This window comes from Globicephala melas, chromosome 10 (genome assembly GCF_963455315.2).
Source record: "Globicephala melas chromosome 10, mGloMel1.2, whole genome shotgun sequence".
Taxonomy (NCBI): Eukaryota; Metazoa; Chordata; class Mammalia; order Artiodactyla; family Delphinidae; genus Globicephala; species Globicephala melas.
This window is the reverse complement of record NC_083323.1, coordinates 64,331,744-64,581,255: the sequence shown is the minus strand read 5'-3', so window position 1 is coordinate 64,581,255 and position 249,512 is coordinate 64,331,744. Positions and strand designations below refer to the sequence as shown.

Genomic DNA, 249,512 nt, shown 5'->3' with positions numbered 1-249,512 from the left:
TGTCATTTTTTTAAAGTTCGTGCTCTGCCCCCTTTCCTCCTGTCTCAAAATCAGTATCCAAATAAGGTCCGTAAATTGCAACTGGCTGGTATTTTTATCAAGTCTCTTTTAATCTATAGATTTTTAGGGATAATTTAAATGTTCTTTTAAAAATTTAACAGTCTTTAAAGCTGTAGGTAATTGTGTTAGTTTAGGACCATAAAAAGGTACAATTTGATTTGTTCATAAATTGTTTGGCAAAGGTAGCTATGTCAGATAAAACAAACTTAGTAACTTTATGAAGTGATTTATGTCATAAATGGGGCAACAGGCTGCTGATCTCTAAGGAAGAGACCATCTCTAATTTCACCAAATTGTGAAAAGCGGGAAAAACTTTAGAACTGAAGAAACCATCAGCATTATAGTAAAGAAGAAGGAGTTTTATTTTCTGAACATAATTCCTTTTGTCATACCAAACACATGTCAAGCACTCATTTCAAAAAAGAGAGAGAAGAAAACCACATATTTCTTTACATTCAACTTGTGCTACATGAAAGTCTGCCTAATTTGCCCCCCTTTCTGAGCTATCACACTATGCAGCACATGGGGGATATCAGTTAGAAATGTACTCAGCCACAAATAACAGAAAACCAAGAGAAGCTTATATACATAGGGATTTGTTTTTCTCGTATTACAAGGACTCCAGGGTTCAGATAGCTGTTCTATGGTGTCATCATGGACCAAAGCTCCTTCTAATTTTTTGCTCTGTCATCTTTTTCGTGTGGCTTTAGTCTTCATGGTCACAAAAGAGCTGCTGTACCACCAAGCATAGTGTTCACATTCTAGGCAGGAAGAAGAGTGAAGGGTGAAGAGCGAAGGCAGAGGTTTTTCTCTTAATGTGCTTTTGCCTTTTGGTTTGGAAAAAGATGCTAAATTAAAGTGCAATTCTGATGCTACATCCTGGAGTTAGATCAGACGTCATAGGTTAAGGGCATCGTCCTCCTTAGACTACCCTCACTTCAGACAACAGCCACAAGCTTAGGGGTCCCAGGCCACCTGCACTTCCGAACAACTGAATACAAATTCAGAGGTTCCCACTATCCTCTTGGGTTCTGTAATTTGCTAGAATGACTCATAGAACTCAGGAAAGCACTATACTTATTATAGTTCTATTAGAGCAAAAGGATACAAATCAAAACGAGTCAAAAGAAGAGACCCATAAGGCAAGGTCTGAGAGGATCCCAAATGCAAAACTTCTGTGTCCTCAGCATGCATCATCCTCCTGTCACTTCAGTGTGTATCACCAACCAGAGAAACTCACCCAAACTTTGGGAAACCAGAATGTTTATTGGAGTTTTATTAAATAGCATGATTGATTGAATCATTTGGCCACATAACTGAACTTCAACGCCCCTTGTCTCCCAGGAGGTCTGGCTGATTTCATGTGGCTCAAATCTCCAACCCTTCAATCACAAGGTTGGTCTTTCTAACATGGCCATCTCCCATCTTGAAACTACTTAGGGGCCCATCCTGAAACTACTTAGGGACCCACCATGAGTCACCTCATTAGCATAAACTTAGGTGTGATTTAAGGGGTCTGCCATGAATAACAAAGATCTGTCCATCACTCAGGAAATTCCAAGCGTTTAAAGGCTCCCCCAGGAACCAAGGACAAAAGCGAGCCAAATTCTTTTTTATGACACGCCTTAGCTCCTCAAAAGGCTGTAACTGTGTTCCATGGCCACCCCTGGCTGTAATGGAGGCTGGAAAACAAGGTTTTAGGTTTTACAGCCTCTAAGACAGAAACAGACAAGGGAAAACACGGTTGGAAATGGAGTTGAGTCAGCCCACAATGTCTGCCATAATCATCAACTGTTTGGACATTTGAAAACTGAAGTTTTACTCAGCTTAAAACAAACTCCCTTTCATTTTACTTGGGACTTGATTTTCTAAACTGTTAATTTTATAACCATAAGACTGTTTTCTCTCCCTTGTTGCAGGAATCCTAACAGTCTCCAAACCTGCGAATCTCAAGGAAGCAGCTTGGACTGTGTGTGATCCATTTTGGTTGAATTAAGAGAAGAGTCATTTCTTAGGTTTTCACAGCATTTTTAGAATTTACAAATCGTAAAGTGTCCCATGTAAAAACATGCAGCACAGGGGAACATACCAGGTGGATCCAACCGTGTGAGGTTAAACAAAACTTTCTGAGATTAATAGCACCTCCTAGAGTCAGTGTGAGAATTAAATAATAGAGCATAGCTGAAACACTTGAGTCAATGCCTGACACCTAAAATTGTTTATCATGAATCCCACAGTGACCTTTATCAAGTTCACTCTTCATGCTTAATCAAGTTTACTTTGATTCCCAAGGCAAGGCTTAAACCAAGTGGAGTCTAGAATCTAGACTCCAAATTCTCTCCACTAGACCATGGTGGTTCTCCACATTTACTTCTCAGAGAACCAAGAATTGACCCCTCTAGATAAAAGGCATCTAGGTAAAGATGTAATCCCCAAAATTGCTCATATGTTTAGTCCCTGAAATTCCCAGAGATAGTAAATATCCCTAACATGTGATGAGGCTGTCAACATTTTAGTAGGCATGCATTTTCACTAATTTAATGTCAGACCTATTAAGACCAAAAGCATTCTATCCAAGTCTCAGATGACTTTTGCGATTAATAACCTCCCACGTGAACTACTGAGAAATAGTCAAGACAGAGTAGCCTGTACATGGTAATCAACCATTGTTACATCTCAACCTTGAGGAAGGAGAGAAGTTGTATTTAACAATGTGCAAAGTACTTTTTAGTGCCTCAGTTTAAAGACTCAGGCTGTCAAAACAACCATTAATTTTCCCCACCACCCCCATTGCTGCTTGAAGTGGACGCTGTACACATGTTTTACAAAAATGCTTCCTCTTCTGCTCTCTGTTGACAGAGGTTTCCATGATTTGGGCAGCAGTTCCCACAGAAACAACTGAGATGGGAATTGCCCAGAACTGAAGAGGATGTTCCTGGGTCTTTTGGGGGTCTGCCTCTGAAACAGTGTGCCATTTTTATAAAGTTAGAGGCATAGGAAGCTCAAAGCAGTCATTGAACTTATTCCTGCTGTCCCCATAGCTGAAAGCCTACTACATTAAAAAAAAAAAAAAAAAAAAAGACAGCCTCTTAGGTCCAAAGCCAGAAATGACAGTGTATTTATTCTAAGCTGTTACTGAACCTCCACTGTCACATAAAAACTGCCCTACTTAAAAGTCTAGACCTAGGCAACCTCAACTAGAGATGTGCACAAGTCAGCAAATGGCCCCCTGGCCACAGTTAAACATTCTTTTAAATTTCACCACACGCCAAGACATATTGGAATTAAAATGACAAAAATTAAAGACAGAGAGACTATTAAAAGCAGCAAGGGAAAAGCAACAAATAACATACAAGGGAACTCCCATAAGGCTATCAGCTGATTTTTTTAGACACAGTTGGCTTTAAAAAGTAATTGTGGGGCTTCCCTGGTGGCACAGTGGTTAAGAATCCACCTGCCAATGCAGGGGACACGGGTTCGAGCCCTGGCGCAGGAAGATCCCACGTGCCGCGGAGCAGCTAAGCCTGTGCACCACAACTACTGAGCCTGCACCCTAGAGCCCGTGAGCCACAACTACTGAAGCCCACATGCCACAAATACTGAAGCCCACACGCCACAACTACTGAAGCCCACACGCCTAGAGCTCGTGCTCCGCAACAAGAGAAGCCACCACAACGAGAAGCCCACGCACCACAACGAAGAGTAGCCCCTGCTTGCTGCAACTAGAGAAAGCCCACAGGCAGCAATGAAGACCCAACGCAGCCAAAAATAAAATAAATAAATAAATTTTAAAAAATATATATGGGCTGTGTCTCAAATAATATTATGTATCATTGTTAATTTTTTGCATTAATAATAATGCAAAATTATTATTTTGCGTTAATAATGATTGTTGGGGAATCTGGGTGAAGGTATTCTAGGTGTTCACTCTACTATTCTTTCAACTTTTCTGCAGTTCACTATTTTTTTCAAAATAAAAAGGTAGGAGTAGGGGGAGGGAAGAGAAAGGACTGAGGAGAAATGGACCCAAGTTAGGAACCTCTCCCTGTTGTCTTACTGTTTGGAGAAGAAAGTACTATTTCAAATCTTCGGTAACTGTCACCACGTCTGGTTCGTGTAATTTTTTTAAAGTTTAAAATTATTCAAAAATCATTTTAATCCCTATGAAAAGCATTCATTCATGTTACATTTATTTATCATGCAGCTACTGTGGATTACCACCTGTGCCTGTTGTGGAGAATAGAAAGTGAAATGAGGGACAACCTCTATCCTTATGAGCACAGTGTCCAGTAGAAAAGACGAACATTAAAGAGAAAGCAATTTCTGACAGAATGGTGAGCTGAGGGAAGTGATTTTTGTCTTAGCTCCCAAAAGATTCTTAAAGACCCTTCAGTTTAGGAATGGAAACTAGGGAAGGGGCAGACCAGCAGCAGAGAACGATAAAGCAAACCCTATGTTCCCATTGTGCTTGGATAGCACCAAGTCTGGAGCTGGACAAATAACAGATGTGTGTTTAAGAACTGGAGGGCATTGAATAGCCACCATCTTGTGGAAGAGTTCACGTTCGTCTGGAAGCCATCAGGGAGCTGGAAGAAAAATTACTGTTTCCCCCATAGCTGCTCGTTGTGAAAAGCAGGCACCAATGGAGACCAGAAGAGTAGGTCAGCTGTCTGAAAAGCTTAGGCACACAGCAGTTGAAGCAGGACAGACTTGCCATGCAAAGATGCCACCCGAAAGTTTCTGACAGAGAAAGATACATTCCAGAATAAACCATGTCCTAATTCTGAGAGACTGTTAGGGGGTTTGTTCAGAGTGAATAGAACTGGCCTAGAATCTTTTGAGTCTTTAAATTTCATTCTAACTCATATAGTATCTACTTCTTCCTATGTCTTATAGAAACCAGCTTCGTAAGTATTATGGTTATATGTTCATAAAGAGAGGTTTTCTGGGCCAATATATGCCAAAGTGTTCATGAAATATTCATGGGTTTTCTGGAAAAAATTATTGCATGGTTAAGAAAATCTGGAAGTACCAGATTAAATGAAGACAAAGACGTTTATTTACTACAGGACTTTTCAGAGCCTTCAATATGCTAACAGTCACTTTGAATTTCCATGAACAGAGTATACATTGCAGCATCTCCCAAAGGTATTTGACCATGGAACTCTTTTATTAGAGAGCAGACTCATAAAATTGATCATTGATGATGTTGTCACGTATATTGGTAATTTATTTAGGTGTCCAGCCTGTTGTAGCTCACTGGCCTTCATACCTAGTACATCAAATCCTGACTGGGGTGTATAGTAAAAAGAGCTCTATAAGTTCATGCTTTGAGGTTTTCCTTGCCTCCCTCCCCTTTCTCTTCAAATATTTAGAAGTGACATGAAAATATAAAAAGAACATTAGAAGAACATTGTCAAATTCAAGCACAAGATAAACATCTCTGATGGCACAAAGTGGTGTACAGGAATAACATCACAGGCCTGCCAAGCTCTGTTCCCAGAGTAAGCTGAACAGCCAGAGATTTTAGGTCCCATGGGATCAGAGAGACTAACAGTGCCTCATGCAAAATATGGATCCCGCGGACTTTGCTGGAGGTCCAGTGGTTAAGACTTCACCTCCCAAAGCAGGGGGTGAGGGTTCGATCCCTGGTCAGGGAGCTGAGATCTCACATGCCTCACAGCCAAAAAAACAAAACATAAAACAGAAACAATATTACAACAAATTCAATAAAGACTTAAAAAAAAAAAAAAGATAGGGATCCGGGGCCAGACTTGATTCTTAAAATTCAACATTGAAAGAAGGCTGAGAATAAAAGCTGCTAACACCAGAAATTTCCTGGGGACTAGAGGTTACATAACTGCACACCGAGACAGACAGCAAAAGCATCCAGGACCTGGCTCAAGCCTAACTCTGCCCTGTGGCTGGATCTGCTGTCCCCCCAAGAACTGCATGGACCTGCGATACTGTCAATGACACCATGGGAAGAGAGGCCTGAACTGACAGAATAAACCACTAGATGTGGGGAGTAGAGGAGGGTGGTGAGCACACAGAAAGACAGGAAAAATAACTCTACACAAGAGGAGGCAGCAAATCAAATAAAGAAGCAAATAGACTACCTAATGCACTGTGGTAACCTAAAGGGGAGGGAAGTCCAAAAGGGAGGGGATATCTGTATGTGCATGGCTGATTCATTTTGTTGTGCAGCGGAGGCTAACACAACAGTGTAAAGCAACCATACTCCAATAAAAATTAATTTTAAAAAAGAAGCAAATAGGGATGAATGTTAAGAAAGATTGCCAACAAATCAACCTGCAGATAAGTTCCCTCTGATGAAATGAAAACAGTATAAAAATACGGATATTTGGGCTTCCCTGGTGGCGCAGTGGCTGAGAGTCCGCCTGCCGATGCAGGGGACACGGGTTCGTGCCCCGGTCCAGGAGGATCCCACATGCCGCGGAGCGGCTGGGCCCGTGAGTCATGGCCGCTGAGCCTGCGCGTCAGGAGCCTGTGCTCCGCAACGGGAGAGGCCACAACACTGAGAGGCCCGCATACCGCAAAAAAAAAAAAGAGGATATTTGGATACTAAAAGAAATCAAGAAATAGCACTTATTTTTTAAAGAACAATATTCCATGAAGAAAAAAGGGTAAAATGAAATGAGAACTGATGGGTGTTTAAAAAAGGAAAGACCAAATGAAAATTCTGAAAAAATTTCCAGAATGTAACATTGACTGATAAAGAGGAAAAATAAAAATGACCATTTAAAAGATGTGATCCTCATATTCATGTCTAACCGAAGTTCCAGAGGAACAGAAAACTGAAAAAGAGAGGAGGAATATTCAAGGAGATAGTGACTAAGAAGTCTCCACAACTAAGGAAAAATATGAATCCTCCCACTGAAAGTTCACACTGAGTGCTGAGCAGCATAAATAAAAATAACCTGAAACCTCGGTACATTACAGTAAAACTATAGTCCGTCAAGAGTAAAAAGAAAACTTTAAAAACTGCCAGAGGGAAAAGCCAAATTAACTGCAAAACAAAAACAAAACCAACCCAGTGAGACTAACAGGAGATTTCTCATTAGCAACAGTACATGTCAGAAGACTAGAGAGTAAGACTTTCAAAGTGTTGAGAGAAAATAACTGTTAACCTAGATTCTATACCCACAAAAACTAACTATTCAAGATTGAGGGCTAAAGACATTTTAAGATATACAAAGACAAAAACTGTTTCTACATTCTGACACTTACATTCTGAAACAACTGCTAAAGGATTTGCTTCAGCAAAAAGAAAAAAAAAATCCAGAAGAAATAAGTGGGATTCAAGAAATAGTCGTGATCAAAAAAAATTGATAAAAATAAGTTACTGTTTATTGTAGCTATTTTTTTCTTCCTGATTTATTGAGATATAATTGACATACAGGTCTGTATGACTTTAAGGTGTACAGCATAATGATTTGACTTACATACATAATGAAATGATTATCACAGTAAGCTTAGAGAACATCTATCATTTCATATAGACACAAAATTAAAGAAATAGAAAAAATAGTTTTCCTTATGATGAGAACTCTTAGTTTTTACTCTCTTTACAACTTTCAATACGTGACATACAGCAGTTAATTATATTTATCATGTTGTACATTATATCCCTACTACTTATTTATCTTATAAGTGGAGGTTTGTAACTTTTTACTTTATTCACCCAATTCCCCCTCCTCCCAGCCCCTGCCTCTGGTAAACACAAATCTGACCTCTTTTTCTATGAGTCTGTTTGTTTTTGAAGCATAATTGACTTATATACTATATTACTTCCTGTTACACAACATAGTCATTCGATATTTCTGTACATTTCAAAATGATCACCACAATAAAAAATATATATACAAAGATAAATATATACAAATATACAAAGATATTACATGGTTATTGACTATAGTCCCCACACTGTATATTTCATACCCATGACTCATTTATTTTTCAACCAGAAGTTCATACCTCTTAATCTCCCTCACCTATTTCTTTTCTCCCTCATCCTCCTCCCCTCTGGTACCCACCTGTTTGTTCTCTTTAGCCGTGAGTCTATTTCTGTTTTGTTATGTTTGTTCATTTGTTTTGTTTTTTTCAGATTCCACATATAAGTGAAATCATACAACATTTGTCTTTCTCTGTCTGACTTACTTTACTTAGCATAATACCCTCTAGGTCCATCTACATTGTCATAAATGACAAGATTTCATTCTTTTTTATGGCTGAATAATATGCCATTGTGTCTATATAGAGGGTATATATACTACATCTCCTTTATCCATTAATTTATTGATATGCACTTGTTACTTTCATATCTTGGCTATTGTAAATAATGCTGCTATGAACATAGGGGTGCATATATCTTTTCTAATTAGAGTTTTCATTTTCTTCAGATAAATACCCAGGAGTAGAAATGCTGGATCATATAACAGCTCTATCTTTAATTTTTTGAGGAAACTCCATACTGCTTTATTGGTGCATAGTGGCTGCACCAATTTACATTCCCACCACCAGTGCACAAGGGTTCTCTTTTCTCCACATGCTCACCAACACTTGTTATTTGTCATCTTTTTTATAATAGCCATTCTGACTAGTGTGAGGTGATATCTCATTATGGTTTTGATTTGCTTTTCCCTGATGATTAGTGATGTTGAGCATCTTTTCATGAGTCTGTTGGCCATCTGTATGTCTTCTTTAGAAAATTGTGTATTTTAGATCCTCTGCCCATTTTTTAACTGTGTTGTTTGTTTGCTTGCTTGCTTTTTAGTGTTGAGTTGTATGACTTCTTTGTGTATTTTGAATATTAACCCCTTATGGAATATATCATTTGCAAATATCTTCTCCCACTCAGTAAGTGGCCATTTTGTTTTGTTGATAGTTTCCTTCGTTGTGCAAAAGGGTTTTAGTTTGATTAGGTCCTGTTTATTTATTTTTGTTTTGATTTCTGAGGTGACAGATCCAAAAAACATATTACTAAGACTGATGTCAAAGAGCTTACTGCCTATGTTTTCTTCTATGAAATTTTATGGTTTCAGGTGTACATTTAAGTCTTTAGTCCATTTTGAATTTATTTTTGTTCATGGAGTGGGAGCATAGTCCAGTTTGATTCTTTTGCATGTAGCTGTACAGTTTTCCCAACACCATTTTTTGAAGAGGCTGTCTTTTCCCCATTGTATATTCTTGCCTCCTTTGTCATAGATTAATTGCCCATGTAAGTGTGTGTTTATTTCTGGGCTCTATATTCTGTTCCATTGATTTATGTGTCTGTTTTTGTGCCAGTACCATACTGCTTTGATTACTATAGTTTTGTAGTATAGTTTGAAATCAGAGCGTGTGATACCTCCAGCTTTGTTCTTCTTAAGATTGTTTTGGCTATTTGGGGTCTTTTGTGTTTTCATACACCTTTTAGAATTATTTGTTCCAGTTCTGCGAAAAATACCAATTGTGTTTTGATAGGGATTGAATTGAATCTGTAGATTGCCTTGGGTAGTATGGTCATTTTAGGAATATTAATTCTTTCAGTACATGAACATGGTATAGATTTCCATCTGTTTGTGTTGTCTTCAATTTCTTTCATCAGTGTCTTATAGTTTTCCCAGTACAGGTCTTTTACCTTCTTAGTTAGATTTACTCTCAGGTATTTTATTCTTTTTGATGTTCTTGTAAGCAAGTTAATTTCTCTTTCTGGTAGTTTGCTGTTAGTGTATAGAAATGCAACAGATTTCTGTGTATTAATTGTGTATCCTGCAACATTACCAAATTCATTGATGAGCTCTAATAGTTTTCTGGTAGCATCTCTAGGATTTTCTATGTATAATATCATTTCATCTGCAAATAGTGACAGTTTTACTTCTTCCTTTCCAATTTGGATTTCTTTTTCTTGTCTGATTGCAGTGGCTAGGACTTCCAATACTATGTTGAATAAAAGTGTCAAGAGTGGGCATCCTTGTCTTCTGCCTGATCTTAGAGGAAGTGCTTCTGGCTTTTCATCATTGAGTATGATGTTAGCTGTGAGCTTGTCATAGACGAACTTTATTATGTTGAAATATGTTCCTTCTATACCCACTTTGTTGAGAGTTTTTTTTTATCATAAATGTATGTTGAACTTTATCAAAGATTTTCCTGCATCTATTGAGATGATTATATAGTTTTTATTCTTCAATTTGGTGATGTGGTTTATCACATTGATTCATTTGTGGATATTGAACATCTTTGCATCCCTGGGAGAAATCCCACTTGATCATGATGTATGATCCTTGATAGGGATATATTATTGGATTCCACTTGCTAATATTTTGTTGAGGATTTTTGCATCTATGTTTAATAGTGATATTGGCCTTTAATTTTCCCAAAGCCATGGAAAGCAAAGATCTTGACCTCCAAGGATGGGGCTTTCTAGAGTTTCCCTGCCATGTTCTCTGTAGAGAAATGGTATTGTCTCTTCAAAAAATGACTGTCTTTACATATGTAGTGTATCTGTATTAGTTATTTATTCAATCATGACAAGTCACTCCAAATGTAGTGACTCAAAACAGCCATATTTATTATCCCACAGCTTCTGTGGGTCAGGGGTCTAGGCACAAATTAGCTGGGTCCTTTGTTTCAACATCTCTCATGAGCCTGCAATCAAGATGCCCGTCTGGGCTAAGTCATCTCAAGGTTTGACTGGGGAAGGAGATGCTTCCCAGCTCACTCACGTGGCTGTTGGCAGGATTTACTTCTCCATGTGTTGTTGGACTGAAAAATTCACTTCCTTGCTGCTGGCTACCGGCTGGAGCCTGCCCCCAATTCTTTGCCATGTGGGTCTCTCCATAGGGCAGTTCACAGCATGACAGTTGGCTTTATCAGCATGAGCTAGAGTGCCAGCCAGACAGAAGTTGCAGTCTTGAGTAACTTAATCTCAGAAGTGACACCCCATCACTTTTGCCAGATGCATTAGAAGCAAGTCCCTAGGTGCAGCCCACACTCAAGAGGAGGGGATTGCACAAGGGCATGAGTATCAGGAGACAGGAATCTTTGGGGGCATCTACCTGCCATAGTATCTGAATCATACTCCAACAACACGGGGTCCAAGAAACATAACCTTCCTTATTTTCCTGTAACAAGTTCTATTTTGAGCTCCATTCCTGAAAGATGACAGTCTGACCTCTGTTAAGTCAGAGCTCTCTGACCCATTCCTCAAGGTTAAAATTTCAGGGAGATTGCAAAGGGAAATTACAGGTATGCCTTGGGGAGGGAGGGCTGATGAGTCCTCAGTGTCATCTGTCCTCATGGGTCACCACTGCCATTCCTGCCTTCACAGTCTCTCCAGGCCCAGCTGACCTCCTGGAACTTCTGTGCCCAGCTATAGGGCATCCTTCTGCTTTTTCCTGACCAATCATGGACAAGGGGACTCTATAGGCCTTGGTGAACCTATTGCCTAACGATTCTCTGAGGCATTCCCTCTGAGTTCTTACAATGACTCCATTTCAAGATGGCAACTTCAGAAACTCAGCCCTCTGTATTTCCATATCCTTCTCTGTCCTGCCTTCTCTGCTAGATGCTGCCTGGAAGCAGCAGCCCATGCCCTTCTCTCTGAAGCTCACTTAATATCTCTTTTCTCTCTCATGAGCCTGGGGGCCTTTCTCTAGGATTAGGGAGAAGGGAAAGCCCTGTCACTCCCTTAATATTTCTCCAAATGTTTGCTTTATGTCCAAAGTCCTTTCAGTAGTCCTTAGGGCTTAGACTTTTGCAAACCAAAGTTAAACAAATGTTTTTTCCTAGCTCTTCACTTTGACTTATCTCTGGAAGCAAAGAACTCTGCACCTCCTAAAAAGAGGGGTGCAGTGGGCAATACCAAAATGCATTTGCTTATAACTCCCCTGAAAATTTTTTGAAGCACCTATATTTGGTCATGAGAAGCCCCTGGAAAAACCAATGTCAGTTGGTTTGTAAATGAAAAAGATTGCTGACATCTTTTAAGCATTTATTATATGCCAGGCACTGTTGTAAGCACTTTACTTGTAATAGCTCACTTAATCCTGTTAATATCCTAAAGATGTAGGAATGGTCATTTATGAATGGGGAAATACAAGCACAGAAAGCTCAAACAACTTGCCCAATGCTACACAGCAAAGAGTGGTGAAGTAGGGTTGGGGACCCAAGAAGCTGGCTCCAGAGACTGGACTCTTAACCACTAAAGCCAACTACTATTTTTGGAAACACCAGCCTTCCAAAAGAGAGTAGAGATCAATGATTACAAACTTAATTGTATATTTTTATTTTACATTCTGAAATACCTCAGACACAAAAAGGTATGAAGAATAATATCAAAAACCCTTGCACCCACCACTCAGTTTAAGAAATAAACCATATACAAACGATGCCCAATTGAAATCCCTGTTTCCTCTTACCAATCCTCTCCCCCACTTCCTGCCAGAGGTAATCACTATCCCATTTGGTGTTTCCATTCCTACGTATAGCTTGAGTTTTCACTGGCCATGTATGAATCCCTTCACAGTTTATACCAACACTTGCATGTTTTTATGCTGCAATTTGTCAATACACATCTTTCTGCAACTTACTACTTTCAACAAGATAAATCTCAAAAACCTCACGGCGTTTCAAGTCAAACATTTATATCCCCAAACAGAGGAGCTGTCAGGGAAGTGTCTACTTGGGAGAACTTGCTGTAGAAACAGCAAGATTAAGCTTTGCCTGTATGCAAATTCCTCTTGGCTGAAGGGGGAAATGCACCAGGACTTCGCAGGGCCCAGTATGTGCCCCCTTCTCCCTGTTATGTTATTGTAAATGTTGTGAGCTGAGATCAAGATTCTGGGAAGACAGAAGGAAAGCATTTGGTCTTTCATGATTAAGTATGATGATATTACCAGGTTGAGAAGATTCCTTTCTATTTCTAGTTTGTTGCATGTTTTTATCATGGCAGAGTGTTGGATTTTGTAAAATGTTTTTTCTATGTCCTATACGCTTTTGTATTAGCTACTTATTGCTGTATAACGAACAACCCAAAACTTAGTGACTTAAAACAGCATCCCTTTTAGTGACTCTTGATTCTGTAGGTCAGGAATTTGAGCTAGACTCAGCTGGTCTCACCTGGGACTGGAGTTGGATAGTCTAAGATGGTCCCACTCAAATGGCTGGCAGAGATGCTAGCAGTCAGCTGGAACCCTTTTCATGTAGTCTGTCATCTTCTGGGTGACTAGACCAAACTTCTTTTCGTGGCAGTCTGAGAGCAGTGATGCAAGAAAGTGAGAGCAGCAGTCGCAAGTCCTCTTGACGACCTGTTTGGAAATCACAGTTTGTTCTCTCACATTTTATTTGCCAGAGGTAGTTGCAAAGGACAGCCCAGTACAGCTCAGATACAAGTTCAGCTAGGCTCAAACTTCTAATGGGAGGAGTGACATTTTAATCTATCGCATTCATTAAAGGTCTTTTATTCCCTCCTCCTGAGACTCTGAGTGACATCTTCCCATAGTCTTTCTTCCTCACTCTTCTTTACTTGAAATTCCAGGCACAGCATTCTCTTGGGTAGATAAGAACCAATAAAGATCATTTGTTCTGTGGCTTATAACCTTCTCCCCAAGGAAAAGAAAGAAGCTAAATAAATTTCACTCTTAGAAGATAAGTAGAAACGTCAGATCAGGGCAATTTACTGTTTGGTACCAGCTCCCATAAACACGGTTGAGAAGCATAATCTTAAAGACTGTAAATAGAATTCAGTTTCTTCTGTTTTCTCTTTGGAGTCTGGTATTTCTCTTAACTAAGTGCATTTACATGATCTATTTGTTAATTGTTTAGAAGCAGCTGGTCCAAAATAAATGCAGACAATGATAGTAATTTGCATATTTTTTTATTATAATTAAAGTTCCAGAAACAAGTTTGAGCCTTTACAACGTAGAGCAGTTATGCAAGACTATGTTTTGCAGAACGTGCTCATGGAAAGTAAAGGATGTTGACACCCTGGATTTGTCCAGTTGCCTGAAACCTTAAAGTTAACCAGAGTTTTCAGCACTCCACTGTGGAAAAAAAAGAAAGAAGTAAATCATTAGAAAACATTAACAACTGAGTTATTAAAACAAAACAAAACTTCTTTCTAGAAGCAGTGCACATTCAATTTCAATCTCTTGCAATTAGAGAGAGGCACTCAGGCCTGTAAATCAAAAGAAGAGGTTCAATTTTAATCAACACAAGGATGGATGAGGCATATTTAAAAGATTTCAGCATCAGAATGGAAACAAAGTGTGTTCTGGTGCTCAGTTAACCAGAAAAATTGATTGATAGTCTGAACAATCCAATAATGCAAGTGAGTTGGGATTTTTTTAATTTAAAGTAGAGCCAATTTTATTGTTATTGATAATAATATCTACCACATATTGAAAATTATCACATGATTTAGTGTATTATATAAATTATTTAATCCTCACAATAGCTCTGTGGATTAGTTTCCTAGGTCTGCCATAACAAATACCACATATTCAGTGGCTTAAACAACAGAGATTTATTTTCTCACAGTTCTGGAGGCTAGAATTCCAAGATCAAGATGTCTGCAGGATTGCTTTCTTCTGAGGGCTATGAGGGAAGGAGCTGTTCCAGGTCTCTCTCCTTGGCTTGTAGACGGCCGCCTTCTCCCTGTGTTTGTACGTCATCTTCTCTCTGTATGTGTCTCTGTCCAAGTTTCCTCCTCTTCTAAAGGCACCGGTCATATTGGACTAGGGCTCATCCTAATGACCTTATTTTAATTTAATCATTTTTAAAGACCCTATCTCTAAATATGGTCACATTCTGGAGACCCTATTTCCAAATACAGCACCAGGGGGTAGGACTTCAACGTATAAATTTTGGGAGAAGACACAATTCAGCCAATAACAGATATATATTCCACATTTCACAGCTAAGGAAATAGACCGAGAAAGATTGCTACTTGTCCAAAGTCTCCAGTTAGTAGCAGCAGAGCCAAGACAAATCCAGATCTGTTGAAGTCCAAAGCCCAGCTGTTAACCATGATACTATACTACTGCTTTTACTAATAGTCAGGTGGATCTTTTCCCATCAGTATCCCCACCCAGTTTCAGGCTCCCATACCCCCAGGGGCTTTATTACCTTATACCAGCTATTCCTCCCCTGCCAGCCTCCAGTTATCCCCACTGTCCCCTCCCCAAGGTCCAGTTGAATATTCTAGCCAGGGCTTTCCTCCAATGAGAGTCCCTGAGTGGTTGCCCCCATTTCCAGTCTCCACCACCCCTGCTTCTATCACTACCACCTCCACTTTCTAAGCACTCACTAGGGAGACACCCCTGGCTTTCTTTGAATCACATTTACGCTAAATTTCACAAAGGCTCTCTGCGCCTCTCAACCCACTAGCCTATAAATCAAGCAAAGACAATGAATTCAGGAGATCATTTAAGAGGCCTCCGAAATAATGTGTGTGCTCACTGCACACCTGTCTCTCTCTCACAACTCACCTCCTTCATGAGTCTTTCCTAATCCCTCACATACCCCTTCCCAGTAGAACAACTTGCCCCCTCCATGCCTTATAGACCCCAGATAGACTTTTATCAGACAACAGCAATACCTTATTGTGAATATTTATTTTCATATCTGCCCCTCCACCAGACCGTGAGGTAGAAGCTGTGTCTTACTCATCGCTGAATCCCCAGTGTTTAGCATTTTTCTGTACTTTTGGTGAGTATTTAATAAGTGCTTGATGAATGAATGAATGAACTCTACCCAACACTTTAAGATCTTTCCCCCACCCAGCCAAATGATGCATAAAATTATAATGCTAGATGTTATAATATGAGCTTTGGTTTAAGAACTTGTGCCTTACTAAAGGATGAAGGCTCTTCAGTTGTTTAAGCCTCAGTGTGAATGATTTCCTTAGGGGGGCATGTACAGGGATGTTAGGAGACATGGTTGCTCGAGGTGCCTAATAAGAGGTGAAGGAAGGGGAAGATATAGAAAGATAGATCAAAAGACCAGAGGAGCCTTTCCTCTTAAACAGCTTTTCAGAGCAGCAGCTCTGGTTGCCATAGCAACAACATCAATTTGTGGTACTTCCTTTCAGCTTCCTACCTGCCTGTGAGGAGGACCTGAAAGCCACAACCTCTTAACCCAGCAGGGCATTCTCCTGGCATCTCTTGAGAGTGGGAGTCAGGATAAGACTCAGGGAGATGGCAGCCTGGGCTGAACCAGCTTGAAGAAAAGAAGCTGAGGGGAGCAGGGCAGGACCACACTGCTGCCAGGAGGTGAAGGCTAACACGTGGGCACAAGTGACACAGGAATAAAGGAGTAAGCTGCAACAGTCGGCAGATAATCGCAGCTGGGGCCACAGTTGTCAGAGCTGATTACCAAGAGATCCTTTTACTTAATTGATTTTATACCACCTCCTGACTGCAAAATTGGGAGCCTCAAACAATAAAGGCAATTTTCAAAGGTCAGCTGCTTGCTCAAATGGACACCCCACACAGAATTGTTTACTGGAGCTTCTAATGACTTATTCTTCTCAACCAAGCCAGAAAATGTTTTTCTAAACAAGAAATGGGAAGAATGCCAGATCTATAAATAGGAGATGATTGTGGATGAGGATTTCGCTACAGTAGGTAATTAGTAGTCTTCCTAATCAAATCAGCAGCTTTGTTGTCAGATTTGCCCATTTCTGCAGCAGAAATATGATTTGGAAATGCTAACAAAACAGAATTGTCTTTCTAGTTTCTTCTTTCTGCTCATTCTAAGTCTAGAGTATAACTCAGATCAAAAATATTTTTTTGCAAGGTATGAGGAAAGGCGAGACAGGGGTAATCATAAATTCTATTTGATACATTTATTAATCAATTTCACTTATTTGTTGCTGTGTAACAACCAAAAATGAAGACATAAGAATTGTGAATTCAGATAAGAATATTGGGTCTTCTAAAGGTTTTCTTTTACAGAGAATTCTCTTTTCTATCAACACCAAGGGGAAAATTTATCCAAACAATTTCTAGAGTTGATCATGGTTCATTGAGGAACAAAACAGCGGAAACATGCAATTTCACGGCAACTCACACAAAGTTCAGCCTCTCATTACCAGCAACAAGTCAAATAATTTACTTAGCGACTCTGGTGCTGACATTTAGTCTTTCTCACATCTGGTGCCCCAAGTGTGCTGCATTTAATAAACATGTTTTTAAGCTGGTAATTTATTTCCGGCACTATTTTTGCTTCTTTATACACCAAACTTCATTCATGGGGAGGAAACATGTTAATTCTCTCATTGTTAAGTGGCCTTTCTTACTATATTGCTATGAGATTTTACAAAGCATGCGAATCAGCATGGTCTTAGAAATCAAGCCTAGTATAGGCGGTAGGTTGACATTCTGTACAACAGTCAGAAGGGAAGCATCGAGTCAAGGTGGGGTGGGAAGAGGCTCTACCTCAAAACATTCCCTGAATCCAAACAACATCAGGAAATCACTCTGATGTATCTCATGACCTCTAGATGACAGTGTGTAGTGTTTCATTGTCCTGCCATATATTAAGATGAAAAATCAAATAGAGCTAATTTGATTTGGTTTATGAAATTTTTATGTCAAAAAACGGGCAGATGGAGATGCCGGATAGTTACAGAACAACCGAAGATTATTTGATATGTCCTCTGAAATAGAAACTCATTTTACTTTTTACAAAATCTAAATGGATCTCCTTTGTATAAGAATGGCATCCATGCGTCCATGTGGCCTTTGTTGACGCTCTGAAGGGGTACTTCTCAGAGGACAGAGCATCAGCTCATCAAGGGGAAGGCAGGTAGATGGACTCGGTAGTCTGGTATGGTAGACAGGGACTAATAAGCAGCTTGCTTCCACTCCTAGCTTTGCCACCAACAACCTCTGTCCTATAACCTGAATCTATGGGTCTCTATATCAGTTAGCGAATTGCCATGTGGCAACAAACCACACCCCAAAACTTAGTGGCTAAAAACAGCAACCACTTATGATTTCTTGCAAATCAATGCTGATCTGGGACAGGCTTCACTGAGCTCAGCTGGGCTGTGCTCATCCCTCTGGGGTCAGTTGGCAGATCATTTGGGGGCTGGTGGTCCTAGGATGGCTTCAGTTTCATGCAGTTAATCTCGTCCTTCAGTAGGCTCACCCAGGATTGTTCTCATGGTAGGGGGCTGAGGGGTGGGCAGGGGAGAGATAGAGGAAGAGAGGAGGGGAGGCGTGGGGAGGAGGGAAGAGAACAGGTAAGAGAAAGAGCGAAGAAGGTAAGGGGGGAGGGGGAGAGGGAGAGAGAGAGAAAGACCTTGGCATCTTGAGACCCAGGCTGGGAACTGGCCCTCTGGCTCATCTCCCACATTCTCTTGGCCTGTCCTTTTCACAGTTGTCTTGAGGACTAAATGAGATGGTCTCTGTGTGGACTTTATAAATCATAAAGTGTCATAAAGCAGATATAATGTAATAAGACATCCACTGACACGTCCTGAGTGCTGTCATTCATAAGATACACAGACTTATACCCTCACTAGAGGTGAAGCCAGTGATGACATTGTGAGCAGGGGATGTCATGTGAGATATTTTATGTATTTCTGTCCTTGTTCCACAAGCTTTGAGGTAGCTTGCTACAAGAATGCATATGTAAAAATACCAGCATACCATAAATAAGAACAAAGAATCAGGACTAAGAAAAATATAATTGATAGTAGAAAATCAAGACCCAGGGTTAGAGGTGGTAAGAGACACCACCCCAAATATGCAAGCTGTAAGGACAATGCCATGACCATATTTGAGTCTTATATTTGGTTCTGTAGTTCCCAGAAGTAAAGCAAAAAGAGATGTGTTTCCCCAAGTATACTACCCAAGTACTATACCCAAGTTGATCTGCGGTGGTACAAGGCTGCCAGCATGCACCCACCCTTCCCACCCTCTGTGGACCAGTTGCTGAGAAGCCCTTCAGCAGGTGGCAGTGCAATGCACTTTCTGTCCAGGTCTCTCCTCACCACGCTGAATGCTGGGTATTGCAGGGAGAGGAACAAGGAACACTCTGGGCTCTCAGCTGCAGGGTGTAGAGAGCTCACCAAGGCCAGCAGCAGGGGCTGTGTGCAGGCTGTGGTGAGAAGAACCGGGGTTTGTGAGACAGGATGAAGGGCAAGCGATAGGCACTTTTCTATTCATGCCAGTGACACGTTTCTTTTTTAAATAAACTTAAGTTTTCAAAGTAGGTTAATACAGATATCAATGTTAATTAACTAAGAGTACAGATGATGTATAGGTAAGGCAGACTTGTGAAGCTCTGATGTAAATGCCTGGAGTTTGGGAAGCAGCTCTCAAACATCCATTTATGAGCACTGATTGCCAGTGAACTTCCCAGGATGAGTTAGTAGCAGATATCTCTCTGCAGAGTCTCTGCACTGTAGAAGCCATGTAAGACTGGCATGCAGGAAGAAAATATTAGAAATATATCTAGATGTAACAATATGAAAGGAGTCAAGCTTTAATAGCACTTAAAGATTCCAACTGAGACAGACACCTCACCTGCTTGGTCAACTTGCTAGATGTTGACTGCTGGGTCTCCCCACCCTGTGGTTCTCAGGGTGTCTTTGGGAGAAAGTGGAGGTTCCCTAGGTAGAGAGTTGACACATTTTTGTTCACTTTCACCAAATGGCCACATGTTGGAGTTCAGATGTGCCTAATTAAGCAGCTGTATGGAATGTAGCATCTAGTTTCAACTAAACTAACTTTCATAAAATGGAGAGGATTCAAGAAATGTCAGTAATAAACACAAGCAACAAAAACAAAATGGCAGGACTTCCCTGGTGGCACAGTGGTTAAGAATCCACCTGCCAATGCAGGGGACATGGGTTCAAGCCCTGGTCCGGGAAGATCCCACATGCCGCGGAGCAACTAAGCCCGTGTGCCACAGCTACTGAGCCTGCGCTCTAGAGCCCGCGAGCCACAACTGCTGAAGCCCGTGCTCCGCAACAAGAGAAGCCACTGCAATGAGAAGCCTGCACATCGCAGTGAAGAGTAGCCCCTGCTCGCCACAACTAGAGAAAGCCTGCGTGCAGCAACAAAGATCCAAGGCAGCCAAAAATAAATAAATAAATTTATATGAAAAAAGAAATGGCAGAGCCTGCACTGCTCTGATTCTTAGAACAGACAAACTTTTTAGGAGTTGCATTATGTGGTAAAACAGGGATTCATCATATCTGACCAAAAGTCAATCTCCACATTTAAAATTAATAAAAAGACTACTTAAAATACGGATTTACCTCCACTCTCGTTAATGATGCGACTTGCCCTGAGTTTTTATTGTGCCTTTGATATTAGCTAATGGAAACATGAAGCCATCAGGATTAGCAAGACATTTTTAAAAGGAAGCAGCCTGAACATTCATCATCATAACATCATATTGTTCCATTAATGAATAAAATAAGAAAAAAGTTACATTTCACCTTCATCCCATCCTTTTAAATTGCTATTTTATGTATGCTTTATAATATAGATAACATAGTAATATAATAGCACGTGTATAGAATTTATAAATAAATCTATACAGATTGGGAGAGCATGCTGACATTTTATTCACTAATGAGGTATGTAATTAAAACAGCTGGGATACCACTGCTCTAAACAACTAAAAACAAATTAGCTGGTTGAATGGAAGTATTAAACTTAGAATCACTACATTTGGAGAACACCCACAAAATAATCATTTTAATTGTAAAATAGTTGATCTAAGACTAGACTTTCTGTTAGCGGTCTGATCACAGGATGTGTCACCCAGGGGCCACTTCCAGGTTGTGACATTGATGTTATTGTAGCGCGAGAAACTCATTCAACTATTTTCTGTGGCCAATGGTCAGGCATCTGAATTAACCAAAGTTAGCTTCAAACCATTCATATTTAACTTATGCAAAAGAGGGTTGCAGAACACAGTCCTACTTTCTGCCACTGGACATTGTTAGCTGAATCATTAAAAGATAAGCCAGAAACAATATGTGTCCATCAATAGATGAATGGTAAAGAACATGTAATGTATAATATATAATATATATATATAATATTATTCAGCCATGAGACAGAGGAAATGCTGCCATCTGTGACAACATGGATGGAGCTTGAAGACATTATGCTGTGAGATAAGTCAGACAGAGAAGACAAATATCACGTAATACCACTTATATGCAGAATCTAAAAAAATCAGAACTCATAAAAACAGAGAGTAGAATGGTGGTTACCAGGGACTGGAAGGTGGGGGAATAGGAGGGGTGCTGTGTAATGGTACAAATTTGCAACTAGTAGATAAGTAAGTCCCAGAGACCTAGTGCACAGTATAGTGATTATAGACAAAACACCGTCATATAAATATCAAACTTGCTGAGTGACTAGATTTTAATTATTCCTATCACAAAAAAAGAAATGATAAGTATGTGATATGATAGAGGTGCTACCTCACTGAAACAGCAATCATGACTTCTGTGGATATCAAAAACTATGAATCCATATGGAACTCATTCAGCCTGACCCAAAGCTGGCTTCTGTCATAGAGCCACATTTTGAGGAAAGGTCAGTAAAAACTCAAGCGAAGTGAAGGGTGCACAGTGGCCATGAATGAACAGGCCAAGATGAAGCTCATTGGTTCCTCATATAAAATGTTGGCCCTGGAGACCCAGAACTGCAGGATAGAGAGAAGAGAGCTGTAACATTGAGGTGAAAGGCCTATGGTCCATGAAATAGTTGTCATTTATAAAAATGGGGTCCTATATTCTCTGAGTCTAACCAGATGGGATGATGTCTATTGCTCTGGTCTGAATTTTTGTGCACCCCCAAAATTCATATGTTGAATCCTAACCCCCAAATGTGATGGTATGAGGAGGTGGGGTGTTTGGGAGGTGATTAGTGCTTTTATAGAAGAGGTTCACAGAGATACCTCACCCTTTCCACCACATGAGGATACAGGGAGAAAGAGCTGACTATGAACTCGGAAGAGGGCCCTCACCAGAGCACAACCATGCCAGCACCTTGTTCTTGGACTTTCCAGCCTCCAGAACTATAAAAATAAATGAATGTTGATTACAAGCCACGTAGTCTATGGGCTTTTGTTATAACAGCCCGAAAGGACTAAGACATCTATGGAGTTCGTTCAAGTTTTCAGGTCAATAAGGATTAGTGCTTACCAGTATGAAAAATTTTAGACTAGTTCCAATGGGAAAAGGTATTCTTCTGCCATTTTATTGAATTTTAGCAATGAGGAATGGTACCAGATCTCAGCTGAACGGTGCCAGGGTGTCCCTGACCTTTGAAACAATTTCCCTAGGACTTTAAGACAGGGGTCCCCAACCCCTGGGCCGCAGACCGCTACCAGTCCTCAGCCTGTTAGGAACCGGACTGCACGGCAGGAGGTGAGTTGCGGGGGCGCACGAGCAAAGCTCCATCTGCCGCTCCCCATCGCTCCCCATCGCTCGCGTTACCGCCTGATCCGTCCATGGAGAAATTGGCTTCCACAAAACCGATCCCTGGTGCCAAAAATGTTGGGGACCGCCGCTTTAAGAGATAGGTCCCTTAGGCAAGAGCCAACAGAAATAGAACCATTGAAAGATAGCCTGTATCCTTTAAGACATGTAATTTGAAGGGAGAAATGATGAAATGAAGGAAGCTCTCGCAGCAAATGCAAGCAGAGGCAATGGCCTCCACAGAACACCCAGGGACAGAAAGTAAGAGGTTGTAGCAGTTTTTCAGGATCATCTAAAGAAAAGAGCATCTGATAATTCCTTATTCTTTAGACCAAAGTAACCATGGATACAGATGAATCATCAGTAAGTGTCTTTTGAGAATAAGCAGCTCTCTTTGCTCTAGTTCTTCATGCACCCAGAAGCCTCCTGCGCTCTTTGGGCTCCTAAACAGATGGAAGCACCAGAAAGGGCACTCCTTCCTCCAGGGGCTGGAGCTGGATCTGGGCCAGGTACGGTTCATGGCAAACACATGTCTAGGACAGACTTGCCACCTGTGAGTTTAGTTCTTGTAGCTCCTTCCTCCAAATCTGATTTTTTTCCATGTGTACAAATACAACGGAGCTTCTTAACCAGCAAACTGAGGCTCCAAATCATTAAATGATCACATCCCTCAAAATAATTTGCCTGTTTTACGCATGTCCTCATTCATTCATTTATTCATTCGTCATTCTACAAATATTTATTCAGTGCTCGCTGTGTGCCAGGCAGTGTTCTAGGTGCCAGAGTGAACAAAAGGGACAAAAATTCAGACACTGACAAGAAAGACAGTAAATAAGTACAGTTAGATGATGCTAAGTACTGTTAGTATGATGGAGGAGGGGAATGTAAAACAGGGAAAGAGAGTGCCCGCTGAGGGAGGTGGTGTCATTTTAAATAAAGTGGCTAAGCAAGACCTCACTGAGGAGCACACATCTGAGCAAATTCTTGAAGGAGATGTGAAAGAGCAATGTGATATTTGGGCAGAGAGTATTCCCGGTGAAGGGCACAGCCAGTGCAAAGCCCTGAGGTCGGAGCGTGCTTGACATGACTGACGAAGAACTCATGAGGACACAAGGGAGAGGGCTGGGAGGGAGGCCTGTTGTGCAGGGCCTTTGTTATCTACTGTAGCTTCTACGCAGGATGACATGGGAAGCTACTGGAGGGATTAAGACAGAGGAGTGGTGCTATCTGATTTAACCTTTCTCCTTTAACTGTGGAGCGTCCCGAGCCATAGCACCAGTTAGGAGACTACAGGAATCTGCGTGTGTAGGAGAGACGAGGGTGACCTGGACCAGAAAGAGAACAGTGGTAGTGGTGAGAAGTGGTCAAGGAACTTCTCACCTTTTTTTATTTTTTTTTTTTAAGGAACAAGAAACCAGGTTTGTGACGAAAGAATGGTCAAGCATGACCCCAAAGTTTTCAGCCTGACATGGAAGGATGGAGCTGTCCTTACCCGACAGGAAGGACAGTGGGGAACGCTGGCTGGGAGTCGGGGCGGGATTAGGAGTTCGGTTCTGGACATGCTAAGTTTGTGATGCCTGCTAGAATCCAAGGGGAGGTGCGAGGTGGGCAGATAATTATTTGAGTCAGGAATTCAGGAGAAAAGTCCAAGCTGGAGATGTAAATTTAGGAGTGTGGGCAGGTCGATGATCTCAAATGACAAATGAGATCACTAGCCAGTGTAGATGGAAAAGGCAAAAGGGCCAAAGGTGAGTCCCAGAGCATCCCGGTGTCTAGGAGTCCAGAAAACTAAGGAGAAGCTGGCAAGGGAGACTGAACTGAGGAAAAAGCAAAATCAGGAGAGTGCGGTGCCCAGAACCCAAGCCAAAAAGTGGTTCACAGAGGAGGGGAGAGCTGTGTCACAGCCAGTGACACTTCCCAGTGGCCGCTGCACTGACAATGCAGCGGTCATAGCGGTCTTGGCAGCAAGAGCTGGTTCAGTGAAGCAGGGGAAGCAAAAGCCTGATTCGAGTGAGTTCAGGAAAGAAGTAAAGGAGGAGAATCTAGATGGGAGTAGAGAGAACACCCCCAGGGAGCTTTGCTACCAATGGGAAGTGTGGGGTGGTGCCTTTTAATTTGTTCCGGTTTGTTTTTTAAGATGGGAGTAACAACAACCTATTTGCATACAGAAGTGATCATATGGAGTCAGATTGGTGAGGCAGGATGTGGGGAAGAATTGCTGGATGGGTGTCCTTAAAGAGATGAGAGGAGGGACTTCCCTGGTGCGCAGTGGTTAAGAATCTGCCTGCCGATGCAGGGGACTCGGGTTTGATCCCTGGTCCAGGAAGATCCCACGTGCCGCGGAGCAACTAAGCCTGTGCGCCACAACTGCTGAGCCTGCGCTCTAGAGCCTGCGAGCCGCAACTACTGAAGCCCACGCGCCTAGAGCCCATGCTCCGCAACAAGAGAAGCCACCGCAATGAGAAGCCCGTGCACTGCAATGAAGAGTAGCCCCCGCTCACCGCAACTAGAGAAAGCCCGCGCGCAGCAACGAAGACCCAACACAGCCAAAAATAACTAACTGACTAACTAACTAACTAACTAACTAAATAAATAAATAAATAAATAAATAAATGGAGAGCTCTCGGAAGAAAAAAAGGGATGAGAGGAGGTGGGATCCTAATCATACTAATAAAGAAAATAAGCACATACCAACTAACATTTATGTGCTTACTAAGCACAAAGTGCTGCTCTAAACGCTCGACAAACTATCTCATTCAATCCTCACAGTAACGTTGCAAAATGGGAATAGTTACAGGTGAGGAAACAAAGGCTCACAAAGCCCCAGAGTTTGCTCACCCCAGGTGCTCTGAATTCCGAGTCCAAGCCCCTCGTCCTCAGGCCACACGGCCTGCTTTTGTTTTTGTTTCAACACCCACAGGAAGGAACCGCTCCATTCTCAGGAGGCAGGTCCCAGCGTGGGTGGAGGTGGAATCAGGGTGGGGACTTGAGCTGAGGGTTCAGGGACCAGATGCACTTGTCACAGGGAAAAGTGGGATGGTGGTAGGTGTTTGGTGAACACCCAGAGAAGATCCAAAGAGAGGAGGAGACCCCTGAGGAGCAGCTGGAGGGAATGGGGAAGGAGATGGTGAGCAGAGGACAGAGAGACCCGTCTCAGAAGCCAGGCTAGAGGCCCGACTCCATCCTCCAGGCCAGTAGCTGTTAGACTCGGTTTGCATTGCTTTGCTCTTGGGTAGTGGGACTCTTGATAAAATGAAACGTTACACACGAAGTCCAGTAAGCAAAGCGGGCTAGGAGTAGAAGAGAGACTACATTTCGGCAGATGTGGCCCCTCGTTGCCCCTGGAAGCCGCTGGGGAGGGGGAGAGGGAGGGTCGCTCAGGGCCCAGCTGTGAAGCGTTTGAGAGTTAGAGCCAGAGAGTGAAAGTGGGGGGCTTGGGGGGCTTGGGGGGCGGCGGAAACAGAGGACAAAAGGGAATTGCTAGGACTGATTGTTCAAGTCTTATTTTCTTTCTTTCTTCCTTTCTTCCTTCTTTCCTCTCCCTCTCTTCTTCTTTCCTCCTTCCCTCCTTCCTCCCTCACATCCATCCTTTCTTCCTTCTTTCCTAATAATTTAGGCAGAAGGTGCCGGGGCTTGAATACAAGCACCCCAGGGTTTCTGATCCCCACTAAAATGTGAAACCACTGCTCTGGGTATACAGGTGTTGAAATACCTTTCTGGGCCCAGGATGCAACAGCTCCTGCCCAGATGCTACATCAGCAAACACAACTCAGCCAACTGTCATGTCCCTATAAAGGCTCTACTTGACTAGAAATGCAGTCTGTCCAGTCAGCCGATACCCACACGCCAAGCCAGCTCTGGGCTCTATATTTGTTTCCTTGCTCCTTATTCATTTTCTCCTTTTCTCTTCCTTGTTACTTATTCTTTATCCTATAAAAGTTTCCTGACTTCCGCCCCATTTTCCTGTTCTCTGGACCCTTGAGAACAGAGACTACCTGCTACATAAAGTGTTAAATAAAATTTGTTGGCATCCCCTAAATTTTCTTCTTGAATCATTTTTAACACAGGGTGCAGAAGGGCATTCTCTCCTCCCCCGCCCACTTCTCCTCTTTCCCCATCTTCATCTTTGCTTTATGTTTTTTCCTTCCTTTTTTTTTTTAATATTAGCAAAGCATCCAGTACCTACCAAAGAACACACTGTCTTTTCAAGTGTCAGTGTCTGTACTGTGAGCACCTGGGGTATAACCATGTGTGATGTGCATGGAAGCCTGGTGTCTGATCAGAACCTGCATGGAGCAGGCACTCAGGAAATGGCTGTTGAATTATGAATGACATAAGGGATGATATGCAGGATATTTCAAGTTTGTTAATCTCAGATACTAAGGTCCTTTATTCTCATATTTAAAAAGAAAGAAAGAATGGGAAAGAGGGAGGGAGGGAGGGAAAGAGAGAGAAAGAGAAAGGAAGGAAGGAAGGAAGGAAGGAAGGAAGGAAGAAAGAAAGAAAGAAAGAAAAAGAAAGAAAGAAAGAAAGAAAGAAAGAAAGAAAGAAAGAAAGAAAGAAAGAAAGAAAGAAAGAAAGAAAGAAAGAAAGAAAGGAAGGGAGAAAGAAAGACTTCTCTGGTGGTCCAGTGGTAAAAAATCTGCCTTCCAATGCAGGAGATGTGGGTTCAATCCCTGTTCGGGGAACTAAGATCCCACATGCCGCCGGGCAAATAAGCCCGTGTGCCACAACTACTGAGCTCACACGCCTCAATCAGAGGCCTGCATACTGCAAACTACAGAGCCCACATGCTCTGGAGCCCACGTGCCACAACTAGAGAGAGAAAACCTGCACGCCACAACTAGAGAGAAGCCCACCCACCACAAGGAAAAATCCTGCATGCCTCAACTAAGCCCTGTTGCAGCCAAAATATAACAATAAAAAGAAAGAAGGAAAGAAAGAAAGAAGGAAGGAAAGAAAGAAAGAGAGAAACAAAGAAACAAAGAAAGAAAGACAGAAAGAAAGAAAGAAAGAAAAAAAAGAAGTGAAATAGCAGCAGTGTTTTTCAGGTGTACAGATGCTGGTGACTGATTTTAATGTTCTCTCGGTCCAAGCCTCTAATAACCAGCACTGCCTGATTTCTACAGAATAATGGCCATTTAATAATGAGCCTGCAGCACTTCAAAACTCTGAATCACTACAGGAGCACAAATTATGTTCAGTGGGATTTTAGAGTTGCACATTGCACTGTGACAGGCAGACGCTGGTACTGACTGTAATGGCCCCTGGAACTATTAGACCAAAGATTGAATGACGATCAGGCATGGGGAGAAGGAACTCCTACAACTGCAAGGGGAGGGGAGAGGCAGACTGGATGGTGCTGTGACCCACTAATGTAATATTCCATGGTCATGATTTATAATTCTTAAAAACTGGCCAAGTTTCCTATCAGTAGAAAACTGGTTAAATGTATTCTGTTCTATCCACTGGAGCACCACACAAGGAAGGAGGTACAGCTATGTATAATGACATGGAAAGAAGCCCACAATCTGTTTTTTGTTGAAAAAGCAAATTACAGAAGATTATGTATATATAAACAATTTAATTTTAATTTTTAAAAGTAAACTGTGTGTGTTCTGGGGGAGAAAGGGGTGTTAAATATGGCTAGAAAAATCCAGATGGCTACAGACCAGGCTATTGGTGGTGAACTCTGGGGAGTAAGGTTGAAGGAGGCCAGGAAGTAGCAGGTTTTCACTTTTATATCCTTTTATACACATTCATATTGCCTGAATTTTTTGTAAGTATGTATGTAGCATTATAAAAATACATAATCAGTCACCCATGTGTAGGTCACCACGGTGAGTGGTAACTTTCTGTTAACCAACATGAATATCCTGTTTCTTTTTTTTTTTTAATGATTTTTTAATAGATTTATTTATTTATTTATTTGTTTATTTATGGCTGCGTTGGGTCTTCGTTGCTTCACGCGGGCTTTCTCTAGTCACGGGGAGCGGGGGCTACTTTTCATTGCGGTGCGCCGGCTTCTCATTGCAGTGGCTTCTCTTGTTGCGGAGCACGGGCTCTAGGCACGCAGGCTTCAGTAGTTGTGGCTCACAGGCTCAATAGTTGTGGCTTGTGGGCTCTAGAGCGCAGGCTCAGCAGTTGTGGCTCATGGGCTTAGTTGTTCCGCGGCATGTGGGATCTTCCCAGACCAGGGATCAAACCCGTGCCCCCTGCATTGGCAGGTGGATTCTTAACCACTGTGCCACCAGGGAAGTCCTACCCTGTTTCTTATACGGGGGAGCTTGCAGCATTTGGAGCAAGAACAATTGCCCTGTCAGAAGGTCAAGAGAGGGAACTCTACTGTACTTCACTGTACAGTAGAGACTAACACAACCTTGTGAAAGAACTATACTCCCATACAAAAAAAAAAGAAAGAAAAGTCAAGAGACCTTGTCTTGTTCCTCCTCTGCCCCAGCCAGCTGTGTTCTCTTAGGCAAGTTACTTCATCTTTGACCTCTATCAAGAGGATGGAACCAAATTTCCTCTCAACTTCTTCCCAAGCTCAAAATTTCTAAAGAGGAAATAAACTTCAGGTAAGTGTCCATTTGAAAACCTGATTCAGCCGTAACTTCCTAAATATGGTATTTCCTTAGTGAATCGAACAGTTCAAGATTTTGATGAAAAAGAATTCAGTGAGTATTAAAAAAAATCTATTGGGCTATTATGCCCAATGCTGATTCTGCAATAAACAACTATGCTTACTGCCCATGAGATTGAACTTTTCTCAGTTCTCTGATGCTGTTTGTGGTTTGCCCAAAGTTACCAAGAACTGCAGACTGCTTTTCCCCACAGCCTCTTGCGGCGTGCGTATTTCTAACTCTGGAGGAAGAAATATGGAGTTACAAAAGGATTCGCTGTGGAGGGAAATCTAAGCAGCTAGTAAGCCATACAAACTTTATGACAAAATGGGGCAAAATGATTTATTTGGAACCTAACTAAACAGTTAAATATTAAAGTGGATAATATATCAACACCACGAGACTTCATGCAAACCCAGGAAACCAGGAAATTTCAGTTCTATTTCAATGATAAATACATTTTAGATCAAGCCTGTCTAACAGATTGTGTTTATCAGTCTGAAGGAGCATACTTAATAAATAAGCGGCTTAAATACCTTTTCTCAAATGACGTGACTACCATGTGAAGAAATATGGCCTGGAGAAGAGATGCATTAAAACATCAACCGTAACAATAACACAGGGTTTCCATGAATTTCCATAAAGACAGTATGTGCAGTTCATGAAAGAAGGTTTGTGGATACTGGGACAATCGGGCTGGGACAGCACAAACACCCCAGTCAAGACTACCCTTGTTTCAGGGAAGCCCTGCTTTGATGGCCCCACTGGAAAAGTCTAGTGGAGGGTTGTACTCCATGCTCCCTGGCAGTTCTGTGCTTTGGAGTCAGAGAAGACAGAGGTTAAATCCGTCTCCACTTCTCGCTAGGGCAAGCCATGTAACTGAACCTCAGTTCTCTCGTCTGTAAAATGGGATAATACATAACAACACAGAAACATGGTCACACACGATGAAAGTATACGGGTAAAATGACCTACCGCTGCTGCTTCAGAGTGAGCACTCAATAAATATTAGTCTCAAAAAAAAAATAAAATTAAAATTAAAAAAAAATTTAAAAAATAAATATTAGTCTCCTTCCTTCCAAGTAAAGATTCTATTTCCAAAACCATTGGCTACCTGAGTGAATTTAGGAGCTATTTTACATTCCTGGTCTGATGATTTCACTGAGGCAAAATGGACCACCTAAGTAAGCTTCTTAAGAAGCTCTCTAAAACTATTTTCTTATTTGTAAAATTGGAATTACATCTCCTTTCCAGCCTACTGCATATCGATGTCATGAAGACAGATTTTCTATTTCTGCAAGTAATGAAGTATTCACACAACATCATTATTACTATGCCCTTCTGATGAAATGGCAGGTAGAACTTCTCTTTCCTAGGTTTTGACATTGGAAAACTGAATCCAGAGAGGTGAAGCAACCTGTTCTAGATCACACAGCTTGTTAGGGACAGACCTAATAGTAGAACTCGGTCTCCTGAAGCTCAGAAAAGTACAGATACCTCTGGACCTCAGCCGGGAAGGGGAATCCATCTCTTAAAATCTCTATATACTCCAAACTCCAGAGTCTACCTCTAGACAACTCAACCTGTGGTACTCAGATACTCAGATGGCTAAAATAAATGTAGTATTTTAGCCTGTGGTTGTGTGTATTCCGTAGTATCCCCTTAGTAGACTTTGCACAAAGTCTAATATAAAGGAGGCATTCAAAATTATTTATTGAATGAAAGAATGAGAGAGTGATTGAGTGGATGAATGAATAACAGGAATCCCCAGGGAAAGAACAAGGGCCCAATTAAACGTATTAGTTATACACATATTGGGTCATATGGGCATATACATAAACACCTGAGGTACAAGTAATCAGAAATGTACAAATAGATTTTAAGACACTTACTCTAATCTCACCTGAAGAAAGAGAAGAACAGTTTCAAAGTGATTTTAAAATCATATTTGTAAGAAAGGGGAAGAAATTTTTGTGTCTCATTTTCAGTGAGAATTGCTAATACGTCACACAGCTAACTGAGAAGGGTGCTTTTTTTGTTTTGTTTGTCCGCCTGTTTTTGCCAAAGCATAGAGTGCTTGGGGGAAAATATCTGGAGACTTATGGGAATCTTAATTCCTTGAGACAGAAGGGAGATCAAAAACCTTGTACTTTTCAACACATTTCACATGCCAAGGAATTTTACAAAGAAAGAGGAAGAAATTAATCTATAAAATGTATTTTACAAAGAGAGAAGTAGATGTACTTTTCCCAGGAGAATATAAAGTTGGCAGACTCAACAGTAAATGGCCTGTGGATGAAATACAGCTGCGGGGGGAGAGGAGAATTGGGGGTAAGTGGTCAAAGGACAGTGCTAAGGCCACAGGGGTAGAGCCTGGGAGCCTGGAGGGAGGAGTCAGAGGAACCTGGCAGCCAGTGCCCACGCTGCTCTCCAAGGAAGGAAACTGAGACCCTGGAACAGAACGCCTCTCATGTAACATTACATCAGTAGCCTTCTAGGGGTCATGGCTGGTGACAGAAATTTAGGTAAGTGGGCAAAGAAGACATTCAGGGGAGATGAGGGTCTCAGAGCAGCCTGAGTCCTTGGGCACATACCCTACATTCAAATGAGGACCCAGAAGAGAAGCAAAATGAAGGTAGCATTCAACCTGTGAACAGAGCCAAATGGCTTTTTTTTTTTTTTTTGCGGTACGCGGGCTCTCACCGTTGTGGCCTCTCCCGTTGTGGAGCACAGGCTTCGGACGCACAGGCTCAGCGGCCATGGCTCACGGGCCCAGCCGCTCCGCGGCATGTGGGATCTTCCCGGACCGGGGCACGAACCCGCATCCCCTGCATCGGCAGGCGGACTCTCAACCACTGCGCCACCAGGGAAGCCTCCAAATGGCTTTCTGATGCAATAGGCTGTCAATGAAAATAATCAATAAACAATCTATAATAGGAATATAGGAAAAAGGGTTTTATTTGAATCAAACTGAGGACTATAGCCCAGAAGACAGCCTCTCAGATAACGCTGAGGAACTGCTCCAGAGAAGCATGGTTTTCAGCAGTTTTATATCTTGTCAGAACAAAGAACATCAAACACGTCAGGGATACATTCCTTCAAAGTTTCAAAAAAACAGGTCAGCACGTACACAGTGAGTCAGAATGGCCTTGGCATCTGGGAAGGAAGTCCTATCATCGAAGGAGTACCAGCATTGCATCCCAGGAAGGGAGGAACTTAGTCTTTATTTTAATTTTATTTTCTTATTTTTTATTTTTTTAATTGAAATATAGTTGATTCACAATGTTGTGTTAGTTTCCTGTGTACAGCAAAGTGATTCAGTTTTATATATATATACATACACATACATATTCTTTTTCAGATTCTTTTCCCTTATAGGTTATTACAAAACATTGAGTATAGTTCCCTGTGCTACACAGTAGGTCCTTGCTACTGTATAAAATAGGTTATCTATTTTATACGTAGCAGTGTGTGTATGTTAGTCCTTAGCTCCAAATTTATCCCTCCCCCTCCTTCCCCATTGGTAACCACAAGTTTGTTTTCTATGTCTATGTTTTCTATGTTTATGTCTATGGGTCTATTTCTGTGTCGTATATAAATTCATTTATATCATTCATTTTTTCTTTTAGATTCCACATATAGGCGATATCATACGATATTTGTCTTTCTCTGTCTGGCATACTTCACTTAGCATGACAATCTCTAGGTCCATCCATGTTGCTGCAAATGGATGTCTTTATTTTTAACATGGACGTTCTTTACTTCTGGTCAATGTGCCCTTCTCCTTAATAATTAAAGCAGATATACAATGTATGTTTGATAGGCCATAAACACACTGTTCTGGCTAGCATCAGGTTCAAGTTAACTCATGTATAAGCCAGAATGACTTCCCCGTACCTCAACATGTGAACATCTCTTTTATCAAGGCCCTTTAAGAGATTTCCATAAAGAAACAGCCTGGACTCCTGCTGTGAGGAGTCACAGTTCTTCCTAGCCCTCAGGGACCAGGAAGGTCACATCCGAAACCCCACAGCCAAAGCTAAACACTTTTTCTGACATTCAGTTTCAATCGGACTGTTTGACTGTTTTTATTTAATGTCCAGCCCAAGATGGACAACATGATACACTTCTATTTTTCTTCCAGAAAGTAAACAAATATAAGGTTTTGCACAAGAGAAAAACAATGAAAGCCAAATGTGGCTATCATTCCTCATTAAAAGTTGAAGTGTCAAGTTCTAAACCCCGAGGAAGCCGCTGAGAGGCAATAGCTGGGAGAAATTTATGAACTAGAGAAAGGAAGTGATGATAGATAGTGAAAAGTAATACAATTGTGCTTTCCCCATCCCTCTGCTATTTCCCAGGTCTTGCTGAGGGGAGCCTGGGCTGTAGCAGGAGTTTCCAGCACAGGCCAAAAGCCACATCTGTCATCCTCTAGCCCCAGCTGCAGAAAACTCTCTCTACTTCGCTCACATCTGGAGGGATGAGGTGGGGGAACTCTCAGCACAGCAAAGACCACCCCGTGGGCAGCAGATGAGACCTTCCATAACAACTCAGACGTCATCACCAGTAAAAACAAAAATGCCTTATCTCATTTAATCCTCACTACAACCCAATAGAAAGGTACTATTTTAATCCCCATTTTATATGTGAGGAAATCAAGGTTTAGAGGGATCAAGTAACTTGAAAGAGGTTTCCAACTATCAAAGGAGGACCCAGTATGCAATCAATATGCCTCTTGTCTGAGGATGGGGTGCGGTGGGGATGAGGGGAAATGGCAAAGTGCCCCTTTAAAAAAAAAAAAGAACAACGTATGCCTCCTACATTTTCTAGCTGCTCATGAATAACGTGAGTAGGGCAGTACGTTGAGAGGAACACACAAGATGACAGGTGTCAAAACAGAGCAGCCCCCAGCGAGCACTAGGGCAATGGTAAGAATCACCGTTAATCCCCAGCATCCCTGGGAGAAAGTGGCATCTCCCCCACATTGACCTGTAGAGAGACGGAGGCTTCACCACGTGGAGATGGGCCCAGGGCCATCCAGAGAGGAGACAGAGTTGCAGGAAGGGGAGTCCAGTTCCTACCCGGTCTGGAACGCTTGCCCCCCAACTCAGCCGCTTTCCCAACCCTTCCTGCACTCCTGGTGTGTACCCCGAGCTGCTGTGCATACTTATTATTTTACTCAATGCACATAACAGCCTGGTGAAGACGGCACATTACTGTGCACTAAAAATCGCCTCGTATTAGAGCTTTGAGACTTCCAAACAAAACGCGTGTATCTTTACTTTTCAGCCCCTGTGTTGGTACCAAGATTTGGGCATTCTGAGAACAGGCAGGGAACACATTGTCTATTTTTACACTCTTTCAGCTCGGGGTCTGGAAGACCTAAATTAAAAGAGAAAAAAGGACTTCCCTGGTGGCGCAGTGGTTGACAGTTCGCCTGCCGATGCAGGGGACACGGGTTCGTGCCCCGGTCCGGGAAGATCCCACATGCCGCGGAGCGGCTGGGCCTGTGAGCCATGACCGCTGAGCCTGCGCGTCCGGAGCCTGTGCTCCGCAACGGGAGAGGCCACAGCGGTGAGAGGCCCGCGTACCGCAAAAAAAAAAAAAAAAAAAAAGAGAGAAAACAAAATCGTATAAAACGGGTAGAAGATTAAAGTTCTCTGAGTGTTAAGTTGTGGGGGGTGGGGAAGGAGAAAAGTTTATTTCTCATTTTGATTCGACCACCCCAGGTAACAAGCAGTGCCTCCGGCCACCTTTTAACATCACTACAAGCATAATGACTCTGCAGACAGTCTCTGGAGACCTTACCTTCACTCATTTGAAGCCGGCTCTGAGATTATTTTAAATAACGTTTTAATTTCTTCATCCCACCATGATAGTATTATGTGTTTGCCTCTGAAGATCCTTTATGACATTATGTTCTCAGAATTAGCTGTGAATCAGGAATGAGTCTGCCCCAGAGCGGCTCCGTTTCCTTGATATTATAAAGTGAAAATTGCATGTCTAATAATGCATAACTGAGTTGTACTGTTCTGTACAGCTGAGATGAAAAACCGTTTGAACCAAAGGAAAAATGTAAAACCTCACTTTGGGGGCGGGGGTAGAGACATACTCAGAAGAATTTTAAGGGCGGTGTTCTGAACTTTGTCTTTGATTCTTAATAGCATCCTAAAACATACCCTGTGGGGGTAAGAGGCTTTCTCACTGGGCGGTGGTGACTGGGGTGCGCGGGGAATGGAAGACTCCTAACTCCTGTGGGAGGCACGGTGTGCTGCCTAACAATTCATTAAACTGTGCATCTGTTTCATGTGGTTTTCTGTGTTTGTGTTATAGTTAATGATTTTTTTTAAGTTTGCTTGTTTGCTTTAAAGATGCCTACCTATGAACAAGGCAGGATGCCAAGCTCCATGGGTTTAAGATGCCTTGTATCTGTTCTGTTCACTGCTGAATCTTCAGCACCTAGAAAAGTGCTTGGCTCACAGTAAGGACCTGATAAATATTTGTTAAAAAAAAGATTATACATAGGAAGAAGACATTCATTCATCCATCCCTTCACTGAGGTAGGCTACTTGAAAAAAATGCAGATACCAACTAGGGCTTATGTTCATGCAGTAAGTCTGGATTGGGACCTAGGAATCAGAATGATTTTTAACTTTTTTATTATAAATATATTCAAGCATAAAGAAAAAAAGAGAATATGGTATACTTACCACCTACACACCCATTTCCTAGACTAATAATTGTTAACATTTTTACCATGTTTGCCTCATCAATCTTTTTGTTAAAGTGTTTTCAATAAATTATATTGACACCATGAAAATAAGAACATTTTCCTTCTTAAAGTCAATATCATTATACAGCTAACAAAATTCATTAAAATTCTTTATCATCCTCTAATACCTGATCCATATTCAAATTTTGTCAATTGCTCCAAAAATATATGTTACTCCTAGTTTAGTCCTACCAGGATCCAACCCACATTATATTTGGTTGTTATATCTGTTAAGTCACTTGTAACCCAGAAAAATGCCCCCCTCCCATTTCTTTGGCCAGGCCAGCTGTTCCTCAGAATGGCCTACTTTCTGACATTGTCCAACTGTTAAATTTGCAGTGTCATTTAACTTATTCCAGTCACCCAAGCATTTCGTGTAAACTGGAGTTTGGAGATAGAGGCTGGATTACATTCTGGTTAAACACTTTAGGCAAGATATCATTATTGATGCTGTATCATATTGCAACACATTGCAAAGTACATCATATCTAATTGACCCATTATCAGTAAGCCAGAGACAACTGTCATGCCTCCATCGTAAAGTTCCATTTTTCTTTTTAAATCATCAGATAATCTGTGGAGTAATACTTCAGCAGCACTGGAGCATCCAGTTCTCCATCACTATATATATAATGGCTTTCGCATCTGCTGATGATTCTTGCCGTAATCGATTACTACATTAGGGGTTGCAATATGATGATGTTTTTCTTTCTAACATTCATCCAACATTTATTAGCTGATAATAGGAGAGAGAAAGAAAGAGTGAGAGAGAGAAAGGGAGATGTATCTCATCAACTGCTCCTTCTGGAAAGGCAAGGTAAAAAATTATTTATTTAAATTATCACTTTTCAGAGTAAGGGATAGGTGACAAATGGTATTGTGTTCATTTTGTTTTGTCTTTGTTTTTCTCTTTTCTGAGTATCATTTTATAGACTTACAGATTTGTATCTATTCAGTGTTTTATTCCATTGCAGTCTTTCTTTCTGAAGCTCAAATTGTCCCATCTCTGGCCAATGAGAACCAATTATTGGCACAGAAATGTAGCCCAGTCTCACCTTGTACCCTGACCCAAAATCAGCCATTTCTCTAAAAGAACCCTGATTCCTTTCAGTGGGAATAATGGTTAGAGATCAAAATCTGGGTGTTAGGGATACTCACTGTTACTGAGTTGTTAATGCTTCTAGGTCCTTCCAATGGATAGAGGTAGGGGGAAATATACATGTATATATTTTTAAATCATATGTTCATATTGAAATTTCCAATTCAAATTTAACAATACAGAGGTCTTTAACTTTTTTGATTTTTAACTTAACACTGCTTTTCTCTTATACTAAAAATTTACTTGCTAACATTAACATATCACTTATTTGCTTTATCTTGCAATATATATTAGTTTCAAAATTAAAATATCAGGGACTTCATTGGTGGCACAGTGATTAAGAATCTGCCTGCCAATGCAGGGGACATGGGTTCGAGCCCTGGTCCGGGAAGATCCCACATGCCGCAGAGCAACTAAGCCCGTGCGCCACGACTGCTGAGCCTGCACTCTAGAGCCCGCAAGCCACAGCTCTTGAGCCTGTGTGCCACAACTGCTGAAGCCCACGTGCCTAGAGCCCGTGCTCTGCAGCAAGAGAAGCCACGGCAATGAGAAACCCACACACAGTAACGAAGAGTAGCCCCGCTCACCACAACTAGAGAAAACCCACATGCAGCAATGAAGACCCAACACAGCCAAAAATAAATAAATAAAATGAATAGATTTATTAAAATAAATAAATAAATCAGCTAACTGGTATGATTTTTTTTAATTAAAATAATATTATAACTTTTTTTAAAATCCTGAATTAAATTTGAGATTTTTTGTTCTGAGAATATATCCCACTAAGCAGGTTAAAACATTGTCTTCTAGACTTAAATAGACCTTTCTCCAAAGAAGACATACAGATGGCCAGTAGGCACATGTAAGATGTTCAACGTCGCTAATTGTTAGAGAAATGCAAGTCAAAACTACAATGAGATACCACCTCACACCAGTCAGAGTGGCCATCATTAAAAAGTCCATAAACAACAAATGCTGGAGAGGGTGTGGAGAGAAGGGAACCCTCCTACACTGCTGGTGGGAATGTGAATTGATGCAACCACTATGGAGAACAGAATGGAGGTTCCTCAAAAACTAAACATAGAACTACCATATGATCCTGCAATCCCACTCCTGGGCATATACCCAGAGAAAACCGTAATTTGAAAAGATACATGCACTCCAGTGTTTATTGCAGCACTATTTACAATAGCCAAGAGATGGAAATGACCTAAATGTCCAACGACAGATGAATAGAAAAAGAAGATGTTATACATATATACAGTAGAATCTTACTCAGCCATAAAAAAAGAATGAAATAATGCCATTTGCAGCAACATGGATGAAACTAAAGATTATCATCCTAAGTGAAGTAAGTCAGAAAGAGAAAGACAAATACCATATGATATCACTTATATGTGGAATCTAAAATATGGCACAAATGAACTTATCTACAAAACAGAAACAGACTCACAGACATAGAGAACAGACTTGTGGTTGCCAAGGCGGGGGTGAGAGAGGGATAGATTGAGAGTTTGGGGTTAACAGATGCAAACTATTATATACAGGATGGATAAACAAGATCCTACTGAATGGCACAGGGAACTATATTCAATATCCTGTGATAAACCATAATGGAAAAGAATATGAAAAAGAATGTATATATATATATATATATGACTGAATCACTTAGCTGTACAGTAGAAATTAACACAACATTGTAAATCAACTATACTTCAATAAAATAAATTTTAAAATATTGTCTTCTAAAGCATTTAAAATAATTTGATTTTCTTGGTATGTTTGTTACCTATTTGATATATAATTACATTTATTTATTTTCAAATTTAAGAATTCTCTTTTTGAATATTAAAAGAGTCACTTGGTCAAAACATCAGAATCAAATAAAAATGTACATGAGTCTTGATTCCCTCCCTGTCTCCTCCATCTTGTAATTTAAAAAAAAATTATTTAAATGCTTCCACTTTTTTTCTTCCTCCGCTTCCTCCTCCCAACGTTGCCTTCCTGAACTATTCAGTCCTAAAACTCTTAGCAGGTCAGAGTAAAGCATGTGGCTATGGAGGAAGGTAGGCATTGCTGTGATGGCCCAAAACAGGGGGCCAGAGCCCAAGCTGGGTAAGGAGGACATCCACAGGTGGCAGGGGCTGGGCATGGGTCATCAGAGCCCAAAGCAGGGTGAGGAGGGGTTCACCTGGGAGGGCTACCTGGTGCAGGGTGCTGGAGCCCCAGCAAGGTGAGGGCTCTGGGCAGTGGTTCCAACTGATGCAAGTATCAGAGTACAGGTGGAGTGAGGAGAGCATCTGCATAGGGGTAGAGGCAGTGATGGGAAGTGGGTTACACCAGGTGGATTGAGCAAATACGTGACTATATTAAGGAAAATGGGAGCCAAGTTTCTCAGTGTCAGAGAAGGGAGTTACAAATAATAAGTAGAAAACTAGAATGAATCCTGTGATATTAGATAGGAATTGGAGATATCAAGGTGAACTCTGTTTTGAAATATATACATAGACATAGAAATAAATACAGATGTAAACATATATACACAAACACACATATATATCCATCTGTCTACTGAGAGAGCCTGAGAGCAGTGACACCCCAACCGGAATGGGCACAGCTAGCACGTAAATCTTAGTTTCTAAACACCATTCACCACGAAAAGGAACCAGGGATCCTTGGAGAAGTGACCAGTTCCAGGGCTGGGTCAGGGAAAGTCCAACATTAGAACATCTTGTGCCAGAAAACAAGCAAGAACTCCAAGAATAATGACACCATCTAAGAAGGACGAAGAAGCTCCTACTAGTCCAATCTGGGACAATTTGGGTCTCAAAGTAAGTAATGATAGGACAAATTATAATCCATGAATAAAATAGGGAATCCCGATATTAATTAGTTAATCAAAAGTTTGTTGAGAAACGATATTTACATAGTTTCAAAGTTCCTTCCCATAGGTACTTAACAATTACAAGGGAAGGGAGGGAGGGAGGGAGGGGAAAGAAAGAAAACCACAAAGAATAACTTCTGTGCATGTGTAATTTTGCACTTATGCAGGTCTATGCTTAAAATACATTTCTAGGAGTGGAATTGGCGGGTCAAAGGATAAATGCTTCTTTAATTTATTACCCTATAATGTATTGCCACATTCCCCTGCATAGTACCAGTTTACATTCCCACCACCAATACACAAAAGGACCTGTTTCCCCTACAGCCTCACAAACAGAATGGGTCTCGAATTTTCGTCAATGTGACAAGTAATTTGCGTTTTTGTGTGTGTGAGTGTGGTTGAGAGTTTTTTCATATGTTTCAAGGTCACAGAAATTCTGTTAAGCCCCACAGGCACCCACAGGGTGCCAGGTTTGGAAACTGCTCCATTGTCCTCTGTGGTTTGCATAGCTAAGAAGAAGCACTGAACTAGTCAATATTGTTTATGTTTACTGGTTTTCACTGGAGTTGAGACAGACAAGGGAAGATAAGTTTGATCTATTTAAATATCACCTCCACCATGAAACAAACCTTCCCCAGCTTCATTGAACTGGTCTTAGCATGGTGCCTCCTGGCGTTTTGTACATACATCTATTAGCACTTATCTCACTGTATTAAATTTACTTGTCTAACTGACTGTTCCCACTGGGGTTTTGAGTTTGGAAGATAAAACATTATGCCTAATTCAGCTTTAGATCCTTAGAATCAAGCCTAGTTTCTGGTACATGGTAGATGCTCAAGAAGTGTGAGTTTGAATCAATGAATATGCAAAATGTATAAGATAAATAAGTACTAGGGATGCAATGTGCAACATGATTAATATAATCAACACTGCTGTACGTTATACATGAAAGTTATTAAGAGAGTAAACCCTGAGTTCTCGTCACAAGGAAAAAATATTTTTTCCTTTTCTTTTGTATCTATGAGGTGAGGTGACGGATGTTCACTAAACTTACTGTGGTAATCATTTCAAGATGTATGTAAGTCAAGTCATAAATGCTGTACACCTTAAACTTATACAGTGCTGTATGTCAATTACATCTCAATAAAACTGGAAAAAGAGAATAAAATAAAAACCAAAAATCAACTGAAAAAAGGAATAAGCAATTGATTAATAGCACTGGTGTTAAATTCACACTCAACTCTAACATAACACTTCTCTATAAACACACACAGCAGAAGGGAAATGAACTTTCTTTCTTGGACACCTTGAACTTTAAAGAATCATTTATTTCTGGCTTCTGATCTCTGCCTAGCATCGCTCAGCTTCACTGAGAAAACAAGTCAGTCTCCAGAGTTCCTGATCCCTTCCCTTCGCCAGGGCGAAGGGGTAGGAGCCCAGCTCCTTCCACAGGGATATCTGGGGCCGCCCAGAGGGAAGGTCTCTGCACCCCTGCCTCAGCAGCACATCTGTCTTGTTTCCAGGATATCTGGAGTGAGTAGACTTGTCCTGGGATCCTCTCTGATGCCTCTCCTTCCTCCCTCTATGCTCTAGGGAGTTGCACTTCATCTTTGAAATTTTCATTACATTCGGGTTAGAGCCCCATCATTTGAATCCAGAAGGTTATAGGCATAATGTTCTGCCTTGACTACTGGGGTTCCATTTTTCTCCCTAAGGGAGAAGTTCTTACACATAAAACAGTTGCTACTAACGATGCACCTTAGGAAACTAAACTCACCGTTTAACAGTCTCCTTCCCAGTTGATGGTCATATTTACTCTGAGAAATATTTTAAATCTGTCTTAGAAGACAGCCGTGTTTCTATTACAAAGCGTTACTATAAAAGTGTATGCTGAAAACCCCGGCAGCCACAGACACAAACAAAGTAGATATGTTTAGTCACATCCTTTGTAAGTTAATTTAAAAACATAGAAAGATTGCAGAGCTGGTCTTCAGGAAAGCTGTTCTGTGTAATAATATTTGCACAGTTGAATTTTGTCGAAAGCTTTCTCTTGAATTTTGTCGAAAGCTTTCTCTTGCATCACTTGGACCCCTACTGAGACACCCCATCCATCTTTCCAAGGACTTCTGCCCTCTGGATTTTGTTACCAGGCTATTCAACTCCTGTGCACCCATCAGATGAATGGATAAAGAAGATGTGGCACATATATACAATGGAATATTACTCAGCCATGAAAAGAAACGAAATTGAGTTATTTGTAGTGAGGTGGATGGACCTAGAGTCTGTCATACAGAGTGAAGTAAGTCAGAAAGAGAAAGACAAATACCGTATGCTAACACATATATATGGAATCTAAGAAAAAAAATGTCATGAAGAACCTAGGGGTAAGACAGGAATAAAGACACAGACCTGCTAGAGAATGGACTTGAGGATATGGGGAGGGGAAGCGTAAGCTGTGACAAAGTAAGAGAGTGGCATGGACATATATACAGTACCAAACGTAAAATAGATAGCTAGTGGGAAGCAGCCGCAGAACACAGGGAGATCAGCTCGGTGCTTTGTGACCACCTAGAGCGGTGGGATAGGGAGGGTGGGAGGGAGGGAGACGCAAGAGGGAAGAGATATGGGAACATATGTATATGCATAACTGATTCACTTTGTTATAAATCAGAAATTTGCCCCAACCCGACTTGAAGAAATGTGGTTCCCCCACACAACACGCTCTTTGATGTTCTGAGTTGTGTACTTACTGGCTTGTTTATTTACGGTTTGTCTCCCTTCACTAGAATATAGGGTCATGAGAGTGGGAAACTTGTCTGTCTTTTATATAGCGCCATCCCAGCATTTAGAATGATTCCTGCACCTCAAAGGCGCTTTTATAAAGATTCCTTAGATGAATGAATGAATGAGTGCCCCAGTGCTTTTGCACATGCTGTTTCTTCTATTTAAACTGTCCTTCCCCCACAGTTCTTTATGACTTAAATCCTATTTCTCTTCCCAAACTCAGTTTCAATGTTAATCTCCTGAGAGGTTTTTGCTATCATTTCCCTTCCCTCCCCCTGACCCCCTGCACACACTTGGGTTTCTCTTGCTTCTAAGCTCCCATTACACTCCTTCTCCATGCATAAGTCCCAGAAACAGTTGGCTGTTCACCAAAGACTAAAGTTCCTCTTCCATAGTGTAGAACTGTTGCCAGAAAGTGGCTGCCTGGCCACGGCATTACATGGGCCAATGTGACTAAGCTATGACAAATGGCTGTGTGCACCACTTCCAAACCTGGCCCAGAAAGTCTTCCTGTGCAACACTTCAGTGTCCTCTTTCCTCCACCTGAGGACTGGATGCAGAGGATCTGGAAGAGAGCTCGAAGGCCATGGAGATCACGGGAGCCGTGTGAGGACTGCCTTCCCAACACCTCATTACTCTAACAGAAGAGGGAAACAATGTCTGTGTGGTGAGTCACCGAGGGCTTTGGGGCTGTTTGTTGCAGCAGTTAACCAATCTAGCCACCAAGCACATCTTTACCACAGTACAGAGGACTGCTGCTGTTCATGTATCTCTCCTTCTCTACAGTCTGTGCTCCTTGAGGCAAGGACCGTGTGTCACATCCCTACCTTACCAGGGCCTCGTTCAGGGTCTGGAACATAACAGTGTGCAGTTAATATGTCTGACAGCTGGTTCATGACTCCAGAAAAGACACACACAGGGCCAACCCTTGGTTTTCTTCCTAACAATCTTTTCCCCATAAATCCCTCTGCCATTTCCAATAGAGAACTTCTTGTATATATGGTTTTTACCTTGTGCATCACTTGGACCCCTACTGAGACACCCCACCCATCTTTCCAAGGACTTCTGCCCTCTGGATTTTGTTACCAGGCTATTCAACTCTCAACCTCTACCCAAAGAGCTCATTCAAGAGAAGTACTTTTGAGAAAGCAATCTGTGCCTATGATTAATTCTACCCTTCCCTGGAATGCTTTATTTTTTTTTGTTTTTTGTTTTAAACAGCACTGTTTTCCTGTTAAAAATGAAATAAATTGTGCCTAACTTCTCTTCTCTTTTCCAACCTAAAGTTATCATTACTGCTTCTGACATTGGTAAATTTATTTGGTGAGCCCTACATTTAATTGAGAGCCTAAAAAACCTAGGTGGGAGTTAATTCTATTTCTAAAACAAAGCATAAAACCTAAATGAATTCTATAGTAGAAAATGAAAATGAAATGTTCAGTTCTAAGCTCATGTCCAGACTCACCACATCAAGTAAACCACTTAGATCAGGTGGAGCATCCTTTCAAATAATTACTACTAATAATGAAAGGTACCATCTCGAGGATCTATGTGCCAGACACTACAGTAGACGGTTGTAATGCCATCCTCACCACAACAACAGAAGATAACAGTTATCCTCATTTTTAGGGTCACCATATAATCTACTCAGGGCACTTGAGGCAGTGAAAGGAGACTTTTTTAAAAAAAAATTTTATTTTTTGGCTGCGTTGGGTCTTCATTGCTGCACACAGGCTTTCTCTAGCTGTGGTGAGCGGGGGCTACTCTTCGTTGAGGTGCTCGGGCTACTCATTGCAGTGGCTTCTCTTGTTGCAGAGCTCAGGCTCTAGGGCAGGTGGGCTTCAGTAGCTGTGGCTCGCGGGCTCAGTAGTTGTGGCACGCTGGCTTAGTTCCTCTGCGGCATGTGGGATCTTCCCGGACCAGATCGAACCTGTGTCTCCTGCATTGGCAGGCAGATTCTTAACCACTGCGCCACCAGGAAAGTCCAGGAGATGTTATTAATAAGGATTCCAGGACACAAAGCGTAAGCCAAGATTGGCCAGGCAAGGCGGGGCATATGGTAACCCAGCTCATGTTCCAGCTAACAAAACCCTGACCTACAGGACCAAGTGCCTGACCAGTCACACAGCTTAGGAGTTGGCAGGATTCAAAGACAGGTCTGTCTGATGCCAATGCTCATGCTCTTTCTACTGCCTTTGTCTGAAGTACTGGGGACGGTGGGAGGAGGCGGGCAGATGGGGGGAAGCGGAGAGAGAGGGTGATGAGATGATGGATCTGGTTACATCAACGTGCTCAACCGGGTCAGCCTGGTCCATTCCACAGGCTGCCTCTCCCACTGCTTAATTCATATCTCCCCACATTCCAAACCACAAAGAGCCTGTAATGGGAAACAGTCAACACATGTTGACTAGCGATAAATTTTCCAAATGATTTTTCTGGGAGAGAGAAAGAGAAAATGAGACAAGAACGAACTGAAAGAGGCTTAAGAACCACAAGGTAATCTAACAGAGGTTCACCGGAAAAACCAAACTAACATATGCAGGAGATTTCACAGACCACCATGGATTTTGAGCTACAGGAACCATAAGTAAGAAAGGAGAGAAATATATACTTTTAACAGAAGGTATAATTTATTTTTCAACCTATAAGACTATTTCATAACCAACCGACGGTATTAAGGAATTATTTACCAGTGCATATGCAGATGGGCTTACATAATAAGGCTTTCACAATAGCAGGTGTTTCTCATAAGGTTAGAAAATACATCCGACTTCTACAGGCTGCATTGTTTCAAAGCAGTTACTTTTTAAAGAAATGTTTGACTTGTGCATTTTATATTCACTAACATGTCTTGATTGCCTCTGAAGAAATATGAAATGAAAAGAAACGACAGGTACTTCAAACGAAAAAAATAAAAAAGCAAAAATCAGTCACTCCCCAGGGGCATCTTACATGTCAGTTCAGACTATGCAGCTTGCTTGATGTAAATCTGTTTATCACTCTTCAAGCGCCGTAAACAGATATTCACTTGTTCATTCCACTCCACACCCCAGCACATCCGTTAAGGGAAGGGCATAATTATTCCAGCAATTAAACCTACCAAATGTTAAAAATGACTTTGCAAGGAGCACCATAGAGATTGGACTGGGAAAGCTTCAGAATAGAAAAACTCAGTAAAGAAGACACCAGAGAGAAAGACTGAAAGAGAGGAAAGAGAGAAAGAGCATCGTAAAGAAATCTGCATCGTAAAGAATCTGCATCGTAAAGAAATCTGAGGTGGGCTCAGGGGCCATAGAGACGGGGCTGAGGGGAAAGCTGGGTTTTCCATTTAGCTGATGGCTGCAGGGTCTGATGGCTTAATCACGTGCTTATCAGTTCACTTTTCCATTAAATCTCTGAGGTCCCTGAAAAGTCATCACTGACAGTACACGAGATACAGCGAAACGAATATTCATATTTCTTAAACAAGCTCAAAAACTTGTTTAAAACTGATGCTGCTGTCACTAAAATCTAGCTTTTATTTCTACCTTTCTGTGTAGTTACATCTTAATGTTCTCCTATACTAAAAGATATCAGAGCCCCTCCTGAAACTCACCTGACAAGCTCTGTTTGATTCATTCTTTTTTTTCTCCCTCTGTTCAGGGATCTGAAGAAATTGGGCGAGGCCAGCTCACCCCTCACTAATGCTGTGACCCAGATAGGGTCTGTTTCTTTCAAACAGGAAGAGTTTTAGCCTCAGGCTAGTGATACATCCCAGGCTACAGTGAATCCACAGTTTGTATATGAGGGATGTTTTTGCCTGGGGTAAAATGTAGGCATCAGCCCTTAATTTCTTCTGAGTTTATAGAATGGACGGAGATTCAGGAAAATTCTTTACTCTTCAAAAATGCTCACAAAAGGAACTTCCCTGGTGGCGCAGTGGTTGAGAGTCCGCCTGCCGATGCAGGGGACACGGGTTCGTGCCCCGGTCCGGGAAAATCCTACATGCCACGGAGCGGCTGGGCCCATGAGCCATGGCCGCTGAGCCTCTGCGCCATGGCCGCTGAGCCTGTGCGTCCGGAGCCTGTGCTCCGCAACGGGAGAGGCCACAACAGTGAGAGGCCCGCGTACCGCAAAAAAAAAAAAAAAGTTGCCTCTAGCAGATACTCATAGTCAAGTAAACTAATATTTGTCATTATAGCTAAATAACCTTGTAGCCACTATGAATCTCAAGCCATATACCCTGGGGTCAAAAATTATACCTTTCTTTTTATAACTCAACTTAGTTTCTATTTTAAATCCTCCTCCTCCTCCCAGAATAGTGGAAGCACTACTTCTCCACCCTCTCCCTGGGATGTGCCGCCATAGTGAAGTGATCAAAAAATAAACATTGGTGTCTGTCCCAGTTCCTGGCACACAGCTCCTAAAACCCTTGTAATTTCCTGAGTGATAAAAGCCCTAGGAGCATCTTTTGCTCTCATATTTGGCCTTTGACTCTGGTCTCTGACACAGAGTGTCTAAATCCCTTGGAATTTCCTAAGTGATAGTAGCGTCTTTTGTTCTAACGAGGCAACTCTGGGTGGGCTCCTGGATGGCTCCTGGATGGGGGCTGGTCACCGGAAAGACCGAGCCACGATTAGAAGCTTGGAATTTTCAGCCCCGCCCCTTCATTCTCCAGAGAGGAGAGAGGGGCTGGACGGAGTTAAGAATTGATCACACCTGTGTCCCAAAGCATGGTGTTCAGAGAGCTTCCAGACTAGTGAACACATCTACACCACGTACTGGAGGGGTGACGCACCCCAACTCCAACTCCACAGGGAAGGAAGTTCCTGTGCTCCCGGACCCTCCCAGACCTCACCCTTTGGATCTCTTCATCTGGTTGTTCATCTGTATCCTTTATCTCACCCTAAAGTAAGTGTTTCCCGGAGTTCTACGAGCCACTGTAGCAAACACTCAAATCCAAGGGGGAGGAGATCATAGGAACCCCTGATCTGTAGCCAAGTTGGATGGAAGTTGCGGATAGCCTGGGGACCACCCACTTGTGATGGGCAGCCGAAGTGGATGGAAGGCAGTCTTGTGGGACTGAAACCTTAACCTGCAGGATCTGATGCTATCTCCACATAGATGGTGTCAGTTAACTTGTAGGTCACCCGGCTGGTATCAGAGAATTGCGTGGTATGGGAAAAAACAAACCCACATCTGGTGTCAGCAGTGTTGTGAGTGAGGTCATAGCGTGAGAGCAAAGGAGACACACAGGGAAGTGTAGGTTTCCTACGCAGCCACGATCCTGGAATGCGAGCCGGCATCAGGTTGCTGTGGGGTCAGTGTTCCCTCTCGTGACCCTGCTGTCTGCTCACATTAGGCGCTGCTGAAATGCCAAGCGCTGATGCTGCAGGGACACGAAGTCCCGGGCCTTTGGGGAGCTGCCGGAGGCCACATCCTCCCTGTGCCGAGCCCGGGAGCCTGGCTGCCTCTGCAGGCCCTGACTGTGCGCTCTGCTTGGGAGCAGGGTGCAGGTTCTCCCTGCTCTCACCACCTCTCACCCCCCTCTGCCCACCCTGGGGACAAGATGGAGATTTTTCTTTTCTAGTCTTTGAGAGATCACACCTCCCTTCAGTGTCTGACCGGGAACTTCCATCTATTCTTCAGAATCATTTCCCTGTTCCTTGGAGTTGAGCCTTTTGAAAAAAAAAAAAGGCAAGAAAATTCCCACCCCTGGATTTTGAAGCCAGAATCCTCACTTTTAACCATGAAGCTTTATCGTCTTTACTTTTTTCTGGCTGTATGTAGCCCACAAGTAAGCAGGTTTTTGCCTATTATTACCGAAATTACATTTCACAATATAATCTTGTAACATTCCAAGAAAACCAAACTTGAACACGAAAAGCAAGTGTTCTTATCCATGCTTCACTACAAATTACTTTATATAACATAGTAAAGGCCAATATTCAAACTCTCATAAATAATGATTATGACCTTAACAAATATACATATATATGTAAAAGTAAATTGCTTTATAAACTAAAAAAAAGGATTCCCACACTTATATACCTCTACCCCATCCGCTTCCCTCTGACAAGGAGCACAGGACCAACTAATTGCTTGCATGCAAAAGAGACAGAAGGAAATTCAGGGAGAAAAGAAAACTCTGTTGGTATCTTAAAATAGTCTTCTGCCACAACATAATGTAAGAGTTATGCTTTTGTAAATAAAATGTTTATAGAACATTTTTCATTCAATACCCTGCTGTCTACAACTCTGCAATTAAAATTAATATAATCATCTTGCATATTGCGCCCAGACTAATTTTCTAAAAGCCGACTCATCAAATTACATCTGAACTCAAATCCCTCTAGAGGCTCTCCTTTGTCTCCAGGATATAAGCCATGCTCAGTCTTTTCCGCAGCAACAATGGATGCCAGAAGACAACAGAACAGTGTCTCCAAAGTACTAAAAGAAAGTGTAACAAAAACTATGTATTCTGCTAAACGATCATTAAAGATAAGGGCAAAATAAACACATTTTAAATATACAGAAACGAAAAGATTTTTTTTACCACCCACACGCTCTCTATATAGAAACTACTAAAGGGTGTTCTCCAGCAAAAAGAAAAGTCAAACTAAAGGTATGATGTGAGCAGCCCAATGAACCCAGAAATTGTAAAATACATTGGCACCTTTCATTAACTAGTAACTATAGTCAGTCAAAAAGCGCCATCAGTTACCCCCCACCCCACCCCTGCTCTACCCACGTGTTACTGAAAATAGCAACAGGGTCCAGGACTGTTCACAGCTGACCTTTGACAACATTCTCAATCCAGCACATGAATCTGAGCTTCCATAGCCATTACTACACCTCTAGCTTGCTGTTACGTGTCGTTCTTTGTGGGAGTCTATTTACTCATCCAAAAAAGAGTCACACAAGCATAAAAGGCAGGACCTCCTCTGCTGTCCTTGGACCTCTGGCTTCGGAGCCTGTGGGGGAGGTCCTGGAAATGCTGATGGACAAGGGCTTGGCTTTGAGACACCACTGGTGGTACTTGCTGAACAATTACCCGGCGGCAGAAAAAAAAGAAACAAACTCTCAGAGCCACTGTGGTCTGGCTGAATGTGCGGAGCAGGCGGAGCCTGGGGCCTCCTTTTCGGGAGATCCAAGTCTTGACTACTGTTCCAAAAATAGGAGGTAAAAGCCAGAGGGCTCCCCAGTGGACTGGAGACCTAATTTAGATAGAGCATGCAGAAGGAAGCCTGAAATCTGAACTGACAGCAGATAAAGGGTTAGTATGCTTCTTCCAATACCTGATCCAGGCTCCAAATGAGAGAAAGCGATCTCAATGACATCACATTATTAAAGGCATTCATCAGCATCCCTAATCAAAGTGTGCTCACTGCTTTGGGGCTGCTGCCTCCCCTGTAACAAAGAGCCTGATTCTCGGGCTGTAGGTAAGTGGACGAGAGCTCAGGTATGATCCTTCTGGTACTGTGATGCCAGTGAGGACCCTCGTCACTAACGTCTCTCCTTCAGAGTGGTCTGCTGATTTCGGTCATGGGTGTAACTAGATGGATACGGCTCCTCAGTGAAATCTGTCTGAAACAGGTCTCACCTTAGATGTCATTGAGGCAACCTGCCCTTCACCTCCCCTCTCACCCCATTTATTACATCTTATCGCATTCTTTACATTTACAGATTTGCTCCCCATAATAATAAAACACCTTTATTGCCCCTGACTATGTTGCAAAACCAATGCCAAGCACTTTAGACAAATTATCTCATTTAATCCTCACTTCAACTCTGTGAAGTAAGTGCTATTATTATCTCCTTTTTAAAGATGAAAAATCTGAAGTTCTGAAACTGGGTCATGAGCGCCAGAGCCAGAATTCAAACTCCTGGCTGTCTGAATCTTGAGTCTAAGCCCAAAAGCAGCAACAGTGCTGTTCATTCATTCACAAATATTTATTGAACAACTACTATAGATTATTCTAAGCTATATGTTAGGAATAAAACAGGCAAGGGTCCCATTTGCAAGAAACTAACATTCTAGAGGTTAGAAAACAGACAAGAAACAGTAAGTGATAAATGAAAACGATAATCCAAAAAGTGATAAAGGCTAAGATTGCAATAAATGAAGCGAATATGCTAGAGAATGACTAAAGCAGGTGTGTGGCCGGGAGGGAAAGAGTGACTTCAGTCTGTGTGGGGAAGACCTCAATGAAGAGGTAACCTTTGGACTGGGACCTGTAGGATGAGGAGGGAAGAGAAGGCCAGGCAACGGCTTAAGGTGTGTTCAAGAAATAGAAAGGAGGCTCGTGTGGCTAAGGGGAAGTGAACAAGGAGATTCTACCTGATGCTGGAAGTGAGGTTTTTTTGTTTTGTTTTGTTTTTTAACATCTTTATTGGAGTATAATTACTTTACAATGGTGTGTCAGTTTCTGCTTTATAACAAAGTGAATCAGTTATACATATACATATGTTCCCATATCTCTTCCCTCTTGCGTCTCCCTCCCTCCCACCCTCCCTATCCCACCCCTCTAGGTGGTCATAAAGCACCGAGCTGATCTCCCTGTGCTATGTGGCTGCTTCCCACTAGCTATCTATTTTACGTTTGGTACTGTATATATGTCCATGCCACTCTCTCACCTCGTCCCAGCTTACCCTTCCCCCTCCCCGTGTCCTCAAGTCCATTCTCTAGTAGGTCTGTGTCTTTATGGAAGTGAGGTTCTATTTTCAGTGTAATAAACAGCAAACTTCTCCTTTACCACCAATTCTACAGCACTTAGCGATGTGTTCAAGGTACATGTAATAGTCACTGAAAGACAGAACAATACCCAGCTTCCGGCTCTAAGGAAGGAGGTACAGAATGGTGGATCCTGTATCGACCCAGGATGCAGAGTGTTCTTCCTCCCACCTCTGCTCTCCCCTGCGAGCCTGACTGGTGGCTAAAAACTCCAGAGACACAGCAGACAAATCAAAGGCTTTTTGCATTTTGTGGAACACCTGTATAAGGCGTAGGAGATGAATGTGTCATTGCTGGGCGCGTGTGTGCGGTTCCCCTATATACGATCTGCGTAACACCTTCCTTGTTTGGCTACACGCACCATCCTCTTCCATCTCTGGAGGACAAAACATGTGTAACGTATGGGAGGATGCCATTTCCCTGTGGAGCGTAGTTCTCGTTTTGGGGTGACAGATTCTGCAGAGCCATGCTTGCTGCTTCCAAGGCGCCCTGACACTGAGCAGGACGGGAACTTGGTGAAGAATCACACCAGCCTTCCCAAGGATGCGGGACGAAGGGCTTCAGCCAGTCTGTAGCTGACACTGTTTGCCCGACTCTCTTCCTTCACACTGCTTTTCTCGTCTGTGATATGCCATCTGATGAAAAAGGTTTTCTGGTTATCTCCAAGCCACGGACTCACTGTACAAAGCAAGCATGCAGGCCCCTTTAAATAGTCGTTTGGCGTATTCTTATTTGGCTGAGAATTTTATCAGCCTATCCGGACAATGCTTCTACACTTCCAAGTGCTGTAGACAGATAGCACATAGATATGGTCGGAGACAACACCTGGCCTAGAGAGGCAGTACTCTTCTCAGGTTCAGCCCATAGAGTGCCTGTGACCTGAGTGAACTTTGACCTCCGCATTCTACATCTTTATCATGTTTTCCTACCATGCTCACCACTGCCCCACCCCCACGTGACATCATGCTATACTGAGAGAGGCAGATGTAGAGAGGCGGCACAGCTTTAGAAGCAGCACTGGTTTCGAATTCCAGCTTTACTACCACTAGCAGTGTCACCTCAGGCAAGCTACCCAACCTCTACGTGCCTCACTGGGCCAGTCTCCAAAATTAAAACAGTGCTGAGAAAATTAAAATGCAAAAAGCACCAGAGCCCCTGGCTCGATATCTGGCATCATTCAGTACTCAACCTTCTCGTCCTTCCCCTACAACCACACGCCCATCCCCTTGGTTCCCTAAGGACACTGGCTAGCACAGAGGAAGGTGCTCACACATTCGTTCTCATGAAGGTGCTAATACCCATTAACAGTTTTATGTGTTTCTCTTCCCAGGGATATCTGTGTTCCAGCCACCAAAGCTGAATCCATGGCAAAGAATTTCTAGTTCTGAGATTTCATGCTACGTGGTCATATCGGCAGAGGGTAAGAGAGCCTTCTCCTAACTACAGCTACAGCACATCACCCTATACCAAGCCTGCAGAACAGGCAAACCAGGGCTGTCTGTGAGTTTACCATGCCCTATCTCCCCTTCTTCATGGTGCTACCATAGTTCACTCAGATAGAAGAGGCTGACTGAAGAAAAACTACATAAAGCTTTGGAAATAAAATTTTAGACAAAGCAAACTTTTACTGACTCTTGGAGGTAGATCAAAACTTCATTAACTCAGAAAAGCATGAAAGTCTATTCATTCAGTCCTGCAGCCTGATTCACTTTAACGCTTTCATAAGTGCTGTGAAAGTCCAGCCTGCTCTCAAACAGCTAACTAGCCAGGATGTGTCCTCTTTCAAGCCCCTCTGCCTTCACATCTCCTCTTCTCTCTGTCTGGAAAGCTCTTATCACCCTTTCTGCACCTGGCAAAAGCCTATTCATCATTGCAGGCCTAGCTCAAATGCCATCTATTCTGTAAAGCTTTTCGAAATCTTCATCCAACCATCCAGCAAAATTAGTCACACAATTCTTTATCTCCTAATGTTTTGTTCCTACTTTTGGCGTAAGGCTTACCACAGTTTATCCACACAGCACGTTATAGTACAGTTAGTGGTCTGTGCTCCGTCTCCACACCAGACTGTGAGCAATTAGATGGCAAGAGCCCTGCTTTATTCACATTTGTATCCCTGGTATCATGCACTGTGCCTGGCATGAAAATGTGCCCCCCGTAAATGTTGGTGGAATCAAACTCATTAACTTTGGGGGAAGGACTGGATCCCTTCAAGCTTCCATTTCCTCCTTTATAGGAGGTGACAAAGATGTCTACAACAAAACATCAACATTCAGATTCAATGATATGTCAGATGTAAAATATTATCTTGCACCCAACATAAACCCTTGTATGTCATTAGCTCACTAGGAACTGATTAAATTCATCCATTCAATAAAAATTATTGAGATGCTGTGTCCCCAGCGAATCTCAGTAGACACGATAAGCAATGACCCTGATGTCATAGAGTTTATATCTCAGAGAGAGAAGACAGCTGATGGCTGGTACACAAATAAATATAACAAAAATTGCTAGTGATAAAATGCTTTGCAGAAAATTAAACAGGGTGTTGATACAGAAAGCTACTTGGGCAAGGGAGGTGGTGGGAGAGGCTTCTCAGAGGTGACGTTTAAGCTGGAATCCACGTGACCAAAAAAACTTGTGAAGATTTGGAAAAAGAGCACTTTGAGCTCTCCAATGGCAAGTTCATACCCTGAGGCAGGTACAAGTTAGAAGTCTCTATGAGAGGAAAATGAGGTAAGTATGATGAGAGCATTTTTACTTAAGAGAGGAGTAGAGGAGATGAGGTTGGAGAGGTAGGTATGGGGTAGATTATTTGGGGACTTAACAGACTAGGATAAGGAATTCATATTTTATTCAAGGTGCGATGAAAAACCAACTGGTTTTAAGAGTTTCTTAATCAGGGTAGTGATGTGAAGTGATTTATGCTTTTAAAAGTTCACTCTAACAAGTGCTTGCTCCTGACTGTAGTAATCTAGGAAGGAGATGATGACTTGACCTTGGCTGACAGAAGCGAAGATGGAGAGGAGAGGATTTGAATACGTTTCAGAGATAGAGCCAAGAGGACTGACTGTGGAAAATGAGGGAAAGTAAGGAACCAAGCTTGATGTGGAGATTTTGACTTGCTTCTGGGTGAGACTAAGTTTGAAAGTACAGAAAATATTTTCAAACAACTAGCAGTAGGTGTACTTTCCCCTATTTCTCCTGCTAAGTACAATTAAAAATCCTGGACATTATTTATAAATCAAATATAAGAAGACTCTAAAAAGTAGAGAGGAGGCAGATCAGCTAGGGACTCTGGGACCCAAAGAACACAGTGGTGAATACCCTGGGCTTTCCTTTTGCCTCGTATATCCCAAACGTGGGGCTAATGAGGATAGCAATCCAGAAACACCAGGGGGCACAGACCAAAAAAATTCCCCCAAAAGCGTGCTCTCTCTAACCAAAAGACTAGGAAAGGTACAGCCAAGCAAGACAGAAACTTTCAATTTCTTTTTAATATTTATTTATTTATTTTGGCTGCACCAGGTCTTAGTCTTCACTGCGGTAGGTGGGATCTTTTAGTTGTGGCATGTGGACTCTTAGTTGCGGCACGCATGCGGGATCTAGTTCCCTGACCAGGGATTGAACCCCGGGCCCCCTGCGTTGGGAGCACGGAGTCTTACCCACTGGGCCACCAGGGAAGTCCCAAGACAGAAACTTTTAGATAATACCTATTCTACTCCAGGCAAACACTGCAGAAAAATCTGTGGCCCCACTCTCATCCACACCATCAAAACCAAGTAGGAAGCCTAGTCTCCCACCCTTGTAAGGCTCTAATGAGGAGCTCTGATACCCAAGGGGCTGGTATAAGAAAAGGCCAAGTAGGGAGCCAGGAATTTTACCCCCACTGGCCGGTAACAAACACCCCAACCCTCATGGTATTCATGGAGACCACATGGGGCAAATGGACTTCTACCCCCACCCAGCAATAATGAGGTACCCATTCCCCCTCCCCACTGGGATGGGGTCAGAAGAGGAGGAGGCCTGATGGAGAATCAGGACTTTCAACACCACTCAGCAATAAAAAGACTGCCCTTACCACAGTGTCAGTGGAGACCACAGTGGGAAACAACACTCCCATCTCCACACACCAGTAAGGAGGAATCCTCACTCTCACCCCCACCACTTAGGAGGCTGAATGGAGAACACAGATCTCTACCTCCAACTGACAGTAACAGGGTGGTGGTGCTCCTCCCCACTCTCCTACTCCACCCCACCCCTGCTGCCAGAGAAGTGTCAGATTAAATCAGTTTTTAAAATAAGGATTAAATAAAGTCCAGAACCTCATACGTAATATGAAAATGTCCAGGTTTCAATAAAATAATTCATTATACAAAGAAATAGGAAGCATTCAAACTGAATGAAAAAGACAGTAGATGCCAACACAGAGATTTCAGAGTTATTAACATGACCTGATTTTAAAGCAGCCACAATAAATATGCTTCAACAAGCAACTACAAATATGCTTCAAACAAATAAAAATAGGAAATAAAAGGTATAAAGAAAAACCAAATGGCAATTTTGGAACTGAAAAATACAATGACTGAAATAAAAATCTCAGTGGATGCGCTTAACAGCAAAAGGAGAAAACAGGAGAGAAACAGTGAACTGAAAGACAAAACATTAGAAATTAACCTGAAAAATGGAGAAGAGAGACAAAAATAGTCTCAAAGATCTGTGGCATTATTTTTTTTAAAAAAGATCTAACATTTATGTAATCTGAGTCTCACAAGGCAAGGAGAAAAATGGCAGGGCTGAAAAAGGACTCTAAGAAATAATGGCTGAAAACTTCCCAAATTTCCCAGGAGAAAAAGACCTACAGATTCAAGAAGCTAAGCAAATGTCAAACAGGATAAACCTGAAGAAATCCATACCAAGACACATCATAATTAAACTTCTGAAAGCTAAAAACAAAGAAAAAATCTTGAAAGCAGCCAGAGAAAAATGACAACTCACATATAGGAAAATAACAATAACAGCAGATTTCTCATCATAAACCATGGAGGCTAGAGGAAGTGGTATTATATTTTGCAGTGCCAAAAGAAAAGAACTGTCAACCAAGAATCCTACATCCAGTGAAAATATCCTTCAGCAATGACATGGATACAAAAAATTTCTAAGATAAAGGAAAGCTAAAGTCTTACCACGAAACCTACCCAAAAAGAATAGCTAAAGAAATTTCTCTAAACAGATAGAAAACAATACAAGGAGGAACCTTGGACTATTAGGGAACTAAGTAAATACAACAGGCTTTCCTCCACTTGAGTTTTCTAAATTATGTTTGAAGGTTGAAGCAGAATTTATAACATTGTCTGGTATGGTTCTAAATGTATGTAGAGGAAATATTTAAGACTGTTATATTATAAATAGGGAAGGGTAAAGGGATATAAAGAGAGGTAAGGTTTCTATACTTCACTTGAACTGGTAAAATGACACCACCAGTAGACAGCAATAAGTTTTATATATTTATATATATATATATACATGTGTATATATATATGTGTATGTATATATATGTGTATATATACATATATATGTATATATACACATATATATAATGTAATAGAGAACCAATAAAAGAGCTATATTAAAATATATACTTTTTAAAAAGATAAATCAAAATGGAATTTTAAAATAGATTCCAGAAGCACACAGGAAGGCAAGGGGAAAAAAAGAAATGAAAAAAAATAGAACAAACAGAAAACAAAAAAATAAAATGCCAGACTTATGTCCTAAAATATTGATAATTACATTAAATATAAATGGTCTAAATATATGAATTAAAAACAGAGATTAGCAGGTTGGATTATAAACCATGACCTAACTATATGCTGTCTACAAGAAACTCACTTCAAGTATAATGATATAAGAAGGTTGAAAGGATGAAAAAAGGCATATTATGCTAACATAAATCAAAGGAGTGCAGGAGTGGCTATATTAATATCAAGCAAAGTAAATTTCAGAACAAAGAAAATTATTAGAAACAAGAAGAGACATTACATAGTGACAAAGTAATCAATCCACCAAGAAGACATAGCAATCCTAAATGTACACGTACCAAGAACAGAGCTACAAAATATATGAAGCAAAAACTGATAGAACTGAAATGAGAAATTGACAGATTCCCAATTATAGTTAGAGACTTCAACATTCCTCTCAAAAATTGATAAAATATCTAGGCAAAAAATCAGCAAAGACATGGAAAAACTCAATACCCTCAACCAACAGGTAGGAATTTATAAAATATACACTTAACAACAGCAGAATCCATAGTTTTATCTCAAGTTCCCACAAATCATTCACCGTATCCTGGGTTATAAAACAAACCTCAACAAATTTTAAAATAATAAGGATAATAAGGGCATACTACAAACAATTTTATACACACAAATTAACAATGAAGAGATCGATCAATACCTCAAAAACCAAAAATTAGCATATATCACTCAATATTAAATAGATCATTTGAATAGCCCTATAATATTAAGGAAATTTAATTTGTAATTTAAAACTCCCAAAAAATAAATCTCCAGGCCTAGATTGTTTCACTAGAGAATTTGGTCCAACATTTGAAGAAGAATTAGCACCAGTGGTACACCATCTTTTGCAGAAAATAGAAGAGGAAAGAACATTTTCCAATTCATTTTGTGAAGTTAGTATTACCTTGGTACCAAAACCAGACAAGCAAGGAGGGAAGGAAGGAAGGAAAAAGAAAGAAAAGGAAGAAAGGGAAAGAAGGAAGAAAGAGGAAAGGAAAGGAAAGGAAAGGAGAAAGGAAGAAAGGGAGAGAAAGAACACGGGCCAATATCCCTCATGAATATAGATGTAAAAAAAAATTCTTAACAAAATATTAGCAAATAGAACTCAGAATTATATAAAGAGATTTATATACCATGACCCAAAGGGATTTATCCCAGGGATGCAAGGCTAGTTCAATATTTGAAAATCAACCAATATGATCCACCATATTAAAAAGCTAATGGAAAAAAAAAAAATCACATGATCAGTAGTGCCAAAAAAGCATTTGAAAAACATTTAACACCCATTTTTGATTTGAAAAAAAAAACTTTGAGAAAAATAGAAATCAAATGCACTTTCTTCAACTTGATAAAAACTTTCCTTATGTTCCTTCATGGAAATCCTTTTTATAAGTCTCTCCACCTTCATCTTTCCAAAATTTGTTGGTATCTTATTTCCTAATGCCCTGTTGCCTTTCTTTTTGCTGTTCGTGATTTATTTATTTGTAATCCTTTACTATTATTTTAGTAGGATCTGAGGAGAGGGGGGAAAGTGATGGTGCTTATTCCACCCTCTTTATCCAGAAGTCCCTACTCATTCTTTTCATTACCACTCCCTCTGAGAAGTCCTCTTGCTGATGTTAGACCATGGAAATCTCTTAACTCCTAATTCATTTAACATATAACTGTCTTCTGTTTCATTTTTATTAGCCTTGTGAGTCCACATCTAGGTTTTAAGCTTTTTAAAGTAATAATGGCTTTTTATATTTCTATTTACCCACTGAATAGCCAGTGGGTATATCCAGTATTAAGTGTTCACTATTTGATTGCTAAAAATAAGTAGATTAATTTTATGAATTTATAATATGACCCCATTCCTATATTCCAATTTAATTTTTTATTAATGTTTTAATGTGGTGGACGAATGAACATATTACATCATGGATTTCACAATGCACCAGTCCTATTATACATGACAGCTTATGGGAGAAGGGGTAAGAGTTCACGTCCAAGTCCCCAAATGAAAAGCACACTGCCATCTCCTGGATCAAAGCTAATAATGCAGCCCTTGAAAAATGACATGAGTACAGCTCCGAGTAAAAAGCAGATCTATGAAAAGTAATTATAGGTGAAAATGAGACTCTTTGCTCTCCTTCTAACAAATGTTAAGGATAATATAATTAAAGTCAATATTGATCACTATGGTAATGAAAATCTTAGTCCTGAATTCAGGTCATTTACAGCTAGTTAAGGTGACCTGTTAAAACTGTCTTCCAAGTTCATCTAAGGAGCCGCATTCCCTTACATGATTTTCTCCTTCTCTGAATGTCCACCCAGCCTGGACTCAAAGCTCTCATGTGGTCGATATTAGAGAAAACTTTGTTCTGCTTTGCTCTATCAAAAGCAATGACAATTAAATGAAATGAAAAATAAGATGGCAAATAGGCAGTGCAACCTGACTGTAGCATTTCAGACTGCAGGCTGGAGTTTTTACCACAGACTAGAAATCCACATTTTGACTGGCTCTGATTATCCAAATCAGGCTTTCTTGGATGGGAAAGAAGGTGATAGGGTGAGTCAAAAGGGCAAAGTCCAATCCCAGGTACCCAATGTAACAGACAAAATCAAAATCAAGCCAACATTTGGGGACTCACAAGCATTTCTGCATTCTTGTGTGTTTCCCGGCTTTTCTTTTTCCTTTGGGAAGATTCTCCCATTGTTCTGGGAAACACAATTCGGGGTTTGGTCAAGGGAAGTCCTGAAAGCAGGAATAACACAAGTGCCAAGTGCAGAGGTTGCAGGCTGAGATGCTGAGCCTTTAAATGTAAGGCCCGTCTTCATAGAGAGTAGTGAAACTCTGCAGAGACTATGAGGTTTGCTCATAAACTGTGAGGTTTGGAACTGGGCTTGTTTCACCCGACTTAGGCAGCTCGTAGTGGAGAAGGGGCACCAGTGCAAAGAAGCAGTGGGCTCCGGGAGCAGGGATGCCTGTTCTCTTTTCTGTCCCCTAATGCTCTGATGGCATCCTCAAGTATTCGGTAACGTTTTGTTAAACTCTGCCTTCTGGTATCAGCTGAGTTTGGGAAGCTAGTGGAGAGGCCTGTACCCACACGTGGGATTAAACCGGCCTGGGGAGGAGCGAAGCCTGGAGGCTGTGAGGGAAGCCTGCAGCAGCCGTCCAGAGAAGAGCTGACAAGGAGCAGTTAGGATGGACTTGTGCGCGGGTAAGCACTCCCTGGGCTGCGTGTCGCTGGGACCCATTAAAGCCTGGTGTCTTCCAGTGACACAAGGAGGCAGCTCAGGTTGTTTGGGGGCATCAGAGTGATGAATGATCCCCTAGAGCTGAAGCCCTAGTGATGATACCTAAGTCTATTTAAGTCTGGTATTCTGCATCTTGGGGGCTTCACATGGCCTTACTGTTTGGTCTGCAGTAGAACCGAAGGCAGATGGGGGCCATCTTACAGCATCCTCACCCTCTACTAACCTCAGCCCAGCTGTTACTAAGGTAACAATAACCAGAGCTATAAGGTAGGAGTGCATAGCACTAAACTGACTCAGAACGCTCACCCTGGAGACTCATGGATACTCAAAGTCAAGTTGTGAGCCCGGGACCTCGGCTTCTCCAGGCCCCACTCAGGCAAAGCTCTGAACCTGTGGGAGGCGGCAGGCTCCCTACCTTACGCTTCTCCAGTTCCCCAGTTAGATCACCCTTTTCACTTCTGGATTACCCTAAACTCCACCTTGGCTTTGGTGTCCCAAGGCCTGCCTTTGGAGTTTTGCAGAATCCTCTTCTCCAAAGCATGAGGATGGCGTGGGTTTTATCAGATAAAATTATCTCTGCTAATGGGCCGATTCGCTCAAATTCGAACTATTATAAGGCCTGGGCCGAGTAAACTGTTTGTGTTTCCAAGAGGTGTAGAATAGGTTTTCCAGGCACTGCAGCAAGCCAGTGGGGAGACGTATCTGGCAAGGGGCCCTCTGGCACTGCTCAGAGACCGAGAACACGATCAAGTCTACAACCAAGCAGAGCTTCCACCCTTGCCAGACTCTCTGGATAACACTGCTTGGGTCTTGAATTGTAGTCTCCTGGTGCTAAAATAAGATCAGTAGCTAGAGAAACAGATTGGCACACCAGTGGTCTCTATCTATTGCTGGCTAATAAATACATGAGTGCTTTCCTTTGGTCCTCTTGCCATCCTAATAAACTACCACTTGACCAATGAGCAAGTAACTAATCACAGAGAATTCCAGGATGTTTAGCACTCACAAAAGGCTTCATACAAAGAGTAGAAAAGAGAGGATGGAACATGATATAATCTTTGGGATATCAAACCAATGACCACAAAACAGTGACAACTTCTTGGTCTCAACTTGGCCTTTTGCCACTGCAAATGCACTCCTTTCCCAAAATTCAGGATCTGCCTTGATGAATTTTTGCTCTGATGTCACAGAACATACATATTCCATGATTCCATGGAATCAAAAAAGCAAATCACTATAAAAAGCAAAATCACTATATTTTATTATGTAAATGGACTCTATAAAGTAAATATCAAAACAATTTATTGATGGTAGAAACTGGGAGGCAGGGAAAATAGAAGAGAAACAGGTATCCCTGTATGCCGGTAGTTAAAACACACGACTATCATATACAGACACAGCCATTTCCCACCGCACACGCGGGCGTGCATACACACACAAACATGTACTTCCCTCTCTCTGGCCCAAGGAAAGACAGACATTTCTGCACACTGCGTTCTGACTGCATTTTTGGGACGTCTCTTCCTCTTCAAAGCCCGGTCTGATATTTATTTTAGATCCAGGTCCCATGCACTAAAGTACTGAAGGAAGAATACCCTTCCACATCCTACGGGTCCCTAGAAAGACCTTGTGAAAGTGGAAAAGGGGACTCTGCTTGGTGTAGGAAGGTGGGGCCTCTGACATGGTCAGTATGGGGCACTGACTTTGGGGTGTGAAAAATGCGTAAAAGGGGTCAACTGAATGGTGACAGATGGAATTTTGGTGGTGAGCACACACTATAGTGTATATGGAAGTAGAAACATAATGTTATACACATGAAACTTACATAATGTTATATATAAACCAATGTTACCTCAATAAACAATAAATTCACTTTCATTTTGACTCCTATGCTTTCCGCCACGTACATGCTATTTTCTGACGATCCAGGGGGTGGCAGTAATAAAGAAATCCCAGCTGCCAGCCTGCCTCTCCCCAGTCCTGCTTTTGTGTTATCACGAAGATTGTTCAGCTGTGACTGCAGCGTAGAAGTAAGAGTGTCTAAGTCAGTCTGACCTCTGTTGGACTCCCAGCTTCACAGGACAGCCTATCTCTCTGAGCATACTGTGAGCATTAAGTGAGATGATATATGCAAAGCCCTGGTACAGTGCCCAGCATACAACAGAGCGCATACAAATGGTAGCTAACAGTATCACTAGTCTGTTTGAACCGTTAGGACCAATACGAGAGTTCCACAAAATTCCTATTCCCTTTCCACACTAATTTAGTCTTCAAAAAATGTTTGCGGGTAGGAGCTCTCTGAACACAGTCCTGTAAAAGAGAACTGAAATAATCCCCATTGACGATGAAAAGGTCTTTAACGTTCAGGCAAGTGCTTTGAGCCAAACTTAAAAGGCTCTTCATCTGGATTCTTCAGCCCATTCTATAGTACTTGAATCCATTCATTCATTTATTCAGCAAATATTTATTAACTTCCTATTATGAGCCAAGTAATGTGCTATGGAAACCATCTCTTGAAAACACATTGCACGTTTATATCCCACTGATATGCAGACTAGTTCTAGTTCCCATTGAGTCCACACTCAGTGGTTTGTGGTGTAAAACTTGACTCAGTAAAGTCCATATCATTACTGGATTCCATGTGAGGAGACCTGATAGAGGTTTCTGGAACCAGCACAGAGTTCTGAGTTATATCACTATTCACATGACTTTGAGCAAATAATTTAACCTAAGTGCTGCCCTAAATCTCTCAAGTTTCAAAGGTCAAATAGGACGAAGTGTCAAGAAAACTATACAGCACAGAGCACACTGTTGTGATAAAAACTGTATGTTCTCTATGGTCCTGATTCTTCGGGACAAAATTCCAGATGTATTCTAAACGGTGCTGCAAATTCCATTCTGCTACGTGATTAATGGAATGATTGAGTCATCTACCCTTGTGTGTCTTCCCCACTCTGGCTATAGGAATGGCTGTTTTTTTAAACTCTCCTTTTGTAAAACTGAATTAATTCAGCATCACTTTTGCCTGGTGTTTGTGGACAATACACAGCAACAACTGTCTCCAGCTCCACTCCCTTCCATTCAGTGAGCATTTACCCTGCGCCCAACTGTGCTCTGCTCTATGCAAATACAGTAGGCCTCCACCCCCAGACAGGAAGCAACTCGGGAGGCTCATCAGTGAAAGACAACCGGACAGGGGTTGGAAGAGCATTTGATGTATTTCAGTAGCGTATTAGCAGCTGAGAATCTCTTATTACTGACAACATTTTCACACACTTTTCAATATTTCTATACTCAACCTTTATTAAGTTGCATATTTTATCCTGATTTCATCGGCCCCACACCACCCAAGGGATGTCCTTGGTTTCATGAAACTATTTTCCCCCATCATCGGCCTCAGGGTCATCATCAATATGTTCAATTTGATGGTTTTAAATGTTGGTCAGTAAAGCAAGCAGATTAGTTTCAGTAGATTAAACCAGACCACTGGAACTCAGGCATACCTTCCTCATTTACACTATTCCCCAGAGATAATAAACAAAAGAAGGATTCTAATGAGGCCTAAATTTAGTTTTACCCATGTCAACTACATGGCCTGTTCCCTTTTATTCTCTGACCCCTCAAGCTGATTATTTCAAAACGTGAAGTTTAAATGCTGCAGGGTCATTATGTAAAATATAAGATCCTCCAGGAAACACACCAAATGACAAGTCTACTACTGCTCTTCTCCCTGCGACCTCTCCTGCGTGAACAGCACTGGGTTTTGCTGTGCCATTAGGGAACTGCCGTCACAGCAATTTCCACTTTGCCATTTTACTACCCATCTGCCACTCAGGACAGTTAGAATGTCGTCACCCCTCCCCCACCTACCCAGATCCCACCTGTCCTTTGAGGCCCGCTCAGACCCCACCTTCTCCCTGCAACCTTCCCTGTCTGTTCCCCACATCTCCAGCTCCAGAACCGTACCTCCGTTGAGCCTTTCATCACTCTCAGTCCTGCTGGCTTTGCAGCTGTCAGCACAGCACCAGTCGCTGCCAAGGCACCACACGGATTCCATGAGCTACGTGGGAATCTACTGTCTCCCATCTCCCATGTGCTCGGCTGGTTGCCATCAGAGAAGTCAACACAAAGCGAAGGAGTGCTGTCTTCTTAGATAAGCTGCCCACGGCCCTGGATCCTGGGATAGGAAGAGCCTAGGAGAACTGAGACACCAAGCCCTCCGCAGGCCCTCTGCACTATTAACCACAGTCGCCACAAGAGGTGCATCTAGTGGGGCACACACAGCAGATGAACATGTATGAAGTACAATTACCCAGAGGCCTTTTCTGCTTACTTTTAAACTCCACAGTAAGCATCAGTTAATGAAGGTTTCCACATACTGAGGTTCTCAAGTAGGAGCAGCCCTTTTCAGATGTAAGGAATTCTGCCTCCTCACCACTGCCAGGTTGGGATTAGAAGGCCACGTGGACTGCTGTATAGAAGTAAAAGACATCACTCATCTTGTTAAATGTCCTACGGCTAGATGAGCTGACGTTAGGGCTGAGTTAAAGGGAAGCTATCCATCCTCAGGCTTCAAGGGGAAATAATTGAGTTTTTATACCTATACAAGCTCAATAAAACAATCATGTTAAAAAGGATTTTTAATCAAGTCCTCTTGTTGCCCCAAATTATTATTGATTTTAATCCTACTGATATGGGGATAACCCATACTACGTATAGTTTCATTTTTCTTCTCTTTTCCAAGTGATTTCTGTGAAAAAGTTGTGAATAGTGTAATTCTCCAGAGAATTAGACATTCTGCTTTATTTTGTAATGCCACCCGCTTTATAACTCACTTCATGAAAACAATTGAATCTCTCACCTCTTTTTCAAAAGCCAATGTGCCTGAAAGTCTACTTTCTACCTTTTCAGATTTTTAAAAGCATGAAAACAAGGTTTCTTTAACCACATCTGTGAAGATTAGCTGTAGCAAAATGTCTGCAATCAAAGCCAATCAGAAGCAGCCCCCAAAAAAGGAAGGATTTGGTATGTGGTAAACTAAATTGATAGCTTCTTTGTGAGTTGGTTTCAACATCACTGAATCTAAGGAGAAACTGTTTTCCTAGAGCCAGGATTAATGAGGGTCCTACATTAAATAACCACAGTGAGAGAAGAAATGCACTAACTAATCTAGCCTAATCTAAGAAGAAAGGTGGTAAGACTGATCCATCAATAAACGTTAACGGAGCCTCTGTCATGAACAAGGCCAATGTTAGCACTAAGAACACACATGACAGTGTCACGACCATCAAGGAGCTTAAAATCTAGTATGGAGTCAGGATGCACGCACATGAAAAATTAACAAATAAAAACAAATGAAAGGAGGGACTTCCCTGGTGGCACAGTGGTTAGGAATCCACCTGCCAATGGAGGGGACACAGGTTCAATCCCTGGTCCGGGAAGATCCCACATGCTGTGGAGCAATTAAGCCTGTGAGCCACAACTACTGAGCCTGCGCTCTAGAGCCCACAAGCCACAACTACTGAGCCCACGTGCCACGACTGCTGAAGCCCACGCACCTATAGCCCATGCTCCGCAACAAGGGAAGCCATTACAATGAGAAGCCCGCACACCGCAACGAAGAGTAGCCCCCACTCGCCACAACTAGAGAAAGCCTGTGCACAGCAACGAAGACCCAACGCAGCCAAAGATAAATAAAAAAATAAAATTAAAAAAACAAACAAACAATAAAACAAACGAAAGGAGACTGTAGCCAATCAAATTCAAACTCTATCCCATACAACAGCCTTGATAGTGCATGGAATTGCCTACAACCCCCAGGGCAAGTCAAGGGGCTCATGACATGTTACATGACCTCCACCTATGCTGATCCCTCTGCCAGGACCCTTTCCCTCCCATCGTGCACCTGGACCATCGTTCTCATATCTCAATTCTCATATCAAACACTGCCTCCTCCTTCCCCGTGCCACCCAGTCTGACTCAGAGCTGCACCCTCTGTGCTCCCCCAGTGCCCTCTCCAAACTATCAAGGCACTCGTGACACTGTACTGCAACTGCTGGTTTATCTGACTCCCCAGCTACACTGCGAGCTACTGGAGGGCAGAAACTGGGCCTGTGTTTTCCCCGGTGCTTAGTGACCTACCAGCACATTACAGACACTCAAGAAATGTTTGAATAGACGTGAATGAATACGACCACGCCCTGTGGATTCTCCCTCCTTAAGATATCTTAAACTCAACCTGTCTTCCATCCCTTTGCACCAGTCAGCATAGTATAGAATGGTGGTTGGGCAAGTAGCCTTTGGATACAGACTACCTGTTACCAGGTGACCATAGGCAAGTTACATAACCGATATATGCCTCAATTTCCTTATCTGTAAAGTGGAGATAACAGAACCTACCTCCTAGGTTTGTTGAGGATTTAAATGAAAAAAGACATAAAGCCCCTAATGTCAGGCAAATAGGCAGTACTTCATGTTACCCATTATTATTAGTTCAAATGTTATTTCTCTCCTGCATGCTTGTATTCTTCAATTGGTCTCCCTGTTTCTAGCCACACCATCACCAATCCACTGCTCATCACCGCTACCAGAATGATTTTAAAACTCAAACCACATGTCACTCTCTTTCTTAAAACCTTGAGTGGTTCTCCATCACTTTCAGAAAACCAGCTTCTCTGTCACTGCGTGGAAGGCCCTTCATGCCCTGGCTCCCACCCTCTCAGCCACCTCCCCACGGCCAAGCCCCCGCAAGCATCCTCCTGCCTATCACCTTCTTATTAATGACTGCAAAATCCCTGCAAAATCACCTTCTTATCAATGACTTAAGAAAAACTCAAGTCATTCAAAATGCATTATTATTATGTATAAGCTATACTTTATGACTACATTTCATTGCCTGTTTATATATCATAAGACTATACATTTAGCAACATATAACATTAATAAACTCCAAGCATGTTGTAAAACACTGAGCTATACAAATTATGAACCATGAACTGTGGAAATTATCTTTTTAAACAGATTGATTATTCTTCAAGTAATTGTAGGCATAATAATATGTATGCTGCAACAAAAATAAAGTCTTAAATTTGACTGTCTTATTGATGCTAACAGCTATAGGATGGTGACCTAGTATTTTTTTAACATGACAGCCTCTAAAATTAAATTGATTTTAGCAATATTTACAGGATGCCCAAAATTTGCTAAGTTGCTACTTTGAACATTTACTAAAATTGATTCCTACCATCAATTCAATTAAATTTTATATTCAATTACATTTACCAAGTGGGCACCTAACTATGTGCAAAGGACTGGGCCAGCGACCATGCAGAACAAGGATAAGTAGAACACTAGCCTGGATTGCAAAAGCTCAGACACCACACTCACAAGAACCACGCACACGCAAGTTATACACTAATTACTACCTGAAACATTCCTAGTTTTTAAACTTTTACACCTTGCTTTAGATTACCTGCATTCAGTTGACATATAACATGGACATGGATATCATGAGGAAAAACAGCTGTAGCACTGAAATTTAAGTATGCTGTGACTCTCTAAGTAACCTATTTAAAAAGTCTAACTGAAAGTCTCCTTTCAACATAAACACTAAAAATACACATCCTGCAACTAAGCAATTTTGTGATAGTGAACTGGCACAATGGTACGAAAACATTTTATAATGAAACAATCTGATATCTAATTAACTCCCTCTATGTAACTTTATTCATATGCTAAGGAAGCAACCTTGTCATGTGGTTACAAAAACTCGTGAAAATATTTTTAAAAATGTAACACTTACGGGGCACTGAAGAATGTATCTAAACTTAACATTTAAAATGACTTATAGGACTTCCCTGGTGGCACAGGGGTTAAGAATCCGCCTGCCAATGCAGGGTACACGGGTTCGAGCCCTGGCCCGGGAAGATCCCACATGCCACACGGAGCAAATAAGCCCGTGCGCCACAACTACTGAGCCCACGCTCTAGAGCCCGTGAGCCACAACTACTGAGCCTGCATGCCACAACTACTGAAGCCTGCGCACCTAGAGCCCATGCTCCGCAACAAGAGAAGCCACCGTAACGAGAAGCCCGTGCACCGCAACGAAGAGTAGCCCCCGCTCACCACAGCTAGAAAAAGCCCAAACACAGCGACAAAGACCCAACGCAGCCAAAGATAAAAATAAAAAAAATTTTGTTAATAAAAATAATAAAATAAAATGACATAAAACACCGATCTTTACAAGTATACCTCATTATTTATATTTTTATTTTCAGAAAAAAACTTATAAATAGTTCACTTAAGTATATTTCTCACTAGTTATATCACAATTCACTTTATATTTAATTAGCTTACATCCAAAAACGGTACTTTTCCTGTATATCATTTTCTTAAAAAGCAAAACATTTTATTTTCAGTAGAAAAACATTTACATATGAAATCCAAAGGCAATAATTTCAGTAAAAATGGAAATCAACCACCATATCTTTTCTTGAGTTCTTCAACAGAATTACCATTCAATCCTGATTTGTCTATGTGATTGAATAATACACGTGCAACTGAAAAAGAAAAAAAATTCATTTTAATCTCCATTTTTAAAAAGTAAAGCAAAAATTAAAGGGAGTAATCAAATCTGTTAAATATTTTTTACATTATAAAGCAATCATTAGGATTATTTATAAATTCTAATTCAGATATTTAAAAAGCCAACCTGAGAACAGAAAACTATACAGCAGTCCAATGATGTTTCTTAGCAGAATATTTTGCTTTGGCAGTAAAAAAATTTCCCCTACATCCTCAATGACATTAACTTTGCAGATGAAACATAATTCATTCTGTACTACCCTAAAGATTTTTGACCTGTGTAACAAGTATACTTTTACTTATTTAATATTCCAATTAACTTTTTCAAAATTTAAATCATTTTATTTTAAAAGAAAAATTTATATCACTACTATAAATTAAAAATTAGCAATAACATTCACAAAAATCATGTTTGATGGGCAAGCTGTACATTTTTATAATAACAATTAAAAGTTAAAAAGAGATTTGCTTATGAGTCATTTAATATCTTTCATACCACTGAAATGGCTGGTCTACACTCAACACTATGGAAAACGCTATTATAGTTCATACATTCCTCAACATTAAAACTAGCTAACAGTTTTTAATAATAATGACAATAATAAAAGACAACAGCAGCTACTATTTATTGAATATTAAGTTACACGCCAGGAACCACTGTAAGTGCTTCCCATGTTTAACTTAGTGGACAGTGGTGACCCCACCAAGACAGTACTGTTGGTAGAGGCCAGTCTGAAGGGCCAGCTCACATTCTTTGAGCACACTTCAAGTTATCACATCATAGTGGCAAGAAATCCATTCACTCATGCACTTATACTAAGAGGTTATTATGTACTAAGCACCGTTCTACACGCTGAGGCCTAGAGAACAAGGTAGACAAAGTTCCTGCTGTCATGGAGCTTCCATTCTATTAGGGAGAGAGAAATAACAAACAAATACTTAAAATACTGTCAGCTCGTTCTGTATTATGAAGAAAAATAAAGCGAGGTAAGATGACAGAGGGTGATGAGGAAAGGGAGGCAGGCAGTTACTGTGAGTAGGCCTGTGAGGAAAGGTGTCTCTGAGGAGGTGACTATTAGGTGGAAACTGCATGAAGTGAGGAAGAGGCAGGGGAGGATAGTCTAGGCTGAGGGGTAAGTCAAACACAAAGACGCTGAGGCTATAAGAAGTTTGGTAATTTGGTATATTAAAAAGACACAAAGTCAGTGAGGTGGGGCAGAATGACTAAAAAAAGTGATAAAAAATGAGGTCTGCATTCAACTGAATGCAGATAATACTTTCAGGGACTGTTTCTGATTAAAGATTAAGCAGAAACTTCTTTTGGTTTACCCCTATTAGGAATCTCTCTAAATTACATGTCCACTTCCCTAAGTTCAACATACAGAGTATTTTTCTTAGTGATTCAGATTCAATGTCACTGCTACATGCATAAAGAAGAAACAGAAAAGGAGCCCAAAGTATGTTTAGTCCAGAAAGTATCTGAAAATCATAGTTTTTGCTATTTTTAAAACTAAAAAACTGGTACTCCTGCATTCTAATGATTTTTCTCTTTTTCCTAAAACTACAGTATAGCCTTAAAACTCCAAGTACAACTGACCCTTGAAAAACACAGGTTTCAACTGCACAGATCCACTTACAGGCGGATATTTTTCAACAGTAAACACTACAGCACTACATGATCCACGGTTGGCTGAATCTGTGAATGAGGAACCTCACATCCTGTGGACCGACTATAAAATGTACGTGGATTTTCAACTGTGTGGAGGGTTGGCGCCCCTAACTCCCATGTTGTTCAAGGGTCAATTGTAATTGAAGTTTCTCCATAGTTTGATTTTACTTAAATTAGCGTTCCCCAAAACTGACATTTTATGCCAAAGACTGAGATGTAGAAATAAACAAGGGATCTAACTCTTCAGGCTCATCACCTGCCTCTTTCTACCCTCTAACTTTACAATCCAGCCACACTGCACTCCTTTTAATTTTCTGAGCTCAATTTGCTCTCTCCTGCCTCAAAACCTCTGCACATTCCCACCTCCTTCATCTGACTCCTGCACTTTTTTGAGAATTCAGCTTAAATCAAAGAAACTCAAGGAAATTAGCTCAAAAAAATGGGTGAGACCTCCGATGCACCCACGCCCGGTTGCAAGCTCCTGTGGCAGGAACCCTGCACGAGCTCCATCATGCCAGGAGCTCAACCATTACATTATCACTGTGTTTTCTAGTAGAAGAGCCCAGAACACCTCAGTTTAACTCCTGGGTCTGGCTTCCTAGCTATGGAACCTCGGTCAAGTTCCTTACCTGTGTATGCTTCAGTTTCCTCCTTTGTAAAACCAAAATGATAATCATACCTACACCTCACAAAGTTGTTGTCAGGATGAAAAAATTTAACTTTACTTAATCTAATAGTAATTCAATTTAATTAGCTTAATTGTAATTAATTTAATTGTACATAATTGACATTCAATAAATATTTGCTATCATTTGTTGAATAAAGGAACACACAAGAATAAAGAGATATGAAAAAGCTTTCTTCACAGAACTCACTTTTCTTCTCAGGTTCTGACATAAACATCACTGCCATATCAAACCTTCTTAGTTCAGAAAGTCTTTGTAAGATTTCAAAGATGAGTGATGGCTTTTCTTTCCTGAAATAATCCAAATAAAAAAACAAATGATCAATTAAAAGCAGCTCATTGTCTGCTTACTAAAATAATATTTCCAATTATATATAAATAAGGTCTTCATGTATCATTTTCCCCTGCATACTGTCTATATTTTAAGTGCCCAAATGAAGAATTTTATCAAGTCAACTGAAAAAATCGTAATATTCTTAAATGTGTGGCACAGCACAGACGTTTTTAATCTGCTATAATATTTGCCACTTCCATACTCTACCTTTCTCTAAAAAAATTTTAAGTCATTTTTCCTCCTAATCATTTCCTTTTTCATTGTTTGTACTTGTCATCTCTTTACAACTTCTGCAACAGCTAAATTTATAAGAGAGCTAATTTTGCTATACAAAAGGTAATATGACATGAAAAAGAACGAAGTTCCCAAATCACTAGAAACAGCTGAGCATTACAACATGAAAGCATAACTAAACTTACTTACTCAATGTAAAAGTCATGCAGAATTTTAATGATATGGTTGAATACATCTGGATCTAGATTTTTCTGAAACAGCTTGGGATACAAGGATGGTTCAATTTGCTTGGGAAAAATATAAGGTGTTAGAAAATTCAATTATGGCAACATTCCCAATCACAAACTATTTATGTAATAACTGCTTAGTTCAACATAGTAAAAAATAACTATTATGCATTAGTATTCAATGAATAATAATGGAGTCATACTGAAATGCAACTATGATAGAAGAATGAAAGTTAGAGGAACTATAAAATAATCACTCTGTTCCAGACAGAGAAAAATCTCATGGAGAGATGTGTACTACCCAACAGAAACAGGAAATGAAAGAGAGCTCTCAAGGACCAATAAAAAGAATTAGAAAGTTTAAAAAATAGAACTACTTGAAAAAGACAATGCTAAAAATCCATTATTTGGTAAATTTCATATGAGTTAATTCTTTTTCTTGAGCAAATAAAAGCTCATTTTCAGGAAACTGACGGCCTAAATATTGCAAGCATTGCTTGGCACACAGAAGGCACTCAATGTATTTTAGCTTCTTTCCTCATCTTGAAGGATGAAGAATTAAGTTTAAGTCATGATGTATGAAATTAGATTAAGTTATTTTAGAAAACAAAATTTAACACAGAACCTTTTTCAGAGGTTCACTGGTTGCAAATATTTAAAATGGTCTGACCAGGCTGATATACGTATCAGGCAAGGGATGAGAGCATTTTCTACAATCATATTATAAGCAAATATAGTACTATTATTATATAGTGACCAAAGAAGTTCTTTGACCTCTAACTTACAGGAGAACTACCACCTTCCTCCCTCTTACCTTCAAATATTGATACAACATATCTGGAGAATTTTTCAGTTGTCTGAAATCAGATTCAAGCTGAAATGAGTTTGCAGGAACTGGAGGAAGAGCAGTCCTGATAAACTGAGCAGGTGTTTTGTCTACCTCTATAGAAATCTTCTCACTGAAAGTCCGACATACATCCTTTTTCAAATTGACTTCAGGTCTGAAATATTTCAGAAGCATCAAACAATTAGAAAAGAACCACAGGGCTTCCCTGGTGGCGCAGCAGTTAAGAATCTGCCTGCCAATGCAGGGGACACAGGTTTGATCCCTGGCCCAGGAAGATCCTACATGCCGCGGAGCAACTAAGCACGTGCGCCACAACTACTGAGCCTGTGCTCTAGAGCCCGTGAGCCACAAATGCTGAGCCCAAATGCCACAACTACTGGAGCCCACGCGCCTAGAGCCCGTGCTCTGTAACAAGAGAAGCCACCTCAATGAGAAGCCCGTGCACTGCAACAAAGAGTAGAGAAAGCCCGCAAGCAGCAATGAAGACCAAAGGCAGCCAAAAATCAATAAATAATAATAATAAAAAAGAAAAACAAAGAGAAGAACCACAAATAGTCAAAGCTTATATAAGGAAACATCAACAGAGATTTTTAAATTTCTGACTTTATTAATACTATATTATCTATTTATATTCTGCCAGTAGTAAATTCTTTCAGCTGATAATATATGTATACTTTTGGCAAGACAGATTATACTTGTGCAAATTTTCAGATGCTGGTTACGTAATGACTATTCTCATTAGCTGAGCTAATAGCCTGGCCACCTTTTGAGAAAACATTTCTATACACTGCATTATTATATCACATATACTCACAAGTCAACCTTTCACTCTGAATTATGTGAATTACCACAGTTTCAAGAAAGATTCCAGGAAGGAAGAAATGCTTCCTCCTTTAAAAAAAAAAAAACAAAAAAAAACTGCCTACTTAAAGTTTTCCCACAATCTATAATGTCACTGTAAACAACTACTAAAGTTCAAAGTTTAAAACGAAAAAACCTTTTAATAGGACTGTTGAGTAGCAATGCAAAAATATATGAATAAAATTTCAACACCCCAAAGTAAACTACTAAACTATGTCTTTTATATTCTCATCATTAAGAAAATGCATGACTTTTTGAAAAATTCCAAACAAAATTTAAAGAGCCCATGAATATCTTGAATATTAATGGCTAGAATAATAATGCCTAAATTCTACATTGTTTATGAAGCTTCCCTATAAAAAATTAAAAATCCTGAATTACAAAGTGAAACATATTTACTGAAGTTCTAGAAAAGAAAATGCACAAAATCAATTTGTTCAAGATACTTTCATCACTGTTTGCAGACGACATGATGCGATACATAGAAAATCCTAAAAATGCTGTCAGAAATCTACTAGAGCTCATCAATTAATTCAGTAAAGTTGCAGGATAGAAAATTAATACACAGAAATCTCCTGCATTCCTATATACTAACAACGAAAGATCTGACAGTGAAATTAAGGAAACACTCCCATTTACCACTGCATCAAAAAGAATAAAATACCTAGGAATAAACCTACCTAAGGAGACAAAAGACCTCTACTGTGAAAACTATAAGATGCTGATGAAAGAAATCAGAGATGACACAGATGGAAGGATATATACCATGTTCTTGGATTGGAAAAATCAATACTGTCAAAATGACTATATTACACAAGGCAATCTACAGATTCAATGCAATCCCTATCAAATTACCAATGGCATTTTTCACAGAACTAGAGCAAAAAAATTTTTAATTTATATGGAAACACAAAAGACCCTGAATAGCCAAAGCAATCTTGAGAAAGAGAAACAGAGCTGGAGGAATCAGACTCCCTGACTTCAGACTATACTACAAAGCTAGAGTAATCAAAACAGTACAGTACTGGCACAAAAACAGAAATACAGATCAATAAAATAGGCTAGAAAGCCCAGAAATAAATTCACACACCTATGGTCAACTATCTACGACAAAGGAGGCAAGGCTATACAATGGAGAAAAGACAGTCTCTTCAATAAATGGTACTGGGAAAACTGGACAGCTACATGTAGGAGAATAAAATTAGAACATTCTCTAATACCATACACAAAAATAAACTCAAAATGGATCAAAGAACTAAATGTAAGCCTGTATACTATAAAACTCTTAGAGGAAAACACAGGCAGAACACTCTTTGACATAAACTGCAGTAATACCTTTTCTGATCCACCTCCTAGTATAATGAAAATAAAAACAAAAATAAACAAATGGGACCTAATTAAACTTAAAAGTTTCTGCACAGCAAAGGAAACCATCAACAAAACGAAAAGAAACCACAGAATGGGAGAAAATATTTGCAACCGAAGCAAACGACAAGGGATTAATCTCTAAAATATACAAACAGCTCATGCAGCTCTATGTCTAAAAATCAAACAACCCAATCAAAAAATGGGCAGAAGATCTAAACAGACATTTCTCCAAAGATGACTTACAGATGGCCAAAATGCACATGAAAAGATGGTCAACATCACTAATTATCAGAGAAATGCGAATCAAAACTACAGTGAGATATCACCTCACACCAGTCAGAATGGCCATCATCAAAAAATCTACAAACAATAAATACTGGAGAGGGTGTGGAGAAAAGGGAACCCTCCTACACTGGTGATGGGAATGTAAATTGGTACAACTGCTATGGAGAACAGTATGGAGGTTCCTTAAAAAACTTAAAACAGAACTACCATATGATCCAGCAATCCCATTCCTGGGCATATATCTGGAGAAAACGATAATCTGAAAGGATACATGCACCCCAATGTTCACTGCAGCACTATTTACAACAGCCAAGACATGGAAGCAACCTAAATGTCCATCGAAAGAGGAATGGATAAATAAGATGTGGTACATACACATAATGGAATATTACTCAGCCATAAAAAAGAATGAAATAATGCCATTTACAGCAACATGGATGGACCTAGAGATTATCATACTAAGTGAATTAAGTCAAAGACAAATATCATATGATACCACTCATACGTGGAATCTAATTTTTTTAAAAAAGATATAAATGAACTTATTTATAAAACAGAAACAGACTTACAGATATTGAAAACAAACTTATCGTTACCAGAGGGGAAACATGGAGGGGAGGGATAAATCAGGAGCTTGAGATGAACATACAAAAACTACTATATGTAAGATAAATAAGCAACAAGGACCTACTGTATAGCACAGGAAACTCTGCTCAATATTCTGTGATAATCTATATTGAGAAAGAATCTAAAAAAGAATGAATATATGTATATGTGTAACTGAATCACTTTGCTATATACCTGAAACTAACACAACATTGTAAATCAACTATACTCCAATAAAATTAAAATATATTTTTTTAAAAAGATACTCTCTCTTATTTCTAAAGTCCTCAGTGTGGTAAAGGAATAGTGATCATTCCTTCAGCAAAACCTCTCTTACAGTTAAAAGAAAAACTACAATGTAAAGTTAGATAGTTCAAAAAACTATGTGGATGAGTACAAACCAGAAGTCTCATCAGCAATATCTATTTTCTAGTGGGATTACTGCCATTCTAGATGACTATCAGATAAAAGTATTTCTACTCACTGCAGAGCTGAAGTATCACTGATTTCTTCTATTTTCAATACTTTTGCTTTTGGGATATCACTTGTGGGCAGAAGGTCATCCTGGCTTGAGTTCTTCTTACTTGTGCCAGCGGTTGCTGTTACCTTTGCTGGATTAATAGGATTACGCTCTGGAGCAGCAGCAGTAGTAGTGCTATCTGGCACATCAACAGTCTGTATCAAATTACCAGTTTCTTCGATAATAAGCTTCTTGAGTGGTTTCTAAAACAATTAAAATCAATTCTTTGCATCAACATACAAAGGTTTCCTATTTTAGGGGCACAAATTAAAAGGTTACAGTGTTTTTACAGCCAACATCCCAGTTGTAAGTAAATTCAATTTGGAGTCATACTGCCAGACTACCATATGTAGGTCTAAATGGGGGAAAGAAGATGCATATATAAATAATTACAAGGCAATGGAATATGCATTATAAAAGGTACAGGTACAAAGTGCTAAAAGAACAGAGGAAGGAAGATAAAAATTGACATCGGGGGGCTTCACAGAAAAAGTACCCAGGAATGGCAGTGTTGAAGGGTATGGTCAGTGGAAAGGTGAGAAGTCCAGTAGGGCTGGTGCAAGGGGAGGAGAGGTGGAGACAAAGCCTGAAAGGCTGCTTAAAGGCAGCTTATAAAGGGACTTGTGTGCTGTATCAAGGAGCTTGAAGTTTATCCTAGAGGCAACAAAGCCAAGAAAAAAATATGACCAAGTGACATCAGTATTGTGGGCTGAAGGCAAGTAGAACAAGGCCAGGCAATAACCTGCATTCTGTATGAAAGAAAAGATCCTGCATGCCGCAACGAAGATCCTGCAACTAAGATCTGATGCAGCCAAATAAGGAAATAAATAAATATTTTTAAAAAACAAAAACAAAAACCTAACTGCATCCTCTAACTGCTGGATAAAACCAGCCTAGAATTAAAGATTTGCCAAATAATTTACACAAAGTTGGCAAGTACCTGACCACAATAATGGTTTTTAATTTATTAATATAAATAGCATTCACTATTTATTTCAATCATAACAGGTGGCAAATATTTTCAATTTCTTCCCAAGCTTACATGTAATACTCTTTGCTTTTTAATAAAAGACGTTCTTTAGTATACTCTAAGTTTTCATTCCAACTGTACAGTTGAATTTTAAATCAGAAAGCTGCAAATATAAAAACTTTTGACATATATACTAAACTCAGTGTTAAAACCAGGCATTCCATTAGCATAACTAAGAAAAGACCTAATGGTAACAACTGAGTGTTACTAGATGAATGCACATAAATAAAAAAGCTATTAAAAGTCTGTTAACAGAATCCCGTTAGCGGTTCTATCTTTAAGGATAATCATGTTAATCTAAGGCCTTTGCTTTGCTGATAACTATCAACACCAATAGTTTTCCATCAAGATATTGACCAAGAATGGATATGTGTTAGTGTTAAAAAAATAGTGTTAAAGAACAGACTATAAAAAATAGACTATAACTACTGAATTGTATCAATGCAGTTCCATTTAAAACCAAATCCTTTCATTGACAACAGAGGTGTAAACATGATCCTAGTTAATGAATTTCCTAACAGATGATCTCTTTCAGGGTAGACCAGTGGCTACTGAGACCTGCTCAATGCTACTGATGGCTGGGAGGGATGAGGGGATGACAGTATGCTGGTAACAGGAGTGAAACACAAAAGATACCACTACAGTTGAAAGATGTAAGAAAACATGAAAGGATCAATTCATCTTTTTAAATTAAGATTTAGAAGCATACATTTTATTTAACTATATTATATCATTTCAAGAAAAAGAAAAGAGAAATAAGAATAAACAGAGGGCTTCCCTGGTGGCGCAGTGGTTAAGAATCCGCCTGCCAATGCGGGGGACATGGGTTTGAGCCCTGGTCCGGGAAGATTCCACATGCCGCGGAGCAACTAAGCCCATGCGCCACAACTACTGAGCCTGCACTCTAGAGCCCGCAAGCCACAACTACTGAGCCCACGAGCGGCAACTACCAAAACCCACGCACCTAGAGCCGGTGCTCCACAACAAGAGAAGCCACGGCAATGAGGCGCTCGCGCACCGCAACGAAGAGTAGCCCCCGCTCACCGCAACTAGAGAAAGCCTGCGTGCAGCAACAAAGACCCAACACAGCCAAAAATAAATAAATAAATAAATAAAATTATTTAAAAAAAAAAAGAATAAACAGAAAAGGAGAAAGAGACAAAGGAGACCAAGCAGAAAGGTGAATTTTTGATATGGGGAATCAGGAAAATGAAAAAAATAAAATATTTTAGTGGAGACCAAGAGATCAGGACAAACTCTCATTTACTACCATCCTACCTAGGAACCCCAGGCCCAGCTGACCTACATTACTGCTCTCCTACAGTCTCTCTATAGAAGATATATTAACAGTACTCCCCGCTGCAAACCCTCAAGCACAGGAGACCCCAACCGAGCCTCTCGCTTGAATAAAGTAACCCCAGGACTCTTTTTTCTCCACCTCCTGGGCCTTCCTTTCTTTCCTGACCACTTTCCTCAGTGTCCAGGTGCCCTCACACATATATGACTGAAAAGGAAATTAACATTTGTTTTACGTGAAACTGCCTTAGCATTATTGGACATTATTTCCTTTGATCTCAACTAACCTGTGAGTTATTCTCAACTTAAGTAGAAAAAGTAAGAATCACATAGGGTTCACACTCGCCTAAAATTTTAAAGCTTATGAAATGGGGCTCAAATCAACTCAAAAGCATCATACCAAACTGCACCTACTATTTTTTAAACAATGCCCACTTTTTTAAATGGAGACCTATTATAAAAATAAATAGCAATTTTTTCCCCTTCCCACTAGGATAATGATTTTGTTTCTGTTGGATCAGTTACAAAATGGTTTACCCCAGATCTCTCAATTCATGAAGGTGTTCTGTTTTGAGATCCAGCCACAAAAGATTCAAATTTATGTTGCATTTTCACAACTATTAACATAAACTGATTTTTAAACTGAGGGAGAAGAGTACCCAACAGATTTATAAAAGCTGTTTAGGGTATACTGGCCATGGGACCTTCTTCCATACACAGATTTCTGATTTACCACATGGTAATGTCTTTATAATTATGCACAGCAGAAGTCTGACAAAGGCTTTGTTTTTACCTTTTGAATTAACTTCTGTGACAAAGTTTTACAAAGAGATAAAAGTTTAAATCACATTGGATTAAACATTTAATCACCTTTATTGTTAAGAATAGAATAATAGCAAGTGAATATGATATATGAAAATGAACATGATATATGAAAATGTATGAAAGCAACTAAGATTTATGCCTGGCACATGAAACAATTATTATCTCAGAAAATTCAAGAATAAAGTCAAAATAAGAACCCAAGAAAAATATTAAACAAAGAATTCCTCTATCTCTTACTAACTTGAACTATGAGCTTGGCAAAACACAAAACTTTCTTTGCCTCACCTTCTTCCTTTGGAAAAGGAGGATAAAAATATCTGCTCCGACTTCCTTGTAAAATTGTTATTTCTCTCAAAGCATCATCCATGCATAACAGTTACTTCTAGGGTGTAGGGAGATCATGATCAGTGAGGGGCACACAGGGAGATTTTTGGAAGCTGATACCTTTCAATTTTTTGACCTGGTTGGTGGTTTCACAGATGTTCACTTTATTCTTTAAATCTTAATTTGTTCTGTGTACTTTTCTATATGCATTTTATCTTTCATAATTTCTATATATAATACCATGTAAATGTTAGAAATTACCATAGAGTCACACACTATATAGGTGTGTGTATATATATATATATATATATATATATATATATATATATATAAACAAAACAAACCACTGAATTTTACCAGCTACTCTTTCTGTTCCAACATTGCAGGAAAAAACTGGCTTTGCTGGATTTAATGAAAAACAGTATGGCATACCAAAAACAATGTGCAGTGTATATTCTTAAGAATAACTCTGCCTATACAGGCAATACCTTGGAGATATTGCAGGTTCAGTTACAGACCACCACAATAAAGTGAATATTGCAATAAAGCAAGTCACATAAATCTTTTGGTTTCTCAATGCATATAAAAGTTATGTTTACACTATACTGTACTGTTTTAAGTGTGTAATAGCATTATGTCTTAAAAAAACATACATACCTTAATTAAAAAATACTTTATTGCAAAAAAATGCTAACCATCATCTGAGCCTTCAGCAAGTCTTTTTGCAATAGTAACAAAGATCACTGATCACAGGTCACCATAACAAATATGATAGTAATGAAAAAGTTTGAAATATTGCAAAAATTACCAAAATGTGACACAAGGACACGAAGTAAGAAAATGCTATTGGAAAAATGGCGCTGATAGACTTGCTCAGCACAGGGTTGCCGCAAACCTTCAATCTGTAAAAAACGCAGTATCTGCAAAGTGCAATAAAACAAGGTATGCCTGTACTAGATTTCTGCCAAAGTGCTAACTTTAGATCAAACCCCACAGAAGATGCAAGACTACTGTAATAAAATCCCAATTTCAAGTAATAGTAATAGAAATAAAAATATTTAATTACAAAATGTAAAACAGCTCCAAATTCCTCTAAAGCCAGAAAATATGTAGAAATATTTAGTGTTAAATTAAAAGTCGCTTTAAAAAGTTACCCCAGAACTTTAAACAGCTCAATTTTCCCCAATTTGATTATGCCAATATTCCTAAGAAGTATTTTTTAAAGATTCTAAAAATGGCTCTTGGAAGAGATTTCAGCATTTCTTTTCAGAGTCTACTAACTCAACATTTGTTTTCAGCTCTTATTAATAGAACACTGATATTTAAATAGCAAGGGAAAAAATTAAAGGGCCTTTACTTACAGTTGATCCAAGATGAGGTGGATTATCAATGGGTTTTATCACGTTTTGCCTTTGAGTAGAATCAAGAAAGACATCATCCCAGTGTCCTTTCTCAATTAATTCCTTGAAAATAAATTTGTAACCATGACTATCAAAATATGCTCAAGTTAATCACGCAACAAATAAATGTGTTTATGCTTCAGAAAATAAGACCATATTTTGGTGGAAAGAATGCATACCTTTTTAATTTTGGAAAGTTCAGTCACTGCCTGCTTATTTCCAGGTTCCAGAAGTAAAACAGTTTCAAAATCTAAAATGAATTTTTAAGAAATATAATAAATTAGTGAAAATACTTTATGGAGTTCAAAAAATTATATATTTAGTTAGTAATCCCATATTTATCTCAAGAAGTTTTACTCAGGATGCTAGGAAGCTGGTGAGCAATAATAAGAACTAACATTTACCAACTGCTATTCTAGTTGCTTTATATGAATTCTCATGTAACATGACTACAACTCTACTTTACAGTGAAACAACTGAGGCCTTGATCTAGAGGTCATCTAACTCACCAAGACTCACACTGTTAACAAACGACAGGGTAATCACCAAACATAAGACAGAATCTAAGAGAATCCCAGATAATGGAATATTATTAAGCCTTAAAAAGGAATCAAAGTCTGATATATGCTACAACATGCATGAGCCTTAGAGACGTGCTAAGTGAAACAAGCCAGAGACGAAAGGACAACTACTGTATGATTCTACTCACATGAGGTACTAGAATAGTCAAATTCAGAGACAGAAAGTAGAATGTTGATTACCAGGGGCTGGAGGAAGGGGGAATGGAGAGTTATTGTCAAAAGGGTAGAATGTTCCGAATGGAACGATGAAAAAGTTCTGGAGATGTGTAATGGTGATGGCTGACAACAATGTGAATGTACTCAATGCCACTGAGCTGTACACTTAAAAATGGTTAAAACAGTAAATTTTATGTTATGTCTATTGTACCATGATAAAAAAATGCATGGGCTACAGCTGAAGCCAGACTTAAACTGCCAGATTTAAATGAACATTCAAAACACAAAGGCTGAAAACCAATTATATAAGCATTGATGTGTCAAGAAGTTAGAAAACCAGCAAATTCAGCCAAAAGACAGATGAAGGAAGGAAATAAAAAGCAGAAATATGTAAAACAGAAAACACACAAGAGAAGTAAGTTGGTTCTTCAAAATAACTAACAGAATACGTAAAAGATCATGAAAAAATAAGAATAACTAGTATCAAGAAAAAAAGCGGGGGCATCACTACAGTCTCATATTATCCTCTACCTCCTGGTTGCTGACTCCCTTTTCATTCTTGCCTTTTTCTTGCTTTTTTCCTTCTCACCTATAATTTGAATTTTTCATTAATTTTGGTCAGATTGTACTGTATGCTATTAAAAGATAACCAGGTCCACTATGGAAGCTGAATTCCTTCAAATCTACAAACGTATTCATGATCTAAACTGTGAAAGAAAATGTACTTTTCTAGGTTCTGTATCCTTGAAACATGGGAAGGCTATGCAAATCTCTGCTTCTATAACAGGAGTGTCAACAGGAAGAGTGAGGGCCGGGTGTTATAAAAATAGTCTTACCTTGTTTGGCCTCATTAAGCTTTCCCAAAAATGTTCTTGCAGTTCCCCTTCTGGCAAAGGCTTTAGAATATGAGCCATCTAATAAAATAGCTTGTGTGCAGTCTTTTTCAGCCTCTTCATACCTATTAAACATGATAAAACGACCAAGTGGAAAAATGTAGCTTACAGCAAACTTCATATAAACTGAGTTTCTAGTATAAAAATATACATATAATTTCAATTACCAGCTCCCAAATCTGTGTTTGAGGGAAAAGACTAATTTTTAAATTTTTTATTCTCACCAAATTTTGGAATCATCTGGTGAGGGAAGAGAAGGTATCAGATTAAGGGGAAGTCAGGAATGAGTCTGCTGGAAGGATGAAATTAATGATGATAAAATATGAGTAGAGCAGACAAAAGAACACCACTGCTGGCAGTGTACCTCCCCTCCAACTCTCAGTATGTACAGGTACTATAATAAAAATTATAACTGGCATTAAATCTCCAAACTTCATTAATATTTACCCACAGTACACATCACCTAAGGAAAACAGCACACACAGAACTCAGAATCCATTATATACGTGAAAGCATACCACCTACTACTTTTCATAAATTCTACTCAGTCATGCAACCAGCAATTAATTCAGTCTGAGTACTGCTTTATGACAACAAAAAGCTAAGAAAAGCTAAAAAAAAAAAACAAACAATAGAAAAAACTTGAGACCCTCATATATATTAAAATGACATTAATGAATTATTGTGAATTTATTTGGCATAATAATGGTATTGTGATTATGTATGAAACATCCTTTAGGGATGAAATATCATAATGTCTCTGATTTGCTTTACAATAATTCGGGGGGAAAACAGCTGAAACAAGTATGACAAAAAAGGTATGGCTAGTGAACACTAGATGATTTGGTACATAGAGTTTATTATGAAAAGTTTCATAATAACAAATATTTTTTTAAAAAAGAATCTTCTGTGATGACATTCTTCCCAAGGCCTAAGTGAATGCCATTCTACATTCAAAACAAGACCTAGGGTGAAAAAGATTAAACACCTCTGAATTCTTTAATTCACTTTTCAGCAAGAGAAAGAACATGTTTGTGTGTGTTCGCGTCCATGCCCCAACCAGTATATTTTCTACTTGACTGATTATATCATTCTCCCATTCAAGATACTGCATGGTCCCCACATTTTTTACAATAAAGTCTGCAGAGCACAAAGTCGGGGGCTTGCATGATGCTCCAGCCTTATCTCTGTCACTGCCCCTGCATGCCAGCCACCATACGGACCACTTGTCCTTTCCAGAGGTACCATGGAATTTCCCACTCCTGTGCCTGTGAACCTGCACGAGGACACTCAACCTGTTTTTTCACCTCACTAATCATACTATCCCTTTAGATCTCGGTTCAGGTCAAACTCCTGTTTGAAAGAGTTGCTCTTCTCCTTGTTCCTCATCTAGTCTGTAATATCTGACAGCAGTCACTATGTAGAAGAGAAAACTTCTGATATTAACTGAATCTAAAACATACACTAGAAAAAGATACAAATAAGAGTCACATAGGGAGACCTTCAAGATGGCAGAAGAGTAAGACGTGGAGATCACCTTCCTCCCCACAAATACATCAGAAATACATCTACATGTGGAACAACCCCTACAGAACACCTACTGAACACTGGCAGAAGACCTCAGACCACCCAAAAGGCAAGAAACTCCCCACATACCTGGGTAGGGCGAAAGAAAAAACAGAGACAAAAGAATAGGGACAGGACCTGCACCTCTGGGAGGGAGCTGTGAAGGAGGAAAAGTTTCCACACACTAGGAAGCCCTTTCACTGGTGGAGACAGGGGGTGGGCAGGGGGGAAGCTTCGGAGCCACAGAGGAGAGCGCAGCCACAGGGGTGCAGAGGGCAAAGCAGAGAGATTCCCGCACAGAGGATCAGTGCCGACCAGCACTCACCAGCCCGAGAGGCTTGTCTGCTCACCGGCTGGGGCGGGCGAGCTGAGGCTGGGAGCTGAGGCTCGGGCTTTGGTCGGAGTGCAGGGAGAGGACTGGGGTTGGCGGCATGAACACAGCCTGAGGGGGCCAGTGCGCCACAGCTAGACGGGAGGGAGTCCGGGAAAAAGTCTGGACCTGCCTAAGAGGCAAGAGATCATTGTTTCGGGGTGCGCAAGGAGAGGGGATTCAGAGCACCGCCAAAACGAGCTCTAGAGACGGGCATGAGCCACGGCTATCAGCGCGGACCCCAGAGACGGGCATGGGATGCTGAGGTTGCTGCTGCAGCCACCAGGAATCCTGTGTGCAAGCACAGGTCACTATCCACACCGCCCCTCCCAGGAGCCTGTGCAGCTGCCACTGCCAGGGTCCCATGATCCAGCGACAACTTTCCCAGGAGAACGCACACGGTGCACCTCAGGCTGTTGCAACGTCACGCCGGCCTCTGCCTCCGCAGACTCACCCCACATCCGTAACCCTCCCTCCCCCTGGCCTGAGTGAGCCAGAGCCCCCTAATCAGCTGCTCCTTTAACCCCATCCTGTCTAAGCTAAGAACAGACGCCCTCAGGTGACCTACACGAAGAGGCGGGGCCAAATCCAAAGCTGAACGCCCGGTAGCTGTGTGAACAAAGAGAAAGGGAAATCCCTCCCCAGAAGCCTCAGGAGCAGCGGATTAAATCTCCACAACCAACGTGATGTACCCTGCACCTGTGGAATACCTGAATAGACAACGAATCATCCCAAATTCAGGAGGTGGACTTTGGGAGCAACGATATATTTTTTTCCTTTTTCTCTATTTGTGAGTGTGTATGTATATGCTTCTGTGTGTGATTTTGTCTCCACAACTTTGCTTTTACCATTTGTCCTAGGGTTCTGTCTGTCCATTAATTTTTGGGGGGTTTTTTGTATGTTTTTTAGCATTTGTTATCATTGGTGGATTTGTTTTTTGGTTTGGTTGTTCTCTTTTTTCTTTTCTTTTCTTTTTTTATTACTTTTTAATTTTTTTATTTTAATAACTTTATTTTATTTCTTTTTTTCTCTCTCTCTTTCTTTTTTTCTCCCTTTTCTTCTGAGCCATGTGCCTGACAGGGTCTTGCTGCTCCAGCCAGGTGTCAGGCCTGTGCCTCTGAAGTGGGAGAGCCAAGTTCAGGACATTGGTCCACCAGAGACCTCTCAGATCCACATAATATCAAATGGTGAAAGCTCTCCCAGGGATCTCCATCTCAATGCTAAGACCCAGCTCCACTTAACAACCAGCAAGCTACAGTGCTGGACACCCTATGCCAAACAACTAGCAAGATAGGAACACAACCCCACCCATTAGCAGAGAGGCTGCCTAAAATCATAATAAGGTCACAAACACCCCCAAACACACCACTGGACACGGACCTGCCCACGAGAAAGACAAGATCCAGCTTCATCCACCAGATGCAGGCACCAGTCCCCTGCACCAGGAACCCTACACAACCCACTGAACCAACCTTAGCCACTTCGGGAAGACACCAAAAACAACAGGAACTACAAACCTGCAGTCTGCGAAAAGGAGACCCCAAACACAGTAAGTTAAGCAAAATGAGAAGACGGAGAAACACCCAGCAGATGAAGGAGCAAGGTAAAAACCCACCAGACCAAACAAATGAAGAGGAAATAGGCAGTCTACCTGAAAAAGAATTCAGAGTAATGAGAGTAAAGATAATCCAAAATCTTGGAAATAGAATGGAGAAAATACAAGAAACGTTTAACAAGGACCTAGAAGAACTAAAGAGTGAACAAACAATGATGAACAACACAATAAATGAAATAAAAAATTCTCTAAAAGGAATCAATAGCAGAAAAACTAAGGCAGAAGAATGGATAAGTGACCTGGAAGATAAAATAGTGGAAATAACTACTGCAGAGCAGAATAAAGAAAAAAGAATGAAAAGAATGGATGACAGTCTCAGAGACCTCTGGAACAACATTAAATGCACCAACATTCAAATTACAGGGGTCCCAGAAGAAGAAGAGAAAAAGAAAGGGACTGAGAAAATATTTGAAGAGATTATAGGTGAAAATTTCCCTAATATGGGAAAGAAAATAGTCAATCAAGGTCACGAAGCGCAGTGAGTCCCATACAGGATAAATCCAAGGAGAAACACGCCAAGACACATATTAATCAAACTATCAAAAATTAAATATAAAGAAAAAATACTAAAAGCAGCAAGGGAAAAACAAAAAATAACATATAAGAGAATTCCCATAAGGTTAACAGCTGATCTTTCAGCAGAAACTGCAAGCCAGAATGGAGTGGCAGGACATATTTAAAGTGATGAAAGGGAAAAACCTACAACCAAGATTACTCTACCCAGCAAGGATCTCATTCAGATTCGATGGAGAAATCAAAAGCTTTACAGACAAGCAAAAGCTAAGAGAATTCAGCACCACCAAACCAGCTTTACAACAAAGGCTAAAGGAACTTCTCTAGGCAAGAAACAGAAGAGAAGGAAAAGATCTACAATAACAAACCCAAAACAATTAAGAAAATGGTAATAGGGACATACATATTGCTAATTACCTTAAATGTAAATGGATGAAATGCCCCAACCAAAAGACACAGACTGGCTGAATGGATAAAAAACAAAACCCATATATATGCTGTCTACAAGAGACCCACTTCAGACCTAGGGACACATACAGAGTGAAAGTGAGGGGATGGAAAAAAGATATTCCATGCAAATGGAAATCAAAAGAAAGCTGGAGTAGCAATTCTCATATCAGACAAAATAGACTTTAAAATAAAGACTATTACAAGAGACAAAGAAGGACACTACATAATGATCAAGGGCTCAATCCAAGAAGAAGATATAACAATTGTAAGTATTTATGCACCCAACATAGGAGCACCTCAATACATAAGGCAAATGCTAAAAGCCATAAAAGGGGAAATCGACAGTAACACAAACATAGTAGGGGACTTTAATACCCCACTTTCACCAACGGACAGATCACCCAAAATGAAAATAAACAAGGAAACACAAGCTTTAAATGATACATTAAATAAGATGGACTTAATTGATATTTATAGGACATTTCATCCGAAAACAACAGAATACACTTTCTTCTCAAGTGCTCATGGAACATTCACCAGGATAGATCATATCTTGGGTCACAAATCAACGCTTGATAAATTTAAGAAAATTGAAATTGCATCAAGTATGTTTTCCAACCACAACGCTATGAGACTAGATATTAATTACAGGAAAAAATCTGTAAAAATTACAAGCTCATGGAGGCTAAACAATACGCTACTTAATAAGCAAGAGATCACTGAAGAAATCAAAGAGGAAATCAAAAAATACCTAGAAACAAATGACAATGAAAACATGACGACCCAAAACCAATGGGATGCAGCAAAAGCAGTTCTAAGAGGGAAGTTTATAGCAATACAATCCTACCTCAAGAAACAAGAAACATCTCAAATAAACAACCTAATCTTACACCTAAAGCAATTAAAGAAAAAAGAACAAAAAAACCCCAAAGTTAAGAAGAGGAAAGAAATCATAAAGATCAGATCAGAAATAAATGAAACAGAAATGAAGGAAACAATAGCAAAGATCAATAAAACTAAAAGCTGGTTCTTTGAGAAGATAAACAAAATAGATAAACCATTAGCCAGACTCATCAAGAAAAAAAGGGAGAAGACTCAAATCGACAGAATTAGAAATGAAAAAGGAGAAGTAACAACTGACACTGCAGAAATACAAACGATCATGAGAGATTACTACAAGCAACTATATGCGAATAAAATGGACAACCTGGAAAAATGAACAAATTCTTAGAAAGGCACAACCTTCCAAGACTGAACCAGGAAGAAACAGAAAATATAAACAGACCAAAAACAAGCACTGAAATTGAGACTGTGATTAAAAATCTTCCAACAAACAAAAGCCCAGGACCAGATGACTTCACAGGCAAATTCCATCAAACATTTAGAGAAGAGCTAACACCTATCCTTCTCAAACACTTCCAGACAAAGACGTCTCAGAGAAAGAAAATTACAGGCCAACAGCACTGATGAACATAGATGCAAAAATCCTCAACAGAATACTAGCAAACGGAATCCAACAGCACATTAAAAGGATCATACACCATGATCAAGTGGGGTTTATCCTAGGAATGCAAGGATTCTTCAATGTATGCAAATCAATCAATGTGATACAGCATATTAACAAACTGAAGAATAAAAACCATATGATCATCTCATTAGATGCAGAAAAAGCTTTCAACACAATTCAACACACACTTATGATAAAAACCCTCCAGAAAGTAGGCATAGAGGGAACTTATCTCAACATAATAAAGGCCATATATGACAAACCGACAGCCAACATTGTTCTCAATGGTGAAAAACTGAGACCATTTCCACTAAGATCAGTAACAAGGCATGGTTGCCCATTCTCACCACTATTATTCAACATAGTTGTGGAAGTTTTAGCCACCGCAGTCAGAGAAGAAAAAGAAATAAAAGGAATCCAAATTGGAAAAGAAGAAGTAAAGCTGTCACTGTTTGCCGATGACATGATACTATACATAGAGAATCCTAAAGATGCTACCAGAAAACTACGAGAGCTAATCAATGAATTTGGTAAAGTAACAGGATACAAAATTAATGCACAGAAGTCTCTTACATTCCTATAAACTAATGATGAAAAATCAGAAAGAGAAATTAAAGAAACACTCCCACTGACCACTGCAACAAAAGAATAAAATACCTAGGAATACACCTACCTAAGGAGACAAAAGACCTGTATGCAGAAAACTGTAAGACACTGATGAAAGAAAATAAAGATACAAACAGATGGAGAGATATACCATGTTTTTGGATTGGAATAATCAACACTGTGAAAATGACTATACTACCCAAAGCAATCCACAGATTCAATGCAATCCCTATCAAACTACCAATGGCATTTTTCACAGAACTGGAACAAAAAATTTCACGATTTGTATGCAAACACAAAAGACCCCGAATAACCAAAGCAATCTTGAGAAAGAAAAACGGAGCTGGAGGAATCAGCCTCCCTGACTTCAGGCTATACTACAAAGCTACAGTATCAAGACAGTATGGCACTGTCCACAAAAACAGAAATATAGATCAATGGAAAAGGATAGAAAGCCCAGAGATGAAGCCACGCACATATGGTCACCTTATTTTCGATAAAAGGAGGCAAGAATATACAATGAAGAAAAGACAGCCTCTTCAGTAAGTGGTGCTGGGAAAACTGGACAGCTACATGTAAAAGAATGAAATCAGAACACTCCCTAACACCATACACAAAAATAAGCTCAAAATGGATTAAAGACCTAAATGTAAGGCCAGACACTGTAAAACTCTTAGAGGAAAACATAGGCAGAACACCCTATGACATAAATCACAGCAAGATCCTTTTTGACCCACCTCCTAGAGAAATGGAAATAAAAACAAAAATAAACAAATGGGACCTAATGAAACTTCAAAGCTTTTGCACAGCAAAGGAAACCATAAACAAGACCAAAAGACAACACTCAGAATGGGAGAAAATATTTGCAAATGAAGCAACTGACAAAGGATTAATCTCCAAAATATACAAGCAGCTCATGCAGCTCAATATCAAAAAAACAAACAACCCAATCCGCAGACGGGCAGAAGACCTAAATAGACATTTCTCCAAAGAAGATATACAGATTGCCAACAAACAAATGAATGCTCAACATCATTAATCATTAGAGAAATGCAAATCAAAACTACAATGAGGTATCACCTCACACCAGTCAGAATGGCCATCATCAAAAAAATCTATACACAATACATGCTGGAGAGCATGTGGAGAAAAGGGAACCCTCTTGCACTGTTGGTGGGAATGTAAATTGATACAGCCACTATGGAGAACATTATGGAGGTTCCTTAAAAAACTAAAAATAGAACTACCATATGACCCAGCAATCCCACTACTGGGCATATACCCTGAGAAAACCATAATTCAAAAAGTCATGTACCAAAATGTTCATTGCAGCTCTATTTACTATAGCCAGGACATGGAAGCAACCTAAGTGTCCATCGACAGATGAATGGATAAAAAAGGTGTGGCACATATATAAAATGGGAGTACTACTCAGCCATAAAAAGGAACGAAATTGAGTTATTTGTAGTGAGGTGGATGGACCTAGGGTCTGTCACACAGAGTGAAGTAAGTCAGAAAGAGAAAAACACATACCTTATGCTAATACATATACACGGAATCTAAAAAAAAAAATGGTTATGAAGAACGTAGGACGCAGATGTAGACAATGGACTTGAGGACACCAGGAGGGGGAAGGGTAAGCTGGGACGAAGTGAGAGTGGCATGGACATATGTATACTACCAAATGTAAAACAGATAGCTAGTGGGAAGCAGCTGCATAGCACAGGGAGATCAGCTCAGTGCTTTGTGACCGCCTAGAGGGGTGGGATAGGGAGGATGGGAGGGAGACGCAAGAGGGAGGAGATATGGGGACATATGTATATGTATAGCTGATTCACTTTGTTATAAGGCAGAAACTAACGCACCATTGTAAAGCAATTATACTCCACTAAAGGTGTTTTAAAAAGTCACAAAATAGTTCTTTCAAATTAAAAAATACTGTTAACTTGTCATAATATACTTATGTGGTTATCAACTAAAGCAATAAAACACAATAAATTAGAGCTCTCATAAATGTAAATATAATCACCTATTAGAAGGTATTATTCTTGGCACTAGTCAAACCTAAAAATGTAGGCCTTACAATTTTTAAATCATGTGCAATTCTTGAATAGCAAAATTCAAAATTTTCCTAAGTTAGTAAGATATGCAATGATCTTTTACTCTGACTAATCAAAATAATACACTTCTAATGTGTCTATTAATTTCAATGAGGTTAAATATACAATCAAAATTTTCTTATATGATAGAGGTTCCTATCCTGAGATCCTGTGAGAGACCTGAAAACTTGGTTGGGAAAAATACTGTACCCTTATTTTCATTAACTTTCAAATGAAATGCAGCTTTCCTTTCAAATACAAGCGTAGATAACAAACCACAGTAGTAAAAACAGTACCTATGACTTTGTCACCAATAAAAATCAGTTATTTTCATATCACATTACATTTGTTACAGACATCTTTAAGATAACACAACTACTTCAGGAATACAGTGGCAGTTTAACCTGCTGTTTGTTTGCATGTGATCATAGTATCCCTGTTTATAAATGCTCTTACGACACAGCTGGCCAGCTACCAGGCAACGCTGTCCCTAGCAGTCACTCGGATGCCAAAGAATGAAGCCATATGTTATCACACTGGTATAATGTAATCATCTGTGCTGCTTTCTGGGCATTACCTAGACATACTGGTTGATCAATATGTGGAAGATGTGTCAAAGAACACCCCCAAATTCTAGTGGCTTTATTCAAACTTTCACAATAATATGTCTTTAAAAAATTTTTTAACTTTAACTTGCCTGTATTTTTATTTTTAACTTGCCTGTATTTTAAACATAGTTTCTCATTTTGTACTATGTTAATTTTTAAAAGTATGTATACCAATGTATCACAAATTTTAATATTTTTAAAACTCTATTTCAACATAGTTGATTTCCTTTGTAATCCTAAATGTATCACTATGCAGTTAAAAACATTATCTTGAGAAAGGTGCACCATGCAGCCCAAGTGGTCTACGGCACCAGAATAGTTTAGAATCCTTACTTATAATATTTATAGGAATTTTTAATTCTGTAACTAGTGTGTAAAGTATTATTACAACAGATTCAAAGACATAGTTTCTGTCATCAGATATTATCCTGCTGACTGTCCAACATGGAGCCCTTGAGTGCATCCAGAAATATGTGGTTAGTATCACAGGACCAAGTTTTAGTTGTATATGTAATCAATCAGCAGTTTCAATGACAGCAATTCCCTTTTGTTATATATGTATACACTTCCAGGTAAGATTCTGCCCAAAGGGTTCTGAGGTTAAAAATAACTTTCAAATCACTAATTCAGAATAACATAAAGAAATAAAAGAAGCGTTAAATTGTGTAATGCCAGAGCATTAAAACTGGAAAAATATTTTAGAGCTAACTTTTACTGAATATGTACTATGACACACATACACAACTCTCTCTCTCTAACTTTAATGCTTAGAAGTAAATGAATTAAATTTATTATTTAGCTAATATGCCAATTTATGGTAAATTTCATTTTTCATCTTGAAAAGAATTAAAAGTAACCAATACTTACTTCTGAATCTTCAGATAGGCCATTGCTCTATTAGCTGGAAGAAGGGCATTAGCGCCATCTGCTGCTATCCCTCGAGTATAGCATTCGATTGCTCTTTCATATTTCCCCTCTTTGAAAAATGCATTCCCCTGTCATTTTGGAAAGAAGTATGGAGAAGAATAAAAAAGAAAATGCAAAAAAAAAAAGTTAGTTGAATTCAAATCTTTAGCAACACTGCAAGTATACCCATCATTATTATATCAGTAATTAAACTATATTTTAATTGCTAAAAATCCATGATACTTGTTTTAGGATCTGTTAGTTTGGATTGCTTTTCCAATGGTGTTAACCTCTTTTCAGTACTAAAAAAAAGTATGCTACTATACTACCTTGCGGCATTAACCATTATTTTATTAATTAAGATTGGACAAAGCTTAAATTAAAAACACATTTTAATAAATACAGGCCCAGGGGTTTCCCTGGTGGCGCAGTGGTTGAGAGTCCGCTTGCCGATGCAGGGGACACGGGTTCGTGCCCCGGTCCGGGAAGATCCCACATGCCGTGGAGCAGCTGGGCCCGTGAGCCATGGCCACTGGGCCTGCAAGCCTGGAGCCTGTGCTCCGCAATGGGAGAGGCCACAAGAGTGAGAGGCCCGCGTACTGCAAAAAAAATAAATAAATAAAAAATAAATATAGGCCCAGGGGCTTCCCTGGTGGCACAGAGGTTAAGAATCCACCTGCCAATGCAGAGGACACAGGTTCGAGCCCTGGTCTGGGAAGATCCCACATGCCGTGGAGCAACTAAGCCAAGGTGCCACAACTACTGAGCCTGCACTCTAGAGCCCGTGAGCCACAACCACTGAAGCCCGTGCACCAGAACTACTGAAGCCCGTGTGCCTAGAGCCCGTGCTCTGCAACAAGAGAAGCCACCACAATGAGAAGCCTGGGCACCGCAACGCAGAGTAGCTGCCGCTCACGGCAACTAGAGAAAGCCCGCGCACAGCAACGAAGACCAACATAGCCAAAAAATAAATAAGTAAATAGAATTTTATAAATAAATAAATAAATATAGGCCCGAATATTATACTCTTCAGTAATATTAGAATCTGTACAGGGAATTCCCTGGCGTTCCAGTGGTTAGGACTCCACGCTCTCACTGCTGAGGGCCTTGGTTCAAACCCTGGTCAGGGAACTAAGATCCCACAAGCCACAAGGCACGGCCAAAAAAAATAGAATCTCTACAGAAGAATTTCAAAACTCAAATAATTTTTGTGAAAGAACAGAGTATCAGACTGTACAGCTCACTCTTCAGTAACATTAATATACCTAAACATAGGATAAATTAAACTGTATTGGAATGTGTATACTAGAGTTCACTGTAACATTTATTTCTAATCAGAATCAGATATATCACAATCAATAATCATTCCATAAGTATTTGTTGTGGGTCCATGAAAGGCTATAATATGTTAAATTAAATCTCAACTCAGGATTTCTAAAGAAATTTTTATGAGAAATAGTTCAGTGGGAGTTAATGAAAAATAAGTAAGAATGAATTGTAATTTATTTGTATTTTAAATTTATAACCACAATATGTAAATATATGTTAAAATGCTCAAAAATAATTTGTTTCCTAAACTTAAATACTTTTTTAATATTATGTATTAAGTCATCAATTACTCAAAGTTTTAATTAGTAGGCCCTAGAAGTTTTAGTATATTTAAGTTTCAGTTTCTACTGAAGAAGAATTTTAATATAATATTAGGAAAGACAGAAACTTAACTGATACACAAAAAGCTAAGAGTAAGCTCAGAGAAACATATATTTGTTGGAATCCTGGATTACCCGATCTTTCTCTGAAATGGCCTGCTGTTTATTCTGTTGCTCTTCAATTTGTTTTTTCTCTCCTTCAGCTGACTTAATCATTGTATCAGCTTCCTCCGGATATGAGTTTTCTTTGGAAGTTAAAGCCTAGGAGACATAGCAGTCAGCTAAAATAAAACAAGTAATGGAAGACGCATACATATTTGACTTTAAAACAATAAATTATTCAAATATATTAGAATTCCTGCCACATTTCAAATAATTAAAATAATATTTATGCCAATTCAAAATCTTTCTACTTACTAAAATAAAAAGCAAAGAAATTTAATGTGTATCTTATTCCAATTAAAATAAGTAATATTCACTAAAGACAGTTGTTCATTTATTTATTCAACAAATATTTATTGAATTTCTACACTGTTCTAGGAACAATTTTCAAAAATAAAGAAGGTATTTGAGACCACATCACCAAATTTCTCAAATTTAATATTCATAGTCATTATTTGACCTAGGACAAAACACGAAAATACACAATACAGTTCACAATTATAATCAAGTTGATATATCTACCAACAGATTTTATGTGCAATAAGTAATGGCAATATTTAAAGGCAGACTTTCCCCAATCATTGTCACTTTTTTATCAAAGTTTCAACAGATGGCAAAATAATTATAACTGATTCAACAGCAAAGTAAAAGGAATATGTAACTGTTCAGTATCATTTGACAGCAAATTTTACATTTAAGTACCTATTTTCTTACTGTTAAAAAATTAGTATTATTTTTGCTATATAGACCATAAAGATGGAGCAACTTTAAAACTATACAAAATCAAAGAAATATGCAAAAGTACAAAAATCAAAGCACAAGCCAAATCAGAAAAATCAGTGAGATAAAGAAAAATGATTCTGACATCTAGGAAAAAGTGAAGCAGCAGTAGTTCTAAATATCTCAGACAACTTTTTAAGATAATAACTAATTAAGAATCTTTAAATACCATTATACCACCTCTAGCTTACACATTTGTTTAGTAAAAAACTCTATAGTACAAAGAATTAAAAGTAGAAAAATGTCTATGTTACATAGTACAAAGTCTATGCAAAAACCTTTACTTTATCAAATAAAAGTAATAAGTAATGTACTTAATTTAAATAACCAGTTTACCTGATTAATTTTCCTGAGTTCATTTGTAGCTTCAAAGTTATTGGGTTCCAGTTCTAATACTTTTTCATAATCTGAGTAAAACAGAAGATAAAGAATATTTGAAAGGCATATGAGATTAAAAAACCGGTATAGAACAACAATCATTTGCTTACATGTGACAAATAGGTAACTATCCTGTAGCAAAATTAAGAGGAACTTAGAAACACTAACATTATGCCACTGGACTGCCTCCATTCCCCCAGGACAGACAAAACCCTGACAGAATCCTTGTGACAGATCACCTTCTTCTACCAGCCCCGGGAAGAATACTTGCTATCATAAGTTATACTTCATAAAACCAAGAAGGAGCACAATCTTTCAGACATCAGCGTCATTCAGATTTTGTGATTTGTACTATGCAAACCTATTTTATGGAATAATGGAAGGCTTAGAATTTACAAATAAATAAAAATGTGTTAAGGCTTTACATGCATTACCTCTAGCCTCATAATAGCCAACAAGATGTTTTAATCCCTATTTTACAGATGAGAAATTGAAAATCAGAGAAGATACGTAACCTTCTCCTGGTCACACAGCTCATGGTCAAATGAGAATTTGAACCAAAGTCTAATTGGTGGCAAATAACATGCTCTTTTCCCAAAATAGCAAGACACAGTTTAAATTGCAAAAATGAGTTTTATTCAATAATAGACAGATCTCTGAAGGTCGTAACTGTCATTCTCTATTATTCTTCATATAGCATCAGTTAAATTAAAATTTTAAATAATTTTTTAGATATGGATGACTTGGAAAATATTAATACCTTTTTTGGCATCCTCTAATTTTTGCAAAGCAACTCGAGCAGCACCTCGTCTTGCATAAGCCTTTGTATAACTTCTATTCAAGGCAATTGCTAAATTACAATCAGACTCAGCAACAGCAAATCTACAATTTAAAAAAATAAATAAAAATCATCTGTTAAACCAAAACTTCAAAAAATTTGTTTCTGAAATCTCTGAAAAGGGAATTTACTTCCCAACTGAAGGCATGTTTCCCATCTCCTTTTAGTGAAGCCCACTAAAATCAATAATTCCTGATGGTGAGACTTGAGCACTACTCCCTTTAAAGCAAAGAACAAAAATGCCCACTATCACTGCTTTTTCTCAGTACTGTGCTAGAGGTCCTGGCCAATGTAGTTCCATAAGAAAGAAATAACAGCCAAAAGAACTGTAAAGGAAGGAACAAAACTGACATTCTTAGATGATATGATGGTCTACCAAGAAAACTCAAAAACAATCTGGAGACACTGTTAGAAATAATGAAAGTTTAGCAAGGTGGCTACTCTACTAGAGATCAGCAACAAAAAACTCATAAATTTAACAAAAGATGTACAAGATCCATATGCAGAAAATTACAAGACTGTCTTCAAAGACATCAAAGAAGTAGAGCAATTTCACATTCATCTATAATAAGACACAAAAACACAACAATATAATTCTCTCCAAACTGATCTATAAATCCAAGCAATTGTAATTAAAAGTTTTCAAGGAATTTGACAAGATGATTCTAAAATTTATACTGATAAGTAAAAGTTCAAAAATACCCAACATTCCTAAAGAATAATAAGGTAGCAGAATGCCCTATACCAAATACCAAGAAATTATAATTATAATGCTATACTAATTAAAGACAGTGTGGAATGGTTATAGTAATGGGCAACAGATCAATGTAAAGAATAGAGAGATGAAAAAGAGATCCGTGCAAACTTGACATATGACAACAGTGGAATTGCAGATTCATGGGGAAAGCATGGATATTCAACAAATAGGTCTGAAACAACTGGGATATTCATGTGAAAAGATATGAAACTGGAATTCTACCTTCAGCATATATAAAAAGACTTAAGAGTGAAAAGTAAAACTTTTAGGAGTAAATATAGGAGACTGTTACGAACTCAGGGAAGGAAACTACTTTAACAAATCATATTTTTCAAAGTGCCAACATTTTACAAAAATCAATAAATGAAACACATTAAAATTAAAAATTTCTGGGACTTCCCTGGCAGTCTGTAGTTGAGACTCTGAGCTCTCAATGCAGGGGGCACAGGTTCAATCCCTGGTTGGGGAACTAAGATCCCACATGCCACATGGTGGGGTCAAAAAAATAATAATAATAATATATTTTTAAAAAATAAAATTAGGCGGCGCAGTGGTTGAGAGTCCGCCTGCCGATGCAGGGGACACAGGTTTGTGCCCCGGTCTGGGAAGATCCCACATGCCGCGGAGCGGCTAGGCCTGTGAGCCATGGCTGCTGAGCCTGCGCGTCCAGAGCCTGTGCTCCGCACCGGGAGAGGCCACAGCAGTGAGAGGCCCACGTACCGCAAAAAATAAATAAATAAATAAATAAAAATAATAATAAAAAATTATATTAAATTAAAAATTTCTGCTCACCAAGACTCCATAAAAAAAGGAGGACCAACTACAAATTGAGACAAGATAATTATTATAAATAAACACTAAAGAATTAGTATCTAGAATAAAGAACTCTTAAAAATCAACAGCAAAACAGCCTAACAGAAAAATGGTCAAAAGATAAAACAGACATTTCACAGAAAAAAAATAAATAAGTGGTTAATAAACATATAAGAAGATGCTCAACCTCATTAGAAATTGGGGAAATGCAAGTTAAGGTCACAGTGAATTACCATTTTACACCCCCTAGACTGAAAACAATTCAGAAGCCCAATTATACCCGTGTTGGTAAAGATACGGAACATTCACTCTTATACACTGCTAACAGGAATGTTACAACTACCCTTGTAGCAACTGGTTACCACCATTTAAAGTTGAACCTGTGCACATCCTATGACCCAGCACCAAGAAATAGGTACAAGAGTATTCACAGTATCACTGTTGTTAAATAAGAAGGGAAGGAGGGTGGAAGGCAGGGAAAGAAAGCAGGGAGAAGAAAAGGAAAGAGAGAAAGAAAGGAACAAACCAACAATCCAGCAACCGGAGAATGGATACATAATGGTATATTACTAAAAAGGAACTGCATATAACAGTGAAAATGAGAGATCTACAGCTATATGCAAAATACAAACAAATCTTAGAAAGATACTATTCAAAGAAATAGACAAGCCACAGAAGACTACATCCAGTATGAAATACTTTTAAAGCTCAAAAATAAGCAATGTTATACAATATATTATTTAAAGATACATACATATATAATGAACTTTTTTTTTTTTAAATCAAAAGAATGATATACAACTCAAGATAATGGTTTACTGGGAGGGACAAGGGTCAGGATATGGAAAAGAATATCAAAGGTAGCTTCAAAAATAATGTTCTGGTTCTTAAGCTGGGTGGCAGGCTCATGCAGGTTTATTTAAAATTTTTCTTCATCACTTACATAGTGTAGATATCAAATATTATAAAATGTAAATATTCCCCTAATTTGTCAGGATATAAATAGCACGAGTTTCAAAGATCTAAAAATATTCTATTTAAAACAGTAAAAATTCAGACACCAATATAGTTCGTATTTCCAAATAATTAAAACAGTAAGCATGTCCTCCTTGATGGTATTTGTCTTTTTAAAATTTCTTACGATAGGTCAGTTCCCTGCTTAGGATTAAGACCATACACATTTATGTTCTTCAACATTAAGTATTTATTTAAAGGGTATGACTTAAACAAATGTTGAAACACATTTTAAGTTTACCATAATAAAAGTTCTCTGTGTTAAATAGTGGATAAATAATTTTTCAAAATAATGAAGCAAAATTAATTTATAAAAAATTTTTACCCAGCTAACTTTTTTTGCACCTGTGAATTAGGTAAAGCGCATCATTACTCAACTTTTAGAGGAGGAACACCGCGGTAAAGTGGGCTACAGGAGCAGGGTTTGAGCACCTGAATGTTTAAAATGGCTTAAGTAAAAGAACTAAATAAAAGGGAGTGAGTTACAAAAATTTGTAGTTGAAAAGAAATGTAAAACTTTTTCAAGCGTCCCCACACATTTTATCACGAAAGTTTTTTTTTTCAAGTCTCCATATACACATACAATATTCACACACATTATGGAAACTCCTTACTTTTTCAGTCTAAAGTACGCTGATGCTCTGTTTGTTGGCAACACAGGGTTATATGGGTCAGCACTCATGCCTTTGGTGTAGCATTCGATCGCTTCATCATATTTTCCTTGTTTGAAGTGTTTATTACCCTGAAAAAGCATACGAGTCAGATATATACTGGCACAGAATTCCACAGCCATTTTCTTTCATTATTATCCATCTCTTCCTATCTCATTAGCCATGTGATCAAGGCTCACAGGAAAGGCAAGGGAATTAAGCAAAGTGGTCTTTTTACAAGTGCTAAAATTCACTACATAGTCATAGTTTGGTCACAATCCAAGAGCCCTGGCAGAAAAATGAGTAAAATACCTAGCATTATATACTTCTTGTTGACAATATGAACCCACAGAAATGTAACAAAAGAAAGGCATAAAGATAAATTTTAATCTGGAAGAGTGCCACCTCTTTGAAAAGCAATACAGCCAGTTTTACAATAATGAGGCATTCCTCAGGGAGATGTTGAACGTTCCAAAGAGCAACCAAAGATGGTCTGTGATATGGAGGAGTGGGATATAACGTCCATGTCAAGAATCACGCACTGATCTGATTAGTATTTCAGTCTACTACTTAAAGCCCTGGAGTAACTCTGTATGCTCCAAGCACTTTACATATAATAATTCATTTAATAACACAACCACCCATTGAGGTTTAGTAATAATATTAATCTTATTTTACAGCTGAGAAAACTGAGTACACACAGGCAATTTAAAGAACTTGTCACAGGATGTGAACCTAGATAATCTGGTTTCAGAGCACATACTCCTAACCACTACACTGTACTGCCTCCCGATAGCGATATAGCCAATAACAGCTTAAAGTTTGAACACCCCCTAAATTATGCTGTAGAAATCTTGGGATGGACATGATTTTCTACATATCCTGCTTACTTGAAGGAACCAACGGCTAACCTAAAGAGTACCTTTTCTTTTAGAGCAAGAGCCTTTTGTGAATCTACATGAATCCCATCTTCTTCCGACTCCGATTCTTGAGACACAGAATCATGGGTACTCTCTTCTTTGTCAAGCTCATCAAGGATACTGTCCTGAAATCAAAAGTAGGGAAACAGTGTTCATAATTACATGACCATTAAAAACAGAAGATAAACTCCGCCCCCCCCAAAAGAACATTCAACAGAACATTAAGTTGTCACAATCTAAGGACCTAAAGGCCTACAAAAGCAACTCAAGTAACCTCTCATTCTTAAGACTAAACCCAGACAAAAGGGTATTCTTGCTTAGAAAACCAAGATCCAAACCACTTAGAGAATCTGACTTTGAATTCATAAAGTAAGCTAAGTCAATAGAGTCTAAAAATCACCCCTAAATCACAAACTATTAGCAGTGAAGTATTATTCCTTTACGTAAGAGAAGTTTGCAAATAACCCCAAATCTATGTAATTGCATCCAACAGCAGAGAAAGGTTTTATCTAAAAACCTTTTTTTCCTCTTATTTTTAAAACAAAAACTGCTTGTAGAGCACAATTAACTCCTGATTCTCACAGCAACTTCATGTGTTTCACTTGAAGGAAATGACAAATAGAAGTTAGTTAACTCACTCAGGGTCACTCAGCTAGTAAGTGGCCAAATGAGGATCTGAACCCAGGCAGTCTGCCTCTTCCAGAGGGCTCTCAATGACTGTATTATACTGTTTCTCAGTCTATTCCAAATATAGCTGACTCTACCAAAGAAAATACATAACATGCTAGTCCAGCAATTTCCAATCTCTTTTGACTCACACATTCCTTTCATGGTAATGAATCATTTCATGGACCCCATCAGTATTTTTTTAATCATTTTTTTAGCACATATAATAAAAGAATGATTTTTAGTTAGAGATTTTTCCTTTTTTTCCCGCACCATTTGGCTCACGGGATCTCAGTTCCCCAGCCAGGGACTGAACCCAGGCCACGGCAGTGAAAGCCCAGAATCGTAATCACTAGGCCACCAGGGAACTCCCTAGTAAGAGATTTTAAACCAGTAACCATTAAAGAGTTCATTAAAACTCATGTAAATGGGGCTTCCCTGGTGGCGCAGTGGTTAAGAACCCGCCTGCCAATGCAGAGGACACGGGTTCAAGCCCTGGTCCGGAAAGATCCCACGTGCTGCAGAGCGACTAAGCCCGTGAGCCACAACTACTGAGCCTGTGCTCTACAGCCCGTGCTCTGCAACAAGAGAAGACACCGCAATGAGAAGCCCGCACACCGCAACAAAGAGTAGCACACCCTCTTGACGCAACTCGAGAAAGCCCGCACGCAACAACGAAGACCCAATGCAGCCAAAAATAAGTAAAATAAAATTTAAAAATTTATTTAAAAAAAACTCATGTAAACAAAAACTTAATTATTATATAAACAAAATCCTTTCTGTATTTAACAATATACTATTTTAAATAATTTATGTAGGAAAAAATTGTTGATAAATTAAAAAACAAAGTAAGACCTATGCTTAGTTTCATTGAATGAACATTCAAAGATGGACTGAAATTTAGCTATGTGTTTTAGCATGAAGATTCTAGAAATTCCATCAGCCTACCAAGATTAAAGCCAAGACTGTCCAACCCTGTTACACAGACATGTGTAGAAAACTAACAGCAGCAGAACACCAAAGCCGCTGCTCAGATCTGAACTAGAATGGAACAACCATGACTGCACTGGCCACACAAACCAGGAGTTCAATCAATATCTGTTGAATGCATAAATGACTGTAGAAAGCAACTCTCTAAGAAATCATCTGACATGATGCCTTTTAGGAAAGGGCATTCTAAGAAGATTCCAATTTATGAAAAGGAAAAGGCTACATAGAAGGGGATAAAGTTACAAAAAATGAAAGCAGACTAAATAATACTTAGCAGAGAATAAATCATGTTCAGAAAGTATCATTTCCAACAGTAATAAATTCAAGACCCAAAATCATACTTCTCTTGCATCGAGACATCACTAAAGCAGATGACATACTATTTAAATAATAATGTGTGCTCTCTCTGGACTCAATTAGCCTTGGTTTCATTAAGAAAAATACAACCAGGGCAGAAGACCTAAATAGACATTTCTCCAAAGAAGACATACAGATGGACAATAGGCACATGAAAAGATGCTCAACATCACTAATTATCAGAGAAATGCAAATCAAAACTACAATGAGGTATCACTTCACACCAGTCAGAGCAGCCATCATCAAAAAGTCTACAAATAATAAATGCTGGAGAGTGCGTGGAGAAAAGGGAACCCTCCCACTCTGCTGGTGGGAATGTAAATTGGTTCAGCCACTATGGAGAACAGTATAGAGGTTCCTTACAAAACTAAAAATAGAGCTACCATATGATCCAGCAATCCCACTCCTGGGCATATAACCGGAAAAGACAAAAACTCTAATTTGAAAACATACATGCAGCCCAATGCTCCTAGCAGCACTATTTACAATAGCCAAGACATGGAAGCAACCTAAATGTCCATCGACAGAGGAAGGGATAAAGAAAATGTGGTACATATATACAATGGAATATTACTCAGCCACAAAAAAGAATAAAATAATGCCATTTGCAGCAACATGGATGGATATGGAGATTATCATACTAAGTAAGTCAGACAGAGAAAGACAAATATCATATGATATTGCTTATATGCAGAATCTAAAAAATAAAAAAAAAAGATACAAATGAATTTATTTATAAAACAGAAACAGATTCACAGACTTAGAGAACAAACTTACGGTTACCGGGGGGAAGGGTCAGGGGGCAGGGATAGATTGGGAGTTTGGGATTGACATGTGCACACTACTATATCTAAAATAGATAACCAACAAGGACCTACTGTATAGTACAGAGAACTCTGCTCAATATTCTGTAATAACCTAAACGGGAAAAGAATTTGAAAAAGAATAGATACATGTATATGTATAACTGAACCACTTTGCTGTACACCTGAAACTAACACAACATTGTTAATCGACTATGCTCCAATATAAAATAAAAATTAAAAAAAAAAAGAAAAAAGTGATACAAATGAACTCACTTACAAAACAGAAACAGACTCTCAGACATAGAAAACACTTTATGGTTACCAAAGGGGGAAGTGGGGGAGGGATAAATTAGGAGTTTGCGTTTAACAGATATACACTACTATATATAAAACATAAACAACAAGGACCGACTATAGCACAGGGAACTATATTCAATATCTTGTAATAAGCTATAATGGAAAAGAATCTGAAAAAGTACAGATAAGTGTGTGTGTATATATACATATAAAACTGAATCACTTTGCTGTACATCTGAAACTAAGTTGTAAATCAACTATACTTCAATTTAAAAATTAATTAAAAATAAATGTTTTATAAAAAGAGAAATACAACTAATTTGAAAAACCATTTGGCAGTATCTTCTAGTGCTAAATGCATATACAAACTATGACCAAGCAAATACCATCCCAGGTGCTATATCCATCAAAAGACATGTACAAGAATGTTCATAGCAGGTTTATTCATAACGGCCCCAAGCTGAAAACAACTCAGTGTATACCAATAGGAGAATGGATACACAAATTGTGATATATCCACACAGTGGAATTCTGATCAGCAATGAAAAAGAACAAACTACTGCTACTGACAGTACAGATCAATCTCAGACAATAACAGCAAAAGAAGCCAAACAGAGAACAGTGCATACCGTACGATACAACTGTAAGAAATTCCAAAACTGGCAAAACCTATCTACAATATTAGAGATCACTACAGTGGCCACCTTTGGGAGGTAATCAACCGAAAAGGGAGGTTTCTGGGATACGAGAAATGTTCTATATCTTGATCTGGATGGTAGTTTCTCAGTTTTGTACATGAGTGAAAATTCAGGAAGTTGTACATTTAAGATTTTGGGACTTTACTGTATGAATGTTATACCTCAATAAAAATGTTAAACAAAAAAGTGCAAAGAAAATAATACACATAAAAATCAGAATAGTAGTTACCTCTGAAGATAGAGAGGAGAAAAGAAGATGGGACAGGGAAGGAGCACAATGGCAGCTTCAATGGGATTGAAAAAATTGTCTTTATGTTAGGTGGTGGGTTTATGTATTCATTTTATCATGCTTTAGAACACGTATCTCTACAAACTATTTTGTATGAATCAAATATTACATAATGAACACTTTTAAAAAGACTAAAAGCCAGTGTGTATTCCAAATCAACCTAACAAAATCAACCCTTAGGGTGGGTCAGAGTCTAGAATAAGGCTGGCCAACAGGTTCCCGTTCACAGGTTGGCCTGACAGTGGCTGCTTGGAATACTGGGTAGAGGGTTATGAGGCAGAGTAACTAATTCTCCAGCTACACTGTGTCTCATGTGTGGGAGATGGGAGGCATGCACCACACCAGCCTAGAAGGGCCCTTCCTGAAATCAAGATAGCCCTAATTCTATTGTCACGCAGCCCTAGCCCTAAGACTAAACTCAAAGGCGTTCTCTTTTAGCCAGTATTCTACAGGTCCTTCAGTCTATTAAAAAAAAAAAAAAAATGTTGGTAGAGTCCTTCTTTTCTCATATTATTACTATCTTAGAATTCTGGCTGTTTAAGGGTTAGAGATGATGAAGAGGAAGGAGGTAGGCGCAACTATAGGTGGAGAGGTCTTTGTGGTGATGCAATATTTCCGTACCTTAATTGCAATGGTGGTTACCCAAATCTACAGGTCATAAAATGGCAAAGAAGTATACATACATTGCACCGATATCAATCTCCTGGTTTTGATACTGTACTATAGTTAAATAAGATGTAACCATTAGGGGAGATTGGGTGAAGAGTACACTGGATCTCTTATGTACTATTTGTGCAAAAGGAGAAAAAAAGAAAAAATAGGAAAAAAGAAAAGAATTCAGCTGTTTCAGCCACAATTCACTGATAGAGAACTGTAGGAGAAAAAATCATCTAGTTAACTGAACAGCTAGGTTTTTTTGTGCAAAAGGAGAAAAAAAGAAAAAATAGGAAAAAAGAAAAGAATTCAGCTGTTTCAGCCACAATTCACTGATAGAGGACTGTAGGAGAAAAAATCATCTAGTTAACTGAACAGCTAGGTTTTTATTCCACACAAAATAGTCTATAAGAGAAAGACACAGGTCCTAAGAACTCTACATGATTTTTCATTTAATCCATGACTGTTAACTAACTCCAAGTAAATTTTACTCAAATACTAAGAAGCATATAACCAGATTAACTTACCACATCAAGTTTTGCCCATGCCTCATAATCATAAGATTTTATCCTGTTTTTTGTGTTTTCATCTTTGGTTTTTTTAGATGACTCTTTAACTTTGCCTTTCTTCTTTTTCCTAAGATTCCCATTTCGAATAGGAGGTAAATTCTAGGAAGGGAAAACAACACAACGTTTTAAGACTGCTCTTTTCTTTTCTGTATAACTAGCGATGTTCAAAATTCTCACTGAAGTATATTTTCAAGTAAAAGTAATTTTTAATTTAATTTTCAAGTGGTTAGAAATACCAATTAACTCATTTATAATGATAACTTATGCCTGAAAAGTTTAATTCATCCTTTGACAAATATTGAACATTGTTCAGTCATAAGAAAAGTATTGATATTACCTAGAAATTTTAATTATACACTTTGCATTTTAGGATTTGCAATCCTAAATTCAAAAACTGCCTGATCTTCAGCCTTGGTACAATGATTTAGCAGCAGTACAATGGCACACTGAACTGACTCCACATCATTACAAGCAGTATGAAAACGCTATCCGTATTTGAATGCACTGTCTTAAGAAAACCATTTGGTTGAGCCTAGGTACTACCTAAGTTTTTACGGCAATACTGTATGTTAATATATCACTAAATATATAATTATGTATGATACACAGAATTATATACAAACCCACATATTTTATGATTCTGTTCATTTACCTTAAAATTATCACATGGTCTTCCTTTCAGGAACTATTCACTAAACCTTAAAATGTCTTAATATAGTTAATACAATTATTACAAAGACTTTAAAAAGTAGAATTTTTCAAAATGTTGGCAGAAAGCAAATCACTTCAATCAGTATTTCCACAAAACATTTTAAAGGTGGTGCTTTACTTTAAGATAGTTTTGCTGGATGCTAAAGTAGGAATTTAATTAAGCAATTTACCTCTTCAGGAACACCACTCTGTCTTCTAAGTTCCATATCCTTTTGTTTAATGTCTTTTTCCCAGTTTTCTAAATCCCTCATAAAGTCTTGTAACTCTTCTGCATTTTGTTTCACTTGTAGTTGTAATTCAATTGCTTTACTTGCTGAAGTCATTGTGGCCTGCACAGTTTTTATCAACCAACCTCTGATAAGAATTAAATAGAATTATTTGGTTTATTTTTTTTGAAACCCAGCTAATTAATGATCTTTACCTCTTCATAAATGGCCAAGATACATGTAAGGAAAGGAACCTACAGTGATGCAGAAGAAAGAAAATATCAGTATATTATGCTTAAAATGAGTCAATCAATGTTTGCTGAATAAACAAATGCAAAGTAAACAGATAGGTTGGGCATCCATGCAACGTGAATGAAAAGCAACAGGGAGGAAATCACTGAAAATTAGCAAGCAGCCTATGGTAGCAGATTGGCTGCTCATCTCTGGAGTTTATAAGTTTAGCCTAATTACCTCCTTTACTCTTTTTTTTTTTCAACATTTATTGAACTTTGGCTATGTGACAGGCCCTGTATCAAGATTTAGGGATGCAAAAACAAGACAAGGTCCCTTCTCTAGTGGAGGAGAAAAGAAAATGATCGAAGTACTGAGTAACAAAATATTATGCTAGGCAGGGTTTCTCAACCTTGGGACTACTGAGATTTTGGGCCGGATAATTCTTTGTTGTGGGTTGGCCGTCCTGTGCATTGTAGGATGGTTGGCAGCATCCCTGGCCTCTACTAACTAGCTGCCAGTATTACTCCCTTCCCTCTGGACTGTAACAAGCAAAAATGTCTCCGGACATTTTCAAATATCCCCTGGTTGAGAACCACTGTGCTAGCGGTACATGCAGATGCTAATGGGGCTGACCACAAAGGACAGGTATAAATCAGACAGTAGAGTGGCAGGTTCAAGGAAAGAGTCCCCAGAGGTGCTGAAATTTAGCCATGTTTCAAAAGGGGCCAGCCAAGTGATTAATGTGGAGGAGTGGGCCAGGAGAATGAGGGACTGGGAGGGAGAATAACGGAAGAGAAGACAAATATGGGACAGATCAGGAAATGCCAGGCCATGAGATCTGACCTACAGTCTGAAAGCTGTGGGAAACATTAAGGTGGTAAAATAAAAGGGACATGATGACTCATTAGATTGAGGAGTTGGTGAGCAGAGAAGGACTCAAAGGCTTAGATTTCTGGTTTGGGAGCCTGGTAAGATTAGTGGTACCACCCTGAGTCAGGAGTCACAATTTTAAAAGGAAAAGAGGTTTCAGGATTGCAGAACATGTGTAAAGACAGATCTTTTTCAGTTTGGGATAAGGTGACTGAGTTCTTATGGGACATCAGGACATAGCCAGTATGTAGTTACAGAGGGCTAGAAATATAAATTTGGGTGTCACTAGCATAAAGGTAGAAGCTACAATCATGAGATTTGGATATGTTTAATTACTGTGACAATGGGGGGGGCGCTGGGGGAAGCCTGAAGAACACATATCTAGGGAACAAACCAAGGAAGAAATGCCAACACAGTAAAAATCAGGCAGTGGCATCTAGAGAGCTGGGAGGAAAACTTGGAGTACTGTCACAGAAGAGAAGTTTTAGTTCAAGAATACGGAAAGTTAGCAGTGTCAAAGGCCACAGAAGTCACATGGAGGAAATAAAGTGCATTATATTTAGTCATATAAAGATTTAGTTTTAATGGGATTTTTTTTAAGGAGAGAAATAAAATGAGCTGAGTAAATGAGATTATATGGGGATTAGCATAATTTTGCCTTTCATAACCTAAAATTGCCCACGAGTATAGGGGGGAATTGAGGAGCAAGGTAAAAGAAAATATAGGAAAGGGGATGCGTGATGCGGCAAGGTCCCCAAAAAGGTGGGAGGGAATTCAAAGCTTAAGTGTGTATGGGGTGGACAGGGGGGTGAGGGTTGGTTAGGATGGGAGAGACAGAAGAGGGCAGATTCGTTTAGGAGGAGGAACAGATGTTTGCAACCGCATATAGGTCTTCTGACCCCCCGGCCTTGCGTCAGAAAGTAAACTAAACTTAAGCTTCTTTCAGGCAGTGCCCATGTTTGATCACATACGTATATCTCATTAAAAAACAAAGCTAGTACAATGTTTTGCCGAAGGACTCAAAAATGTGAATAAGGGCTTCCTTGGTGGCGCAGTGGTTGAGGGTCCACCCGCCGATGCAGGGGACGCGGGTTCGTGCCCCGGTCCGGGAGGATCCCGCATGCCGCGGAATGGCTGGGCCCGTGAGCCATGGCCGCTGGGCCTGCGCGTCCGGAGCCTGTGCTCCGCAACGGGAGAGACCACAATAGTGAGAGGCCCGCGTATTGCAAAAAAAAAAAAAAAAAAAAAAGTGAATAAAAGCGCAGCAAGCCACTGAGATACGTTGGGGGGTGGGGGGGAGAAGAAACCTTTTCCATTTCACCTATCACCTCTGCTCCCACGGAACCTGCGTCCAGGCAGGCAACCAGAAACTTCCAGCGCCTGGGGTATCAATTTCATACCCAATATCCGGGCGAGCATTGCACACCCACGCCAAAAGGGGGCGGGCCCCACCGAGGTACCCTAGGGAGGGTGGATCTAAGGTCCTGACCAACGCAAATCGCCCAATAATCCAGGCAGCCGGGGTGGAGAGACCGACAGCAAGGCTGTCCGTCCAGGCCCGGGCTGCTCGGGGCGAGCCCCTCCCGGAACGAGCTCGCCGGTGCGCCTCTACCCTAGACACCGCCGCGCCGCCCCAACGCCGGGCCCTGCCGTCCGCCCTTGCCCTCTCGGCCTCACCCGGGACCCACGGCTGCACCCCTCCTCCCGCAGGGCGACCCCAAAAGCCTCCTCGCTGCTGCAACCGGTGATAACCGCAAAGCCGGCTCACCTTAACGTGCTGTTACCGTCCCCACTGCCGCAGCTTCCCGCCCGCAATGACTCACGCCGGGCCCCGCCTTCCTGGGCTTTCCCACAAGTCCCCGCGTGCCCTCGCCCCGCCCCCTGGAGCCGAGTCGGAGCGTGCGCAGAAGGTCAGATACACTGTGCCCTCTTCGGGGTAGAACCAGCCTAGAGCGTTGGCAGGTGTGTTAAAGCAAAATCTCCTGTTTTGCCTGCTTCCGGTATGACCAAACTTCACACTAGGTAATCCAAAAACTGCAGGATCATCCTGACTTGTTCTGATTCCCCAAATAATAACGCCTTGAATAATTCCTTGCATTCCCATCAGTTTTTTTTTTTTTTTGCGGTACGCAGGCATCTCACTGCTGTGGCCTACTCCCGTTGCGGAGCGCAGGCTCCGGACGCGCAGGCTCAGCGGCCATGGCTCACGGGCCCAGCCGCTCCGCGGCATGTGGGATCTTCCCGGACCGGGGCACGAACCCGTGTCCCCTGCATCGGCAGGCGGACTCTCAACCACTGCGCCACCAGGGAAGCCCTCCCCTCAGTTTTAATATTTGCCTTGCTGTGTGTAATGGTATTTTACAACCTTTGTATGATAATCATGTGAGAAAGTTACTGTTTGTCTACCATAAACAGGCTATGTAAACTAGTAACTCTAGCAATTTTTGTAGTAGTTTTTTTTTCTTTAAGTTCTTGTATTCGGCAAACCAGTTTCTCAGTCTGCCTACCTTGCACCTTTGCAAGTAAACTCTTTCCTTTTCTAAATATCTATTTCTGAGTCTTTCTTGGATGTGTGTCGGTATTAAGGTCTGTCTTTAGATTTCCCTGGCCACAAAGAAAAAAGAATATGAAGCTTTTAATATTTTGTGCTTCTGCTTCCTGTATGAGTGAACTTTCTCTCATTTTTCATGGCAACTCTAAAACTGTAAAACAAAAGTAATTTTAAAAGCCCACAAAAACAAACAGAAACAAACAAACCTTTCCATTTGAAATAGCTCTGTGATCTTAAACATTAGACCAAAAATTCAGATTAGTGGCTCTCAAGCTTGACTGAACTTTGGAATCACCTTGGGAGTGTGGGGAAAAGAAATACTGATTTCTAGGACCTCTCCCCAGAGACTGTGATTTAATTAGCACAGCCTGGGCATCCTGATTTTTTTAAAAGCACAAGATATAGCCATGCAGTTGAGGCTGGGACCCACTAATCCAGGTAAGGATCAGTGAAAAACCACCCTGGGGACCTTCCTTACAAAGTCATCAGCACATCTTTCCAACTGTATAATTATTTGGTATCTTTGTATTTTAAACTCATAGTAGTCAAATCATTAACTGTCACCAAAATATTTACTAAGGGAATGATTCTTTTGTCTTTTGTGTTGGCGGACAGAAAACTGACTTTTAAGGGATTTTTTTGTGTGTGTTTTAAAATTAATCTAATAATAAATAATTTTAAAACAGATTTATAGATGTTCTTAACAAAAGCAACTCTGTTGGGGTTTTTATGGGTTTTGTTTTGTTTTGTTTTGTTTTGTTTTTACCACACCGCAGGGCCTGCTGGATCTTAGTTCCCTGACTGGGGGTGGAACCTGTGCTTCCTGCAGTGGAAGTGCAGAGTCTTAACCACTGGACCACCAGGGAAGTCCCAAAGCAAGTCTATCTTTAAAAATTAATTCTGTCAGAGTCAACTGAGATGAGAGAGAAGGGGGCCAGCTGGCTGTTCTAGTAATACCTCATAGACCCTCTCACATCCTTCTGTCTCTCTCTCTCTCTCTCTCTCTCTTCACATAATAATCAGTTGTTGCTTGGTGAGTACAAAATCAAAGTGAGAGGAGTTAGTCAGATGGTCTTGATGGCCACCATCACCTAATCCTGAGGCTCCCACTGTCCTACAAAAAACTATGCCTGTAATGGCAGCCTTCCCTCTGCAAGGGAGGTTGAGGGTTTTTTATTATTGGCAGTCATGTGCTCATCTAAAAACAAGAATTCAGTAAATAAGGAAGGAGAGGAAGGGAGCAGATACTGAGGGGCAACCAGTAACCTCTATCAAAGGCCTTAATTATTTGTCAAAAGAATAGTGAATGAATGAGTTGATACTGCTAGAAATCCAGGCTCACTATAACCTGAGGAAGAAGGTTGAATTCTGCAATGCTGATTCTTCCACTTACTGAAAATGTAATCTGAATGTAATCTGTACACTGAGGCTTAATGTAAATTAAAATTAAAATGGAGAAGATAAAAATACCTACTGGAGTAAGAAAATGTATGTAGTTGGCCTACTTAGCACAGCTTGGGACATGGTAGGAGCTCAACAAATGTTATTTCCTGTCTCTCCCTCCTGTAAAGCTAAGGTCCAGACCCGGGGATTTAATAACTCTCTCCTACATCTCTCCCTGTCTCCCACTTGTCTGTCTGGAAGACCTCTGAAGATGTCTCTAAGAAGCACAAGTACTGGGCACCAGGAGATAAAGGTTAAGGTTGATAGCAGGGAAGGTAAACTGCCTCTCCTAATGCAAAATGAAATCTGTATAATAAGGAAGACAAGTAAGAATTGTAATAAGACATAAGCATGTTATTTTACATTCCTCATCTCACAGCAATGGTAATATTATCCCCATTTTACTGGTAAGGACGCTGACCTGAATAATTATGAAATTTGCCCGTACAGCCAGCAAATGACAGAGCCTGGTGAGGTACCTGGGCAGTCTGTCTTCAGAGCTGGCACCTGTGACTGCCCGTTCTACTACGCCCTGTCTGGCTCATTTGACTGTGACCTCCCTTGAGGAAGGGTAAGAGTGGCCCTATTTCTTAAATCTGCACTCTGTGACTTACCTGAGGCACTACTCCATACCTGTCATTTTCCTAGCATCTGTGGCCTAAATAATCTGTTTACAGGTGAGAAGTCTCCTTGTATCTCTCTGGCACTCCTCCTCCCTCAGTTTGGTCAACCTCTGCAACCACAGAAGCTGCATCCAGAGGTGTCCTTATGTTCCCTGTGTACGTGGTCAAGGGGACTGGTTACCAAGGCTAGGGACCACCAGTCTCTATGTATCCCCTCAGAGTCTATGTGCAATGCTCCTTCCGTTCTTTTTTTTTTTTTTTAGAGACTTTATTTTCTGAGAGCAGTTTGGGTTTACAATAAAATTAAGATAAGGGTACAGAGATCTCCCATATACCCCCACCCCAAGATATACATAGCCTTCCCCCTTTATCAACATCACTTGCCAGAATGGTACATTTTTTACCAGGTATGAACCTACATTGACACATCATAGTCACCCAGAATCCATAATTTAACTAAGGGTTCACTCTTGGTGTTGTACAGTGGGTTTGGACAAATGACTAATGGCTATATATCTATCATTATAATACCGTACAGAGTATTTTCACTGCCCTAAAAATCCTCTGTGCTCTGCATATTCATCTCTCCCCCTCCACGCTTACCCCCAGCAGCCATTGATTAGTTTTACTGTCTCCATAGATTTGCCCTTTCCACAATGTCAAATAGTTGAAATTATACGGTATGGAACCTTCTCAGTTTGGCTTTTTTCACTTCGTAATATGAGCTTCAGATTCCTCCATGTCTTTACATGGCTTGATAGCCCATTTGTTTTTAGCTGTGAATTATATTCCATTGTTCGACGTACCACAGTTTATCCATGCACCTGCCGAAGGACACCTTGGTTGCTTCCAAGTTTGAGCCATGATGAATGAAACTGCTAAAAACATCCATTTGTCGAGTTTTGTGTGGACAGAAGTTTTCAGTTCCTTTGGGGGTGTAATTATGAAGGAGTGTAATTATGAAGGAGTGCAATTGCTGGATTATATGGTAAGAATATGCTTAGTTTTGTTACAAAATCAAACTGTCTTCCAGAGTGGCTATACCGGTTTGCTTTTCCACCCTTGATGTCTGAGAGATTCTATTGCTCCATATCCTTACCAGCATTTGGTGTTGTCAGTGTTCCAGATTTTGGCCATTCTAACAAGTGTGTAATGGTGTCTTGTTTTAATTTGCACTTCCCTGATGACATATGAGGTGGAGCATCTTTTCATATGCTTATTTGCCATGTGTAGATCTTCTTTGGTCTATTGATGGTTGATATCTGTTAAGGTCCCATTCTTTAATTGGTTGTTTACTTTTTGTAGTTTCAAGCATCCTTTTTATATTTTGGATAATGGTCTTTATCAAATATTTTTGCAAATATTTTCTCCCTATTTGTGGCTTGTCTGCTAATTCCCTTGATATTGTCTTTCCCAGAGCAGAATTTTTTTTTTACTTGAAGTATAGTTAATTTACAATGTTTCAGGTGTACAGCAAAGTGATTCAGTTATATATATAATTGGGAGCAGTACTTGTTGGAATTAATGGTTTGGTTTTTCTGGAAGGAGCTCATAATAGAGGACTCCCTTCCAATTCCACCATATACGCAGCATCACCTTCTTTGGATGAAGATTGGCCTTTGGTGTGGTTGGTGATGGTTCATTTCACTTGCCCCACGATCTCTTCCATTACACATTGTTGTACAGTATCCACTTTTCCTCACCCATCACAATTTGTTTTAAAACTGGAACGTTTTCATTATGTTTAAGTAGAGAATCGCATGTGGAAATATGGTCAAGAAGATTTTTTTCGCTTAACTTACGTGGAACCCAAACATCAAAGCTATGAATATAACCAAGCTGGTGCAAATGATTTTCAACACTTGATTTGGGTATTTTGAGTAGGTCGACTATCTCCCATGTGGTATAGCCACGTTGATTGTTCTCAATTAATGTCTCAATTTGATCGCTATCAACATCAACTGGTCTACCTGACGGTGGAGCACCATACAGCGAGAAATCTCCAGCATGAAACTTTGCAAACCACTTTCAACACGTTCAATCAGTCACAGCACCTTCTCCATACGCTGCACAAATCTTTTGTGCATTTCAGTTGCGTTTTTACCTTTCTTGAAATAATAAAGCATAATATGCTGAAAATGTTGCTGTTTTTCTTCCAACTTCAGTATTAAAATGGCTACACAAAAATTCACCATTTTTGATAAGTTTTCTTTTAATGCATGCTGATATGCTGTCACAATACAATCTAACAAAATTGTTTCGAATGAAGTTAAAGACAAGCACTACTAGAGCCATCGTACAGAAAAAAATCAAACAGACTCTGGCCAACCCAGTAGTTCCCTGTGCTATACAATAGGTTCTTGTTTATCTGTTTTATATATAGTGGTGCATATCTGTTAAACCCAAACTCCTAATTTATCCCTCCCCACTCTTCGCCCTTTGGTAACCATAAGTTGTTTTCTATGTCTGTGAGTCTATTTCTGTTTTGTAAGTACGTTCATTTGTATCATTTTTTTAGATTTCACATTTAAGTGATATCATATGATATTTGTCTTTCTCTGTCTGACTTACTTCACTTAGTATGATAATCTCTAGGTCCATCCATGTTGCAAATGACATTATTTCATTCCTTTTTATGGCTAAATGATATTCCATTGTGTGTGTGTGTGTGTGTGTGTATCACATCTTCTTTACCCATTCATCTGTTGATGGACATTTAGGTTGCTTCCATGGCTTGGCTATTGTAAATAGTGCTGCTGTGAACATTGGGGTACATCTTTTCAAATTAGAGTCTCTGTCTTTTCCGGATATATGCCCAGGAGTAGGATTGCTGGATCATATGGTAACTCTGTTTTTAGTTATTTAAGTAACCTCTGTACTGTTTTCCATAGTGGCTATACCAATTTGCATTCCCACCAACAGTGTAGGAGGCTTCCCTACTGTCTGTTTAGGTCTTCTACACATTTTCTGATTCTGTTGTTTGTTTGTTTTATATTGAGCTGTATAAGCTGTTTGTATATTTTGGAAATTAATCCCTCATTGCTTGCATCATTTGCAAATATTTTCTCCCATTCTGTGTGTTGTCTTTTTGTTTTGATTATGGTTTCCTTTGCTGTGCAAAAGCTTTTAAGTTTAATTAGGTCCCATTTGTTTATTTTTGCTTTTGTTTCCATTACTCTAGGAGATGGATTCAAAAAACTATTCCTGCAATTTATGTCAAAGAGTGTTCTGCCTATGTTTTCCTGTAGGAGTTTTTTGGGGTTTTTTTTGTTTGTTTGTTTTGTTTTGCGGTACACGGGCCTCTCACTGCTGTGGCCTCTCCCGTTGCGGAGCACAGGCTCCAGACACGCAGGCTCAGCGGCCATGGCTCACGGGCCTAGCCACTCCACGGCATGTGGGATCCTCCCGGACCGGGGCACGAACCCGTGTCCCCTGCATCGGCAGGCAGACTCCCAACCACTGCGCCACCAGGGAAGCCCCCTCTAGGAGTTTTATAGTATCCGGTCTTACATTTAGGTCTTTAATCCATTTTGAGTTTATTTTTGTGTATGGTGTTAGGGAGTGTTCTAATTTCATTCTTTTACACGTAGCTGTCCAGTTTTCCCAGCACCACTTATTGAAGAGACTGTCCTTTCTCCACTGTATATTCTTGCCTCCTTTGTCATAGATTAATTGACCATAAGTGCATGCGTTTATTTCTGGGCTTTCTATCCTTTGCCATTGATCTGTGTGTCTGTTTTTGTACCAGTACCATACTGGGTTATTTTGTGCGTGTGTGGTTTTTTTTTTTTTTTTTTTTTGGCTGCACCACACATCATGCAGGATCTTAGTTTCCTGACCAGGGATCAAACCCATGCCCCCTGCAATAGAAGCACGGAGTCTTAACCTCTGGACTGCCAGGGAAGTCCTGAGTACCATACTGTTTTGATTACTATACCTTGTAGTATAGTATGAAGTCAGGAAGCATGTTTCCTCTCGCTCAATTCTTCTTTCTCCAGATTGTTTTGGCTATTTGGGATCATCTGTGTTTCCATACAGATTTTAAAATTGTTTGTTCCAGTTCTGTGAAAATTGCCGTTGGTAATTTGATAGGGATTTCATTGTATCTGTAGATTTCCTTGGGTAGTATGGTCATTTTCACAGCAGTGATTCTTCCAATCCAAGAACACGGCATATCTTTCCATCTGTTTGTGTCATCTTCAGTTTCTTTCATCAGCGTCCTATAGTTTTCAGCGTACAAGTCTTTTGCCTCCTTAGGTTGGTTTATTCCTAGGTATTTTATTCTTTTTGATGTGATTGTAAATGGGGTTGTTTCCTTAATTTCTCTTTCTGATAGTTGTGTTAGTGTATAGAAATGCAAGAGATTTCTGTGTTATAATTTTATAACCTGCAACTTTACCAAATTCATTGATGAGCTCTAGTAGTTTTCTGGTGACATCTTTAGGATTTTCTAAATATAGTATCATGTCATCTGCAAACAGTGACAATTTTACTTCTTCCTTTCCAATTTGGATTCCTTTTATTTCTTTTTCTTCTCTGATTGCTGTGGCTAGGACTTCCAAAACTTTGTTAAATAAAAGTGGCGAGAGTGGGTGGGCATCCTTGACTTGTTCCTGACCTTAGAGGGAATGCTTTTAGTTTTTCACCACTGAGTATGATGTTAGCTGTGGGTTTGTCATAGATGGCCTTTATTATGTTCAGATACGTTCCCTCTATGCCCACTTTCTGGAGAGTTTTGATCATAAATGGATATTGAATTTTATCAAAAGCTTTCTCTGCATCTACTGAGATGATCATATGGTTTTTATTCTAGCAGAAGTTTTTAGTGTTAATGAAGTATAGGTTATCAATTTTTTCTTTCACGGATTTTGCCTTTGATGTACCTAAAAAAGCATTACCAGGGACTTCCCTGGTCGCACAGTGGTTAAGAATCCACCTACCAATGCAGGGGACACAGGTTTGATCCCTGGTCTGGGAAGATCCCACAGGTCGCGGAGCAACTAAGCCTGTGTGCCACAACTGCTGAGCCTGCACTCTGGAGCCTGTGAGCAACAAATACTGAGCCCACGCACCGCAACTGCAGAAGCCCCTGTGCTCTAGGGCCCACGTGCCGCAGCTACTGAGCCCGTGTGCTGCAAGTGCTGAAGCCCGCGTGCCTAAAGCCCGTGCTCCGTAACAAGAGAAGCCACGGTGAGAAGCCCGTGCACCACAACAAAGAGTAGCCCCCGCTTGCCGCAGCTAACAAAAGCCCATGCGCAGCAACGAAGACCCAACGCAGCCAAAAAATAAATATTTTTTAAAATAAAAAATAGGGCTTCCCTGGTGGCGCAGTGGTTGAGAGTCCGCCTGCTGATGCAGGGGACACGGGTTCATGCCCCGGTCCGAGAAGATCCCACATGCCGCGGAGCGGCTGGGCCCATGAGCCATGGCCGCTGAGCCTGCGCGTCCGGAGCCTGTGCTCTGCGGCGGGAGAGGCCACAACAGTGAGAGGCCCGTGTGCCGCAAAAAAAATAAAAATAAAAAATATATAAAAAAGCATTACCAGACCCCAAGTCATGTAGGTTTTTTTTTTATGTTATCTTCTAGGAGTTTTATAGTTTTGTGTTTTCCATTTAGGTCTATGATCTATTTTAAGTTAATTTTAGTGAAGGATATAAGGTCTGTGTTTAGATTTTTTTGCATGTGAATGTCCAGTTGCTCTAACATCACTGACAGGTTGAAAAGGTTGAAAAATTGAAAAGATTACCTTAACTCCGTTGCACTGCCTTGGCTCCTTTGTCAAAGATTGTTGACTATATTTAGGGGTGTCTATTTCTGGGCTCACTATTCTATTCCATTGATCTACTTGTCTGTTCTTTCACCAACACCACACTGTCCTGATAACATAGCTTTATAGTAAGTCTTAAAGTTGGGTAATATAGTCCTCCTTTATTCTTCTTCAATATTTTATTGGCTCTTCTAGGTCTTTTGCCATGCCATATACACTTTAGAATTAGCGTGTTGATATCCACAAAATAACTTGCTGGAATTTTGATTGGGATTTCACTGAATATGTAGATCAAGTTGGGAAGAACTGACACCTTTAGTATTGAGTCTTCCAATCCATGAACATGAAATATCTTTCTATTTATTTCATTGTTCTTTGACTTTGTTCATCAGGGTTTTGTAGTTTTCCTCATATAGGTCTTGTGTATATTGTTTTAGATTTATACATAAGTATTTCATTTTTGAGGGGCTAATGTAAATGGTATTATGTTTTTAATGTCAAATTCCACTTGTTCATTGTGGTATATAGAAAAGCAATGACTTCAGTATATTAACCTTGTATCTTGCAATCTTACTATAATTGCTTGTTAGTTCCAGGAGTTTTTTCATTGATTCTTTCAGATTTTCTACATAGATGATCATGTTATTTGTGAATAGAGACAGTTTTATGTCTTCCATCCCAATCTGTATATCTTTTATTTCCTTCTCTTGCGTTATGGTATTAGCAAGCACTTGGGGTACAATGTTGAAAAAGAATTGTGAAAGGGATCATCTTTGCATTGTACCTGATCTTAGCAGGAACCTTTGAGTTTCTCACGATTAAGTGTGATGTTAGCTCTAGGTTATTTTGTAGATAGTCTTTATCAAGTTGAGAAATCTCCCATCTATTCCTAATTTACTGAGAGTTTTTATCATGAATGGGTGTTGAATTTTGTCATAGGCTTTTTCTACATCTACTGATGTGATCACGTGATTTTTCTTTTTTAGACTGTGGATGTACTGGGTTACATTAATTGATTTTTGAATGTTTAACCAGCCTTGCAGACCTGGAATCAGTCCCACTTGGTCGGTGGTGTATAATTCTTTTTATATTGTTTTGGATTCAGTTTGCTAATTGTGGTCTGAAAGCAGACATTGTATGGTTTCTATTCTTTTAAATTTGTTAAGGTGTGTTTTATGGCCCAGAATGTGGCCTGTCTTGGTGGATGATCTATATGAACTTGAGAAAAATGTGTATGCTGTGTTGTTGGATGAAGTAATCTATAGATGTCAATTATATTCAGTTGATCAGTGGTGTTGTCGAGTTCAACTATGTCCTTACTGCTTTTTTATTGCCAGATCTGTCCATTTTTGAGAGAAGGATATTGAAATATCCAACTATGATAATAGATTCATGTATTTCTCCTTTCAGTTCGATCAGTTTTTGCCTCATGTAGTTGATGCTCTGTTGTTAGGTGTATACAGTTTAGAATTGCTATGGCTTCTTGGAGAATTGACTCCTTTATCGTTACGCAATGCCCTTCTTTATCTGTGGTAACTTTGCTTGCTCTGAAGTCGGCTGTGTCAGAAATTCACATAGCTACTCCTGCTTTCTTTTGATTAGTATTAGCATGGTATATTTCTCTATCCATTTCCTTTTAATCTGTACATGTCTTTATATTTAAAGTGGGTTTCTTGTAGACAGTGTATAGTTGGGTCTTGTTTTTTGATTAACCCTGACAATCTCTGTCTTTTTTTTGTTTTTTTTTGGCTGCATTGGGTCTTCGTTGCTGCACGTGGGCTTTCTCTAGTTGCAGTGAACAGGGGCTACTCTTTGCTGCCGCGCGTGGGCTTCTCATTGCGGTGGGAACATCCAGGAAGATCCCACATGACACGGAGCAACTAAGCTAGTGCGTCACAACTACTGAGCCTGCACTCTAGGGCCCGCATGCCACAACTACTGAGACCATGTGCCACAACTACTGAAGCCCACACACCTAGAGCCTGTGCTCTGCAACAAGAGAAGCCACCGCAATGAGAAGCCTGTGTACCGCACGAAGAGTGGCCCCCGCTCGCCACAACTAGAGAAAGCCCCCGCCCAGCAATGAAAACCCAACGCAGCCAAAATTAATTAATTAATTATTTAAAAAAAGAATTCGCCTGCCAATGTAGGGGAAACGGGTTCAAGCCCTGGTCTGGGAAGATCCCATATGCCACGGAGCAACTAAGTCTGTGCGCCACAGCTACTGAAGCCCGCGTGCTTAGAGCCCGTGCTCCGCAACACGAGAGGCCACCGCAACAAGAAGCCCCCGCACCGTGACAAAGAGTAGCCCCCGCTCAACGCAACTAGAGAAAGCCCACGCGCACAGCAACGAAGACCCAGTGCAGCCATAAATAAATAAATAAATAAATGTCCTTCTAAAAAAATAAAAATAAAAAATATATATCTCTTCTGTTCCTTTTGCTCCTTCTTCTCCCGGTATTCCCATTATGTATATGTTACACCTTTTGTTGTTGTCCCACAGTACTTGGAATGTTCTGTTTTTCTTAGTCTTTGTTCTCTTTGCCTTTTGGTTTTTCTGTACCTATCGAACTATCCTCAGGTACAGAGATTCTTTCCTCAGCAGTCCAGTCTACTAATAAGCCCATCAAAGGTATTCTTCATTTCTATTACAGTGTTTTTTATCTCTAGCATTTCTTTTTGATTGTTGTATGATCAGGCCACCCAAGATGGCTGTTCTCTTGCTCTCTGTACATCCCTGTTCAACCAGTCCCTGCCTTACCTACACCCTACTCACATGACTGACCTTCCCTCTTAATCATATAGCCTAATCAGTAAATGTCTGCTACTTGCCCCAGGTTCCAGCAAGGGATTGTTCTAACCTTTAGATCACAATGTCTCCACTATGATAGTTTCACCATCATACTAGTGTTGCCACCATAGGGGGGCAGTGAGGGGCGTGCTGAGGTCAGTTCCCTCTATCACCGGTAACCTCGCTCTCCTCTACCCACCCACCCCCATGGTAGTGAATACTGCTGCCTGCCACCTGCTGCACAGAGCAGGGTGTTTCTCCAGGACCTTGCTTCAGGCATGTAAGATCCCCCTATCCACTAAGCCATTGATGTCTCTGTCCTCGATCCTGGGCTCTTTCCTCAGCCTGCAGGCTGGGCAAGTACAGGGCTTGCAGGCCTGTGGGGTGCAGCCCAGTAATTGTTTCTTAGAACATCCATCTCTTTGCTTACATTGCCCATCTGTTCTTGCATGCTATCTACTTTATCCCTTAAAGCCCTTAGCATATGAATCATAGTTGTTTTAAATCCCTAGTATGATAATTACAACATTCTTGCCATGTCTGGTTCTGATTATTTGCTCTATCTCTTCAAATTGTGTTTTTTGCCTTTCGTTATGCAAGCAGAGAGGGTAGGGAGTCCCCAGAGAAAGAGAACCAGGCATGGCTTTCTTGACAGAAGAGAAGGCATTTGGGGCCTAAGCCATTCTGTAATCTAAGCCTGGCCACAGTGCTTGCCCTTGAACAGGTCTGAGTATTTAATGATCTTAAGGGAACACGAGAATGCAGAAACAAAGGACTGTTATCAGGCAAGAGAAGTAACAATAGCAAAGATCAGGAAAAAAAAAAAAAAAGATAGCAAAGATCAGTGGTAAAAACTCCCCGTTCTGTTTCAGTAGTAAAGATTAACCTGGGGGCTTCCCTGGTGGCACAGTGGTTGAGAGTCTGCCTGCCGATGCAGGGGACACAGGTTCGTGCCCCGGTCTGGGAAGATCCCACATGCCGCGGAGCGGCTGGGCCCGTGAGCCATGGCCACTGAGCCTGCGCGTCCGGAGCCTGTGCTCCGCAAAGGGAGAGGCCACAACAGTGAGAGGCCCGCGTAACGCACACACAAAAAAGAAAGATTAGCCTGAAGAGCTCAACCACCACATCAGCTGGAAACTGAGGGGTGATGTTGTTGACCTTTTCTGACCCTCAACTAAAGCTTGGACTCTGTCAGACAGCCCAAGCCCCTCCATGAACATGCAGGGGCCCTTAGCTTAACACTTCCCCAGTTTTGCTGTTTGGGGTGACACTGCTTTGGGAAAGATCCCCAGTGTTCTCCTTACTGTGGCTGCAAGTGAGAAATCCTTCTTCCTCCCTATCTTTGGCCTGGTTGTCTTTTGGCTCGACACCCAACAAAAGGGGAACCCCGTTTTGGGGTAACAGTTTTTTCTTGATAGCCAGACACAATGTACCAGTAAAAGAAAGTGCTGTAAATAAATAGGCCTTTAGTAATGTGGTGGTGAGGTGTGAGGGGAGGGAAGGCATTCTGTAGTCCTCTGTAGGTCTGTCCTTCAGTCAGCCTATGCCTCTGTACTGTGAATTTCACAAGTGTTTCTCCCCGCTTGTGCGGAGAGGATGGATGGAAGGGGGCTGGAGTTGGGTAATTTCTCTTCTCCCACTTGGAAGGCTAGAGTTGGGTCTCTCCCTACCTGTCAGTTAGGCTCTGACAATACCCCAGCAGCTTAGGCTCTGGTGAACTAGCTTCCCCTCAGGGCAGACTTTGTTAAGAAGGACAGAATGCTCTGGAGTATTTCAAAATGGTTTCTTTTCTCACACCGGTGCGGGAAGGCTGAGGGGATTTTTCTCACACGTTTATGATGGGAGCTCCTGGAGGTACATTTCACAGCATTGTGCAGGCGCCCTGTGACTGGGTCCCCTGGAGTTTTTAACGCTCAGAGCCAACTGCACTGAACCTCCAGCAGTTATCGATTACAGTTCAGGTTTTTGAACCACAGCCCTGGTTTCTGTGTCTTCCTACATTCACCTGTCTTTCCAGTCCGAGGGCAGCAGTTTGCCTGTGTTCTCCCCTGTCTTACAGATCCAAGAAGAATCGTTGGTTTTTCACTCTGTTCAGTTTTTACTTGTTGTTAGGATGGAATGGTGACTTCCAGGCTCAATTATATGTGGAACCAGAAGCGGGAAGGGCTCTCCTTCCGCCCTTCACATTACAAGTCCACCAGGTGAATTCTCCACCGGTCTTAGCTAGAGAGACTTAGGTGAGTCAGGAACTTTACCAAGATACCACATCCTCCAGGTCATCCCAAAGAGTCACTAAAGCCAGAAGCATCACTCCCAGCCCTGCTCCACAGAAAAGGCTGGGAGACAGACAGTTGAGGGGGACCATATGCAAAGAAGAGACACATTTCAAGTTTTCTGAAATGACTTGAGACTCAGGACTCTACAGCATAGTTCAAGCCTTGCCCTGTGGGACAGCATCTGGTTCCCAATGTGATTAGGGGAGAAATGCATAACTGAGTGAAACAGGGAGCCCCAGTCTCCCTGTCTTCCATTCTAAGAGCTTATGCAAATTATGGCTGCTGAGTTAGACTTAAAATAATTACGTTAGTGACACCAAGCTCTAGGTTCCTTTCTTCTTCTGATGCAAAATCTTCCGCCTAGGAGGGGAACTCTTTTACAAACTATTTGGAATCAAAATACAGCTCTGTAACTGCACAAAATACCCACAGTTAGGAAGCTTCTTGTTGCAGTTACCTAGCTGACTACAAAACAATCGGGCCTGGAGGAGTCCACTGCCGCTCCAGCCTACTCGCTGCATCAGCCGTTACCCTCTCGCGGACCCTGTTCTGAGAGGATCTCACCCTAGAAAAGACCAAATACCCACCCTTGATCTCCATAGCCTGTTTTATTTGAGGCCCCAGTATGGGGGTGATTACAGTTTGCAGAGCTGTGTACCATAACAGCCATTAGAGTAACCTTGAATTTCTCTCAGCCATTCTTCCTAAGAACAATTGAAAACATCTTCACAGTAAGAATGTCATCAGGTTTGCCTTCTCACCAACCCCCAAAAGAGGAAATGGGGCAAACCCCTTCCCTTTGCATTAAAAGGAAACATGAGGCCTGGAGACCTCAAGGACTTATTCAGGGTTCCACCTCCCAGCAGGGCAAAGAGCTATTGAGGGTCCCCACCTTCTGTTTCCAAAATGCTGGAGGACAAAGATGTGACTGTTTCTCTAATTTGTATCATTTTCTCTCTTTCTCATATGGGCATTTCTGGATTGGGGAGTCCCTCCCAGTCTCCTCCATTCCCTCCCCCTCCAGCGCAGAGCAAATAGCATCTCAGTCCGACAAGAGCTCTCACTGCCCTCACGCCCCTTTCTAGCTCGAAGCTCTATTGGGTAGGAGACACCACGTAGGCTGTGGCGATGTACTTCTTGCCATTTCCGTAGGTTGACTTGTCCCAGGTATAGGTCTGGATGGCCAAGGGATGTCCACCCAGGCTTAACTGGCACCTGTGGGGAAAGATCAGCAAATCATAGGGACCTGCTTCACTCCACCTCCGTCCCCAAGCTGGAAGGATGAAGTTCAGCCCGCGCGGAAGGGCTCCACCCTGTCTTAGCCTCTAAGGGAGCTGCCACAGCTCGCTTCAGCGTCTGCCTCTGGCTCCCCACGTGCAGAGGGCCCTCTTAAACTCTGTCTTCTTTTCTGTCTTCTTAGAGAATACTGCTTCTCATCTGTCCTACAGGAATATTCTCAAATCCAACTCTAGAGCTGCGACCTCCAGAAATGAAATGTCCGCTTAGGGTTTCAGAAGTGGTTGGGCCCAGAGTCCTCAAATGTTAGAGAAGATGAGGGCCAGTGGTTTCTAACTGTACTCTCTGGGGCTCCAGCGTTCCCCCAAACAGCCTCAGGGGTCAAACAGAGAGGCTTGCAGCCCCAGGGCAACTCCATTTCTAACTGTTTTGTATATTAAGCTCCTGCATACGATTGCACTTGGAGGAGGGAGGGGATGTGGTTCTGCTGCTGGGGTGAAGGTTGGCAGCTACACGACTGATCTGATCAACTGCTTCACGTTCCAAGACAGAAAACCGAGGCCCAGAACAGTGATTTGTCCAAGCCCTCCTGAGCCACCAGGACTTACACTTTGCCTGGCCTGGCGATGAAGCACAGGGAGTAAAGGGCAAACTCAAACTCGGGGCTGCTGCCGATGAAAGCTGAACCCACTTCCTTGTAGTAGCCGTCCCAGCTGAACTGCAAGGCCAGCACCCTGGGGTAAGAATCCCCCTGCGAAGAGAAGGGCGGTAAAGGGGGTCTGCTGAGTGCCACAGTGCGGAGTCGCACGGAGGGTTGGCTAGGATTTGTCGAGGGCCCGTGGGGGGTCTGTGTGAGCTCCCTGGGGAGACTGGATTCTTTAAATCGACAGACGATGCAGTCTTCCCTGCTAGGGTATCTGAGTCCTGCGCACACCCTCTCTCTGGAGCCGCCAGCTCGCATCTCCCAGAAAGGCCACAGTCAGCATCCATGTGCCCGATGCCAGGGGAGCAGGGACATAACCGTTTCCTGTGGCCCTCACATGCGGAAGAGAAGGACAGCTTATTGCCCCCAAATTATTTCCAGGCTCAGGGCAGCAAAGGGTTCTTTTTTTTTATAAAAATATAAGAAGTTTAACTCAGACTAGCCAGACTGAAACTTCAGCTGACACCACATTCTAAGGAAATTCAGGTCTTTGGTTTTCCCCTCTAAGGATTCTCCCCTGCCCACACTCTCCCATCCAGAGAGGACGCCCTCTGCCCCCTGCCCCCTGCAGCTCGGGAGCCTTCACTGTTTGGAAGCGTCCTGGCTGGCTAAACCCTCTTTCCAGCAAATGGGGAAGTCCTATTCACGATCCCCGTTAGACTGCCAAGAGGGTCAGGGTGGGAGACAAGTCTGCCTGTTTGGAATTCAGAACGAGGACAGGATGTCTGGGTACTGACGGCGCTTTTCCAGCCCACGGGGTCAGCACTCAGTACTCACGGGCCCGTCACAGATGTGACTGTAATAGTCAACCAGGCCCTCCTTCTCCTGCATGTAGAAGTGGATCCAGTTATGGAAGCCAGAGACCTTGCCTTTTTTGACTTCACCTGTAATAAACAGATCAAGGTGGGTGATCTGGGCCTCCCCTCCGACCTCTTTCCCCACTCCCGTGCCAAGGCTGTACCCCTTCTCCAGTCTCTTATTCCTAGAATGTCCACCCCAACTTCCCAGAGTCCCTCACGCCCCTAACTCTCACCTCAGAAAGCTACACACACACACACACACACACACAACTCCCATTTCAGCTGAAGCCCTTGGGAGAGTTCCTTCTCCCCACTGACCCTGGGCCATTCTGAGATACTCCTCTAGCCATTTCCCTAGGAGCAAGCCAGACTTGGTGGGAGCCTTACGCTGGGGCAATGGGGCCTCCTTAGGAAACTGCTGACCAAGTCCTGGAAGCAGAGGACCATTGAGAGGTAGACAGCCAGGGCCTCAAACACGTCTCTCTTCTTACGTGTGCACCTTGGGAGCCCCGGTGTCTGGGCTTCTTTCTCCCTCTGATACTCCAGAAGAAACTGGCCCTCAAACATGGCCCCTCAGTCCCCTCCCTCTTGGCCAGGGAGCAGACGTGCCCTGCCCTGCGAGCTGGCTCGACTACTGATTCATCGGTGCTGATGCTGCCCTGTGCCTGAGGGAAGCATCTCTCTTCATCCCTCCAACTCTTTCTTCCCAAGCAGAGTAATCCCACCTAAGAAGACATGTTCAAAGCCGCCTGAGTCCCCGTCTTCTTTGCCTCTTGAATACAGCCCAAACCACATGTTTTTCAAGTCGTTGACGAACTCCTGTTCTGTGCTGTAGCGGTCTGGGGAGAGGAACACAGAGGACTGAGGAGAGGGGAAGGCAGGGCCAGATCCTGGAAAGCAAGGAAGGGCCACCTGCTCCAGCGTGGTGGGTTCCGCCAACATAGTCAGTTGTTCGCTCAGCAGTTATCTATGCCATAGATTCTATGGGGCGCCTGTTCTGTGCCAGGCCCAGGTCTAAAGTCTGAGGATTCATCAGGGAATCACAAGGACAAGATTCCTGTCTTTATAGTTTATATTCCGGTAGAGGAGACAGATAATAAACAAACAATAAACGGTATGATTTCACATAAGTGCTATGAAGAAGATAAAGCAGATTGTCCCATGATGCCTGGAGGTGGGGTTCGGGTGGGAGCTTTTCTAGAAAGGCCTCTCTGAGAAGGTAGCACTGATCAGAGACCTGAAGGGTAAGGAGTCAGCCATGCAAAGACCTGGGGGAAAGAGCCTTCCACGTAGAAGGAGCGGCAAGTGCAAAGGCTCCAGGACACCCCGGTGTTTAGAGAGCTGAGGGCCCATGTAGCTGGAGCACAGCCAGCAGGAAGGGAGAGTGGTAGGAGAGGAGGTCTGAGAGGCAGGCAGCTGCCAGCCCATGCAAAGAAGGTTGGAGCTCAGTCAAACCTTAACAATAAGAAAAATAGTTTCGATTTACTGAGTTTGTTCTGTGTACCTGGCACTGTTTGAGTGCTTTCAATCCTCACATAGATTCTTCATGTCAGGTTGTTACCAGGCGTTCCTGGTGGAGGAAATGGAGGTGGGGAGTGGGGAGGTAAAGAGAAGAATCAAATATAACCCCTGGGCTTTGGGCCTGAGCAACTGGATGAAGTATGGGGTCATTTATGAGATGGGGAAGATGAGGAAGGAGCAGGTCTGGAGGAAGAGGCAGGAACCGTGAGTTCTCTTTACCCTAAGTTCTGAGTAGATGCCAGTTAGACAGGCAGGGAAATGTCAGGGCTGGAGATCTGAATTAGAGAGCTAGCAACTATCGACGGTTCACTGCCCAGAATTGTGTGTAGAGGACGCTAAAGAGATACCAGGCATATTCCCTCCTTTCAAGGACTTAAAACACGGTTGGGTGGTCCAGTGGTTAAGAATCCGCCTTCCAGTGCAGGGGATGGGGTTTCGATCCCCGGTCAGGGAACTAAGATCCCACATGCCGAGGGGCAGCTACTGAGCCTGCGTGCCACAACTAGAGAGCCCACGCACCGCAACTACTGAGCCCACACGCCACAACTAGAGAGAAGCCCGCGCACCTCAACGAAGAGAAAGCGTGCCGCAACTAAGACCCCACGCAGCCAAAAATAAAAATAAAATACAATAAACAGTTTTTTAAAACCACGCAGTTGGAAAACAAGACTAAGAACACACGATATAATAGAGAACGCCTTCGCAATCTGAATGGCTACAGCTTACCGGGTGCCAGGCTTTCCACTGAGTGTTTTACATGCATGAATCCCCCAAGACCGCATTGCACAGACAAGGCTCAGTTGGGGTCTGAGGGTCAAACGGCCCAGGATCCCTTGCGTCATTAGCAAGTGAAACCAAGTCTCTCTGGCCCAAGGCTATTTTAGGACACACTCCAAACCCTTGACCTCTGAAGAGACTCCGAAAGCCAGCTGTGAGCTGCAGCAAGTGCAGCTTCATAAATGAGGTGGAATGTGAGCTAGAACTTTAAGGATAAGTGGGATTTGGACAGGGAGAGAGGCGCAGACCGGGTGGGTAGTGGAACAGCCTGGACTAGGGCTCAGTCTCGACCTCCAAGATCCTCTCCTGTGTTTACTACAAGGAGAACACCAGGGGGCAGTGCAGGATCGCGCCCTCTTCACGGGGCTTGCTTGCGTGTCACCGGCTTTACCTAAAAACAGTGTTACTAACTCTTAACGGGGCTACCGGAGGATGGAATGCAACGGCTCCGAGCAGAGGCGATCCCACGGCCAGCAAGGGATGACCAGGACGGAGCCACCCCCAGGCAAGGCCCAGCTGCCCGGAGTTCAGGAAAGGAATCTGGAGGACACCAACAAACACACCGCATGCCAAGAAGTCCTGCGGCCCAAACCTTTTTTGGTCTGATTCACATGTATCTGTATCTGGAGTCTCTCCAACCAGAACCCTTCCCAGTATCACGTCCCCCTCTGAACCTTTGTTGATTTTCTGTTGCTGTGTCCCCAGCAAAAATGTGGAATGGGCCGGCCTCCTTCCTGGACTTAGTGCCCGATGAGGGAGCGGGGGCAGGGACCCTACGTGCCTGCAAAGCGGTGCTGAGTCCGGGATCAACTCAGGTGGCAGAGGAGTGCCCTGGGGGCTGAGCGGGAGCTGGGTGACTCACGGCCTGCGGAGAACCCTGAGACCGAAGCAGCAAGTGGGGGGCAAACCAGGCTGCTAAGATTAGGTCAAAAGATGGGCTGACTTCGAAGCCGGACAGAGGATTTTTCAGCTCCTGCTTGGGTCTGTGGTCTCTTCTAGGCCCCTCTCTGTCCCCTCCCAGAGGTCCACTGGCCTCCACCTAGTCCCCACCTGCTCTCTTAACCTGCCCGCCGTGGAGCCCCCAGGGGTGCCTGGCCCGCTGTGGGCACACCGCATCCTCAGCAGGGCCTCCCTCTCTCTCGGGGCCTGGGGGAGGCCTCACGGCGTCACTCACTCTGCTGGTGGAGGAAGCCGTAGAGTTCCTTCATGACGGCCGTCTTCATAACCTCGCTGAGGAAGGTGTCCTGCTCAGCCAGCTGCTGGGCTGTGAAGTGCTCCCCGCGGCCCACGGCCCGCTGGTAGTTGTCGAGGAGGTTGATGAAGGCGGCGTAGGTCGGCTTGGAGAAGAGCTTCTCATTGACATACGTGAAGAGCCTGGGGCAGGTAGAGGGAGGCCCAGTGAGAGGCCTGCACGCAGAGCAGAAACCCCTCTAGAACTTCCAGGTGCAGGGGCGGGCATGAGAGGGTTGGGTTCAGAGGCAGAGTGGGGACTTCACATACTCTTGGGGACAACGCATGAGGTCCCTCTTTTCTTCCACTTCATCTCTTGGAAGGTCAGTTCTATTCTCAGCCCAGCCAGTCCCAGAAACCCTCCCAAATGGATCCCCACAGGTCCTCAGATGGCTTTATCTGTCTCTGGAGACCTATTTTTTCCCTCTCCCTTTGGTCCTGCCTGCCTTGAGGAGAAAAGAGCTGAGGCACCAAAGCGAGCAAAGCTGGGGGAGAGACTGCAGGAAGAGGCCTGAAGGGAACTCACGGCTCTGGGCAGCGGTCTACTTGGTCTCTGGCCTCCGAGGGCGAGATGCACTTTTGGCGATTGAGAACAATGTCTTCCTCCTGGGCTTTGTTGGTATCTGCCCTATAGATCTTCTCAGAGATGCTCTGCGTTTCCCCCTTCGTTATGGCATCGCTGGTGTGGGAGAAACCCTCTGGGAGGAATTGGGGGAGGGGTGTTTCAGAGCCCGAGGGAGGCCAGGGGGCAAGCAGCTGTCTGTGTGCATCCCCTCCTGGGCACCTTCCAGAAGCCCGCAGCGGGGGAGAGGGGCTGCAATAAGGCGCCCTAGTGATTGTAGGGCAGGGGCCTAGCGGCCTAAAGGATCCTTAAGTTCAGCACATGGCCTTGCCCACAGAATGTCCATGAAATAGCCACACTGCCCCCTGCCCCTAGGAAATTTCTCGTACTTTGGCACGCATCAGAATTGCCTGGAGGGCTTGTGAAAACAGAGTAGTGGGCCCCTCCTCCAGAGTTTCTGATTCAATGGGTCCGGGGTGAGCCCTAGAGTTTCCATTTCTAATAAATTCCCAGATGATGCTCATGGTACTGGTCCAGGGACCACACCCGGAGAGCTATTGCTCTAGAGAGTTCCTCTGCCTCTGGGGCTATGCTAAAGGGAGCAGGAGACTGACCACGGCCACACAGGCTCTCGAAATCCTCGCAGCAGTTTCCAAACTTTGGGCAGCGGGCGTTGCAGTGGCATAGGTGGTGCTTGTCGAAGGCTTCCAGGCAGCGGCCCCGGCAGGAGTTGGGTGCCGAGTACAAGTCTGAGAGGACAGAGGGGAGGTGTGTCCTGGGCTGACCTCTAGGGGTCGCTCCCCGCAGCAGCCAGGCCGTGCCCACTGCATGAACCCCACCCCCCCCCGTGCCCCGCCCCCCAGCCTTGTTTTCCTGATGCTTCCTATTAAAGAACTCCAGGGAAGGAAAACAAACAAGCCTAATTGGTGCACACCCTTCACAGTCAGGAAGTCCTTTCTGGTGCCGAACTCCACTTTCTGGCCTGTTGTTTTTATAATCTTCCCTCTCTAAAAATAAAATCTCTTCCCCTTCCCTGTCCCTCTCAGCAGGCCTCGGACTCTTTCCTGCCTACCCCCCAGGTCACTGAGGCCCTGGGGCTTCCTCCCTCCCAGACCCCAGGAGTCCAGCGAGCTGCTCTCACCACCTCTAGGTGCTGGATTAGGGGTCCCTTCTGGCTTTGGCCTGGGCCTGTGGCCACTCACGTGGCTGCCCCCTCCTCCTCATCCTCTCACGTCCCTCATCTTTATCCCGAAGGCCCCCCTCTGGGGAGGCAGACTCACCACTAGCCGGGGCCCCCTCCATCTCTTCTTCCAGCTCCAGGAATGGCTCAGGCTCGTTGAGGTCCTCATCAGCTGTAGGTCAGAGAAGTAAAGTCACCAAACCTCCCCAAGGGGCCCCTCCTCTTTATCACTGATTCTCAGTCCTCCTGGCTTCGGGGACAAGCATGTGCAGTGGAAGAAAATACAAAACAGGGGCGAGGGTACGTTGAGCAAGTACCAGGTGAAGGAGGAGAAAATCTGAAAGTGTAAGACAGGGAGATTGAAAACTGTTCACAGAAGTGAAACAACATCCCCAGGCGACAACCCTCCTCGCCATTCACCCTTCTGGTACCCAGTGTGCTCATCTGTAGAAAGGGGAGGTGGTGGGCAGGAGGTGGTCTCTTCTGGGCTGAAAACTCTGAGGTTGGGATGACTTTTATTTAATGTAAATTGATAGGTGGATAGGCTTGAACTCTCCAAATGACAAGACCCTCACTTAGGAACATCGCTTACCTGTAATAACTCCCAGAGTCAAGGGTGAACTCCTCCCAGGCCTCATGGAATAAGAACTGTTTCCTGAGATACCAGATTCCCTTCTTTCTTCGCAATTACACTTGGCAATGGCCAAAAAGGCTGCATTTGGGAATCTTTAGGCGCATTCAGAAAAGCACATTCCTATTGCTGGCCCATTCCCTTGCCTGCAAGCTGAGTAACTGCAACCTTGGCTCTGGGCAGAGAAGGGTGGAGTGGGGCTGGGGAGGAAGACGAGGGAATGAATGTTGCTGGGGACTCTGAGCTCCTCTCTCATCACGGAGGGGAATAAATTCTACCCCTACACCACTCCCCCCAAAACCCAACACTATTACAAAGTGCTTCAGAATCTGTCAGCGCGGTCACCAGATAGTATCTTGCTCTTACCATCAGAACCGTGGGACAGGTTATTCATTCAGTCAACAAACATCTCCTGATCACTTGCTTTCTGCCAGGCTGTGTTTTAAGTGCTGACAGTCCACAGGGTTCTTAACTCAGCCACCGTTTATGCTAAATAGACCTTTGTGAGCTGATCTAGAGCCTCAATCGCCATTGATGATATTTTTTCTGTGGGAAAAGGATTCTGAATTGCACATCAGAGACGGTGATGAAACGGCTGCTAGGCTGAGTATCGTCTCTATCTTGAAATGCCAGCCTGATTGTCCGAGGTGCACAGGCCTCCCTGTGTCTGCTACATGGGGCACAGGGCAGCAGAAAGGGGTCGGCTTGTAGAAAACAAACTTATGGTTACCGAGGGGGAAGGGGAGAAGGGATAAATTGGGAGATTGGGATTGACATATACAACTACTATATATAAAATAGATAACTAATAAGAGCCTACTGTATAGCACAGGGAACTCTACTCAGTACTCTGTAATGACCTATAGGGGAATAGAATCTAAAAAAGAGCGGATGTATGTATATGTATAACTGATTCACTTTACTGCACAGCAGAAACCAACACAACATTGTAAGTCAACTATACTCCAATAAAAATTAATTTTTTAAAAAAAGAAGGGGGGTTGGCTCTGATTCTGGCACTGAGCTCTGGGCCTGGGTTTCCCTGCCTGGGCCTGATGAGCAGAGCTGCTAGTATGTGTGGTGTTTTTTGTGTAAATTGATTTAGCATTCTTTTGGGTGGAAGTAACTCTGAGGGCACATTGCTGGGCCAGCAGAAACCACTCTTGGGCAAATTAGGAAAAGGTATGCCTTTCTCAGCAGACACAGCTCTTCACCAAGACACATGGCTTAGCGAGAAGGATACAAATTCAACTTTGGTCCAACTCACCTTCTCAACCAGGGGCCCTTGTGCAGTGCGCAACCTGCACAACCATATGCAGTGGTCTTGCTGGCCATTACCTACCATGGGACACACGGTCTGACACACGGTTAGCAAGGCTTCATGTCACAAAGCAGAAGACCATTTATCTGGGAGTCTAAAATATTGGAAGCATCCAAACAAGGGAATTATTCAAAGCGAGTTTTTCAAATTTTAAACTGTGTAGTTGGAGTAGCAGAAGAACAACTGGCTTTTGAGGGCGATGCATGTCCCATTTAACCTCTGGCCTGGGAATGACAGGTCAGAGATGTGCAACCACTCAGTCCACTCGCGATAGGAAGAGTGGTATGAATTGTCAGTTACGGATGCCATGCGGTCTTCCTGGTGGCATGCAAGTTGGGGAAGTTCACTACCACTTTTTTACTTTTGAAAATGACAATTGGTAATGTAATGCATGCTAAAATGATATTTTCATTCTTTTGCTTTTTTGGGGAATTACTTAAATTTTCCAGATATTATTAATCCTGGTAGTTCAGACAGATATTCCAGGTAAACGACATCTACTTTATTTTAAGTTGGGGTTTTATGTTGGAGACATCCTAGAATACCCAGGACAAGTGGTGGCCATTACAGCGAGATGCGCATGACTCCATTTGGCCTACGGGCAGTAAAGGTCACAAACTTAGCTCTATGGGGATCCTACTCTCCTCATCAAGGCACCCTCTGCAGAAGGGTTCACAGAGAGGGGCAGGAGCCCCACCTGGCAGGGAAGGTCATTGCTAGCTGCCGGGGAGAGGTACGTGCACAGCCTCCCATACACAGCATAAGCCTCGTCCCCGCCACCCACCACCTGCCACCCACTGACTAATAATAGAGACCAGGATCACAGAGTCAGGTGCCAATCGGGGCTAGACCTGTGACACAAAGGAGTCAAGAAGCAGGAAGGCAGTAGAAAGAGGTGGGGACGGTGACAAACTTGGGAACGATGCCCTGCCTGAAACTGGCAGCCACGAGCAGCTCCAGCCAATTGTTGCCATGTTGAGATGCAGGCTCAGTGTCGCCAGAGCCTCCAGTTTTTCAAAAGAAGGCTTCATTTCTATGTGAACTTTTCCAACTTTAAAAAATTCAGACAGACCGAAGAAAGAGGTCTGTGGGCTGGGCATGGCCCAGAGGCCACCGTTCACCTGTCACATAGAGGCTGGTGAGTCACCTTCGCCCCAGTGATCCCACCTGCCTTCTCCCCTCTGACCTCTGTCTCTCATCCTGTGTCCCTTTGATGTCTTCTGCTTCTCTGTTCTTCCCTCCCCTTCGTTTGGTCTCCTCTGCACCCTCTTCCCCCCCCCCCCGTGTCACGTCTTTCTGTCGCTTCTAGTTTGGGTTAGTTTAGCTCAGGGTGGGGAATGAGGTGGGTTTGGGTGAGAATTGGACTTTGGAATAAGTTCTGTTATGTAACCACAGACCACATCCCTTACTCCAGCCAGATGGCTTGCAGAAGCCAGCTTTTGGTCACAAGGGGCATAAGACAAGAAATTTTGAAAGACATGGTACAAACCCACCAGCACTCCTAAAATAACAAGCCCGCCACAGCAAAGACAGTGGAGGGGGTAGCTGGCTGGGCGCTCTTTCCTTTCACTCTGGGCTTTAAGGGTGATAACAGAGCCTTTGTTTCCATTTGAGGTTCCTGAGGTTTGGATTTAGTGGGTACTGGGTTTAGGGTCAGGCTGTGGGTTACGGAGAATGTCAAGATCAGAGTCAGAGTCACAGTTAACACTGGAATTTGTATGAATGAAGAAACTGAAACCTAACTGGGGCCCGGATTGGGGTGGGTTAGGTTTAGATTAAGAGCTAAAGTTAGGATTTGGGCTTGAGTTAATTATTGGTAAAATAACAATTTTGTGTTGCTGTTCGGGTAAGGAAAGGGAATAGGTTGAAAACTGCAGGGTTGAGGAATGTGTCAAGACTAGGAGAGGAGAAATAATCCCAATTTTGCCTTAGCTTAGATTTGGGGTTTGGTCCTGGTTGTGATTCCACACAGGTGTAGCATCGAAATTTAGCCTGGATTGGGGTGGAGGTGGAGAAGAGAGATATGGGTTTAGTCACTGGTTTGCATTCTGGGATTAGGGTTTATACTGTGCTAATGAGGGTGGCACAGCAGAGAGACAAAGAACCCGGACTCTGGCACCAAACTGCTCGAGGCCAGGATTCTGGTTCTTCTGCTTTCTAGCTATGTGATCTTGGGCAAGTCATTTGACCTTCTTTGCCTCAGTTTCCTTCTCTGTAAAAGTGTGATAATAATGGAGCCCATCTCATAGTCTATTCATAAGAATTAAATGAGTTCATTTTTGTAAAGCACTTAGGACACCGCATGACACACAGTAGCGCCACTTAGATGTTAGATAAATAAACAGTCAGTATTTCATGCCCATCGTCCAGGTGGCAAGTGTCCAGACTGGCTGGAGCAGTCTTTCCTGTCTACCTACTCAATCTAGCTGACTCCCTCCCTGGGTTTCAACTGGGCCATCGCTCGGGCTGGGGTGTCAGCATGTTGATGTTGCTGACAGTTTCTAGCTGACATCTCCGCTATGGGTCTGTGTTCTTTACATCAAAGAGGCGTCAAGATGAACCCAGGTCCTGAGGCAACTTCACACTGTGTAAAGGGCTTCCAGTGTGGCCAGAAAGGCAGAGCCAGTGGATTGTCCCTAAAAGAGACCAGGCCCAAGGCCACGTGTCCCTCCAAGCCTAGGGGAACTCCCCCTGAATCTTAAATGATGCTCCCTTGGTGGAACCCAAATGCAAAGACCTTAAGGTGAAGTTTTCAGCCCAGTAGGAAGGCTGTGTCAGCTGCCTGCTCAGTCAGCCTGGCAGTACACCCAGAATCCAAAGGGAGAGAATTCAGACAAATCAGGGCAACGCTCTTAATGGGCCAGATCAGCAGAGTCCAAGGAAGGAATTCACCCCATTCCAGCAGCTGGCACCAGTCGAGAAGGGCTGCAAGTCAATAGTCAGCTCTGTAGAGCTCAAGAGGGCGCCGCCCCACTGGCCCTGGCTGAGTGGACTTTTTCATCTCTGTTCAAGAACTTTGTCCCCAGTAGGAATCCCAGGCCAGGGATCCTTCACACTTCCCTGTACACCTCACCTTCAAGAGGACCTTGGGACTTGAGGGGGGAGGTTAGGACTGGGAGGGACTTCTCCTCATACGTACCTCCCCGGGCTGCTCTGGGGACACTCAGGTGAGTGTCAGAGTGTCACCCTGACTACTCACTCCAGCGATCCCACCCAGTACCTCCCGTTCATACAAACCCTCTGTGTGCGCCTCCCTCACTAGCCAGGCGCCTGAATCGCCGCTCCAGTAATCCTCTGCCCCATCTCTCTGACTCTCTTTCTGCCTTACTCCATCTTGGCCTTTCTTCTCCTGGACAGAGGTACCCTCTTCAGTCCCCGGGAAGAGCTTGTCACCAGCCCCCATCCCTACACGAAATGCTAAATTTCTCCGTACACTCCAACACTTCAGTATGCCTCAACACCCAGTCCCTAACCACACTGCCCGCCAAGAAACTTGGTCCCAAACCTGGGTGTCCCTATATGCCAGCCCTCAGCCCCTCTGATGGTTGGGGACTCCTACATCTGTGCTTCTCTGGGGGTCTCAGAGGCTGTTTCCGTGGACACCTAGCCAACCAAGTAGATTCACTTCCAGGACCAGATTCCTGCTTCAATTCACTTGAAACAACCAGGGACCTAAGACTGGCTCCCGTGCTATTCATACTCTTGCATCTAAGTTCTGAGATGTTGGCATAGGACAGACAAGAACCGAGCCTCTTCCTCCCACTTCAGGAAAGAAGGAGGCATCACCCACTGGACCCTCTCTTCCCCATCAGTCCCATAGCAGGATCAGACCACCAGCCCCAGGGGCAAGGGCGCCATCTGCCCTTCCGAAGCCACCTTGGCCTCTGCCCTCAGGGATGTCCCCCAAGGATCAAATGTCTCCAGTTGCTCTCCTCTCCTGAGACTGGAATGCCTCAACCCCACACCACTCCTTCACAGTAAGCTAGAGGCTCTCGCACCCTCCCTCACTCCCTACCGAGAGCTCTGCACCACCCCGGGCCCAGCTCTCTGCCATGTGTGCTGGAGAGGGGGTACACGATCCCATCCAGCGTGGGAGGCCTGGGAATGGCTTTCCCCTCCAAACGTTTTCCACTTAGGAATCCTGTTAGGGGTCTCCTTATCCACAACCTGACTGGAAATGATTCCAAGAGTAAATTTTATGTTTATATAAATTATTTTATATAAATAAATACTTGTTATATTACTAGAATTAATATGTTCTAAATATACTTATAAATATTATAAATGATTTTATATGTATTTATCTTTATAATCATAACCAAAGACCCAGTTTATTGAGATCTCACTCCATGTAGGGGGCTTCTTGTATATTATCTTATTTCACCCTTACGACAGTCCTAGGTAGGAAAAACCTGAGTGGGATTCTTTCTCCTTGGGCTGAGGATTCCCCCCACATCCCTCAGCCCAGCCCCCTCCCTTGGCACTCTCCCTACTCACCCAGTAACCACTAATTAACACATCAGCGTCCGCATCTGCAGCTGCTGAACAGGAACATGTTCCCATCCTTAGCCACGGGTCCTGTCCCTGCATCGCTAGTACCTGGGGGCCAGGACCCTTCTCTGCTTTAGGTCCTCTAACACGGGACAAGACTGATTCCTCTGACCACATGACCTGCCTCCTGGTCAGGGGCTCTTCCAGTTTCCCCGGAGCCTGCCCTCCTCCTAAGCCTTTACCCAGGGAAAGGTCCCACGCAGACAGCTCACCTACCCCCAGGTAGCAGAGGAAGTGACCAAGGGCGACCAGGCCACTCAAAGCCAGTCGGCCACAGCCCAGCTTTACGCTATACAGTGGCCCCAGAAAACAAAACCTTGGTGAGATCAAAAGTCAGACTGGACTAAGGGATGCTTGGGGCTTATCTTCCAAGTCGTCGAGAAGGGGCTTCCATGACATCGGTCCATCAGCTCTGCAGCTCCCTTCATACAACCCAATCCACTCCAGAGGCAACTCCTGCCTCAGACCAGGCTTGGTCTAAGGTGTCCATGGCTTTAGGACAGAGCTGGCTCCCTCTCTTCTCACTACCCTCACATTCTCCCAAGTCCCCCAACTCTCGGCAGGACTCCTGCCATCCCCACCAGTAGTGACTTACCAGCCCAGGCCAGGCCGCAGAGCACGGCCACTATCAGGGGAACACAGGCCTTCATGGTGTCCGGTTGGAGGCCAAAAGGCGATTGGCCGTTGGACTTTCACTAGAGTCAACGTGAATATCACAGCTCCCAAATGAGCCTTGCTGCCCAGGCTGATCCTTTTAAAGACATCAGAACCTGTGGATCTGGTGCCTCCAGGTCCTTCCAGGTGGAAGGAGGTGGAGAGTAGGTTAGCCCAACAGCCGTTTGAAGCCAGAGGCAAGGGAACTAAGCAGGCAGGCAATGCCAGATGTTTAGAACAAGGAATGCTAGCTGTTTGTAGCTAGAAGATAGGTCATGCGAGCAGGCACAGCAACTTGGGTCTAGTGCCGGGGGGAGCACTCATGAGCTCATCTTTGGGTGATGCCTTTCAAACATCCACCCACCTGCAAGCCAGGGTCTTGACCCTCCAAGGGCCTCAACTGGCTCCATATTTGAATTCCAGGTGCTCAGCATGAGGAACATAGTAAGAGGGTCATTATGTGTTAGGCAAACAGGAAGTGCTTCAACAAGCTTTGGGGTTCCAGAAGGAGTGATCTAGGAGGCACAGGTCAGAAACAAGTGCTGTTCTTGCTACATCAAGCCACACGTAGCCACATCACCCTTGAAATGTCACGCAAATTGGCCTTTACCTCTTACTGAGTCAGCATCTCAGGTTTTACCTCTTTCAGGTTCTCCCAGGCTCCAGGTTGATGACGCCTCTTAAAGGCAGCCAAAGGACCATCATTTCTCTCCTCTCTTCATCCCTCTTACACTCCTCTCCCCCAGGGACCCCTCCCCAGAGAGAGACAAGGTTCTCAGGGCTTCCATCTTCCCAGGTCTGGGAGCAGAGATGCAGCAACGTAGGGCTGCCAAGTTTTCCCTCCTAATAAAGGTAAAATCTTCTAAGTAAAATGCCCTTTCCAGAAAGAGCACTGCACGGAGATTCTCAGGCCTCTCAAAAAGGAAGTCTCATAGAAAAAGGCAAAACTGGTGACCAATTGAGACCACGCTGCAGTAATATTTCCTGGGGTGGGGTCGGGGTGAGCACATCCTCCATCCTTCTTTAACAGTGGAACTTTCTTCCTCTCTCCCGTCTTCAGTTTTCCCATCTTTGAAACGATGGGGTTGGAGCTAACGATCCCTTCCAAGTTCTCAGATTTTAATTTTCAGGCCCCCCAGGGTGCACAGCTGCAAGGTGGGGCAGTCCCCACCTTGCAAGGGACTCACACCACCAGCACAATTGCCTCGCCATTTTCTCCAGGAAGGAAGCCCGCTTAAAGGGAGAAGGAGCCCTTTGTTTGCATAAGTGTCATTTGCACAACCGGAAAGCAGAGGTTGAGCCACTGCCAGCCAGAATCCTCACCCTCCCTGGACTGGGAGCACGGGGATATATCCTGGACCCCAGGTAGTTTAGGGAATAAAGGAGAGTGTCCCTGGCCGGGCAGAAAGCAATGGTGCCTCAGAGTTTGGGATTGGAAAGTCTGTCCCTTCCAGGGTGGGACCCTGGGTGAGGCCAAACCTATCAGAGTGGGAGTGGGGTCTGGCCAGGGTTGCCCTGATGTCCAGCTGAACCGACTGTGGGATGGAGTTTCAAGGGTGGGAGCGCTTCCCTCCATCAGGGGAGTTTTAGGTCAGGAGCAAGGCTGGGAGCTGGGGAGACAGTTGAAACTGACCCCATAGAGCCAGATGGGCCATCTGAGGACCGAAGTGTCCTGGATAGGGTCCTCCAACAAGAACCAGAAGGTTGACCTTCACCACGACCGCCAGCACTGACTGAACACGTACCACGTGTCACCCACGAAGAGCTTCCTACGTGCTATCCCGTCCACGCTCGCTGCAACCCTTTATAGGTACTATTGTTACCCTCATTTTACAGGTGAGGAAACTGAGACACAGAAAGGTTGCCTCAAACAGCAACCTTCAAAACACATCAACAACCACTTAATTATGTCTGGGTTGCTATGCAAAGTGGTCTGGAGTCAGATGCATCGGAATTAAAGGGACCTCCGTGGTCACCTGGTTCCACTTCTCATATGATGTTGCAATGCCCTAACAACACTACATCGTCACTCTGCCTCCACGGGAGGCCCTCTGGTGTTGAGGGATCACGGGGCTGCTCATCCCCCCTTCCCAGATCAGATTCCCAAACCCCAAACCCCGAGACCTGCTGACATGGACAAAAGTCGACAGGACAGTAGGAAAAATCCATTTGGCCAATATTAGGAGCACACATCCACACGTTCATGCAAAGACGCCTCATAAACTTCGATGCGCACACGTATGTACACAGAGACAGACACGGTGAACTGTATTTCAGACAGCTTTCTTTTCCTGGGCAGACAATGCTGTTGCTCTTTTTCCAAGTTCTCCCCCAGTGAGGTCCCCCTGTCAGCTTTCCACCCTTGATGAAAAGCTCTACTTCCCAAGGAGCCACCGTGGGGGCCAGCCAGCAAGGTGGGAATCCCAGGAGGCTGGGGCCCTGAGACCCGGGCGGGGAGAAATTGGCAACAGGTTCTTGTGGATAGTATCCCCACAATGAGGACACCAACGGAGGCGGCCGCTCCACGGGAGGAAGGGAGGGGAGGCTGCAGCTATGGCCTCCGCCAAGGTTTGGAGGGTGGAGAGGGTGCAGCTGCCTGGGCAAGAGTCTAGGAGGCTGTCAGCCGTCAGTGGTGTGAGGAGTGGGGATTCCAGCAGCAAATAGTTACTGGTGCTGACTTTGTGGCTGGGGCTATGCTGACGCTGGACTGGCAGGGTTCAGGCTGGGCTAGAAAACTGTTCTTGGAACCCACCGGTTTCTGGTGGGATAGAGGACAGAGAAGCCCCAGCGTTAGGCCGCTGTTTGAAGTAGATCCCACTCATCTCTGGGCTTCCAAGAGGGTCAGGGGTCTGTGAGGACCAACAGGCTATGGGAGAGACTGACCCAGGGGGCTACTAAAGGAGACGTATGCCCAGACCAGCCTAGACCACCACCCTTGACCTCTCTGAAACCAAGGCCAAGTCACTTCTGCACACGACCAGAGACTGGAAGGGCCCTGCAGCTGGTCCAGCACAGGTGAGGCCTGGAGTCCTGAAGATGACTCCTGGCACCTGAAGATGCTGGATCTCCAGGCTCCATCCCACCGTGACCTGGGAGTGCCCCAGGATGGCAGCCCACATCTGATCACGTGTGAACCACGTCAGTCTGTAGTCTCCTCTTGTTGAGCGTGTCTTAGCACGGCTCCATGTGTGGTTTTCTCCCGCACTGGTTTGTGTGCTGTGTACCACGATTCGGTTCCCAAGCTTTTTTTTTTTTTTTAAGTTTGTGGGCATCCTTGACATTCAGCATCACACTCACCGCCAACCCTAGGCATGTTAGTCAGACGTGCCGCCTGCCCCGTTCATCACAGTGTACTATGAGGTACCCAGGTGGTACTTCTGGTTGTGCCGGCCATGCCCTATGCTGGCCCTCTGCCTGAAGGGCCCTCCCCAAACACATCAGCTGTCCATCTCTTACTCATCCTCCAGGCCCAGAGCAAACCCACCCTTCCACAAAGCCTAACTTCCTCCTCCACTCCTGCCTATGGACTCAGTTCTTGATATTTGTCATGTGTGCCTTTGAAACACATCACAGCCGCCTCGGATAGACAGTGCTGCCAACGAAGTGTGGTTTAACCCCTGGTGAACTTTTCATCCACACAGGTTGTTTCTTCAGCTGGCCTCTGAAATTCCTTGAGACAGGAGCCCTGCCTCCTGGGTCCCCTCTACTGCTTTGTATTGCCCATGCGATGTGTGTTAGATAACTGTCAACTTGTGCCTGAGACCAGCAATGAATCAGTGAATGAGTGAGTGACTGAATGAGCAAACTGAGCCTTTGAGCCTCACTTGTGATAAAAGCCCAAGGGAAGATGACTCGCAAAACGGAGAGAACAGATGCCTCCCTCCAGGAGCTCTGGACGCTCCCGGGTTGGTACTGGGGGCGGGGGGAGAGGGCTTATGGGCAGTGGCTGGAAGCGGGTGCAGGGATTCATTCTGTAGTTGTATTTTCATAGCAAACACATTCAGGAGTAATGGAAACTTTGGGGGGGGGGGACCCAAAGCCCCAAACCACCTGTTGGCAACACCACCGCCAAGGGGCAGCCAGTGCAGGGATCGGCTAGAACTCAGAATTCCAGCAGCTTCTGAATCCACAATGTAAAGATCACTCAACTTTACCCTGCTTTTTAGGATCCCAGATAACCAGCTGCCTGCGCTTTTTGCCAGCTGTGTTAATGTTTGTTTTATACCGCCTGCTAGTGATTGTAAAATAAAACTTCTGTTTCATGTCCTCAAACCCCAGTGGCTTTGGAGAGGGTCTGGAGGCACAGATGGGAAAAAGAGAGGTGGCCGAGACAGGCAGACAGTGATAAGGAGGCTAGGAGAGACAGCAGGGGAGTTAGCAAGGGCAAGGGGTGGAGGCCGATCAGGAACGAGGCAGGCGTGAGGCACCTCGCACACCTCTCACCCCAGGTGTTTGGGCACAGCCGGCTGCTCACAAAGGCGATGACAGGACTGGCAGGGCCAGTTCCCGACCCACGGTCTGGAGATCTACAATCTGTCAAAATTACCATAATTACTGTGCCGAGGTAGTTGGATGATGGACAACTTCCCCCTTCCTCGTGCATCTGAGCATGCGCTCCGTTATGCAAAGCGAAGTGGATGCAAGGGTGAGTTGCTCAGCGTTTTACAGGACGACGGAACGGAGTGCACCGAAAGCTTGGATTGGGGCCAGCAGAACACCATGCTGAGACCACTGGTTCTAAGCCAGACTGCCTGGGATTGAATCCCAGCTCTGCCGCTCACCTGCTGTTCAACCCTAGGCAAGTTCCCTGACCTCTCTGTGCCTTGGTGTCCCCTGTAACTATAGAGCGAATAAGAATACCTTACAGGGCAGTTGTGGTGACTTGAATGAGTCAAGACTTGCAAAGCCTTAAAACAGTATCAGGCACGTAACAAGACCAGATAAGTGTGTGTTTAAAAAAAAAAATAAGGTCACATAAGATCTAATTTACATGGGATGGTTAGGGAAGGCCTCCCTGAAAAAATTACCTTTAAAACAGAGACATGAGAAAGTGGCAATCTTTCTTTTTCTTTCTTTTCGTTTTTGCCACGCCGCGAGGCTTCTGGGATCTTAGTTCCCTGACCAGGGATCGAACCTGTGTTCCCTGCATTGGAAGCGCAGAGTCCTAACCACTGGACCGCCAGGGAATTCCCCATAAGGTGATTTTTAAAAAAAAAAATTCCAAAAATAAATTTACATTTCAAAATGTACACTTTGAGTACTTTCAGGTCTTGGGGATGATTCTTTAACGAGTCACACATCATCCAGCTTACCTGGTTCGGTTGCCGAAGGTAACACCTATTTTCTGGGGTTGCAGCTGTAGCCTGGGGAACTGAGCTTTGCTCTGCGGGAGGCCAAGAGCTTCAGTGGGAACAGCTCTGGCCTCCTAGGCCTTGGTTCTGTTTGATGAGATTGCCAACAGTTGCACGGCCCAGGAGACAAGAAACGAGAGGAGAGACAGAGAAGGCTGGCCTCCTCCGTGGGCCACCAGAGTGCAGCCTGGATGTGCAGGCTCCCCCTCCAGGCTACCCTGCAGGGCCCTGCCCCAGAGGAGCTGGCCATCCACTTCTTCCTCCAACTCTCACCCTGGAAGACTCTGCCGTGTTCCCTAAGTCATACTCTGGACCCTGCCCCTCACTTGATGTCATGAAAATGCCCCTTATGCCCCTGCCTGGGGACTCTTCCGTTCCTGCTCTCCCCCTTAAAGTGACCATTAGAATCCTCCCAAGTTACGTACCTACATAAGAGGGCCCTCCCACAGACAACTGGAATTCGGGTAGGCTGCAGTAGGAGATATTTAGGGGCAGAGAACTCTCTGAGAATGCTTCTAACACAATTGTGCTCACAGCTGACTCTCCCTCCCGCGGGCAGTCTGGCTGGGGGCCACCACTGGGAAGGTGCTCAGGAAGGTGGGGAGGCCCCACAGCCTCATGACCAAGAGGGGTCTGCACAGTCTCACCCCGTGTGACGCCTTGAGCTGTCTAAATCAAAGACACTAATTGCAGGAAGACATCCCAAACCCTTCTAGTCCAAATCCCTGTTTACAAATAAGGAAACTGAGGTCTAGGGAGAGGCAGGGACTTGCTCAAGGCCAGGTGCTGCTGAGGCCGAGGTTCCCGCACACACAGCCCACCTGCGGGAGGACTGCCCTGACACTGGCCTGCGCTGCGTCAAGCTCTCCCGGAGCACTTTTCTGGGAGGCAGAGTAAGTGTAAAGCGTCCTGCTGCCATGGCTGCAGCACAAAGTCACCCTGTCTCCGCCCCTCTGCTGGCTAGAGCCCCCCGAGCGCCAGGAAAGCCTGAGCTCTCCTCCACTCAGCAACCGGGAAGCAGCTCTGGCTGCCCGCAACTCACACCCCAGCGAGAAAACTGAGGCTCCGAGCCCTCCTCAAGGGCCAACAGGATGGCAGGCAGCGTGAACGTTCGGCTCCCTGGCTCCGGGTTCGTAACGGTCAGTCTAAACACATGCAAGCAACCAGAGTCTCACACTTTCCCACACAAAGTGGGTCTGGGCTCTGAGCCCAGCCTTTCCTCCTTCTTCTGGGGGTCCCTAGGCCCATGCTCCTGCAGAGGCGGCCCCTCTGGCCCCATGCAGACCACCTGGCCCGCGCACGAAGGCCCCAGGCGTGGGAGAGAAGAGATCTCAAAGCGCAGGGGAGTCGGACTTGGCTTCTCAGAGAGATCAGTTTCATCATCGCTGGGCGGGATGGTAGCCACCCATCACTTGTACCACAAGCCCCTTCCAGGGCCCTGTCAGGCTGGGCTAGGCTCCGGTCTCAAAGAGCCCAGAATCTCAGAGAGGGTCACCCAGATTGGCTGGAGACGGCAGCTGGACAGGCCTGAGAGGACACTATGTACTTCCAGCCCATGGCCTTGGCACACGTGAGAAGCCCAGAACTTTGTGCACGGGGCAGGGTCTGAGTACACATTCTGGAAATGCATTTATGCTCTGACCTCCATGGGAGGGAGGAGGGATCAAGAACAAGGGCCAGGTCAGAGACCTTCCCAGCCACCAGCCACCATACTGGTACTCAGGTGGTTTGTACCAGTGGTGAGCTGAGAGCAGCCCAACTCTGGAAGGCAGAGCTGTGAGGCAGGCATGCAGGGTTCTGGGGGCCGGATGGCTGGGACCGTGAACCTGCAGCCCAACGGAGCAGCTGGGGGCCTGGGGGCTTAGGGGTGAGCAGTGAGACCCCGTGGCCCTAGGCACGCACCGCTCTCTGGCCTTGCCCTCTGTGGCATCTCGTCCCCTCCGATGGCCTTGTCCTGTGCCCGTCTGCCTAGCTGGGTGGTCTGCTCCAGGACGGCCAGGGCTGCCCGTCTTATAGGTAGGACCCCCCTACAAAGCCCATGGTAAGTATTCCAAAATGAAGGGAGGGAGGGAGACATTTATATGCTGTGTCTATCCCTACGAAAGCAGAAAATGTTGGGGCTCAGAAAGGTTGCATCTGGAGTGCCAGGGGCACGAGGAAAGGCATGGATGGGGAGGCCCATTGCATGGGCATGGCTGATATACATCCAGTTCCTTCGCCAGTCCACCCTGTTATTAACCAGTTATGTGACCTTAGGCAAATCTTTACGTGCTCCAGTTTGACTACAAAACAGGGGTAAAAATACCTACCCTATCATCAGGGTAAAAATTAAGATAACAGATGTGAAAGTGTGCTGGAAAGGATGAAAACGCTACTCAAATCTCAATCTATTAGCGCGATAAATACTGTGAGTAACAGCAACATTAAGAAGATTAATCTTTGCTGCTTGGAAGGCAGAGCAGGCAGAGGCCCGGGGCTGCCGGGAACACAGAAGCCACGGAGAATGTGAAAGCAGGTCTGCACCCCCCCCACCCCCGGGCCCCGCCCCCAACCGTGAGCTCTAACTCTGCTCGATGCCTTGGTGGGGGAAGGGCGCTAGATCACCACCTCCAGGTCTGTCCTGCTTGGAGGGGGCTTGGGGAGAAAGGGGATGGCTGGCTCCCAGGAGAGAAGTGGGAGCAGCCAGAGGGTCGGGGCTCCCCAGGCTGCCCTACCCTTTCACCAGGTCCTGCTCAGCCTGCTGGAGGGGAACCCTCCCTGGTGTGCACCCCACAATTACAGTCCTGGCCTGGTCCCCAGGCTGCCCCAGGGCTCTGCAGGGAAACTAAGGATAAGAGGGTAAAAGAGGGATGTTAGGAATTACCACCTCTGTCCTTTCTCCCCATAGGACACACACACACACACACACACACACACACACACTCCCTCTCTGCTTTACCCCCTTTTAGGTAAGAGATTGTTTTAAAGGTCTGACCTCAGACTTCCTTCTTTCAGCAGTCCCATGAATTCCTCCTCCCATCGCAGCTCTCCCGAAGCTGGGACACACACTGGGGGCCCCCTACACACAGCCCGGGCTGCTAGGGCGCACAAGGGATGCCACAACTCCACCCCATGCCTGGGCAGTCAGGGATACAGAAGGTGACACAGCCCTCAGGGCAAGAGGCCACCGTGACCTGGAGCCTTTCCCTCCGCAGTGGTCCAGCCCATCACTGGGGCCTTCGGCTCCCGGTCTATGTCCCCTGCCTGCCCTGGGCACTGCTTTCCTGGCAAGGCCTCTCCCTACAGGCTCAAAAGGTGTCTGGCCCCAGAGACTAAGGCAGCTAGAGGTGGCCAGGCGGTCAAGGTGGAAGGGAGATTCCTGCACAGCCAAAGCTCCTTGGGGACACGGGTGTGACCACAGGGAAGAAAAAGAGAAATGCTGATGGAGGACACCAGCCCCACCACGCTCAGCTCCCACCGTTCATCACAGGCCTGGTCTCACCCTGGGTCCGAAAGGATGGAGAAGGGCGCCTGGCTGGCCGGTCTGGCCTTTGCTGAAACGTTGACAGACAATGGGTTTAGGAGAGAAGAAAGGCCCTGGGAGTCTTGACTCACCGGGCCTGCACCTCATGTCATGACCGCTCAGCTCTGGAAGCTTCCGTGCCTCAGGGTCCTCCATCTCTACCCATGGGCAAGGGCACACTGGCTTGGTTACCTTGCCGTCTGCTCCACCCCAGGCTGTTCCTGAGGGAGTGGGCTCCCCACTTCCTCTGAGGTGATGTTGCCCCAGCAGGCAGAGGACACAGGACAGCCGTCAGCTGTCACCTCAGCTGCAGAGGCAGAGCTGCAGTTTACTTGTTTGCCACTAAGCGCTGATCTGAGATCATCGTATCACACCCATCTTACAGATGGAGAAATGGAGGCAGAGAACTGTTCATTGACTTGCTCAGATGCACTTAGAAACCCGAGGCATAATCCCAGTTGGGCTGCCTCCTGCCAAGGGCTCTGGCCCTTTCTGGAAGCAGTGCGTGTCCATGACCACAGGGATGAGAGGTTTGGCAGTGGGGGTGGGGGCGGGGAGGTGAGGGTGTGTCCAGCCTGAGCCCCAGCAGCTGTACCAGCTGCCTCCTCCTCCCAGGTATGGGCCCACTCCCTCCACATGCCCCAGGACCCTGCTGCTCAGAACCTACTCCGGGTCATCCCCAAGGCCGAGAGGCCCCTCTCGGGGTCAGACAGCGCACCTCCCCTGGCCAGGCTCAGAGCCACAGGGAGCAGAGAGGAGGGCAGCCCCACCTGGGGCTTCCTCACGTGAGTTCCCGTGGCAGGAGGGTCCTCACTGCCCATCACGGCAGCTGGCAGGGGAGAGGGGACTCCAAGCTGACAAGGCTTGCTGGCAGGAAATCTGACTCCTGGATGCCCTTAGGCCTCAGCAAGGGATGGGCTCCCCTCAGAAGCCTCGGCCTTAGCCTCTCCATCACCTCCGCCTCGCCTCGCCTCGCCTCGCCTCCCGGAGCACCACCCAGCAGGGCTGCAAGCATACGGGCAGGAAGTGGAGTGGGGAGGGGAGAGGAGGGAGGAGTGACCTCTCAGACCACTGTGGACAGCTGAGGGCCACTCCGGCCAGCCCCGTGCAGGGCTCCAGGCTCCTGCCGCTCTGGTGACCAAGGGGCTGAGGTCCAGCCGCAGTCAGCCTTGGAGCCCTGCAGGGTCCCAGAGACCATCCCGGGCAGGGGGCAGGGCTCGGCCTTCCCTGCCACACCCCCCGGGGCTGGCCCGAGAACACAGCCTCTCTGTCCGCTTAGGGTAACAATAAGTCTCCTCAGGGACCACCACTCCCAGACAAACAGCCCCGACCACACCCAGCTGTTTATCGCACAGGCCGTGGAAAGAAAAGCAGCACGGCCCCCACCCTTCCCTGCCTCCCCACCTCCCCGGGCAGCGGGCCTACCCCTGCCACCCACATGCCACACACATGCAGACGCTCGGTCCACTGCGGAAACACACCCCAGGGGCCCGGCGATGGCCGGTCAACAAAACCGAGAGGCATGGAATCTGGAAAAGACCTGGTGCGGAGAGCTCTCTATTGAACACACAGAGGGAGCGCTCTGCTCTCCCACCCACTCCAGGGCTTCTCTGTCCCCCATTCCTTGGCCTTGGGCCCCGGCTCATTCCATTCCGAGGTCCTCCTTGGCCACCAGTCATCAAGGGGACGGCTGCCTCCATGCCGCCCACTCCAGGGCCTCAAGTTCAGTCCGCGGAGAGCCCCTGCCCGGCGCGGCCAGCCCGTGGGCCTCCTGGCCCGGCTCGCCCTGGCTCTCCCGGCGGCCAGTGCCTGCTCCAGCCCGGCCCCTCCTCACGGCTCCAGCTCCCGGGAGAGGCGGGACAGTTCCCGCTGGTTGTCGATGACCTTCAGCTGCTGGACGTAAGCCCAGGTGCTGGCTGGACTCCGGGTGCTCAGGGACTGCTCCGAGCCTAAGTGGGGGGAGGGGGGGAGGGGTGGTCGGCAGGGGGGCGCCGCGCACTTTGTAGAGCCCACCCCTCCTCCTCCAAGGAGCAAATCGGCCTCCCTGCCCTCCGCCACCGAGCCTGCCACTTCCCAGGGCCGATCTAGAAGACACCCCGCCCCCCTGCTGGGGCAGAATAGCATGGCGGTCAAGAGCACAGACTGGAGAAAACAGGCCCCCCAAATTGCATACAGTTTAATACCCCTTTTACTAAGCTCAAAAACAACTAAAACTAAAGAATATTTTGTTGTCATATATATATGAGGTATTTAAAAGATGTCTATGTATGTGCGTGTGCATATATATTTTATCATACGTATATATAATAAACCTATTTTCCAAAACAAGAAAACGAGTAACTCAAAATTCAGGAGAGTGGCTCCCCTGGGCGGGAGGGGCACGAGGACAGGGGAGAGGGACACCACTAGGGAGATGGAAGCTATTGTCAATGTCCTCATGTTTGGCTTGGGTCCAGAGGTGCCCATTGTATTATCAGAATCTACATACATACATTAAAATAATGAGGACGGTGTGGTATGAACTGTGGATTACAGTGAATCCCATTTCATGCAACTGAAGGCCAATTAAAAGAACGCAGATCTGGAGTAAGAGTACCTGGGTCCCAGCTCTATCTAACCCTGTGGCTTCCACAGGCTTCTTCAAGGCTCCAGCCCATTCGCACATCTTCAAGTTTGGATAACATTCTACCTACCTCACAGAGGTGTTGTGAAGCGTCATCAGCATCACGTATGCACGTGCCTGTAAATGCCAGCCATGGCCAACTCGTCAACGCCCACCCCTGCCCGCACTTACACGTGGAAATCCTGGCCGCCTGGCTGTCCTCGTGCAGGTGGGAGACTCGGCTTCTAAGCGGTGACAGAGGCACTGGCGGGTGAGAGGGGGGAGTCAGCGAGACAGGACCAAGCCAGTGCCTTGAAGGGGACACCGGTCAGGGGCACCTACGCGGGGAACCCGCCCTCTCACCGTTGCTGTGGCTTCTGCAGTGGTGCAGCATCCTCGCAGCTCTGGCCATCATTCTCTGCGGGCCAAGCAAGGACGTGAGACCCAGTGTGAGGAATGGGACCCTGGTGTGGCCTGCGGGACAGCTGAAGTGCTCGTAGGAACTAGTGGCTGTAGGAGATGGGGTCCTGTCTGCTGTGCCCCAGCTCACCCAGAAACCCAGTGGGGACCAGGCATTGGGAAGAACAGAGGTCAGGGAGGGCTTAGACGGGAGGGGGCTCCGGTTGAAGAGCAAGATAGTTGAGGCTGTCACCCCAGCACTCCCCAGTGGAGACCAGACCCTCATGAGGGCATGCAATGGAGTAATGGCTATTTTAAAGGAAGAATTCATATTTATATTGTTGAGAACAACTTTAGACCATCTCCCTCCCCATCCCCAAGCCCTTGCAAGGCCATCGTCTTGCAAGACCCAGAGACCCTCAGCCACGTGCATAGCCTGCAGCCCATTCCAGTGTCAGGCACCCACTCTCCTCGGACTCACCATCTTCTCAAAGTTGATGAGATTCTCTACCAGCGTGTGATTTCCCTCATGGATGAAGGTCATGTCTGCAAAGAGATGGGCTTTGCTCATAGGTCCCCAAACTCCTTCCCCTTCCAGCAGCCAAGGAAAGGTGAGGGGTCAATAACAGGGGGGCTCGGGCCTGTCGGTCCCCCACATGGCCCTCTTCCTCCCCAACTAACCTCCTGGAGCGATTTCCTTGTATCTCTTAGGCCTCGTATCATCGGCCATCTAATGTCTGCATGTCTTAACTCTGCTCCTACCCTGTGAACTCCTAGTTCATCTTTGTGTCCCCCAGGGCATCAGCGCACTGGAATCACTCAGAGGGTCGGATGGACACACAGGGGCAGGAATGGATGGGATGGAGACAGGGAGGTGGATACTGGCCCTCTTACCTTTGAGAAGAAGGGGCATGAACGGGATGAGGGGAGGGGAGAGCTTGGTGAGGGCCAGACGGTACACACGGTGGTTCCATGAGGGGTCCTGAGAGGGAAGAAGCCACAGTGAGAGAGGGAAGGTCCCATACACCATAACCCACCACGTGCCTCAGCGCAACCAATGCCCACCGTCCCAAGGAGAGGCTGTGCACCCATTCCCTTGGAGCTCAGCTTCCTCTCGGCCCCAGATCTCACCAAGGCAGGCTCTGCGGAGGCGGGAGGGGCCTGGACCTGTGACTGCCAGTCTGTGTGATGTGGCTTCCTGGCCTCTGATTAAACCCCAAGGACACGTCGTGGCCATTATCACAGGGGCCCTGAGGTTTCATGGAAAACTCTTTCTTTTCCGTCCCTGTTTCTACCTCTCTCTCTCTAGTGGGTAAATTCCTTTGAACCTCTTGAGCCCCAGGAGAAGTTTTTCCTCAAGCGTCTTAGAACCTTGCTGATGAAAGCACCCTGCACTAGCTCTCCCCTGAATACTGTCAAACCTTTCAAACCAGCCCCCCTAACAGCTCCTGGCAGTGGAGGGCTCGGCTCCTGAATTCTTTCCTCATCTTTTGGCCTGGGCTGGCACATGGGCTCCTTGAGTCTCCTGAGGGGCCACGGACAGGCCCCAGAACACCATGGGAGCTGAGGTCAGGACCTGCCTCCTGCGTCCTGAGGCAGGTCAGCTGGAATCCAGCGTCCCCCAGCGGTCCCCTGGCACCTCAGACCCCAGGGCCAGACACTGCCCTCATGCAGGACCTCATAGCCACAGCAAATGCCATCCCCCCAGCACACATACTGAGGGCTATAGCACACTATCCAATCACGCTAAACACCTGTTCCTCAGCCAGCACCCCAAACTCACAGGCCAAAGGGAACCAGGCCCTGACCCAGGGTAGACAAGGGGACCCAGAAGGAGACAAGGACTGGCAGAGAGGCTGCAAGGGAGCCAAGAATCGGGGTTTCTGGAGGGAGGAACTGGGGCCCAGCACTCACCAGCAGCCTCTCGAGGGCCGAGTAGAGCTTCCGGACTTTGTGGGGCAGCCTCTGTGAAGGAGAGGCAGGCGGGGCTGTCACTGCTCTGGGGTGGGAGCTCCATCCCCAAAAAGGACCCCCAGAACGGGCAGGGGCCTGACTCAGGACCGAGGTGGGAAGGCCCTGGCCTGCCCCGGCAGATGGTACTCACCTCCCAGGTCTGGGCCAGGCGGCTGATGGCCGAGTTGCTGAGGCCAAACATGATGGCAAAGAAGGAATTGAGATTCTTTTGCTCCTTGAGGCTGTGAACAGAAGACCCAGAGACCCTCAGCCACGTGCAAAGCCCCGCACCCATACAGCAGCCGGCCTGGGGTCCAGCGCCCTGCGGGCACTGGGGCCGGACGGGGTGGGGAGGCGGAGGCTCCAGGGGACCCAGGGAAGCATGGGGCTGGCAGATTTGGCAACACCCTGCCCATGGATCGGGCATTTAAGTAAAGGCAGCCTCAGGACTCCTCCCACCCAGCGCACCCAGCCCACAGCGCTCACTGGGCAGCCAGCTTGATGAACTTCCGGAGCAGCTGGGCCCGCAGGCCGGGCACAGGGCAGAGACACAGCTCCGTGGCCACCCAGTACTGCAGCTCATTGAAGCGGCGCATGAAGCGCTCCAGGTTGGCGGTGGTGACGTCCCGCAGGGGCTGGGGGCCCAGCACGTAGTGGATCAGCTCCACCTGGGCGGGGACAGCATGAGCGGTCAGCGCGTGGCAGGCGGGGAGCCCACATCGCCAGCCCCCTCCCCTCCGCTCTGCCCCTGCACCTGGTGGATGCTGTTGAAGAGGCTCCAGTCGTGGTCCGTCAGCTGGCCCGCCAGGTCCTTGGTGCTCACCAGGTCCAGCCCCTCTGCAGAGCCCACGGTGGGCCCCAGCTGCTCGGGGTGTGGGGTCTGCAGGGGGGAGAGTGCTCAGGGGGGCTGCCTGGGGAATCCGGGGGAAAGGTGCAGGGTGGGAGGAGCCTCTGTGCCCAGGGTCGGAGGAATGTCAGGGAGGGCAGGGGCTGGAGGGGCATCTGATGGAAGGGCTTCCCAAGGAGGCATGTCCCAGACAGCTCCCCGACGCTGGGACCCCTCCTTGTAGGGTGCCTGTTCTCTGGGGAACCCCTGATGAGGCAGGTCTCCCTCTTCCCCCTTGAGAGCTCCCAACCAGTTCTCCCCTCCCACATCCTGGGGACTTTCCCCATTGGCTGAGGCCAACTCCTTCCTCTTCCTCCTTAAGGCCCAGCAGCAGTCAGAGCCAGCCCTCCCCGTCTTCTCCATGTGACCCTCTCCTAGCACCCACTCCTACCACCCGCAAAACTCCGCTCCTCCCCAGGCCCTGGCGCCCTGCCTGTCCCTACCAGCTTGTGCACTTCCTGAGGGTTGACAACAAAGAGCCGCTCGTTGAGTCCCAGGGATGTGGCCACACCGTGGGCATCTGGCTGTAGGCCAACAGTGTCTGCAAAGAGAGCAGAGGCTGTGCCGGGTGGGGACAGAGAGGGCGGCCAGCAAGCAACCGGAGGCAGGGTGGAGACCCCATTCAGGAGGCTGGAAGGTCTCTTCTCCCCGTAGCAGGGTTGGAGCCCTGGGCAGGTGCTCTAAATACACAGGTGCGCATGCCCACGCATCCACACACACAGGGTAGCACGGCCCAAGGACGATGAAAGGGGAGGCTTAGTGCGACGGGCTGACGCTAGGCAACGCTGGAGTCTCAGTGAGCCTCGGCTTCCTCCTTTGTCGAACGGAGACACTAAGATTTTCCCTGACTACTCACAAGTCAAATGAAATCATTGATATAAATATAACTAGTGGCTATAAATACACGATACATATACAGGCCTTTTGAGACCTGGGAAAGGCCCTGCAGAAATCTTTGTGCGGATTTTCATCAGCTCTTGTGGACTGAGACTGGGTTTTTAGTCATGTCTGAGTCCCCAGTCCCTAGACCATCAGCCTCCAAATTAAGGTACACAAGACCATCCACGTGTCCAGGAAAAAACCGTAGCTCTTTCACTTTATTGGTTTTTCTCACCTGTTTTGCACTTCTATTTTGTGTGTTGTGTTATGATCATGTAACATTAGGGTAGGAATATATGTATATGACTTACAAGGAAATATACACATATTATGGAGTTTGTAATAAAATATTGAGGCACGTAGGGTCTCAATAAACACTGGCTTAGGACAACTGCAACTTGCCAGGTAGCCACCAGAGGGCAGTGCTTCCCAGAGCAGCACACAGGCACAGGTGACCTCATCCTCTCTCCCCACTTCCTGAAGGAAGGAGGCTTTGCCAGTGTCCCTGCCATTCCTTGCCATTATTCTCAGCTGCCTACCCTGGGCTCCAGCTGTCAGACCTGGGCTGTGTCCTTCATGGACAACAGTGGTTTTTAATGTCCCAAGTTCTCCAAAGGCAGGTCTTAATAATCCTCATGTTGCCGTATTCCGAGCACCAGCTTTATGCTGGGTCCCGTGCTAACGGCTTTAAACACAGTAGCTTATTTAATAGCCACAGCAGTCCTATGTGATAGGTACAGTTACAGTGCTCATTCGACAGACGAGGAAACCGAAGTTCACAGAGGTTAAACGACTCGCCCAGGATCACACAGCCAGTAAGCAGTGGGTCTGGGATTCCAGCTCAGATCTGGGAGTCCACTGTCTAGGCTCTTAACCGTCAAGCTGCTCTATCTTACCTGCCATGGTACCTCTACCTCCTAACACACTGCTGGCCCACAGCTGACCCTCAAAGATGACTACAGACTAAATGAGCAACTACCCGAATTCAAAGGCTCTCGACGATGCTCTCGCTGTGTGAGCTTGGGAAAATCACTGAACCCCTTTGAGCTTAAGTTTCCTTGTCTGAAAATAGGATCAAAATACCTATCTCATAAGATTGCTATTAGAGTTCAATAAATATGTAAGCATGATAATGACGTAGCAGTAGCTACGTAATAACAGATAATAACGTAGTGCTGACTATGGGTCAGACCGCATTCTAAACACTTTTATAGATGAGCTCATTTATCCTCACAATTCCTCTATGAAGCAGGCACTCTTTTCATCCCCATTTTACAGATGATGAAACAGAGCCCAGAGAGATTAAGCATCCTGCCCAGGGACAGAGAGAAGGGAGCCAAAGGGCAGAAGTCAAATGTGGGCAACAGGCCCCAGAGTTCATGCTCTTCACCACATGCAAAGCACTTTGAAGAGATGTAAGAAACCTCCCAATAAATGCCAACCATCACTAACGTGATAAAGATAATAGAGATGATGATAATCTTAATTCGGGGGATGGGCACGGCTCTGAGGGGGTCCCCTCCCTTAGGGCCACCCGACCCAGAGACACAACTCACCGCCCGCAGAGTTCACCTTCACCAGCACCTGCCCCTTAGTCCAGCCGTCCTCCTGGGCCAACGCCGCCATCACCTCTCTCACTGAGGCCGTCACAGGCAGCTGCAGGGTCAGCACCGAGTGGTCCGGCCGGCAGATGTCATAGGGGACTGGAGAGGAAGGCTGGCTGAGCTGTGGGGGGGGGGGCTGCTTCGTCTCCCCACCCCAGGAGGGAGAGGGCAGCGACTGCAGCGGAGGGAGGGTCCCGAGCAGGCGGGCAAGGGCACTACGGAGTAGCTTGGGTGGGTGGGAGGCCCTGAGCCAAGGAGAGGGGGAGCCTGGAACACAGACCCCGAGGAGCGTGGCATGCCATCCTCGGCCAGGCGCCCCAAGGTCAAGGGTGATGACAGTAGGGTTCGAGCTATGAACTGGTTGGCTTGGACAGACCACCAACCTTTGTCCCCGACTCGGATGGCACAGTTGCTGCTGGGGAGAGGTTCATCCTGGCTGGGGAGCCAAACAGGCATGTTCCGGGCCTGAGAGGGAGAGAAAGTAAGGCCGGGAGGACACAGGAGAGCATGCAGGGACGGGGAGGGGCCTCTGTCACCAGGAGCATGGCACCCGTGGGGCACGCACACCACCCTGGGGCTCTGCTTGGCCCATGAATCTGGGCCAGGTAAGGCGCTGGGGACTGAGGCTCCTGGAGGAGACAGAGCAAAGTCTGTGCCCCTCTACGTGTGTGTTACCCCCTCTACCAGATGGGTCTAGAATTGCTCTAATACGAACACACCTCAGATGTTGATCTCGGTTTTTTCCTCCTTCAGCTACCATTTGCTATTTGCTACATGCCAGGCTAAGTACAGGCATCTTTTAACTATCTAAATAGTCACAAAAGCCCTTTGACAAAATATTATTATCCTCATTTTATAGATGAGATCAGTGAGGCTCAGAGAGGTTAAGTAACATACCCAAAGAAACACAGCTGCTAAGTGGCCCAGCTGGAATCCTAACCCGCCACCTGCGCCCCCCCACACACACACCCCGCTCTTGTCCACCAGCACTCAACTGTGTCAGCTGCCCCGTCACCCCACAGCCCTTCCTCCATGGCCCCACCACAGTGGGCTGCTGGGGAGCCCCCGCTGGCCAGAGGCCTCCCTCACACAGCTCCTCTGCACACCGACCACTCTTTCTAACTCTTGTACTGACTCTCTACCTGCTCTGAAGGTGGCAGATCAGGTTCGGACCTTGGTTCATGGCTCTTCCCTGGATTTCCAGATCTCTGCGCTCCCCTCCGAGCTCCCCCCAGCCTCACGCACCCTCCCACTCCACCCCACCCCCGCAGATGGAAGACTCTTAAAACCATACCACTGAGCACTGAATGTTCTTCCAGGCCCTGGTCTCAAATGCCTCCTGGATCCTCCCGCGTCTGTGCTCCATCACCCCAAACTCAACACACCCCTCGGATCCCTCATCCCACCTGCCAGGCTACTCTTCCGCCATTCCCCTGGGCTCATGGTTCCTGCTGCCCAGCCCCCGCTTCCCCACGGCATGTCTCTAGTCCTGGGGTCTCCGTGTGCCCCCCTCCCCAGCCCAGGCCAACCTCAGGGTCCACCAGCCCGTGTGTTGCCTCACTCTTTATCTACTAAAACGGCCCAGCTATTCTCCGCCAGCCTCACCTCTCGAGCGCCTCCCTCTCTACCACTGCCATCTGCCTGACAAGAGCCCGATTAAGCTTCCTATCACGGCTCCCACCGTCACTGTCTGCTGGATAGCGCAGTCTCCTCAGCTGACCTATGCAATACGCAAATCTCATCTTGTCAGTCCTCGGCTCAGACACCTTCAACGGCTCACGCTGCTCTGGGGTCAAAGGCCAGGCCCCTTACCGTGGCCCACAGTGCGGGGGGGGGGGCACCTGCTCTGGCCCCTGCCCACCTCCCCCCTCTCCTCCAGGCCCAGCGGTCGCTTCTCCCTGACCCTGACCCGGAGTCAGCCCTCCCCTTCCCGTCTCCAGAGACCCCTGTCTTCGCCCTTATACAGCATGAGATTGCCCTGCAGCCCCGTCCCTCGCTTCGCTGCAAGCCCCTCGAGGCCAGCGTGGCTCCCCCCGCCCCCTACGGCATCCTCGGCACCTAACGCAGTGCCCGCCGGCCGTTCCCTGAGTGGCAACCACAGGCTGGGGAGACAGAGGTCAAGGCCCTTCACGCGGGCATTCCAGTGGGACATGACAGACACCAACAGACAATAAGCAAGTACACAAACAAAGAAAACAATTCCACTGGGATAATGCTTTGAGGAAAACCATAGAGGACACCTTGGAGGGGAGCCGGTGGGAGAGGGGCCAGCAGGTAAGGGCAGGAGACTGAGGAGGGGCTGAACTTCACCTTTAGCCGAAAAGGAGCCTGCGAGGAGGAGGGGGGAGCAGGATGAGGTGGGAGAAGCAGCTGGGCGCTGCAGGCCCAGGTGAGGCATCTAGGTGTTATTCCCAATGCATGAGCCCCCAGCCAGCCCCAACTTAGCTGCCCAGCCCCTTCCGCCCCATCCCTCAAATCTCGCGCCCATCACGGCTCTTCCTCCTGCTTCCCCCCCGCCCCGCCTGCTGCTGGGAATGGCACTGGGATCTCAGCCTGCCTTCCTCTGGGCTCCCTGCACTGGCCCCCAGGAACCCCTGGGCTTCCGAGGCTACCCCCAGGCACCACCCCTCACCTGCCAGGTGGGAACTGCTAACTGGCTCTAACTGTGAGCATGAATCACCTCCCAGATGGAATAACAGCCCCCTGGCTGGGGGGGGGCGGGGGGAACAGTGACCTTAGACCTCTGTGTCTCCCTGCAGGGCCTGGCCCCAGCGCCACATGCAGCCTGAGCTCCATGAACACCTATCCCAGACCCAAGGATGTGCCTGGGGCCTACAGGGGACGGGGGGCTGCCCACACAGAGCCCCTTGGGTAGGGGCTGAAGGAGGGGCCCGGCGGTCCCTGGAGGAGTGGGGACAGCTGGGGCCCCGCAGAAGCGAGAGGACCTCATTCGGGGTAGACACCTTCATCTGCGGAGATGCGTTCCCACAGCCATTTTCCAACCTGTGGAGCAAGAGAGGAGCGAGGTGAGAGTGGCGGGCAGGGCCCCCTGCAGGCGGGATGACATGGGGTCAGGAGCAGAGAGGACGACACGGGCTCTGGATTCTACCTGCCCTCACCAGAGGCTCAGAGGTTTGCAGATTTGGTGAGGATCAAAGATTCGGTGAGACAGGCAAGACTTGAAATCCAGCCCCTGGATCCTGGGATTTTCCCAGGCCAGCAAGGGAGGGAAAGAGAGCTCAAGGGAGAAAGGAACGCGGTGTCCGGGCAGGCAGCCTGCACAGGAGCTCTCCCTGGACCTCAGCCGCCCCCATGGGATGCCTGGGAGGGCGGGAAGGTCTCGGAAGGCGAGGTAAACGCTAGGAAATTGACCGGGCTGGCCGGCAGAAGCTGGCACCACGGGTGCTTGGCAATAATTAGGAGGCAGTGAGCACAGCAGGTGTGCTGGGGCTAGAAGGATGGCCCACGAATGACTGTGGCTGCGTGAGCATACGGAGGAGCACGTGATGGGAGGGCGAGTAGCAAGGGGACCGGTAAGAACACTAACAAGTCTAGACAAGTGAGCACAGCACACCCTGAGCTGCACTCTTCAGGTGCAGTGAGGGGTAGGTATTCTCCCAGTTTTACAGACAAGAGCTGAAGCCCTAGGGGGTGGGGGGGCAGTGAGGGTAATGGGCTCAGGGCGGCATAGCTACAGTGGTGCAGCCTGGACTGAAGCCACGTGCTTGGCCCCAGAGGCAGTGCTCTCCATCCCCGCTGCGCCGCCCGTCCCCCAGGTGACGAGTTAACCTGAGCCAAAGCATCACCTGTGGTGTCGCCGCCTCTCTGGCCACTGCTCCCGCAGCAGGTTGCAAAGCCGGGCATCCCTGCTCACCAGGTCTGACAGTTTCTGGGAGGAGCCAAGGTTCGCTGAGACTCCACATCCACCCTGGGCAGCCCGGTCCAGCCCTGCCTCACGCCCAGGTACCTGGAGGAAGCTGGTGGCCACAGGGTCGGTGTGGAGCATGGGGCCGTACAGGGCCACCCACTGGCTGACCAGCCGCAGGATCTGTTGTCTCTTGTTGCAGATGTAGGTGCTGCACTCCTGCTCGCTGCCTCCCACGGGCTCCGCGTGGAAAGTGGGCACCCGTCAAGGGAACCACAACATCTAACCAGACCACCCACCACACCTTGGGCAAGGGAGGGGCAGGACGCCCAGAGCCCATATGCACAAGCTGGGCCTGGCACGATGCTGGTACTTCGGGGGGTTCGGCACAGCCACGATACGAGGGATTCCTTCTCCCCACTCCACACGCCATCCTAATCCCCTGGGGCCGGAAGGATATTGGTGCAGGAGGGCAGCGCAAAGCTGGGCAGTGGGCATGAAGACACTGTGGGTCAGGAGGAAGTCGCTGAGGAATGTCTCTGTAGGGCAGGGACAGGGGACAGGTGGGGGCTTCAGCGGTCACGTCTACTGAGCACAAGTATATGCACAGCTGGAGCATCCCTTTCCCCAATCCCACCACGGGCAAGGGACCAGCGATGCCCAGTCCCTGTCACCGCGCTTCCCACCCAAACCAAGAACACAGGAATGCAAACTTCCCGTCAACTGACCAAATGGACCAAACTAGCACCCGATGAGGTCAGACGGCAGGGTGCCTGGCCCTCTCCCATGCTGTGCTGACCACCCAATGAGTCAGAGAGCAGTCAGGGTGTCTCCTGCCCCTACCTGTTGGGTCATGAGCACTGGAATCAGGCCGCATGGCCTCCAACAGAAGTTCTAGGATCTTCTCCGGGGTGCCAGACATCACTATATACCTAGCAGAAGCAGCCAGTCCATAGCACTTATGCCACGACTCCCCTTCCCACAGCCGGGACAGACATCAATAATCAATCATATCACTCATCCCTATTTGCCAGCCCTCTCTCACCTTGGGGTGGAGGGGGGACCAACTCAGGGGATGCCTCTTAGTCCCTGGAAGCCTCTCCACCCCCAGGTGGCCAGAGGGCAGGGGTATGACACGGGGAAGGGAGTAAAGCCTGGGAAATGGAAGGAGAGGAGGTGGGCAAGAGAGGTGGTATGGAAAGGGAGCATGGTGGGTATGTTACCGGTTCCTGCCTGGGGTTGGGGGACGAGAAGGGCCAGTGCCCTGAGAGGTTCTCTCCAGCACCAACACCACTTTGCCATGTTCTTCCAGCCTCATGGTCTTTGCTTCCACATCCTGGAGAACAAGCCAACACCCAGTGCTCAACATACACCATGACTCCTTTCCCCACCCTACAGCTTCTCCCTCTCCCTCCCCCATTCCAAACGCTGAACCCCACAAGGCTCCCACAGGGACCCTCAGCCCTTCTCCCACTCCATTCAGTGCCCATGACCTTGGTTTTAACCCCCACTCCCACCCCTGCCCATCACCCAGCCTGAGCCCTTCCTCCACCCCATCCCTCCCAGGGCTCCCTCCGTGGATCCCACGCTCCATTATGCTGCATCCCCTTGCACCCTAGACCCCCACCCCTCTGTAAGCCCAGCCCCCTGGTCTGCCACCCGAGCCAGGGTCCCCAGGGCTCGCTGGCCCTCCTCAGCACGCTCTGCACCTCCTCACACACGCAGGGCTGGGCTGCCACCTGCAGCCAGCGCCCCGAGCTTCTCCACCCGCGACCTCTCCTTGACCCCTAAAGGCTCTCTCTGGTCTTTACTCTTTGCCCCACACCACTTCTCCACAGACGTGTCCCTGCCACGTCCCCTGCCCTCCCCACCCCCAGCAATGGCACCTTGATGATACGGTTGAAGTCCTGCTTGTCCACGCGAAGAAAATGGCAGTTGTCCTCTCGCAGGATGATGGTGGCTGCCCGGGGTGCGTCGTTCACCAGAGCCAGCTGTCCGAAGTCGTCTCCCTCGTGCACTGTGGTCACCAGGCCCTGCAGCCAGGCCTGAGTCACAGCCCAACCCCGCCGCCCAGCCCTCACCGGGACAGACCCATGGCGGACAGAGCCACCAAGGCAGGAGGAGACCCGGGAGATCGGCAGCCTTGGGTCTATTAAAGGCACTGCCCGTGAGGTCAAGGACCAGAGAGCAGTTACACCCCAGGGGGCTGGGCAGGGAGGGAAGACTCACCTTGCCGTGGGTCACCACATTGACAGATCCCTTCCAGATGATGTACCAGGAGGTGCCCTTGTCCCCCTGGCTGAACACTGAGAGAAGCACAGATCAGACATGCCCCCGGGGACCCATCACTTCTTCCCTGTGGCCTCCGCCCATGTCCAGGTCCCTGGTGCCGAGCTTCCCATCCCGTCTGACTTACACACGGTCCCTGCCTTGCTGTGTGGTTCAAAGAGCAGAACTGCCGCTAATTCCCGCTTCACCTGGGGGTGGGGAGAGGAGGGTCAATGAGGTGAGTTCAGGGGAAGAGGGAGCATGTGAGGCGGTTAGGTCCAAAGCCACAAGTGCTCAGGGGACAGAGATGTAGTTAGGTCAGGTGACCTGGGATTCAGCGGGAGACAAAGCAAGGGGAAGAAATGGGCAAAGAGAGGCAGAAGGGCTTACAGATAAGGATGCCGGGGGCAAGAAATTAGACTGAGGTTTCCCAGTCACAGGCAGAAGGGGAGGGGAATGTCTTCTGGCCCAGCAGCGGTCACAGGGAAGGGAGGTTTGGGGGTGGGGAGGGCAGGGCTGGGTCGGGGGACTGACCGAGTTGGAGAGGTGGGCCACGGCCTTGATGTGCAGCAGCTCCTCAAAGATGAGGTCCAGCTCCTCGTCTGTGCGCTGACCGGGGCTGCGGGCACAGGAAGGCGGGGAAGAAGTGATGAGCTGTGGGCCCAAGGCCAAGAGCGGGAAGCCACCACGTCCACCCAGCTTGGGCCTGGGCCAGCCGGTGCCCCAGCAGTAGCTGTTTATCAATAGTGGGCCAGTCTTTACCGGGAGCACACTGTGTGCCAGACACAGGGCCATGCGCTTTACACGCATTACCTCATTCCACCCTCACGACAACCCCATGACGTTGGTATTGTTATCCTTTGACAGAAGAGGAAGCCGGCATGGAGAGGCCCAAGGTCACCGAGCTAGTAGCCAGTGGAACTGGAATTTGAACGCAGACCTGCCGGCGGATTCCAAAGCCCTCCGTCTCTCTGCATTGCAGAGTGGGCAGCGTCTCCGGAGGCCACGTGTCCCACGGCCTCAGTTACAGAGGAAGGACCATGTTCAGAGGGGGAAGGAGGGCTCGAGATCACACAGCAAGTCCATGGCGGAATGCAGACCAGAGCTCAGGCCTCTGGTCCAGCCAGGGTCCCTTCCCTCCACAAAAAGTAAGGGACCACCCCCTCAGAGGGGAAACCGAAACTACCGAGTCCGAGAGCAGGGCTGCGAGATGCAAGGCGCCCGACTTACGGCTTTCGAAGCGCCACCGTGAGCAGGGCGTCAGGCCCCCGCTGGGAGAGCAGGGCCAGAGCCTCAATGAGCTCCTCCTCCAGCTCGTGGAGGCCTGCAGGCTCCGGCTCCGGCCCGGGGAAACGGTAGAATTGGGTATCTCGATCCTGGAAGGCCCAGTCGTGTTTCACTGGGGGGCAGAGGCCCAGGCGTGGGGGAGGAGAGGAAATTGAGGCCACGTGGGTGTGAGGCCCCCTGCTGCAATGCCCACCAGCAATGCCCACCAGTGCCTGCTCCCCAGGACTGCCCAGCCCCCGGCACCCACCCAGGGCTAGGGCTCACCATGACAGAGGGCACCTTCATCCAGCAGCACCTGGCAGATTCCCACGGCTTGGCTCCGGGAATGGACCCCCAGCCCCAGGGCCAAGATCCCATCCACCAGTTCCCGGCCAGAGCAGCATTGCCTGGGAGGTGAAGGGGCCAGGGAAGAAGAAGGAGTCTCAAATGGCAGGACGGGAGAGGCGAGAGGGAAGAACACTCCATCTGAAAGGCACCTGGGTCTAGAAGCAGGGCTGGGCCCAGGTGCCTGGACAGAGTGAAAGGGAAAGAAAACAGGGGGTGGGGAGGGTTTGGAGGGGGTGCGCGAGGAGGTAGCCAAGGCCACCACTCACCGGTGGAGTCGGAGGTGGTACTTTCGGTCTCGGATGAGGTTGGGGCAGGTGGCCAGGAGATGCCGATGCAGCTGCCTCCCCGCCCTCAGCACCCGCTCCGTGGAGGCCTAGGGGCGGGGAGAGGCACAGCTGGCTCAGGCCCTGAAGCCCTTGCTGTGCTCCGCCTCCCAGCTCCACCCCTGGTGGCTTGTACCTGCTCGAGGCTCACGCTGAAATCCAGGGACTCCTCGCTGTTGGCGAGTGGCGTCTGAGGGCGGTGGGAGGGTTTGAGTATTAGTGCCAGGCCTTTAAACCCAGCTGTCAGATGCCCACCCCCGTCAGTCCCAGCCCCTGCCCAGTCCCCGACTCCAGGCGTCCACTTAGCTACTCTTTCAACAAATACTCACTGAGCACCCCCCATATGCCAGGCGTCTGCCTCATGCCCGCCCTGCTGCCCTATCCCCAGACCCTTGTCTTGCTTCCTGACTCCAGCGGTACATCCCCACAGATGAGATTCCAGTTCTGCTTACTCAGGGCCCAGGTGTGCCCAGGCTCCCAGGTAAACTGCACCGTGTAGGGAAGGGGCACAGTGGAGCTGGGGGGAGCATGACGACGTGAGATAAGAAGGCCAGGGAGAGGCCAGAAAGTGAGCAGCTCGGGAGGCCTGGCGTCCCAGGGCCTCCTGCCAGGCCAGGGTCAGTCCCCAGTCACAGGGCCGTGGGCGAAACTCCTGCCCTCTGTGGGCCTCGGTGCAGACTGGTAGTTAAAAATACAAACCCTGGAGCCGACTCCTGGATTCAAATCCCTGCTCCTCTGTTTACTAGCAGTGTGACCCTGAATATATGATTTAACCTCTCCCTGCCTATAAATCTATAAAACATTCCTAACAACAATTCAGGCTTTAGGAAGGATTATGTGAGTTAATAGAGATCACATGTTTAAAGCACTGCCTGACATATACATGTAATTGTATATACATGTTAGTTATTATTACTGATCTGTGAAGCTGGAAGGCCCCTTTCCTCTCCAAGATGCTGTCGCTGCTAGCTCATAAATAACCCTGTAACAGTGAGTCAGTCTTGCTAGCACACAGGACAGCTCTGGAAGACGGGGTTTACGTACAAATCATTGGAGAACGAGGTTTCCCTGCCCTTGGCATCAACTGGGCATCCAGGACTCCTGGGCCTGTGTGCCCTGGGATGTCGGCCATGAAAGCCTCCCATGCCCCTCTTTTCCTGCCACCTGAGGACTGGAATTTGTGGGCATCTCTGGACAGGATGCCCTACCCTCTATGAGCCATCCCAAAGGCAGGCACTTGAAGTTTACAAAGTATGTCTACCTCCATGATTTCATCTGATCTCATATAGAATAGGATCAGGTGGGAAGTAGGCAGAGCAGGTATTGTCTATCCCCCCTGACTTAGGAAGAAACAAAAGTCTAGAGATGAAGTGCGCTTGTAACTCAGACACAGCCGCACAGTCACGGATAAACTCAAGTTCCTACCAGAAGTGCTCACATTCTTGGTCCCACTCCACCCACCACACCTGCCTGTTTCCTCTCCCGTCCCACTTCTCTCTGCTGCTTTCCCATCCGCACACAGGGCCTGAAGAGGACCTGGCTGGGGAGCTAGGGTACGACCAGGCCTGGGGCCACAGTCCCCTCCCCTGGTCCCAGCATCCTCCCACCGTGTGCCAGGCAGAGGCCTGAGGTCTGGCGCGCGTAGGTGCCTGGCCCAACGCCGGGCGGAAGTCGCTAGGTGTCCCATAGGTATCCCTGACCCGGTCGTGGGGCCCATCCTGGTGCCAGACATAGCCCTGGAGACTTACTGACAGGAAACGAGGAGGGGGAAGGGCAGGAGTTCTACCCAGCCAGCCCCCTGTGTTGGAACAAACAGTACCGAGTGCTAATGACTTGTTGTTGTAGCTGTCAGAGTGCCCAGGTGGCCCCAGTCCCTGCCCCAAGTCCCTTCGGTGCCCACGACCCAGGCTCCCGCGCACACACACTCCCTTCCTGGTATTATTGTGACCCCGCAGGGCACATCAGGAGGGGAGGTGCCTGGTCACGTGGCCAGGCTGGTCAAGACTCAGATCTCAGATCCTCAGGCCTTGCTTAAAGCACTTCCTGTCCTGCCCCAGGGGATGTGCACGGAGGCTGGAGGCTCGGAAGCTGGGGGCTCTGGCCCATCAGAGCTGAGGAAGGCATCCTTCTCATTTTGCGAGGAAAGCAGGAGCCCAGAGGGATGAAGCAACTTGCCCAGAGTCACACAACCGCTTAGAAATTTAAGATCCCACTGCATAACCCTACCAACGCTGACCCTGAAGTAGGTGTTTGTCTCCTATTTCACAGCTAGAGAAAAGGAGGCTCAGAGGTTACGTAACCTGCCCCGTGAGCCGGTAAACAGGAGCACCAGGATTCACGCTGTGCCTCTCCGACTCCAAAGCCCACGTCCTTAGCGACCAAGCCCTACCATATCCCATGGTGCCTCCACGGCCCCGTGCTTCCCCCACCGTGTGCCATGAAAGCAGAGATGATAGACGTGAATGCCGCCCTCAGGAATGTTCCACGGGCAAGGAAGTTTGGAAAATACTGGGTTAGACCAAGTTCCATAGCCCCTCTGGACCCCTGCCATGTTCCCAGCATCGGGTTGGAGGCGCTATTCCAGAGCAGCAGGTGTGTGGGCTCCGGAGCCAGGCACCTGGGTTCAAATCTTGGTTCCCCATTACCAGCTGGCTGTGTGACCTTGGGCTGCTTATAAATGTCTCTGTGCTTCAGCGTTCTGTAACATGGGGTTGATGATAACAGCACCTGTCCCACGGGGTAATTCTGAGGATCCGATGAGTTCATAACATGAAGCATTCGAAGCCGCGCCTGCTCTGTAGTAACTGCTTAGTCAGTGTTAAGTACCTTGATGTAACATTATTATTTCATGCTGGGCACCTGTCATCTGGACACAGTGCAAGAAATGTTGTACTTCCGCTGACCCTGTCCCTGATCTGATAACCCTGAGTGTCAGCTTAGAGGGTTCTCAGCTGGAAAGCAGCGGCTGGTACGGCAGGGGCGAAGGCCCTCACCCACCGCCTCCTCTCATGTCTGGACAGGAAGGACTCAGGGTGCAAGAGGAGGTCCCAGCTAGCTTCCCTGGCATCAGCACCATGGCCTGCCCCACCCCCGTCACTGAGGGTCAGAGTCGCGCTGGAGGGGCAGGCACAGAGCCAGAAAGCCATGTTGGGACCCGTCAGACCAGTTCCCTTAGGCCACAGCTAGGGTCTCAGGCCAGGGCTGTGTACGATGGGACTGGGAAAGGATGCATGAGTGGGGGTGATGTTTTGGGGTGTCGGTGTTACCATCCGCAGCAATAGAAAGTCCACTACGAGCTTGAACTCTGCAGCCAGATCGCCTAGGACCAAAACCCAGCTTTGTCCCTTAGCAGCTGTATAACCCTAGACCTGTCACTTAGCCTCTCTGTGCTTCTGCTTTCGCATCTATAAAATGAGACGATGGCATTAGTAGCTATCTCACAGGGCTGCTGTGAGATTATCTGGTATGACAAAGTAAAGCTCATAATAGCGCCTGGGATATAAATACTACACAACGATTAGCTACTACCATGATTTGGACAGGTTGGATGAAAGCATGTTTTCTGAGTTAGAGAATAGAGCCACGTCCCCCAAATAAGGCACTCAAAGAGAAGCATCCCAGGCTTCTCTGAGCTGGCAGGACCCACCAGAGGTCATCCTGATTTCGCCCCTGCCTCTAGACAGATTGGTCCCTCTGTAGGCTCCCGGACATCAGACAAGATCTCATCTCCCCGTCATGTTTTCCAAAGGACACGTCCTTCCATCCCATTCCAGCATCAGCTTTGCCGTGGTTGGTAAGTCCTTTCTGTATCTAACCCCAGGCCCTCCTCCTGTAACCTGCTTTCATTTTCTCTTGTCCTGGTCTAGTAGGAACAGAAAGTGCTCTCTTCAGACCTCAGGAGGTTGATGGGTTTCCCCCTTGATTTTCTAAGAGGGGGGCATGGCCTGAATAACTCCCAGCACTGCCCTCCTGGGACTCTGGGTTCCACCTCCTTTCAACATCCACCCTTCACCCTGTGTGTGCACGCTCCCTGCCGGGTACTTGTTCCCTCATATGAGCCCCTCCTCGGCCAAAGGCATCATCCAGAGAAGAGAGGTAGAGCTCACAGGTACCCAGAGTCTCTTAAACACAGACGCCATATGCTAACACATATATATGGAATCTAAGAAAAAAAAAAAAAAAGTCATGAAGAACCTAGGGGTAAGATGGGAATAAAGACATAGGCCTACTGGAGCGTGGACTTGAGGATATGGGGAGGGGGAAGGGTAAGCTGTGACAAAGTGAGAGAGTGGCATGGACATACATACACTACCAAACGTAAAATCGATAGCTAGTGGGAAGCAGCCGCATAGCACAGGGAGATCAGCTCGATGCTTTGTGACCACCTAGAGGGGTGGGATAGGGAGGGTGGGAGGGAGGGAGACGCAAGGGGGAAGAGATATGGGAACATATGTATATGTATAACTGATTCACTTTGTTATAAAGCAGAAACTAACACACCATTGTAAAGCAATGATACTCCAATAAAGATGTTAAAAAAAAAAAAACACACAGACACAACGGGCTGAAACCACCTCTGCCCCCCCACTCCCCAGAGATGGTCCTCAGGAGAGGATGTGTCCTGTCTCTAGCCCTGAAAATCTAAGTTCCCTCTAATCACCAACACCCACACATACCTGGCAGGGGAGGGGCTTTGCTTCTGTGCCTCTGACCCCATTTTTTACTCCACTAACCCTCACCCTCACTCTTCCAGCCTCCCCATGCATACCAGCCCTTCAATTCTGGGGGACTGGGGGAGACAGGAGACAGCCTGGTGGCCTCCTCCACCCCCTCCCAGACGTTGGGTCCCAGGGGATCCTCCAGTGACCTCATTGTCCTGGCACCTGACCTTCCCCCCACTCCCCACCTTGCCTCTACAAGCTGGGAAGGGGACAGGAAATGCACAAGTAATTATAGCCTGAGAGGGAAGGAGGGAGGGAGGGTTCCAGCCCACTGGCTCCAAGCAGTAGCTACTGCCAGTGACCTGGGGGGTGAGGGGGGGCAGACAGCGAAGCCCAGAGGGAACCCAGCTCCCCTGCCCCCTCCAGAGCGTCATCTGGAACAGGACCCAGGCCCATGAGGCCCCTTGTCAGGAGGACCCAGGGAGGGAGGAGTTGGGGGAGAGCTGGGGACTGACACCTAGATTCTCCTCCCGATTCCCATTGCAAGGAGAACCCCATCACCTTGGTGGGCTTCAGTTTTCTCAACCCAGCTTCATATTTTGGTAAATATAAATGGTGGTTGGGTGAGGTAGGAGGAAGGAGGCAGAAAGTGGTGGTCATTCTACTCAGGAATTTGCTGATAAGAGAGGAGCTCTCCCAAGCCCTGCTTTCTCTCCGCCCCTTTGCCCAAGTACTCTCCCCGCACTCACCTCCACCCAGGCTGGGCACAGGTAATAGACACAGCGAATCTCAGGTGAAGAACCTATTAAGTCTGGGTGGTTGGGGAGAGCTTCTCTGTGATTTGGATCCTGCAACCTTTATCCTGCCCCCCCAGCCCCCCCACATCCTTCCCCCACACCCTTTCTCTCTCCTTCATTCTTGCAGCTCCAGAGAGATTCTTCACCGGCAAAGGGAGCTCCGTTCATCTCAGAGCCTCCAAACTTCTCAGAATTCTCCCCTGAGCCTCTCAAAGCCAGATGCCAAGCAATGTTCACATGACCACCTCACCCCGAAATCCAAAAGCAGACTCGATGCAGTACAGCCCTCACTAAAGGAGAATGTTGTCACGGCGATGTTTAAAAAACAGTAACCAAGCTTACCTCTTGACCCCCACTTGACCTGGTCCCCAGCATTTCATACATGCCTCCCACCACCACCTGGAGGACACGCAAGCACCTAACTCTAGGCACACAGAGGTGACAACTACATGACAAATCCCTGTACCCCTCCCCTCATGCCTGAATGGGGGAACTTGGGCACCACATGCACACGCAGTGCAGCTGTGTGAGCCACCCACACACTGCAGCCAAGCTGCCTGACCCACTGTCCACCCCAGCTGTCCCCCTCATGCCCCCAGAGCGAGTTGGGCCCCCGGAAGCATGCCCGTTCTTCCGGTCAGGGCCCCCTCCAGCCCTGGTGCCTGGCCCGGGCAGGGGGTGGGCACTCACCCAGCGAAGCCCCTGGATGCAGCTGGGGCGCTGGTGCTCAAGCAGCAGCTGGTAGGAGCAGCTCCGGGACCGGTGCATCCTCCTCAGCACCATGTTGAGCAGCGTCCCCTCCGGCACCACGTCCGGGAGCCCTCCCACCGGCGGGGCTCCCAGAACTGAGCTGTCCTCCACAGCCAGGCCCACCTGCCAGCGGCTTTCACCTGGCCAGCTCACCTGTGACGGGAGGAGGAAGGCAGACAGCCATGAGGCCGGGCCTGGGGCAGCTGGACCAAGGCACAACTGCCCCAGGCAGAACCACTTCCCTAGAGTCCTCTGGACTGGTCAGGCGGAGGTGCTGCATCCCTGCCAGGAGCCGGGGGAGGGACAGGAAGACCTTCACTGGGGCCTGCCGGTCTGGCGCACTTAGGGGTCTCCAGCTGGCGCACCAGAGATCAGGTCCTTCTTCCCGGTCTTCTGGGGAATTCTGCCCCACTCCACCGCCCATGGCCCTGCAGGGATCTCCACCGACTCCCGGTATGGGACTACGGACTCTGGATGCCCCAGAAATGCAGCTTCAGCCTAAACCATTCGTTTCTCCACCTCCCTCACCCCTGACCAAGCCTCTCTCTCCCACCCCAACTCCCCGACCGTGCCAGCTTCCTCTCCGGCTCCTCCTCCCCCTAACCCCACCTTACCCACCTTCATATTCTTCCTCGAGCTCGCACAGCCGTGCAGCCTCTAGCAAAAGGCGGGGGCTGACGGGAGAACCCCCCGCCCCCCTTCCCCCCGCCAACAGCGAGCCCCTGCTGTAAGTCCCAGGCGAAGTGAGCAGGCCAATTCCTGGCTGGACCCGCTGCCAGGGCAGCCCGAGCCAGGCTGGGTTGAGAGGCTCCTCTTGGGTGGGGGGAAAGCTGGGGACTTGAGGGGCGGTGTTCCCCCACCCCCAGCGACAAGGAGCCCCGAGCCTCCCCTCCGTCCCAGACGAAAGAGCCAGCTGGCACCGGGCGCTGAAGCGAGGCTGCAGCTGGCACTGGTCCGGGCGGGAGCTGTCACACCCCCTGCGCGGCCCGCCCTCTTCCCTTCCCGGGAAGGACCGGGAGGGCGGGGAGGACGCGCCAGGCTTTACAGTAGGGAAGGGGGCGGGGGCGGGGGCGGGCACGGGCGAGGGGCGGAGTCTCGAGCCCAGGGTGAGCCGAGCCGGCGGGAGCCCGGGTCCCGAGAAACCATGGCGGGCCGGAGCGCCCTTGGGTTGCGAGCCGGGGCCGCGGCGGCGGGGGTGTCGGGCTAGGGGCTGCGGGCCGCTACACCGGCCGCCACGTGGCCGGGAGGAGAAATGCAAACAAGGAAACCGGGGGAAGGGGGAAGGGGGTGAGTCATTGCGGCCCCACCCGGGAGGGAAATCCGGGCTGGGGCCGCTTCCCGACCGGCCGGGGGCCTCCTGCCTCCTGTTTCGGTTCAGGGTCTCGAACAGGCCGGGGGAGGGATGGGGCCGTTTTCCCGCAGGGAATCCCGCTGCCGAGCCTCCCACTGCCGCGCTTCTATGCACACACCCCGTCCGCCCCCTTCTCCCCGCCCTACACACACACACACCCGCCGCGGGTGGGGACACTGAGGCTGGAGAGGCAGGAGGGCGCTCGGGGACTGTGGGCGTTGGAGGTGGGGCTGAGATCCCAGAGGAGCTGGGCTAGAAGGCCACGCCCCCGGCGGGTGAAGGTCGAGCTCGGGATTCCAGAGTCCTAGGCGGGCTCTGTGTGGAAAGCCATCGCCTCCCTGGGCCTCAGTTCCCATCGCCGCGCTGCTGGCCCAGCGCCCCCTCTTCGCTCCACTCCTGCTTCTGAGTCCGCGGAGAGACAGTGGCTCCGGGACAGCAGCTCCCCCAGCGCCGGCGCCGTAACTGCTCAGGGCGTCACCGAGGGTTTTGGAAGGAGTCGCACGCCTCGCCCCCGGCTTTCTAGGACTCACCCCCTTTTTGCCCCACCTGTGTCCCTTTCCCTTTGCTGCTGAGCCTGCCTGGACAGAGGAAGACATATCTCTAACAATCCATGTCCCCTGCTGTTTCACCGATGATTATTTTCTTGGAGGGGGGGTTAATTGTGATTAAAATCAATTTTAATATGTCTTTGAAAATCATTCCAGGAGTTTATCAGATTGTAAGTTCCATCCCCTCAAATTCAGATTCAGTCCTACTGGCATGAAGTGGAAAATCTATATTTTGAACAAATACCCCAATCTGCTGGGTTCCCACTTTGAGAAATGATAGTGGAGTTTTAAATGACCCCCTCAGGGAAGGAGGGGAGCCCGAAAATGAATCTGCCCCCCAGACCAAACCCATCCACTCAGGTTTGGGGAATTTGGAAGAAGGAAGAACAGCTTGAAGGGATAACAGCCTGGGGTCACAGGTGTCCATGGGGAAGAGAGTAGAGAGGGAGTGGGGCTGGGGGAGTGAGTTGAAATTTCAGGTCTCTGGTGCCAGTGACCTGGTCTAGAAGTCCTTGCAGGGGAGTTTCCGGAGACTGGCAGTCGGGTCAGAAAGGGGTCCCCCCTTTCCTATTCATCCTGCCCCTACTTTGGGCAAGTGGAAATGGAGCCAGTGGGTGAGGCAGGACATCTGCGTCCCTCTCAGCAGGCCACAATAGCCTGTAAGTGCCTGGCACTGCTCCAAGTGCTTCCCAGGTATTCTATCTCTGCCACCACCCTATGAAGCAGTACTACTGTTATTCCCACTTCAGATGGTGAAGCTGAGGCTCAGAGTTACCGGGTAGCTTGCCAAGGTCAAGGGTACAAGGATCCAAAGAAAGTCATTCAAATTGGACCTTCCACTTGTCTCGTTCTTGTCACTGGAGGGCAAAGCCCCCCACCTCCCGCCAAGGCAGATGATGGAGCAGGTGTTTCCTTCTCAGGATTCCTGGTTGGGACTGGCCTGTGAAATGAACGCTCGGTAGGTGTATGATGGAGCCTAAGGCCTGGAGGGGGCGGGGGACTAGGGGAGTGTGTCTGAGGAAGACACTTTAAGCCAGATGGTGAGTCATCACAGGGAAAATCGTGCCATACCCTGGTGCAGCCTCCACCCTCCTCTGACTATCTTTAGATGCCTGAAAGTTGTGTTAGGACAGATAAATGATAACAATAGTTAACATGCACCAGGCCCTGTTCTTGGTACTTGTTATACTGGTTGATGTTCTTGATACATTCACTGATTTAATCATCTCAACGATCCTATGAGATAGGTATTATTGTTATCCCATTTTGCAGACGAGGAAGTGGAGACATGGAAAAGTTAACTGACACACCCAAGTTTCCACAAGTAAGATGTGGAGCAGTGAGTGGTTCTCCCCAAGCACTTAGGAGTCTGTATGCTTTACCACTCTGTAATCCTGCCTCTCAAATATACTGACAGCTCCTGCAAAGGGAGAGAAGCCCACGTCCAGAGTCATTTCCCTCACACTTGGGTGCACAGGCTCCAGACGTAGGGGGAGGGACAGACAGATAATGGAGGCTGACCAGCAGGGCCTCTTCACACTGTCCACCCACATGATGAGCTCTCTGCCAGGGCATGAGCCTCATGGAACCCTGCCTCCCTCCCTCAGGCAGGCAGCAGGGGACGGCAGAGGCTCCCAGGGAATAGTCCAGGAGGGTTAATGGGAAAGGAGGGCTTCTTGGCCGGCGTGACTCTGGGCTGTATTCCTCCCACTGAATCCTCTTTGCTGAACTCTACACTCGTGGAGCCCACAGCTTCCTGAATCTTCACACTACACGAGTCTAAAACTCCCTTCCCACCCCAGCTGCCTCTCCTCCCGCCTGGCCTCTCTCAGCTCCCTGCTCCAGGACCCCCACCACTGCCTAAGCAAGGCACCTGATATCTCGCTCCCTCCCTCTCCCACATCTCATCAGCCTCCAATTCTGGTTGATTCAACCAATGGATAACCTCTTGCATCCACCTATCATGCCCCATCCCCACTAAAACTGCTCTAGCAGAACGATGGTCTCTTCCATCACTTACTACGTGCAGCGTACTCTGTTTACTACTTTATAGACATCATCTTTTAATCCTCAGAACAATCACTATTTACAAGTGAGGAACAGAACTGAAGAACAGAGAGGTGAAGTAACTTGGCCAAGGTCACACAGCTAGTAAGTAGCAATGCCAAACTCAGTCTGACGGCAGAGCCTACCCTCTCAATCACACTTTGGTGATCACTACTCTCAACTTTGCCTTCCTCCGTCCTTCCTGTGCAGTGCCACAAGAATCTTTAATTCCTTCAACGGCATTTACTGTAAGTTCCAGCAACTCTGCTGTAAACTGGAGATCTAAAACTGGGCAGATACTGGGCTCCAGGGCCACGGAGCCTGGTGGAATTTTCTGGTAGCTCACTAACACACTAATCTGGTCAGGCCTCCATACCCAGCACAGTGTCTGGCGTAAAGCAGGTGCTCAATGATTCCGGGTGGTAAGGAGCTGAAGTCGGTGGGACAGTCAGCCGGGGCCTGCTGTGGGCCTGTACCAAGGGCAGGGCGGAAGGGAGAGGGGCTGCTTTCCCAGTTCATTTTCGGACAGTTTGTTTCACCTCCCTCCCGGCTGCTTCTTTGTCTCCTATCTTTTCTCCTTCTGTGCTGCAAACCTTGCTTACGAGGCTCAGCTGTGTCCCTTGAGGTTGCTGGTGGGTTGGAGGGTGGGAGGTTGGAGGACGTCTTAGCTGATAGGCTGGCAGCGGGACTGAGGAAAAGGGCCAGCTTGGAGGCCAGAGGATATAAGGGCTGTGCCTGGGTACCTTGGCCTGCTGCAGCTTCCCTCAGCATCCTGATGTGATCCCCTGGCCATGGCTTATCAACAAATGGAGAGGGACTGAGAAGAGAGCCCAGGTACCCTCACCTGGGCTCTACCTCCCGGCTCTGGAAGGTTGAAGGTCCTCTGGCACTTGTCCAGGCTTCTGGCCCCAAGGATGGTTCCAGTCCAGTTCCCCCATCTCCTCCCCTGCCCACTCCTGGGGGGCTGAGGCAGGGAGCTGGAACACTGATGGGCACCAAGCCAAACCTTCCTGGGACCAGCAGGTCACAGCCAGTCACTCTTGAGCCACTATGACAGTGGTAGAGCAGGGACGCAGAGGAAGTGGGGGGCAAGCTGGAGGGAGGTCTGTGAGGGCGGGACAGGGCTGGGGAGCAGTGGGGAGCTGACTGAGGCGAGAACAGAGTCCCCACGCTTTCCTGCAGGCACATTCTTCTGGCTGGTGGTCAAGCTACCCGTGCATGACAGGAGCAAGGAAACGGTCACCAGACAGGCCCGTGGTGCTGATGGCGGTAGCCAGAGGGTGAGGAGAGGCTGGCAGAGCAGGGTAGAAGGCAGGGGCAGGTCTGGAGCTGTGCTAAAGAGAGGGGAACAGGCCTGCCTAGCAGGCAAGTTTGGTGGTATTTGAATGTGCAGGCAGCGCTTTCTCCCTCCAGCCTCTGCTTCTCAAGTGTGTGTGTGTGTGTGTGTGTGTGTGTGTGTGTGTATTCCACATACCCAGGAGACACTGCATCTGCCCTTGAGTAATCAGTGCTCTGAAACCGTGGCTCCAGCCCAGTCGTGACCACTTTCCCTCAGGCCCAGAGCCCTCTCCTTGGCTCCCTCGCCTGCACCCCTGTTGGGGCTTCCAGTCTGCACTTGCTGGCCCACACCACTCCCCCGCCTCTCCCTGGGGCTCACTGCCTGCACTACCTCCTCCCAACATCCCCAGCCTTCCCCGGACCCTCATCTCAGGGGCTCCCATCTTCCCTGGGCCCTTGCTCAGGACTCGAACTCTGCACCCACTTTGCCCTTTTAGAGACTTAGGCAGGGGCAGCTGCAGTAGCCTGAGGGAGGGTTCCGTGTGGATCCAGAGCGCTGGCCAAGGAGAGGGCAAGACTGTGAGTGACCAGGCAAGCAGGCCATGCAGAGAAGGCCCTTCCCAGCATCAGAGCAGACCCCAGTCCTGCCCCCAAATCCCACTCGGGAAGTGCTGGGGCCAGAGGAAGCTGAACACTCCAAAGACTCGGCACTAGACCCACTGCCCATCTCCTCCCTCCAGAGAGGACGCAGCGAAAGGCCAGGGGAGGCTGCAGAGATGGGGTCTGTAGAGGGAAACAGAAAAGGGAGGTGACGTCTGCAGGTCTGACTGAGAGAGAAGGCCGCAGGCCACTCCCTCCCCTCCTGGGATCAGTCCTCTGCTCCAGGATGGAGAAGCGGCCACCAGCGGCTCAGACTTCCCACCCAGGCCTCAGGAAGTCCTTCCTGCTCCTGCCTCGGAGCCCCCTCAACTAGGAGCTTTACCTCCAGAGAAATGCAGAGGCAGCGGACTCCCCTTAAACCTGCTGCAGGGCGGGCATGGAGCCCACCTCAGCATTCCCCCTCATTCCACAGAGGACTGGATCCTGATTTAATCTCCAGTCTCCCCCAGGCCTAGCTGATGGTGCCGGCTGGGGTCCTGGGTGCCAGGCGAAGCAGCCACTGCTGTGCCCCTGCCGGGTTCTTCTCCTGCCACAGAGCCCGGCTTGTGTCAGTTCCTCCTGCAGGGCCCCATTTCTCTTCCACACGCCCGGCACTCACCACAACTACAATCAGAAATCCAGGCCGCGTGCTTAGCACAGCCAGGGCTGTGGGCACAGAGGCTCTCAGGAGACGCTTCTTCTATTTATTTATTTGTTTATTTTATTTTATTTTTGGCTGCATTGGGTCTTTGTTGCTGAGCACAGGCTTTTCTCTAGTTGCGGCGAGCGGGGGCTACTCTTCCTTGTTGGTGCGCGGGCTTCTCGTTGTGGTGGCTTCTCTTGTTGTGGAGCACAGGCCCTAGGCACACGGCCTTCAGTAGCTGCAACATGCAGGCTCAGTAGTTGTAGCTCGCGGCTGTAGAGCGCAGGCTCAGTAGTTGTGGCACACGGGCTTAGTTGCTCCGTGGCATGTGGGATCATCCCGGACCAGGGCTTGAACCCGTGTCCCCTGCATTGGCAGGAGAATTCTTCACCACTGCGCCACCAGGGAAGACCCAGGAGAGGCCTCTTGAGTGGAATAGGTAAACTCATCTCCCCCTCTCCTGCCATGGGTCCTTCTACCTTCCTCATGGCTCCCCCAGGTCTGCCTCTCCTTCTGTTACCTTTCCAACCGGTTCTTGGCCCATCTCTGTTCCTCGCACTGCCTCAGTCTGTCTCTAGCCCATCCTCTCCCTCCTCCAGGGAGTGCCCTCAGATTCGCACCTCAAACCTCTCTAGGGTGCTATCCATGGGTCCCGAGCGCTGGACTAAGCACAGGTGTCAAGCTTTTTGGGGATCTGTGTGTACTGATCAAGCCTCCGTGGTGACCTTCTCGTTCAACAAATCCAGTCCCTAAACTCAAATCTGAAGGACAAATATGTACTAATCCCTGTGCCGGGCTTTGTCCTTTAGGGAGAGTTGATGCCCTCCTCTCCTGGCCTCAGCCTTTGTATTCGCTCACTCCCCACGGCCCCAGGCTCCAGTCCATGCAGAGGTTAACTCCTGGCTTTATCTCTCTCTGTCTCTTTCTCTCTCTCCCTCTCTCTCCCCTCACCCAACAACAACCCCACAGCGAAAGGGAAAGGAAAAGAGCGAGCGCATTGGAGGATGTACCTGTGATTGGGGGTTCAGGTCAGCAGATGGAAGTCACCAGAGGACAAGGAGAGGCGAGCAGGCCTAGGCCCCGGGCCCCTCCTTGTTGCCCTTCCAAATGCTGCAGCGGCTGTGATTGCTAACACGCGTACACGCTCACACATTCTCCCTCTCCACACTTGTCTGTCTGTGATGCTTATCTAGCTCTGGAGCTCAAAGACCTGTTGCTTCCACTCAGCATCTTCTCACTCAGCATCCTGTCCTCTGCGTGGACCTCCAGGTCGTCAGTGGGCAGGCAGAGGAAGTGGGGTCTCAGTGAGAAGCCAGACTGTGAATGGTTTCACTCTAGCCATAAAAGGTGAAGATGTCTCCTTCTAGGGGCAGAAGGCAGCCACGGCCCTAGGGAGCAGCGCTGGGGGAGGAGTGGCCGAGGTGTCCCCCTGGACCTGAGTCCTCAACTCGGGATTACTTCCTGCAGTCTGGGCAGCTGCGGTGCTCATGATGGGGCCAGCTCTTCCCTGCAATGAGCCACCTGCTCTTCCTCTCTAGAATGGTCCTTTCAGCTCTGTGGTCTATGAGTCTGACCTCAAGAGGAAGATGAAGCTGCAGGGGGACCAGCTGAGGCGGGCTGGGCCCAGGGGATCCACCTCCGTGTCAGGCACGGCCTGGGGCTGCCTTAACCAGGGTCCTTAGCCTTGAACTCCACAAGGGCTGGAGGTGAGCAAAGGGACTACATAAGTTCTGGGGAAAATCTTGCAAATAAGATTTTTAGCCCAAACTTGCAGAGCTCGGTCTCAAGACACAAGGGTGGAGAAGGCTGCCCCCTAGAGCCAGGATCAAAGAATTCTTTATGGACAGCCAGCCATTCTTGCCTTTATTTATTGCACAGATATTTATTGAGTTCCTACCTAAGGCCCTGGCATTAGACTAGGTACTGGGGATACAGAAGTGATCAAGGAAGGCAATAGGGTGACTAACCATCAGAGTTTTCCCTAGACTCAGGGGTTTCCTGGAATGTTGGACGTGTGTTGGTAAAACCAGGACAGTCCTAGGCAAACTGAGAGGAGTTGGTCCCTAAAAGGTAAAGCCCCTGCCCTCATGGAGGTTATATTCCAATGGGATGGCAAGGGTGGAGTTGGAAAGGATAAACAAATACGCAAGACAATTTCACATAGTGCTATCACTTATCACAAGACGTAAGACAGAGTAGGGGACTGTACTTTAGAGAGGAAGGACAGGATTGCCTTTCTGAGGAAGTAACATGTGACCTGAGGCTTGAACGATGAGCAAGCCTTATGAATCTTATGAGCACTCACAGGAGAGCTTTCCAGATACAAAGTTACCAAGACCCCGGGGCAGGAACAAGCTTGGCACATTCAAGAAACAGAAAGAAGGCCAGTGTGCCTGAAGTGAAATGGGCAGAGGTGAGACTAGTCGGAGTTGGCAACTGACTTGTTTACCCCAATTGCTATGGAAGCTATTGGAGGGATTTAAGCAGGGGAGTGCCATGTTCTGGTTGTTATTTTTAAAAGACTATTCCAGCTGCTGGCTGGACAGTGGATTGGAGGGGAAAGAACAAGCAGAGGATGACCACGTAGGGAGCTGCTGCAAGTGGGGAGGTGGTGATGATGGTGCCTGGACTAAGCAGTGTCTTGGGAAGAAAGGACAGGGCAGACCCAACCGTACTTGCTAATGAATTGCACATAGGGGGTAAAGGAAGGAGAGGACCAACTGGTGCCTAGGTTTGGGGCTGGAGCTACAGTAAACAAGGATATACCCCAAAGGACATCAGAGGTCCCTCTGTGCGGGGATTAAGAAGCAGAGAGGAGGAAGCCCTCACACGTCCAAGAAACTCAATGAACTGTCATGTAGCTCGGTAGGGGTATCCTTGATGTAACATTGTGGGAGGAGATCTATGTCTGGAATGTGCCTGCTTTGGGGGAATGAGAAAGAAATGTCTTAGGAGACAAGGTGTCTGTGGGTGGGAGTCAGGAGTCTGCCTTAATACTGGTGGGGCCCAATTTAAAAGTGACTTCGGAGGGATTGGTAGTTCAGACAGGTTATCCATATAAGAGACGTTTTCATGACCTGAAATGGAATGAGGGATGGTGTATTAGGGTAATGAGGTTAGCTGTAATGACTCCGAAATCTCAGTGGCTTAGCACGAAGAAAAGGGTGTATTTTTCATTCCTATTACAGTCCGATGCAGGTTTGGGGAATAGAGTGGGTAGTTCTGTTCATTCATTCATTCAAGGGTCCCAGGCTCTTTTCACCATGTGGCGCAGCTGTCTTCAACATGTGGCCTCTAGAATCGTCACAGAATGGGAAGAGGGAATGAGGGCTGCGTGGGAGACTGTATGGGTCCAGCCTGGAAATGGCACACACTGCTTCTGCTTCGATTCCATTGCTCAGAACTCACTCTCATGGCATCAGTTTAACTGCAAGGAAGCTGGGAAGTGTTCAAAGTTCCTATTTCGTAGGTCACGTGCCAGAAGAAGGATGCTAACGGTGAACACTGGTGGTCTCTGTCACAGGCAGGGAGAATGGCTATCTCTCTTGGGGATGGGGGGTGGTGGGCAGTGGTGTCTGTCTTGGGTTCGGTTGGGAGTGCACTCTCAGAAAGCACCTTGGAAAGGAAGCTGATGTGGGGAGAAGAGCATGCGTGGTGCATACCAGTGTGCTTTGCAGCTTCATAACCCTCCCATGCTTTCCCTTCTCGTGGCCTTTCTCCAGATAAGATCTTAATTATCCCACATCTCACCACAGAAATAGCCTTGTGAACGCTTTCTCTTCTACAATTTTCTTTTCCCATCAAATCCAACTTGGATACCAAATAATCTTCTTAAGGCATGGTTTATGTCATGCTAGCCCTGTTCAATAATAACAATAATTTCAACAACAGTGATAATAATTTGTCAAATTACTGTGTTGAGTGCTTTAACTGCAGTATCTCAATATCTCTCGATTGCTATAACAAGCCAATGATGTATCATCATTCCCACTACACAGATGGAGCGACAGGGGTTCCGAGAAGTTCCTGTGCTGTCAAATATGGTAGCCACTAGCCACGTGTGGCTATTTAAATTAAAATCAATTAAAAATTCAGTCATACTAGGCACATATCAAATACTCAACAGCCACGTGTGACTAGTAGCTGCCATTCTGAAGAGGGCAGATATAGAATATTTTCTTCTTGGCAGAAAGTTCTCCTGAGTTAGGGGAAAACTGCCCAGGTCGCACAGTAAGTGGTGATCCCATCTGAACATAAAATCCTTCAACAGCTCCGTATTGCTTCCACATGTAAAAAAAAGTGTCAGCCTGCTGGTAACCTACATCCTGGGCCCAAGCTACTGTTACATAATTATCTCTCGTTATTTTCTTGCACAACCTCACTCTCCAGTGTAACGAGTTTGTTAACTCCTCTCCAATACTCCTGACGTGCACTCATAATAAATATTTTTGCTCTCCTCCTTTCTGTCTGCCCAGCTAATTAATTGCTACCTGACCTTAAGGTTCAAATAGCTTAAATATTTCTTGAATCAGCCCCTCTTCCCCATTCTCACTGCCTCAGCCTGAACCACCTTTCAGGCTCTCCTCCTGTGGCAACCTTTCTGCTGCTACTAACCATACTTGCCAACATTTTTTAAGCACCTGCTACATACTTGCCACTCTTCTAAGCACTGCCTCTTCATCATAACACGTTGAAGTAGACATCACAGCTGTGCCCTGTCCCCATTTTACAGACGGAGTACCTAAAGCACAGGGAGGTGAAGAATTTGTCCGAATGACCTCTCTGCTTTCTAGTCCTTTCGAAGGAAGTTCATCCTCACACTATTACCCTGGCCACATTTCTAAAACACAGAACTGTTACTTCCCTCCCCTGGCTTCACAGAGACAGGGGAAAGCCTTTTCAGCAGAGCAAGCAAGGCCCTTTATGTTCAGAACATTTCCAACCTCAAAATCCATCACTCCACCCACAGACCACAAACTACTTACAGTTTCCCGAACCTGCCATGTTATTTCTTCCTTCTGGGCTGTCACACAGGCTGCTCCCACTGCGTGGAGGACTGTTATCCCTGCCAGCCAGCTCTGGAACCATCCGTGGCAGTGTACTCTGGACCACAGGGCTCACTCCCTCCTCTGAACAGCCAGCACTAACTCTCTCCATCAGTGGCTCCCAAAGGAGGACTGGATGCCGAGCCCACCTCATTAAAATCACTTCTCATTAAAAATATATATATACTCCCAAGATTCAAATTTACTGTCAGGGGTGGAGTCTGGGGGTCTTTTTTTTTTAAAAAAAAAAAGAAGCTCCCTAGACTATTCTGAAGTGAGGCAAATGTGGTTTACATTGCTCGCTTGGCAATTAATCATGTCCTGCCTAGGTTTCTTGTGTATGATCCCCTTTATTGTTATTTGATTCTTAACCTTCATTCACTCACATTCATCTATTCGGCAAATGTTTACTAAAGGGCTACTATGTGCTGTGAACTCTTCTATGTGTTGGTGTGAATGAAAGAGGCACAGTCGCTATTCATGGAGATTACATTCCAGAGAGATGTGATAGCAGAATAATGGCCCCCCGAGATGTCAATGTCCTGATCCCCGGAATTTGTGAATACGTTACTTTACATGGCAAAAAGGATTTTGCTGATGTGATTAAGTTAAGCATCTTGAGATGGGGAAATTATTCTGGATTATCCAGGTTCTTAATCATAAGGGTCCTTATAAGGGAAAAGAAGGAGGCAGCAGAGTTGGCAGGAGAAAAGGAGATGATGTAATGACAGAAGCAGAGGTCCGAGGGGTGTGTTTGCTTTGAAGATGAAGGAAGACCTTCAGGAGTCAAGGGATGTGGGCAGCTCTAGAAGCTGGAAAAGGCAAAGAAACAGACTTTCCCCTCGAGCCTCCGAAAGGAAGGCAGCCCTGCCATCCCCTAGACTTTAGCCCTCTGAGTTCCTTTTTTGGACACCTACGTACAGAACTGTAGGATAATAAATGTGAGTTGTTTGAAGCCCCTAGATCTGTGGTACTCTGTTACAGCAGTGAAAAGCAATAAATACAAGGTATGTTGGCTACCTATTTTGTGCCAGTATGTGACGGGCCTCCCCAACTAGATTATAAGTGTTTGAGGGCTCCGTGCGTTGTGTTTTTTGATTTTCCCTGCCGGCTCCCAGCGTGGCACTGGGCCCACGGAGGGAGCTCAGTATACACCTGCTATAGATTCCAGCCTCTACCCTAGAATTGTCTGATTCTGATGGGAGTGATGTTTGGTAGATTTGGGGTGGGAGGACGAGGCTTGCGGAGATGAAAGGAGAAGGGAGCTGTCCTTGAGGGTGAGGTGTTTGACGTTAGAAGATGGGGCAGATGTTCCATGACAAGAATCTTCTGAGAATCGCTTAATCCCTGAGGAGGGAACTGATGGATAGATAGGGGCGGAAGGAATCATACTCACTGTGTACTTTCATCTACCTTAATTTTTATATCTTGATTTTTAACGAGAAATTTACATCTTAAATTTTAAAGGAGAACGTGATAAATTTTAAAAGTGATCACGGCAGCTGGCTTGTACACCCGTACATTTCCGGGTCCCGCCAGGGACCAAATATCCTGTAGCTCAGAGGACGAAGCCCGGAACCTGCCTTTTTAGGCGGCATCCCCGAATGATCAGGGGCCCGAGGACTCAAGGCCAAGCCCAGGACGCGCCCTCCACTGTGGTTCCGGGCGCGGGCGGCCTCCGGCCGGGGAGGGCGCTGTGCCGGCGGTGCAGGGGGCGGGCCGGGGGCGGAGCGCGGGCGGCCGGCGGCTACGGCTCGGCCCCCGGCTCCCGGCTCCCGGCTCCTGCTCTGGGCCCTGCACCTGTGACCGCCGGCCACGCTCGCCTTCTGCGCCCGGCGCCCGCAGCCCCATGGCCCCGTCCCGCCTGCAGCTCGGCCTCCGCGCCGCCTACTCCGGCCTCAGCTCCGTGGCCGGCTTCTCCATCTTCCTCGTCTGGACGGTGGTCTACAGACAGCCGGGGACCGCGGCCATGGGGGGGCTCGCAGGTACCGCGGGGCGCGCGGGGGTCGCTGGGTCCCGGCTCCGGCCGCGCGGACGCGGGCGCGCGGCTGCGGGGAGGAGCCGGCGGCTGCTCCGCAGGCTCCTCGCGGGCGGCGCTTCCCGGGGGAGCGGGTGGGGTGTTTACCCAAAACTGGCCGTGGGCAGAGCAGGCCCCGCGCGGGCCCGGGCTCCTGGACATCCTCGGGGGGCCTCAGGGACTCAATGCCCGCCCGAGGCGCCGACGTCCCGTATGTGTCATTTGCACCAGCCCCGGCGCCCCCGGGTTAGCCCGTCCGCCCTCCACCCTGGGCCCAGTGACAGCGTCCTCCCTGCACGCCCGCGGCTCTCGCCACCTCCTTCGCGCAACCAGGTGTGAAGACCCGGCGGTCTTCACACACACACACACTTGTGCTGGGGGATCCGCGCCCCTTCCCTGGGGACTGGGTGAGGGCAGAGAAGAAGTAAGTGGAAAGGAGGGCTGGGGGTTCCCGGGGAAGCCCATGTGCCTCCTAACAGGGTGGAGTGCACCGCCAACGGAGTCGCCAGCGGAGTCCTCAGCGGAGCCCCGGAGGACCGCGCTAGGGATCTGATGGAAACGACTTTTTTTCCCACCATGTTGGTGTCTCTTTGCCACTCTTCTGCTGTGGCTCCTGGGCCAAGGGCGGCTCCGACCGCCCTTTCTGTGCCTCAAGGAGGCCAGAGGAGGCTTGTACCGGAGTTGAGAACGTCAGTGCGCTGGGGGAGGTCTGGTGCTTACCGGTGCTCTGTACTCGCTGTGCACCTTTGGGCATGTTGTTAACCTCTCTGTGTTGTAGAATTGGTGTGAAGACGAAGCATATCATTTCTACTTGCTAACTTTTTTTTTTTTTAATGCTTCCTATGTGTCAGACACTGTGTTAAGCAAACTGCTTTCATCATCTCATTTAATCCTTACGTTAGTCCTAGGAAGTAGGCATTATTATTGGGTCCATTTTACAGGTCAGGCTTAAACTGAGGCTTAGTGTAAGCTATTTATAAGCTATTTATTTATATATATTTTTTATATATATATTTTATATATTTATTTATATATAAGCTATTTTTATTTATATATAAGCTATTTATATATAAGCTATTTATATATATTTTTATATTTTTATATATTTATTTATATATAAGCTATTTATTTATAAGCTATTTATATAGCTTACCTAGGGTTACACAGCTACATGAAATTATATGTGTGGGGAAAGCACTTTGGGAAAAAATACGTGTAAGGTTCATAGTTCTGCACAGGATGATCTGACTCCATAATTAAACTCCTCTGCCACAGGAGCCCTACATGGACTAACTAAAAATAACGAGGTTTGCTCACGGCCCCAAAGCTCACTGAGTGCCACACCTGGGTCAAGAAGGGACGGGAGGTGGGGCTTCTGCCCTGGAAGAGGGGTGTAGGTAACCACGGCCTAAGCAATGCCAGGCAGAGCACTTGGGTTCTCCGAGGAAGGGCACGTGGTTGCCTGGCTGGGCTGCCCTCATGCCTGCCTAGATGCCCCACCTGTGGTTCCTCCCAGGGGGCTAGCCTGCCCACCTCTGCTCAGTTATCAGCAGACGCCTGACCCCCTTCCCCGCTGCACCCCACCGCCCACCATGTTCCTTATGATTCTCTGGGCTTTGCAGTGTTTTCCTATTTCCTGTAGACCTGCTGCTTTCCCCTCAGGAAGGCGGTGTGACTCTCCAGGCGAGGCCCAGGGGTTGCCCTGATGAGACTTGAGATGAGGGCGCTGGTGGGCGGTGAGGAGGGAGGGCTGCCCCTGGGATCAGAGCTGGGTGTGTCGGAGTCTGGCCTGGTGGAGTGAGCCCCACCGAGCTGTGTGACCATGGGCACATCGATGCCCCCTGGGCCTCAGTTTCCTCATCCGTAAGGAATGGAAGGAGATTCTGCTGACAGGGGTGTTGTGTGAGACCCCGTTCAGGTCTGGAATGCTACAGCTGTATGTCCTCTCCCCGAATCATCCATCTTTCAGCTGCCCGTCGGGGGGCAGCTCCAGGGAGTCCCAGGGTTTCCCTCTGACCTGAGCCCTGCCCTCTCTTCCTCCCTGCAGATTTCCCTTGGCCTCTGAGGCAGGCCAGCTGTGGAGCCGCCCACAGCAAGAGGTGCTAGGGCAGCGACCAGCTAGAGCAGGGTCCTGGCAGCTCCCCGACAGCCATCGCAGAACCAAAGCCGCCTGGTGACGGTGGTGGTGGTGGCAGTGTGGCAGGTGGGGGAGGGCTGCCAGGGCCACACACCCTCTGCGCCCTGAATGGGTGCTGAGAGGGTCTGCAGCCAGTCAGCCTCTTCCTCTTTTGGGGATGAAGCGTCAGCAGATTGGTGCGTACCCCGCTTCTGACTTGGCATTTTCCAGAAACTGCTGAGTCACCAGAGGGCAGCCCCAGCGTGCTCCTTCCCCTGTGTGCCAGGTGGGGCTGCTGGGGGCTGTTGATTTCCTGGGGACCTGGGAGAAACGTTCGTGGGTAGAGACCCAGTCTCTCCCATCCTGGTGTGCGTCTGGGAAGAACTGGCTTGGAGGAGAGGCGGAAGAAATAGTTTTGCTGTGGGAACGCTTGGGAAAAAGACTTGCTCTAGGTCTAGTAGACCGAGGAAAGAGAATAAGAATAGAAAAGTTGCCCAGGAGTCTAACCAGCTCTGTGTTCTTCCCCATGAGCTGAGAAAGGACAGGGGTGGAGGGGAGGGGTGGAGGCAGAGAGTAGGGCCTGGGTCCAGTGGCCCACTTGTCTGTTTCCCTGTGAGCTCCCCTAGGCTCCTGGCCCCTCACCTCCAACCCAGCCGCTGGGGGTACTTTCACTGACCACCTGTGTGCCTTCCTTGTCCTGGGCCTGTCAGCTCTGAGCCCCGAGCCACCGAGCAGAGCCCTGCTCCTTGAAGCAGGTGGGGTGGAGCGAGGGGTGAGGTCTGGTGTGGACATGCATCCGGGTGGGCCTGGGAAACCGTCCATTCTGCCCTGAGTTATGCAGACCAGGCTTCCTGGAGTCCAGAGTGTCCCAGGGAAGTGAGCAGGGCTGAGGTGTGGGAGGGACCGGCGGGGGGGCGGGGGGGGCTTGTGCTCCTTCACTGACCCCCTGGATGGAGTTGGGGGAGATCCCCCTTCTAAGGAAAGAGGCGGGAGCCAGGGCCGGTGGGGAGGGGCCTGCTTCCAGATGTGGCCTGTGTTTATCTGGAGGCCAGGGCTGTGTGCAGGGCAAGTGAGAGGTGGGGCAGGATGCGTCTGCTTATTAACAGAGAGCTGGGGCCTGGCACACCCAAAATGGCCATCTTCCTCTTCTGCTCAGCCCTTTTTGGTACATGGATGTGTGTGTGGGGGGGGGTGTCCTGGGGGCACCACTGGAGCGTGGCCAGTGGACTAAGAGAGGGCATCCCACAGGCCCCTATTTCAACACTTCCTAACCTAGAAATTGCTGAGTCACGGGGGAATTGCTCTGACCTTATTTTTCCCCTAAGCTGGCTTCTAGAATCTTTGAGTGGTAAAGTGTCTGAGAGCCATCTATCTCAGCCCCTCCGTGGCATAGTGAGCAGATAGAGGGCAAGTGGAGCGGTCGCAAAGGTACCCATCTGACGGTTCCTTGGATGTGCTCAGTGACGATACGCTTCCTTCCGCGGGCCCTTTAAGAAACCAAACAGCTCCCCCAGTGAACACTTAGGACCTGTGTGAGAGGACTGGGAAACACTTCTGGAAAAGGTGGCTATCACACCGTCCATCCGGATCACGGAAGATGTTAAGCTGTAGCCGGGGGATTGTTACTCTGTCCACCTCTGGCCTGCTCCCACTTCCTGCCTAGGCAGGGACAGAGACAAGCTTGTCTTGCCTCACCCTGATCCCAGGGCTGGAGGGACCCATGTTCCAGGCCCCCAACCCCTGAGGAAGGCTGAGGGGGGGCAAGGGCAGAGCTGGGAGAGCGTGGGTCAAACAGCGTGGGAAGGGAAGCGGCAGGTGTTGGCAGAGCTGAGTCCTCACTAGCAGGGAGTCCTGGGTCACCGTTTCCAGGCTGGCGGGACCTTTGGGCTCCCCCACTTGCAGATGTGGAAGCGCCGAGGCTCTGAGAGTCACGAGCAGCACATCGGTGCCAGGCCCAGGTCTCCTGGTTGGCAGTCTCGTGGTTTTCTGGCCCTTGCCAGGCTGCCTGAATTGTGACAGCTTCTGAGCCGGTAATCAGAGCAGAGATCTGTGATGACATTCCCCCCTGCCTTTTGATTTTCCCCCAACTTAAAAAAACATTATGAAATATTGCAGGCAAGTAAAAAAGGATAGGCAATTTAGTGAACTCCCTCATTCTTACCATTCAGCCTAAAAAATTAAAACGTCATAGATTCAGTCAAAGCACTCTCCCACCCCGATCTCCCTGTCACCTTCTCTTCCTTCTCTCCCTTGCCAGAGCTGACCACTTTCCCCAGCCTTCCCGTGCTCCTCTGCGTGCAGCGTGTGCGGCTCACTTTTTGAAGGGCCTCCTGACTCCTAGGATCCAGCGGTCTACACACAGGTGGACAGCTTGCAGCTGGCTCTGCCTTGTCCCTCATTCGTCCCTTGTCAGGACCCTGCGGCCCTGCCCTGGACCCTTGCCAATGGAACTGCTATTTGCTCCACTCTCTGGGCTGCGGCGGCAGGCACAGCCCGGCACAGAGGGCATTCATTGTATTGTCTGAGCGGCAGCTGGCATCGTAGGGGAGCTGCCCAGTCGGGCCCAGAGGGCAGGCCCAGGACCGGCTGGGGGCATCTGGCCTGCCCTTTCAGCAAACGACTTAGTAAAATGGAGTCTGGCTAGGGGACTTCCCTGGCGGTCCAGTGGTTAAGACTCTGCACTTCCACTTCAGGGAGCACGGGTTGATCCCTGGTCAGGGAACTTAGACTCCGCATGCCTCGTGGTGTGGCCTAAAAAGGAAATTAATAAAATGGAGTCTGGCCAAGGGCAAGAAGAAGGCCACTTGGGTACTGGGTGGCCCTGGGGGTTTTAACCACTGGGCCTCCCCATCCCATAAAACCAATACATGGAATTTGGGGAGAGCCCCACTGCCAAGAGCTCAGCCACAGGCCTTGCAACGTTACGGTGGTGGCCTCTGAAGGCTGGGAGAGCAGAAGCATCAGGGCGGGAGGAATGCTTCTCACAGCTGTGGCCCCCAGGGTGGGTAGTGGGGAGTCCCCGGAAAGCAGGCTGGGCTGCAGCAGTCCTCGAACTTTCTGACTTTAGGACCCCTTTACACTCTTTAAAAAGTGGTGAGACCCGAAGGAAATTTTGTTTATGTGGGTTATATCTATCGATATGGACTGTATTAGAAATTAAAACTGAGAACAGTTTTAAGCATTTTAAAGTAATATTAAAAATAACATTGTGGGCTTCCCTGGTGGCGCAGTGGTTGAGAGTCCGCCTGCCGATGCAGGGGATGCGGGTTTGTGCCCCGGTCCGGGAAGATCCCACATGCCGCGGAGCGGCTGGGCCCGTGAGCCATGGCCGCTGAGCCTGCGCGTCCGGAGCCTGTGCTCCGCAACGGGAGAGGCCACGACAGTGAGAGGCCCGTGTACCGCAAATAATAATAATAATAACAACATTGTGTTAACATAAGTAACATTTTTTTGTAAGAAGTATTCAGGTTTTCCAAAGCAAAAAAATGAGGGAGAAGAATGACATGGTTTTATATTTTTTGCAGATCTCGTTAATGTGTGGCTTAGTGAAAGGCAGCCAGATTCTCCTAGCTGCTTTTGCGTTCACATCCTCTTCGTATCACAGGCCACGCGGCCTCCAGCAAACTCCACTTTACCGGGAGAGTGAAAAGGCCAACACTACTGTTATTATGCGAAGAGCCTGGCCTGGGGGACCTGCAGGGCTCTGGGGGGTCGGCAGGTGAGGGGAGGGGCGCTGCCTGAGCCGTCTCTCCCGGCAGGTGTGCTAGCGCTGTGGGTCCTGGTGACGCACGTGATGTACATGCAGGATTACTGGAGGACGTGGCTCAAGGGGCTGCGTGGCTTCTTCTTCGTGGGCGTCCTCTTCTCGGCCGTCTCTGTCGCCACTTTCTGCACCTTCCTTGTGCTGGCCGTCACCGGACACCAGAGTAAGGGCCTCCACAAAGGGAGGGCGTGGGAGGGCCGGTGGGTGGAGCACTCCGGAGGCCCGGGATTCCTGTCCTGGGTTCAACACTTACGTCCAAGGGACTGGACAGACCACTTAACCTCCCTGTGCCCGAGTTTTCTCGTTGTAAAAGTGGGGAGAATGGACGCCCCCTATCCCCGCCCCTGGGTTGGAAGGGATCAATGAAACGCGTGGGAAGTGTGTGCTGCATTCAGCACCCAGGAGTGTGTGGTTAGCCGCCCTTTTTAGCCTCCAGCGGAGGGTATGGGAGCGCCCCCTGGTGGCTGCAGTCTGCAAGTAGCCAGAGGCTCTTCCTGCCCGCTCTGATGCTGAAGCACATTGGAAGGCAGTGGCCTAGGGTCAGTGTCACAGAAGCAGAGCGGATGGTACAGCCCTGTGCTTAGCCAACCCTCATCCCCACTGCTCCCTGCCTGCAAACTCTGAATGCTCTGAAACCTCTATCACACCTGATCTCTCCACTGGCTCAGTTCAGCCTCTGTTGGAGGTTGTGGGGAAGGATGGCCCGGGGCTTGTGGCATGGTGGCTAGGGTCAAGGGCAAGGTCCTCTCAAGTCACGGTTGGGTTCCTCTCCCCTGCAGGCCTCACAGACCCCAACAGCTACTACCTCTCCTGCGTGTGGAGCTTCATCTCCTTCAAGTGGGCCTTCCTGCTCAGCCTCTATGCCCACCGCTACCGGGCTGACTTTGCCGACATCAGCATCCTCAGCGATTTCTGACCTGAGCGATGAGGTCTCCGCACCCTGGTGGTCCTCAGGACCTGGACTCAGCCTCTGAGACATCAGGCGGGCCTGTACACCCCCTGGGAACCCCAGAACCGGGGCAGAAAGTATACAGCAGGAGGACGGTGGTCTCCCTGGGAGCTGTCCTGTCCCCTTGGGGGGAACCCTGGGTGCCGTGGAAAGGGGTCCTGCCATGTTGCTCATCAGCGTGACTGGAGGGCAGCTTTAGACCTTTTCAAGTGCATCTATTTTCTTAGCACTCAGTGGGCAATCTTTCTAAGTAGGGCCAGGGCAACAGGCAAGGGGTAGGGCAGTGCGGCCTTGACCTGTGCCTGGGGGCAGGGCTCCCTGCTGCCCTAGACACTCTCCCTCAGGTGGGACGGGACCCTGGGGAGGTGAGGTCAGGTAAGGGATCTCTAGTAGAGACTTCTCAGCCCCTTACCCCAGCACCCGCATCTTGTTGTCCCCCAAGAGTCAGGTAGCTGAACTCATTGGTCCCAGGGATGGTAACACTTGGTTCTCTTTTCCCAAGGCCTGGGGACCCGAGGGGAGTTCAGTGTCCCTCTCTCCACCCACCCTGTTCCTCGCAGAGGTGGTTCCCATGAGTATGCTAGAGCCGTCCTCCCCTTCCCCACACACCCCAGAGCAGGACGCCCCAAATGAGGCCAGACTAAGGGTCTTGGGGAAGGTGCTTCTGCCCCCCGAAGGGCTTTGGGGAAGGGGGCAGCACGGGGTGGGCTAGAAGGAACCCTCAAACCTGTGCCAGGCACCTCCAGCCCAGCATTTCCATTTGGCCTTCTCATGCCTGCCCCTCATGGCACCCAGATTGCCCCTGGCCCCGAGATGCCTCCCCCACTCCTGCCCCTGCCCTTCACCCAGAGCTTTTCTCTTTTAAAATCTCCCTTCTGAAGGACAAAATCTGCTTTACTGCCTATACACTGGCCCAAGGGCTCACCTAACTCGGAAGGGAAGGGCTCCATCCATCTTTTTGTCTTAGGTTGTCATTTTGCACGGTCTACCCCTTTCCCACCTGATGTGTCCTGCCCCTCAGCTCTTTGCCTTATCTGTGTCACTGTCACTTTAGCAGAAATACAGCAGCCATTTGTATCAGCTAGCCTCTGGTGCTTTCTTATGGGGTGGACTGTGGGAGCGGTGGGTGGGAATGGGGGTCTCCAGTCATCTCATCAAGCCATTTCCTTAGCTCAGAGGGGACCCTCTCCCTCTGGTCCCACTTGGCATGGGGGAACCCACAGTTCAGCTCTCTTCCTCCAGCCCCCTCAGCAAACCCCCCAGCCAGGGCGAGGATGCCCCGGGGCACAGTCTCAGCAACGTCTGTGGGATTGAGTGCCTATCGCCCCAAGAGGCCAGGACAGATGGGAAGGGGATGAACATGCTTCCCCTCGTATTCTCCAGGCTGTGAGGGCTTGGGCCCAGGTCGGAGGTGATGAGGCCGCTCCTTCTGCTGGCTGAAGAAGCCTGGCCGCCTCGGAACCATAAAGACAGGCGCCACTGGATGAGCTCGCCCAGGCCTGCTGTCTCGCCCGTTCTTCCCTTCTAGGCTCAGCAGATGCTGAAGAAGTCATGGTACATTAGAGCAGGAAGGAACCGAACAGTGTCTATTTCGGGAACCTTTAACTGATAAACAGAGGCCCCAGGAGGTGACGTGACTTACCTGAGCTCCCAGCTGGGACTTGAACCCAGGTAGGTCTGATTCAGGACTCTTTAGGGGAGCCTTAGCGAGCCGGGTCTGCAGGCATCCATGTTCCCCACGCCCTTACGGGCCCTCTGTCTACGGACTCAGCCCAGAGCTGCCGCCTCTTCACTACCCAGAGGTGGGGCAGGCGCGGGCAGCCAGGGTGTGTTCAGAATAGATTCTTCCCGCAAGGCAGCGGCCACAGAAGGCCAAGGCGCTGGAGGAGGGCTGCCCCACAGCCCAACCTGTCCCTTCTCTTCCACAGTGAATCAGGCACAGGCTGTGCTGTGTAGCTGTAGGCTCGCTGCCCACCCCTCAACCCCCGGAGGCCCTTTCACATGAACCTTTAAAGCAAATAAAACATTTATTGTTCAGATTTTTTTTCCATTTTTTTTTTCTTTTTTACAAAAACATGCATACATACACAGGGCATGGTGGTCCTCGGGAAGACACACTCATGTGCACACACATACAAACCCTCCTCTTACCGTCTCTGTCTCTCTCTCTCTCTCTCTCACACACACACACACACACACACACACACACACAAATACTTTCCTTCTTGGCCCCAGGCCTGGACCCCAGAAGCCTCGAAGTCTTTGCCAGGGCAGCCTCCCCTCCCCCACGTCTTCCATTCACTCTCCCACCCCCCTTCCCGTCAGCCAAGCTAGTCCTATGTAGGGCAGGAGTCAGCTGGGGTGGGGGAGACCCCAGAAAGAGAAGGCTCACGGAGGGGGGTGGTGACTACTGAGGGGTCCCTGGGGGTCATGCTGTGCTTCTGAGGGGAGATGAGGGGTTTGGCACCATTGGATCAGGAAGCAAAGAACTCCAGGAGCACCTGTCTGCTGCACCAGAGCCCTGAGATGGCTGACGCAGGTGGCCTCTGGCAGGGGCAGGGACCAGATGGGAGGCCTGCCGATGACTGCTCTCAGAGGGAGGTCTGTCTCACTGCCCAGTGGTGGGGAGGAAGCTTCCAGAGTCATCTGAGGAAGCAGGAGAGGAGGGACTCCCCCTGCACGCAGGGGCATGGGACCCCTTTGCCCCTGCTACCCATCCTCCCTCCCCCAGAGCCTAGGAAGGGCCACTCTGGCGGAGGCCGAGTTCACATTTCTGTGTGGAGCCTGGGGCTGTGTGCAAAGTCGGGGGTCTACAGAACCAGGAATAGTGGTTGTGAGCGGGCCCGGCTGTGCCAGTCCTCCTCTGTGCAGGCCTGAGGATCGGGGGCCCAGCTAGGGGCCCAGACCCCAGAGGGGTAGACTGTGCTTCGGGGAGAGCCCTACTGGGGCCCGGCTGGCTACGCAGCCGGCCTCCTGTCAGGGTCTTCTTTGGTCCCTATGCTAGACCCAGGGGCCTTCCCAGGCTCCTTGGGGTGACTGTCAAGAGGCTGCTCTCTGGCCCCGACTACCTGCCCGAAGGATCTCTGAAGACCCCGGGAACGGGTACTGTTGCCAGAGGTTGGAAGAGAACCAGGTCCGAAGGGCAGGGCGGGGCGGGGCGCGGCAGGGGGCAGAGCCGTCCTGTAGCCTAAAGATTCATGGGTTCTTCCTCCTCCACCAGCTGCTCTGAGGTCCTGGGGGAGGGAAAGGCGGGGGTGCTGCTGAAGAGCCAGGGGAAAGGCCTGAGCCCAGCTTCCCAGGAAGCCCGAGAAGGCCGTGGTGGCTGGGCTGGAGCCTGGGCTCTGCAGGTTGGGAGGGTCTGAGGGGCTGGAGGGGCTGTGAGCCAGGGGTCTGGCATTACCGCTCTTCAGTCAGGATGCCCACGGAGAGGGATGCCAGTGCAGTTACTGCCTCCACTTCTGCATCGGCCCCTGGCACCCTGGGCACCCAGGAGTCTGGACAGGAGGCCAGGCGCTGCATGCAGCCCCAGTATTCACCTGGGTAAGAAGCCGAGTCAGAAAGGGCTGGGGGCACGAGGCCCTCGAGCACCTGCCCACCACGCATCCTAGACTGGTCCTGAGGCTGCACATCTCAGGCCCAGGAGTAGCGGACGCGTCCTCGGTGTGGGGTCAGCTCTCACCTGCCTCCACCCTCAGTGCAACACCCTCCCTGACTCGGCCCCCGAAGCCCTGACAGGGTGAGCAGTGCGGATTCAGCGTGGCAGTGAGGGGCCCTCGCAGAGGTCCAAGCCAGTGCCGCACGCCTCTGGCTGAAAGGCCACCGCTAACCCATTCCCATGGGTGTGGGGTTCCTAAGTGCCCCATTAGGGCCTCCCTTCCCCTAGATGGTGTCTGTGTCATGGTGACCTCACGGAGCCCAGGGTCCCCCTCACATGTAGCCCCTGGCAACGCTCAGCGCAGCACAGGCACGGGAGGCCAGAGGACACAGTGCCGGGAGAGGTGACCAACACCGCAGCCACTCTGTCTGGCTGTTAGCACGCCACTTACCACCCTGGACTCCCACCGCCCCATCTAGACCATGGACACGACCGTCCTGCCTGCTGTGGCGAGAAATAATGTCCACGGAACACGCCCGGCCCGGAGCCTGGCCCAGTGGGAGGGCTCCACACCGAGTACCTGCAGCTGCACTGTCATGTACAACAGCCCTACTGAGCCCGGACGTGGGAAATCTAGTTTGTTCATTTTTGTATCCCTGGCATAGATCACGGGTCTTTACATAAAGGGCTCCACAGATGCTGAGCTGAAGCTGAAAATTTAAAGTGCTTTCCAAATGTGGGGTTAATCTAAGACTCAGCCCCGAAAACACCCAGAGCTCCGAAGACCCTGCGGCCAGGTTTGAGGGTTAGGGTGGGAACCAGCACTTCCACGAACAAGGCCCGAGTGTTGCTGTGGGCAGGGCCCTGGCCTAGGGCAGCAGCTGGGGATGGGAGGCCGGTCCTGCCTGGTCCCCACTGGGTCCATCTGGAGGGCTCCGAGGGTATCCACTCATGGTGGGGGGGGGGGGCTGCTTCCCATTATCGTGGGGTACTTTATAGGAAGCCTACTCCAGAGCAGCAGCACCCCTGGCCTGGCTGGTGCTGGAAGACCTGGGGCCCTGGTCACTGGGGGCAGCAGAGCCCCAGGTTTCTCCCGAGTCTGGGGTCAGCGGTGTCCTCTGTCCATACTCACTGTGCACCCGGATCACAGCTTCCAGAGAGCGGATGGCATTGAGGTTGGGTTTCTGTTTCCAGCCTTCTTCTGAGAGGGGATCCACCTACAGAAGCAAAGAGTACATCAGTCACCCATCTCTCAGGGAGCCCCAGGCCCAGCTCTCTCCCACCCCCGGGCCCCCGCTTTCCAAGCGCAAATAGGCACGTGCTCCCCCGGCTCTACCTAGGGCAGGGGACGCTGGCCCTACGCCTGACCTGGGGAAGAGGCATCCACGCCGCTCCCCTCATCCCAGGCCTGGCCACCCCCACCCCGCCCATCTGCATGCCCTCAGGGAGGCGCCCTGTCTACCTGCTCCCTGGGGCACTCCTGGGAGAGCCGGACGCCCTGCCCCACCGACGCACGGATCAGGGGCAGGGCCCTCACCTTGTTGCCTAGAAGAGCAGCCACACAGGCCTCAGAGGCGTCACAGATGGCTGTGAGATCGTGGCCACCCTCCAAGGCCAGCACCACCGCACCTCCCGCCAGGCTCATCAGCTGCTGCGTCATGTACCCAAAACCTAGACGGTTGCGCGAGGAGGGTTGGGGGGCAGCGGTGGAGGAGAGGGGGGCCCTCTCTACCTCTGGTAACTCCCTGCTTGACTCCTCCCTTAGAAAGAGTGACTCATGCAGAAATCTCTACCTTCCCAAGTGCTTTCACATGGAATCCCCTGTAAATCCTATTAGTATGCCTCACTGAAGGCTCAGAGAGGTTAAGGGCAGCTAGTAAGTGGCAGGGCTAGGACCGGAACCCAGGGCATGGACCCCAGCCCATGTCTTTTTCGCTAAGACACACCATATTCCTCTCTGTCCTCCAGGCCCCATGGCCCAGGGGGCTGAGTGGGCTCCCTCTGTTCTGAGAACACTGCTCCTCCCCACTGCCCCCAGGAGAAGCTGCCAGCCCAGCCTGGGAAGGACACAGCTGGGGTGGGAGGAGTCCTGTGACTGAGCTTCCAGGTCTACGGGACTTAAGCCCCCTGGGTGTGACTTAGGTCTCCCACAGGGAACTGACCTGTTCTGTGCTGGGGCCCTGGGCCAGCCACTGCCACCTCCCCCTAGCCTTGGGCTGTGCCGCCCCTCCCGGCCTAGCCTTCACTCCCTACACCTGCCCCCTGGGTTGGGCCCTCCTTACATTTGGCGGAAACATGGTAGCCGCCCAGTGGGGGTGGGTGACCCTCGGCAGCATCAAACCCAGCTGACACCAGGACCAGGTCCGGAGAGAACTCCCGGGCGATGGGCATCACGACTATCCTGTGTGGGCAGAAGGGGGGCTCACCATGCTGTGCAGGGCTGCCAGGGGCAGAGGCCAATGGCCCCGCCAGCCCTCTCCCACCAACTCTACTGGGGGCACCCTGCTCTCAGGACTCCTAGACACCCACTCTCCCAGCAGGATGAGCAGATGCCTCTGACTTCCTTGACCTTGGCTGGCCACCCATGTCCCTGGTACAGCCTAAGGACTCAGCCACCCAGGGCGCTTCACTGGCGAGAGGCAGGAAGGCACCCGAGGGAATGAAAGAGGAGTGGGCGTGTGGGTGTGTCTGTGTGTGTTTCGGGGGGTGCGGTGGGCAGGGCCTCGGGAAGGGGCGGGTCACTAAGCCTCAGGGAAACACTGGAAACACGCAGCACTTAGCTGCCACCCACTTAGGACTGAGTTGGCCACACCTCACCACTCGTCACCTGAGAGCTGACCAGGGCGACGGACTCCCTCTGAGGTCCTGGGCCACCAGATCCATTCTCGTCCTCTGCCCCCGCTGGCCCCTCACAGCTACCTCCCTCCAACCCTCACCCAACTCGGGGGTCTATTTTGGTGTCCTTCAAGGCCCCGGGCTCTGGGCACACAGATGCCAGGAACCCCAGCCCAGGGCTCCCACAGAATTAGCTCTCATCGAGAACACTCTAGAAAAGTATATGGAGACCTACTTCCAGGGTTCTCTTTCTCCAAATGGAGTATAGGAACCCTCAGAGTGAAAGATATAAGGGACCCTGAGCAAAGTCCCTCTTCTAGAATGGCCTTTCTTAAGCAACTCCCCCAATACGGACATCACCTGCTTGCTCTCCCTCTTTCTCCACAATTTAAGTTCCTCAGTGCCTGTGCAGAGCTGCTCACTCCACCCTGCCCATCTCCCCGCACTCAGGTCAACACTGGCTCTTGGTAACGTGTGACATTATAAACTTTATAATATAAAGCACGCTTTGACCTTTCATTCCGTGTTTCCTGTCTTCCCACAGGGACTGGAGGCCCCTAGAGGCCAGTGTAACAGTGCCTTTCCCTTTGCTTGTCTCAGTCCATAGGCCCACTCCGGGGCTGGCTTATAATGTCTAGTAACTGGATGAGGACAGGCTGACCAGCCACCTGATCGCCTCCAACCTGGTGCTGTTGGAAAAGGGGACGAGAGGGTGGCCTTGCTGGGTCCCCAGAGCACTTACCTGAAGGCGGCCAGGTACTCAGGATCCCCCACTGGGGGGTCCAGACCTCCAGCCCAGGCCACATTGACGTTGAAGCCCTCACCGCTGCCAGCTCCCACCTGGAAAACAGGAGGCAAGAGAGACGTGAGGAGAGCAGAGTCCCAAGAGAGCGATCCCAGGATGTCAGAGCTGCAAGACCAGCTCATCCAGCCTCTTCACTTCCAGATGGAGAAACTGAGGCTCAGAGCGGCTAAACAGTCTGCCCAGATCACACAGCTAGCTGTGACAGGGGCCGAGTAAGGGCCACAAGGGAGAGTCAGTGGGGCTGGAAGGTGTGGTTACCTCATCCACAGCCCCACTGCCTGGGAAGAAGTTGCCATCGTCGTGGCGATGAAGGGAGATGTAGAGCACGCTGGGGTCCTGGTAGAAGGTCTGCTGTGTGCCGTTGCCATGGTGAACGTCCTGTGCAGGGAGATGGGCAGTGGATTAGGGCAGGTCTGAAAGCAGAGACATGGAGACTGGGGCAGGCTGGAAAGGTTTCAAGGTCGGTGACCATTCTGAGGGTCAGGAGTCTAGACTGGGGGTGAGAACATGGGGGCTCCTAGAGCGAAACTGTTGCGTGACCCACGGGCACTCTCTGAGCCTCAGTCTCCCCCTGTATGTATAGATGTGTACATAGCACGCTAGGTGGGGGTAGCAATAACACGAAACCCCGAAGGGGAGGAAAGAGTGCGTGCCAGGGGAGGATCAGTGCCAGGAGAGGGAAGAGTCCAGGGTCACACATGTCAGGAACTCTCGCTATTGTGTCTTGCCCAAGGTCATGGAGTGATGCAAGTGATGGAAACCATGCTCCGCCGCAGAGGGGCCGGACCATGAGGCCCAGCGCCACCCCTCCAGGGAGAGCCGTGGTAACTCACAGGACCATGCGTGGGCGCAAGCGTGGAAAGTTCCTCCACTCCCCTCCATTCTGTGTAGGAATGTCCCATAAGCAGATGTCAATGCAAAGTAGAGCACGAGGCCGTGCTCCAGAGCTAACAGGCCTCGGTTCAAATCACAGTCTCAGGGCTGACGAGGTGTAGAGCTGTGTGCAAGTTACCTAACCTCTCTGTGCTCACTTTCCTCATCTGTAAACCAGGTCAGAGTCAGGGTTAAACATATGAGGCGTGAAACCATCAGTGTCTGGATGCGATTAGTGGTATGTTGATGTTATGTGTTATTACTGGTACTGTCACTACCTGCAGGAGAAAGGCAGAAATGATCAGATCTGCAGAAAGAAGCCAACAGAGGCCAGAAGACGGCATTCCAATGGCCCCTCCCCTGTGGGAGCTGAGGCCTTTCCCTAGACCATCTCCTCTGGGCCTCCCAACAGCCCCGTGATGGGGGCATTATCCTCACCGCATTTCCCCGTTTTACACAGTGGGGGAACCGAGGCTTGGGGAGGCTAATGCGGAACTAGGCAGGACGTTAAGCCATGTCTCCTAACGCCAGGCTCAGGGCTCTTTCCACAGGCCTCTCGGACCTGACGGGGCCAGGACCCGGGACCCACCCAGTCCACAATGAGGATCTTGCTGGCCTTGCCCTGTTGTTGCAGCTGCCGGCAGGCGATGGCCACTGAGTTGAAGAAGCAGAAGCCCCTGGAAGGAAAAGAGAGGTCGTGCCAGCCCATTCCCTCCCCGTGCCGCACCCCCTCCACCTGCCTCTGGCCCGGCCCAGCCCCAGAAGGCTCAGAGGAAGGAGGGGGAACATCCCAACAGGAGGGCCTTGAGGGCCTGCCCCCTACCTCAGCCCACCCAGGCCTCCCCCAGGCCTTACATGGCTGTGGAATGGTCTGCATGGTGTCCTGGGGGCCGAACCACAGCAAAACCGTTCTGGAAACAGAAAGAATGCTCGTCAACCGAAGAGCCAGACCTCTGACCCACGCCTCCATGAACCTGCCCCTGCCCACCCCATCCCCAGGCTCCTCCCCCGAGAAGGGACCCCAGGGCAACAGCTGCCAGTGTGACTGACCATGACCAGGCTGGGTATCAAGGGCCCTGTGCTGACCCCCGGGCCGTGAACACAGAACCTCCCACCCCGGTGGCTCCTGGCCGTTACCACTTTGGAATCACAACAGCTGTCATTTGTTGGGCAAAATCTATGTGCCTGGCACTGTGCTAAGCACTGGGTAAATGCTGGATTTCATCCTCACAGCTCCCTGAGGTAAACGTTATCTAATCTTCGTAAGATAAACATTGTTATTATATCTGGTTTACAGACAGCAGAAACCTGGAGCTTCCGCGGGTTTAACAACACGTGCAAAGTTGCCTGGTTGCAGATGGTGGAGCCAGGACTTGGGCTGTGAGCTCCTAAACAGCAGGCGGGGGGAGGGGGGGGGCTCGGCACAAGCCCCCGTAAGGTGCCCAGCCCGGAGCAAATGAGGAAATGAGCGCCAACCCGGTCTGTAAAACCTCAGCATCACCAACAGGCGCTCTGCCAACGCACGGGGCTCCCGAGAGGCCCTGCAACTTGCCCACGGTCCACAGCGGGTCTGTGTTAACCGATCCTGGATGAGCGTGACCCTGTCTCTCTTAGAGACCACAGGCCCAGGGGCACAGTGGCTTGCTTCCCCACCAGGTAACAGGAGCCTAGGGTTCAGATCTCATCTTGGTCCCCAGAGCTCTCAATTTCCCTTTCGAAACCCTGTGGTGATATCCAAGAGGAATGTGATGCTGGGTGTCGGGTCTGGCCTTCCCCGCTACCCCATCCTCTGCCTCCTTCCTCCGTGGCTTGCCCACCCTCCACTCGAACCTCCTACCTTTAGCTCTCGGGAAGCCACTTTGAAGGCGAGGTCAGTGACGCTGCCGGCAGCCCAGCGGGCCGCGTTGGAGGAGTGCAGCTCGTTCCAGATGGTGTCGGTATCCACCTGCGGGGGCCAGAGTCAGGGCCCGCATCATCCTAGGCCTCCCACAGCAGCCAGGGCCCGGGGGGCGGTGCCCACCCCACGGCCAGGACCCCAGGGGCAGGGAGCTGGGCAGACGGCGCTGCCGCCCCACTGCCCCGCCGCCCAGAAAAGCAAGGCCTCCCGTGTCCCCCAGTCCCGGCACGACTTCTCCTTCCCAGCTTCAGTCCATATCACCAGCCCGCAACTGGCCAGCACTCTGCCGGCAGCATCGCGCCTGCCCCCCGGTCAGAGGAGGGGGCATGGCGTTACCTGGGCGGGACTTGGGGTTTGGGCCTGGAGGGGGTTTTAAGCCCCAGCTGACTCTGCTCAGGCCCTCGGGACCGTCGGAGCTCGAGGGGCCGTCTGCACCACTGTCTTCCACTCGGGGCCCCTAGCCCAGGCTGGGAGGCCCCCCAAACCCAGTCCCTGGGCCTCAAGGCTAGGGAGGGGCCGGGGGGCGTGATGGGGAGATGGGGAGGGCGAGGCGGACCGAGAGAGGCGAGGAAGGCAGAGAGAGTCGCAAGAGGCTGGAGAGAGAGAGAGAGACAGAGACAGAGAGGGAGCGGAGGGAGGAGAAAACAGAAGCAACAACAGTTGGAAAAATCAGAAAGTGGCAAGAAATGGGAAGTTGTGAACAGGGCGCTGACCGGCTCCCACGCAGCCCCCCAGCAACAGCTCCCATTTCCCTCCAGGACCGGGCCTCCGTCCCCTGCCTCCACACGCCCGGTTTGGTTTGCGCAGGGACCTTTTGAGGGGAGGAGAGCACTGCCAGCAGGCAGAAGTCCCCCGGCAGAGTGAGAGGGAGCCCGGAAAGCTAGGGCGTGGGAGGGACAGGCCTGGGTCGCCAAGGACACCCCTGCAGCCCCAGGGTCGCCAGAGGCATCCCTGCAGCCCCAGGCCAGGCAGCCCACTCCAGGGACGCAAAGCAGCCTGGAGGCCAGCGTGCTCACGACGGGAGACGAGCCCCAGCCCCGGGCCCGGCCCTGCTCTTCGGGCCTCCTCAACAGCCACCAAATGCCTTGCAAGTGTGAGGGATGGGACTCCACACTCAGGAAGACATTCCCGCCACAGGGAGCTTCCAGCCGGCACAGGGGCACTATGGGAGAGCCCCTGGCCCACGGGGCCCAGCACAACCACAAGAACAAGCAGGCAGGGGCTGGGCCCGGGAGAACGGAAGGGAGGAGGTCTGAGAGCCCGTGGCCACGCGCGCTCGAGACCTCGGCACACTTACCCCAACGCCACCGCAGGGCAGCATCACGAACATCCGCTGTGCCAGGAGCCCTGTGGGGAGAGGTCCAGGTGTGTGAGCCGCATCTGCTCTGCCTCCGGCCGGGAGCGGGGAAGCGGAGAAGAGGGCCAGGCGGGGTGGGCAGGGAGGGGTGGAGGTGGGCAGCAGAGGGACTAAGGGCGGCATGGGGGTGTCCCGGATGCTGGAGGGACAGGCTGGGCGGAGCTAGGACTAGAGCACAGGGGATGCTCAGGCTGGGTGAGCCAGGGGAGGTCTGGGGGCCCCAGGCGCCATCGGTCCCCTACCTGCCAGCTTCCCATTGTCCAGTTTGAGGCGGCTGAGCGGGTTGGTGCCGTAGAGGAGCACGTGCCGCTCCGAGTGCACTGACTGCAGCTCCTCCAGGGAGGCCTTCCGGCCCCGTAGAGACTGAGGAAGGACCCACAGAGCTCCTGAGCCCCTGCTCGGCCCCTCCCCTGCCACTCCCACCACCCCGCCGCCCCTCATCTCACTCTGGCTCCAGGGCCTCCCAGCCCCTTCCCTTCTGTGACCCTCAGCCCCTCCGACCCCACAGCCCCCACGCCGCCTCCTGACCTCGCACTGGCTCCGGAGCCCCCGCTCCAGCAGCCGGGACCAGATGCTCTGGATGCGGCCCGCGTGCTCCGGGTGCCGGCTGTTGTCTCCACAGGAGCACTGGTGCTTCAGCATTACTGAGTCATAGACCAGCCCTGCGGGGAGCAGGGGTCAGGGCCAGGGCCCCGGGGAGTCCCCACCCCCAGCCCCACCATGGAGCCAGGCCGGGCACACCCTCCACACCCCCGTACAGCCCCACATGCCCCATCCTGCCCCTCGGAGCCCGTACGCACACCCCCAGCTGCTTACCCAGGCAGCCTTGGGCACCTCACCCACACATCAGGCAGCCCTGGCCAGCACAACCGCCACCCAGCCGCTGCCTTCCCGACTCACTGACCCCCCACCACGTGGCCCAGGGACAATGACCATGACCTCAAGAGCTCAGAGCCTAACACAGGGAGGCCTGATGCCAGGGGCTCGCACTGCATGTCAGGACCCAAATAGGCACCCCCGAGCTGGGAGCTGGGAGTCCACAGTGGGCCACGTGACAGGACAGATGCAGTTTTGGGGAAGTGACTGTTTCAGCCTGACCAGCAGGACGCCCAGAGGAGGGCCCTGCACGCTGCCAGTGGGAGGGTCACTTTCAGAACATCTCAGGACATTAGGCTCTTCAGAACGCTCACAGCATTTGACCCGGGGATGCCACTCCTTGACAGTGACCCTCGGGAAACAATCCCAGGGATAAGGGGAGATTTATAGAAATTTACAAGGAAATTCAAACGAGCAAAAGTGAGTAACCACCTAACTGCTCAACCCATAGGAAATCTTTAAACAAAAATACTGTGATGACATACTACAAGATCTCATTTTTAAAGTTTAATTATATCACAAGGTGTTCATGATGTGCAGAGTGAAGGAAGCAGGATACAAAATGTAGCCACAAAATGTACCGTATGTGAGATTTATACATGTGGCTAAAACAAAGACTGGCTTGAAATACGGCAGCATTTACAAGGGGTTGCCTCTGGGTGGCGGGATACTGGCTGGTGATTTTTGTTCCATTCTTAGGCTTTTCTGTATTCTTCAAAATTTCTAAAATGCTCGAGTTATTTTCACAAGCAGAGCAACAATAATAAATATCGTTTTTGAAGGCCCGGGCTAGTCGTCAGGAGACCTGAATTCTTAGCTTGGCCTGACTGCCAGCTTGCTGTCCCCTTCGATTTCCTGAGCCTGGGTCTCCTCAGTTGTAAAATGAGAACCACCAGTTGCTCCACGGGACGCTGGGGGGATCTCATAAGACTAAGAAAGTGTTCTGTGGCCTCGAGAAATGTCCTGAGTGAACCATGACACAGGCATGGTCCTCTGCCCCGAGGCTCCGTGTGCACCCAGCCACTTCCTCCTGCCCTCCAATCCGGGCCTTACCTGTGGTGAAGGGCAGGGTCCGGGCAGGGGTCTCTGAGCTGGGCAGGACACGGGCCTGGCTGGTGGGCTCTGGGGTTGGCAGGGAGGCAGGCGCGGCTGGGGAAGACTGAGCCCTGGACAGAGGCCGGTGACCGCCCTGGGCCAGGGGAGGCAGCACGGAGTCCCCAGTGGCTCCCCGGGGGAGCCGCCCAGCCAGTCGCTGCTGCTCCCAGAGGTACACCTGAGGGACACAGGGGTCTCAGTCTCCAGGTTCTCAGTACCCTGCTCCATCCACCTCTGCCCACAGCCTTGGAAACCTCCATGCAGGCCCCTTTTCTGCAGAAGCCTCTGGCCCTGCCTCCCAGCTGGGCTCTGGTCTTTGAGTCGCTGAGCTCCCTGCCCCCACCAACCCCCCCGAAAGGTCTGCACCCCAGACTGACCACCCTATTCCACCAGAGCTCCCTGGGCCCTCGAGACTCCAAGGTGAGAACCTGGGTGAGGGGCCTCAGGCTGGCTCTGACCAGGATCTCCTTGTCTCCAAGGACTGCCAACCACCCAAGGACACAGGGACCTGAGTGAGCCTACACGTGTGTGGCCTGCTACCACGTGTTACGGGCTGAGTTGTGTCCCCTCCCACCTCACATTTAGGATGGAAATCCTAACCCCCAGTCCCTCAGAATGCGACCTGATTTGGAGACAGGGTCTTTACAGAGGTACTCAAGTTAAAAATGAGATCATTAGGGTCAGCTCCAACATGACTCTGGTCCTTATGAAAAGGGGAAATTGGGACACAGAGGCGGACAAGAAGAAAGACGATGTGCAGACCCAGGGAGAAGGCGGCCGTCTACAAGCCAAGGAGAGAGGCCTGGGACGGCTCCTTCCCTCACAGCCCTCAGAGGGCACAACCCTGCCAACACCTTGATTTCAGACCTCTAGCCTCCAGAAGTGTGGGAAAACAAGCCCTGTTGTTTAAGCCACCCAGTTTGCAGCACTTGTTACAACAGCTCCAGCAAACCAATACCCCACGGCTTGACTTGCACAGTTGAAGGGCTGAGCCCATCTCTGCCATACCTCCTGCCCTAGCACCTTCCTGGAAACAGTACAAGCGCTCACAGGGGAGAAGTCCTAGGGCAGGAATGTGTGGGGCTCTGTGAAAGGCCAGTCTTGCTGCTGGACGAGGGACACGGCTTCACCCTGAGATGGGAAGGCTGCTGGAGGGTGCGGCACGTGTGTGTGTGCGTGTGTCTGTCTGTCTGTCTGTAACTTGCTGTGGAATTGGCAGAGGAACTGTGGGTCCCAGAGCTGTCCCCTGCGCTGATATCCCATCTCCCTCCCTTCCATCTTTACCAGGCCCCAGAGTTTCCTGACTCTGCCTTCCACCGAGGGGCACCTGGGCACTACCATACCTGCTGGTGCTGCTGGAGAGGAACAGGGCCTCGGGCCTCATGCTGCCCATGGCTGGCCTCCCTGTGCTCCAGGCCGTCATCCCCCAGCGGCCCCACGCCCCCGCCATCTGTCTCGAGGTCCTCAGCCGAGGGTATCTGCTGCAGTCGGGGCTTCTCACTCGGCTTGGCTGGCCTCTGGGGAGGGGAGATGCTAGCTGAGAGACACGCTGGGCCCCCAGGAGCCACACGTCCTCCCTCCGACCCTCCAGATCTCTGCCCCTCCTAAGTCTCCCTTCTCTCAGCCCCCAGGGTCCCAGTTTAGCAACCCCTCACCACCTCCCCTACCCAGTTCCACTCACCTTGATCAGCTGGACATGAGGTTTGAGCCGCTCCAGGCGGGGCTGCAGGGGGCCCAGCAGTGGGGGGGCAGTGGCGCTTGGGGGCAGGGGCTCTGAGCGGGTCCGGCTCAGCGGCCGGTGGAGGCCTGACCCGGAGGGCCGCTCGGTGGTCAGTAAGGACTGGGCAAAGTGGAAGGGCAGGGGCCCAAGCCCAGGCACTGGAAAGAACGGGGTGGGGGGCATAAGGAGGGAACCACAGGGAGGAGCAGAAGGAAGCAAGGGTGGGGCGGGGAGGGGGCGAGCCAGGAGGAAGGGACCCTGCCCACGCTTGGCCTTCAGCAGGGTGCAGGGATCCAGCCCCTCTCCTGTAGAAGCTGGGACTCACCAGTCAGCAGGGGGGCGTGAGAGACCGAAGGATCCAGGAGGAGAATGGGCTGCAGGCGAGAGGGCAGGGGGCCTCCAGCCTCGGGCTCCAGGCCATGGGGCAGGAAGAGGGGAGCATGGGGACTCGCCAGGACTGGTCCCCGAGGGCCCAGAGTCGCATGGGTCCTGCGGTCACCATCAGCCTGGAGGAGAGGTGGGGAGCATCACAGGGGAGAAGATCCCAGCAGGGAGACGGTGAAGGCCATCAGGTGGGGTGTAGAAGGAAGAGAGAGATCTCGGGCGCTTGGGGTGGGGGAGGGCGCCTCAGCCACTCACCCTGGCAGGGGCGGGCAGCCCCAGCGTGATTGTGGGCAGCAAGGCGAACGGAGCCAGAGAGGTCTCCTGCAGCCGCAGCCGCTGGCCCAAGAGCGCCTGCCATGGGAGCAGGGCAGGGGTCACCGGTCCCAGACCTCCACCCCTGGGCACGCCTTCCCCAGAACCCCCAGGAGGCTCCGGTGGGGGCTGCCCAGACCCTGCGGCCCCAGCCTGGTCGGGCCGCCTGCTGAGAGGAGCCTCAGAACTGCCCCCGACAGCCCAGCCTGGCAAGGCCTTACCTCGGAGCCCAGGACCGGGTTGGGGCCGTGCTCGCTGTCATTGGGGGAGCTGCACCCTGACGCCGGCGTGCTGCTACTACTGGGGGAGGAGTCTGAGGGTTGGGGAGAGGGGGACACGCCGTCAGGGGCCAGGAGGCGGGGCCAGGAACAAACCCCTTCCCCAGTGGGCGGGCTCTGCTTCCTGCTTTCTTCCCAGCAGGGCGGGCAGAAGGGAGGCCGCCACCAGTCTCCAGTGCGTTTGGACACTTATTTGTTTAGCGTGCCCCTTCTTCTGGTCAGGCGGCAGCTTAGCCAACAGAGCAAGGGGGCGGGGGGTTCAGCCCCAACTTGCGCCCTGGCGAGTGTGTAGGACACCCCCCGACAGATACCCATGGCAGCCCTGAGGCGGGCATCCCTTGTCTGGGTGGGGCCTGACCCAAAGGGACCGGGCCTGCCACCCGCCCACCGCGCCGGGCCTCACCGCCGAGGGTCTCTGCCGGCCGCCGCCGGAGGCTGGGCGGGGCGCTCTCCTTCCGCAGCAGCGGGTTCTTCCTCCGCTCCAGGGACTTTTTGGGCTTGTAGCGCAGCTTCAGGTTGGGCTCAGAGACTGTGGGAACACCGGCGTTACTAGGCCCACAACCCCCCACCCCGGTCTCTGGCCTACGCCCTCCCTCCCAGTTCTCTCTGAGAGAGGCCAGAGAAGGCAGTGCCAGAGAGAAAGCCACCGGGTGCAGACTGTCCCCCGCCCAGCCAGGCCCCCCTCCCTGACCCTCATGCAAGGTCCTTCCTTTCCCCTGGAGGTCCCTGCCGGCCTGTCCCACGCACCTGTCTTACGCAGAGGGAAGTGTTCTGGGGGGTCGCTCGGCAGGCTGGGTACAGGAGGCAGGAAGCTGCTGAGCATGGAACGGGCAGCTCCTTCCGTCTCCAAGGGCTCAAGAGTTCTGTGGGGTGAGTGCCAAGGCTGCTTCAGAGGGGCAGGCATGCCCAGAGGCCTGACAGCCATCTCATTCCACCCTTTGGGACCTGCTAAGGAAGGCAGCAGCCCGCAGGGTCAGGAAGTGCCTCGCCGGCAGGAATACCGGCCATCTCCAGGTGGCAGCATTGGGCCACCCATCCTACCTGCAGCCCACTGGTGATGCCGCCCTCGGACCTAGGCATGGGAGCCAGGGTCCGGGGCTTGGATAAGGGCCAGACACAATGGGAGGATCCTGTTCTAGGAATCAGGATGTTTTTGTGATTACAGGAAGATATAAAGAGAAAAGAAAGCTAGCGTAGTGTGTGTGTGAGAGTGTGTGTGCGACAGGCGGGGGAGGAGCGATAATTAAAGGACAAGAGAGCAGGTATCAGTTGGGAGAGGGGTTCGGGGGAGGCCTTATGATTAGAAGTGAGGGGTGAGGATCAGGTGATGGGCAGCTGGGAGGAAGAGGGGGCGAGTGTACGTGTGCTCACAGGTTGACATCCAGGGAGGAGGGGCGCGGCAGGGACACGAGGGGGCAGGTGGGAGAGGAAGTTACCTGTAGGGAACGCTGGGGCTATTGGGATGGACCGTCCTCTCTAAGGCTGCCTGCTGTTTCTTCAGAATCACCTCTGCCAGCTTCTGCTTGACCACACTGCTGGCTACGGCACCTGCAGGGGCAGAAATCATCAGTGGGCTGGGGGTGGGTGGACTGGTGGCCTCCCTGGAACATTCTCTGCCCGTTGCCCTGACCACGCCCCCAGGACGAGGCATCCCAGGGACCCCTCAGGCAAAAGCCAAGCCTGAGGCCCCACCCACATTCGCCGGCAGCGCCCAGCAAGCAGAGGGGGACCCAGGCCGGCACTCCCCCGTCCCGTGCCCACAAAGGAGGCCGTGGACACCGGCTGGGGAGGCCTCCATGCTTACTGCGCTTGCTCTTGTCCTTATTGAGAAGCTGCCGCAGCTCCTGCTCCTGCTGCCCCACCTGCAACTCGGGCAACGGCGTGTCCATTGAGAGCTGTGGGGAGGGCCGGCCGCCCAGGGAGGGGCGAGGAGTTGGAGACGGAGGCGAGGGTCTGGGGAGGCTGAAGGGAGGGAGGGGTGCCAGGTCTGAGCTCGAGGCCGCTGCGTGCGTGGGGAGCTCTATCTTTACCCTCATGGTCTCCGCCGAGCGCTGGGTCTGCAGGCCAGCCAGGAAGAGGTGGTGGTGCAGGCGCTGGGGGTGCTGCAGGGCCAGCAGCGTGGGCTCCGGCGGGGGCTCCACCGGGGGCCGCTGGCCCACCCGCAGGTCCATGGGCTGGGGCTGAGGGCCTGGCGTGTCTGCGCAGGGCCTGGGGCAGCCTGAGCACACAGAGAGGGCAGGGTCGGCCGGAAGGCTCTGCAGGTGCACGGTTACCTCATCAGCCTCCTTCAGATTCACTTGACGATGGTAAAACACCCTCCAGGGACCTCTTCCGCACTGCACCCTCCCCACAGTCCCGCACGGTGGTTATTCTCAAGCCTGTTTCACCCATGAGAAAGGAGGTCATATAACTACACAGTCTATCGCTGGTGCTGTGTGGATCGAGCTTTCTGACTCCAAGCACAGAGTTTTCCACGAAATACGCTGCCTCTCCAGGCCAGGATTGGGGGCTGAGGGCCCTTTAGTGATACATTCTGGGCCCTGGCCTCTCCTTCCCTTCTTCCCACCCTGGAAGGAGGATTGGGCCCAGCTGCCCTCCGATGAGCTGCGCTCCGACACAGCGATCGGACAGGCAGTCCCCTTTGTTCAGCCTCCAGCCCCAAAGGGCGTCCCAGGCCCTCTCAGTTGCCATCCTCCCTACTCTATCCTAGGCCACAGGATAAAGGAGAGGTGCCTCAAAGCCACAGCCAGCCCTGGCCTGCGCCCTGGGCCTGCACAGCCCACATGCCCGTGGAGCCTGCGCCCAGGTACCCTCACGCCAGCTCTGGGCCTCAGCAGCCTCAGCTGCCTCTTCTTGAGTGTCCCCTGCACCCATGCCAGGAGCACCCTGCCAAGGCTGTGGATGCAGGGGCTATTTATAACCAGCCACCAGACCAGGTCCTGTGCCAGCCCCGCCTGCTGGGCCAGGCCGGGCTCAGCAGCCAGAGACACTCTGAGGTGCTCAGAGGTGGACAGTTATCCTGGAGAAGGGGAAGCAGGTGGGGCTGGGAGCAGGTGCCCTCAGACAGGGCACACAAGCGGGGAAGCCTTTCCGGAGAGGCCTCCTTCAGCTCATCCAACGCTGGGCCTCCCCGACGGGGGCAGCCACAGGCCGTCCTCTGGGCCTGAGCCGGGAGGACTGGAAGGACTGGAAGGACTGAGGAGGACTGTGGCAAAGACCAGCTGGGGAGTCAGGAAATGCGGCATCTGGGCCCAACTCAACCATTATCTTAACATCCACAGCACACGTGCACAATCGCTGCAAACCCTTCTACCTCATCACCCCTGTAGGCCCTGGGAGGTAGTTATTACTATTCCCACGTGAGGAAACTGAGGCGCAGGTGAAGGGACCTGGCCAAGGCCACCCAGCTCGGGGCACAGTGAGCTCGGGCTCCGTCCTGCTGAGGCCAGTGCTCCGTCTCCGTCTTCCCATTGACTTCCAGGAAGTCACCTCCCCTGCCCCACCCGCAGAGGGGTCTCTCACTGGGCAAAGGCAGAGGGGCTTGCAGTAGGTGGTCACTAAGCGGTGTCTGTTCTCACATTCTCTGACCGTGAGATGGACACAAGAGAGGAGCAGAGGAGGGAGATGCCCTCACGACTCTCTGGATGTCAAGAGACCGGAGCGGGTGTCTGGGCACCCGATATGGCCAAGAGCAGGCAATGCACTGCTTTGATGTTCCCACGTCTTGTTCATGTGTCCACCCAGGGACCCCAAATTCTCATTCTGGTTCCATCTGGGCCTCTGATGCCACTGCACTCCCGCCCCAGGAAAGGTCTCAGTCTTCCCACGTCAGGTGTCCTGGCTTTCCGGGGTGACTCCCCTGGTGATGCAAGGGGGCCCTCAGGGCACCCAGGGCAGGCCACCCAGACTTCAGCCATACAGACTGGGAGCGGCCCCCTCCCTCTCTCCCAGCAGTGCCCCGGCCTCCAGAGCAGAAGGCTGCTGGGAACATGGGAGGGGCTCTGCCTGCAGCCCTGGCAACGCCTCTCAGGGTGACTCAGCATTTGGGGGTCTCCACGGTCTGATGCTAAGCCGGCTTCTGTCAGCTTTGCCTCCCACATCTGCACACGGACCCCCTGCCTCAGCCGTCTGCTCCTGTCCAGTCACAGCCCACGTACCTCTGAGCTTTAGCTCACACGTCCCCCTGCTGGTGCCGTCCTCCTCCCTCGAGTCTACTTTTCCAGATCCTACCCTGACTTCCAAGCCCAGCTGGAGTCTTCCCTCTTTCCTGGACCCAGCCCAGTGCCCTGCTGGGTCAAGCCCTCTTCTGGATTTCCATCACACTGGCTGCTCTGTGCCCTGAAAGCACCGCCCAGGCAGGTACCAAATCTGAATTAAGCTCCAAGGGCAGGGACTTGGTTTTGCCTACTGCTCACTATCCCATCACCTAGAACAGTACCTAGCAAGCGACAGGCACCCAATAAATACTGTTTGATTCGATGAATAAATCTCTATATCCTCGGTGCCCTGGAACAGAGGTGGGGTTCATTAATGTTTCTTTTTCCAATTTCTGTCTTTAAATTTTTAGAAAATTACACAACTAGGAGAACTAAGTAACAGTAGGTGGTGAACTTACTGTTTCTTGAATGGATGGACAAACTCCTTAATCAGCTGCCCCTCCTTTGGAACTGGTCACATATCGCATTCGACTATTATTTCCCTTTTTACTTGTATATCTTGTCTCCCCACCTGCCTGTAAGCTTTTGATGGCTAGGACTGAATCAAAGAGGATAGCGGCCTTCCTTTCTCCCTGCCGTAGTCTGGGTGTCAGGTGTGCACCTTGCACCCAACAGGCCCTCGTCCGGTCCAGCCCCCGCCCCCGCCCCATGGGCACGTCCTAAACCCTCCTCGCCCAGCACGGCCTAAGAGCAGCGGGGGCAAGGAATGGTGAGAGACCCACGGAGAGGGGTCCTCTCCCTCCCGCCCGAGCAGCACGAGGCATCTTCCCACCCCGCAGGGCTGGTGTGAGGACTGCAGAGCCTACAAATGAGAATGCGCCGCCTTGCCCAGAGCCCCCGAGGCAGGGGTCCGAGCATAAGTATTAGCTTCCTACTTGCCTTCCTGTTTCACTGCACCAGCATGGACAAGGAGAGCATCCTGCCTTTCCTTCTCCTGTTGTGCTTCCCAGCTCTGGGGCCAACCTGGATCCAGAGCTGCCTCTCTTATGCCCCCTCTTACCCCTTCCCCACAAAACCCCAACTTCGCCCCCTCCCCCAGAACCCCAACCTCCCAACTCTCTGGCCAATCAGCCAGCCACCGTTCTGAACCACCCCTGAGCTCCTCGCCCCGCTTCTGTCCTTTCCAGGGCATCTTCCACTCCCCACCACACTCTCCCTCAGGCCCACTCTTACCTGTGCCAGGGGGACTGGGGCAGTGGGCACCCGGGCTCACCTGGGTCCCATCTGTAGAGAGAAGAGAGATAGAGTGAGGCGGCTGCCGGGAGGGGCAGGGGAGGCGGAAGAGAGAGGGCCAAGCCAGGCAGGCCGCCTGCTGGTCCAGGAGGCCCCACTCCAGTCCAAGGGCACCTCCACCAGAAGCTAAGGGAAAAGACAAGACCCCACCCCATTCCTTTCCTCGGACTCCCGTGCCGCCTGAGAGCGATCCCCAGTTCCATCTTCCTCATCTGATCTTTCAAGCGGCTCAGGTATCTTGCTCCGCCAGAGCTCACTCCACAGCAAGAAACTCAGGAGGCCCTGGTTTACGCAACGGTGCCCTCAGCCCTCCCTGATGTGCTCAGATACAATCTTCCTTGGGCAGCCAAACCAGGCTCCCTTAGCCCGAAGGGGGAGAAGAAGGCTGGGAGGTGAGGTGGGAGAGCACGGCTGCTAAGACTGCACTAAGGATGCCAGGAGGGAGACGGGGAGAAAGGGAGAGCAGGCCTGAAGGGGAACTGGGGCCCCCTCTGAGGCTTCCGCAGTGTGGGAGGGACCGGGTCGTGGCCTGGAGGTCAAGTCAGATCTGGTGGAAGCTGTGAAGTGGCGGGTCTGGAATGCATAGCTCGAGGGCCCCACGGTAGGAACCCCTTTCCTCCTCCTGTCCCATCCTGGGTCCTGCAGCCTCTGTGCCCCCCGAGAAGAGAACCACTCAGCCGTTTTCGTGGATGACCTCAAAAAGAAGTCTTTCCTTCTGGAAATGGTCACCTCTCCCAGGCTCCTAGGCTCAGCCCAGGGCCCTCCATTCCGTTCAGAACCCATGGAACCCCATGGTAGGGCCGGTGCTGTCGGCAGCCGAGAGGCCCGGGGATCCCAGGGACTGGCTGGGGTGGAGAAAGAGAGAGCTGAGTCCTGAGGCCACCTTTCCCTCCTGCTGTCCCAGCTCAGGGCCAAGGGGATGGAACCTGGAGCCTGGAGGCCTCCTGGAGGCGGATATGGTAGAAGCCCTCCTCGGGCAGAAGGGGCATCTTCTGAAGGACAACTGACGGGCGCTGCACTACTGCCTAAGGGGCAGCCCCAGTCCTCTTCCAGAAGCTGGAAAAGGAGAATTCCCTGCAGGCGGGAGCCTCTGGGGGAGGCGGCAACTCTGGGCACAGACTCCCACCAACTGCCCTCAGACACTAGTGGCCTGCGCTTCGGATGACGACATTTGGTAGGGAAATGCCGCTCCACCTGTTCAAATGCTGCCCGTTCTTTGAAGTCCAGCACGAGGCCATCTCCTCATGAAGCTCACCCTGACCACAGCCCCCTTACCATCCACAGCACCCACTCTGTGCCCCCCACCTCGACACTCCATTAATCCAGGTCTCTGCGGTGTCACGGCTAAGCCACGCCCATCTGCTCCTAACACCTTGCTGGGCACCTGGCATGCTCTGTTAGGAACTGGCGACTTGAACACAATGGCCCCCTGCCTAGCACACGGCATGCGTATTTCTCAGGGTTTGTGAGCCTCAAGGAACAGGAGTATGGGAGGCAGCCTCCCCTCCCCAGGATGTGGTAGCCCCCTACCCTGGACTCTCTTAGGACCTCCCCTTTCTTCTGCAGGACCTGGTCCTCCAAGAGAGGTTTCTGAACTGGACTTCCGGGTGCAGTCCCGGAGACCGTGTCTGGCCTGGAGTCCTTGGCCTCCAGTCCCTACCTCCTGGGAATTCTCCCCTAGCTCCCTCGGTCCCTGCCTGAGGGCTGGCCAGCAACACTCACGCGTGGGAGCACAGCCAGCTTCTCTGTGCCCAGCTCCCCTGGTAACCATGGGTTCCGGACACCGTGCACCCTGTGGATAGGACAAAAGCTAATGGCCCTGAACTCTGTCGTGTTTGTTACGGGGCCCAAAAGGGATGTTCTGTGATGATGATCTATGATGATATAAACTCTGTTCAGAAAAGCTGTGTGTGTGTGTGTGTGTGTGTGCGCGTGCGTGTGCGTGTGTGTGTGTGTTGCCGACAGGGGCAGCTTCTAAAAGCAATGCCTCGAAAAAGTTCTGCTTCTCCTCCAACCCCCTAGGTTTGTACTGAGAGCCTTTGGATTCAGAAGAGCCCACAGCAACAGAGATAAGATCTGGGGGACAGCTCTCCTGTGTACCAGAGAGAGGAGAGTATCTAAAGGCACCCAGTCAGTGGCTGAACTGAAAGCAGAAGCGGCATCCCAGGCTTGGGGATGAATCTGGGGACCCCTCTTCTCATCAGCCCCTCTCAGAGCGCCGTTACCATTAATTTGGGGTCAGACTGAAATAAAATCAGGAGTGAATGGACCCAAGGGACAGAAAACACTGCGTAGGGCTGGACCCTTCTCCACACAGCTCCGGACCTGGGTGGAGAGATCTCATTTCTGGAATCCTGGCCACCCCCCTATTTCTACCTTCTTTGGAAGCAACTCTGGTCAGGCTGAAGAGGCAGTTTACCTCGTGCTGCGGTTCCTATCAAGTCACCTTCCCCAACCAGACACCTGATCTTACCCAGAAATCCCACCCTAATGGGTCCACCCCGGCCCTCAGCAACCTCCAGGACAGACACAAATGCCACTCTTCTGTCCCCTAAGCACAAGCTGGCCTCCCACTCCTCCCTTGTCGCCCCAGGCCCTCACCTGCCCAGCAGATGCGACTGGAAACCCGAGCCTGGCCTGACCGCCTGCTCTCCCGGTGCTGCCAGCCCTGCATCAGGGGAGGGCTTCCCCAGGAGCAACGCCACCCACAAGCCCCCTCCTGACGCCCCTGATGTCTTTGTCGAGGCTGTGTCCCCCTCCCTGGTCTCCTGAGGAGCTGAAAAAGGAGAAGCAGGCAGACCCAGGCCCTGCAGGCAGAGGAAAACAGGCAGGAGCAAGAGGCCAAGCCCTGGGTCCAGGGCGGACTCCCTCCACCACCCCCCTGCCCTCCTCAGCTCGGGTCTGCTTCCCCTGACATGGGCAGACGAAGTTTGACTTCGCGGGGGGCTGGCAAAGAAGACAAAGCTGGGGGTGAAATGGCTTCAGGAAGGTCCAAGAATAAATAAACAGAAGAGAGAACATCATGGTTGCCCGACTCTCTGACACTGAGTGAGGACTGTGCAGTGTACATTAGGACCTGATGGGGCTTTAGAGATTGTGCAGGCCAACACTCTCACTTCCCAGAGAGGGAAAGAAAGAGGGCAAGGGGCTATGTCATGGTCACCCAGCAGGTCAGTGGTACAGCCAGGCCAGACCAGACCAGTGCAGGGGGAAACCCAAGAAGTGGATCCCAAAAGCAGGTACTAAGTACCTCTGTGTGAGGTCACTGGTCCAGGTCTTTTTGTGTGTGTGTGTGCGGTACACAGGCCTCTCACTGTTGTGGCCTCTCCCGTTACGGAGCACAGGCTCTGGACGCGCAGGCTCAGCGGCCATGGCTCACCGGCCCAGCCGCTCCGCAGCATGTGGGATCTTCCCGGACCGGGGCACGAACCCGTGTCCCCTGCATCGGCAGGCGGACTCTCAACCACTGCGCCACCAGGGAATCCCTGGTCCAGGTCTTGAAGGGATGGAAAAGTGAATAAAACCTGGCTCTCACTTTAAGGAGTTTAAGGTACAGCCCACAGGTGCTGTTTTTTTAATTGAAAAGTACACTACTTGCAGACGCGACAGTAATTCAAAGAGCCCCTGAAAGCATGAAACCAGAAGCTTCTCACTCATCCAACTCCCTAGACCTTCCCTAGACTCAACCCCTTTTAACAGTTTCTTGTGTTCCCCTTCCAGAAATTCTCTGCTGGTTATTAATTCTATTGCTCAGTATCTTGCCACCAAGCTGCTTATTACTCAGATCTATCCAGAGCCCGGTGGGCTGCACGCTGGCTGGAAACTCCTGCCCCATGAAGTGACAGAAGCGAGGGTCCACAGAACAGAGGACATTGGCTTTGAGGTCAGATGGACCTGGGTTCAAACTCTGACTCCCTCAGTGACCGGCAGGGAGAGCCAGGGACACGTCGCAGCCTGGGCAAGCCTTGGCTATGCCTCTGAAATAAGAGGATAAAGAATATGGACGGGGAAGAGGCCGTGTGAGATGAGCAGTGCTGTGTGTGAAGCAGGGAGCACATGGCGGGTGCTCCCACAGTGGTCGGGATTCACACTGCTTGCTCCCAGGCTAGTCTGCAGCCTCCCTCTGGCACAAGCATTTCGGTGTCTGATACCACCTGTGTCCTCCCCTCGTCTGCCACAGTCCACTGTCTCCCAGATGCAGTCCCGGTCCCATCTCTTATCCCGACTCTCCCAACCACAGGCTCTTCTCTTTCTCCGCCCTCTGAACTTTTGTAAACTAACACTTTACTATGTGCCGGGAGTTGTTCTAGGTGGCCTACGTTTGCTAATTCGCCTAACCCTCATGACAAACCTATGAGGTGGTTACTGTTTTTATCCCCATTATATAGACTAGTCAACTGAGGCCCAGCAGTATTAAATAACTTGTCTGAAGGCACAGAACATGGGAGTGGCTGAGCTGGGACTCGAGCCAGGCAACTGGGCTCCAGAATCCATGTTCTCAAGCAATGCTCTCCGCTGCTGCTCCCCAGCACTTCCACTGCCACAGGCCAGCGGGGGGACAGCAAATGCAGGACCCGGCAGGGCACAGGGAAAGATCCAAAAATCCCATAGCCCCCCAGAGACCCGAGCCGGCGGCCAACTCCAGCCCTGCTGCAGGTTAGAGGGCAGAAGCTGCCTGTTCCACCTTTGGGCCCCCGTGAAGACAAGCCCCCCCAAATCACTTGTAGATAGCAACTGTTGACTCTGCAGATTCTAAGAAATGATTTCGTACTGTACGGGGGACAGGAGCCGGCGACCTTGGAAGAGCACCGGCTTCATCTTCCAGGCGGTCGGGTGCCCTGCCCTGTCCCTTCTTTAGTTGCTCCCGAGTCCCTCTGAGGCTTTCTCAAAGCACGCTCCGCTGGGAGGGCGGGCGGGGCGGGCAGAGGCTCGGCTCCCAGGTGAGCGGCCTGGGATGTGGACCTGCCCAGACAAAGGCCTCCAGTCAGGCCGAGGCAGGGGGCCGCCGCTCTGCAGGCTCAGCAGCTGTGCGCCAGGCGGGAGGCTGGACGTGAGGGCCGCGAGGCCGGCCCTCCGCCTCCGCAGCCAGCATGCCCCTTTCCCCGCGCCTGGGGCCCTGGGGCAGCTATTTTTAGCTCTTGACACCTGGGTATTTTGCAGCCGCAGGATGTCCGGTTTGGAGTCTCTTTCTGGGAATCCCACATGGGGCAGTTGTAAACAGCCCCACGCAGCGGCGGCCCGAGCTGGGAGCCGGCACCCCCCCTTTCTGCTGTTTGAGATGAATCAAACAGGAAGCAGACGTAACCATGGCAGCGGCAGCTTGCGCTCCCTGGGGGTGGGAAAGCGTCCTCCCTGGCTCCTTGTCCCTGCCCCAAGTCCATTCCATTTTGTGGCCTCTCCTCACAGATGGCAGGGGGAGCTGGGCCGTTCTGAGTTGTGAGCGGCTGGCAGTTCCTGGGACTGGCGCTCCCTGGAGAGCCTCCCTGCCCTCTGGCAAAGAAAACCAGAAGTCCCTCCAAGCCCGGCCCGCCCCCGCTCCCGGGGCCTCTCGGACCACCACTCGGCCTTCCCTGGCTGCCCTCTGTGAAGGTGGGAAAGGGTGGGCAGAGCCACTTGCTCAGGGGCCCAGGGCGTGCAACATCCCTGAGCAGGCAGGTTCCTCCAGTCCCACGCCCAGACCCCTGGTCCAGCCTGCCCTAGGGTTTCCCAGGTCCCGAAAGGCCTCAGAAACCCCAGTTCCCACTTACCCTCACTCCCCTGTTCCCGGAGCACCAATCCCTGAAACAGGAAGTTCAGCATGATGTCTAACCACCATCTTTCCTATCATAAGCAAAACAGCCCGAGCAGTCAAGATGGGGCCCCCATCTGTAACACGGGGAGAAGAGTCGAGTTTCTATCAGCTTCTGCCTTTGTCTCTCCCCCTCCCCCACCCCCTGGTGCCCCACTTAGACCAGCTGCTCCCTCTTAGCCGCCCGCCAGCCCCAGCCAGTCTTTCTCAAGGGCCAGCGCTTGCCCCAACAGGAAGCACAGTCACCGCCCCGGGGCTGTCTCGGAGCCGCTCCTTTCTCCCCTCTGAGGTCTCCTGTTCATGCCCTCGCCCTCACTGATCCCTCAGCTTCTGGAGACCCTGCTTCCCTGCGCACCCCACCTCTGCCTCCCGCCGGTTCTGCCTCTCCCAGATGTGCCTTCCTGGCTCCCCTCACCTGTGCCACCCACGAGGCCACTCAGCCCACTCCCGAGACTGCCAGGGAAAAGCTTAAGCTATGATATTAATGTCCATCGTTATTATTTTATTATTAGCAGTAACTAGTAGTATTAGTATGATCAACAACCACGTGCTGAATGCTTACTGGGTGCTGGTTACTGTGCTGAGTGTCTGACTTGTACTATCTCCTTTGGTCCTCACAACCACCCCATGAGGTCGATACTGCTACCATCCTCACGTTACCAAGGAAGGAAACTGAGGCTCAGAGAGGTTAAGAAACTTGCCGAGGTCACACAGGTGGCAAGTGGGGCTTCTGGGACTCCAGAACCTAAGCTATAATCACTACACTGGTGTTTACAACTAGTCCCACCCACCGAGGTGAGGTAAGGCCACCAAGGGGTCACACGGGACACAGTGCGGTCCCAACATCTGAAGGCCTGGGCGTGACTCACATGTTCTCACAGTGCCGGTACTCCATCCAGAAAACAACAACAAAAATAAAAACTGAATCATATCTGCCCGTGTCCCTCACATGCTTCTTCATGTCCAGGAGGCACTCCCCGACCCCATCCTCACTTCCTTTTTCATCTTACGGCCCCATCCTCACTCCCTTTTTCATCTTACGTTTTCCCTGCTTTTTAAATGTACATATTACCATTTTATCATTTCCTGTAAGCTGCCCCCAGCAGGGTATAACTAAACGAGCAAACCCCCAGGTGCCAGGGAGCATCAATGCTGTGTGAAAGCCCTCTGGAAACTGTCAAGCCCTGTCTAAAATGCACGTTGCATAACCAGAGCAAGACCCCACCCCCACCCCCCAGCGGCTACTTGGGAGTGAACCGAATCCCCCAGGGAGGGGATGGGTGCGCGCTCTCTCTCTCTCTCTCTCTCTCTCTCTTCTCTCTCCCTCTCTTGCCCAGGCCTCACACACCCGGGCAGGCCGCGGGCAAGGATGGAGGTGCCCACAAGTGCAAAAGGGAGCACCCATCTTCAGGGCAGGCTCCTGGGAACTAGGAACAACACCAAACAGCCATCAGCACCCTTGGACCTGGGGCAGGGAGAGACAGAGGCCACAGCGAGACCCTGGCCTGCTCCATGGCCTGGGGCATCACGGATATGAGTCCGTGAATAGCAACAAGCTATGAATGCTGGCACTCACAGGGATGCCACATTAATATTCATGACAGTGAATACCAGATCCCCATCCCCGTGATGCCCCAGAATCCCACTCATTTTGCCTGTTATTTTTGGAAGATGGCAGAACTCTGTCGGGCAGATTCTCCAGGTGACACGATTCCCTTTTGTGGCCAGGGCTGCCCTTGAGACTCACTCAGCTGGGGTTTTTCCAGACCACAGATCCAGCCAGGGTGCTTAACACAGCTTTCAGGGAATTCAAAAGCCAGATGCACAGTCCTGGGTACAGATTTGGACAAACCAGCTGTGAAGGACAATTTCTAGCCAACTGCGAATGCGATGAGATGAAAATTTACTGCACTGGAAGGTGGAGATCACTGACTGAAAAAAATGGCATACGTGGTATGGCCTCATTTTGGTAAGAAGCACGATGTATAAACGCATGTCAGGAGACGGGAAGGTGTACACTGAGGTACCGTGGCAGTGATCTCCCACTGCTGGGATTGGGATGTTTCTTATTCTTTCATTTTTGCTCCTCTGTGTTGTCTGATTGCCTACGATGCACAGGAACTGCCTCTGTAATAATAAAACAGAACTGATATGTGTATGTGCACCCACACGATATCAAGACGGCACTGCCAATGGGCGGCAAAGTCAGGATGCGACCTCTGGTTCCCGTGAGAACTGGGACATAGGGCTTTCACTGATTCCACGTATTATATTCTTGGACCCCATATCCTCTGGAGTTCTGCATTATCTACAGCTCAGCATCCTCCGCTTCTCCCGAATCACACAGAGGGCCTAGCACAGGCCTGGGCACAAAGTCAGGACTGACTTAATGGATGCCTGTAGGCTGAATAATGATCATTTCCTGAAAGAAATGCCTGCTGCCTCTTCCAGGGCCACTGTGCTGGGAATACAGACTGCTGACATCACTGACCTTCTCATCCCTCCTCTGCCTCACGCTCCTCTTAAAAGCTGCCAGGGAGGGGGCTAAAAGAAAGGTCACCCCAACAGATGCTGGCAAGGTACTTACTCCACAGCAGGGCCATCAGGGCCAGTCCCATCCCAGACCCTCCCCGGGGCCAGCTGGCAGCGAGGCCCTCAGGTTCCCCCGCATCCTGCCTCACTGGGAGAGGCCAGGGGTGGGGGAGTGAAAGAGAGAAGGGGTCCACCCTGCGACTTCTGGCTATAGACTCCTGCCGTTCCAGGCCCTTATGGGTGGAGGAATCTGGAACAGTGAATTTGGCCTGGTTTTTCCTGTGAACTGGGGCCGAGCCCAGTTTCTGTTCTTCATGTCTTTAACATTCCCTATCCCTGACCTTCAAAAATATGAACAATAACATCAATAACAGTGATAATATTCTGTGTGTACTGACTTCATACCAGACACGGTGCTAACCTTACTTACTTTAATCTTGAGAACAACTCCAGGAGCTTGAAACTATGATTATTTTCATATTACAGAGATGGAGAAACTGAGGCACAGAGAGCCGTGTGCCCAAGGTTACACTCAGTGGTTTGCAGGAGAAACGGGGACACTGCCACATTCCTCCCTCTGTGTCCTCACTCGGAAGGCCCTTCTGCCAAGCTCTGCAATGGGCACAGGAGAGTCGAGGGTGACCATTCTCATCTGTAGGGTGCATTAGAATCCACTGAGAGTTAACACGCGCATGTGAGCAAATCCCCACGTGAAAGACGAGGAAATCAAGTCTCAGAGCCCGTGGCAGCCTCGCAGGAGGTCCCAGAGCCATTCAGCTGGGATTCAAACCCAGGTCTTTGGTATGAGAACGGCAAGCTTCTTCCCCTCTATCACACAATCTCCTTGGCCCAACTCTCAAGATGGCTCTGAAGGCCTGGAAGGGAGATGCACAGCCTCTAGCACTCCGGAGATGAAGCCTGCGCCCAGCCCCTCGCCCGGTGGGGGTGGGGTGCTGTGCCAGCACCTCATCAGCGACTCCACCGACTCCACCGTGACTCACTCCTGGGACCCAGGGGAAACACAGCCCTGAGCTGCGGGCAAACACGGCCTGCCGCCTGCCCCGCCTCCAGCTCCCCGCCTCCACATTTGCTAACCGAAACCCGGCTGTTGCTATTTTTAACCCTCCAGCTCCCCCTGGCCTGGGGCTCCCCCCTTCACCCCACCCCCACCCCCTGCCCCAACCGGGTGCTACCAGCCCGTCATTCTGAGAGCAGTTCCACAACTTGAACGCCCAGGAGGGCGCAGCGGATGCCCGTGCAGGTTTGTGGGGCGAGCAAAACAAGACAGTTACGGCCCCGTCGCCGAATTCCCCCACCCCGACGCTTTCCGAACCTGTGGCTCCCCGCCTGCCCCGCTTCTCCCTGTCATCCTGGCAGCGGGGGAGGGAGGAATGGGACTTCCAGGGCTGGGGGGGGGGGGCCGCTGCAGGAGCCAGAGTTGGCCTCCTCGGGGTGCAAGAGAGCTGAGCTGCACTCCCGAAGAGAGATGGGGTCCCCCTCATTCCCTCCAGGGCACCAGGCTCGCCCTGAAAGCCCAGGGTCTCTGCCCACCAGGGTTTCCAATCCCTGCAGGCAACATGGGGAAAAAAGGAAGTGGCTGGTGAAGGGGTGGGGATGGAGAGTTTAGCCCAGGGCCCTCCTCATGGGATGTCCCCTCCCCATCCTGGGCAGAAGGCCTGGGAGACACAGGAGCCCAGGGGGTGACTGCACCCAGCAGCCTAAAGGAGGCCAGGGTTGAAAGACTCCAGGCAGCGGGTTGGAGGGTGGGAGGCCTGACGGGGCCTCTTCTCTCACGTGAGGGCTCCTCTGATATTCAGCTCTCTGAGCAAAGGGCCCGACCATCCTGCAGCCGCCAGCTCTGGGGCCCCAGGGAAGAGCTACCACGAGAAGAGCCGGGAGGTGAGAGGGTCTCAAGGCTGCTTGCTGATGTGAAAGTGAACCTCCTGAGACGGGGGTGAAGAGGTGGGGCTGCCAGGGGACCGGGGGGGGGGCACTGCCTTCTAGCTGTCATCTGCTGCCCCCACCCAACACCTCCCAAGCCCCCCGCTCAGAGGCTCACCCAGTTTGAGGAGCAGATTCCAAGGGCCCAGGAGCAGCTCTGGAGCGCCCAGCCAAAGATCTCCTCTGCTCCCTCTCTCCTGCCCCAGCCCCCCGCTCGGCCAGCCTCGGCCCTCCCTTTGCCCTGTCCTCGCTGGCCCCTGCCCCAGCCCTTCTTTCTGGTGTGTCCTCTCTTCCAGGGCCCAGCTCCTCTCTAAGCCTTGACCCCCCCCCCCCGGTGATTCCTGAGCCAGGTAAATAAATCCCAGTGGCCACAGAGGCAGCCAGGCTAGACCAAGAGAGGAGGGACTTGGCACTGGAGTTGTAGGGTGGGGAGATGGGAGGAAGGGAACGAGGTGGGAGGAAGGTGAGGCAGGAGGGTCAGGAATGGGCTGGCACTTGAGAGAGGCTGCCGCCTTCCCAACCCCTGACATGTCGACAGGGCCCTGGACTCGGCCCCACGACGGGGAAGAGGCTGCTCCCCCAGGCGCCGAAGCAGGCTGGGTCCAGCCCTGTCCAGCTCTCCCTCCTCCTCGCCCCTTCTGCCAGCCTCTGGGGATGGCTCGAGCAGCCGAGACCCTGCTGTTCCCTGCCAGGCAAAAGGCTGGAGATGGCGCTCCAGTCCCCTGCCAGCACTCAGCCCAGGTCTCTCACCTGGACCCAGGCGGTTGCCAAGAATGGCTCAGAAGCTCTGAGGGCTCACTTCTAGTCTGGGGGGGTGAGAGCAGGCATCGATGTCACTTCTCAAGCAGGCCTCCCCTGGCCGCCCTGTCTAGTTAGTGCCACCTTGTTATTCTCTATCGCTGCACCTGGTTCATTTCCTTCTTAGGGTTTAGCGCAATGGGTAACTAGGTGTATATACTCATTTCTTTACTTGCCTACTTGTCTTACTGTCTCCTCCACTAGAGTGGAAGTTCCCTGAGGGCAGATGCCCTGCCTCTGTGTTCACTGTGTATCTGTGCCTGGGACCTGGCACCCAGCAAGGCTCAGTAAGCATCCAGTGAGTAACTAAACAGCTGAATGCCTGGCTCAGTAAAGGGGGCCTTCTGGTTGCCAACCTCACTTTTAGGACTGACGAGCAACAGTTCCAGGATTTCCCCAGGGAGGAGGAAGCAGGATATAACAGGAAGAGCAAGGTCGGGAAGCCCGGGACCCCAGGGAAAAGGTCAAGGCCCAGTAAGCATCCGCACCAGTCCCATGTGGTCCACGGCATCACGCTGAGTGTGGACATGTACACCGCAGGGGACGCATGGGTGGGTCCTGGATTGGTCTTGAAAGGCTTGAATTTTGTCCTGGTTCTTCCTCTTAATATCCCTGTGTCCTTGGACAAACCACATACCTTCTGTGGGTCTCAGTTTCCTCAAAAGAAAATATGAAGAGATTGGCAGTCCTCAAACACGGCTTTGCACCGGCTCACTGAAGCGCATGTCAAACTCCAGATTCCTAGGCCCAACCCCTGCGGACTCTGAGTCTATCTGAAATGGGGCCTGAAGATCTTTATTTTTAATACATTCCCAGGTGACTCTAAAGCAAATGCTCCGGGAACCGGCATTTGAGGAGGGATGAAAATGCTTTCCAGCAGATACCTGGACTTCCATTAAAAAAGCCACTCCTGGGCTCCCCTGGTGGCGCAGTGGTTGAGAGTCCGCCTGCCGATGCAGGGGACACGGGTTCGTGCCCCGGTCCGGGAAGATCCCACATGCCGCGGAGCGGCTGGGCCCGTGAGCCATGGCCGCTGAGCCTGCGCGTCCGGAGCCTGTGCTCCGCAACGGGAGAGGCCACGACAGTGAGAGGCCCACATACCACAAAAAAAAAAAAAAAAAAAAAGCCACTCCTGCACAGGCATACATCCCCCCAAAACGTGTCCACACACCCCACGCAGAGCCACGAATTGCAACGGTGCACAGCTCTACAGACGACACACATCTGCACTACACGTGTGCGTGTTCCCCAGACACCCAACAGAGAGCCACCACGTGGATCGCCACCTCTACATACACAGCCCAGGGGCACACATGCAGGCCCACCACCACATACCCAGTGTGCACACACACCCATCACATGCTGACCCACACTAAACAGACACTATCCTGAATTTATTTTGCCTCTGGGAACTGGTCCAGGACCAAAGGAGCTATGCTCTGCTGATGAAAACATCCCTCCCGCCTCTGCCACCCCCCACCCCTTGCCCCAGGCAGCATGCTGTCCAGCTCCCCCTTCGAAGGGGGAGAGCTGCTGGAGGACAGTGGGGAGATCGGATGAGGGGAGGCACAGAGCCCTCCCCAAAGTCCAGCAGGCCCTCTCTTTCCCGTCCCCCCGGGGAGGTGCAAAAGGGCCTCCACCCAGCCCAGCCCCCCACCCCGACCCCCAGTGCTCGCTCAACCCACTTGCCTAGATTCCCAAGCCCTGGGCCTAGGCGCCAAAATGGCAAAGGAGGTGGCCAGATTGAGGGACTCCTCCTAATACTCAGACCTCTAAGGAAAGGGCTGTCTGGGGGCATTTTCCTGCATCTCGAAAGCCTGGGTCCCCCAGGGAAGGTTGCCACAGAAACAGGGGGAAATATCACAGGGAAACACAATACCCGGTAGGGTCACCTGCTGACCAGGCTTCCTGCTGTGTTGCCCACCCGCCATCTCATTGCCTTCTTGGCCTCCTCCTCTGGCCTTAGCCTAGGCCTCCTCACCAATGCTCTCCTTCCTGCCTCCCCTGGGTGAGGGAAAGCAGCCTTATGCAGAAACTCTGCCCCTTTTGGTTCCAAACAACAACATCAGGGATGGCCCAAAGCTGAGTCCCCCGCTTCTAATCCTACCAGCATCCCCACCACAGGAAATCAAAGCTTCCTGCCCCAGAGGAAGTGCCCCATCTAGTGAACAAATCCAACACATAAACGCACAGTCCCAGAGCCTTGGGGAGGACAGAGGCCAGCTCCCACGCCTTACCCCGGCCCTGTTTCCAGCAATACCCCACACCCCACTACAGGCCCCAGTCTCAACGCCGACTGAGGACAGGTCAGGGCCGAGGCGTGAAGGGGGCATGGGCAGGACCTGAGCCAGGCCAGGGGAGAAGAAGGCCAGGAGAATGGGCATGGGCAGAGTTAGAAGGTCTGGTCCCAGCCCTGCTCAGCCTGCCATTCCCTGGCTGGGTGACCCTGGGCCTTGCATTAGCTCATCTTCTCTCAGACCCCTGCCAACTTCAAAATTACTGGCTCTTAAAATGAAAGGTCAGGAGAAGGAAGACAAAGAGATGCCAGGGGTTACGCAGGCTTTGGCCTTGGGCAAGGACGCCTGCAGCTACAGGAGGGTCCCCGCTCGTACGCCCATCACACATGCGTTTCTCACTTCCAAGGGCTTCATATCCGAATTGAGGAGAGGATGGACGAAGAGAAAGTTCCAACTCTCATTCCCAGACCAGGATGAAAGCTGGGGTCCATTATTCCTGAAGGAAGTGGTCGGCATAAGAGCCCCCACCGATCCATCTCCTCCTCTGTGGTCATTTTACTGATGGGGAAACTGAGCTCCAGCATAAAAGCGGAGCGACCAGTTTAGATTCTTGGAATAGTCAGTGCAAGACCTGAATGCAACCTTCTCAGCCTCAGGATCACAGCTTAAGACTTGGTGGCCAGAGAGACACCCATCCCTGGGCTCAAGCTAAGGAACACAGAGACCTCGGGAGAACACTTCCCGGGGCCATTCCAGATGTTATACCAAGAAGCAGCTGTAAGCCTGGCCAAGCCAGGGATGAGAACCATCAGGGGACTAAAGGCAGGGGAGGAGTCCCAGCAGGTCCAGGACCTGGTTCCAGTCCAGGTTCACTGGGAAGAACACAGCAAGACTGCTTTGTGCCTTAGTTTCCCCAGAAGTGACTCCACAGAGGAGGAAACTTACTTATTAATTCAGGTGGGTAGAGGAAACAGAGAGCAGAGTAGGGAGGCTGAGATGCTGAGCAAGGAGGAGCTAAGAGATGTGTAGTAGAGGCTGGAGAAGGAGCTTCCGAGAGGGCTGGTATGAGGACAGGAGTGTGTGGCAGGCTAAACCCCTTGGAGGACCTGGCCTGTGGGGTGCTATGGGGGAGAAAAGGGCCACCGAGGTGGCCCATTGGGAGGTAGGAAACTGAGTCACATTCTCTTTGCTTTCAGCCCAGTGGCTGGGCAGGGGTCTTAGGAAGGTTCCCGTGGATCCAGGTGCAAGTCCAGGGAACAGGCTGATGAATCCAGATGTTGAGTCCCCAGCAGGGCCACTGAAACTAGCAGGCAAAGCTGGGCCTCAAGCAGATGTTGAATGAGGGTGTGGGGAGGGATGGGCAGCAGCAAGACAGCCAGTGTCCAGATGCAGGGGGAGGCCTCTGGGGTATGCAGGACAGCCAGCAGGGACGGGGAATGGCCTGGACTTGGTGGGAGGAGCACCAGTGGCTGGCAAGGTCAGATCCGAATGGGTAGCCTGGGCAGCGGGAGGGAAGGAAATGGGGGTAGGGGGAGCTGGGCGGCCTGCAAGCCCCAGAGGTCGGTCTCTCTCTCTTTCTCTCTCTCTCAGCCCACAGGCCTAGAAACTCTGGGCGTCAGGGCCCAGCCCAGCTGCCAGATTTGCCGCCTGCTCTTACTCCCCAGGACCAACAGACCGCAGGCTTGGGGGGCACACATCCTGTCCCCCACCACTCACTACACAGCCTGCGGTCACCATCTTCCCGCGCCCCTCCAGCACCTCCGCAGCTCACTCGGGCACAGGTGTCTCTTCACCCTGATGGGTGAGCAAAGGTGGGGGGCGGGGGCGGTGCTGAGAGAAACCTCGCTGTCAGAGACCCTCCCTCCCAGGGATCACACTCTCCCCAGCGGAGGGGTCGGAGTACGGTCCGGCCGGGATTCGCGGGATGGGGGCGCTGATGTCCGGGGCTAAGAGCCCGGCCCCAACTCAATGGGTCCTGCCCTTTGCCCTGCGCTTCCCAACCTTCCGCTCCGGAGCACCGCCCCCTCCCGGGGCCGCGGCAGCCGTCCCTCACTCCCGGGTCCCCCGGTCCGTTCTCCCCGCAAACGGGGGTGATGGGACGCCGGGCCCGCGCACCGGCGGCCCGGGGCCTCCAACTCCCTCCCTCGGGCCTGTCGCTGCCCCGCGGCTGGCGGATGTGGGCGCCCCGCTGGAGGCCCGAACCCTCCGGCCCCGGAACCAGCCCGGGCCGGGAGCCTGCCAGAGCCCCGCGGAGACGGGCGGGGCGGGCACGGGCGGGGGGGGCGCACGCCGGGCCGGGCCCGCGGGGCCGCCCGGAGCCCGAGCCGGAGCCCGAGCCGGAGCCCGAGACCGGGCGGGCGGCGCTGGGTGCCGCGCGCAGGGCGGGGCGGGCGGGGGGCGACAGCCCAGTACTCACCAGCGCCGGGGCTGTGCATCCAGGGGCCGGGGCCCTCAGAGCGGGGGGCTCATGGCGGGGCGGGGGGCTGGGGCGCCGGCCTCACATCCCCCCGGTCGCCGGAGGCTGCGGAGCGACTGTGAGACGGCGAGAGGAAGGGAGGGGGCCGGGAGGGGGAGGGCCCTGGCAGCCCGGCCGGCCGGGTAGGATGACAATGGAAGGAAATGCTTTATCTGAGTCTGAGAGCGGGCCAAGGGGGAGGGGAGGGAGGGGGCCGGCGCTCGCGGCCCGGGGACACACCACCTCGCAGACACGGCGCGGCGCCCGGGCTGGCGGGCGGCGGACACCCCGCGCGGCCGGCTCGCGGGGAGGCAGCGCCGAACCCGGAACGTAGGACGCGGCCCCGACCCGCCCGCGGATGCCGCGCTGCCGCCCAGCCCCGGCCGCCGCGCGGCGCAGCGACCCGCGCACAATTCCCGGAAACTCAGATACCTGAGCGCACGCACCCTCGCAGACACCACGTACGCGAGCACACATCCATGTTTACCCGGGGCAGACTCGTTCACACAGACACTCTGCAGGGGAGGACCCCCGCGCTCACAAGCACACATCCATACGGCCCACCAGCCAACAGTTACACAGGGGGACGGCGGGACACGCGTGGAGCCCCCCGTCCCGGCGAGGAGTCCCAGACAGACACCCCCGCCCCCCGCCCCAAGCACGACTTGCCTGAGGAAAGTTCCAGGATCTGATTTGAATCACTGCCCAGCCCTCCCCCTCTGCCACCTCCTCCCCCCCCCCGCCCCGACCTCGCCAGCTGAGGGGAATCGAAGGGTCCAGCCTGTTCCTATTAAAAGAAAAAGGGGGGTGGCGGTGGTGCGGATTTTGAAAGTTCTCTTTTTTTAAACAAATTTCTCAAGGGATTTCCTTCCCTCCTCTCCTCTTCCTCTCTTCCTCCCATTCCTCTCCCCCCACCACCCTCCCCCCTACTTTCCCCCTCCCGGTCCCTATGAGTCAAACTTCAGCAATGTGCCCAGTGTCTCCCAGTGCATTACAGCGGATCACAGAAATGTTCCAGTCTGTGAGTCGGAATGCAGCCGCCTCCAGCCCTCCCTCAGCTAATAAACTCAGCTCCGGGCTGGCTTTACGCAGCAGCCCTCCCTGCCCCCCCTCCCTTTTAGCGGGACCAGAAGGTCAGAGTCAGGGGTCAGGGGCTGAGGACCTCGCCATTGTGCTTCCCGGCCTAGTCTATGAGCCCTGTCGCCTTTGGCAATCTGCTGGGTCGGAGGCACAGCGGCTCCCGGGAAGGGGAGAGGTCTGCAACGGAAACGCTGGGCTCTCCTGCGCTGGGGGCCTCGCTGCTAGAAGGCAAGAGCGCAGCTTCCCTCCGTCCCCATCCTGCCTCCCTCGGTCCTGCAAAGCCAGAGTCCCGGATTCTACAGAAGAAGAAGAAGAAATTGAGGCTGAGCCAGCGGCGGAGCCATGACAAATTAGAAGCAAGAGTCCCAGTGGCCTAGGGGGGCTTGGCCGTGCCAAGGTCCAATATGACCATAGACTCCTTGCTCCCGCCAGACCGGCTCCGGCCTCACCACCTGTCGCTCCCGCTTCCTACTTCAGGCCTTTTCCTGGTCCCAGCGCTCACTCAGCAGGCAGGTCCAACCCCTCTGCGCTTGTTCACTTATCCTCACAGACCCCTTTCCTGGCATCCAAAGTCTCCTACAGCATGGCGCCGCACTACACGCATCTCTCTCTCTCTTCCCACCCCTTCAGCTGTTCTGCTCAGTACCTCCTGGTACTTAGTGCTCACTGATGTTAGTTGCTATGATTACTGTTATTATTTCAGCCATACTGGGCTACTGGCTGCTCCCCATCGTGTCCTCATGCTTTCCCACTCCCCTACTTTGGCTCAGCGCATTCCCTCCCAGCCCCTTCCTCCTCCTGTTGAAATCTGTCCAATCCTCAACGTCTATATCACCTTCTCCAGGAACCTTTCCCTGATTCCCATAGCCAGAGAGATTCTTTCCTTCCCTCGAAGGACCCCACTCCAGCACCTTGTCAATCTTTCCCTGTACTTTGACCGTCACCCACTGTATACTTGTCTCAACTCTCTCCTCCTTCCCAAGAACGTTCAAGAGTGGACATCCCCTGAGCCCAGCTATGGCCTTAGTCATGGGTGCATTCCTTGTAGTGTCTTGCTGAGTACCTTGCACAGAATTCAGACTCCCTCTGAGTTATTTGTTAAATTGGAACAGATGTTCATGGCCTTCAAGGACCATCCCCCAGCTGGACACTCCCAATATACCTTTTTTCCCTATGACTCCCCATACTGACTCTGAAAGACACATGTTCTTCCACCTCAGGTGTGTTTTTCCCAGCACCGCCCCCCCACTTCCTAATTGAATCCCTCTCCTTGCCCACAGCCTCCAGGAAAATGGCTTGGTTGCTTCAGACTCGCAGCCTCTCCCCTGCTTTTTTTCTCCTTTAGCCTCACAATGCCCCCTCCTGACACCCCCCCCCCAGGACTCCCGTAGTTATTTCTGGACTGAAATCAGGCCCTTGTTTGCTCATGTCTATCATGTGCATCATTCATGGATTTGTTTGTGAGTTTTCTTTTTCTTTTTGACCTAATCACTGAGTTCCAGGAGGTTTGAGCACAAAGGGTATCTCCTCCTGCCTCTGCGTGTCCCCACATTACCCAGCACGTGGCTTTCTACACACACCAGAGCTCCCTGCCCCCGAAGTCTAGGCAGAGAGAAAGACAGCAGGTGAGTCCTCCAACCAGGAAGCTGGACTGTGCCCCTCCTTCTCTTGCCCCTTTACTTACCATCCCCCCATCCCCACCCAGAGGACAAGTCTTAAGCCAGTTTCTAAATCACACGTCCCTTTCTGGGATGTGTTAGAGAGCCTCCAGGAAAGAGACATGAGGCAGAAGAGTGCAGGCTACCTCTCTCTCCTCTACCCTGGTTACTATGGGGAGGTTTTTTGTTGTTGTTGTTGTTTTTCTTTTTCTTTTTTTGCGGTACACGGGCCTCTCACTGCTGTGGCCTCTCCCGTTGCGGAGCACAGGCTCCAGACGCGCAGGCTCAGCGGCCATGGCTCACGGGCCCAGCTGCTCCGCGGCATGTGGGATCTTCCCGGACTGGGGCACGAACCTGTGTCCCCTGCATTGGCAGGCGGACTCTCAATCACTGCGCCACCAGGGAAGCCCTTTTTTTTTTTTTTTAAAGGTTCTTGAGTGCAGACCTCTCACAGACTGCTCAACTAAGCACCTGGCAGAAGACATTAGTCCCATAGGACCTGCCTTGGCTTCCTGGCATCTTCCTTGAGTCTCTGGCCAGTACAAAGCGTGAGGGCACCCGCCTTCTGCTTTCTTTGGGGCTCTGGGTCTACTTGACATTCTCTTTCTCCTTCTTCTCTCCTCCCCTTCCTTAGCTACCTTTTACTGACTATTTCCCATGTAGCAGTCCTATGCCATCCCCCTGGCAAGCATTAGATCATTTATTCTTCAGTTATCCTTGTTATGCTTGTGATTAAAGTAAGGCTCATAACCGTTGAGAAACCTGACCAAAGATACACAGCTAGTAAGTGATGAGGCCATTCACTTACTCAACGAGTGTTTTTGGGTGCCCTCCTCGTGCCAGGGTTCAAAGCTCCATCCAAAGTCTTCTGGTCTGAACCTCAGGCCTCTGAGACCACTCCTGACCCAGTTTTCTAGATGTGGTAGCTGAAGCCACAACCCCTCGCCTAACCCGCACTTCCCCCACACTCTCCACAAGGCCAATCAGAAGGTGTTGATCCCTGGCCTGGGTGAGATCTCAGAGGGACAGCACTTCCTTGGGTGGGTTCGGCGTTGCATTCCAGTTTCTGAACCTAGAATCAGGTGCCAATGCGCAGGATTTGGACTTCCACATGAATAGGGGCAGTAGATCCCCCACTCCATAGAGGGTTTCATGGGATCAGATGTAACAAGTGGAAGGAAGGAAGGAAGGGAGGGAGGGAGGGAGGGAGGGAGGGTAATTAGGATTTACTGAGCATCTTTTTTGTATCATGTGCTGTTCAAGGCCCTTTCACTTATATCTCATTATCATCCCCTTTGTTTTAGTTAGCAAACTAAAGCTCAGAAAGACAAAATGATTTGCCCAAGGCCATAGAACCGGTAAGTGACTTAATCCCAAATATGCCTGATTCAGAGCCTGTGCAGTTTCTTCTAGCAGGTCAAAACAGTGCAGAAGCTGCAGTCAGGTCTCCCGCTCCAGTGCAGCCTGGTTACTAGAGGTCCCGCTCATCTAGGAGTGACATTCTAGATGTCAAGTTTCCTTCCTCACTGACCCCAGCCTTGTCCTCTCATCCCCGGTTCCCACCTCTGTCTGCTACATTGCCCAGTAGGGATCAGAGGAGCTATGTAAGTATTCTGGTTAGGATTGAGGGCTGTGGCTTTGGGGTGCAGCTAGGCAGATCCCATCCAGGATTTTAGGATGTGACAGAAGAGGCCATATATCCTCCTGGGCCAGAATTGGATAGATAAATCAGGAAGAGGCTGGGGCATGGCTACAAGTTCAGATAGCCTGAGCTGGGAGGTGAGATGACTGTGGGGGCAGAGGCAGGTGGAGAGAACTAAGCAAGTTCCTTCCCTGTCCCCCTACCTCCCTCCAGTGTCAACAAAGGTGATGTGGTTTCCCCTGTGGTCTGTTGCCCTAGACACCTGCAGTTCTGAGTATATATGTGTATGTGTCTATGTGCCAACCATGCCACGGGGGGACACAAGGAGAAAGCAGTGGGACAGTATGGGGAGCGGCAGAAAGCAAAAGGCAAGGCCTCTTCAACCCCAAGGTGAAGAATGCACAGTGAACGAGGAAGACGGCAGAGGCCACCCCCTTGGCTACCCCAGGTCCCGGCCAGGAACCTCAGGAGAGCATCGTGGGTGTCAGGGCCCTGGGCTGGGACGAGGAGGCAGGGAACTTGAGTTCTGCCATTAACTTCCTGGGTCAAACGTTTCTAAGTCTCAGTTTCCTGCTCTGTAAAATAGCAAGGCCTTGGTTACCTACCTCACAGGGCTGGTCTGAGATCATATGAATAATATATGCAAAAGTTTGTACCACTTTGCGTTTTAGAACTATTACAATTGCCCCCCCCCCACACACACACACACCACAGTGGAGATAAAAAACAAAAGCAAAAATGAAAACAAAAACACAGCCTCTGCCCTCATATTGATCACATTGTATTGAGGAAATAAAACAAAACACATAAAATACTTGAAAGCCTCTTGTGAAGCCAACTATTTCAAAAACTCTCACTACTGTGTGATCTTGGCCAAGTTAAGACCTCTCTGGGCCTCAGGTTGGTCTCTCATCTATCAAATGAGAGAGCTGGTTTAGATCATCTCTACTTATTTTTCTGAGTCTAAAAGCAGTTTTCTGATCGTGTTATTTCGAGTGCAAATGAGTACATGACAAAGAGGAAAGACCTGAGCAGATCACAGCCGAAATGAAGTTGGTGAGTTTTGGCTGGGTTTTCAAAGAGCCCAGAAATGTGAATCGGTGTGGGGAGAGGGGGTGACATTCCAGGTAGAGAGAATGGCATGTGCAAGGGCGAGGCAAGGAAGCAGAGGGTGACAAGCAGATTAGTGAGGTTTAGGAATGGGGTTGGTGAGGACTGAGGGAGCCTGGGGAGGAAATGGGGACAGGAGGAGGAGAAAGGGGCAGTCCCCAGGGCTGAGGCCACTGAGACTGAAAGTGGGGGAGGAACATGGATGGGAAGATCCTCTCCCAGCTCCAGAGGCGGGTGCCAAAGCCCATCCAGCCAAACTCCACCCAGGAGAGAGAGACAGAAAGATCCCCAGGCCAAGAGGCCCCACCTACAGGGATGGCCCATTCCTCCCTTCCCCTCTCTCCCAGCTCCACTCTAGCCTGGAGGTAAGCAAGGGCCCCTCCAAGCCAGAGCCCTGTTAGTGACAGAAACAGGCAGATGGGGGCAGTGCCACGTCCCTCCATAACAATAATGCCAGCGGCAAAATAATAACAGCAATAGTGATGATGATGGTCGGAATATTGAAAATTGAGATATCGAAACACCGCGTTGGGTAACAGGAACTAACATAGTGTTGTAGGTAAATTATACTTCAAAACAAACACACAAACAAGCTCCTAGAAAAAGAGATCAGATCTGTGGTCACCAGAGGCAGGGGGTGGGTGTGAGGGGTGGAGGGTTGGAGGGAGGGGGAATTGGAGGAAGGTAGTCGAAAGTTACAAACTTCCAGTAATAAGATAAATAAGTACCAGGGATATAATGATAATGTGCGACATGATAAATATAATTAATACTGCTTTATATATGCTTTATATCTATGAAAATTATTAAGAGAGTAAATCCTGAGTTCTCATCACAGGAAAAAACCTTTTTTTTCTATTTCTTTAATCTTGTGTCTATATGAGATGATGCATGTTCACTGAACTTGTGATAATCATTTTATGATGTATGCGAATCAAATCATCATGTGTACACCTTATACAATGCTGTATGTCAATTATATCTCAATAAAACTGGGAAAAAAATAGTAATGGACGGTAATGATGAAATAAACCACTCATCACTTGCCCTCTGATAAAACCCCGCAGCACCAAAACCTCTTGTTATGGCCATTCCATTTACTAGAATCTTTGTTTCTAAGAGCTGCTAGTGATTTATAAGATTATCTAGTGTGTAGGATCCCCCAAACCTGACATTAGATCAAAGTCACGTGGAAGAACCTGTGAAAAACAGATTCTGGGGCTCTCTCACAGTCTGCGTCAGTCTCTTTGGGGTGGCAGAGGGTACCTAGTGATCTGCAGATCCCCAGGTAATTCTAAGATGTGGTTAGCTTTGGGACGTTCTGATCTAATCAAACCACGCCTTTAGAGATGAGGAAACCAAGGACCCAGCCTCCCTGCCGGAGACGTGATGGTTAATCCGTGGCGGGGAGAAGGCAGAGAACTCAGGCATCCCAGCTTCTAGGTCAGCGCTCCTTCCCCAGCCTGCACTGCCCAGCCCCGAGATGCCTGTGCCAGCAGAGATTATGGTCAGGGAGGCAGCCACTGGGCCATACCCTAATCGTGAACGAGAAGAAATTCGTCTGAGTTGCAAAATGCCTTTCTGTAGCCAGCTCACAATTACTCGCTCCAGTGGCCCCTGTAGGGAGGCTGCAGTCCACCCACCGGTGGGCTCGGGAGTTCAGCCTTGCTATGTGCCCCCAGCAGGGCCCTCCGTAGGCCCTGTGGCTGTACTGGATGGAGGGCAGGATCTTACCTTGTTACCAACCTTAATGGTTCCTCTTTGGAGACACTTACCTCTGGCCCTGGAATCTCCAGGAAAGACCTTGAGGAGGTCCTGGCCTAAGAACACTCACCTCTCTTCCCCAGGAGTGTCTTTTAGGGTGGATTTGGACCAGTAGCCCCTGTGTGTAGGAAAGGAGCTATGAGCTGAGGGGAGGGTAGAATGGGGTGAGGGTAGCTATGCAGAGACAGGAGTGGGAGCATCCTTGCGGCAACCTTGAAGTGCCCACCCACATACAGCCACCACTGTACTCATTTTCATTGAGTATAATGTCTTACTTATTGAGCATCTCCTCTGCCCAAGCCAGGTTCTTGGGCACAGAGGCAACGGGAACTGCAGTCCCTATCCCTGGGGAATTCATCGTCTCCTGGAGAGCAGGATACAGCCAAAGAAAAGAGCCTGGAATGGAGAAAACTGTCAGAGGAGGAACTCCACCACCGATGCTGCAAGAGTTGTTGGGTTCCCAGAGTCATGGACGCACCACATTGGAAGGGACCTGACGGGCCATCGGGTCCTTGTGGGCGAGGGCAGTGGTCCTGCTCTGACCTGCCCCCCTCTGTGCCTGGAACGGCAGTGATTGTAGTAGTCTCCACTCCATCCTCGCATCCCTCATTCTGGCTTGGCCTGAGCGGCAGAGGTAGGAGGGGACAGGAGGCAGAGAGACAGCTGCTCTCCCCCTGGGCAGACCCTGAAGCTGGGCTCCAGTCTTCTCTGCACAGAGCTTTCAAGGAACCATTTAAAGGAGGACTGGCTGAGGGAGGCTGTGTTGTACTGTGGTTAAGATTGAGACTCTAGAGTCGGGCTGCTTGGGCTGGAATTTCTCGGTTTCCTCATCCGCAAACTGGGATACGAAGTACCTGCCATATTAGGGTTGTTGTGAGGACTGATCAGGACGTGAAGTGCTCGGTGTGGAGCCTCCCGTCCACTGGGCTGTCAGGGACGGAGCCCGCTGCTGACGTTAGCAATAGAAGATAGCGTCCTGTCCCACTAAACCGCAGTTTTCCCCTACAAATTCAGTCTCAAAATGAGTACTGACCTAATTCACTCAAAGAAATCCAAGCAGGTCTATAGCCCTAGCTGTCCCCTCTGGGAGCCGGGCTATGGGACTGGAGAAAATATGTGGGATCTTCGCCGACCAACCCCCCACCCACAACCCCGTCCCCATACTCAGGTGTTGTTGACGCAGAGTTGAGGAGGGGACCCTGAACCAGGCTGCAGGGAATGCCCACACCAACGGAAGAAGGGGCCTCGCCTGCTCTCCCAAATCCTGGCACTGCACATCTGGAGTGATCTGCACATCTGGCTGCATCCCTGGGGCAATGGCCACAGCTGTTGACATTTGACGGAGGAGAGATCGAGCTCCTCAGTCAGGGCCTGGGGGGCTATAAATAACTAGCTAAGAGGACCAGGGGGATGAGGTTGACCTTTGGGGGGCGGGAGCGGCTGGCGACTTCCCCCAACCCCTCGGGTCCAGAGCCAAAGTTTTAGCAAAACAGGAAGAGGCAGCAGCAGCTGCTGGGAAAGTAGGAGTGGCTCCCCTTCCCCCACTTGCCTGGGGCCTTCGGATCCCAGCCAGGACCTGGGAGAGGTGGAGTCTTCTAGGCTTGGGGGAGAGGAGGGGCACACCCACGCAGACTGTGGCCCCAGCCCCTGGTGCCCTCCTATGGCTCAGCTGGGGCCCGGGCAAGGGAGGATGGGACAGAGCAGGGCAGCCCAGTGAGTTGTGCCTGCCAACCCAGCCGCCTCCTGTTCCCTTTCTGTTTTTCTATCAGTGGGACAACAGGAAGGACAGACATTAGAAATGGAGCATAAAATATGTCTGTGGCCCAGCCGGTGTATCTAGAGGCCCACCATCCTCTCTCATCCCCTCCCAGCCCACAGGTGGGCTGAGCCGAAGCCCGAGTGGGCGGGAGGCAGGGCTCTAGACAAAAGGAAGGATGCTTCCAGCTTCTGGAGAGGGGCCCAGGGAATGATGGAGATGGAATGATGGAGAACTTCCCCATGAACTATTGAGGTGGGGAGATCCAAAGCTCTGGGGGACTATTGTTCCTGGACTAACTTGTCCACGGGAACAAGCTCTGTAGAGCCGAGAGCCAGCTAAGGGGGCCTCACGAAGTCCAGGATGTAAGTTGTTGTCCCGGAAATGTTGCTTTGCTTTGCCTTGCCTGGGGGAGACTGGCCACTGCCTGGTTGGTTACATCTGATTCGACCTTCGGCTGGTCCACATCTCCAGTGGGTCTGTATCTGTATCCGTCATGAGCCCTCATTGGAGCCGCTCAGCCTGGAGCCCCGCATTTTGCCCGCTAGGAGGGGCTAGACGTGCACCGCCCGATAGAAACGGAATGGGAACCATGTGTGTAACTTTAAATTTTCTTAAAAAATAAAAGTAAAAATACATCAGTGAAGTTCATTTTCATAGTTTATTTATTTAACCTAATATATGTAAAAACATCTTTCCAGCCTGCAATCGAAATAAAAAATTGTTAATGAGACATTTTACATTCTTTTTTCATACTACCTCTTGGAAATCCAGTGTGTATCTTACACTTGTAGTACATTGTAGCCATGTTTCAGGTGCTTGATAGCACCTGTGCCTAGTGGCTTACTGTATCGAACAGCAGAGGTTTAGACAACAGTAGCTTAACCTCCTCTTCAGCCCTTCTAGTCCCTTGCCGGGGAAGAGGCTTGGGAAGTGGAGGACGAGGCCAGTGAGGTCAATGCCAAGGGTTAATTTGCTCTAAGAGGAAGGCCACCCACTTCGGCTTTCAAGCATCTGTCTCTAGACCTGGAACCAGTCCCAGTATACAGACAAGCAAGGAGACTGAGTCACAGAGTGACATCTCCCTAGACAACTGGCCGCCTCCTTCTCTTCCCAGCCCTGGTCCTCTCAAGCCAAAGGTTGACAGAATCTCATTAACCCTTCAGATACACTAGCCTCCGCGTTCCTCTGTCTCCTTCTGGACACATCACCCAAAGGTCCTCGGGCAGCAGAGTTAGGGAATATGGGGGGAGAAGCAAACTTGGAGGAAAAAAATAGTCAAGCTGTGGACACATGGACTGAGGTGCTTGTGGGATGGTCAGGGGGAAGTTGAGTGGACAGTTGCTCTCCGGAGCTCAGAAGAGGAGGGAAGGACAACTAAAGACCAGAGATCCTCGGTGAGAGCGTAGAGGGAGCAGTCAGAGATTTAAATGAAGCAAGAGGAAGCTCCATGTCACAACCCAAAGCGGGGAGAACATCACGAAGGAGAGATCTGCACTCGATGGCAACGGACGGTGCTTTAAAATCCTTATAGAGAGAGCTCGCCTCACACAAATTGGTAATAAACACTGAAACAGGGGTGGGCTCAAGCTCAAAGCACAGAAACGGCTCTTCGGGGAAAGAGGAAACACAGCCAGTAAGCAAAGGTAGGGGAACATTCAACCTGATCACCATCTAAGTAACGCCAATTCAAACAAGATGAGGGCAAGCACCGCTTTCAAACATTAGTGAGAATGTGGTGAAATGTACATGTCGTTGTTGGTGGTGTAACTTCTTTTGATATCAATTTGGCAATATATAGTAAGAGCTAGAAGCTGTTTTTACCCTTTGGCTCAATGACCCCACCCAAAGTACCCTAAACTCGATTTCTATAACCAAAATTCAGGGTGGGGCGAGTGGAATATGTGCATAATAGCCCTCATCACCACATTCTTTACCATGTGGAAAATGAGAACCAACTTGAACACCTACAACTGGAAAATTGCGAAGCAAATTATATTTCCACTCCATAGAAAATTACGAAACAGTTAAAAAGATGTTTTGAATGTGACATAGCATGGCAAGAGAATACAGACTTCTACATGCCCGGTGATGGCAAAGAAACCCGACGGAAGCACAGAGGAAAAGATTGAGAGGAAATACGAGTAACAGGTAGTGACTGTGTTGGGTGGTGTGAAAGCACACGTTTCTCTAGTCGTTTAATAACTGTCAACATTGCGAAGAGCTACGGAGAATGGGGATGAGGGTTGACCAGAAGCCTAGATTGGGCTGCAGGGAGTGCCCTGATGACCTGATGGGGGTCTTGACTTCATTCCTCTAGCAGGTATATTTACTGGGCTCTGTGCCAGCCGTTAGGTCACTGCGGGTATTAGCTCAGCACCCACCAGATGGAAGAGGCCCAGATTCCCAGTCTGGGTTCCGGGGGTGCTCTGTTCACTGAAGGCCCCTGGAGCTTGGTTGGCTCCTGTGTCCCTGCTCGGGGCAAGACCCTGTGCTGGGCCTGGAGGGACAGTCCCAAGAGGACAGGAGTCAAGAGCAGGCACTGGGACAGGGAAAAATGTGTGTGGGTAGCAGGGGCCCCAGGGAGGTTAGGGGAAGGTTGGGGGGATCACCAGGGAGCTTAGGGTATGTGAGGGCCACTCTGCCCTGGGGGAGGGTTTGGCAGGCTGTGGTTGGCCACCTGCTGTTTCATATCGCCCCGAAGGTGACGAGAGACGTGAGTGGGCCATCACCTCCACTGCCCCCCACGGGAACTCTACCTGGGCCCCCAACTACAGGCACCATCCGGCCTGGGCAGCCTCCTGTCCCGCCCCCCTCAGCTCTCTTCCAGCAACGCACATTGGGGCCTTGAAATAACACATCTTTATTTATGCCATTATTTCCACATAATTTGCCTATGATTCATATGTTGTCAAGAGGCATTAAAACGTCCAGCCTCAGCTCCCAGGCACGCGGCAGGTCCTGTCCCATTCCCTCCTGTGTCCCACTCCCTCCTGTGCCCCACTCCGCCCCCTCCCACAATATCTTGACCAATTCTCCCCCAAGCCCAGCACCCCGCACTCTCAGCACCTCTTCCTCCACGGAGGTCCCCACCCCTAGCCCCTCCCTACCCGGCCTTTTCTGGGGAGTAGGAGGCAGGGGCTGGGGCTGTGAACGGCCCAGACTGTGTCCACCCACTTCCCCAGCTCGGACCCTGGCCTGAGGCAGGCCCTGCCGAGACTCCGGATGAGCTCACATAAGCAGGAAAAGGGAAGAAGCTTCTCTTGGCCTAGAAGCGGGGAGCTAGGGAACCCCTTTCTGCAACCCCCGCCCCCTATGTCCTCAGGCTGGATTTTCCTCGTACCTCAAGGTTGGCCCCTAGGTCCCTCCCTCCCCTTCATTCTGTTTCCAACAGGGCACGGGGGTATAGTTTCCAGTGTGCGTGCATGTGCGTGTGTGCATATCTGTGCGCGTGTGTGCGCGTGCGTGCATATCTGTGCGCATGCGTGTGTGTGCGCGTGTGTGCACGCGTGTGTGTGTGTGTTGGGGGGCAGGAAAAGGAAGAGTAGTCTTCTCACACCCTCATTAAACAGTAAGGCTTTACGGCTTTGGGGACCCCCTCCCCAGCCCTCCCCAGGGAAATCTAGGTGAGTCAGGGAGCCACAAGGTGGAGGAGGCGGGGGAGGAAGAGGGCAGGGGGCGAGGAGGGGCTGCTGTGGTTGGGTTATCTGATGTGAGGAACCAGGTGTGCTCTGGGCGTGGGGGGAAGAGCAGCCTGAGAAAGAGAGAGAGAGAGAGAGGGAGGCAGAAACTGCAGACTCGGCCTGGAGACGCAGAGAGGGTGAAATAAGACAGACAGAGGAAGCCTGGGGGCCTTTGAGATCTCTCCCCCTTTCCTCTCGAGCTCCAGAGGCAGCCCCGGGGTGGGGGCCGTGTCCTCCTGGCCATCCCCCCCTTCCTCCCCCAGCTCCCTGAGAAGCAGGCAGCCTCCCCTCCACCTCGGGACAGAGGTGGGGTAGCCGGGGGGATGTGGTGTATGTGGCGTGGCAAGGGCCCAGCCTCATCGTGAATCAGGGCAGTTGGAGACAGTTGAGGGTCTGTAATCTCTGTTGGGGGTTGATGGGTGGAGGCGGCTTTGCAGGAGGAGATAATGGGAGGGAGCAGAGCCCTGGCCTGGAACGGGGTGCCGTGGGCCTGGCCCTCCCCCTCCTTGGGTGGCTTGAGCAGGGCTGGGTCTTTCACAAGAGGAGCCCACCTGTGAGTCCCAGCTTCCACCTCCTCTAGTCCTGACTCGGGATGTGTGTATGTTGGAAGGACGATGACTTAGGAGAGGAGAGGATCCCTGAGAGAGTGATGAAAGTTTTAATAACCAAGGCTGAGAGTCACCAAGCACTTACTGCAACCAGACCCAAGTCTAAATGCTGTGTGTTCACTTATTTACTTTTCGCAACACCTCCCAAGTGAGCGCAACTAGTATCTTTGCTCTGTAGCAGAGACAGAGCAAGTCCAGCTGCCAGCAGTCCGGCAGGTAGTTCAAATCCTGCTCCCCCCTCGTTGCAGCTTCTGCTATTCTCACCTGCTCCCCTAGAGGAGGCCCTGCAAGCTTCCTCCCATTCGCTGCACAAAGACCCTGTTCATAGGTGGGGAAACCGAGGCCCAGAGGGCTCACGTCATTGCCGCCAAGTTACACAGCTAGTGACAGGTGGGATCAGGATTCATCCTTCACCCCTGTGGCTGCTTCCCTCAAGGCTGGGAGTGGTGCAGCGTGGGCAGGGCGCTGTGTGAGGGAGCACCTGGGCTCCCTCTGTCTCTGTGCCCACAGCCCAGCCCCTGCAGGCCCGCGGTGGGCTGCAGGCGAAGGAACCAACAACCAACTGAACGGTCCTCTCCCAAGTCTACTGGCATCCTGCCCACTGACAATGTTCCCTTTGCTCCCCTCCCATCCACTCCTCCGCCACCTCAAGGCCTTCCTGTGAACACAGCAGAAGGCAGGAGCCCCTCGGGGCGGGGTCCCTATCGGAGAGGAAGTGGGGCTGGCTTCTTTCCCATCCGCTTTATCACTTCTCCCCATCCCCACTTTATCACCCAGGGCTGTTTCACCGTCTCCTCCCTGCTGCTCTCCTAGGGCTCCAGGGTGGGAGAGGGGGAGACATTTAAATCTGCGGGGCTGGGGGCAACAAAGGGGACAGCGGGGAGGGGGTTCCCTGACACTCTGAACCCGGTTGCTTATGGCCCTCCGCACCCAGGCTGGGCTGGCCCCGGTGGCTGAGCCTTTCGTGATGGGCTGCTTGTTCTACCTGGCCCTCCTGGGAGACAAACAGCGAAACAGGAGCCAGGTGCAGACACTGTTGGGGCCCCTGCACTCACTTCACCTCACCTTGCCCTTGCCCCACGCTGGCTGCCACAGATGTTCACAGGATTTGTAATTAGATGGGGTTGGGTCAGGGTGGCAAGGGCCTTTCCAGATGCCCTGTGGGAGTCTGAGTGCAAGTGGAGGGGACAATGGGGAGACCCCGCTGAGCTAAATAAGGGCTGCCAGGCTGGGCTGCACGTGACTTCTCCATTTCTCACCGAGGAGGTACGGATGCCTCCGGAGAGTTCTGCTCGCCACCTTCCCCTCTCAGCAACCAGAATCTATGGAGGAGACTGTGTCTTTCTTCCCCGAGTCCAGCTCAGACAGTATTTGCAGAACAATCCAGCTTGGAATTTGATACTTGATCCACCCCTTCCTGCATCCCCTATATCAGGTATCCCTGGATCCCTGAGCCTTGGCTCAGATCTGGTCTAATTCTATAAGAATCTGTTCAGACTTGGGGTAAGACTGTTGAGTCCTGGAGAGGGAAGGGTTGTGGGAGCATTGCCAAATTTCCCAAATTCCCGTGGATGCCTGGGTGTTTGCAAGGCATCCACTCGCCTCCCCAAGACTCAATCTCATTACCCACCCCTTCCCTTTCTCCCAGTGAGGTCTTGAACAACTGAACCCAAGTCAAGTCCCTCTGGTAGGGACCCTGATCCCAAGTCTGGTCAGTGCGCTAGTGTCAACCTGCAAGAAGGCATCGTCTTGCCTCTGTCTTAGCCAGCTCTGTACATGGTCTGCGGAGCAAAGTTTTGGAAGATGCAAGGCCAGGAGGGATGGTCAGAATGTTGGATGACAAAATGAAGATGCTAAAGATTTGAGCAGGCTAAAATGTGGGCGAAATCAAATCAGATAGATATGAATAGCGCTAAATGCTAAATTCTGCATTTTGGACCAAAAACCCAACCCTCCACATGCAGAATGAGGGAGATACGGCAGGTGCTGTAGGGAGAGGTAGTTAGCATGTGGGTTCTGAAGCCACAGGGACTTAACTTCTCAGTTTCCAAAGTTCAGGGGAAGGTGCTGAAATTTGCATAAGTCTGTTTGCATTTCATCTTCCAGCAGGAACCCAAGCAGAATTTTTTTTTTAATTTGACATCTATTGTGAAGATCAGATCTTTTAGATGCTGACAGAAGTGGGCGGCACATTGCCTCATCCTCATTCGTTCATACATGTATTTATTCAGCTACATTTATGGAATCCCTCCTTTGTTCCAGTCTGGTAGGGAGCCCCGAAGGCAAACCAGAAATTTAAAACACACAACAATGTACACTTCATTCTACCATAGAGTGGGCGCACCGTTCTACCCAGATGGGGCAAGGGAGGGTACGGCATTGTGAAGTTCAGGGAAGAATCCGTGCAAGAGATGAACCTGAGCTGGAAATTGAAGGATCAGCAGGGGTTTGCTGAGTTGAGAAAACTGGGGGATGGAGAACAGGGTGGGGCATGTCTGGCTGAGGAAACAAGGCCTAGAAAAGTGTGCATGGTGGGTCTCAGAGTGTAGGCTGGGGACCCCTGTGGATCCCTGAGCCCCATTCAGGGGCTTTGCAAGGTCAAAGCTACTTTCATAATAATACTAAGACATCATTTGCCTTTTTAAATTAATTAATTAATTGATTTTTGGCTGTGTTTGGTCTTCGTTTCTGTGCGAGGGCTTTCCCTAGTTGCGGCGAGCGGGGGCCACTCACTATCGCGGCCTCTCTTGTTGCGGAGCACAGGCTAAAGACGTGCAGGCTCAGTAATTGTGGCTCACGGGCCCAGTTGCTCCGCAGCATGTGGGATCTCCCCAGACCAAGGCGCGAACCCACGTCCCCTGCATTGGTAGGCAGACTCCCAACCACTGTGCCACCAGGGAAGCCCCATCATCGTTTGCCTTTTTAACTCTCATTCTCTCACTTGTGTACAGAGGAGTCTCCCAAGGTTTCCATCGTGTGTGATACCCTAACAGATGGAATGCAGAACCAGTTTTGAGAATCTAGCTGCCTTCTATGAAGCCAGACATCAAAGAGATTTGCAAAACTGTCAAACAATACCTTCTTGTCACTAAATTTGTTTTGTTACCTTTAATAAAAATTGTATTATTTATGTTAACTTAGATTCATTATGGTTTTTTTTTAAAATTTAATGAGTATTTAAAATTCTTCTCAATTTAAGTTCCTAATCTGGTTAATATCGATGGATATAACCCACATAAACAAAAGCTCTTTGGTTGGGGGGTTCTTTATTTTTAATAGTCCAAATAGGGGTCCAAAGAACAAAACGTTTGAGAAGGGCTGGTGTAGAAGCAGCCCGCCGAGTGCACGGTCAGAGCTGCAAGTGGTTGGACGTGGCCGTGGCTCGAGTCCCACAGTCTGGACAATGACACGTTTTCCTGGAGCGGCAGACAGGCGGCATCATGTTGGCTGTGCACCTCGCCAAGGGAACATGGGTCCAGAGAACGCCAGGGTAAACGAATAGAAACTGTGACACAAAAAATACACGGGGCAAACCTGATTCTTGAGGCTTATCTTGATTTCCCCCTCTCTGGACAGGAACCACTTCCGTCCGGCGAATACTGACGTTAGTTATGGGACAGTAACGTGTGTGCAGGGAAGTCGGTGGTGGTGGTCATTGAGGCAGTGAAGCTGGCAAAGAAAGACCATAATTGAAAGAAGCCGGAGAGAGTATTAACTAGAGTTCCCCGTGTTTCTGTCTCTACCTTCCCATCTCTTTCCCACACTTTTCTCTCCAGCCGGGCTGTTTCAATTCGGGCCTATTTAGCTTATGAAGTCGCACACCTGCCTCCTGGTGGCCACATGGAGCAATGACGCCTTCCCCCCGCCCCTGTAGATATTCACGGAGCAGGGGCTCATAGCTCCAGAGGCTGAGATCAGCATGGGGGGACAAAGAGATCCCCCTGGAACCAGTCCAGAGAGCCTAGCAAGGACCAGTGGTCAGCGGACTGGAGCAATGTTAACTTGCAATGAAAACTTATTTGACCACCCTTTCACTCTGCAACATAATGGTGATGCTGGCAGCACAGGTACTGTGAAAAGTGATTTACACAGGTTATATCACAACAACGAACCTAGGAGTAGGTACTATTATTGTTGCCATTGTATAGATGAAGATTCTGAGGCTCAAAAGTATTAACTCACTTGCACAAGGTCACACAAGGTAGCAAGTGGGAGAGCCAGGACAGGGACCCAGCAGTTTATGCCATTAAGCGTTCAGCTTCTGCTTCTGCTGCTTGGTGATGGCCTGTTTTCAGGTCTGTCTTCTCCCCCCGGACTGTACCTTTTTGGGGGGCAGCGACTGTCCTATTCTTCGCTGTGTCCACAGCACTGGGCTCAGTGTGACACTTGGAGACACTTGTGCTTGGAGACACTACAAGCACTGCACAACCAAGCTGGACCTCAGAGGGAACGTGGGACCAGCAGGGAAGGTGCTCAGAGGCCCCAGGCACAGCAGGCCAGGCACCTTCACAGAGTTATAAAAGCAGGAGCAGGATGTAGAGGGAGGAGGGAGTGGGGGAGAGCGGCCCGGCGAGCGGCCCAAACCTGTCCCTATAGGGCAGTAGCACCACCTAGTGGTGAAGCTCAACATGACTTCGGGAGGAAAAAAAAACACACTAGACAGTCCAGAGCTGGGGAGAGGCTGGGAACGCCCCCCACCCCCACCCCGACCCCTCTGGAGAGAGCTCCAGGAACTATGGCTACCCCCCCTCCCTAGAGCCAAAAAGAAGGGCCTGGCAGCATTCTGGTCCCTCCCCAAGGCGTCAGGTTGTACAAAATGTGAAGAAACAACCCCCAGTCCTACCTGCCCTTGGCTGAAAAGACGTAACTCTTTTCCTGGGGACAGCCTGCCTCCAGGGACGGGGTGATGTACGAATGCAAAAGCCCGCTCCCTCACCTCAACTTGGGGCAATCCAAAGGACCATCCCGGTTTCAGAGCTCCCCGTAAGGGCTGGTTGAGATCTCCGCTGAGATTGCTGGGCAGCCCTGCTCCCTCTACCCAATCCCACTTTCTTCCCTGCCACCCAAGCTTGAGACCTCTCCCCAGTAAACTTCCTGCACTCCCATCTACATTTCAGAGTTGGCTTCCCCAGAACCCGACCTGCAACACTATCTCATATACCACATACGGCATGTCTGAGTGCAGAGATTCCAAGCAGCTGTCTGGAGCAGTGACAACCCCCCATCACCACCCCCAGCCTCTGCCCCACCTCATGCTGTGCTTCTTGGTCAGTTGGAGCACAGACCCCTTCAGGAGCCTCACCGGCTTCTTGCCCGCAGTGATGCTCGTTGGCATGAAGAGGCAGCCCTTTGGCCGTACTAGGAGTGCCAGATGTCACTCATCACCCTTGTCCCCTGCAGGGCCGTGGGGCAGGCAGACAGACCCAAGGTGCATAGACAGCTTCCAGGGAGCCCCGGTAGAAGCTAGAGACCCTGACCTGAGGGATCTGGTCGCTCCAGGCAGGCCCTGTCTGCTTGTCCCCAGGACTGAAGGAATCAGTATTTCCTGGAACAGAGCTGACGTATTTATGCCACCTGAAGCTCTGAGCCTATCAACCTCACGATGTGTGAGATGTTTCTTCTTTATGTCCTTTCGAGGAGCAGACGTGTTCACAGCAGTCCCGCTGCAGCATTGCTTGATGTAAAGGGAGGATGTTCCCTGAATACCCTCTATATGGTGTCGAACGCTTGGTGGCCATCTGCCCAACAGCTCAACAGCAACATACCATCCAAACATAGGACCAGATAAGAATGCATTGTGTAGACCAACACCGTCCAATAGAACTTTCTGCAATGAGGGAAATGTTCGGTATCTGCACCGTCCATTCCCATAGCCCTGGGGCTATCGAGTGCTGAAAATGTGGCGAGTGCAGATGAAGAGCTTAATGTTTACTTCTATTGAATTTTAATGTAAATAGTCACATGCAGCTACCTTACCGAACAGCACAGATGTAGTCCCAAGACTTGGAATGTGAAAACTTAAAATCACTTTCTCCTAAGTGGGTGCATTCCTCTCTGTTTACCTGGAAAAGTTGATTGTAACACACGGCCGTGGAGATTTTGTGTTCCTCTGCACCATCTATCAAAATGCTAAATAAGAGTCCTAACAGTTTCTAAGGACATGTCTTCACGCTTCCCCTGCCAGAGCCTGTGTCCGTTTATGCAGCTGCTGGTTTCCTTTCCCTAAGTCCATTCGCTTTTCTTGACAAAACGGCCCTCAAGCCCCACCGCCAATTCTTCTATTCCCCTCCCCTCCCCCACTGACACATTTGGTTTGAAATCTTTTCAGATGCTTCTGAAAAATTAAATCACGTCCACAGGTCCCTAGGCCAACTTATTGTAAATAAATACATTGGTTATGTTTCCCTTGCGTGATTTTCCCTGCAGATGACCACGTGTGTCTTTGGTTAGTTATTTTTGCTTGTGTGTTTAACGAAAGCTGCCCTTTATCATAAACCCCCCTTGTTTTTGGAAATGGAGGGGGTACATTGGTTCCTCGGGGCCCTTTGGGAGTCCTATATATTCACAGGAGTCACTTGAAGTTTGCCAAGTCACTGGCACAGCATTTCAAATACAAGGCACGTTTTTGTCAACAGCTGCCTGGTTTCCTATTCTTGAGGTTCTCAGGTAAGGGCCACACAGAAATGGACCCAACACATGTGACTGAATGCTTCCTGAGAATACAGCCCTGTTGGATCCAGCAGCTCCAATTTCTCTATCCCAAGGCCTACTTTAGGAATGGGAATCTCCCTTACATCCACTTGAATAGAGAGCTGGCATGACTAGCTGTCATTTGTCAGCCCATTCAGCTCAATACGAAGCAGTACAGTGTAGTAGGTAATTAATGGCTTCTGGAGCCTGCCGCCAAGGGTTCAAACCCTATCTCTCACTTGCCACCACGGTGGCTTTGGGCAAATTATCCCCTCTGCGAAATGAGAGTAACAGTCGTCCATCTTCCCTAGGGTCCTTGTAAGGATAAAGCAAGCTGGTTTGCATAAAGCATTTATTTACAGCAGTACTTGCCACCAGGTAAGTGCTGTGTAAGTATGCACCATCTTTATTACCATAGCAGAGCTTTCTTCATTGGTTTATTTGACAAATTTCCGGCAAACTTTTTTTTCTCTTTGGAAATCACGCAGGAGGCCCTCTTCAAAGCTTTCTTTGCTGCTTTATTCCCAGATTTAACCAGACCTATTGTACGTTCCAAGCTTCCCTGTTGGCCTCCTTCAGATTCTCCCACTTTTTCCAGTCGGCCAGAGAAGGGTTTTCCTATCTCCCAGAATCTTGTTTATTGGGCATTTTTGGTGCAGACTTTCCTAGCTTTCCAATAATATAGGTTAAAAAGGTTGAGATGTATGAATGTCTACCTTCACATTCTCTCATTCTAAAACAGAAAAGATGATAACATTGTCTCCCAACTCAGCCCCAGGGAGCCTCACTTCTTCTCATCTTCCCAGCTGCTGGACTTCCCTCTGGGACTAGACTGAGCTGTCACGGGCCCCAGGGCTGAGGAACTGGCGTTCTCAGTGGATCCTGTCATGTTCCCTGGGGAAGGCAGGTCCAGGGGAGCGCCGGGAGGGTGAAGACAGTACAAAGACAGATGCACTTTATTGATAAGGCAACAGCATTACGCCGAGCTGCGGCAGAGACCCCCTCCGGCCAAGGCCACACTGGGGCTGGGGTGTGATTCACATTGAGACACAGGCTGAGGTGTCCCTTCTCCTCCTCCTGATGGGTCAGTGGGGTGACAACCCAGGGAAGCAAGGCAGGGATC

At 48.2% G+C, this 249,512-nt stretch overlaps 5 protein-coding genes across 16 annotated transcripts; 1 reads left to right on the top strand and 4 right to left on the bottom strand.

Annotated features, from left to right (window-relative positions):
- Window positions 1-68,679: 68,679 nt before the first annotated feature.
- On the bottom strand, window positions 68,680-110,554 carry RPAP3 (RNA polymerase II associated protein 3). Its single transcript, XM_030835300.2, has 17 exons — window positions 110,473-110,554; window positions 107,565-107,748; window positions 106,642-106,782; window positions 101,360-101,482; window positions 100,402-100,529; window positions 97,126-97,247; window positions 96,324-96,394; window positions 95,181-95,306; window positions 93,358-93,485; window positions 83,100-83,221; window positions 81,706-81,776; window positions 81,488-81,589; window positions 76,616-76,854; window positions 72,979-73,165; window positions 72,127-72,224; window positions 71,560-71,660; window positions 68,680-68,990 (listed from the first exon to the last, which is right to left on the bottom strand). Exons 2-17 carry the CDS (start codon window positions 107,715-107,717, stop codon window positions 68,905-68,907), a joined length of 1,998 nt encoding a protein of 665 aa, XP_030691160.2. The 5' UTR covers window positions 107,718-107,748; window positions 110,473-110,554; the 3' UTR covers window positions 68,680-68,904.
- A 14,546-nt stretch (window positions 110,555-125,100) lies between these two features.
- On the bottom strand, window positions 125,101-140,037 carry ENDOU (endonuclease, poly(U) specific). Its single transcript, XM_030835298.3, has 10 exons — window positions 139,932-140,037; window positions 139,263-139,412; window positions 132,265-132,336; window positions 131,599-131,733; window positions 130,949-131,120; window positions 130,367-130,566; window positions 127,620-127,733; window positions 126,872-126,978; window positions 126,000-126,142; window positions 125,101-125,370 (listed from the first exon to the last, which is right to left on the bottom strand). The coding sequence occupies exons 2-10, from the start codon at window positions 139,315-139,317 to the stop codon at window positions 125,250-125,252; spliced, it is 1,119 nt and encodes a 372-aa protein (XP_030691158.1). The 5' UTR covers window positions 139,318-139,412; window positions 139,932-140,037; the 3' UTR covers window positions 125,101-125,249.
- Window positions 140,038-149,702: 9,665 nt separating this feature from the next.
- RAPGEF3 (Rap guanine nucleotide exchange factor 3) lies at window positions 149,703-171,842 on the bottom strand. 5 transcript variants are annotated; one of them, XM_060305663.2, is made up of 29 exons: window positions 171,089-171,358; window positions 170,716-170,928; window positions 164,704-164,757; window positions 164,511-164,617; window positions 164,182-164,303; window positions 163,861-164,029; window positions 163,165-163,249; window positions 162,779-162,839; window positions 162,592-162,668; window positions 162,249-162,395; window positions 161,586-161,698; window positions 161,206-161,294; window positions 160,823-160,901; window positions 160,465-160,615; window positions 160,304-160,386; window positions 159,461-159,500; window positions 158,808-158,825; window positions 156,881-156,962; window positions 156,450-156,596; window positions 154,458-154,555; window positions 153,883-154,008; window positions 153,615-153,796; window positions 153,280-153,370; window positions 153,090-153,140; window positions 152,070-152,157; window positions 151,657-151,721; window positions 151,140-151,194; window positions 150,969-151,040; window positions 149,703-150,123 (listed from the first exon to the last, which is right to left on the bottom strand). In XM_060305663.2, exons 1-29 carry the CDS (start codon window positions 171,197-171,199, stop codon window positions 150,005-150,007), a joined length of 2,895 nt encoding a protein of 964 aa, XP_060161646.1. In that variant the 5' UTR covers window positions 171,200-171,358; the 3' UTR covers window positions 149,703-150,004. The 5 variants fall into 5 exon arrangements, with proteins under 5 accessions (XP_060161646.1, XP_060161648.1, XP_060161645.1 ...); XM_060305665.2 differs by lacking the exons at window positions 158,808-158,825; window positions 171,089-171,358 and adding an exon at window positions 171,394-171,842 and having other exon boundaries at window positions 159,443-159,500; XM_060305662.2 differs by lacking the exon at window positions 158,808-158,825 and having other exon boundaries at window positions 159,443-159,500; window positions 171,089-171,357.
- Window positions 171,843-184,052: 12,210 nt separating this feature from the next.
- On the top strand, window positions 184,053-192,247 carry SLC48A1 (solute carrier family 48 member 1). Its single transcript, XM_030835289.2, has 3 exons — window positions 184,053-184,310; window positions 190,217-190,384; window positions 191,001-192,247. Exons 1-3 carry the CDS (start codon window positions 184,175-184,177, stop codon window positions 191,135-191,137), a joined length of 441 nt encoding a protein of 146 aa, XP_030691149.2. The 5' UTR covers window positions 184,053-184,174; the 3' UTR covers window positions 191,138-192,247.
- Window positions 189,946-228,910, bottom strand: HDAC7 (histone deacetylase 7). Of its 8 annotated transcripts, none has more exons than XM_060307083.2 (26): window positions 218,395-218,461; window positions 212,588-212,638; window positions 209,228-209,415; window positions 209,002-209,092; window positions 208,634-208,745; window positions 207,945-208,060; window positions 207,601-207,726; window positions 207,141-207,232; window positions 206,863-206,958; window positions 206,549-206,729; window positions 206,185-206,381; window positions 205,847-206,020; window positions 204,462-204,681; window positions 203,061-203,194; window positions 202,775-202,895; window positions 202,473-202,522; window positions 201,116-201,223; window positions 200,134-200,189; window positions 199,868-199,955; window positions 198,664-198,783; window positions 198,343-198,440; window positions 197,048-197,166; window positions 196,303-196,436; window positions 195,898-195,982; window positions 194,571-194,706; window positions 189,947-194,403 (listed from the first exon to the last, which is right to left on the bottom strand). In XM_060307083.2, exons 1-26 carry the CDS (start codon window positions 218,444-218,446, stop codon window positions 194,358-194,360), a joined length of 2,991 nt encoding a protein of 996 aa, XP_060163066.1. In that variant the 5' UTR covers window positions 218,447-218,461; the 3' UTR covers window positions 189,947-194,357. The 8 variants fall into 8 exon arrangements, with proteins under 8 accessions (XP_060163063.1, XP_030691147.2, XP_060163066.1 ...); XM_060307086.2 differs by having other exon boundaries at window positions 209,002-209,059; XM_060307080.2 differs by lacking the exon at window positions 218,395-218,461 and adding an exon at window positions 228,831-228,910 and having other exon boundaries at window positions 189,946-194,403; window positions 209,002-209,415.
- Between the last annotated feature and the right edge of the window lie 20,602 nt (window positions 228,911-249,512).

Bases quoted from the DNA above. Each gene is read 5' to 3' on its own strand.
- HDAC7 (XM_030835287.3), bottom strand. From the start codon at position 218,446: ATGCTGAACTTCCTGTTTCAGGGATTGGTGCTCCGGGAACAGGGGAGT. The intron at 207,727-207,944 runs GTGCGTGGGACA...GTGTTCCCACAG, and splicing joins CTTCCCTCTGCGTAAGACAG to TCTCTGAGCCCAACCTGAAG. The intron at 198,784-199,867 runs GTGGGTCCCGGG...CTCCCTGCACAG, and splicing joins AGATCCTCATTGTGGACTGG to GACGTTCACCATGGCAACGG.
- ENDOU (XM_030835298.3), bottom strand. From the start codon at position 139,317: ATGAAGGCCTGTGTTCCCCTGATAGTGGCCGTGCTCTGCGGCCTGGCC. The intron at 131,734-132,264 runs GTGAGTCTGCCT...CTGTCCTCTCAG, and splicing joins GGAGGGGGCCCCGGCTAGTG to ACTTGTACTCGGCACCCAAC. The intron at 125,371-125,999 runs GTAAGTCCTGGT...CTTTCCCCACAG, and splicing joins ATCGCCAGGCCAGGCAAAGT to GTGCCAGTTAAGCCTGGGTG.
- SLC48A1 (XM_030835289.2), top strand. From the start codon at position 184,175: ATGGCCCCGTCCCGCCTGCAGCTCGGCCTCCGCGCCGCCTACTCCGGC. The intron at 184,311-190,216 runs GTACCGCGGGGC...CTCTCCCGGCAG, and splicing joins GGCCATGGGGGGGCTCGCAG to GTGTGCTAGCGCTGTGGGTC. The intron at 190,385-191,000 runs GTAAGGGCCTCC...TCTCCCCTGCAG, and splicing joins GGCCGTCACCGGACACCAGA to GCCTCACAGACCCCAACAGC.
- RPAP3 (XM_030835300.2), bottom strand. From the start codon at position 107,717: ATGACTTCAGCAAGTAAAGCAATTGAATTACAACTACAAGTGAAACAA. The intron at 106,783-107,564 runs GTAAATTGCTTA...TTCCCTTCCTAG, and splicing joins AGAGTGGTGTTCCTGAAGAG to AATTTACCTCCTATTCGAAA. The intron at 72,225-72,978 runs GTAAGAGGGAGG...ATTTTTCCCAAG, and splicing joins TGTTGTATCAATATTTGAAG to CAAATTGAACCATCCTTGTA.
- RAPGEF3 (XM_060305663.2), bottom strand. From the start codon at position 171,199: ATGGGCGGTGGAGTGGGGCAGAATTCCCCAGAAGACCGGGAAGAAGGA. The intron at 152,158-153,089 runs GTGAGTGCTGGG...CTTCCCTCTCAG, and splicing joins CGGCCCTCGAGAGGCTGCTG to GACCCCTCATGGAACCACCG. The intron at 151,041-151,139 runs GTGAGAGGGCGG...CTCACCCGCCAG, and splicing joins CTGCAGAAGCCACAGCAACG to TGCCTCTGTCACCGCTTAGA.